The sequence below is a fragment of the Nipponia nippon genome, unplaced genomic scaffold (genome assembly GCF_047370975.1).
Source record: "Nipponia nippon isolate SJK-2023a ecotype South Korea unplaced genomic scaffold, ASM4737097v1 scaffold_21, whole genome shotgun sequence".
NCBI lineage: Eukaryota > Metazoa > Chordata > Aves > Pelecaniformes > Threskiornithidae > Nipponia > Nipponia nippon.
This window is the reverse complement of record NW_028262338.1, coordinates 8,085,694-8,374,051: the sequence shown is the minus strand read 5'-3', so window position 1 is coordinate 8,374,051 and position 288,358 is coordinate 8,085,694. Positions and strand designations below refer to the sequence as shown.

The following is a 288,358-nucleotide window of genomic DNA, read 5'->3' as shown; positions in this document are numbered from 1 at the left end:
TGCTTGTGGAAGTGTTAAATTTTCTCTTCGAGCCAGCTTGGCAACGTCCCTGTTGCACTTTATTTAACTTTATTTTACTTTACTGACGTTGCAGGACTTATATCCATGTAGTAAAATTTTCAAAAGCTCCTTGTTTTCTCAGCAGCCTGAATAACCGCACTTGACAGCACGGTTCAGAACAGCCTCACCGGGTCCGGGCAGGCACCAGGACAAGCTGCCTGCCCATCTGTGCCATCTCCCCCGCAGCCCCACTCTGCCCCTGCTGACATTCGCCTCAGTTACTTTGAGCATTTCAGTGCAATCCAGACATTGCATCCCATTTGCAGTACAACTTAAGGCCAGCAGATTTACAGAGATACCAGATTCCTAAGCGCTTGAGGCGATTCTCCATAATTTCGGTAATTTGGAGGTTTTCTCAATTTAATTTCAATAAAGAACAGACAAGAAGCATTATCAAAGCAGGAGGGTGCATTGAATAGGGTTCAACAAGTGTACGTTCTCAGTCCATAATTTCATATTGTCCTGGCAGACACAATAAAGATTAGGTATATTAAATTTGCAGACTACTGAAGTTTGCCAGTACTTAGGAAGACACACTCAGAACTCATATTCATCTTGACAAATGGGAGATTTGGGCTGGAAAAAAAGATGCTGTTCAAAAGAGCAAGATAGATTTGCTATACCTAGCATGATTTTTAAGGCACATAAAAACCAGTATGGGCAACAGTTCCGCAGAAGAGGTTCTAGGGACTATTATGGAGCCTTAGTTGAGCGTATGTCATGATAATGGGTAAAACCAGTCACAGTACTATGATACAGAAACAATTAGTCCTTTAAGAGACATGAAGTTAGTTTTCTGCTCTTGTACTGATATTGAAAACACCCCAGCTGATGCTTTAGGTCTGATTTTAGGCACTAAGTGTCAACTGGAACACCCAGCAGACAGACACAAGATCTAGAAACAGGTCCTAAATGTGCAACATCTCTTGCACGGGGAGTTGAATAGATACTGAGAAAATATGGTAAGAGTCTTCACTATATAAAAGAGTGCTGCGGAGCGCAAAGAAGCAATCTCTTCTTCTCATTTAGTAGGAACAAAACAAGGAATAATAGCAACAAATTTCAGGTAAGACATGAGGAAAACCTTTTTTAGCAGTAAGGACAGTGTAAAGATCTCTCAGTGGGACTGCCCGTGAGGCTGAACCTCCACCTGTTAACGGAGGCTGCAACAGCAGCTTACGCAAGCAGCTGTAAAGAACAGCACAGCACAGCTGGCGATGCCTGAGGACAGGGAATCAGAGGAGGCGAGATGACCTTTCTGCGCCTGTCTTCTGTACAGAAACCCAATTGTGCCTGAAGATACAGATGTGGTTAAACCTTGTGCTTTTCAATAGTGGGGGCTGGTGTGGGAGAAGGGAAGAAAACCCCTGAAGTATAATTAGTGCATGAGCCTTACTAGCATACCAACGTGCGCCGTGTATACATACCTCTCTAAATGGACATCATCGTTAGTCCTGGGAACTGATCTCAGGGCTTTTGTGCTGAAGTCTCAAGAGGTACACAGACATCAGGGTCACTTCTAAGTTTCGTCTTTTATCCTTAATTTCAGAAACCTGGCTAGAATGATTCATGAACGTCTTGTGATTCTGAATATTTTCGTAGCATTGCCATGGCAACCTGATGTGATATAACAGATGCAGGGGATATAAAAGTTATAGAGATCTGGCTAAAAAGATGTTCAGACTTTTTTACAGAGAAGACAAGACAGTGAAAATAAAATATAAAACGTATACCTGCAACTCCTAGATGTTGCTAGGTAGAAGGAAAACTAGAATTCTCCATGCAGAAATGGCATTCTTATCTCCTTCTAACGCTACTGTTAAAATAAAATATTACATCACAAAAGGATCTAAAAAAGGTATTTTGTGACTTTTTGACCTATCTCCTTACAGAGTTGCAAAGGAAGCGTATGTTTTAGAAGTCATGATGAATACTGCAATTGTTGCTCTATCCCCTCACGTGCACTGAAATGTAAGAATTACATAGATTTGGGAGCACATCGCTTTGCAGGCCAGCAATGACAGGTAGTGATCCAGAACCTTCCGCAGGAGAATAAAAAGGTTGAGAGTGCTGGGTGAGAGATTTATCCCAGCTCCTTGGTGCCACAGTACACGAGGGAAGGAGCCGAACAGGTACAGAGGACAACTACAAGCGTTATTTTGAAAATGGCAACCTGAACTGCTAGAGGTGGACGGCTAACTCGTTTGGCGCAGGCCAGTCCAATAATGGCCCAAACAAACAGAGGCAAGACATGCACCTGTAATGCTGCAGGCATCCCAAAGAGCGGGGTACAATACAAATGCTCTCTCTGTGGCTATGGTTTGCTTCACCATTCCCGACATATCTAATGAAGAGGGGGACAGATACTTATGGAGTATTGAACTAGTCTGCTCATTTTAAATTGGCTCCCATTGGCGGTGTAGACTCAGAGTCAAGGCAAATACAAGATGCTGTGACTTGCTCCCATCCATGCTAAGCGTGGCAATTTGAATGAGTAATTGATTCATAAAACTCAGCCTGTTCTAGGACAATCCATATTGCAGAATATATTATAGTAACGTATTAGAGAAGGTTTAAGCACTAGTTGCAGTTATTGGCAATCCTTGGTCTGGGGACACATCTGATCTTTATGGGATATATTGTGTCTGACTGATAGCAATGGATATGAGTTTACCTAAATGCTGTTAAAACCAACAAAATATAAAACACAAAAACCAAACCAAACCAAACCAAAAAACCACTGTAAGAGTAACAGTGCTTGCTGTTTTGGAAACACGACACTGTTTCTACTTACACCTTTTGTAACTTCAAAATAATAAAAACTTTGCAAAGGAAATGACAATACAACTGTGCCAATTAAGAAAACCACATAAATATTTAAGCAGAGAAATTTTTAAACTCACGTATGTATGCAAAAAACCCCTAAAATTGATGCTGTCTGACACAAATTCTTTACCACTGAAAGAACCAGGAATTTTCGCAGCACCTGACAGCTTCTGTGAAAAAAGGCCAAGCACTCTCTCTCTTGTGACTTCTGAAACTATCAAATTTCATCCACCGAAAGCCTTGCACAGTTCACGGACAAAATGAACCTCACCCTCATGTGTGCTTCCTTCAAGTATAATCCATGAATAAGGTGGTATTACAAACTGTGGCAAGGCGTCAAGGGGGAAAAGAGAAGCCTTTAGTATTTCACAATACGTCCTGAGTTATATGTGATGAAGGACAGATGGTCCAAGTTGAAAAAGAAATATTGTGAAACACTTAGCCTTTGACTTAGACATTAAAATCCTCCCATCCTCTTCGATAGGTTGGTCACCGCCAGGAACCCCATCACTCTCATCAGCTATAAATTCACTAGCTAGCTATGAAGAAATTTGTCCCATATGGCCTTAAGGCAATAACAGATATGGAGGCTGGCATTCTCTAACCTGAAACTTCAATACCAGCACTTCCATTGCTGTAGGGGCAACTGTCTGCCTAACGTCTGTTTAAAAAAATGACTTACGCACAATCAGAAAAAGAAGTATTTTGGTAGTTCTTGTATTTTCTAATAATTCTATTACAAAAGATTTTTAGCTATTTGGGAGACAAATCCTCCCATTATTCTTATACGAATAACAAATCACAGCAGCAATTTAAACAAACAACTCCTCTCTTTTTTTCACAGAGGAATCCCCCTGTCTGCAGGGTTTCCATTCCCCTGGGATTACAAGGACAAAAGCTTAATATATTTCATTCATTGGAACTTCAGCTGTACGATTTTGTCTTTTCCTTAGTTGAACTCCTAATTAGATAACAAATGAAATGAAGGATTGTGATGAATTTACTCTATACTCTTAGCTACTTAAATTTTTGCATTTGCATCTCCTGGAGGCATTCTTTTCCAGAGCGCTGAGGCCCACGGCTGTGAGAAAGGGCTGGAAAAGAAATATTTCAGAGTTGCACGCGGACAATCTCCACCTATTTATGGAAGATGCACCACAGCAGTTGCAAGACTCTTGTACCTCATTGTTTCCTCTTCACCTTGTTTTATGGTCAGTGTATCTTCACTGCCTTTTGAAAGGGTAGTCGATGGATGTTTATTGATTTCAGTACCTCCTATTCATTATACACATCATCTTGAGGGGAAATACCAAACGTAAACAGGACAAACACGTGGTATCTCTTGAACCCTTGCTTTCTCTGCCTGAGCACACAGTCACAGGCTGTGTGTCCGTCCATCCGTCCCCCCCCCGCCCCAACAATACTCCTATTAATAGAAAAGAATCAAGCAAACCACATAATGAAGTTAAGAAGTTAGTATCATATTAGCACATAATTGCATTTGTCCTTTGAAAACGTTCGAGAGTCTTAGGGGATAAACACAAAGGATAGATGACTGAACTGTGCTACCTTTTTCACTTTACTGAAAGCTCATATGAAAGACATAGTTTGAAAAATTTGAATCTAAAGATCTCGCATGGGTATTTACCTGTCTATACCTTTAGCAACATTTAAAAGACAACTTTGGAAATACGTGAAAAACCTACAATTTTATATGGAACGAGAGCAAATGAGAACGCATTCTGGAGATTCAGATAAAATGGAATCTGTACCTAAACCAACACCTGGATGTTGCAAGTCCAAAGTCTGAAGAACGACTTTCAAAAAAGTGAGATAAACTAGTAAGTTACTAAAGAAAACTTGGAAGATTTTCATGGTGGTCAATTGTTTTTTTTAGTTAAGTTCAAAATTGGAAGATAACTGTATGTGAACTGTAGTTGAAGAATTTGAGATCAGAGTTCTGTTGACCAAGTCTAAATAATAAACACATACCCTCAATTGTCTTGAATTCATGCTTTATAATGCTGCTGGAGTGCAGAAAAAGCATCTTTTTATTATGCTTGTATAATACATAGTACGATAAGATCTGCATCAGTGAAATGATACTGCAGATAAAAATGGTTCCATGTTAATTTTCAGTCAGCTTCTGATAGTCTGAATAATCTTTTCAATGGTTAAGAGATTTTAATACACTATATAGACAGTGAGTTCATGCTGGCAGCAGAGTAACTGCTCCAGGAACCTGCACAGCTCTCCTAACCCGGACGAGCGACGTAAGCGCGACTTCTACCCATCAGCTTCACAGCTGTTAATTTAGGACAGTATCTGATGGAGAGCTCCTCTGGGGCAGTTCCACCATCTGGAAATTACCAATAAAATTTGGTATGAAGCAGAGGAAAAGTTTATTCCTTTGGTAAACTTAAGTCGCTACAAGAAGATTTTGAGGTAATTTCTGAAAAACCTTCCATTCTGTTGGAATGCTAGCATCCACACGCAGATACGGAGGTTTACAGGATACACCTGAATTTCAAACAAGAGATCTCACCGCAGTGTAAAGAAACATAGAAATCATTCCTGTTTGCAGGCAGGGAAATAATTATAACATCACAAAGGAACTGAGTTTTAGCAATCTTCTGACTTAGAAGCTGCAGAAAGTATAAGAGGAGGATGTAAACTTCTGACCTGAAAGCTGTGGAACCGAACTTGAATTAGGAATCTTCTCAGAGTGCTTAAAAAAAGTTGTTCTAAAATTGTAGAAGCAGAATTTGAAAAAAATTCATACGATATTTATGGCAAGTTATTAATTTATTCTAGCATCTGTTACTTGTCCATACTATCATAAAAATTCAATTTTTGCTCAACAGTAATTAGTGCAGTTGAACAAATATTTTAGATTCTTTGCCAATTTTGATTTTACACTTTTTTTTTTTATAATTCATGCTAGCAACTAGAAAAAAATGTGAGCTACACATTCAGCTCTGTTCTCTACTTTGGGGAACTAACATATAAATAGAGTTCAAATGGATTTTGTACTTGCAAAACATGCTTTCTTGCACATTTTACAGTTTCAGAAAATGGTTTTGTGAATGAAGACGAAAATGAGGTATATATTTGTTAAAAAGTAATAGTAAAAGAATTACTGAAAGACCATATTTACTTGTTTTAATACTTTGTTTCATTTACTCGAATTTTAAAGCACTTAGGTAAATTAACGAATACTTTCTTCTATATATAATTGCATCAGAGTGGAACTCAACAACGTGGCTTAACCAATGATCACCTTCATGAATTTACAAAAGGGTCCTTGTGCAGCTGTACTATTAAAGTGCCACTGTTCCGTGTGCTTTAAAACTGGAACACTAAAACCCAAACAGAACAGAATATCCAAAACAGCAAAAATTATCCTTTCTTTACCAGAATCCGAATATGCCACAGCACTGATCTATGGTGAAAGATTTAGCTTCGTTTCAGGTTATTTCAGAAATCTGGAGGAAATACTTCTATGATTTTTAGAAAAAGCTATTAATATGGTTGTTCAATTTTGGATTTATTTCTCATTTAGCTAGCATTACAGTATAGATAACAGTAATTTTTGCAGGAAAAGGTAGTGCAAAAAACCCCCCCAAATATTTCCATTTATGTCAGCTGGACAAGTTTCTCAGTCACTGCCCAATAATCCACGTATGCTTTTATTCTCTTTTTTATATATACGGAACTGTAATAATCCGACCCTGCGAAAGCACTAGGGATGTATTCTTCTTCTCCTGAATACATCTGTAGAATTTTCTTCTCAATACTTGTATCGATGCCAGTCCAGTAATAACCAGCTGAAGCCAACAAATAAAAGAATCTTTGAAAAGAAAGATGGTTGCTGGTTGCTGATCACCATTACTGAAGAAGTCTTTACCCATCCTTCACTCTCCTCAGAATTATAAATTACAGGTAACTAATTTTAACCATTAGTCTTTCTACTCAGCCCATCTTAGGACTTCTTGCTCGCTCCTAAGGATTAATATTTGCTTTAGCCTTTAAACTTCCAGAGAGATGTCTCTTTAAACTTCACTATTTATAAAAAGTTGTCTAAGCTTTTTTTTCTTCCCCTTTCTTTTGCATCATTCATCATTTTGGAAGCAGATGCGGCAGTAAGACATGTGAGATTGAGCACACTTCAAATTACTAATGGCAGAACGTTTCCTTTTAACGTCTTAATCCCGGTCTTCTGAGGTTTTGGCTACTTCATTTTGAGTTTAAGCAGCCTCCAGTTAGCCAGCTTGTGTAAGGAAGAGGCACCAGAAGTCCTACTGAATTAGATTTCCATTTCTCTAATCCATCATTTTATTTCCTCTGAATTACATAAAATAGGCAGAGTTTATTTTCAAATACACCTTTTGACTTTGACCTGATCAGACCCATTATTTCATAACTACTATGCCCTTCCGTTTCCACCTAATTCTGAAGCATTTTTGTATCTGGGTACTTAATTTCAGTTGTGACCCAGCTTTAGTTGGGTCAGAAGGCTGAGACAATGCGGGCAGGGAGACAGGACCTTCCACTGCCTAGACAGCATGAAACACACGTCTGTCCTTTTTCCTGTGAGAAGAGCGGTAGTTGAAGTAGGGAAAGGAAAAGGATAGTAGCGATCTAGTTCACAACTCTCCTCCAGTTCTGCGTCATAACGACAACAGAACTAGAGAGCTGGTCCTGCTTCTGTATTAATGACACAGCAGGTAAGTAAGGCTGACTTTCTTTTTCAATGATCAGTCGTTTAGAAATAAGTAGTGCAGTGCCAAAATGTATTGAAGTGGTAGGATTATGTGGTGCTGACAAGCTTCTTATCTGCTAGAGACATATCTGGGCAACTATGGAATTCCCTCAGGAGACAACTCCCCCCTCCCCCCGCCCCCCCCCCCCTTTCCAGACGGCTCCATCCCTTCTCTGATATGCCTTAGGGCTGCACTGAATTAAATGCCAACATGTTACGCATGAGTTTGCTCAAGGAATTCCTCTTCTGTTCATCAGTAATGGTTAATTGACCAAGAAATTTGAGTTGTGTATCAAAAATGCTCAAAACTATTTTGCCAGAAAAGTTTTACATTATGAAACACTAATTCTAGGATGGCTTTCTCTTTTGACTTACAAGGTTAGTTCATTTTTGGTGTGAAACAATCCTAATTGCTTTAAAAATATAATCTGAGTTTACAAAATTCTTCAATAACATCATGAAAACAACTCAGGATGTACAGACTGATTTCTAAGAGATGATTTTGGTAACAATCTATTTTTAACAGGCACAGTATTACCACATTATTACCTAAACTGATGGGAGTCTCTTGCTTTGGTAGAAGAAGGATGTGATGAATCCCCCTGAGTTTACGGGAGCTTTCAGGATCACTCAGAGGAAGCAAGAAGTGCCCTAAAGATCTGCCTACTACTTTTGGAGGCCATTATATCGGTCAACAATTTCCTCTACTGCCTTCAGAGCAGATACACATACATACTACTGCATTTTCCTGTTCCCACCTTTCCTGATACGCAGGACAAAAAACTTTGCTCTTCCTGGCCGCCTGTGTTCCAAACCCAACCTGGTTAACTGGAATTACCGCTTTAGGAGGCCTGCAGGAGAGCTGTATGGACAGGGATGCTCCATACACCGGCTCTACTGCAGGAGAGAACAACTCCCCAGATGCCTACAGAAATCTCTTCTACTTCTGAACTCCAGCTGAGAGAAGAACCAACAAATCCAGAACACTTCTTACATATCATAGTCTTGGAATTATGATAAAGATTTCAGTTCTGCTTTAATTTAACAACAATTTATCTGGTAATCACAACACCATGTCTAGAACATTCGCTTTTCTAACATATCACAGCAGGCATCTAAGTCTCTTCTATGCCTCCAAAAGGGAGGAAAGCATCTCTAGCTGCAAGTGTACAAAGCCAAAAGCAGACAAGTGTACACAGCCAGGAGCAGACATTTTTACGCTGAACTGCCTCTAGTCATGAAACTTTTCCATGTGTTACTACAGTACCGTAAGCGTATTAATAATTTACTGCCGTCATGACCCTATCACTCCATCTCCTTCAGGGTCACCAGTGCTGATGCTGTCCCATTGTAACGTAGCTACACAGCTCTGGCACACGCCTCTCGCTGCATCTCCTGCAGAACTGGCCGCTCAGTGTCAGCCTCGGTCTTGCCAGTATTACACAGGTCAAAGCAAAGTAGCTTTAGCAGGTAGATCAAAGCAATATCGCAGAACAGATTCTGGACAAGTACTCCAGTGCTTTCACTAAAGGCTCAGGAAATTTCCAGGCAGATGGAGCAAATATACTTACATTATGGCAATTCAATTTTCCTAATGAGGCTGTTGCAACAACATCAACGTAGGGCAGCCCAGCTGGCTGCAACATCCCGTCATCTCTGATTAGGAAAGCACAAACACATTCCTCTTGGTCTGTGGACTCTCCTTCATTGCCACACAGACTTCGGAGACTCACACAGCATCAGCTAGAGGATGGCACAGTGTCTCCAACACAACTATGGCTTTCTTTACTCCTCTCTACTCTTAACTAAATAAATCCAGTACTCTAAGCTGATTTTTCCTTTTTAAAAATACAATTATATGAAAATTTTTAGGGAATATTGCCAAAGCTGTTTGCATAGAGCAGAATAAATCAACAACATTGCTCTTTTGTGCACTTCCATGCGGGAATATCACTACCATTAGCTGCACGTGAAGAGCCAGTGACTTAAATAACGGGGTGGCTAGTGCGTTCCTGTACCATACATTCATGTGCGCGGCTGACGAGTTTGTTACTTCCTCCTATTTAAAGTCCTGGCTCGTACAAAATCTCAAGGAACCGCTAATATACCAGTGTAACCTGTCGTTCCCTCCAAGGGCCTCAGAAGAGCTCTGAGCATTTTTATGAGCTCTGGACTTGCCTGTAGCCCAGAATGAGCAGGATGAGTATGAATTAAACATAGCCTTTTCCCAAACTGCACCACATACGCTGTATCTGATGAACGGGTAGCAGACCTATCAGCTGAACGCTTCACCAGAACACTGGTGTTATGTCCGCATAAAATCATTTTTTTTAGTAAATGAATTTATTAGAGATACATTCATCAATGTTTTCTCAGTTTATTCCCACTTCATTTTTTATTTATACTAGATTTATAACATATATAACCCATCTATAACCTGTGTCCTTTATATTTATGTTCTTTACAGCAAACTTTTAAGGAGGTAAAATGCATTCTTTACATTACTCCTATCTATCATCCCTTCATCTCGATTTTTGACACTATTATAATGATAAAACAATATGTAACTCTTCATCCTGAAGCATCTGGCTGGATAGATTTTTGAAGCTAACAGAAAACGAGGTTTACCCTAGGACTTCTAGGGTGCTACCAGAAGATGGAGGGTGCACTGCTGTCCTCATATAGGAATGTACTTGAATTTGCATTGTAGGAGAAATTTCCGATCCCAGAAATCCCAAGAAGCTCAGGCTGATTAGTTTGCTTGTTGTGCTCGACGCCACAGGATAAATGAAAAGCTTTCTTGGAAGGATACCCATTCCCCCTGGCATACCATTCATTTAATGATGTTCACAATTATCTTCACAGCAAAGATATTGCCTTATTATGAGCTATCCCTGAGCTTGTGGTGCCATGTCTCACAAGAAATTGCCAAAATTGGTACAGACTGCAATGAAAGCAAACTGTGTAAATTACCTGTGCAGGGAGTTGCATAGAAGTCACAGTGCGTGTTAGGAATTAAGTTGGGGACACTCAGTCTGTTCTGTACAGTACACACCAGCATGCGGTCACGTGGTAAAAGAGGAATATAGGGTTTTCACATAGATGTGTCCATGGCAACTGACAGATTATTTTCACTTGTCTGCAAAGATGTTTCCAGCATGAAGAACTCCATTAAACCTCACAGATAAAAGTCACACTCAGAAAGAAGACTGACCAAGTCTTTGGTAAACCTGCATTCCATTTTGACAGGGGCATGGAACTTTGCTTCACAAAGCAGTCACTAGTCCCTTTTTATGGCAGAAGACAACGAGGGCGAGTTTTCATATACACAACATATAAAAAGCTAAGAGTTTAAGATTATTGTAAAATGATATCAAATTAGAACTGTAACATTCTGTACCTATTTTCCACAGAGTGAGTTATGAGAGAAGGTTAAATGTAATCCACGAACACCAAGAGTCAAAGTAACTAACAGGTAGACGTGGGCGCACGTGACTGGAGCACACAAGGGAAGAGGCAGCACGGAGCACAAACGTGATGACCGAGAGCCTGGCTGGTCCCTCCCTGCCTGACGCAGCTGTCGCGCTGCGGCGCCCTCCAGACGGGTCCCCCAGCCGCGGTAAGACATGCTGCAGGAATGCTAAGGCAGCAGTGCTCTCTGTACAACCTACGGTCATTAGATTACCAGGGAATTAAACAGTTCAAGGCAGGATGAGGAATAAATCACACTGTTTGATTGATTAAGATGACCACTGCACAAATCTGATCACAATATTAAAGGAAACTAGGTATCTGTTTCTATAGCAGTGTATCTATTAGAAATTTCCACCACAGCACATGCCATATCATCTAGTAAGTCTTTTAGTCTTTAAAAAACAACCTTAATTTTTGCCCTAGTGTAGCAACCTTTTAGGGCTCTTCTGACTATTTGTTATCATGGAATGACCCGTTTCCTCTTCCAGTTCAACACTGCCTACATTGAACAACAAGCAACATATTTTCCATCGAAGCTAGACATCATCTTTATTGTTTACTGCATGAATCTTTCATTATTTATTTTAATTTTACCAGATTTAATTGTTTTAATTTTACCAGAACATTTTTTTTTGCCAGTTCTTACCTTTTTTCTGAACTTTCTGACTTCTGAAGCAGATTTCTTTGCTGATTAATCCATCTTTCCATTCCCTGCAGGCTTTCTGATATTTGTAATATTCTTCTCTTGAGTAGCCATTCACCCAGCAGGTTTGAAACCATTTCCTGCAAGAAATTCAAAAGTTTGTAAAGATGACTCTGGAAAGCTATGCATTTTTAATTAACAACAAAAACTCAAAAACATCAAGCCTCATCCACACTGAAGAGCTCCAGCTCTTCAGCACAGCTGAATTCTCTGACAAGCTCCCTTAATTTCTCAAAGCTCACCCTTTTGAAATGATTAAAAAATGTAATTACTAACCCATTTGTTTATGTTTCTATTAAATTTAAACTGAATTAAATCAGGGTCACTCAATGTAGAATTATTTCCTATGATCAGCTCTTCTCAGTAAGTTCTCTCTTACCTTTCAGGCTGCAAAATTATACAGCCTGCTCTTGGTTCAATGGCCAGTAAAAAATCTGTCGTCTGGCACAGCCAGAAATTCCTGAGCCTACCCAATACTAACAGTATTCTGTCTCCAAGCTATATAGAGGAAAATGAAGTGTCCCTCGGTGAAACAGTTGTGTTCAGAATCATCGTTTGTTTCTACTAATATTAAATCCATAACCGGAATCTGGTCCTGGGGTTTTATAATAGCAGTATCTCAACAGAAAGCCTATGGCATATCTCAGAATCAGATTTTACAGTAAACCTGAGCTTGAGGTTTGTGTCTTTCAGACTCAATCTACGCCTCAGTGTATTTAGCGTCAAAATGAGTGAAATGGTCATGAATATTCTTGGTCACAAAATACAGCAAGCAAAAGGTACCCACGGGATTTTTTTTCTTTGTTGCTGTTGTTGTTATCCATCTAGCTCATCTACAGTTAAATAGATAAAACGCGTTCTGACGTTGCGGTGTGGTGTGTACCAGCTGTGACTTCTGAGTCACATACTAGAGGCAAAATGTTCAGCAGTAACTGGTAACTGACTGTCACCAAAGCAAGAACATGAAATCTCCCATTCACAGCAATGGCTCCTTTCACTGCGTTTAAGCGAACATTCATACTAAAGCAAAATTCTCCTATTTGAAATTCCGTTTAAGTAAATCACAATTGAATAAGCAGAATGAGAAATAGAGAGAACAAAGAGAACAGTCTTTCTGCGTATGTCAAGATACAGACTTTTAAGGACAAAAAAGGTGTAACCAGAGGTATTAGTGTTTCTGTGGCTTTGCTGGGAGCTAAGGAGCTGTTCTTCCTCAATGCGTGAGACTCTCTCTCTCTACTAGTAGTAGTTTCCACAGGCCTGACAGGACATCTCCTTGTTACCAATGTGCTTTTGTACCAACTACTCAAGGCATAGGACATAACCTAGCATTTTAGCGGATGATGAATTTTTGACATGTAAATCAACAGTCAATGATTAATGAATCCAAGTCATCAGTGAGGATTAACGAAGCTAGACAATGGGAAAAATTCTCAATTACAAGAAGATGGCACGCTGTATCCAAACATTTTAGAACAAGAAATACAATTTTTCTTCCCCTGCGGAGAATAAAGGAGAACAACTTTCCAAGGTACTGGAGTGATGTGCATCTCTGACATCTAAAGTCACAGGTCCCTTAACCTTTCCATAAATCTGTGAGCATACAGCAGGACAATCAGCAAGAAAACCGCACGTCTCTGAACTACTTTCACTATATTTAATCTAGGAAATGAACCAAATTACTCTCCATGTGGATCAGACACATTTTCCCTATCACGTTCAGAGGAAACACGCAAACAGACTCACGTGCACCAGCCTACTGTATTTGGCTCCTCTGGACCAAAATGGTCTCTTGGTACTTCAGAAAAGCTTCCAAAGATTCGGTAGCAATACAGTACCATCACTAACACACAGCCACACAGCACTGCTTTACTCTTTCTCCCCAGAACTTCCATACAAGGTGCTAATGCCAGTATTACACTTATTTTTCTTGCTCATCAGCACAGTGATAGTATTTCATATGCTTACATAAGGATTAACACACCCTTTATCATGCTTATAGGCCTCTTCTTTCATGCGCTCCCTGTGCAGTCACTGGCAAACAGATCCACCAGGTAGGTAACTCTGCTTCCGAAAGGAAACTCTGCAGCCTTGCAGTGGCAGGTGCGATGCGCTAGCTCTAACCTGTACGCCAAGATGGTCGGAGGAGCCTCTACAGAGAGGAGCTGAAGCATTCAAGTCTCAAGCTTGGTTTAATTCTTTAATGGGCAGTTATTCTTTATAACTAGCAAGTCTAAACCCTAGGAAGTTTGAAAAATTAGGTACCAGCTCAGAATACAGGTGCTTAGTTAAGCATTCTTTTATTATGCAGAATAAATACCTTGTGTACACCACATCAGTAATAGTTAGCAGTGGTAAAGCTTCCTTTGTATTTGTTTACGTACCATGTTGGTTTTACACAGGTTCAACATGAGAGGTATGAACAATTGTCTAAGCCTATTTAAAGAAATCCAAAAAGGGTTTTCAGATTTACTCAAACATTTACATTGTCTTGTACCTTGTCTATTGACCTTTTAGCTGTTAAGTTTGTCATTTAGCATTTTTAGCCACTTGCAGTTTATCTTTTGTGAAAAAGGGTCTGCAGAGATGGAAAAAAACCATCAGAGGAATACCAGGCTTAAACCAAAAGAAATAATCTTGCTAGGGCTTAATATTTTCATGCTTGGGGGGAAAAAAAAGTGAACCTAGGGGACATAAAAATCCCCGAACATATTACAACACCTACCAGCATTCTTGAAAGCACCTGTCAAATTCATGCAGAGCAAAACCAAGGACTATTAACAACACTCCGCAACAGCCAGTCCCAACTACTGAGGACAAAGCTGTGTCCTATGCTTTTAAAGTGTTTATGTTTGAATGGGTACAGGTGATTCTTCTTGGTTTCTCTGAGACTCTCTCAATGAGGGGTCTGAACACTCCCAGGGAAGAGCACTAAAAATTCCCACGTACCTGTAAAGAAGCAACTGGAATCACTGCCACCAGGATGTCAGAATGACCTTGATTGCCCATTTAAAAAGGTATTTACACTTTGCTAAAGAAGACCTAATATATCCAATATCTAATAACTTTTTTAAAGTCAGAACATTACTAAGGCAGATTACTTCAACATATTTTACAGAATTTTTCTCTCATTTAATTCACATTTTACCAGAATTTTATAATATCCACACGTTCACCATTACAGAATTAATTGTGATTTCATAGAATCATAGAATGTCCTGAGTTGGAAGGGACCCATGAGGATCATCGAGTCCAACTCCTATTCCTAAGTCCAACTTCACTGTTAACGAAGGGAATTTCTTTTCCTTTGTAAAGGGAAGAGTATTTATTAAGTCTGTGTTTACACAGCAATGGGTTGAATTTTCACAGAAGCAGCCGGTTATGTGCGCCGTAGTGTATCATTCGGAATTGTTTAGGATTTTAGCCTTGATCCACTTTGTAATAAAGGTGGACAGTTAAAAGTCATTACCTGATAGCAGTTACCAAATGATAACTAGTTACCATACTTTCTTATGGTGAAATTAGAGGAAATCCTATCCTTACTGAAATAAATTGGATCTTCTCTTAAGGTTCTAGGAGGAAAGTCTTTATCTTTCCTTGGTCACCACTGTAAGTATTGTGCTAGGCCATTAAAGATGTCTTATTCTTTAATGTAGCTTGTTCTCTGTTTGAAGAGTTTTGGTGAACTACCTAATGTTGTCTGTATAGACCCCTTTTACAAAAGCAGTGTAATTCATCTGGATTAATTTCATTAGGTGTAACTGAGTTTCGTGACTATTCAGATAGCGTTTTACTTTCTAATGGATACTGTACATTTTCTTTTAAAACTGCATTTCAATTTTTTAAAAAATTATTTTATTACAGGAACTACTCCTCCTGTAGTATCATATATGCAAATATTCACAGATTAAAGTCTCCCTGGAAAATGTGGACAACAAGCGAATTCAAACAGCACAGGCCAATAGATTGACAGTAAAGTTTGTCCATTGCTGCTTGGAAAACCAGTGAAACCTATACTTGTAGTATGAAAATTAGCAACCCTTTCCTTCTTTCCATTTGCCATTTCAGTGCTTGCTCAGCTAAAGAAGTAGTTCACCTCCTTCTTTTCTTAATCATGAATATTTATTCTTATTCTATAATTTGGTCTTCCTTGAAAGAAGCAAGGACTTCAGAGCTTACTGTATAACTTAAGCTTGTGTGGTATTCACACCAAGGAAAACTATTTAGTTATCTAACTCTCCATTTCGTAGGAAGTAATAACCAATTCTGATGGCCAGCACGCAGTCCTAAACAAAATTAGTCTTTTGAATGATGGTAAGGAGGCAGCTGCTATGGGTAGAGGAAGGGACTGAGGCTTAGCATGAAATACAATATTAAGAAAGGAAGAGTGGATGGGTGTGACAATGTAAACAGAAATCTGTTTTTGAAAGCTGGCATGTACATGGGTGTAGCTATTATAGGTAAGTTCAGAAAACTTGCATGGCCCTTCTACGTGCTCCGAGTTTTTCTAAGCTTGCTAAAAAGTGCATCTTCCATATAGAAGATGACAGAATTGGCCACCCTATATGCGATTACTGGCTTGTCTACTGTTCAGCAAACAAAAGAAAACCAGTCGGTAGACATAATGTGGGAAACCATTAATAGGAAAAAAAGCTCTTTTCTGAATCCCCCAGGCAATCACATTAATTCTGAAATATGAGATCGGATTAGTAGAATAGTGTTTTAGCTTACAAAACCACGAAATACCATAAGTGGTTGAACTTAGTACAGAACGCGATAGGTTCTATTAATCTTAAGTTTTGAAATTGCTGTTAGAAGTAAATTTTGCTTTGTTCTAAATGGATATCCAGGAATGAGATGCAATAGAAAGGCCTTTTGTTGGATTTTTAAAAACTCCTTTGGTACTTTTGAGAATTCCATTGTAAATCCCTGATTTAGTAAATGCCCGACTTCAGTCACATGGACAGTCTGCTTTACCTTGACGAGAATACGCAAATCCTAAATGTACCAAGCTGAAAAGGGATACAAAATTGCACTGGAAACCTTACTGTTTCCTTAAAGAAACTTAAGATAACACTTATCCATGTGATAGAATTGCTAATGCAAGGCTTTCATATGATTATTTTAATGACTATTAAAACTATGCCTTAATTTCATCTAGTTCTCATTACTTTCATCACGAGAAATTTGCATGTGTATGCATTTGTGTGTAGGATAACGTGCTAGATACCATGCTTTAAGGACAGATCAAAAGCCAGAATGTGTATTCATACTGCACTTATCCAGGATCAGGTCAAATATGACGGTCTGGATGTAGCAGCAAGTCCAACGAGGAAGGAAGCAATGGAAAACAAACCAAGAATTGCTTAAAAAAATGAAGTAAAGGAAATGTACAAACATACCAGAGTCAGGGAAAGTGCTAAAAAAGACCTGTGGCAATACGAACCGTTATCTGTTCTTATGGCCAGAAGGATACTTGATTAAGACAGAAGACTTTGTAGTATCTATTATTTTGAATAAGATTTACAGTTAATTATTAACCACTACTTTACCCCCTGCAAGTCAATACAAAACAGCCTGTTGTGTATCTTGTCTCCTCTGCCTTATTTAGGAATTAATCTGCCTTTTTGTACTTATTGGTTTTCATTGGATTGTCAGTATTATTCAGCTCTGCATACCCAAGCAGGTTCTTCTAAACCTATTTGTGTTGAATTGTAAGAACACAAGTAAGTAAAGCTTAACTTTTTTCTTAATTAAACTCCAAACAACACATCATCATTAGTAAGACACCCTGCAGGGACAGAGATTAGAGATACAGAGCCAAACCTTAAAATCTGTTTTTGTGCCTGCAATGCAATATTTACAAAACTATCAGAACAGTTTGTGTATTTGTTAAAGAGGCAAGAGTATGTTAACAAATAATGTAAGCGTAAATACTTTACGCAGTTCAATGGTCTCTTCCCCAACGAAAAAAATTCCCTGTCAGGAAGCAGCAGAAACAACCAAAAGTTAAATTGCCTACACTGCTAATGAGATCCGGCCTTCACCGAATCATAGATCAACAGCACAGCCTGCCGCTCAGCTCAATGCTGGTGATCCACCCACCATCCATCTCAAGTCTGCCCAGTGTCAAGGTACCTCTAGAACTAACTGCTGCCAGCAGTGGGCACGTAGTCCTGTCTTGCCGATAGGCGAGTTTGGCCCCTCTGTGATTAGAAACAAATTCAGAACAGAAACAAGGGGGTTTCAGATTTATTGCCTTTGCTTGGAATGGCACAAAGGGATGTATTCTACTTTTCCATACCAGAGAGCATAAATATGGATCATAGTATGAACATTTCAGTGTGGACTAATATAATGGAGAGGAATGGTAACTTACATGGCTCAGGTTGCTGAAGATGACTCCTAGGCTAGTCCAGAAGGCCACTGACTCCTTTATTAGACTGCATCTGTTTGGCCGTGGACTGTTGTTTTATACTTTAGAGTGCCTAGCATGAGGTTCCTGGTCCATGATTAGTTTCTGGGAACTAAAATAAAATAATTATTAATGAATTGATATATATGTATCACTAAAATACACACCGAACAATCATGAGTCATACCCCTAAGATTTCTGAGTATTTAGTAAAGACTACAGTCGATTTGTTTGCAATTGTCTTTTGAATCCTGAGTCATAGAGCTATAGGTCACATTTTCAAAGGCTCACTAGCAACTGTGGTGTCCAAGACCTTACTTATTTTTCATTTTTATTTATTTTTAGAAAGCTGATACTTTTATATAGCTAACAGTACCCATACTTGAGTTTTAAGGCAAATAAGACGTTATGAGTCGTAACACAGAATTCACAAAATTACTATCAATCACGTTCACTGAAGTGAAGGACTTGGCCTGCAAATAGTATCTGTGTATGTTTGTGTGTGAGAGAGGAATGGTGGGGGAGAGAGACAGGCGGACAGAGACAGATTCGCTGGCTTGAGCCCCTTGCAGGAAGCTCAGAAATACATCCTGGGGTTTTCCTGTGAACGTTACAGTTGTGAAGTGTTAGCTAATCAAGTCTGCCCCCACGTTAGTCTCAACGTTCACTTGAGATTAACAATTCATGAAATAGCAATCTCCACTGGTGACAATAACAGGTAAACTTTAGAGCAGACTTTTTCCTTCCACTTTTCTGATACTCTAGAAATGCTTCTGGTATTTAATTCAATGCTAATTCAAGAACATGAAGACCATGCCTGTCCCAGTGGATACGCTTTTCCTTTGGAAGATCTTTTGCAATTATCCTTTAAGAGCTGAGCTGATTGAGGCGAGTTAGCAAGGTTTTCTGCTGCTTTGTTTTTCCCTGAATCACACCTCCTGCATTCTACAGCTGAGAACTTTCATCTGTTTAGTTGCTGCTGCATTCAGTACTGGTAACTGTAATCTCACTTTTTACTATGACCTCCTTTGCTTTTTTACTTCAGTTGACTTGTATAATTCATCCTATTCTGTGCTTGCAGTTTCCTCCATTCTAGTATTTTGCTAGCTTCAGCTCCTCTTACCAGTTGCCTACTTGAAAAGCAACCTACAGCTAACCACTTTACATTTCTACTCCCAGTGTCTGTTTTTGACTGTGGGCCTGTGACTAGGATCATTTGAATTAAAAGTGTATCATCTTAAGGCATGTTGGGTATGCAGAACAACAAATAGCATTTCAGTCTAGGGAGATCAGACATGGCGACACTCCGTTCAATTGATTTTACTTGTCCTTACGTGATACTAGTTAAACCAGTAAGCCATTTATCATCTATTCATTCCATACAGATTTACAGGACTCGGTAGCAGTAACTGTCTCTCTTTCAGGCTTTCTGGCCGATGCCTTTATATCAAACAAAACTTCTGAAGGCTTGAGCGTTTGCCAGTTTTTCCATGGCAAATTACAGAAATGCTATCACAAAGAGGGATGCGTTAATAAAATTTGGGGTTTATTTCACCGATTAACTAAACAAAAGCACCGAGTAACTCATTTAGAATCAATTCAAAAGCTTTTTTCCAAATTTTGGATCAATTTTAGAAATAAGAAAAAGTTAAACATTTTTGTTACTTCCATGGCGTCCTGAATTTCATCTTTTATTCACACCAGATCCATTTGGTAAGAAGGCGATTTTGTTGCCTAAAAAATCTCCAGAATATTAACTGCATTTTAAAAAAATATTTTTGAATAATGTTTTGATAAGGAAGAGGTGAACATTCACCAAGGAGCTATTTACATATGCATATTCAAGTGTTTTCTCATAAATTATAACCTAAATTATTGTTACTATTTTTGTAAGTCCATCTACTCTTGGCAAGGACCCTGCACTCCTTAACATTATACACACTTGCAAAACTCTCCTCAGAAAATGGATGCAAAACTATGCACAGGAAACAACGTTTTAGCAAAAAAGTTGTCAAATTAGAGAAAGAGAAGGAAACCCATTTTTGAATATCCCCAAGTCTGACAGGGATTAATCCAGTAATAAGTGGATTTAACCTACCTATCTAAAGCAACCTGATCAGAAAATTTATCCAGTGGCTTCATTTTCTAAGAAAATGCTTTCAGCTTTATTATCTGTTCCGGGGTTTTCACTCTTTCATGGATATCTTCTAGGGTAAAAAGAAGTAAATGAGACTGTGAAACAAACCAAACTGTACCCATTCAAAAGTTTCTTAAAATTCTCGTTTTCTAGGTAGTCATAAAATGAAAAAAAAACCTGAAAAATTTATGAAAATTATTTCTTTTAGTATTTGCAAAGCTCTCCTATGACACTACACTATACTGCTGTGAACTTTAAAGGAGGCAATGTGTCTTATACAATATAGTGCTCTTCCTGATGGATTTTGACTGGATGATCAGTTGAGAAACATGAAAAGCTATTGTAACTTTAATTCTGTAAGTATTCTATTTTTAAGTATTGCTTTCTTTTGCTAAAACGGTTAATCAAACTGAGGAGTACTTTACTTTTTACTGATTTGAATATCCCCTAAATTTATAATTTTGGACAGCTAGATGTCAGATGCCGTTCAAAGGCATCACAGCACCTCATGGGATTCTAATTTAGGCTAGCTCTTCCCAGCCTGTGTTCTTCTTTTAGTGCTTTAATTTGCAATCGTGATGTCTGACTGTGCAAACTGTCTGACTGTTTTGATGACAAAAATATTCTTTTAAAAATGTCACTACCATTACGAGTGAGTTGGTACTGCAAGTCATCAACAGAATGAATGTTCAAATGTACCTCCTCCTATCTTCTTCCTCTTCTGCCTATTACTTCAAGTCCCTGCATCCGAAGTTCCAATGAAAAAATACTGATAGCAGAAGTGGGGTGATTGCTAATATGGTAAATGTGAAATATATTTGGGGTCGTAGCAAAGATTCACTTTCTGTGGGAAAAAGACCTTTTTTACCCAAATCCATATTATGTTTTTGGCCGTAACTTTACTTTGCAGATTGCATCATTCATTATCATGCATCGCTTCTTATTTTGTTAGTATAACATGTCTTATTAAAATTCATATACTCTTAAGCATAGCAATAAAGAAATACATAAATAGTTAAAGAAATAAAGAGAAGCAAAATATAAGTAATAACATAGCAAGTTTTTGATAAAATGGTTAAGTCCAAATTTTCAGGCTAACAGGTTAAGAAATATCAAGAGGAAGCGCTCAGACTGTCATACTCTTTCCTAAGAATGGTATTTTTACATAGGTGTTCTGGCGTGATACTTTCATTGCCAGATTAACACCCACATATTTGCACATTCTGATGTGGCTGCTTTCTATAATTTGGAAAAAATTGCCTTACATAATTCTGGATCTCTCCTCGTAACTGAAGGGACTAAGCTGCAAGGATTCTGTGTTCCCACAGAACACTCCAGTAGCCCTACTGCCTGCTTAAACTTTGCTGGTTTATTCCCCTTTGCAAGACTTAGTCTGCAGTCCCTCTCTCTGCTAACCGAGTTTTGAATGTCTTTACCCGTATCTAATCTCTCAATTCTTCTTAATTCATATTCCAAATACTGTTTAAATAACAGAACTAAATCTTTCTATTTAAAACACTGAGTGCTTTAAAGTGTTTTAAAACTCCTTTGAGTTTGATAGCTTTTGGTTGCCGGACTTCTCAAATCATTTATGAACACTGCTTTGATTGGTTCATCGTTTTAGGAACAAACACTTGGTCTTCTATTTATAGTTCAGTTTTGGTGCCTGTAATGTCACATTTCCGTACACAAAAAGAACCCCCAAAATATCCAGAAGTTCATACTGACACTGACTTTTGATTTATAATAACGGCATTCCAAGCAGCAGGATTGTATTAATATAGCTTAGCTTTTACGTAATAGTGCTTTACATGTGCATGCCAGGCCCATGCTTCGTTCAGAGAAAGCGTAACTGTCAAATCTATACAATCATAGCCCTGTTCTTCATTTGGTCATGGGGAAAGTAAGGACAGCCAGTTCACAGCCTCCAGGGCCCAAAATCTGATGGAAAATATTTCCAGAGATTTCAAAGAACTATGAACTATGGTCTCCAGAAGGTAGATACCGAGTACTTACATTCAGCTCCAGTACAATTATAAAAACCAAGCTCTGTTTACCTTCAGCTGTTTTCCAGTCCTTTCATTTATGCCTCTAGGTATAAGCTGTGATCCACCTTTTTCCTCCCAGATATTTGAGACTGGAGACAAAAGAGAGAACACGGAGAAGTTTACAGAGAGCACACGGAGAACTTCCTTGTAGCCTCATGAAAAGCTAGGCAACCTGAAAGCTGTTAACAAAACATAATTTAGCACAACGCATACATTGCTTTCCTGATTGTGTAAACGAAAAACCTGCTCAATTTACGCTGAAACTCCTTATACTTTAGGCCTAAGAGAACTGTCAGCAGGTCCAAGTTCATCCCTCATGGTTTCCAAAGGGACTAGTTTTGTTCCTAGCCATTACACATACAGAAAAGCAAATTCCATGAAAATAATGGACTAACATACTGATATTATGGTTCACTGATGAAAGAGCTACAGTAAACTTAATTAACATGTAGCAGGAAAATGGGCACTATACCTGGGTTTGCTTCCTTCTATCCGTTTACAAGAGTATTAGAAGTTTTACTGAAATGGTAGCTTACTAACTGTCTTGTGTTTCTCTCTCTATTACCAAATAACCATAAATGAGTTAAGATACAATAAATGGGCAACGGACTACAGAGTAGAGCACTACGCTTAAGTAACTGAAAGCATATGGTTATTCAATTTATGTTCCATGAAGCCATTACCAGTAATTTATTGCATCTGTCAGGCATTTCTGAAGTGGATATAGACCAAGTTTATTGCACAAGGTTTTATAATTGCTGCATGACTTGGAGATTACCAAGTTCTTGTGAAATACAAGACATGATCCTTAGAATCCTTTCGCAGATAAAGGTGTTTATGCTATGCATTGGTCCCATTTGAATCGGGTCTGAGACAGTGAAATATCAGCCCTGGTCAACATTCAGAACACTTTTCTCTGTTGACAAGGAATTTTGATGATGAGACTTAGAAAAATTGTAATTTCTTTGCTAACAGTTCAAAATTCAACTGACATCCCTATCTGTATGCTCACGTTTATAGCGAAATCTGTATCTGTCTCTATATGAGATTTTCAGAAAGGGAAAAAATGTTATCTAAATGTGTCTCAATAAATTCGTCGGAAATCGGTTACCTTCAAGTAAGTATTTTGATCAATTACCAACTGTTCTTTTGTTTCCCATCACACTTTTATTCACAGGATGCAGTTTCAGATATTCGTAATCCACTAAGAGAAGTTTGGACAGATTTTTATATGGGTGATCCTAATTTCAGCTTGTGGGGTAAGAGAAAGAGTTTTCAGCATTTAATAAAATTCAGGCATTTTAAAGATTGAGGAGATGAAGAGGAACATGACTGAAGAAATAGGCTCTGTGCCTAGAGTAGTGTAAGAGCATGACCGTTACTTTTTTCCATCAGTACAAACTGCTGTTCTTTGACAAATTCACATATGAGTAGACAAATTCTATATGCTTATGCATAGGCAGGTAGTACTTAACCACTCAAAGCGGAACAAAGCTTTTTATTTGTCCACTGCATACTCAAATGCAGCTTAATTGTTTACCTTTGGTTCTAATTAAGTTGTTACCTGTAAATGACTGGTCAACATGAAATAAGTTTGGTTTTGTAATTTCAGCTGTCTGTAAAATGCCCAGTTACCTCTGCCTCATGGCTTTAATCGATACCTTTATTTGTGGTTCCAGCAATTAACAAATTGAAGAAATAAATAACTGTAGAAAAATAATTTCTGGTTACGGCTGAAGCTCACCTAACACCTAGGATGATGTGGTCATGGCTTCTGTCTGAAGTACAAATAAACGGGTTGATTCTTGCCAGACCGACTCCGACATAGGTTTAGATTGGTGGTAATAATGCAGCTCGGCTTGGATAACAGAGGGTCTACAGCAGCAGCAACACCGCGTCGAACACAAAGCAACTATGCATAAACAGTTCTGACCGATTGCTAAATAACTTCAACAGATTTTGGAATCAAACCAAAAGATGGCTGGGACCGTGTATTTATTGAGTACTGAGATTTTAAGTCTTTCTCTGAAGAAGTCGGATTTGGAACTGCTAGAAGGAGAATGCCAGTCAACAAGAAAATGGCAGCCAAGTAAGGGACTGGTCTGATGCAGAAGACAATTTCTACTGTATTTGCGCAGCACACTGATGTCACTGAGAAATTTCCATGAGGGTGGCAGAGAGCATGCAAGTAGATTACAAGAGACTTAAATGACCACTCAGCCCCTGTCCACCTCCCCACCCCCAAAAAACCAACAACCTGGGATCAGTGCTGGATTAACCTAGTATCCCCTATTCACATACATTTTTCAAACTGAGTTGCTTCTCAGAATGAAAGTATTATAAAAACAATGAAGATGGCCTTTTTCAAAAACAAAACAAACAAAAAAAGAGCCTCCACATGAGAAACTGGACCATACTGTCTGAAGTATTTCGTAGCATCTCATCATATAATACCTTACCTGAAAAATACGCTGTATTTGTTATCTGATGGTTATTTATTTAAGACATATTATGCCATAAAGGCATCATGTACAAAATAATTTATTTGGGCTACCATGGCTCAGTTGAACATACTTTCAGGTTGATTATGTTCTAATTTTATTGAATGGAGTTACTGAAATATAATATTGAATTATTCTTTTATTTTTTTATAACAGCGAACTACCTATTGATCTGTACGATTCAACAGAAGATTCTTTTATCTTATGATATTTTATAAGCCCAACAGATAAGTCTCAGGAAGTCAGTTTTGGAGGTCTCAGTAAATTCTCTCATTAACACTTCCAGCCCTGTAGATGCTAGACATCGTAGTCCATGACCACAACCAATTCCAAGCCTGTCATTTACGGCAGGCTGCTAAGAAGTCCTCTCAGCTTTACATGTTTGACATGCTTCTTTCTAGCACCACTGCACTGGTCTGTTCTTTCTTTTCCCTGGGACTCTGAATAACTACTCCATCGTATCCTTTGCTTGTTTATTTCTTGTCAACGAGATACCCAAGAAGGAGCAGAATCCCTTTGCAGTTGGTGCTGCAGGTGAATCTAATCCAAGGAATTTACCCAATAACTGGAGGTGAATGAGAAAAACCGTAACAAATGGCAATGCAATACGCACGCTGACTGATCGTGTACAACTATTACTACGAGCATCTAGTGAATGATATTAAATCACCTTTGCAAACTGGTTAGTTTACTACAACACATTTTACTGGGCTTACTTCCAAAGGATATATGTTTGTGAATTAAGGAGAAATACTTTTAAGAGACCTTTGATACTTTGCTCTTAAGTATAACGTTGTCATAGATAGATCAGGCAGTTTAATGACCTACTGTAGTACTGACTTGTCTTCCACTGTGAACATAACCGGAATATTGCCTATGTGATAATGCACAAGTCTTAAGTCAATCTTATTGCTGGACAACTACTAATGTACTCTTTATTTGGGTCTGTTTAATATGACTCTTACAAACACGTATGAGTGGTAAACATCTCACATATGTAAAAGACTGTATCATTAATAAATAAAGCTATTATTGTCATTCTATCATCAGTCTTTAGGAACCTTATTCTACAAGTATCTAATCACCCAAGGCCAAGTGCAAGGTCCTGCACCTGGGTCGGGGCAATCCCAAGCACAAATACAGGCTGGGCAGAGAATGCATTGAGAGCAGCCCTGAGGAGAAGGACCTGGGGGTGTTGGTTGAGGAGAAGCTCAACATGACCCAGCAACGTGAGCTTGCAGCCCAGAAAGCCAGCCGTACCCTGGGCCGCATCAAAAGAAGCGCGGTCAGCAGGGCGAGGGAGGGGATGCTCCCCCTCTGCTCCGCTCTCACGAGACCCCACCTGGAGCCCTGCGTTCAGCTCTGGGACCCCCAACACGAGAAGGACACGGACCTGTTGGAGCGAGTCCAGAGGAGGGCCACGAAGGTGATCAGAGGGCTGGAGCACCTCTCCTATGAGGACAGGCTGGGAGAGCTGGGGTTCTTCAGCCTGGAGAAGAGAAGCCTTATAGCAGCCTTCCAGTACCTGAAGGGGGCCCACAGGAAAGCTTTTACAAGGGCATGTAGTGACAGGACAAGGGGTGATGGCTACAAACTGAAAGAGGGTAGATTTAGATTAGATATAAGGAAGAAATTCTTCGATAAGCGGGTGGTGAGGCACCGGCACAGGTTGCCCAGAGGAGCTGTGGATGCCCCCTCCCTGGAAGTGTTCAGGGCCAGGCTGGATGGGGCTCTGAGCAACCTGGTCTGGTGGAAGGTGTCCCTGCCCATGGCAGGGGGGTTGGAACCAGATGATCTTTAAGGTCCCTTCCAACCCAAACCATTCTATGATTCTGTGATTGTTATTAAATCCCATTAATGATTTTAATTACTGTTGCACTTAGGCATTTGCAAAATTGGACTATTTACTTGCAAAGATGGGATGACTTTGAGCCAGAGCTGTTTTCCTCAGCCTATCTTAAGATACAATGTCAACCTGAATGATGAACGCATATACTTATTAAGTTCCCAGATAACACCACTCTTTGAAGGCTAAAAAACCTATCAGAAGACAGGATTAGAATAAATTATTATGAAATTGTTTGAAGCAATCTGGTAAGGATAAATGCAAGTTCTCTATTTGTCAACAGGCAATTTCAAAACAGATATTTGATCACAACTAAAGAAAAGTCAAGAATATTGTGCTTCTGACAGAAAGGCAAACATTGCGGGATATAGGAAAAGCAAAGTAATAAAGTCACTGTATGTGGTACTTGTAAGATCTAAGATCTTGGCTGCAGACTGTCCAACCTAAGCAATAAACGGACCGACTGGAGAAGATCCAAGGAATGCAATAAGAACAGTAAGTAACCTGCTAACATAAAATATAAGAAAGGTTTGAAGGAACTGGATTTGTTTAATCTAGGGAGAAGAGGTGCAGTATAAAACTTCATATACAAAGCAAGTACCTGAAAAGAAGAAGAAAATAAGCTGTTTTTCCTGTCAACACAGGATAAGATAAAACCCAAAGGTCTCTAGTTGGACAGGGAAGACAGCTGGGATTGCAAAGCACTGAAACAGATGGCCCAGACAGGCTATGAAATCATCATCCCCAACTAGCCTGTTCGGGTTTTCAAAGTAAAAGTAATGAACAAAAGCACAGTTCTTCTGGTATTAAGTGAAGCAAAAGTAACACTAGAAATGACACTGTTATAGTACGTTCTGACAGTAGAACGTGATGCCCGTGTGTGTGTAGGTGTTGTTCCACTCAGAAATATAGGACAGCAGCTTCACAAGTTTTCCATTGTGACTCCAGAGCTTTGGAGTCTCCACCTGAGTTCTGAAAAGGAAACATCCATAACAAATTAAAAGATCATATAAATTTGTGGCCACAAAGCAAAATACAGAAAATATTTTGTTGGTGTTCATTATGAACGGATAGATATTAACAGAATGGCCAAGCTGGACTGCAGTGACTAAATTGCTATGTTTATGTGGTTTTCTATTTCTCTGTCTTTTTTATTGCCTTTATCCTGTGTGATATCCTCCAAGACCCTTTGTACATTGACGTAATTAATACTTTTTTTCTATAGATTCAGTTTTATGATATAGCTAGAGAACACAAAAAACCCCCCAAACAGATGACACTTTAAAAACCCCACACTTTTTTCTTACATTTAAGAATATTAAATGGTCAAATATCTGATTAACTTCAGTTTTTCAAGAGAAATTTTTGCAACTATCTTAATGATGTATTCATGAAGTACACGTTTTATTTCTGTCCCGTGAAACGACCCTTTACGTGTTGCTGTTTTTCATTTATATTCCTGTAAGACAAGGCTACGGGGTATTTGTTAGAGTATATATATATATATATATAAAAGTATATTTGCTTGAACATGCATGTATTTTTATACATGTATTTAAGCTAAAGAGATTAACTTAGGATCAATTTCTTTTGAGAAAATTAATCTGAATCTTGCTGTCCCCAGAGGGGGAGAATCAAGTGCCAGAAGAGCTAAGTTTGTCTCACCAAGAAGCTGGATCCACAGTTATTCTGTTGTTATGAATTACAAGGAAATAGATGACTACTGATGAAGGAAATTACAGGGTAACAGAATACTGGCATACTGATGGCATTTTAAATGGATCCCTTTAACCAAAGGAGAGCAGTGTATGTTTCTGACTACTGTGGAGTGCTGCAATGCAAGTCAGATGCTTCAGTACCAGTGATTTCTCCAGTTCTGGAAACTACTTCTTTGCAAAGGGAAAAGGCGGCGTTATAAAAGTACTGAGTGTGTCATATACAGGAGTGTTATGAAGAGTGTAATTTCATTTCCAGGCCTTCATCACATGACATGCATAGTTATGAAAAGGCTGATATTATTCCCTTTCTTACAGAAGAGGTCTTGTATCCACTATCTGCAGTGGTGAGTGCTACAACAGAGAACTGCGATCTAACGGGAAAAGTGAAAACTACAAATCAAATACGTAAGAAAGCGCTGAAGAAGATCAAAGCAAATGATAGAAACTGTGAGCAGCTCCTGGAACAGAACCCTGTTTTGAGGGAGGAAAAAGAAGTAGTAAAAAAGAAAAATAACTTCTGAGTAGGTTTAAAAAAGGAAACACAAACAAGGAATCTAGTAAGAATAGTTTAACAGATACCCGAGAAAGCTATTTGTTTGCAAAAGGTGAACAGAGGCAAGGTCACAAAACATATTAGCCATCTACCTAGTATGGAGCTGGAATGACTAACAAAACTCCCTCAGCAGGCTTCCAGCCCCACCTGAAGCTGTTCTGTTGCTGTTCTCCGTTTCATTCAGTTCATGGTGCGTTTGCATTTTACACAGTTTCCTTTAAAGTAGTCATCAGCCACAATTAGTTCTGACTCATGTGGCATAACCTTACAAGACTAAGATTTGGTTGTATGACTACTTCTTTGCTCCCTGCTGGGAAATTACTGTATGAACTTAACACTGAAGGTAAGTCAGGGATGTTAGCTGCTACTGCTAGTATAGACCTGTTAACAAACAAGGAGGAATAACATGTATGTCTTACTAGTAGACAGAAAAACTCACTGGAGAAAAGGAAAAAAAAAAATATAACCCTTGTTACCTAAGGCTATAAACCCCAAACTTTTTCCTCGTGGATGTCTGAAAGCAAGAGAACGCAAACAGTGGGAAGATTTAGGTTTCTTTTCAGTGCACCCCTCTTCCAACTCTTAACTGGAAGCAGGAAAGGCAAAGTTCAATTCTGAGGACCAAAATGAATGCCCAATTGAAAAACTTACCCCAAATTAAACTGAACCGTCTCAGGGCTCAGTGAGCTATACTGTTGTACTCTAAAATGGCTTAACAACATATTACTTAAAGAAAGAAAAGAAGAAAATGCCCAAGGAAGGAAAAAAGAGGATAACAGTCAATAACCAGCTTCCTCTTTCCCAAAGTGCAAAAATAGTAACACTGGGGTTCTCTCCTTTTGCTACGGTAACACACGAAGCTTGCAAAGTCTGAAGTTTTATCCTGTTTTGTAGTAAGGCCTCGACCAAGCTGCAGCTGACCTTCCCGTGTATACTGTCCACCAGCTACTCTTCCAGCTCTAAAGTGAACTCTTTTCTTCAGCAGGAGTACCAGAGCATACCACATCCCACGTTAGGTCTTGCTGTCCAAGCCAGACTCGTTAAATAGAGTTTAACTGCTCTAGACTTTTCTAAGAGGCATGTCTGTTTCTTTTTAGAACATGCACTTTGAGGCTGCTTACTGTGGGAATGTATGAGAGTGACAGCTCACCCCAGACACATTTAGATATAATTGGTTTGCACTGACTTTCAGACTGTCATTTACTTCACTTTGTCACAGGATTTCTTTTTTAAAAGAAATGCCCACAAATATGATAAAATACCAAATATGACCCATATTTCAGTTCTGCCATTGTATCTGTCTATCCACCCCTTCTTTCTCTCCATCAAATGACACTTCTGCGCTTCCCTCCCTCTGACACTTGTTACTTGAAGTAACAAGGGAGTTACTTCTTCTCTTTTAGGAATCAGTTAGTGTTTGCAGTATTGCTCAGGAATTTTTAGCTGGCTTTTACTTGAGTCCTTGTTGAATTCTGCCTCTAAGATGCAGGAAATGGTAATTTACACCTTAGTGGATGGGAACATTATTAGATGCGATGTCTCAAATATTCTATCCAGTAAAAGCCAACAGTTTCTGCACATAAATTATGCCCTTCTTGTAGTAGTTAATACAAAACACACAAAGATAATGACTAATGAAGAATCAAGAAGCATATGAAACAAGTATTTGAAGTCATATACTTACTGTCTGCCATTAGTGAAACACAAAGACATTTGTTTAGTTTTGGTCTCTTGGTTCTTCTGGGGCAAAAAATTTTGTATTTTCTTGAGATGCAAACACAAATTATCCTTGATTGTTACACAATGAATTGACTAAATAATAAGACGACATTACAGGTCACTTACCTGTGAAAGAGCCACAGGCAGTTGTCTGAAAATATCACAACCATTTTTGGCCTGTAAATAAAAACAGAAAGGTAAGAAAAATTATGAAGGAAGTAGAACTATGAATGACTGGAGATCTCAAACATCTTCCTACAAGCGTAAGTGAATTGACAGAAATTGCCTTATACATGATGATACTCCCATCAGAATAATTCAGGAAGGATATACTCCGTTTCCGTGCCAAAGATGCAACTGTTAGAGGCCTCAGGTAATATGCGCATCGGTGGACATCCTCAGAATAGGCTCATACATTGTCATAGGCTTGCTCTCCCAGATATTTTACAGCCTTTTCATTCAACAATGATACTTTATTTTCCATTTAGAAACCCAACTGCTGCCTTAATATAAGGTAGTAGGAAATAAAGGCATAGGCATAGACATAAAGGCACAGGAAAGGCACAGGAAACAAAATGGGCTATCTCAGGTCCAATATAGAAAGGGCTAGGACAGAAAAAGGGAAGTATATTATGTTCTCTATTTTGTGTGCTTACACCACTGAGACAACTTGTTTGCCAACATCAGACAAAACGTTAAACAGCCTGCAAGATAACAGTCTATTTCTCAAACAGAAAAAGAAGAGACATAAAGAAGTAGATGTTCTTTCTAGAACTGTAATGCAAGTCAGAGTAAGAGCAGTAAATAACCCCCCTTCAGTTCCCAGACATACGCTGAGCTCGTTGGATTAGGCCTCCTGACTGGACACAGGGCAAGTCAACCCTTTCAAGAAGGCACTGCTGTTCCCGCAAAAAATAAATTTAAAAAAAAAAAATTAAGGCTCACAAGCAGTTTCACCCAACTGATGATTGCCAGGCAATAAACATCTCGTGCTAACATACGGCATCCTTAAGCACTTTCCAGCGAGTTGGGTAAAACCTTATTTGTTCAAGGTCACTGATGTGGCGGGATTTGTCATTCTCGACCTGCCATCAGTATATACGTCAAGTCAGTATAGAATAGTTTGGTACTTAGCTTTGGGCTTCTTGCAATCCATTATTACTCTGAACTGAAAAAGAAGCCACCAACCCCTTTTCCTGTGTTATCTGGAAAAAGCGAGCTCAGTAAGAAAAACAAAAATGAAGTTCACCTTAAAAATGCTTTTGGGGAATGGAAACTGTGATTCAAAGTGACAATTCTAATAATATTTTCCCATTTTATTTTGAGTTTTCTTCAGGCTGTGGAAAAACAAATTAAAAAAAGAAAATAAAATTATTTGAGCGGAAGGAAGATAGAGAAACTGGTAAATAAAAGGGCACAAAGCAGAGATTATAACCCACAAACAAAGCAAACATTAAATGAATGCTATTTTAGGTACGTTTAGTATTTAATAATTTAATTTTTGTGTCATAGATTTTAAAGCGGTAACAAAGCAGGGTAAAATTGTCACTAACCACTTTTACAGTTAAAATACCGTCATACAGGAAATGACCAGCATTTTCAGAGACAAGGATCAGAGCAGATGACATGCCAATGATTTCAAAGTTTGCCCCTACTGTGCCAAATAACCGTATCATTTCAATTATGTATTATACAAGATTTATATAATGCACATCAATAGAACCAGAGGATTAAGCATGTTCTGAAAGTGTCTCATCCTGATCTAGGAATTTGTCGTGATGAGGAGGAAAAAAAGAATGTTACCTTTTACGTACCACAGATCAGACAGAGGTACTATCTTTCCTTGGAAAGTAAATCTGCTCAGTAGCCATCAAGTCAAAACAACACTGACTCAGTCTCTTTTAAGGAAATAACTGGGTAGGATAAGATTTTTGTCACAAGAATCTGAGAGCACTCTAATTTGACATCGTTTTACAATTCAAGGTGAATGCCCAAAGGTAAAAAATAAAGCAGATATATTTCTCAACGTATAGACGTGTTTTCATAGAATATGATGTTTGCAATTGCACATGTCCAGCAGAAGGAAGAATTACGCCCTCAAGGAGTAGGAAATTCATGGCTCCATTAGTCAAAGTGCTAGCTTTTTAGCTTCTGTATGTTTATTACTTGCAAACCTGATTGAAATGATTTATTATCCAACATCCATATTTTATTATTTTGCCTTACACATCTTTCACTCAAGTGACTGACCATAATTCCCTGCAGTCGTTCTAATAATAAAAGTCTGTTAATATGATTTCCTCCATAGGTCATTTAATATTCATCACACCTGGATAACATAAATGATTTATGTTCTGAAAGTGGAAGAAAGAAGCCTACAGCTCTCTTCAGAACTGAAATTTTCAAGTATTTTTAACAGTGCCTTATTATATCTTTATTATGACAACTGACCCATTTTGACTTCAGATCATCTGGTAGAAAATGAGATTTTGGCCAAACTAAAGAGCGAGAATGCAATATTGTATACATAAACTATAATATTGGCTGGTCATAACGTGCTTTCGTTACGTAGGTCTGATTTCATGACAGTAACTTGATTAATATACGGATGGGAAAGAAAAGGCATTCCATAGGGTTGAAACAGCAGAAGGAAATCCTACTTCCACTGAATTTAATGAGGCCGGGATTTCATCTCTGTCCTTAGATTTGCAAGATCAACCTCTTAAAATATTTGAAGTATTTAGGCCTGATGGAATGCTGGATCTGTTATGGGTACACAAAAGCCTCCTCAATACCTTGAAAAGAGGTACCTACATTAAATTCAAGCTATGAATCCATCTTATAGGAAAGAAAACATTTATTGATAGGAAAAGTTTTGCACTTAACATTCCTACCTAGATTTAATGATATATAGCAAGATAATAAAATGTATGGAAGTAAGAAAGACAACAGTGGAGACGGTGTGCAGGAAAAGATAATGTAAATCTAACACTGCAAGGCTGAACCCTGAAGTAAGTTCGGGGAAAAAAACCCAGAAACAATAATATATATTGGTGGACATCAATCTAAATACTAGCGTTAAATGTTTTTTAAGTGCTGACTTTCTTCTTGGTGACTTTCTAATATTTGAACTAGTATTAGTGGTGTCATTATCCACATATCCGTAAAAATGATGGTAAAACAAAGCACATGGTCCAAGATTTCTAGGGCCCAACTCTTGCATTAGTGGTCACAGGTGTCTATTTCTGAAAATTAACAGTTTCAGAGGTTCTTGCATTTTCCTCTTCACAGAAGGGATCCCAGGCAAATACAAGAAACGTGCCTCTCGTTTTGTATATAAAACCTTTTTCTGGGCTGTAATTTGGTTTTGATGTGAACTATTTTAATAAACTATGTTTCAGGATACCCTTGTCATTATAGTTTTAAGCGTGCATATAATACTTAAGAAACAGCAAATCTAAGTATTTTGTTCTTACATAATGTCTGTAATAACAATAAAATCTGCCTTTCTAAATTCTTACACTTCAGACACATGCCTACCCTTTGACTGAATGCGTCAATGAGACAATAAAGATTACTGTTCCATAATTAAGACACAAATGCCGAGGTTTACAAAGCGAAAGTTAGAGAAGTTATGTGTATAAATTCACATTATATACTTGCTAAACACATTTCTGATCAATAACGTTTTGAGAACATAGTTTACATCTGGACTACTTCTCTGTTACAATGATACATCGTTATCTTAGCAATTTTGCCTCTTGCCATAAATGTGCTGATAAGGACAACTGGAAAGACAAGGAGTATAGCTTGAAATAGTAAATGTCAACATGATTTAGGCAACGTGAACCATCACTAGCGGTCTTTAAAATGCCAATAGAAAAAAAATTGATTAAAGCACAGCAAGCACGTGGAAGAGTCAAGAAATGAACTTAGGCCTTATGGATCCCTGTGCAATGTCTTCACTACAAAATCGTTCCTGATAACTAACATGGTGCATGATTTGAAAAGGCCCTTAACTTTTTATACGCCTATCCTTTGTTCTCAAAGATGGATATGGACAAAGACTCAAATATTTCGATTGCTTTAAGTTAGCAACACTTGTAAGGGCATCTTGACTACCACTGCATGTGAACTAAATCAGCATGCTGAAAAATCTGTGCTTATATTCCAAAGCCTGTGAATTTTTGGAGAATATTGATGATCCAGTGAAAAAAGGAGGAGGAGAGGCTGACATCAAATGGACAATTTTATCAGATACTAAGGAAGAATAGGGAAAATCCTAGTGGTTCTCACTTATGAGCTATACCTTCAAGTGGAAAATTGTCATTTCCATTAGCCAGAAACACATGCAGCACCATGTGTCCTTAATGTTTCACTGAACGTTTGAAACATTTGAAGATTTGAAGATTTTCAAACCACTAAGGAGGATGAAAAAGAAGGTTAATAACCTCACTTTTTGTTCAGTATCATGCTCAGTATTTTCACTAGACCCAACAACAGACGTCTGCATAAAAAGGAATCTAACTATTTTACAACTACAGAAATTTCCCCTTTGCCCAAGTGGACACGTTCTTTTGACATGTTCACTGAAACAACCTGAGCTTCATGTAATGGTTGTCATTTAGCTGGGAGTAAAGATACCTTTTTACTTTCATACATATACCCCCTCAAAGCCTTTATTATAGCTCACCATGTTTATCTGCTTCAGAGAAACTACCTGGAAACAATGGAAAGCTCTAATAAGGTATAAATCATTCCATCTAACAAGGAGAGTGATTGGAGACGGCAGCTTCTTTTCATCCTCAAGTGCTTGACAAGAATCTAAGTCAATGGAAAAGCCTTACAATGAGCTTTTGCTTACACCATACGTTTCCTAATTTGTAAAATGCCCTAAGCATCAACAGCACAATCTTCTTCTCAATATCTGAGATCTCTAAGAAATTAGGATGTAACACATGGCTTTGTGAGCAGTAATAAATTTAGCCTCAGGACCGAGTTGTGACTTGACATGTGCATATAGAGAGAATAACAGTGTAAAAAAATTCAAACACACAGACTTGGGTATCATTTTCAGATGCCAGCACTTCACTGCTGATACATGAAAGTGCACCTGAGTTGCCAAGATCAAACTGTACACAAGCATACCCTGGGGCTGAGGGAGAAGAAAAATCTTCAGAATCAAGTCAAGGAATTAAATTATTCCTTTCATTAATTTGATCAATTTTTGAGAAAGTCATATGGAGGTGTAATGTAGTCATCACTAACCCTCAGCAATGAAGGCAGCAACCACAGCAGGACCTGCATTCTGTCACTTCCAACTTGTCAGGACACTGTATTCTTAAATTTCCGATTTCATTAGAGAGATCTATGATCAACTGGATTAAGATTCAGTTGGACAGACATATTTTGTCATTTATTATTTGGAAGGATACACCTCAAACAGAAATAACAATTTCTGCGGAGTCTCACAGTTCACTTTCTTAGTAAGAAAAGGCAGTAATCTTTGGCGCTCAGTGTACTATTTTCTGCACCCCACATTGGCTCCTTTATACTGTAGCACTTACCACAGCAGCTGTGCTTTTTAAAAGCCACACTATTACCACAAAAATTGAAGGACTCTGGAAATTAGAAAAGGGGAGTTTTTTGATCAAGAACCCTGGACAATGCTAACATTTCTTAGAAAAAATAAAGCCAATGCCAAGAACTGAACAAATTTACAATCTGTGGGTTCATTTTTGTGAAAGCCTACTGCAATAATCAAAGATGACAAATTAAATAATATATGATGTACTAAATATTTATAACAAAATAGAAATTATGATTTAAGTACCTGGAAAGCCAGGGAAATCCAGATTTCTATACAGATACTTAAGGAGTTTTTATTAGACTATAAAAGAATACATACCTTTGAATTAATTCAAATTGTATTTGATAACTGCATACTATGAAAATATATAATCCAGTCAGTATAACAACCAAGGTTTCACCATACATAAAGGAAAGAAGAGGGGAAAAACCTCTTGCTTAAGAATCCTAAGGGAAGAAGATTGTACTTTTGTAGTGAAGATGGTTCACTGGATCGCTAGACCGAATTTGGACGCATATACAGTTCTTGATCGTGTTTCCCATTAGGTCACATCATAACTTAGGCCCTAGTGCTCCATTACCTCCAGGTATTTTTTTTTCTACGTGAAGATAGCTTAATTCAGCTTTTTCATAGAATGTAGCTGACTTGCAGTAGATTTACTTTAAATTTTTTGAAGCAGATTTTAAAGCAGATTTTTTTTTGCTTTTAAAGCAGATATTTTTGCTATTTTTAGTTGACAAATATTTTGGAGGGAACAAATTATTTTATCCAATTTTGAATCAGTGAAAAATTTTGTTGGGGAAAATAATTACTGACTTTTCAATATCCTTCTTCAAAAAATTTAAGAAATATAAGCCTTCTAATCTGCCTGAGACTGTGCAAGGCTCTGTCCTTTATCAAAGCTTGTGACTTCTAATATCCTTAGCACAACACCGGGCAACTTAATGTACTTTAACAAAATGAATTCGAGGACTTTTGTTAAAAAACAAATAAAGCCTGGCCTGAGATCATGCAGCTCCCAAGATCACTCTTTACTGCGTTGATCACTGCGGAGTTCACTCATTGACCCTGCTGAATCAAAAGACTCTCAGTTTATGCACCTCGGTTTAAAGGGTGATGGTTCACATCAGTAGCTCCCATCCAGCACCTGAGGTTATAGACACGGATGCCTGGATTCACTGATTTCTATATGCAACTCTAAGGATAGAAAAGTTCACCTGTATGAAATCACTCACATCACTAGAGTCTTAAGTACTTTTAATTGTTTACCAAAAATGTATGAGAAAAACCCTAAATAAACTCATGTTAACATAGCTCAGAAAAGGACGGAGACTTTTTTTTTGGGAACAAAAGTTTCAGACTTCGTTGATGTGCCTAGTGACACCTCATTAGTTGCTGAAGACTCATTAAATTTACACTTTAGAATTAGGAGTACATTGGACACCAAAAATAACATATCGTTAATAATTCTGAAGCCAGTGGATGAATTAACAGAAGGTAAAATAATAGTAGGAGTAAAAAGAGATGGATGGTCGTATGAAGAAATGCCATATCAAGTGGTGAATGTAAATCAAATCTTGTCTTTAATATTGGCAAGCCAATAATAATTTCTAAGAGACACTTTGGTAAACACGATACAAAATGTGGTGTTTAAGTAAGAGTAATTTCGGTTATAATCCTTAGTTCCAACTGTAGCACCCACTTTCACAGAGGTTACTACCTGGAAAAACTATCAAATGCTGCTTTTGGTAGATGTGATAGGAATCAGGAGTACTCATATGTAACCTTGTGAGAAGCAAACACACACTGCTTGACAAGCTGCTCTCACTCGTCTGGTTTTTCCCACTTGCATGTTCATGCAGCCTTTACCCCCAATAACTGTTTTACCTTCCCCTAAAGAGACCTCAGCTTAACTCAGTTAACCAAAATCCCCTGCTTTTACCTTTAAAGTTATGGTCTAAGCACCGAAACAGAATACTTTGAAAGCAAATCCACGATTTGTTAAGCACCTAGAAAAACTTAACTCCAAATACCATTGTAACTGATTCACAAGAGAAGGATACGAATATCCTCATAATCAACAAAGATAAGAAGGGGAAAACACATGCTACTATTCAACAGTCAAAACAGGAAAATGAAGCCTCAATGACTGAATTTTCTGGCATTCAAGACAGACCAAGACTGAGCGTAAAGAGAGAAGATGGCCATTTATTTTTACTTTGTTGAAATAATAATATGCCTAACAGTTACAGGACCCCATTAAGTAAAAGGCTGCCTGAGGAACATCCCATTTGCCACGTCAAATTGACAGAGCAAGGTGCCGAACATGGTGTTTTGTGTGAGCTGTATTAGCAGCATCTGATGAATTTTCCCAACCTCCCTGAGCAACTGCACTTATCGTTGATGTAGTAAAACCTGTAAAACAAATTGGAAGTAACTCTTATTTTGTACCTATTGGTAAATTACATGACATTTCTGCCAAAAAAGCCTCACAAGCTGCCATACCAGCTGGAAATACCTCAGTTTAGTATAACAAGTGCAACCCTGAAGAGCTTTTATAGATATGACTAATTCAGTTTAGCTTCATTGTAAATTAATGCATTGGGACAGCCAATAGTAAAGCTATTAAAAGAATGAAACGGCAGCGGAATTTTCAAAATTTCTCCCTTAGCCTGCATTTAGGAAGACAATTTGAGCTACATGGGTCTCTAGTCAGTGGCAGAGACAGCCATACATTACATTCAAATGTGCATGACGTTTTTGGGGAAAGGACTTGAGGAAAACAGTCTGTCTTACCCACTGAACAGTACTATGGGCACGCATACGTAATTTACTTTAGTGAACAGGACAAAAGGGATAACATTGCCATTAGACAAAGAATGCTCCCTATCAGGCAAAAGCCTGTCCAAACAGATGGGCTTTCCAATACACTTGAAGGTCAACAGATTCTGAATTTACCTACGAGCGTGTCAGTAATCACGATAGCTTATTATCTTTCTCTAGTGCAGCTACTGGATCTAACCTGTACGTATCCCAGCAATTAAAAGGCCCATAAAGCAGCTATCCAAGCAAACTGAAAAAGAAACTAGATCCTCTTTTATTAAAGAAAAAAGAAATCTTGTTGGCCTGAATTGGAAGCAGGGTAATATGGAGGTTTAGTTCCACTGTGGGCTATTTGGATTTTGTCTGTAATCACAGAAAAGGCCCATCTAGAAACTACAGGGAGAAAACTTCCTCAAAGATTCTTCTGTGAGACTTGCTTTGAAGTAAGGAAATTTAAGAACAGAAGTAGTCTGGCTTAATCATTAAAGGCTTGTCTCTGTATTTGGAAATTCCTTTTTATTTGGTTAAATGCATCTTAAGTATATTTATGGTGCACTACTTAAGTGCAACTTAAATGCACTTCCACATGGAATACTGGTGTTTTCGTATGGTTCAATGGATGCTCCAGATACATAGTCAAAGCAGGAAATTCATATTTAAGACAATTTGCATATATACAGAGAGAAGACCGGGTTTGAAATTCTGAATCTTAGTCTTCAGTCAAACTGAATGGGATCATTTAATGAGCTAGATGTGGATAATGTCTTTTAAAAGATTCGTATGAAACAATCTTACGAGAATAAATTCTCAAAGGCACACCAGGCAGTGAGTATTCAACCCCAATAAACAAGCAAAATGCTATTTTTTGTTGCACTGACACAAATCTTACATAGCACTATTAAAATCAATGACATTAAATCCACTGTAAAAACTATAAATAAAACCAGAATTTACGGCTTTCACAGTAAAGTTCTCCAGGACTAAGCATACAAAGGGTATCAGAAAATTCTGCTGTTCTCCAAACTGTAGTGGTTGATACATCCTCATTCTTCGTGTACCCTTTTTTTTAATCTATATCTTCAACTCAGTTTCCTTGCTCCATTTGGTTTTTTTAATCGCTCTTTTGAGCCTTAGAAGACTGCATTTGAACAAAAGCACTTACAGAATGTGATACCGAAGTCTGTTGCTCTCAGTGAGGTTTTCTTGTCTCTTATTCTGTTCCTCTTGATTAATCTGTCTTTACTTTCAGCCTATCTTTCTCTTCTCTCCTTCTTCATGTGTTCTTCCTGTTTTGCAAGAAAAAAAAAAGTTCCTTGAACCACTAAAAACCAGCCTGACCTCTCTGGTAAATTACCATCATCTAAGACTCAATGAAAGTTGGAAGAAAATTCTAATCAACTGGGAACACTCTCTCCGGGCAATCTCTTACCCTATTAATCAATCCCATCCTTACAATGTGGTCTGAAGAACATAAAAGGAAACTGTTTCTATTTCTTAGCTGTCTGAAAGGATGCTTCCCTCCGTATCTGTTTCTTTTCTCAACATCTTGCTTCTCTTTTTGTCACAGGGAACCTTTGGATCTACCAAGCTTGACTTCGACATGCTAAAGGATGCGCGCACACACACACATTCCCCCCCCAACATGCCAGACAGAAAACAAGGAGGTAGCATTTAAACACTGGTGACAATATGACTCACTCAATCTTCCCAGATACATACAGTCCATGGTACAAAACATTTTCACTACTACTAGACCTTATTTCCTGATTCCTTGCCTGATTCTCAAAGCTATACTTTGTCCTGAGAAACAAAAGACTGTCACCAGCTTGCTTAATAGTACCTTATTCTGGGATTCAACGTACTGCACTAACCCACAGTAGCATCTCTGCTCGCTCTCTCTCTGTAAAGAAAAACTAGAGGGATGTATGTTTTAGAATAATGAAAGATGCATCTCTGCATGCCCAATATCACTACAAGTCAGAATAAGGACTGATATTCTTTAAAAGAATCATCCCTTCCATCAACTCAGCGCAAGTGTGCAGTGCAGCATAGGTTTTCAGTCAAATAAAAAGCCATTTTTTTCATTTTAACAAAATGGATTGATTGTACAGAAAATGCTTGTGTACAGCAGTAATCAGATGTACTTTATATGACTCAGATCATTCGCAAAAAAAGACAGGAAGATCTGGCTCTGACAGACTAAAGTCATGTCCCACAAACAATATTAGTGTTTTTTAAAGGAATCGGTAAATATCTGAAGATCAATCCTTGTGACATAGCGGACTTCCAAACACTTCAGACAGTCCTCACCAACAGCCAAAAAGGCCTTTGCCTTCTTTCGCAACAAAATATCCTTTGTCTTGAAAGCAAAAGGAAGGTCCCTTTGTTAAAGCGTTAAACAAGAACGCAAAGGCAGAAGTGAATTATGAAGTGCACAACAGAGAAGTTTAGCAGTGAAGTCTCAGAGAAGGTATCCTGGACCTGTGCTGCAGATGTACACACACACACACACACACGACCTGAAAATACGGTCGAATGCTAAAATGTCTGTGCTAAATGTTTCATAATAATCAAAAGTAAAACTTACTACAAAGGGCTGCAGAAAGATCTCACAACACAACATGACCTGGCAATAAAATTGCAGCTGATATCCAGTATGAATAAATACAAACCAATGCACAGAGGTGGAAAAATCCCTAAGAATATATACGTAGGCATGGGTTCTAAAATACTTACAACTAATGAAAAATAAAAACTGGATTCTGTGGGAATATAAGCTCTTTCCTCAACAGCAAGGAGAAGTTTAGAACATTACAAAAATAGGCAAAAGAACTGACCGCAGAAAGAAGACATGCTTATAACTTCCAGTCACCCAAACTAAAAAAAAAATATATAGAAGAAATAAAAACGTAAAGACCAGGCTGACAAGGAGATATAAAAAAAACTTACGCAAGATGCCCTAGGAGACCATGTAGTTGAACAGCAAATGAGTTGGAAACCGCCCTGGTTGGGAAAAAATCTGGTTAAAAACAATAGTAATAAATTGAATCCTTTCCACCATCAGCTGCACCATATGGTCATACAAGCACTTGTGCCAAAACAAGTGATAAGGCAGCATGGGGACAGGGATTAAATGAATGGGGGGATACTGTGATTACACCTTTCAGAGACAGTGCTGGCTTTACATGTTTGCAAAACAACAGACTAACTAGACCATGACATTCCACCTCAGAACAAAAAAATAGCTCGGGAGGGATATGAAGATGGCAAAACAGAAATTTCATAACTGAGCTCCTACATACAGTTTTGCCAAAATCGTAACTGAAGGGAACCAATTTTTGCTTCCTTTCATTCTTCAAAATCTGGTGGGTACCAATTTATAATTATCTGACAATCTCTTCTGCACAACACAGGTAAATCTTCATGCATTGTATTATGTTAATCAAAATGTATTCATTAGGCTACCGAAAATGTTTATAGACAACTTCTTTCAGTCACACAGCTGCTTTTAAGAGGGTGAATTTTTTTTTGTTAATTTGATCACTTCTGTGACAGAGAGGAAAAATGGTTTCAGGTTTTTTCTATGAAATTTACCATTTTTGGTAAATATTTACAGCTTTTGATCTACGTCTTGCACTTCCAATACTCTTCTCCCTTGCAAGATCACAAACAGTAAAAAGAGAAAAGGCAATTGTGAGAAACGAATGAAATAAACTGGAATGGATAACCTGAAATTTCTAACAGATAGTATCTGCAAAATTCTTTCAAGTTCAAATACTGACAATTTTCTTTTATCCTTTCTCTACACAGGGGTAGCTTACATTTAAAGTTCCATCTGTAACAAATTCAGTAGAATACATAAAGGTGTTAAAGCTTGAACATATTTGTGATGTCTCCTGAAAATTTGGAAATTACTGACTTGTACTTTTTTTCACTTATCACAGTGTTTCATTTAGTTACAGATGGTATTAGCAACAGATTTTAATATCATCTTCATCCTAGAACGGGGCAAAGACAAAACTTCCGTTTTCTCAAGATCATTACATCCCCAAAAGCTCGAAGGAGAAACACATCTTCAAAGTGGAAACATAAGTTAGAAAGCAATCCATGATGAGCAATCATTAAAAAACACTGGCCCTCACAGAAGCTGACAATTAATGACAGTTCTAAATTTAGGACTTGAAACCCATTTTCCCTGTAGTGTTCTAGGGACATTTTGCTTCTTGAGGGAAAATAAACTCATGGCCCATTTACAAGGTAGCACAGAAACTTGTGGCTCTCACAGAATAGAAAATAAACAACACCCCTCCTCCCTCAGTTTTTTATCTTTCCCACTTCATAAAAAAAATTTGCTTCAAGTAAAAAACGTTAATAACTGAGGTTCTTCGGCCTATGAGAAATTACGTAAAAACTCAAGAGAAACCCATATGGCAAAAGTTTCCAAGTTGAACCATAGTTAAATTTGAATCACCAGAGATATCTTTAAATAAAATCAGTGAGAGAAAGAGTATTAAGCATTCCAAAGGGCTATTTCTGCTTGGTATGATTCATGCTGGAAAACAACTTATTTTTAAACTAAATGAGGCCTAACACAAAGCCAGATGAATTAGGCCACCATCCTGATGAAGGAAGGCTCCAGGTGGTTGATCTTGGTGCATCTGTGTACTGCTATTATCATCTAAGCAGAAAAGGAAGAAGGTGAGTCTATGAACACGTCACAGTCACAACTGATCCATCGTATCTTGAGGCTCTATTAGCAGGAAAGATTTTTCATGCAATTGCAGAGTGGCTTAGTGTTAATAAATTTTTTGGTTTTAGATTTGCCTGACAAGTCTTTAAAACCTGCTATACTTAGGGATCCAGAGGCAAGGGCTGGTTAATACAGAAGAATTGTAGCATCAGCATTCAGAAGATCCACTAGCAGAATGGTATGTGCAAAGCTGTAACAAAAGAATTGGTTGACAGTAGGAACAGAATTGTTTATCTGCAATTCAGAAGACTTAAAACCCATCATATCTTGGTGGATCACTGCTTCACCTTCTCAGTAAGAGTCTCAGTCAGAACGTCCCAAAGCACACATACACAAATGCTGGACACGGCTTACACTTCCATAGACAGATCTACCTGAACAGTTCTAGAAAAAAGATGCAGCATGATGTCTGAATTTACTCACTTAGTGCAGTGTCACACCTCCACCTATGTCAGGTCAGTCTCATGCATTGCGGATCTTAGTCCTAAACAAGCTGCAGACCTGAGCTGAATAAATAAATTTTAAAAAGCAAAAAGCAAAATGTTATAGGATTGCTTTTTGTTTCTTATGAAAATCTCAACAGCATGTTTCAAGCTTCAGTCTGTGTACAGTGAAAACAACTAACTAAAGTAAATCAAAGTGTATTTTCTTTCTGAAGAGAATTGGACAAATTCCAGGGTCACTTACAAAAACAACAAAAAAAGAAAAATAAAAGATTAGGACTGTTACAGAGAATTGAGTGATAGAATCATATTCTCTCAACATTTTACGTGAACAATGTCCAGCCTCTGCAAGTTATTCTAAATGAACCATTTTTACTCTCCCTTGTCCTGACCAGGGAGTTTACTTCACTCTCTGATGAAAGGATAATTTGTATTAGAACACACAATCATTTTGCACATCACTTTGGCCTCCCCACCTCTTCATGTTTCACACACCTACTCACGCTGCCCCCTTCCTCTCAACTCTGCTCTTTTGAATGAAACACCCAGATCTTGAAATCTCTCTCAGAAATGCACACAAGAACATATTCCTTGGCAACATGACTCACTCCAGTGTCTTAGCCTCATTAGTAAGCAAGGCAGATGCCCAGATACCAATGCTGTCTGTAGCACATACATTTTTATGTAACGTCTCATTATTTATATATAAATGTATAATGCCTTGTCTTGGGAATACAGCATCAATTTTTGGTTGAACATTAGTAAGATTCACTCATACTTACAAGTCTCTTGTTTATTTTAGTTCACTTCATGGTTTTCTTCTTTAAATTTTGTCATGAATTATGCTTACTTAGAAGAAAGTAAACCCCCTTTGGGACATCTTCCCCTGAATGCATTACATATTCCAAAATGTCAACGGCAGAATCTCTTACGGTGTAGCAGTTGACAGTCTGCATACTTTAATCAAGCCAGAAAGTTTTAATTATACTGCTAGAGGCATCCCATTAACATTTATTTTCTTTAATAAGGACTCTATAAGAAATTAAAAAAAAAAAAGGTAGAGCCTGCAGTTCTTTAGAAAGAAAGAGGAGGGCACCCCTCTGTTTCTTGAACACAGCCAAATCTGAACGTTATCACCATGAAACAACGGTATAATTTGTTTTCTTTTATAGCAAGGAAGAGAAAATCGTATGTTTGACACTGTTAATTATAATGCTTTTGGACACTGTAACTGTTCTAACAATAGCAGGACCTTTAAATAAAATTCTCCTCCTCCCTGCTCATTTCCCCTTTTTCTGTCTTCTGGCATTCAGTACCGGGAGCGGGTAGCCCCATGCAGTTGGGAACTGCGCACCTGAACAAATACAGCTGTAAGCACAGCATGTGGCTTGCCCTATTTAAGCTCACCTTGAACAATGTCAAGGCAGGGGATTTTAGTTTGGGAAATGGAGCATCAAATATAAGGCCTCCTCAGACGCCTGCTTTAGGAAAGAAAGGGACCATTGTAAAATATCTGTTGGCCTTTGAAACAGATTAAAGAAAAAAAGCAGAAGGACTCTGCAGTCATCTACTGAGACAGATTTTCTCCTAATCTTAGAAGGGTAGCATAATTTCTTACAGAAATTTACTTTAGATTTAAATGTTATCCTATCATTGTTATTGAAGTCATGATTTCAGATACTGTTGAATATTTTTTTTTTAAATATCTCATGAAATATATGGATGGAATTAGCGATCTACTTTTGATGTTTGATGGCCTGTAGTTTTGGGCCCGAGTTCATAATTTGCCTTGTGGGCTTTTTTGTGAAGATGAGCTCATTAGCCACAGGGTTCCTGACTTCATTCCAAATCAGGTAGCTCTTGCTCTACAAATTCTCTTTAATCTTCATTTGGATACACTGTATTTCTCTCCCTGGTCTGAAAGTACTATTTATGTAGCATTACTGTTACAAGCTTTTCCTCATTCTTTCTACACCATAGGTGGCAGCACTGTAAGAGTGAGGAAAACGATCTATGTGCTATCAGCAATGGCTGGGAAGTTACAGCTGGAAGACATGAGACACATAGGACTATTAATGTATGTCACAGTAGCAGAATAACGGACAATTTGGCTGAAATTGCACTTAAATACCAGATCAGCTCTGTTCACAGGCTTCTTGTTTGACTGAGCCAATAAATACATATCATCACCCCAAAACAGGTAAGATACCACAGCTTGAAAAAGGGATTTAAATGTCTAATACATAAATTACATGGAGTTTAAGCTCCCAGATCCAAAGACACAACCCTGAAACTATGCTCTTGGATTACACGGACTCTAGGTAGCATATAAACCAAAGAGGGAGTTCAAGTTAAAAGTTCTTCAGCTAAAAAAAAACCTCAGCTTCTCTGAATGATGAGAAACAATTAAGTCCTGAAAGAGTGAGGTGTCACGTACCTCACTGCAGATGGCAAACCTAAGCATTCCTCTGCCTACTCTTCTAAAGCTCTTGCGCCAGTAGGTTTTAAAGCATACTGCAAACAAACTCATTTCCTCTTAAAAAAAAAATTCCCAGAAATTGTTTTCTTTTTCAAAATGACCAGAAAAAGTGTGAGATTTTCCTTCCCCTTGCTTTTAGACAAAAATGTATTCACTGGAGCAGTGACCGAGGCTTCGTTCTCTTTCCTTCTTTCAAGTCGTGTTCAAACCTACGTATCTCCTACCTAAGAAAAATGTGCAGGTGCAGACAGAGGCGCTTTCAAGCCTCCTATGGAGGCTGTGCCGTTTTCCATATAAGAATTCAGAGATTACTTGTTGGCGGGTTAGGGAGAGAAGAAAAGTTGAGTGTTAACTCTCTGGCCTATGAATTACAGCAGGCAACTGGGAAGCTGGATTCCTAGGCTGACCTCCAGAATAAAGGCACAAATGTAATACAAAACAATACGGAAGAAAAATGAAGTAAAAGGGATCTTTGCTTGAATGATGTCCATCTCTCTTCTTTTTCCTTCCGTTCAAATTGAACCAATTCTCCAGCTCAGGCTGACTCCAGCAACAAGTACAGTACACGAGAGAGCAGTGTCTGCTTAGGCAACGACACATTTACAGATGCTCCCATCTGGAACACAGGTGTCCCCTTTTGGTATTTTTCTGGCTAGACAGCCAGGATAGTAATTTTTTGGAGATCATCCACAGCCATTTCATAAAGAGAATTGTACATCTTCACCGCCACTAATTATAGTAATCATCTTCCTCCATAACAAGCCAAGGGCTTGCGCCAGAGTAACCAATTTTGCTTTTACTCCCAACTCCAAATTGCTACTACGTTATTCAGCCTTCTCTCAATTAAAAATTGTCTAAATGTTTAGTTGGACTTAAAAGCAGAGCAAGTAATAATGTTTCCTTCAAGATGTAGATTGGTTTCTAGATGTAGATTGTTAAGCAACACTGGATCAACCGTGAAGCAGAAGAACGAACTACATTTTCAGGTGTTTCTCAGGAGAGTGGGCGACAGTTATGTCGTAATATCATGTTTACAAAAAATCATCCTTTTGGTTAAAAGTACCTCAGAAACACTGGTTATGTCAGCGACAACATTTGAAGTGGCCCTCAATACTATCTCAGTTTTGATGAACGAAAAAGAAGGACTAAACAAGTCAGCTATGCAGGTAATGTAATTTTATAAGGTGTCAAAAATTGTATTAATCTATTTGAAATTAATACCCAGTAGGTAAGTATGAGCCAAAGAAATGAAACAATGGGAATAGAGCGATGATGGATATACTTGGTAAAAATAACAGAATAATGACATTTTAACATCTGTAGCATTCAGAAAACTCTCACAGAGATGTCATGATTGATCTAAAATTTAGGTGTGACATTGAAAACTACAGTATGTATAGGAGTGTATCAAAAGTTGGATACTATTCAGAGAAATTAAAATAACAATAATATAAAAGATTACATAATTATCTCCAGTAACTTCCTTGTGCCATTTCCTGTATTTTTAAGAACAAAGATATTTAGTCTGTCCTGTAGGTATCATATTCAAAGCCATGTTAGCTTAATTCTGTTCCCCACTTTACCAATGATACATATTTTGTGATTTTAAAATTATTTCTATCTAGGCAAACAAGACATTTTCAAGTAGTAGTGAATTTATTGCCTCTGCACAGAATATGAAAAATGGCTGAATTCTCTGTAGGCTGCTTGAGCTACACTTCTCCGTTAACTGGGCTAGGAATTTAATTTTTGCGCTCAGAAATTCTTAGTTAGACACGCAGTGTGGGACTGATCTGGCTTAACTCAGACATCTAAATGCTAGATGCGTTAAGTCTGAGCCAGTCACTCCCGTACCCTTTAATAATGGAAGAACAGGCATCTTTAAATGTTTATAATTAGATCAGATCAATTGCGTATCTCTCTCTCTCTCTCTCCCCCGACACTTTACAAATAAAGGATTTATCTTTGAAAACTAGACATATGATTGTCTTACAATTATTAAAATTTTCCCTGTCACCATTACGCACTCTTTTGTTCACAGTGCAAGTTGAGAGAGCGCAATGAGAGCGGTAGTTTGCTGCACGACAGTGCAAGGCCTCCATCTCTTTTCTGCACTCTTCACTGTAAATATCAAATGTCAAAATGTTGAACTTACTAGCTTGCAATGGAACTTCAGTTGTCGTTCTCTGTTTCTTCATAGCCTTAGTGTCCTTAAGTGTTCTTGAGAGATTAGGATAACCTTGAGAACAAAAGAAAAAGCAGAAGTAATTTACTGCAAGCAGTACAACTGCAGAGGGTATTATGTTGATAAGGGAATAGCCCTGGAACACGACAAATGCAAATAAGGCAGGCAGTAATGTACTGCATGTTTAAGAACTACTTACATAATAGGTAAGTACTGGGGAAATTATTCTGTATCTAGCATGGCAGCTTTTGATATATTTTGCGAACACCAGAATGCCATTCTTAGAGATGAACCGCAGCTTATGAATCCTTCCTCCCTCCCTCAATACATACATACACACACACACACACTTGTAAAAATTATTAATTAGAACAAGCAGAATCAACTGAAATAAACTATTATATACATTTTAAAGAGTGTTCGCTTATGGGATGAATTTTAAGTAAGACAGCCAGCTCAAAGTATGTTTCAGTATGAATTACTGCAACCATAGTTTAAACAAGACAAGGTAATTACAAGGTGATTCTTCTAGTTATTAGAAAGGTAATTATGAGAACAACATAAGTAGAGGTAAGTAGCTTCAAAAACATTCAGAAAACTATCCCCCATAAATTTTATGAAGTTATAGAATTAAAAGGGGAAAAGATAACCGTTTAGTAGCTAAGGGTTTTGCTCAGGGAATACTTCTTTTCCTCTCTCATGCTCCATTGAAAGCATTTCAGATCCTTCAAGACTGTAGCGTAACATTCCTAGATGTTCATGTAGCTAATGGACAAATGGGGTTCTAGTTCATTCAAAGTGAAGTTAAGCAAGCAGGAATTAACACAGAATAATGACCTCAATATTAATTTTTCATCTTTTTAGTTACTCAAAGATCAGATCTCCTCTTGCCTCCAACTGTCTGTTTCATTGTGGACAATTCTATTGTTAGTATATTTAGTATGATGGTCTCTGTCCTGTCAAATGTTTTGACATGCAAGGAAGCAATATTCTGTAAAAAGACTTGGAGCTGCCATTGGTTTGCCCATTACAAAAATCTGCAGACTGGCAAATAACTCCCACAGGGTACTTTCTTCTTTAAACTTTTTAAACCTAAAAGGTTATCCATTCTCCCTTGCTCATCTGGAGACGTATGTCACTGCAGAACACTTACATGTTAAGGTACCACATTATTTTGTCACTTCTTCAAGTGAGCTAGCTAACAGAAATAAGAAAAATTTAAAAGGTAGAAAATGCAGAAAAATACATTTCAGGTAGGTTATGAACAAAGACAGAGAGTCATTAAAGCCAAACATACGAAGAAATTCTATCAGAACTCAAATGTTTCACTCAGGTGACAAAAATGTCACAGAAGAAACATGTATTGGCATTTCTATGTCTGATAGTGATACTTTTCACAGTGACATCTGAACACCTCATCCACATTAGTTAGCTGAAACTCATGACACCATCCCCGCAAATACAGGAAAGGACTGAACATGAACATTTTATAAACAGAAGCTGAGGAAACAAAGAAATTATGGATCTGGTGTTCCAATACGCTAATTGCTCTGGAATTTTGCTTGAGCTGATGAGAGAAGTATTTGTCAAAACAAGAAACCAGTTTTCCAGCATCTTGTACAGAGGAAGTTATATTTCTTCTGTAGCTATCCCATATACTCACTCCGATTTGGAAGCCAGTCTGGTTTATCCTATATTATCCATAGAAACTGGTATGCTCAAATCCATGGTTAAGTTACTGGCATTTTTCAGGAAGTATGAAATGAAATCTTTGATCCTTGGAACAGCAAAATCTTTGCTCTATTGGCTAGAGATTTTATTTCTATTATTTATTAGGAGTAACAATTTAAAAACATTTTCATATCCCTGCCCCTATTAGTCAAATAATGTCATCTTTTCTGAATTTTTTTTTAAATTAAAGTTGCCTTTTGAAACCGAGTTCAGGTTTTCAAGCAGAGTAAAATCACTTCTTTTCTTTAACTTTCCACTTTGTATTTAATGCAGGCTTTTCTCTCTTCAGATATTACAATTATTTTTCTCTAGTGAAGCTAATGCAGATTTGTACAGTATATGAAGATACTGCTCTCCATGTTTTACAGACCTTTACCTCAACCACAAGGATGTCTTCTACCACTACAAAAATCAATAGTTTAGAGACTTCATTGCGAAGAGAGTTGCTACAAGGTGCTAATACACAAAACACTCCAATGCATAAGATATTAAAGTAGGGAAAATTTGTCATTTATCCCTCCTTGGTCTCATCTTCCAAGTAACAAGTGACAGGACAAGGGGAAATGGCCTCAAGTTGTGTCAGGGGAGGTTTAGGTTGGATATTAGGAAAAATTTCTCCACCAAAAGGGCAGTCAGGCGCTGGCCCAGGCTGCCCAGGCAGTGGTTGAGTCCCCATCCCTGGAGGAATTTAAAAGACGGGGAGATGTGGGGCTCAGGGACATGGTTTAGTGGTGGCCTTGGCAGTGCTGGGTTAACGGTTGGACTCAATGATCTTAAAGGTCTTTTCCAACCTAAACAATTCTATGCTTCTATGATTCTGTTCCCTAATATAATTCATTATGTAAATCTTTACGGTATGGCTATTGATTTCCACATACAAGAACGCAGAATCTTTTCTTTCTCCTCTTCTTAAAACAAAAAGCGTTTTTACCCACCTTCTCAGAGTTTCTGGCTACAATCCACTCACTAATCTGGAAGCAGTGAGACTCTGGAAGACTTTTATGCTGCTGGTTGAGGAGTAAAATATTCACTGAAACCAAAGAACTTTTAAGTTCACCACATTTCACTTATGCACTTTCTGTCTGCAGTTTTCCCTGTTTTGATATTGCTAGGCTTTTAGCTATACCACTGCTTGTTTTCCTAGGTTGTTGGCAGTGAGGGTGTATGTGTGTGCGTGTTATTTTGTGAGGCTTGAGGTGTTGGGTGGAAGGGAGATGGAGCCCTGGAAACGACTGCTGAAAACGCAAAAAAACTTTTAACTTAGCTATTTAATTCCTCTTTGTGCTGAGGTGAAAGGGCTGACACTCTTTTTAAATCATTTTTTGGACACATGTGCAGCCTCTTAAGAAATTTTCTTCATTCCAGTCAAACATATTTCCATACTCTAATCTTTGTGTAAGAAAGCTTATGTTGAACAAATTGTGGCTATTGGTATTTGTATTCCCCACACAGTCAGAGCACCCACAGTATCTAGCTCATTACTGAAAATTGCTTTAGAATGCCTTCAGTATGAAAGGTGTTATTATAGTATCAAATCCTACTCTAGTCTGCGTTTCAAATTCTTGATTAAAAGAGTATTTTGGGCTAACAGGTTCTCTATTAACATCTCACCTATATACTTTACCCTGAATAATTCTAAATAATTTGTTACAGCTAAGGAAGGTTAAGGCTGCTTAGAATACTAGTCTGCTATTACTGCTTCAAATGAGATGTTTATCGCAACATTGGACTCAGTATTATAAAAGATTATATTCAGTCAACTACTGCCAGTGATAGAAGCTCCTAAACTTCTGTGGTGAATGGGAGCTATATGACTGGGGCTACCATCACAAGTATACGTTCTCAGAACATAGAAACGAACAGTGGATAGAGAATTTTTTCATTCACAGCAGAATGAAATAAAAATTTGGTTACACTAAACTGCCATCAAACGATGCATGCACTGATTGTCTTTGCAGTAAGCAGTATATATACTTACAGTTACAAGAGTATGGATAGGATCAGGGTCTCTTGTTTTTACTTCTGGGAATCTAATCAGATGCACAGCCTGAACATAGATGTCTCCAGAAAAGCAACCACAAAGAAATTAAAACAAGAAGTTGTGGACATAGAAAACCAAGGCCTGTTTGTGCATTAGTTTGCTTGGTTTAGCATCACTTACTGTGGACTAGAAACAGTTAAGTACTCTGAAGGAAACAGTGCCAGAGACTGCATTTGTTGTGTTCATTATCCAAAAAAAGCCTCTAAAAGCACTAATAAAGTATCAAGGGTTTTTTGGTTAAGGGAAAAACCTGAATACCTCTGCAATCCAACCCTACAGCTGAAATTAGGCTTGTAAGCCTTGAAAAGCAGGCTGCGAGGAGAGGCTCCATGGGGAAGAGCTGTGGGAAGCCTCCCTGCACCTTTGTCCCAGGCCGTGGAGCAATGTTTACCTCGGGCCCTCCGCCCCAGCCTAAGCAATGGCGTCCCCACGCCTGCAGCGGCCCTGGGCCCAGCTGACGGGGCGCCCTGGCCCGTGCTGGTCAGGGGCTAGCCTGGTGACTGCCACTGCGGGCTCCCCGCTCCCTGCCTGTGTGGAGGGGGAGTGAGCAGCGCCTGGCTCAGCCGCCCTGCAGCGGCCCCTCCTGCTGCCCCCCGCGGGCCTTTCCTCACTGCCGCCTCTCCCCACGGGGCAGCCTCTCCCCACGGGGCAGCGGGAGGCAGGGGCCGCAGGCCCGCATCCTGGCGCGGGGCCCGAGGCGCGGGCCATGCCCCGCCACAAAGTGCCTCCCGCTCATAAAAAGTGGCCCCACTATCTCAGGCTTCAGAAGATCCTGCTTCATCGACAACACAAAGCCTTTTATTTCCAGGTGAAGCCAAATCGCCAGTACACCCCAGGCACCGGGATGCACCTCCCAGAACTGCTTTCCTCTGCACAGGCGTAGCTGTAAGAAAATACCCCAGTTACATTTAAGATCGGTTCTTCTCCATAAACAGAAAGGCCCACATCCTGGAATACAGAAGTATAAAAGCACTACATGGGCTTCAGGAGGGTTTAATCAATGCTCAAGACAGCAGTGAGTAGGCTGAGACAAAGACAGGTTCAGAAGTGATCCAAGAAATTAGGTCAGACTTAGTTACCATCAGGGTATGCCAGTCCCTTAAGCAACTTAAATATGCGTATGAACTGCTTTATCAAAATACTTCCCTGACATCCTTACACACAGGCAAGTTTCTTTCTACTATTCATACAATTGATTTCCAAACCAAATCAAAGATTGATTTAAAAAATCAAGTATGTGAGTTTTTAAGGAGATTCCTTTCCGTCTTAAATAACAGGTCACAGGTTCCCAAAGGAAAGAATTACCAAACCTGCAGGCAAATATGCAAGGATGGCTGACAGCCAGGAAAACGCAGCTGTAGGGATGGTCAATAGCAGGAAGACAGTGGAATTGCATCTGCACAAGTAAATGTCAGATACCTCAGGAGCAGACCTAGACAAAGAAAAAAATTAGACATGCATTTAGCCTTGTAACATAACTTGGTTCAATAACCTTAGAAAACAGTGCAGTTAGTAGGAATGTGTCAGAGACATTTTCATCTGCATCTGAAAAAAATTACACTGAAGCCTGAAAATCTGTAATAATTTATGGCAGTTTGTAATATTTCAAAATCAATCCTTACATATCTTGGATGATATTCACATTTTCAGAAGACTTTTTGAATTCATTACTCATGTTAAACATTTCACAGCCTCTGGAGAAGCACGCAGATTGTTTTTCCCTGCATATCTGTGACAAGGAGATCATTTTGTTCCAGGGTTAACCGAGTAGTTTGCAGAAAAGTGGGAGAAAAAACCTGAGAGACAAGTTTTTCATTTAATAATTATAAAAATGATCCATAAAAGTCATAGCCTTCAGTCAAGTAAAAACAATAAAATGAATTAGGATACAGTCAGAAATTTAATTCTGATTTTAAAAAACTGCAAACTAACTATTCTGTCACTTATGTTTCCTCCATGATTATTTAGAAGTTGGAAATCATGGTTTCCCCAGCGATAGCCAAGTAGCTCTAGGCCATAATGTTTCTTTCATAAAAGTACAGACCAAAATATTTTCAACACTGAAGAAAGTAAAAAAAGAAAAGCTTACAAACTTTGACAAGCTCAGCCTCAGTTCTGATGACCCTGCTCTAAGCATCTCACAAACTTTGAAATGGAGAAAGGAACAACAAATAAGCTGAGTCCTGCTGAGGTTCAAAGTTTAAAATGCATACCTTTCAATAGAAGACGAAACATGGAATTTACTCTGTTTTGCATTATCTTGCCACTCATTCACTGTAATGTTAGTATTTTCTAGCAGAGAACTTGACTATGATGAATTTATCTATAGATTTGAATCGGAAGCAAGCAAAATATGTTCAAACCATAATTCAAACCGATCAGATCTTCTTCATCTGTCATTTTCAAATGCTGAGAAATTTTTCTCCCCTCCCTAACACCCTAAGTACAGCATAGCAGCTGAAATCCCAATGGTTCTTCTCCCCTGAGCAGGCACCATAAACCTGAGTGCTGACCAGCCCCAGTGCCCTGTCATGCACTGAGTTTGCACTGAGTACTGGTTCCATTTTGATCTGAATTAAAATCCACTGTCGGTGTGTACTGAAGGCAGCAAGGCCAGCTTCTCATTGTGTATCCTATATATAAAATATAGTCAAAGACAGGACCAAAGGAATCAGGGTTACTGCTGTGAGAAAGCAGGGAAGGAACTAACAGTGAAATGCGGAGATGGAGAGGGAAGTGCTGTGACCTGAAGCCAGCAGGAAAGGAGAAAAGATATGTAGTGCATAAACCACCAAGGAGAATATAATCAAATACTAAGAAGAAAAGACAAACTGGTGGGCTGACCAGACCACAGCCTGAATATGAGTCTACACAGGAGTCAAGAAGCCTGGGAAATAGAGCCCATAAGTAGGTAGGTAAAGAAAACGAAGCCAGACAAGGTGAGGTAGAGAAGATACTCATCTAGCATCAAAATAAATAGGACAAAACAAATGGGAAGGGCTTAAGCTTGGCAAAGGAGAGCAGAAAAGTCTTCGGCTGCAAGAGGAAGCTCTTCTTTGGGGTCCACATGGAAGCCAAGATTCCTGACACTTATGGCTCAGACAGCTGGGGTATGAAAAGGCCATCAGGCATGCCGCTGTTTCATTACATTTAGTGCTAATAAGCACCAATCGTAGCCATTACTGCTGTCAGTAACCCAAGTTCCTAAGTCAGACGTCTATTGGGTAAATTTAACGGGTTCCCTACGTGCTAATCTTTAATTCGTAATTTTTTTATAGTTCTAGTGCAAGTTCTGTGTGTACAAGTATATATGTGATTTTAGTAAATGTCTTGTTTCTGTCTTCAACAGTATCAATTACTAGAAATAAAGTGAAAGGCAACATGCTTGAATACAGGCTTTTGAATTGTTGCATAGGATTGACCAAAAAGCCTGCTGTTCCGCGCTGAAACTTAGAGGAAGGCCTATGTAAATTTGCAGAAATGGAAGCACTGTATTTAATTCCTTAATAAAGCATCAATTTGAAACCTCAAATGAAAAAGACACATCCATAGCGGGAGAGATAGAACTCATTAATCTTGCCGATAACCATGCAAATGAGCTACAACAGTCCGCCACAAATTTCCTGTTTGTCCATAGGATTATCCCTGTGCCAGCGGACCCTCAGAGCTACGGCTACAGCTGATGAAATCCCTTGGCTACGGGACTTGCCTCCTAGACCACACACTTGGGTAACGTGGGATACACCCTACAATTCAGAATGCAGTAAAGAGTCAAAGATTCCTGCATCTGGCCTTGCCGCCTTTCTATTCTTACTTGCTTTTGTGATGCCACCTTACATTTGATACCAGAGAGACAAGGCTGCAATCCCCTTGTTCTGACAGGCAGCCCAGTATTGCATACCGCAAGAGTAAATGGGATGGGTGAGGAGCCTGCGCTCAAACTAAGGGTGACTGTGAAACACTATGAATGCAAGAAATTGTATGAGATCTATTTCAGGTTAAACGCTTACTTGTAATCAGCCCTTCAAAACCAGATCATATTCATTTTTCTCACTTACTGAGTGATCTCTAATCTCTTAAAACTTCAAAGCCATTTGAAGTGTTATCACAGAGTGTTTCATCCTAATCTGCATTAATCTTGTGGTCCACATATATGATGAGGGCAATAGGACCAAAACTATTATCAAGTATCAGTATCAATCCGGTTTGAGTGAAGTGTGAAAAGCGAACAGCTGAAGATCAGACCGTCCAAAAGGGAGCTGGCCAGCAACTGCATTGCTACAGACTTCTGAGATTTCAGAATATCCCCACGGTGTATTGCAACGAACTATAGCACTCGCAAAGCTTTTCACGACAAAGGAAAGAGGGGAGAGGAGGGAAAAAGACCAGAACTACTTATGTATCTGCCATCCGGATGTTCACGTAGGCTGTAGGAAACCTGCACTGTGGTTTTCAGTCTGCCAGACTGAAAGCAGAAACTTTGAACGGTTTTCCTTTCATAGGAACTACAATGGCTGTGGGTAAGGAAATCCTTTGTTTTGCTCAGAATCAATCTCTTGGCTGATCAGAAATTACCTTCAGGACAGGAAAGGGGATCTTTGCAAAAAAAGGGTTCATTCCAGTAAGAAAGTTTCAGTTTTTATAACCTTACTTTTCTTAATGAAAAAATACATCATCAGAAAATCCCTACTCACTTCTTGGAAAAAAACCTTTCTTCGTTCTTTTGTTTCAGCTGCAAGCTTTGTCACTATAATTAAATGATTTGTTTCACAAGATAAAGCTCTTCTAGAAACTAGTATTGTATTTGCATTTCTATTAATTATTCCGATTGCATGTTGTCTTGAAAACACAGTGCTTGAATTGCAGCATTTAGTTTTTTCTACTCTTTATTTTGAAGGCATAAGATTTTCTCTGTACAGCTATCTATGGAACTTCTAATAAGTAATTCAAATGTTTGGTTATTAAATGAAACTCATTGATTCTCAATTCAATGACGGAGAATTCAGCATTTGCTCATTTCTCTGATTCAGCATTCAGAATCAATTTGCTCTATCCTGACACATGCTTTATCTGAAGGCTCATCCTGAAAAAAGAGGTTTCTGCAACTATTTCTTTCACTTACATATAAAGCAAAATTTCTACAAACGTAACCTGTATTTTAATGTTTGCCGCCTTCTGACCATGACTTCAAAATTCACAGTTCTAAGGATCAAACACAAGCAATCCAGGCGGCAAGGTATGATGAGACATCCGACTTACCTTAGCACCCACCTCAAGCTGGAATAGCAACAGATGTAAAAACATGGACAAGTGAACACAATTATATACATCTCAACATCTGGAGTCACTAACCTTGCAAGAATCAATTGCACATCAAGGGCACTGACTGGAACTTCAATGAGAGTAACTATCATGGTTTCAGGTGGCACAGACTCAGCAATACTCACTCCACCCCTCTGCTGTAGAGGATGTCCTCTCCCTGCAAAGTGAGAAGGACAGAGCGTGGGCCCACCCATCAGCCTTCGAATTTAAACTCACATTTACGCGCAACTTCAACTAAAGGTCCAGAATTCAGCCAGAAATTGTTGAAATGTTGTTGAGTTTTACTGACTCTGTTAAGACACCAGTCACTTCTGACATAATGGGCAATAACAAAGAATACAGGAACTTTTTTTGTTGTTTTATGCATTTGTCTGTGCTTATGAAAGATGAATACTTGACTCTACTAAAAAGAAGTGAATTTTTTAAGATCCTCATATTATTCTATGAGCAGAGGTCAAAGTATATACAGGGTCTGCCTTGCCTATCGTATTTCACAAAGCAGTTTTTACAGCCAACTGAGCAGGGAACAAAAGCCTAATAGCCACTGCAGCAGATCTCTAGAAGTGTGATACCAGACCAAACAAGAGGCAGTTACCCTGCTCAGACGAATGCAAGACACGTCACTGTCAATAAGAAAACTCAAGAATGTAGTGGAAAATGAAGAAAAGTGAATAGGGTTGTTAGCTCTGTGGATTGGAATAACTGCAAAAATGTAAGGAGAGCACTATCACATAAGCCCTTTGTTCAGGTAAGGATACTGTCTCTCCTGGGCTACTTCTTGATGTTTTCGTCATTTTATTTAGTACTTTAGAGCTTGGATCTCCCCTGTCAGTCACTGAAAAGCAAGTTTCAGAAAATAAATTGAGGGCTTTACTTGAGTTGCCTGCATTTGGTGACTTTCCTTGTTCTAACCTCCTCTAAACTTAGAACTGAATTTTACTCCACATTTTCTTCTTTCTCCCATCGAAATGCAGCAGGTTTTGACGCACTCAAGAAGTTGTCATTTTCTGCCTTCCGAGGACATAAGCTCTCATTGCTAGGACAAGTGAAATCAAGAGTTATCAAGCAGGATAGTATGTGCACAGATTTCTTTCCTTGCCCCCCTGTTGCTCCTAGGATATTTACACAAATGTCTTTGTTTTGCTGAGAAAGGCTTGGAGAAGCTTGCATACAACCAGTACCTACTATCTGCTTCCTGTGTGTTAAACGCTAGGTAACTCTGCTTTTAGTCGTTTTTTCTTGAACTACTACCACTGAGTAAATAATATGGCAGTGCAGGTGCCTCTAATACTGTTAAAGAGCCTTTTTTCCTGGCTTCATACTTTGTTACATTTCAAAGAGCAACTGGGAGAGCCTGTGCAGTAGTACCGTCCAATTGTGTCTCATAATAAAGTGTTTGCTTCGTTGGCTCATAATAATAGGAAAAAGATGTAAAAACCTCTTTCCTAAGTAAAACCAAGTCAGCTGAAGTAATCCATTTTTGTAACTAAAAATCCTGCTCCCCCCAACCTCAATTCCACACAATTTGCTTTTTAAAAACTGGTATTTATACAATTTTCTTTAGAAAATTCAGCATAATGGAAAATTGAGGCACATGGGAGGAGAAGAGGAGACATCCCCACTTTAATTATGGCAAAGTAAACTCAAACTTCTTGGCATCATTACTGTTTCCTGAGGAAGATAAAGCAAGTATGATTTTTTTTTTTTCTTTTCAAGTTTAACAAAATTATGAAAAGCTCTAAATGGTTATGAGAAAAACTACTTACACCGATTGACATATTAGCGAGGTAAGACTGCCTAGATGTAACAGCAGAAATAATGTTTTTGGGGTAACTTTCTACATTTATTCTTTTAGAATGTAAGCACAACTTCGAACTTTCAAGCTACTGTCTGATGTTGATATATATCAAGACTGCTATATTCTCTTTCTAGACTTTTTTCTTTAGCCATTCAGATATTTGCAAGTTGCTCTCCACTTTAAGAAAAACTTAATTTTGTTTGGTTAATTTCCAGGAATTGTTGTCTTTTTTGAAAATATTCAGTTATTTGCTACCTAATATATGTGGCAGAGTTTTCTCTCCACTATTCTAATAAAGATTAGAGGGAAATTTGCTGTGATTAAATTTGCTTGTAAGAGGATAATCTGTTGCAAATCAGCAGCAATACTGGTCCATTACAATTAAAAGACAAGAATTAAATGACCACTTTATGATAAAACATTTCATAAACCATGAAAAGTAATCTCATTAAGAAGTATAAACTTAAAAAAAAGAGTAGAGCTGCATATGCCAAAGGTTTCACATGATTTTGAAGTCAATATATAAAAGCAACTATGAAAATGGACTTACATGCCAAGTCATGCACAAATTTCAAGGGATGTGCTGTCATGTACCAACATAATTTGTATTAATTCCTATTATCAAATACGAATTTAATGTCAATAATCAGTTAAGTCTTATGTTAATATTTGAACTCAATCCCTGTGCCTTAAAACACTCTCCATAAAAAAACAAGCCCAAATCATAATCAAATCAGTTTAGCCTAACTTACAAATAATAAGAGCAGATAAGACATCAATGGCTGTGTATTGGCGTAATCTGTCTGCAGGATGCGAGATCACACTATCACACATTTGAAGATGTGGCCTTTGCTTATTTTTCTTTAGGAACTACGTGTGATACACATATTTATTATAAATAGCACATAGCTCTCGGTTTTCTGCCTAGCAGAAACTATCTAGAACTCCAGAACTAAGCCAGAGAAAGCTATTTCCGAGAAAGCAAAAAGGAGCAAGCCAACAACAAAGATAAAGCCTTCACACCGAAAAAGGACCTTTCTGCACATGCACGTGCAATTAATTACCAGTGCTGTTACGGCCAGCACGGCTGACAAAGTTTTCTCTTAAAGCTAAGACATCCCAAGAGAGTAAAACTTTTGAATCTGGGGTAATAAGAGCGAGCAGGAGGGTAGTGGGGAGTTCACAGGGCTGAGAGAAGGCGTCCTGACTCTCCTGCTGTGTGGGAGAATGCACTCTACTGGTATGCTCAGCGATTTTAGTGCTTTCACACCATATCCCTTTCTGCAGAGCAAAAAAATACTATGTTTGATTTGAAAAGGTTTTGAGTCTTTTTGATCACATATAGTCACAGGTTCCTAAAAGGAAAGATTCATAATTGCTGAATTTACTTGCTCACGCTGTGTTTAATGTGCTCTGGATAGAGAGGACAAGTTCCGTACTGTATTTAAATGCAGGGCTATTCAACTTCAGAAAATAAGTTATGTTTATATATTATCTACCAGGATTTATAAATTATCTACCAGGACAACTGCTCTTCTTTGCAACAATACTAAGTTATTGATGTAGTAAAATAGCTCAGTGTAAAATAAATCTCTCGGTTCAATGTACAATCATAAATAGGATAACTACTGATCAATGTAAATAAACTGAGCCTAAATTTCCCTCTGTCTAAATCCATTTTTTCCCTTTAGGTTTAAATAACGTGTCATTTTTCTCTACAATACATTTCAACTTCTTCGTGTTCACTCGAGTCATTTTGGCCTTTATTGTCAGTTTAAGTGAGATCTTAGTGCTCTACAGATCCTCCCGAGTCTCTGGGTGAGCATTACGATAACTGCCAAAAGCTCTTTCTGAGGTTTTAGTAGCAGCAATATCATCAGCAGCAAATCAAAGATAATCCAGGAAACTCTTCTCAATGATCTGTTCTCCCTTGAAGATTCTGGACAAAAGGTGAAATAGTGGTTGCAACAGTGTCTTCCTGTCTAATATATCCTCTTGTCAAGTTTAGAAGTTGCTAGGCCAGTCAGATAGATTCAGCTGGATTCAGTTTCGTTTAATGTAGCTTTATCTTATGCCTTTCATACAAAGAATCTCAAAGTGCTTTAGAGTTGAACGTAAAAAATGGGAATGGAGTGTTGTAATAAATTGGGTACAGTAATTGGGCACAGCAGGAAACAAAGACAAGACAGAGATTTGAGAATACCTTTCCAAAGCTATATGTGCGAACTTATGTGCCAATACCTGTGCATTCTCCACTTGGAAACACACACCTCCCAGCTAGACTAACAATTCATAATTTACCCTTCATATTGGTACTGAAAATTAAGTAACAAAAATACCGGGTAAGAAAATTGCAGTGATGTGACCATACACACACTGGTTCAATCTAATGCACATTTGGGGATTTTTCTTTCAGTAGAGTTCAGAAGATAATGCAAGAGGAGCAAGGCTGACTATTTCCTTCAAAATACTGCCTTTTGCGGAACTAACTTCCACAATTCACTATCCTATTGGTATCCTACTAATGCAACAAAATTGTGAAATTCTGTTCTTAGAATTTTTGTCAAGAATAAAACTCAGTAAGGAGAAAAGAAAAAACAAGAACAATTCAACAAATGTGGAAGCAAAATTATTCTTTTTTTAGAGTCCAAAGGTAAATACTAAAAATAACTTAAGAAAATAAAAACATCTACTGGAAAAAAATCTGTGGAAGAAACACATTTTGGAAACTGATGAATGGAAAAAAATTAAAAAAGATGGGATTCTGAAACTGTATGTACAGAATCAAAGATTAGTCTCAGTATTCTGCAGAAGATCAGAAAATCAGAAAGGAGGGATTTGGAATTTCTGTAATGGATATTGCAATCAGTAAAGACGGTTTTGCAAAGGATATGAATGTGCACTGCTACATGACAGTCTCTAAAATATAGTTCATTCTCCTTGTGCAATTCATATTTGAGAAACTGCTTCAGAACCTTGTTATATATGCTTAAAACCTTCAAGTATTTTGTACTACTATAGGTTGTTAATACTTCCTTTCTTACAGTTCAATATCCAGGAATAAGCCAAAGGTGAGTAAGAGCCCCAGGATTTGCCCATTTATTTTTCAAAAAGTAACTCTTTGGAAAGATGATTCTGAATCCAAGTCCCAGCTCCATGTTTCTCTAAGACTTCATTGATATAAGAGGTCAGTTATTAACTTGAATTTTACCACTGGACTTACCTGTAATTGTTTCAAATCCTGGATTTAGTTTTGGATATTAGTTGAAATCCTGATCAGATTTCTTCTTTTTTTCACCTTAAAAATAAGAAAAAATACAAGATCCAGCAATAAGAGGTTAACACAGAACAATATCTGGATTGCACATGGAATGAGCATGCTAATACCTTAAGGACACTGTTGTCTTCCTTTTCTACATCATTTACCAGATGTAGCTCAACTGGTGCCTGAATTTACCAGTTACTTACAGTAACTTTGAAATGTGAGTTTCTGTTAAACAGAAATAAACCTCAAATCTCAGCCAATGAAAATTCACGATCTCTCAGTCAGCACTGAATACCTCAAAACCAGCTTATGTGCTTTTTCTGAGAGGGAAGGTTGTTATCCATACAAGATGAAAGAAATGGAAGTCTAAGAAGAAAGTATTTTATTATTTGAAGACTTACTGCAAACAGTTATTCCTGGGAATTGCGTCTATTGCTCTATCTATTCTCATTGTTTTATTTAATGACATGCATCCTAACTAAATGTGTTTCCAATAGCTCTATCACTTTTTCCTCTTTTAAAATATGAGTAATAAATACAGTAATCATAAGTGCTTGTTCTGGAAGATCCTGCATCTTCATTACTGTGAGGGACACTAAGTGACGTAAGTATGAAATATAATGCAGACAGTTCACAGTTAACATAAAGGATGAAATGTAGGCAAACGTTCTAGGAAATATATTAAATGGAAACCAAAGTTAACTAATGTGCCCATCAAGCCTTAGATACATTATGAACTAGATAAAAGATCACTTGGTAGAAAATTGCCAGTAAAAATACTGATATAAAATTTCAATGCCAAATGGCTACGTCTAAAGTTAAGCTTATCATTTAAACCTCAGGAAAAATCTTTCTGAGACATCATGCACTAAAGCAGTTGCTGTTGCCAGAAGGTGTCTGTATTATTTCTTGGATCCTCAAGATAAAAGCTCCATTCATAAATTATTGTTTGAACATTTCTTGAATGAATGTACCTTGAAGTGGATTACTTTGTCACAAAGAAAACATGAGAAATTAACAAGCTAATACCATTTAAAGACCATGACTTAGCACCACTTGACAGCAGAGCCATCCCTCATATACACAGAAGGGCATTTTTACATTATAGATTCCATTTTGCTTGTAACAGAATCAAGAGAAGATCAGGACGTGAAAGAAGGAAACCAGCTGTGATTGTAACTACTCCTTGGATTTAGAAATGACATTATTTTAAAAATAAACTGTAACTTTCTACAAAAGAACAACTGAGTCAAAACACACAGTGGAACAAAGGTTTTGCTAGGACAGTGTGTCAAAACCTGCTTGAATAGCCAAGTGGTTCTAATTGTCAAAAGAAAAGGAACTGGGAAACGATTTTGCTTGAATTGAGATGCAACTGAACAAGGTGACAAGCCTTTAGCTTTAGTGTGTGGCTAAAAAAGATCTTGTGTAATTGTCTTCTAACCTTACAATAAATGTGGCTCAATTAAGCTATGAGAAACATTATATAAAGGATTTTCCTTCATCTTCCCTCCTGTTTTCACAGATCACTAAAAGTTTATTTTTCTTTTTCAATACCTCTTAAGCAACTCCACCACCTTTCTCTTCATTTCAGTAATTCCTGTAACTCCCACTTCTCGTACATTTCACACATGTAGACTCCTTCTCCAGCCCATATACACGTACCTACTTCTCTCGCCTATCCCATCATTATTTAGTACTGATCAATATTCTCGGTGTTTGTCCCAGCAGCAAACCCAATGAACGCCTGACTGTAGTAAACCACAAGTCACAGGGCATGGCAGGAGAGCCTCTCTTTTCCTGGAGAACAGAACACAAAGGAAAAAAAGAGAAAAGCGGTCCCGTACAATTTAGGTCAACCTTTTTAGATGGTCAAGCCATGAATTCTACAGTATCCTTTGTGTTATGTCATTACAAATTCAGTGTAATTTTTGCTATTATTTTGGTAAAACCACCTCAAATGCATTTTCGTTACATAGTTGTGTCTCTTCAATGAGACAGGCTGGGAACTTACCAAAAAAAAACCTTGCTAAAAAAGGATGACTGAAGTTAGTAAACTTAAAACAGTATTTGAAAGGAATTTTGATTGTATTCACATTAATGAGTAATTTGGATCAATAGTAACAGATGAGTAGAACAAAACAACTGGTGCTCAGGCCTCAACGTTTACACCACACATGGTCTGAGAGTTTTATTTTAGACAAGGTTCAGTCTGGCCCTCAAGACCACATGTCTCCACCATTATGTGGTTCAAAATGCTCTAAACTCCACCTTATTGTTCTGAAATAAAAGCTGATTTAGACACATCTTGCAAGTATTACCACCACCACCACTTCCCCCCTTGCTCCCCGCCAAAAAGGTGGGGGGGAAGGGAGTGTTTTCCCTTTCCTCCCATTGAAATATTTACAGAATGATAAAATAATTGTGCTTGGAAACCAAACACCTGTGGAAACATTTGTCTCATGACCTCCGCTATGGTCCTGTTAACCCAGGCAGCAGTATCATGGCAGAAGGCATATAATAATGCCTCAAGAAACATTTGCAGAGAACATTTCATGGCCATAATTTGTTGCAGGGTAACATTTGTTGTAGACCCATAGTATTCACGAAGTAAATGTGAATAGATACATCTGTAAAAAATGACAGGCTGTTCATAGGTAGTCCAAGAGCAGAGAATTGTCACTAGTTGTTTATCATAGTTGGCTTTTAGAAACACTTTGACAATATGTTAGTGTGCCTAGGACAAAAGCAGCTAGAACTGGCAAAACAGGTTTTTTTCAGAACTGTACTATTCATGTACTCTGCAGATCTGAGTAAAGGATTTGTACATACCTATGAAAGAGCGATGCTCTTCAGCCTCCTGGCTTTACATAAAATAAGAGGAAAATAAGTAAACAAAAAGTATTTGCATATTATGAAAACGCCATAATGGTGTGCGTCCCAAAAGGTTCTAGAGGCAAATTTTGGACAAACCTTTATAGAAAACATGAAGAGTTGTTAGCTGCCCAGATATTTGGGTTTGAAAGCTGCTAAGTCTGCTTACCGTTATAAAATAGATAAAAAAATGACGACATTTCAAATTTTCTTGTTATTTGTTCCCACCTCTACAGCCTGAATGGACTGCTCGTGAAGTGAGAATGAAGACATTAATGTGAAAATGGCGATGTTTTCTCCCACTATAGTTTTAAAACTATATTAAAAGAGCTATCCCTCCCGCTACATCCTCACCTTACATAAATCGGGTTAGCCTACTGACTTCAGTACGAACACCCCTGTTCACAGGAGTTGTCTCACTGTTTCTCAAGAGGATTCAAACATTCCAGAAAGATCAGAAATCACAGCTGTAAAAGCTCAGACAATTTTTTTTTTCCTCATCTGAGACGATAAAGTGGAGACTCTGGTAACTGACTGCATTGAAACCTTATTCCACTAGAAACAGCAACTTCCTATTTTCTACAAGAAACATATAACATTTGTCATTGCATTAAAAAAGCCCCAACCTTCTTAGCATTTTTTTCTTTCTGGCTTCAGTGACAAATTTTATTTTTAAGCCCTGAAATCTCTGAATGTGTTCATAAGATTTTTTTTTTTCCCCTCAGATATAATGAAAGACTATAAATGTTATAGATTGTGTATGAATTATTATAACTCTATTATTCCACCACAGCTTCAACAAGCAAGGTTTTTAATGTGTAAAGACATTATCAGCAGTCTCCTTTCAGTATCTCATCATTTAAAAAAAGAAATTGACTTAATGGGCTGGATGAAAGACGGGTGTTTCCAGTTAGGGAGGAGGGAGTCCTTGAAAAGTGGGCTGGCGGAATTTAGGCTTTTCTGAAATAATGGCATTCAGCAGACAATGTTACTGTTTAAATCCAATATGAAATAAAGGAAGCAGATGGATGTAGTAATTCAGGTCAACATGCCTATAGAAGCTGTATGGCATTCTGGCAAATGTGCAGTTTGATACAGTTTCAACTATTCTGGCTGCCTATACAGGCTGAGGAAATCATAAAACCAAGGCCCATCTCTAGTAATGACCCATATCCATGGCCACAAACATCCTCATCAGTAGTCAACTACACCTCTAAACTATCAGGAAAAACATTGAAACACATCTAAGGCATTTGTTGAAAAGCAAAACTAGCCTTATTAAGTTACTACTGAAGAAACACTGTGGAATTTTAAAAGACAAGAAAATGGTTTATGTTAGGAATATGCAGAATTATTATTATTTCCTGCTGTTCTGTCCCCCAAAGACCACCTTCTGGTTAATGCCTGTCACTGCAAAACACTTCTGCAAATGTTCTAACCCAGAATTACAAGATTTCAACTTACTGCCAGTTCATGGAGGAGGCTCCCTGGGAAGGGAATATCTGAATTTCCAATTTCAAGAGGTATCAGTTTCAGCTGGTTAAAACATTTTCAGGGTGTTTACAGAGCACTCAGAACTGTATTACAAACCTTTCACAAGGAGATCTTCTGCCGGGGCGTTGTTTTCACTGACCAAAATCTTGATGAGGACACACAAGTATTGGTAGATAGGTGCTCTCTTCTAGAGGTCTCACTCATATTCCAAGTTGACCCTGCAAGGAGATGCTGAAATTCATCAACCTGAAAATTACTTCAAAGTACAAGTTTTAACACTGCAACAGGATTATTGCCTGCCTCTTCCCAACTTTAAATGCAATACATCCCTTCAGAATGACTAGGCAATCATCTCCTGAGCAGAACAGAATTTTACTGGTGTTTCTACAGTACTGATATGAAACCTCAAGGTGTTTTTCCACAGCACTTAATTCTGACCTAAATCAGTGCTGCCGTAATTCTGTCTTGCTCTGGTTGTGCATTCCTGCTTCCTCTCAGACACCAGCAGTCATGATTCATGAATTGTGAGGTGGAGAAATTCAGAAGCTAAGGGCGGGAGGGGGATATTTCTCAGCAATTTTAACTCTCATCTGATACAATGCACAGACAACACAAAGGAAAGGACTGCTTCCCAGAGGCAAGGATATATGGTGGAACTTCGGTAGCACGAACTTAGCATCTTGCAGAACTGCACACTTACTGTGCAGCTTTGCTCTTTATAAGCTGAAAACCGCATGTACACAATCAGCTAGAAAATCAGGTACAAAACTGTATGTAGCTCCTTACAAGTGCTAGTCATAGAGGGAATCAAGCCATTTGGGATGACAGAGGGCTTAGGGGGAATTTACAGATTTAGATTTCACAAATCTCAGCAATCCTGTGATGTACCAGCAACGCGTGATATTTCTTAAAACACCTAGGAAGGCTACTAGACATGGTGTCAGAAGTGTTCACCTCAGATTAAGTTCAGTAGGTAATATGACAGAATGGTGCAGGAAAAAGTTGAAGATGTGATGGAATGGATTCATGGTCTGGAAAATGGTTTTGACTCTCTGTATTTAATTACAGACCTGTGACTACAGCAAAGAACCACGTGTTCCAGTTTTTGGCTACCGCTGCTTTCTGTTATGATGTTTCAATTGTTACAACAAAACTCAGGGAGCTGCCAAGCTGGGCAGAGCACAACCTATCTCAATATCCTTCTAAACACTGGCAGCAGAGGGAGGGATTAAAAAACACCAACATAAAATATTAAACACCACACGGCAGGAGCTCTAGATAGCCGGAGCCTTAAGGTGTGTCTGTCGCACATTTCCTTGAAATAAATACGCCCCCTACCCCAAATTCCAGTCTCTGAAGGCAGGTTTTATCAAAACACAATAAACCAGAATAAAATAATTCTTGAAATAATGACGCCTTGTGGTCAGCTGGGTGTAACTGACTTTGGGAGAGCCGATCTGCCCTGTTCCCTGTGTCCTCATAGGGCAGCTCCTTTCCTCTGCTGCTGAGCAACTCTCGGGGCTGAAGGAACCCCACAGGGCTGCTGGTCCCTGGCAACGTCCCTCCCTCACCCTGGGGGCTTGGCTGCGTATTCACCCCTTCCTGCCAGCAGAAACCCTGCAGTCACCTCCCTCGCAGCATCCTCTCCCAGTCTGTTTTTTTAAATGTTTAGAAAGCAGGGTATGGTCTGTTTCTCTAAAGTAAAATGCCACCCCCACCTTCCTCCTTACTAGAACAGACGATCCATAGTGCAACAGCCAGGGTACCCTGCACAACATCATCTTCTCTCCTCTCTCCTACCCAGCTAAGCCCTTTTTGCCTGTGCTGCACACTTAGACCCTCTATCACGAACAGCGCACGCAAAAGGCCTATTACCTATGGCAGTAGTGAGCCCTGAAAAAAAATTACCAGAAATTTAGGGGTATTTTTGTCGCTGGGGTTTTTCTTCTTTTCTTTTTTCTTTTTAAATACAAGAATCATCTGGAAGGAAATCAAACAGATTAAGTTATGGGCTAATGATATAAATAAAGTTCCATTAAATAACAAAAGCAAAAAAGAAACCATAAATTACTTTAAAACAAATCTGTCAGTCATTCACTGCACGGTGCCACTTGAATGTGTGGCATTTTACCACCATGTTTGATTCTCCGTTTATGTTTACATTTATTGTTCCCAGGAGAGAGGAGTTTCCCTGTTCTCAGCAAAACAGTAACTAAATCAATATTCTTGTAACATACCAAACGCAAAAGGTTCTATTCTTCAAGGAGAAGGGAAGACTTTGAAAAAGAAAAGGGGTTAAAATGAATTCTGCCCTTCTGCTCGGGTTTTGTCCTCCAGCCAAGCATCCATTTTTTGATACCTAGTTAAAGGCTTCCCACTGCTGCTTATGCCTGGACCACCTGTTCCCATAATGCACTCAGATCAGCAGGTTCTGGCACTGCGTTAGACAGTTCGTAAAAATACTAGTTCAACATCAGGCATTTAAGGTGAGCAGTCTAAGCTATGTGACCCGAGTGCTATTCCATTTCCATGAAAAAATGAACGGTTGTAACTAGGAAGGAAGAAAGAAAAATACTGAATAAATCTAACTGTACGTCGCGTTGGTGGAAGTGAAGAAGGGACTTGGAAGAAATGCCTAAAGTGTATTTGCAGCATGAATGTTGCAGGGAAGGAGAGGGTACAGTGAGGAGGAAGGAACGTAGATCATAATTTGTGGAGTTAAAGGAGTGTGAATGATGTTGAATAAAGAGAAGTAAGAGGCAACTTGTCTATTGATAGATAAGAATAGGAGGAGCAGGTGATAAATCATCTCATACAAAGAGGCAAATGAGTGGTATATGAAAGAAGTGTCAAGGGGGAAGGAGAAGGTAAAGTGATAGATGGCTAGTAGATTGAATAGGCAGGTTAGTTAGATAAATAACTCTCCAGTGCCAGTTTTAAAACCTCTCTGAATTATAAATTTCCAATCAACCTTCACATCTGGCCTCTGACAAAACTTTGTTATCCACAGGCATATATTCACATCTGGAAGAAAACATCCTGACACACAGTTACAAGCCTTTTATATTTAGCTCATAAGAAACTTCTCTAGCTGCAAAGCTGGAGCATTCTGGTCTGTTTTCTTTAACTTTCTCTCACTGCTCCAGACGTGAGATTCTAACAGCTCACATCTCAGGCAGTGAGATAGTACTGCCGTTCCAGGAGGCGAGGAGAAAGAGCCACGCCCCCTCTTGCTGGAAGGAAGAGCTTTTCATTCACTCCAGTTACAGCAGCAGGCTCAGACCTCTGTCACTTGACTTTTGATGGAGAAAATACTTTATTCCAGGTCTTGGCACTGTAGTGTTCTTTGATATTCAGTCCACAGGGTTACTATCCCACACGTAACACCATGCTATGAGTGAAACCCAACGTTTTAAACAAACAATACTAGACCTCAGACATTTCATCCTCTAAATCTGAAAAGATTTCTTACGTACTTTCACAGCTTGAAACTCAATGTACAACCTTATCAGGTCTGTGTCGCCTGCGATTTCTTGGTAAAGTGAGAGGCTTGCTTGGACAGAGGTAGCTTTCTCTGAAAAGAACAGGATACTTGGCTAAGAGTTATGTTAGTTCTGGAACTTGAAGAAGGGTTGAGAGACGGGTTAAAAAGGCAGTTCTTTGTATGAAGTAGTTCAGGAAGGTAGAAACAAATGAATGATGGAAAAGAATAAGGCTTTTCATGAGCCATTTTGTACCTGTCAGGGCTGGTACTGATCCAGAGCCAATAGAGCCCAACTATCCCCTTGCTGATTCACTCCGGTGTCTCTGCTTGGAGACAATTATGGGCAAAAGGTAGGTGCATTACAACTGGGTATGCACAGAGCCGGCTCAGATCCATGGCGCTCAACAGTTTCATAATATACTTAATGGTTTATTCATACACTTTAAAAGCTTTTGTAGCTCAAATGTCTCGTTATCCATGGCGACCTGCAATCCAGAAGATAAGTGAGAGTTTAAAAAAAAAAAAAAAAAAACACAAAACAACTTTTTAGCCTAGTCAAAGCAGAAATCTAACTTTTCAAAAAAGATGTAAGGGAACTAACACAACATGAACCTAAATGAGTACTACAGTAATATACCTCCTACTTCAAACACACACCTCCCTTCGGGATTCTGCTCATGTAAATACCATCGCATTTTCTTGTTTAGATTTCACCACGTATGTGAAGTGGATATAATTACTGAAAGAAATTTATATTTTCTTAGTCCCTAAAACTCAACTGAAGAATCAGTCTTCTGTTTCTTTGTCATGCAGGACTGAGCCCTTCGTAACAGTGCCTTTGCAATGTCTTGCCACTTAACAAAGATCAGTACATACAAGCCGATAGAAATTACTCCTGTTTTCTGTTAAGAAAATACATTAAATTGCACTGCTTATTAAGCTCTTAAACCTGTTCTTTTGTATTTCCTTCTAGGAATAAGGATTAAGTAAGTTAGTCTTCAGAGAGCTGCATTTATTGTGCTATCGTCATTTCTCGATGGAACAGAACTGTAACACTGTCTTATTTAACTGAGGCCCAGCTGACACACGGTCATGTTGTTTGCCCCACCATAGAGGAGTTAGGACTTCTGCCCCTGTACTTCCCTTGGTTCACATCCCTCCGCTAATACTGAACACATAGATATTTCCTACACTTTTTGACATCATCAAGCTGGCAACTGTCTCATCCAATTTGCTGGAGCAAACCAAGGTGCTGGCATGGCTTTCTTGAATGGTAAATATCATCACTGAGTGTGTAACAGCTGAGAATGTTGCCTCTAGCATCTGCCCACATGCTGCAGGACTATCTGGCACATCCACAATCTGTCTGCTAGCAGGAAAATAAAAAAAACACCACACACACACGCACACAAAAACAAGCATTCAGCTCTGACTGAAGTTAACTCTTTCTTTAATAAAGACAGAAATATCACCATATCTGCTTCAAAAAGTAAGGTTAACACTGAGAAAATCACTTATGCTACCCACACTCTGCCTTCTCCAAAGCTGCAAACATGATACAGTTGGAGAGGAAAAAATTCTGTCAAATTTCATGTGGTTACTGTTGCTTGGGAAACCACTTCCTTGGTAACTACAACGCATTCTCAGCACGTCTCAATATCAGTTTCTCTCTGGCTCTGAGAGACGCAAGCCTGCAGTATGGTGTAAAGAGAGAAAAACAAAAACCCAAACAAACAGTAACAACAAAACCAACCTGAAGGAAAAAGGAGAGAATAAGCAAAAGATTTGTTGTTGCTGTAGTTTCAAATATGTCTAAATGAAAAATAACATAATTGAAAATATATCCGGAAGCCATTTTTAGCATTGTTTGGAGGAAAAATTGTTGATATACATCAATAAGTGTGTCTTGAATCATAAGCATGAAGTTGGAGATCGGCGCTTGTGTGGCTCTGGAGTATTGGCACTGAGCCTAGTACAGAAAGCTGGCTGTCACTGGTATTTTCTCTTCTCTCTTCCAGTTTGTCACAGCATTTGTTGCTGAAGCCACACTACGCTTTAGAATTCAGCTTCAGAAAATATCTGTTAAAAATAATCCATTAGTATTTTAAAAATAATTTCTAAAGAAAATTGTTATAAAAAAGATTGTAAGCCATAGAGTCCTTTCACAGACTGCTCCAGAAGCGTGGCTCCGGGAAGCCGTGACACCAGAAGATACTGCTGATAAATCAGTGACAGTTGCATCATCGCTAGAAGCACATTGATCCTTCTTTTCAGAAATATTTATCTGAGCTCTTTGCATAGAATGCAAAACTTGCTTTATTCATCGTTTCATACCAAAAACCTTGCCTTCTGCTTACCTGAATCTCCAATTTCTCTCTGACAACAGGGCCATGCAAGCAGCTCAGCACAGTTGTTGTTCATGGACAAAATAAAGGAAATCCAATTTTTGTATCAAACAAACAAAAGGAGTGCTCTAGTGATAGCATTAGCCATTTATTTTTCAGTTCTGCCTTTTCCGGGCCTTCTGTCAGAATCATTAATGTGTCGTTCCAGCAGCCCAAATTAACTAATAGGGAGAAAGAGAGAAAAGAAAGCACTGAGAATAAGTGCCACACTAAGTGTCCTACGCACTATTCTTACAAGACAAAGCAGACTCAACAGCCTGGACAGTACACAAAGGTGCATGCAAAGGAGGTTTCTTTCTACATGCATAGAAATGGTTAGGATGGCAAAGAGGAGGCAGCAGGACCTCTCTCCTGCTCCCATTTGTATTAACTAGCTTAGGACTCAAAGTGCCGCTAAGCAAGCATGGAAAAATAAACAAGGATACTACAGAAATCATTTAAATCACCCCTGTTCTCACTGCAATGAACTATTCTTTTTATGCGTGTCTGTATAAATATACGGATGTGTATCTGTACATTGACACGCACGCACTCCTGCCTTTTCAAGGACAGTAGTAAGTCCTTTTTTTACTTTTTTGCAAACAAAATAATTGACTGGCTGCAGTTATTTTGTTCTCACAGGAGGAGCATCATCCAGAGCCATTAATAGTGTCATTTTAACACCTTTAGTTCAAGCATGCCTTCCACCCACACTCCAAATGGTGGAGGATATACGTAAACCGCATTTCTTCCAGGAACTCAGTAACTTATTGAGTCAATGGAAACACTGGTGCTAAACTGCAGTAACACACTCATCCCTTTCCTTGTGCTGTTTCCTGGATTAAATACAGGGACAAATTAAGATATCTGAAAACAGAAGACTAGACTTTGAAGCTTGTTCTCTGGGAATACAGCAGTGTGTATGATATCGGCAGTACAGCACATGGCTAGCGGGGAGAGGGCAGGAGGATTACTCCTACTCCGATTACTAGAAAAGAGCTGATGGAGGGATACAACAGATCTGTGTAACAGTAATGGGAAGGATAGTTTCTGTGATGGCTGTCTGGGTCAGCACTAGTTTCTCATAAAGTATAGTGCCTTAATTTAGAAAAATAAATGGGAATGTCCAGAGGAGTTGAGCTGATAGTATATTGTGCTACTGTTCCCAGGTAGTTGAAATACTTCTTCAGCATATGTTTACGGTACTTCAGGAATGAAAAATGACAGTGGGAAATGCCAAGTCTTCCACATTGCTGAGATAGCACTTAAAATGTTTTGGCAGTACTCCTTGCTCTCCCTGTGAAGTTTAATTACTCTATCCAAAAGCACCAAGTAGCCATTAGGATCAACATTACTCAGATACTGATGCCATGAAAGCTCTAGCCTTGAGTGCGAAGTTACAGGTCTTCTGGTGTATAATTATCATTACCAAATTATTTTTTGATGAAAAGCAGGAAGTTATATGTATGTCAAAAAAACCAAACCAAAACCAAAACCAGAGAGAGAATGGGGATAACTGAGGTTTTCTGATTTTTTTTTAATAAGAAGTTTTCAAGGGTTAAATTGAATATTCCAGAAATGCACATGTAATAGAGACTTCATTCCTCTCCTGTCAGCACTACTCTAGTTGGAATTTAAATACTGCAGTCAGACTCCTTCCTTGGGTTGGATGAAAGAAAAATGCTTGAGTAGATCAAGTTTACTTGTAAAAGTTTACCACTATGATTTGATCTATAAATTTGCATCTTGTTAAATAATTATGTATTCTTGAGTAATACAATAATGTATGAATATATCAATTAACATATGGCATAGGCTTTCCTAAGCATTTAGAACTTACCTCTGTGTCTAGAGTTTATTGAATATTTCACCATTGAAGCCATGATCAAAAAAAATTAAGGCCAATATTAAACACGTGAAAATAAGCACCAGTGTCACAGGATGTTAGACTTGCACCTTGCATGTGGCCTTTTTTCAGTGAGCGCCGTGTAAAACAAATAAAATCCAAGGAGACTTTTGTATTTCACATTATCAATTCCTAACTCGCATAATCAAGATTAATGGATTACTACAAAATCAGGGTTCTAGGTTTTGCTGAGCTGTTGTCCCACGGGTTGCTGTGCGAGAGCCACTATTACAGCCTACTTCTGGGTTATGAAATGAGGTGACAACAGATACATATCCGTGTAATAATCACGCCTGGTACTGTGTAATAATCACAGTACAGCGTAATAATCACTGACTGGTACTGAAGTGATTGCACATGCCAACTTGCAGTGATTTGAAAATCTATGTTTAGAGAAGTATTTCATCATACCTTCTGTACATAGCTCCTAATATCTTTCATTCTAGCATTTAAAGGAAAATGAAAAATTTATGTCCTCCAGACTGCAAAAATTCACAGAAGATGAACCAAATCAAGATTGTATCTTTGAAGTCTCTATACATTGACATTTAACTTTCCCTGTCTCCAAACATCAGCTAAATAAGAAACTGCCAATTTCAATTGGACTACATCCTGATTTTCTCACAGGAGACTGAGTAACATCTTTCTTCAAGAGGAGCCCATCTAGTCGGGGCAGGACGACTTACTAAAAATGCTTTTTAGACAAAGAAAAATTTGGAAAAACCAGAAGCTTGATTTAAAAAAAAAAAATCACTCTCATTATCTCACAGGATCAGATTCTCTCTCTGTCACTCTGCCTTTAAATAGATAAAATATTGCTGCTTCTTGCATATTGCTGGCTTGATTTAAGCAAATCTATCTAGCTTTTTAAAAGTCAGTGTTTGTATATTTAATTTCTCAGAGGATTCAGTTATGTCTACAGTCCATGGAATTGGACTGAGATCATTATTCTTGCCTTCCAAACATTCATTTGCAGGCACATCAGGTTTTCTGTGATTTTTTTCAAACTATGTTTGCCATAAATCTGAGGGAGGAGTTCTTTCAACATAGAATGAATAATAAACTACCATTTCTCTTTTAACATGCTGCAAATCAAGGTATTAATTTATGTTACCTCAGTGTGCAAGAGACACTGCATTTCTTTGAGATGAGGTACAGCGTAATCAAACCCATTTCCAACACAGTTTCGTTACAGAATTTTGTCTTTCTGTTGAAATCTTCAGTGCCGGTCTGTAAAGCATTCCAAAGTATTCACAGAAAGCTACATTGCTCTTCAATATTAGAATACACTGATAAATCTTCAAAATAAATGTTTTTAATATACAAAGATCCTCTGAAGCATTTTTGCACAGAGACATATAATTAAGAACGGTTATTCAGAGCAAAACTGCACTGGAGTAGTAGGGACTTCTAGTCAGGGGAAGGATTTACACTGGACAGGGACAAACATCCATCTCTCTCATACCTTTAGTCAAGTCCTAATTGCTGGGATATTGGTATTCTGTGCCACTTCCCATACCTCTTTCAATATTCATCAAACTAACGAAGGGTGATTTGGAACATTGCCCATGACGTTAACGAATCAGGAAGAACAACATCTCGTACCTCAGGCTCCCACCAGCTATTCCATTGTTGCTCTCTCTGATGTTTTCACAAACTTAATTTGCATGGCCTTAATTTGTTTCAGCACAGAATAAAGAACAAATGTCAACCCCCTGCAAGTTTAACAAAGCTTCCATTTCTCAGGCAGCCTTCCCTACCATTTCTAAAGACTTCTCCTATGGCCCAGAGGAGTCACATTCTCATAGACAAAACCCAAAGACAGTCCCATGGAGTACAGGTTTCCTCCAAACTCTAATAAACAAGAAAGCAATATGTCTGAACACTAGGTAAATGTTTCCCTGTAGCCACAGGGAGCTCAAACAGAATCAGCTCCAGGCAAGGAATGATTTGCAGAGGAGCACACTGGACCATTTGGGCCAAAGCAAGACCATGTATTTCCAAACATCCTTCTAAACCGAAGCCAAGGAGCCACAGGTGGCACCTTTAAGACATTAAGAAAGCTAACAGGGCAAGTCCAGCGAACAGCACCGGGCAGCAGGAGCACCTACTACAGTGGTAAAGCAGGGATCTTCCAAGGAAACGTCCACAGAGTTTTGATAAGCCTTTCATTATCTTCAGCCCATGACCTCACTTCTTGACGCTTGCCCCTCACCACCACACCACAGCTGCCTCTCTCCAGTCAAATGAATTTTTATATTGTCCCTACTCTGTCGCCCCTTGATTTTCTTTGGTTTTCTTTCCACTTAGGGTGTATGGTGTATCTCCCTCATTGTAAGTTTAAGGTGGGGAAAGCGTAGTTATCATCATTCCGCCCCTTCCCCTTGTGTTTTTCATCTGCTCCGCTATTCATTATCATGAACCCCATGATTATCAGTAAGTAAAACTAACTAGTTTTTCTGCTGTTGCTAACTGAAGTGCAACTGAACTGGTGGCACCTATAGGAGGCACGTTTTCAAAAAACAGTCATAATAACTTAGCTGAAAGCATTCTGAACAAAATGGTTTCTCCCTTGAGGAGTAAAAATTGTCACCCCAGTTGGCACAGCACACCCTGGACTTAGCCATCTAGCTGTTTCTGTCTTCTCTTTCTTAATTAGCAGTATATTTACATGACCATAGTCTTGAAGATCTCTTTGGTGTGTATTTGTATAAACACAATTTAGTATGAATGGTGGCTCAAACCATCACATATTATCAAATCATTTTCTAAAGCAAATACTTTAAAGCTAACAGGAATAAGGCTGCTGCTAAATATTATGTCTACCATGAGGTTTGCTTTTGTGTTTTCAGCTTCCTAAATAATAACCCTATTAGAGAGTACTCCTGTAACTGAAAGTGTTTCTGATACTTCTGTTAACACTTCTAACACAACCAAATACTGAATGTACAGCAGAGAGTCAGTGGTCCTTCCTCTCCTATTTTAGAACTCCAGTGGCATCATTAGCCAGGTTAGGTAAAGAGAGAGATGAAAGGGAAATACAACAGAGATCTGTAGAATTATGAGCGCTATGGAAAAGCTTAACAGCAACATTCATTGTTTGTTGCAATAAAATGACTAGGAGCCAAACCTAAAGGAGAAACATCTTCACACAAACTGAACTACGGAGATTACTGCTAATGCGTGGCATAGATTCAGAAGCTTATATAGATTCAAAAAGTACATGTTAATTTATGGAAGGAGAATCCACGAGGTGTATCAAGCACAGGATACGATCTCTGATTCGATGAATTTTTGAGCCACAACTCACTAGAAGCTACGTAATACCACTCTACTGCTGCCCTCTCGTATTTTCCCCGACACCTGGTCATGGCACCCACCAGAGGTAGAATACTGCATTAGATGGCCTTACGTAGGCCAGGCCTATAATGCATCCAAAAATGGAAAGCTCCATCTGGTAACTTGGACCAATGATTTAAGACTCTATGTGGATTAAAACACCATCAGGGTCTAACAGTATCCATAGTGGAAGGATTCTTTCCAGTCCTGTGCTGAATGTTTGAGCAGGCTTTTCATAATGTAAGAGATCACAATCAATATCACAGAGAACACAGGAACCCTTATCTACTCCTCGTCCTAGAGGCAGTTAAATACTTGTATGTCCCTCTTTCAAGTTTCTCATAGTCCTGTAGCTACATAGCTAATGCCCTGGCCACCATGATTCCGCCAAACTGAACTCCCTTGCAAGCTGGACTGGCATATCCAACAAGAAAGCACCCCTCCACAGAGATGGCTTTTGTTAACATCCCACTTGCACAGGGCAGGGATCCTGTTGATGGCACAGCGGTGCCCATTCCAGCCAGCCTCCAAACACCTTTGGTGAAGCAGCCGAGAAATTTGATTGATCTACCTGAGCTCAGAGTCAGGTCTCGGCAAGCTGCTGCAGCTCCAGCTTTAGGTCAGTGCACCATGACTCCTGCAGGAGTCATCTCCCCGTGCCATGGGCTGCCCCTACTTCTGACCCAAGAAGGTTATACAATTAAGTTACTCTGCTCCTTGGGATGCTAAAGCCTCACCTGTAGACTCCACCTCAGAAGATCCTGGGACAGGGGAGCCCACAGCAAATGAAGACCTCAGATGGTATCAGTGCTTTTTTCTCCCTGTTCTTTACCACCTACACCCAAGCTTCATTATCTAACTTTACCTTATGAGCAACTATAGTGATCAGACAGCGCAATTCTATGCTGTTTCTTAGGTAACACTGCTTATCAACACATTTACTGACACGTGCATAAATGTCCTAAGGAAGCCAGGTAAAACACAAGTGAGATAACAGGCTGCTACTATACAAACAAACCTTTTCCTGCCATCCTAAAACCACAGGGTTTAGAATGAAAGTTGAGAGGAGTACAGTCTTTCCTTTACTCTCCTTAAAAAGTGACAACTGTGTGATATTATATTGGTGGACGAGGGACCTGAGAGGTAGTTAAGACAGCAACTATTAAGATGCGGAACAGCAGCAGCCTGACACAACAAGGAAAACGATTCTTCCATGCAGCTTCTCCCAAAACAATGGCAAATCACATGGCAATGTTGCTTGTATGAAAAAGGCTACCTTGAATTTCAAAACCTAAAATCCCCAGAAAATATACGGTGTTTAAGGATCTGAATCACTTTTGCAGACAAGTAGGCTCTGGTTTCATGCAATGAACTTGAACAGAATTTGTCCTTAAATTTGACTTATTGTTTCAAGTAATATTAAACACAAATTGTTCTAGGTACTTCATTTTCTTAACATTGAGATTACATTCATTTTAGATTTCCACAAAAATGAGTAAAGAGATAGTCTGGTCAAAAATAAAAGTTTTCCCTTTTAATTATTCCTGTCATTACACCACAGTAATGTGACACTTTAAATATAGAACATACCCATAATTTTGGGAAGTACTTGGATGAACAATGAACTTAATGATGTTGCTCATATTGTACTCCAAGTAATCTCAGTTGCACTGAATTTTCTATGCTATTATCAATGAAATGAAAAACAGAAATGAGGCAAAATTAACAATTTGCCTTTGGAGCAATAGCCTATGCAGAGTTTTTTTAGAAGACAACTTTTTCACCAATGTGTGTTATTTAACATTTATTTAATGTTAGCCATTCTATGTCAAGAGAGCCTTCCCCCTTTAGCTGCTGGCTCTATCTTGCTAATACTGCCCAGTATACCGCTAGCCTCACTGCTGCAAGGGCACGCCACAGACCTGCAGCCAGCTGGTTGTCCCCAAGGTCTCCTACACCCTTTTCTGCAAAGCTGACGCTTTCTAATGGTAGAGAGCTACTACTCACAGCAGAAGAATCCTGCTAAACCCAAATATCATATTCTTATCCCCTTTTAGAGTACCGGTATTTATGAAGGCTGAAAAGAGCCCTTTTTATGATTCTTCTGGATTATTTTAAATACCTCCTATGTAACCATCAGATCTAGCAAAGAAATGCTTGTGTTCAAGTCTGAAAAGGATCTTCATTAAATTGTTGAGCTATTTTCCCACCCAAGAGAAGCCCAAAAAAGGAAGTAAAACTATTCTGTATTTCCAGTTGTATTCACAGATCAGTAATTACAGTCTACATTAACCTTTTTCTGTTCAAAAGCTAACCTATGAAAGCTCTGGTTCTTCATTAAAATCAGCTTATAAAAAACCTTTTTTATTATTTATGAACCTTCAGGTTATGCATGAACTTTCCTGATGTCCAGCTGATCAAGAGGAGCTTATTAGCTCCCTGGCTTCACACAGCCTGCAAGGAATGGTCCAAATTTTAAATCCTCAGAACTTTTTGCCCCAGACCATTGACATTTTCACTAAGTTCACTTGAAATGGTGATATTTCTATTGTATATTTACGTGAGTCTCATTCGGGTATATCTTCTCAGTGCAACACTCTAAAGCCAAAAGAAAGTTGCAAATGCCTGCACGTAAACAGGTTTTTTTATGCAAGCTCAGAAAGATATGTTTAGCAAACTGCTTAAGTAAGGAAAGTATTTGCTATAGAACATGGTTTAGTGTGTGTTTTAGTACCCCTTGAAGTCTTCAGATGAAGAAACCTTATTTAGACCCTACAGTTTGAAATTGTGTTTTAAGTTCAATTGGAATGCACAGCTTTCTCTGCATTGCTGATAACAGATACACCTAACTTAAATCTACTTAAAAAAATAAAGAGGACTAGATACACAATGTTGTAAAAAGATCAGGATAACCATTCAAGTTTGAAATTTTAAATGAAGGCATTGAGACATTCGAGATTCACCTCTGCACTCTTCTGAATGGTGAAAGAGAAGGAGCATTCAGACAGTGAGGAGTACTTCCCCTGGGTTCCGTCAGGACCTCCCCAGTCCCCTTCTGTTCTAGAGAGAGAGGTTTATTTTCCTAAGAAGGACTCCACAGGAAGAAGAAGGGGTAGGAGCTGGGACAGCTTGATGTTTACTATTGCAAAGACCATCACTGTAACATAATTCCAGACCAACATTCAGCTAAATATAACGTGGTGCCAAGACATCGCCCATCTCTACCCGTCCAAGAGTGGAAATTGAGCTTATGGTCCAGAAGAGTCCATTATCAGTGCACATCAGTTCCACACTTTTCAGGACCAATGGATGCTGTGCCATTTTCTCAGGACAAAAATTAGAACAGAATGGAACAGAGTATTGTATTTCAGTTGCAAGGGACCTACAGTGTCCAATTGCCTAGATCATGTAGAATCACTTACGACCAAGGAGGTATTTCTTGCCTGAAAGAAGCATAACTGCTGGTGACCATTTTTTCACCATCTTAAGACGATTTAGAAAAAAAATTAAAACAGCAATCTTTTCAATTTTTACTTGCCTCTCTTATTCCCTATGTTCTCTTATAAATGTCTACTCAGTGGAATATATTATCAGATATTTAACCATGTCAGGAAGCCATGTCAATTAGTAGCATAATAATCTGGCCATGTATTTTTCTGATTATACACTAAAACTTTATGGCAGAATTCCTGCGGATGTACTTCTTGTAGATAATCATTTGTAGTATATAGTATCCTGAAGGCATTTTAAGTCTTAAGTCTGCTCTCTTTCTCCCCTCTAAGGCGGCAAAAATTTAACACGGAATCAGAGAGTTATGCTTTGTTTTTAAAATTTTGTTAAAAACAAGCTGGAACTTGGAAGGATTCCTATTCTCAGTGTACCTCAAAAAACAAAAAAAAGAAGAAAAAAAAGCTTTTAAAACTGTCTCATAGGGCACGTTTTGAAACTATACAAGTAAACTGCCATTATCTATACGTTAGGGCAACTTGCGCTTCACAGTCTTCTCTCTCGACTTGCTGTGCAAAATGCTTAGGAGCAGAAGAAACCATGAGCTCCAGGAGCCAATCTGCCACTGCTGTCTATGTAGTCTGAATAGAATTTACATGGGCTGGCAGATAAAATTGCCCTTTGCATGCTTTGTCTCTAGGGAATTTGGAAGTATGTCCCAGTTTTATAAAATAATGATAATCACACTATACACCAAGCACAAATAACAGATTTTCCAAGGGCCTTTTCTGAGCAAGTTAAAACTGCGGACAAACAGAAAATAACAGATAATACTTAAAAGAACAGAAAAGCAACCCATTTATGCATCAAAGTTAAAGTGGGTCACTCTGCAACATAAAGCACATTTTTAGTGGATATAAATTTAGCAGCTCTCTGCAGCATTATGCATGACAGCAGCCTTGTGATATTTCAAGTACAGAACAGGTCCCTGGAGACACCATGTAGTTTATAATGGACTAACCATAATAAACTGTAGCAGTCAGAAAAGGAGCTGGTTCCAGTGAAATATGGCATGTTGGCCTATTTGTCTTATATCAACATCCTGTTGAAGATCTAACTTACCTGACAAACAACGGGGAGGTTGGTTGTTGGCAAAAAAAAAAAAAAAAAAAAAAAAGCCAAAATGGAAGCTCACTTTCTTTGTCTTTCAGAGAGCAAGAAATTAAAAGAAAGAAAAGAAATACAAAGGATCGCAGTACACTTCTTCAGCTGACTAACAACTAGCATCCCTTTCCTCCAAGTGCACAGCAAATGCCTTACTGGTTTTTTGTGCTGGCAATGCTTTATTGTAATTGGTGCAGTAACAAAATCTAGCGATACCTGCAGGGCCATAGGCACTGCCTTCCTCAGCTTTGCTGCAAATTAATTAGGCACCAGCTGTCTGCAAAGGCACTCTCTATTTTTGACATCATCTGTTACTTCATTATTTCACACAGCCCTTGCAGGTAGACTGTGGGTGTCTGTCTGCTCTGCTCATAACTACCAAGGACTGATACTTAACAACGCGCACAGAAATATGAGAAATGATCATCAGATTAAAGGTGCTCATTTCCAAAACACAGGCATATTTAGCACGTCCACTCAGTGCAGGTATCTACGCGCTCTACGATTAGTGCAAAAATTAGCTTAACCCATTGCTATTTAAGGCCTGGAAACTTCATTTCTAGATCCTAACTTCTTATAGGCCTTTGATGATCTGAGAAACTGTAAAAGACATTCTTAGCTTGGATCTCTGAAGGGAAAGTTTCATTTAACATTCTCCTGTTCTGTCACTTGGTCCTTTGAAATAACAGTAAAAAAGTGTTCCAGTTACATTATGTTTTTCAGTTATCAATTAATGATATAATTAAGGCACGGGTATTACAGTACTATCAATGTGATACTTAGCATCGAATTTAACAACAGCTGAGGGTAAAGGGCCACAGTATATCTTGTAGGACTGCCCTGTTGCAAACTGTTAGCAGGTATCAGCAACCCAGGCAGTGCCATGTCCTCGATGCCTGACTGCAGGGAGTCTGCTGCCTTCACTCTGCCACGTAACGCCCAACCGTTTTGGGACAGCAGAGGGGCATTTCTCTCTCCAAGGAGAGAAGGGGGATGCAAACGTGAGGCAAATCCCTGTCTGACAAATGTATTTAGAAATCCCAAAGCACCCTTCTAAACTCACAATACGCATATGCTATGGTAATCTTAATTCCTCAAAGCAAAGTGACCTGAGGGCAAGAAACAGTGCAAAATAATTGATTGTTTCCTAGACATGCATATTTGTGGCTCCTACCTGTTGCAGCAAGCAGAGTTGAGGAGGCCAAGTCTGCAGAGAGATCACCACGCAGGAACCCAGGACTCATGCTGTACCACATCTCAGAGCTATACCTTCAGCAGGTCTCACGTATGAATTTTAAGCTTTTAAATAAAACATCAGCTAAATCAATTGTAAGTTGTATATAATGAATCAGCAACTTTGTACGATCAAAGCACGTAAACTTTGAAAGTCTAAAAATATGTCAAATCATTGCTAGAGTTTTCTTGTCCTTTCCTACTATCCTGATTCCTCATCCTGCCAAATCTAAGTATTTCAGAGGTAAGCTGACTGCTGAGCTAATGTGTTTAGATTTTATTTTTCTAGACATCTTGATGGAAAAAAAAAAAAAACACAAAACAAATTTTTAACTCAACCCCCAACATTTGACATGAAAAATGAAAAATATTTTAGTTGAAAGGAAGAATGAAATCTCCCAGGGGAAGAAAAAAGAAAAAAAAAAAACTCACATATCATTTCCAGTACGACATTAAAATAGCATTTTAAAAAAACCCAACATGTTAAATAACGTATGAACATGATAACATCCCTTTTCTGTTGTGGAAAATACAATTTTGTTTTTTGAAAATTTTCTTTAAACAAATATTTTATACACATTTAAATCCAAATATATTGCAAGAGTTTATAATAGTATAGAATATCCACATAAAACAAATCCCGTGTTTTCATGAGTAAATACCCACAATGCATATATTTTTTCCATACATATTTTTGATAGTGCTAGACTCATCTAATAGTAAAAAACCCAAAATGTGTTTTGTCCATGCAGTCACAATTGAGCAGCCCAACTATCAACGGGGATATAAAGAACATAGGAGAAAATCATTTAGTGTCTTCAAAAATCAAAGTAGTATCTGGAAAGGTCAAATTTAGATATTTTGTTAATGAAACAAAAAACTCATCTATTACTTTATGCATTATGAATTACTGACAAAGACATGCTTACCGTGTGCTTTTAAGCTAGAAAAGTACCAGCCCATGATTCCTCTCCTCTTTCAGAGATGGATCTCAAACACAGAAACTAGCAAGAGGCATTCTGCATCTCTTTCTGCTAAAGAAGAATGATGCAGGGGCATTACAATATGACTTTTTATATTTTCCAATGTCCGTATCACTCTATTTCATTAGAATTAAATAATTCACTTTAATTCTGGCACAAATGAGCAAAGCCAACTCTCTTCTCAGTACTGCACAGATTTTGCATACGATGTAGTTTCCAGTTCAGCAACATGGATAAGTGCTTGTAAAATCTAAGCAAAACGTTTGCATTTGCAGCCTACCAGGTTTGTCTTGTTATCTCAGTCATTAAGGGAGAAAGATCTTCTCCCCTCCTCCATTGTTTAACTCTCAAACATTTTTCAGGGCGTGCCCAGCAAATGGAAATGCTTCTTTTTCAACAAGGTGCATAACACCTTGTGAAACCCTTTGGGCCTGAGCCTGCTCACCTGAGTAAAGGCAGCAGGATTTGGTATTTGTTTTCAAGCCTTGTCAGATATAAAATACGCGCCTAGGGAAGAAGTACAGACTTATGCTGGACATCCTTTCCTTTCATCAACAGCAGGTGATATTACCTCACATGGCTCCCCTGTAAGCAATCTTAAATAGGAAAACCAGGCGATGGATGGCTAGGCTGCAGCTAAAAGACAGAGAAACATGCTATGCCAGAAAAGCTGCTTGCATTTACTTTAAAATCTTACAGCATGAGTGAGAAAACATCCTTTACTTTTCATCCACCTGTCCTTTCAATTTTTCTGTTTCTTCCTTTTGTAAATTTTTGTTTGGATCTCATATAAAGGCTTTCTTTTCCTCTTTCTCTCATTCTTAATTAGATTGAATGTCAAATCTGTTCAGTAATCATATCACTTTGGGTAGTAATGAAGGCAAATAAATAATGCTTAACCTTTCTTACAGAGATCTGGAGACCCTTCCAAAACCAATTAAGGTTTGTATGATTCACTGGAATTAGCCAAGGTCTTCACGCTAAGTTTCCAAACTTGTGTGAGAAAGAAAACATTAAAATTAAGGTGGGTAGAGGGAAGAAGAAATTTGTCCTTCCTACAGTCTTAACCCCTTCTAATTTTAAAGTAGGCTGTGAGTGGGAGGAAAGAAAAGAAAATAAATTAGGCAATGCAGATGATGCTTTGCTGCTGCTTGGAAGGTATTAGCTGAATTTCCCCATGCTGGGTTTTTTTTTTTTTTTTCTTTTTTTTTGTTTTACTTTCCAGTGATTTTTTTTTCCTGTCTGTTTGGCATATATTTCTACTTCAGATATGTTTTGAATGGTGACTAACAACAACAACAATAAAAAGTCTCAATCTCTCATAGCGTAAAATACAGAACAGCAAGAACAATTCAATTTGTCTGCAATCTGGCAGCTTAATCTTGCTGTCCTGATGCGTAAGCTTCAGTCTGTTTATTATCAACATTCCTTCTCCTGTCAATGTCCTCTCACCTGAAGAAACAATCTCTTTGCATGACATGGAAGGGGAAATACTATCCTCAATAACGGAGCTGCACTGATGCTTGCATGACCAAATGAGCTTTTGTGCTGTGGGGTTATCACTGCACATCTTGCCGTTTTTGCTGCTGTCCAAGAGTGTATGACAGGACTTCATCCCCTGTAACCTGTGTGACACTGTACTCCTGTGCCTGCCTGTGATCTCTCTTTGCAGTACCTTCGAACATCAACGCCATAAAATTTCAACAAAAAGTTGAAGATTAAAGACTGATATATCAATCAGACTCTTCAGAAAAGGTCTTTGGAAACATTTAACATGGAGATCTCAAAGGCCACAGACCAATTTGACGTAGGCTTAAAAAGCATCAGTCTTTAGACATATCAACCAGGCTTACAAATGTACGTGTGACCACGCATATTCTTAGATATTCATGTATCTCTACTCAAGTACCATTTGAAAAATAAACAGCACCAAAACTGAAAATGTGCACAGTTTACATGATTTAGTTTTTACAGCATTTGTAAGGGAACCTAAGTCAACTGAAGACCCAGAACTTCCCGAAGATTTTTGTTTCCTTGGCTATATTCTTGCTAAAACAGAGAAAGTTTAAAAAAAAGTGGTCCCAGCTGGAAGCATGCCCTTAGCCATTAGAGTGCCAAAATGAATGCAGTATGTCAGCTCTGACAATCTGTCAGAAAAGAGGGAAAAAATACTTCTGTTCCAAGAATAAGATGCATTCAAAAGTTTTGCCCTGAAATTAAAACAAGAAACACCACACACACACACACACACAAACCTACCTGGGCCAGAGCCTCAGTCAAGACAAGTATATCTCCAGTTATATAAGCAATTTACATCACCTGAATACCCAACCCCCATTTCTGGACATAACCATAATTTTTTTTTTAATTTATTGCTTGCCTAGACTCATATGAGCATCATAATAAATCAGTCGCTCCAAATACCCTTCAAGAATAACAAGCATTACGAATTAATAATGTCGTGCTGGTCATTAATTTTGATAACCAAAGAATTTGCATTAGTGAACATACTTGCTATGTAATTGTTAATGTTACATTTATTTAATATGCAACAGTTAAAGTGTGTTAGAAGCCAGTTCCCATTATTTGATTCTTTCACAGCTGTTCAGTATGACAGATGCGTAATTTTGTTCTTTAAAATATTGATTTTCCTTTTATAAATTGAGAACTGTGATATTAAATAATTTCTGACATGTTTTGTTAATTTTGGATTCTCAATATATATATTCAACAGTAAAATTTACCAATAGGAAGCCAATATTAATGTTTCTAATTTCCAGTCAAGTAAATTGAATGAAGGAGAGGCCATGTTACACAAGTCATAAAGTAAGTGCTAAAGCTCAGAATAGCATAAAGGGAATAAATGATTCAAATACTCTGCAGCACTGGTCTTACTTTTGTGCCAGTGGATTTGTAACACCTATTAGGATGTGATAACATTAAATGCACTTACAGATACAGACAAGTGAAAAGGTAGGTAGGCAACTTGCTCTAGTTTGATTTGGAAATGATACTCACCAACGAGTGTAAATATTTTTAGACCCTAAAATCACAAGCCAGTCTTAAAGCTGAAATACTTTGCTTTCTAGCTTGTAATAATCTCTGAAAATAAGGGCCAACAGCACATCACTTGTAACAAAGCAACTGTGCTGACATTTTAGTCTTTTTTTGAGAACTTCGATCTACTGTTCAGAAGCTTCAGAGGATGATGTGATATATTTTAAACAGTGAAGAGATTAAGTCATACTTGAGTTTTCCTTAACAGTCTGGAATATTTTACTTCTCATGTTCTATGTCTCCTGATACAGAGCCAGCATCCTGCAACCAGCAGCTCCTCACCTCAGTACCAGACGCAAGACTCGCGGGTCCTCCCATCTCCAATCTGCTCTTTCTCTGCAGAACTGGTGCTCGTTATCCGCAGAAAGGTGAGACAGAACAGGTCACTCATTAAAGCAGCGCTGTTGTGGGGCTGGGAACAGAGAGTAGCCAGGTGGATAACTTCAAAAGGAATTACCAACTGCTGTCTGCATTTCCAGACAAAAATGAGCATTTGGCAGTTTTAGCCTTTGGCAGCCTTTTGTCTGACGGCCATTTGTCCTCTTTTCTGGTGCTCCATCTGCTCCCCCCCAGTTGTATCAACCAAAGAATCAAGTTGCAACAGAACCTGCAGGTGTGTGCAGCTAAGGCTACCAATAAATACCCTGCCATCTCCCCCACGTAGTGATACCTGGGGGTTGGAAACACAACTATGAATTCCTTTTTGTTAGAGCTGGGCTGGCACAGAACAAGAGAAACTAAGAAACATCAACTGTTCCCTCAGCAGAGCAAAGAAGTCTACTTCTGAAGTCTATTTAATGCTCGAGATCTACTAGGACAGCGAGAACAGAACTGTATTAGGTGACACTTTGCATCTTAGGAGCACAAGAAGAGACCCAGCTTCTGGTCCCTGCTACTGCCAATGAAGTTCTGCACAAACCAGTGAGCAGATGGAGTACAGCAATACAGACACCTCTCATGACCATGCCTGACTGCACTCTCCTCCTGGTCTGTTAATCTTGAATTGCTCTTGATGCAACAGAATCAACAGTAAAATCTGCTGGATCTACCATCCTGAAAGGGTCAGTAATTTGGTCATCCAGGGATCTCTCCTGTTAGATGTTAAGTAGGAAGAGGAAAGAATGGAACTTGGGTCTTCCACGTGTTAAGTCAAATATACACAAACTTAAGACTCTTTAGACCTTTTTCTGTAAAAGGCAGCACCATCCTACTGCTGCCACGGAGGTACGCCAAGAACAACCGAAACCAAGGGCAGCCTCGAACGCCTTTCTTGCACAAAACCACCGAGGCCGCACAACAGAACCCGACGACGAACAGGGGCAAACCGAAGGCAGCCAACGCCCGGTAACGCCGGAGGCAGAGCGGGGCCGAGGCGCCAGGCGGGCAGGGCGCTGCCGCCGCACGGCCGCGCACGGGGCAACAAAGACCCGAGGCGCGCGCACGCTCCCTCGCTCCTGAAGGGGAAGCTCTCCCTCCCGCGGGTGCCCGGGGGCGCGGTCGCTCACCGGGGCGGCGCGGGCTGACGCGAGGACACCCCGGAGAAGATCGCCCACGGAAGGGAGGCGAGGCAGCGCGGCGGCGCCTCAGCCCCGCGGAGCCTCCTCAGGCGCCCCGCAGCTGCGGCCCGGTCGCGACTATTTATACCCGGGGGGGGGGGGTCGGACCCGCGCTTCAGCCATATTTGGTCATGATCCAGAAGCTTCCCCGAGCCCAGGCGCCTCATTGGCTGCTGCGCCTGCCGCGGGGTGCGCGTGGCGCGGGCGGGCGGAGCACAACGGGCGCGAGCATGAAGCGGGAGAAGCCGGTGGTCGCCATCTTGAGAGCCCGGGTCTGTGTGAGGGAGGAGCGGGCGCACCGCAGCAGCTCCTCCCGCCTTGCTGTGAGGAGGGCGACAGCAACTTACCGTCAGTAACAGAGCCGCAAGCGTGAACTCCGAGCAGGAGGTACGGAACCTCTGAGACTTTTCAGGTGTACCCTTCATCTCAACGTTTTCTTACTGCCTAGCACTGAGCACCTCGCTGTACGCTGCTCGTATTCCCCCGATGCTCAACTGCCCCGACTGCTGTGCAGGCAAACTAACACTGTGGTGTGGCTACCCCTTCGCAGATTAGGCCTACGGTTCAGATGCCTCGGTGCCCAACTTCTGGTGTCCTACTGCGGCCCAAACCCAGAGATACCCACTTCAGGTGAGAACCGTAATCTTCTGCAGCTCTGAGAAAAGAGCCAGCCCAACATAACACAACTACGTATACATCTTTTAGGTTTTCTTTATTTATATTTTTTTTAGTTCAAGAATTACACACTAGCCAACATTATTATATATTTACATGCTGAAACTGGCTGCAATAATTTTAAATTCAAGAAAATATCTCTTATGTGCTACTCATTTACAATCATCGTTTTACTACCTCATATAACCCAGAGGTTAGCAGTCCTTTTGAGAAAGACATGAAGATCTGATGCAATGATATCCACTAGTATTTTGCATTTTCTAGCCATTGGAAAATGTGCATTATGTGCATATAAGAAAGGCTACAAGGTCATTAGTAAGGCTGATGATTACTACATTATGAAGTAAATAGTACTAAGTAAAAAAAGAAAAATCAGAACTGTGCAAAGACAGTACTAACAGAACCATTTAAACACCCATGCAAATAAAAACGTGATAGAAGTCAAATCATAGTCAGCTTGTTAGAATTAATCATGTTTCAAATGCTCTTTTTGTCTTCAACTGAAAGTAACAGGACAGACCATGAACAACACAGCCTGGTGAGTATCTGTCAAATGACAGTAACATAGAAAATGTTATCAAATTGGAATAGATGACCTCATGTCTGAAAAACATTAAAAAAATACAACCCTTCGTATGAAAGTAGAGGTGAGATTTTTTCATCGTTTAAGTTTCATTTTTTGTCAAAGCACTTACAAAGAAAATAATTTTATACCTATGAAATGTTAGTGTTGCATATTCTTGTAGAGATGATCTATTTCAATTTTATATTAATGGATATTTAAATTATTACTATTTTTACAAAGTGGAATAGGGCAGTATTTTTGATCAACATTCCATTTGCTTCTTAAAAATTTAGACAAAGTTCCTAGTGCATTTTATTAAGCTTTACCTTTGGTGTTAAGCAGTGACTTATTAGATTTCCCTTTTAAACAATTTCTGGAGTGAAGATTCTTTGGCTTTGGGGGACTACGCTATCTAACGACAGCCAAACATCCTTTTTTTTTTTTTTTTTTTTTAAAGAAAAATATATGCCTACTATTAGGTACCATAAGAGATACAGATTTCAGAAACAGACAGACGCAATATGCAGGCTTTCTGTAATGAAATCGCCAACAGCTGAATGCTCACTTACCCTGGATTCCTTCACCTCTCCACTCACCGGAGCAACATAAAGGTGCCTCGTTGTAAGTGAAAACCAGGCCCTATTTGTTTATACTACTCTGAGTACTGAGTGCCGAGCTACCGTCTTCTCCTGCCTGAACGCTTTAACCATACAAAAGAATCGATTGTGCTAGCGGCAACATTGCCGCAACGGCTGTTTTACGCTGCAGTACTTTCTGTACTTTTTTAGTATCTGGAATCCAAATCTGTTTATGCAAAAGGGTGTTTAAATTACTCTGCTAGAGCACTGCAATTATTGTACTTAGTAAAAAAAAGTCACTAAACACTAAACTGTTCATTTACAGCTTATTTAATTATTTACATAATTTTAGGACACATTAACCTAAACCATAAGTAGAATTAACTTTTTGCCTTACCATAAAGTACAAATTAGAAGTTAAAAATGTTTAAGAAATCTGATAATATTTACACACGTTCAGCTTAAGTTATGGTTGCTCACATTGTATGTTCTATGTACACATAGCAAAATGTTATGATCACTACTGATATAGTATTGTACCCTGGCCATCCCACCCTAGATTATTCTCTAGAAATAGTTAATGTTTTTGCCTTTTTTTCTCGGTTCCCTAAGGAATTCGTTGGTTTTGAAAACTTACTAGTGGACAATGCTGTTATAAAAAGAGAGAGAAGAAATAGGCAAGCAATGTGAGGACTAGTCTAATTTCAGATGCTAGGAGGTACAGTACTATCATCATGTCAAAGGGTGCAACGTTCCATACGAATTATAAGCACTGACCTGCTGATATAGAAATGCCCAGTTACCCTGTATAGTAAGTTGGTTTTTTTTAAATACATTAATCTTTTTTTCTGAAAAATATATTCATACACTGGTTGATGGTAGAAACAAAACTATTATTAGCTTATTCCTTTAACACGCCAACATATGAATGTGTGTGCATATATATATATACTCAGTACGTGTATATATACGCATATATGTCCATATAGACATTTAGGTATATGTTCATATGCACATACAGCTGGATAATGTTTAACATCTGTTCAGTACTGTGTTATAGTATAGAATTGGAACACAGTCTAATAATTATAGTGAAAATTAATTGAGCTTTAATTTTAATGCATATTTGTCTGAAATAAATAGGATTTGTTCCCCGGGTGTAAGACCGCCACTCGTTTTCTCTATGCATTGTGCTTTTGTCCCTTACGGATTTTATGTCCTCTGTATTAGAATGTAAAAACACTCTGAAGAACTCTGCGACATGCTGTTATCAAAGACTCTGTTTTCCTCCCCGGGAATGAGAAAAGAAATGGTCACAATGTCATTGCTTGAGTCTTTCTTCCCAGTCATTAAACTGCGATAGGATAGAAACATAACATTCCTTATGCAAACACAGAAACATGTTGCATGAATTTTCAATTCTGAAAATGTGTATCATACTTACTAGCAGTCATGTACAGTATGTATTTACAGATTGATCTCAAAGATTTCATTAAAACTGTGCCATGTTATAGTCATAATTTGCCCATGAATTTCACAAAGATGAAAAACACCTTAATTGCTGGCTATCATGTCTAACAATAAAATGCGCAACTACAAGTATATTACAAGGTTTATCTAAATTATTAACTTTGATATTTTGCTTATTGAAACTAACAACAATTAACACGATTAAAAGGATCTAGAATATTCATTTTCGGTCAGTTCTAAACTAAAAGCAGATTTATTCTAGTTTACCCTGGAGGGCAGCGCACATAGCAAACCCCATCTCTCATCTCTGTTGGCGTAATTTCGCACTTTCACTCAAGTATCTCAGAAGAGGAGTAAGTGCTCACCTTGGGCTCGAGTTATACTTTTCCCTTGACAGTGCCTCGCCAGTCTTTCTCACCCCCGTCTTTTTGTATCACAGTGTTAAGCCTTAGTACAAAATGATAGAATCCTTCTCTTTCACTAATTTTATACATCACATTAATAGCCAGAAGGACATAGTAAAAGCGAGAGTGCTCCTTCCCCCCACATAATACATCTTTCCTAGTGACACCTGAGCAGAAACCAGACATTTTCTTTCACTCTCTGAACAGCAACATCAGAGAGCATTATGGCTTGTACTGTAACTTCAGCGAAATGAACGTGCAGTTCTAGGGTTCAGTTTCTGTGGTTTTCATTATAGCTGACGCAGTCAACCAATGCAGAGAGTCAACATGTTCTCTGTAAGGTTTCATATTTGATGCGTATCAACCACAAACAGGCTGTGAGCTCCCTGTATTCACACTATGCTTCTGTGAAATAAAAAAGGAGTTGGCAGCAATTTGTGAAATGAAAGAAAAGCTTGTACAGAAGAATACTATAGGACTGCTTTTATTTATGATAATTAATACCATTTTTAAAGAACAGACTTTGAAGAGAAATATTGAATTTTGACGTGGCTCCTTTTCTTAGAACTGGGAAGAAATTCCAACATGATTCATACCTATCAGCTGAAATTCCAAATGCATCTACAAAGCTTATTGCGTTATGCACGAAATGCAGTCAGATATTATGTGAACAAAAAGCAACGTTTTGACTTGGAAAGTTAATCACATGATGAAAGCCTGTCTCTACATCTTGCAGAGTCTGAACCTGGAGGCAGTACATGAACGTACCCACAGCTCCCTTGGAAACAAGAGGTGGTGTGTATGCCTGGCAAATCCCATTTCAGGCTGAAAACTACTCTCTCCCATTTGAAGCAGAAATAAGCATATGCTATGCTCAAAACAAAGTCAGAAAATTGGCCTATTAGTTCCCAGAACTGTTTTCCTCCTATCGCTGTCATTCACTGTCAAATGGGGAAAAAAACCCACAGAAACTTGTAAGAAAATTTCTCATTTAAAGCAAGAACAAAAAAATCAAAGAAAATCTTTTATGAAAAATCTTCTTAAGAACTATCTTAAAGTATTGCCAAAGGAATACTTAAATGCGGAAAAAGTATCTGCCTGAAAAAATTCCTTTGCTATTAGGAAGATACTTGAATTCTAGTTTCTTTCAGAAATTTGTACACAGGTGAGAGGTAGCATAGATACAACAGATGTGGCTTCTGCTTCATGAAATACTTTGTGTCAAACAATATTGGGGATCTGATTTAGTGAAAGCCATCAGGAATTTATACTTCTTATACAGTTCTTGCAATTTTTTTTTTTTTTTCACTACAGAAAAAGGTTCCACAATGGACTAAATGGCAAACTGCCTAAAAAATTCTACTTTTTGTCTACTCTATTTTCCCTAGAAGAGTAAAGCTCTATGGAGTGAAAAAAAAAAAAAACAACCCCAAAACCTATTTTTCAAACAGTTTCCTAAAGCAAAACTGAAATTTGCTAGTTTTTCAATGGCAATCACCCTAAAGCAGGAACCATTCAAGAGTGTAATTAAACTCTTAAAGTGATGGCTACCAATTTTTTCCCTTTAAAACAGTGCATTAAGGAAAACAAAATAAAAAATGAAACGGTATTGCATAATCCAGAGTGAGAAGGTACCCTGTCAGTATCTTTTGTACTGAAGTACACATGCTCGGATCTGCACTGCTGAAGGAGGTACGATACCTTTAATCAAACTGGATGTTAAGCATAACAAGAGGGGCAAGCACAACACTGGAAAGATTGCAAACTTGGAAGAAATCACACAGCTCCACGTGAGTATTTCAGACTAAGGTATGTGCTATCACTGACAACATTCATTTCCACAGTGTGTGCGTGTGTGTGTGTGTGTATACACACACACATACATCCTTTTACATATATGTAGCCTTCCCTCTCCTTGGCCCCATATTTTGTAATTGCTCTCTAGCTCTCCCTACCTTAGAAAGGCAGGGCACCATTGCTTTCCTTCAGCCACCTAGAGAATTACTATGTGGCCAGCTGATTTTGGCACTTTGGACAGCTGATTTCCTTTCCCCGACAGAAAACAGGAGCATATCTACCCCTTCGGAACGGATGCATTTTTATCCCATTGCTACATTCTTCTGTTGATCACAACTACAGTCATTGTGATTGTGAGCATATGTTCTCTCTTTAAAATCCAAATAAAACTAGTGCTTTTTGCTTCGGCTTCTGTGCAAACACCCAACCCTAAGATTACCAGTCAAAGGTTTAGTTCTTTCAATAAGTACCAGAAATACCTGAACACGGTTGGGAAACCTCTGACCATCATCATCTTGGAAAGATGATAGGCACTACTTGTTTTCAAGTTTACACATTTAAAAGGTACAGTGTATATGTTTCATAAGCATGATAACAACTTAGCACACTCTCTTAAGTGTAGATTCGTGCCTTGGATATGCAGTTTCCCTGGGAATGGTACATACTGCTGTTGAAACTAGAACTTGTTTCTCAAATGCCGCTCTATAATTTGTATCACTAAACTCAAATAGCCATTAAAAAAAAGGAAGAAGAAAAAAAAAAAGAGAGCAAGGGACAACGAGACAGAAGTGATTGTCAAAATCCAATTTGCCTTCACGCTCAAAATGCACTTATATTTTGATAAGGGGATACGTCCGTACTGCAACTTAACATCTTTACGATTTAGCAGATAAAACGAAAACATTATAAAAACAGACCAGAGAGTGGGCCAGCAACTAAGGTGTTTTAAAGTAACTTTTTGTCCTGAATAGAATTTTTCTAAGTCCCACTTTTGGCTGTACAACCGATTTGAAGAGAAATCCAGTTCTTGCTTCCTGTGTGGCTTTGTTTCTTAGTTCACATAGTAAAGCCAATAGACAATATTGAAAAAGGAAAAAACAACAGGGAAGAATATGCGCGACCATCGATCTATGGCATTTACATCAGTCAAGTCAGGAATGGTGATTTTCAGTTGAGATGCACGTCTCCGTAGCCTACTTTTCTTCTGTGCCACGTGTCGCTCCAGGGCGTTGCGACCAAAGCTGTGCCTGGGTAAGCCAGCTTTCCGGTACTGGATGCTTGAAGTGTCATAGGCCAGCATAGTGCTTCTAGGGTCCCCAAGCCCCATCACAGCCTCGGAGGCAGCCATCTCGTTTTTAATTTCGAGTGTGCTCAACAAAATATTTTCATGTGGATCCATCTGTAAAAAACGAGAAAGCAGATTTAGCAGGAGAGGAAGGAAGCTCAGGCAGTTGCAAACTGAAGCCATGCTGACAAGGGCTAGATCTAACATTACTAATTCACTGGATGTCGGCCTGTCTAAAAGACTTTAAGCATAGCCGTAACTGTATTTGGTGTCGTTTATTTGTGAACTCAAGGAACAACAAGGCCAGTATAGTATCATAGAATAAATGGTATTTCCCTAGGCCCCATGTTCAGTGAGCAGAAGCAATACCTGGAAACAGAGTACATGCTCAGCTCCTGAAAGTGGGATTCTGCTACTGGGTACGGTATCTGGGGCAAATGTTGTACTTCTGGGGGGGTTTGGAGGGAAATCAAAGGGAAAAGGGTCTGCTTTGTTTTGGTTTTGCTTCTTTAAAATGAAAGCTGCTGCTCTGACAGAAACTTCAGGTATTCACAAGGTCGCTCTGCCTCTATAAGACGAGGCCCAGAGCACTGCACAAGAGAATGCAAATTTTCAGTCCCTATATTCCACACAGGACTGCTGGCTACCTGGGGAAAGGCACTGACATAGTCCAGCGATACCTATGTGGAAACTCCATTCCCCAGTGCTAATGAATTTCATCAATATAGCGCATGCTGGGGAGACCTGAACGCTGGCATAGCAGAGATCTGCAATTTAGAGCAAGGAAAAACATATACAGAGTGTAATCACATCAAATGTCCATTGAACAGTTGTTTCAATGGGTAGTTTCAGCTACTATAGATTTTTTAAAGGCAGTTCGGTGAAAAAAATATTAATGCAATGTTGTAAAAAAACCCCTTAGACAATTAAGAGGATTTCAGAGATGAGGACCTAAATTCTTCTCTTAGGCAATCTGGAGTAAATCTGAAGTATGGTAGGAGAACTTCAAAATAATCCATTTATAGAAAACGAGTATAAGGTTATTTAGGAAGTTCTAATTCTCCTCGGCCTTCCCTCTAAGTATATATTTTGAATTGTGTGATTACAGAGTATAATTAAATAAAAATACTTTAAAAGCAATAATAGCTAATGAGCAGCTAATTAAGTACACTGACTTAGTGATGATAGTGCAGATATACTCCAGGGCAAATGAGAGATGAAACTGTCTCAGAGCTCCCTTAAGAATAACTCGTCCACATTATTCATTTATAATGTACATAATATATACTATGATTATTATTGAAGGTGCACTAACTGTGACTTTTGTGGGTTTCTAAACAATGACATGGCATTAGTCTGTTCTGCAATACTGAGAAGCCAGCAGTCAGCAGCAGGTACCTCGCTGCACTACCCTGTATAGCACCATATATTTGCTATTACTAAAAAAAAAAAACCCAGTATGTAATATTTCACATGACACGGTGAGAGAACTGGGTTGAAAACAGTTCCTTTTAGTAGCAGCCACTGCACAGTATGAGCTGGGAAGCTGGATACTCACAGAAGTACATTGGACCTACTGAAACACTGCCATTTGAGTGATTACATCTGTTCAAGTGGTGCACAAAAATTGGCATCACTGAGATGCCAGATTTCCCTCTCTCTTTTTTTTTCCCCCAGTCTATGTGAGTTTGCACCCCTCTAGTTTCATTATATTTTAGTTTTAGATTCAATGTAATGACTTGATATGAAGTAGCCAAAAAATCATCTATTTTTGCTTGCCTTCCATCAAAGCCATACAAAATCTTTGAATTTTCTAGCGTGTTAGGGAAATCAATCTTTTTGGAGAAGCACTAGGAAAGTTGAGCTGGAACTCAGGAAAAATCCCTCTAAGAACTCTGTAGCATGATATTGAGCATGGTGAGGAAACACTGTGTTCTGGCCAGCAAGGCCATCCAATCAGTTCTCACCTGCCTTAGACAAAACTAAGGCATAAAGAGTATTCTGCTATTGTAATACAAACAAAAGCAAACGTACGCAAAAGCTTTCAAACAGATGTATGAAACTTCTCAAGAGAGCTTGCAAACATTTTCTTACAACGAGTGCAGTTATTTAGAAAATTCTTATAGGATTTTGGGGGTAAGACAAATTGGTTGTCGTTTTTGTTATCACATCTCTGACAAATAAGACGACTTTCAGTATCCTGAAAATAAAAGCAATTATAGGCACTTGGCATTCATTGATCCCCAAAATGTCTAAAAACAAATAGGGCAAATATCTTACAAGAGAGGTGCAAAGCCACTTGGGAATTACATTTTCCCGAGTTTCACGTAGCCGTAAGAAAAGAACAGAAAGTTTAGTTCCAATCAGGGGAAGTTTCACCTAACGTCCACTAATGCAATGGTTTACCCCTTAGCTCAGAGCCTGGCTTATTTTCACCTCCACACTGTGCATTCTAAGATACTATCTTTGGAAAGATTCTAGCGCCAACAAATTTGTTCACATCTTAAATCTTCTTAGGATGAATCTACTTTCAGCATTTTATCCTTTTGATCTGCAATGATATTAGAAATTTGAGTGCTCTTTACACACTCATACTTTCTATGCAACACAAATGCAAGAAAAGTTACTTCAGTCTACTAACGTTAGATATAGACATGTTTTATCGACATGGTATCGCTCCTTCAGTTAACTTCTTGCTTTGATTCTTTTGTCGCTTCTGTTCCCATTTCAGTAACTTTCTTAACACAGCAAACTGCTGCAGATACCTGGTGATTTTGGCAGTAGGTAGTAAGATTAGTGACGTTGGGCAGAAAAAACATTTAGCAATATTCTAAACTATATTCTAGGGCAAAGCGTCTTCTTCTGCGCATATCGCACTGGTATCAGAGTTGGAGCACAGCACTTTTCAATATTCCAAGAATTTTTCAGAAGTAATGCAAAATATAGTAAAAATTAGTGATGGGCGAACCTTCAAGTGTTAGAATAGCCAGCTAAGCACCACAAAGCTCAGGTGCTTCTCAAACGCTAATTTGACCCTCCTGCACCTGGCACAGTGGCTTGACCATAACAAGAACCACATGTTTCATGGTGTTTTGAATTCCCAATCTGAACAACTCCCAGAGTTCCAATCCAGAAGTACCAATGAACATGAAAATAAAAGAAAGAAAGAACCAACCACCACCACCAACAAACCCAGAAAGGAATTAACCTAACTTTTCAACCTTTGACAAAAGGTTCCTTGTCAGGTTAGAGAGAGCTGGGAGCGTTATTTCCACCAAGCAGGTTCGCCCAACTCTAAATAAAACATGCTTTTGTAACTAAGTGAAGCCTGGGAGAGCATGATAATGAACTACGGTTATTGTACACAGCACTGCCCATTCAAAAGGATCCCAAAGCGCTTTCCAAGCTTTAGAAAGAAGAACTTCACTTCCCAGTGAAGCGCAGTCACCTCTCTGGCGTAATGTGGTGACTGACAGTGCGGGCCAACGCACCGTGTTTTAGTTGAGGAAATGGAGAATGCTGTAGCCAATTAGAACTATGGGGCGGGGGGGGGTGTTAGGTAAGCACAACAGTTACATCAATCGATATTGGGCCAGATGCTTGGGGTTGAGATGACCACACTACAAAAAAGTGCCATGGGATCTTTAATGACCACAAGTGGTCAGGACCTGAATTTTAAGTCTCTGAGGATAAAAACATTAGAAAACAATGAAAGATACCTTTGTTGAATACATTTCTGGACAATGATATGTGCCAATTATTCTTCTGTCCTGTAAGTTAATAAAATCAAGACCAGTTTCCTTAGAGATAAGGCAGCTATTATCTTTCATTTAAAATTAAAGCACTCTAGGGTAATAACAGGACAACTAATTAAAAGATACAGGGACCTCTAAGCCAACAATTAGCATAAGTATATTCTGGCTTCAGAGGTGCTATTACTGCCTTGCCCTGCTCCTCACGGTAACATAACTTTGTGATGTAAATGTATTTTTTCCAGCTGGTCACTTGACCAAGGAAGATATGATGATATGAAAACAACTGTTAAAATTATTCTGGGGGAAAAGTAAGTGTAAAAGTGGTTTCAAAAGGAGGTGGAAGAAGGTTAAAAAGATCTCTTCGTGCTGAAGGATTGTTCAACCATAGAACCAGACTCTTTATGGTGAACAGGAGAGTTCAAACTTAATGGAGAGATTCCCAGGGACAAGGAAGGAAGGGAGGATGTGAAGATGAAGAAAAAGCAGCAGCAAGTGCCATGGAAACAAAAGGTGAAAGCAGAAGTGGAAGAGAAATGACCAGAGCTCAGCAACCATGCAAGAGGGTAGGGTTTTTATAAATCAATCTTAAAGGTGGATGACAAAATACATGATGCAAATGATATTCACTTATAGGTCCAGGTCAACTGGAAGAAAAGCTGACTCTGGAGCCCTGAAAGAGGCCATGACCTTTTTGATGGCCTCAAACAAAGGGAATAGAGAGGAAAGCGTAGAAATGTTACCATTATATATTCTTCCTGCTACCTAGAAACTCCAAAATGATGGCTTTCTTGAGGAATTCCTCTTACACTAATACATTAGCAACTGTAAAATACAAGGAAATAACAACTCCCCCACACATACATACGTACACATGTATGTACATTAGGAATCCTCCGAGGATGACCAGATCTTGGAAACTACTAACACCTAGTAAACCAGCATCTTGGTGACTAGGCTCTACTCTTATGCCAAACACAGCTTTATAAGTAGGAGCTAAATTTATATTGATGAATTGAATTGATGATATAATATTGACGTGTTTACTTCCTCATATACTGTTCATTTTCACCTATAATCTTCAATTACAGGCAGGTACTGATGGCTCATTTTATGGCGGAATGGCTCAGAAGCCATGGATAAAATAGACAGTAGGGCTGAAATTTCTGATGGAAAAACCTTGTAAAACAAACCCGTTGCAAATTCAAAAGAAATAGCCTTTGGTTAAGGAGGGCCGCCACTAGCCAAAAGCAACATATGGCGAGCTAAACCAAGAAGGGAGAACAGAAGTTACAAAGATTGACACCTGAGATTAGGTCTCAGCATTTGTAGGTCCTATGATCTGACGTTCTTAAGAACTGAAGACAGAAATCAAGATTCCTTTTGCAATAAAGACCAACGTGACATGTCTAGACATACAATTTAATTTGTTAAAGACCTTAGTATTATCTATAGCATAGTTTCCCACCTCTTACAGCTGAGCTTTGCTTGGAAAACCAGTAACATCCTATTCCTGACTAGTCAGAGTGGCTCTGGCAAGATTAGGTGAAAGTATGAAGTGCACTTTACATATAATAGGGATCTTCCCACATCACTAGCAAGGTTTGACTTATTGATTAGGAACCACTGGGGCTTGCACTGCCTACACAGGGTACTGTGTGGAAGGTGGACAGTCCTGTATAAGCTGCTGCAAGAAAAAAAGAATTCATGATTTTCAAATGGCACCTGCTTGAAGCTATACAGGTATTTATGACATGATAAGCAAGTCTGCTGAGATAAAGCTATATGAACACATAAAGCACAAGTGCCTAATACTTCAAAACATCCATACGTGAAACAATGTCCTTAAGAAGGTAACAAACGCTGCATTTCCATTGTCTGCACACAACTGAGTTTATTGCCAGCATTGCGGTAACTGTTCATGAAACCACGTTAGCATGCATTGGCTTGGATTCTGTTATACGCCTAAGATTTGCATCAGGCTGTAAAGCATGCAGTTCGAGGACAGTAAAATTAGGTTGACTTGTAATTTCAGGTTACTTTGTTTGGTTTCAGGTCAGAAAATCCAGAGAAACTCTGCAAGTTCAATCAGGATTCCCTTTAGGTTCTTGAGCTTTTTAAAGCCTAAAAATCTAAGCAAAAAAACCAAGAGACCTGTAAGAATTAAAAAAAAAGAAAGTGAGAGAAAATGCAAGATGTGGACACGCAGCTTGCTCTACCTGCTTGTTGTTCAATTTCTAGGCATCCAGTTTTACCCTCTGATAGATGTGATTCCTTGATCATTATCATTAGTAACGCATCAGTAACTTAGTTACAAGTATTGTAGGATTCTGAAGCAATGGTTGAAAACATGGTTTCTTTTGGCATCCATTATTTACACACAAGATTCCATACTTAAGACACTGCAGAGTAAGTGCCCACGTAAAATGCAAGGGCTAAAGTATCTTTGGCTCGATGACATTTGAATAAACATCATGAAATGTGAACTTGTTCAAACTGCTGCACAGAATCCGATGTTCTACACCAGAAGTGCACAAGTGAAACAGGAAAAACCAGGACTGCTGTCTGAATTATGGCACGGAATAGGAAAAAATGGGAAGCAGCCTACTGGTGTCGTGTCCTCAGCTTGAGCCTTACACCAGCGTCTTCTAAAACATGGCAAAAACTTCCCTGGGGTTTTTGGAGTAAAGGGGGATAAATCACCTTAGCCAACCAAGAAAGAAAAGTAGGGAGTACGCTGTGATTCTGTAGAAAAACATCCTCCACTTCCCTTTTGGCCAAGGCGATTCCGTCCAACGCAATCTCTAGTAAAGGGGAAGGAATGAATTACGTAAGGCAGGCCTTGATGTTGTACATGTAATTTCCATTCCAGCGCAGCAAATATAGTTGATCATAAAAGAGTAAACAGGTATCTGACTCAGGAAATGAGCTTGTAACTTTACTTAAGCAGATAGTTAATTTAATGAGACTTAAATAAATATTAAGGTTAGTCATGTTTTCAAGTGATTTCCTGTAAATGAGACTTTGGCTCTCAATCCAAACCCACGAATAATGCATATAAATATAAAGAGGCAACAATTTTCTTTTTTTTTTTAATCCTGCAAGAACATATCACAGCGGTGGAGCTAAGTATTCGGTAAGGGGAATTCTAATTGGGAAGTCTTCACATTTGAATAAACTTCATATTGATGATATTTAAAGGTAGTTGTTCTCCCTTCTACAAATTTCAGGTACAGATTTCTTTTTTCCTCCAGGAGACTGCAAAACCATCACTCAGATCAAAACAAGTCATTATAAGCTATTGTATCTTAAAAATGAAACCCTTCCGTGAAACAAGAAACCTCTTCCACGTTAAAGATAAGCGTCAAAAACTTCTCCAGGAGAAAAGCTGCAAAATTTAAAAATTAATCTGTCTGAACTTCCTGAAAGCATTTATTTTTACAAGGCTAATTCTGTAAATACTAACAGAGAAAAAAAAAAAAAAAATCAATGTTTGACTGAAAATAAAGGAAACAATGTAAGTGGAACGGGAATTTTTGGAATTTCAGTTACAATTTTCAGCAACAGTTTTTTCCTACTCAGACATTTAGGAGGAAGCAAAGGCAGGTGACGTAGAATCGAAGTCTCTGGGGTACCAATAAGCAACAGCTCTAAATCCTGCTGTTCACCAAGAAACAAGGTGTGAGGCAGTCAGGTGCTTACTGATACTGCTCCGATGAAGTATTTGTTATTTCTTTGTTAAAATACCATCCCATTTACACGAATACATTTAATTCTCTTGGAGACAATATAAATGGATAACACATCAGCAAGAACCTACATCCCAGAAGGTCCTCTCCTCCATCTGTGACAAATAAGACCAAAATTTCATCAAACTTCTGTTATGTCCATAAGCTAAGTCTCCTATTATGTTGTCTTACAAAATACACTTTAACAGATATACCGAGCACCAAAAATCTACTACAGAAACACAGCAAAACTGCTTATATAAGAAAGCGTCATGAAAGATGGAAAAAACGCATGGAACATTGGATTATCATCGCCACTGGCAAAATTTCTAAGGTATAATTTGCATATAGTTATGGGCTTGATATATGAACTAGACAGTAAAAATGAGGCTGATAAAGTTGCTCCTCTAGAACAGACCTCTGTAAAATGCATAGATACGATTTTTCTTGTTTGAAGTGAGATACAGCGAGCAAAGGACTATACAGTGTCTACTGGTCACGAGAGTGGGTGGACTACACAGAAGTCTACCAGTGTTCCATCCATCTGCCCATGATCTACTCACGTCTTAACAGATTCAGGCTCGGGATTTTGGGGGAGACTAACAACATAGTTCTCGGGCCCAGCCCAAAGACTAACGTGGCCAGAGGCAGCACAAGGTCCAAGGAAAAACTTGGGAGCAGTGACAAAGCCCAGATAAAACACTGGAGAGAAACTGCAATTAATTCGACAAAAAATATGAAAAGAAAATTCTTGAGATTTTTCTATGGAAAATCCCTGACAAGTTTTCATTATAAGAAAAATAAAGATGAATTTCCAAATTGGGAAAAAAAAAATCTAGAAATGTACTTCTTATGATCACGTTCGGTGCTGATTTAGAAGCCTGAAATGCTGCCAGTTCCATGGCTACAGATACCGCAAGGCTCAGACGACTGGTCCCGGCAATATTAAAATGAAAAGTGTTCTGCTTTAAAATCATCAACAAATCCGAATTTGTTGACTGAATTAGAAGATTCCTGCATCATTTACTTGTACACCGATAGTCTGCTGTTTTGAGGAGAGTCTAACGTTTTTAAATGAGTGACAAGAATGAAGAAACTTTGTTGCCAAGACATGGGTAGTAATTTCAGATTTGTTTCTAAATGAATTTCTGTGTATGCCAGCCAAATATATACCAATATTATGTATCATTGCAAATTTTGCATTATACTTAAATGGGGTTTTGTGTATACATTAATTCTAGACAAAATAAAAACTGAATTATAGTTTTCTTCCTGACATTTTGGTGGCCTTTTGTACTTGTAAATGTAAACCAAACTTGAGTTTGATTAGTTCAACATATTGCAGTTCTATAGCAATACCTACACACGCAGATAGAAAACACAAATACGTGGATAGTAGGAGAATTTCAGAACGTAGTTAAAAGGAACGAAAAAAGACTGGGGTTCTTTTGGCAATAGTATCCCGTTTGTTCTTGACACGCATAGTTTTATAGAGAAAAAATGGTTTACTAGCATGCAAACGTGGCAGGTGCATGTAAAACATGATGATGTTCAGTGTTACGAAAGTTTGATAAGTGCATTTCAGGAAGGGTGATCTACTTCCAACTGAGAAAGCTATTAATGAGTTAATGAGACCAAATATAGGCTTATTTCTAAATTGCAAATTATTAGACATTGTATATGCCTCATGATACAAAAAGGAAGAAGACATAAAAGCTGAAGAACGACCCCCCACAACAGCTAGCCCTCTTCCCATGACACCTACATGGAACCAGCTTTTGGGTCTTCTCCTCCAGCTGTGTTACTGTATCCTTTAATAAACAGAAGAGCTTCCACCCGACAACTGAAACTTAGGTAAAGGCACTTTTCCTACCCAAAACTGCTATAGCTTGAAAGTGTAAGACCCCAGAATTCCATCTAGCAAAATGTAAGCTAAAATCTGCCATTTCTGAAGACCTTCATGTCCAGGTACTTGCAGGAACCTTTGAATCCTCAAAGAATACACGGGCAGAAAGCGGCCCACACAAACCACTGCATGAAAATAGTCATGCCGATTTAGGCTGTGTGACCTCTACCCGTGCATCCCTGCGGCCAGCCCAGGAGCCCTCCCTTTCCGGTAACTGTACTCCCAGACACTTGAGTTCGTTGTGAGGACACGGGCAAGGACAGGCGTGCAGGGCTTTCTGTACCTAGCTTTACGAGGCACCGAGTTTAGGGAGAAGGCTCAGCGAGTTTTTTGAGTGGGGAAGAAAACTAAATTCCAGTCTCTCACGCTTCCAAAAAGAGCAATGGAGCCATACGAATAAACAAGATTTAGACTTTCATGGTTTAATATAATCTTGTATCATTACAGAGGGATTCTTAAAACTAGTATCTAAAGAGTAAAGAAAGATATGTTCATATCTGTAGACATATATGTCTGTATATACACACGCACATATTTAAATTTAGGCATAATCCTCCTGACCTCCTAACCTGTTTCCTAAGGTATGTGAGAAGCTAACTCCTGGTGCCTGTCCTTCTCCATATGCAGCACTCTGGGAAAGCGGCTAGCATCCGAAGAACGTACTACGTGAATTTACCGACAAACTCAGCTCTTCATAGCACAGCGTGACTGTTTCATCACATTTAACATACATGCATGCAATACACACCCTAACACCCTCTTTAAAAAAGAATATATTAAGAAATTATACAATTTGTACATGTCTACATGGACGCCCAGTTCATATGCTACATTAGTAATATTTTGTTACGAATATTGCTAGATCCGTTATTTCTAGGTTGTCTGGGCTGTTCTGCTCATCCACCTTGCTCTATCTTTCTCGCTATGCAAAACGGGCAGTCTCCGTGGCACGCTGCAGAGCGGCTGCACCGTCTCTCTCCTGGGAATTAGGATGTTTCTGCTGTTGGGGGGAGATTTTGAGGAAAAAATATTTTTGAAATACTGGGAAAAAGTCTTTAGCATGTGTTCCAACACAGCAATTTGGGGGCTTTTTCATCGTGTTGAAAGTATTGACTTGCTTCAGTCTAGGTAATCTTACAGCCTAAAGAGGAAACAACAACAAAGGTAAAGCATCCTAATTAATAGCTACCGAAAGACTGAAGATGGGCAAAAACTATAAAAGAGGGATTTGAAATCTGTATCCTCCTCCCTACCAGTCTGGGATACCACCGTTCTGATTGCGTGCGCACTTCTGGTATGAATTTTGGATCGCCTGAAGTCGATTTCCCCTAAATGAGATATAGCAATGTATTGCTACCTGCAGAAGGAGACCAAACAGGTGGTAATTTTAGACACTGTAAATAAAGCGAAGGGGGTGACAGTCATCATCTACATTATAATAATATTTTACCCACTTAGTGCCACCCTAGTGTACACAATCCAGCGATCTCGAGATTCGCAAGCACAGCTAGGTTACATCCCCTAGCACGCAGCAGTGAGAGTTACAACTTATTTTTTGGGTAGAAATTGGCTGACTCATGGCCTTTCAGTTAAACCTCGCCAAAGTCTTTCGAGCTTTGGGATCTGCTTTGGGAAATCAATTCCCCAAATTCACTAGCCAGACATGCCTTCTGGGCTGCAGCTACATACGTTTCTTCTATTTCACTGTACATCATTTGCCTTTTTTGTGCCTTATTTCCCCGCAATCTGAAATAATGGTATAAACTGCATTAACGGATTCTTTTTTGCAACCAGAAGCGTATTTAATTCAGGGTCACTGGTGGATAGCAGGCTTGTAGATGCACTACAAAAGCAAGAAGGATATTGTGCTTTAAACAAACGGAGGGTACATGCGCTGTTCTTACATTAACGAAACATGGCATTCGAAGGAGCGCGGCTGCAGAAAGGAGAACTCACGCAGCTGACTTGACCTTTATCCAGATGTCATGTGGAATACCACTACAGATCGTGGAAATAAATCACCTCCCGACTGCTTCTGCAAAGTGCTGCGGGCTAAAACTGGGATTTCTTCAAATGTCGCTCCTATCAAACCTGAGGTTTCAACAGAACATGAAAAGGCTGGCCGAGCACTCTGTGCGCTACCGATTGCTTATATGCAAGTTGTTCCTTAATAACGCACGAATGCAAACTTAGGAGAAAGGCTGAGCTTTTATAATCCATGCCTACTTTTATTACATGTCTTTCAATAAACTTCTGCGCAAGGAATACCTTCTGACCCTGGGTCAAGAATCAGTCCTTGTGCAGTTTTACCTGTACTGCGAACAAGAGGAAGAACTCTCCTTGGAGGGGAAAGGAAGGGGAGGAAGGTTTTCACTGGAATCTGGACAGCGGCAGCATCTCCGGCGATACAGAGCAGTGAGGATTTGAGATTTTAGACTGACGTTTTCATGGTACCGTAGTGTTTTAGTATCTTGTTCAGTTTATTAACTGAGCCGATGCACGTAGCCATTTAAAAATGCCTCTTTTTTTCCAAAAGCTTTTAGTCTTCTGCTTACTCATGTTTTACACTAGAAGTACCTCTACACATAGGGTATAAGGTGCAGTTGTGTGCAATAAATACTGACTGGTTTTAGGTACCTTTGCAACAGTTCCTCCTCACGAGAGGTGCATTTATACGATTTCTTCGGACAGAAATGAACAAATATTGCTGTGAACTGAAAAGGCCAGCAGTAAATCAGGGGGGAAATAAAGGCATTAGCCAAGCCTAAGCTAAGAAGCATTGCTTTGGAGCAAGGTATATTAGCTCGGGCCTGCAACCCTGTTAATGCATCCTTACGCCTTAGCCCGAAAACTGAGGAGAGCAACCTTGTCCGTTTGCAGCGCGCTGGAAGCTGTCACAAGGGGCCGCATGCCTATATTAATGGATTCACGCTGGCTCACGTTAACACGCTCCATCATCTAATCCCACCCTGCTTTTTCAAGAGAGACATCTCTTGATATGACAGTGAAAAAAATGCACAGGCTCTCCCATTTGTTCACTGGTAAAGTGGTGACAAGAAGTTTGGAAGCTGTCATGGGAAACGGCAGGCAGCAAAGCCACAGCGGAGCTGACTCTATGCCGTTTCAAAGCGTGCTGCTGTAGCGGATGGCGTTGCTGGCACAATGAACAGAAAGTACTCAGTCTTCGTGTTGGAACAGCACACAGGCGTGAGCCAGCGAATCTGCGCCGGGCACGGAGGAGGAGGATGCTGTGGGAGCCCCGTGTCCCTGCCAGACTATGCAGTGGCCAGAAACCGCCCATCCTCGGTCTGCCCGTTGCGTAGGTGAAATAAATAGGTGCAATCCCTTGTGCAACAGGTAACTGCATGGCCTTGTTTCTCTTAAAACTCTGATCATGCAGTGGAGTCCTCTAAAAACGAAAGATCCGAGGAGAACGATTCAGCTTTTCTGGTTAAACTTGGTCAGACTCTTCCTTGGTCAAAAAGGTGCAGGCGAAAAACGCAGCAGCTGAGCCAACTTGAAGGGGAAGAAAGTGACCCCGTGAAGTGCGGCTGAGGGCAGGTTAAGCTGCTCTTGGTCCTCTCCTTGCCATGTCATCTCCTTTAGCAGCCGTGGGCTGATTTGGATGGAACAACAGCGGGTCAGGAGGGCAACGAATTGCAGACACCTGTATTTGTTTAAACCGTCTTAGCTTGCTAAGCCCCACATTCCTTCTTCAAGAGAACAATTCTATTGTGACTCAGATCTATTAACATGCTGTTTCATCTCATTATCATATTGAAGTTCCATCTTCTCTACTGGGTACCCAAATCCCTGACAGAAAAACGTCATTAGCCTGACAATTTCACTCGTTTGTGACTCGGCACTGCGTAACGGCAACGCACTGTAACTTCCAGGCACGCGGACGGAATGCCGTACGTAATACGCAGCCTACTCACCGAGTAAAGAATTACTCGTTGTTTTAAAAATAAACTCAGTATATTTTAAAAAAGTCTTTGTGTTCAGAAAAAAAACCTTATCTAAACATGCAGAGGTTAGCAATGTCAGTTCACATTTATTAAAAAAAAAAGACTGAATAAATCTGTATAAACAGTTTTATGAAGTGTTGCATAATATCCTGACATTTTTCCCCTCTTTTCCAGAGGGAAATTGCTTTATTAGTGCTCACAATAACAACAGCGTGATTGCAAAATTAGAGCTAGAGTTTTATTTATGAGACTTATGTAACGATGTCCTCCAGGTATACAGCCTGGACGCTCAGAGCACCTCTGCGCTTTAAGCTAGCTTGGAAACACCTAGGCTTCCGTTCCTACCGCAGCTGTACGCATTCTGAAACCACATTCAGTGATGTATTTACACTATGCAAAACTTCTGTAAGTGGCAAATCAAATTACTTTGAAAGAATATAACAAACAAATTTTATATAAGAGATTTTAATTTGCAATAATGAACTGTTCTAAACCTAGATGATCTACCTATAAAGAAAAAAAAAATTAGAAATAATTTAAACACTACCGGAACAACATGCACGTAAGAATTAGAAAGTTAGGACTAGAAATGGAAGGCAAGACGCGCCAAACCATTATATGGTAATGCCTCTGTAAGGTTTGATATCTGGGTTGAAAAAATGTAAGTATCGCATCCTGTTTCTAGCTACTATCCTGGGGTGAGGAAACCATACCGACGTCTGAGAAAAGGCTGACACGGTGCTCCATCGAGAGATGGATCTGTAGCCCGCCTTTTCACAAGAGCCTTGAAGTAGGAACCGATATCAATACTCACAGCGAGTATCGTCTCTGCTGCCTGACACGCTGCCAGTCTGCATGGCTTTGGAAGAGGACGGCACGCAGCTGCTCTTCCATTACGACAGCCCTTGTCAAATGTACGGCTGGCAAGATGCAAGAAGCACATCTTTACAGAGGAAGAAGAATCAGCCGTTCATTCAGGCCAGGGCATTTACCATGGTCTGTACAGTGACAGTTCTGGTTTCCATTCATTTACCACATAGCTGTAAGGGAGGCTTTCTGACCTATCTGGAATAACAAATACACAGATATCATTGATATTGAAAAGCATTTTCATCTTTCTTACATCTCCAGAGAAGTCAATTAATGTATGTAGTAGTCTGGATCAAATGAGTTGGGCGAGCAACTGTGGAAAAAACAGCAATGAATCCGAGAGACGTAACAACGGCATCAGCAGCAGCTTGACCGGGAATTCAGTGACACAGGAAAAGATGCTGAAAATAGAGAGCTTGGGAGGGACCAGACTGCAAATCCTGAACAACACAAAGACTGGAAAATGCATCAGAGACATCACAGTGATCAGCATCAGCAAGCCCATCTAAGCCACAGTTCCAAGATGGAAACATCCAAGGTAGAATTATTGGATCCAACAATGTAGGAGAAAATTTTAAAATTAATCAAAAACACCTTGACTACTGGATTCTGGAATAAACTTACGGGGAACAAATCGGTACTGAGAGAGCTCATTATTTGAACTGCGATAACAGAAATCAAGTACATTAAAATGGCTGGGGTCTACGTCAGAAATTATTCACAGTTGTACCAGGCTCTACACCGAGATCCTGGTTAGGCCGATCATCTCCTTGAAGACAAAGCCAGGCTTCATGAAGGAGAGAACTTGAAGGGTTGTATCAGAGTAGCTTGTTTCCCTCCTCCTGCCCCCTTCTATCCCAAAAGGAAACGGAAACCAAAATTACAATTAGAAGGAAAAAAAAAAAGCCTCATAGAGGCTTCTAGACCAAATCCTTGCGGACCACTTTTATGTAATTACAGAATTAACAGATGAAAGTTATGGATTTCAGTAAAGCCTTTGACATTATTAAATCTGAAGAGATGGTATGTCCCAGATATATGTGCAGTTACCCATAGGAAGACAGTCAGCCGAACGATACTGTGAAGCCAGAGGTTAGAATTTGGCCCTCTTTTTTAACATATCTGTTAATCATCTGGAAGAAGCACAGACAATATACTAGATTAGTGCCCTGAGCTTAAAGAAAAATGCCAGTGACTGTCAACATTCCTATTTAAAATAGAGAACTCCACAGAACAGAACTGCATAACAACGGGTTAGCGTATATATGCCCTAGTTTATGACACGTATTAGGTCTTCAAGCAGAAACACAGCACTCCTAGTTTACCTATCCCTATATATACACTCGCAGAACTATGCCATTCAAAACAGAAGAGATTTAAAAACTTGAGACTATAAAGATAATAAAGGCATTTGAAGAAATATCGCAAGGCAAGATGATAGGCTTGAAAAGAGAGGCGAGGAAGTGATGTGAGTGCTACCTCCAATAAACGAAGGATGTCTAGAGTAAGAAGAAAGCCAGTGATTTACCTGTAAGCAACAATACGACTGTTTACAGAGAGAACAATTAGCCTTGACGAAGGCAAAAGATGACGAGTTAGACTAAAGGAATAAACTGCTGAATGCGGCTTGAGAAGCTTCAAGAGTGGAACGGTCCTACACACGGCCACTTTAACCCGAAGTCACTGCAAAGAAAACTGAGCATGTCCAATACGATTTAACAAGTCTGTGATAACATATCTGCTGGTAATCGAGTCTGAATCTTCCTTGAGTTTTATGTCCTTTAAATTTCTCCATGATTTTATTACTCAAGTTTCAGAATTCAAGAAGGAAATTGAGATATAGGCCCAATCCCTTCTCCTCCTTTCCCTTACCCCAAACAGAGCCAACAATCTTAGAAAATGAGGGAGTATATGAAGTTACAATCTTCTGTGGTGATTCGGACTGGATATACAGAAGAAATTTTTTACACCGAGGGAGGTGAACCACTGGAAGGGGTTGCCCAGAGCGGTGGGAGATGCCCCATCCCTGGAAACGTTCAAGGCCAGGCTGGACGGGGCTCTGAGCAGCCTGATCTGGTTGAAGATGTCCCTGCCCATTGCAGGGGGATGGACTGGGTGGGCTTTAAAGGTCCCTTCCATCCCAACGCATTCTGTGATTCGATGATTCTAAAAAACCAAAGCAAAACCACCACATTCATTGGGCAATTATGACATGAATACAATATGAAATTTAAAGAAAGATCTGGCCACAGTTTCATCTGGAGTAGCCCAGGGGAAGCTCTGCAGCCAGCCTGATGGTGTTCACTCAAACAGAAAAAACAAGACCACCTCCTCCTGAGTCACCAAATCTCCAAGGGATTACATTGGATTCAGCAGATACCACAGTTATGGAAGAACAGCTTCCGTTGTGCTTCCGTGCCATTTCGCAGGCTCTCTAGTATCTTCTGAATAACACTGAGCAAAAATAGACTACCGATGTATGTGTCTGCCCCGGAATCTCTCCACCGCAGAAAATTCAACAGCATAAACAGAGTGTGTGTTAACTTCTACTTTGATTTTGCAAGCAGTTGTGGAGGGAAGGACTAATCAGCACTTTGTCTCTCACCACCTTTCGTTGTTCAGGAAAGTTGTAAGAGGCTGTTACAAAAATTGGTGTTGGAATCTGCAGAAGCCTACTACAGATTTGCTGGTCTATAACGTACAAAGAAAGACGCTGCACTACAAGCCGCAGTTCCAGTAACTATTCGCCCGCCTTTTTACCGTGTCTGTGCTGAATGCAGTAACAGAGCTGTATAGAAGTTTCCATCCTCACGTTTTGAGGTTTATTACTCACGGCATTAATCTCTTCTCACATAGTATCTGAAGTCGCAAGCACAAATTCACAGTATTCCATGTAGCGATACAAGAGAGATCTAGTAATATCACAAAGAATACTCATACTTTGTAAAACCAGTCCTTCAGTTGGATCTCAGTTAGAGACAGAGCGTTCGTTTGGTCCCATTTCTAAAATACTTGCGTTTTCATGGAAACCTGCATCTGAACCAAATTCGGCAGTTCAGACCCATTTTTATTTCTTGTACATGAAAATAATGATATAATATTTGGCCCCCTTTCATAGATAAAATATTCAGGCCCGATCAGTATGAGTCTGCTTTCTCGCTGCTGGTCAAACAGCAAGAACAACCGTCAGCTCCTTCCTCCTCCCCAGAGCGGTCTATGCGCAGCAGGACGACGTTCTCCGATCACTACTCTGATCCTCTCCTATTTGCTTCTCCGTCTGTCGCTATCAGATCAGAGTGGATCTGGATACCGGAGCAGAACTGCCAAGGACTGTGAGCCATGCTGGCCTGATACATTAAGCAAAAAGCTCAGTATAAGAAAATATAAATAAAGTTGTGGGCTGCTGAACTTCCGCAACAGTTACGGGAAGTAATTTACTCTGCTGACTGGCTCGGATCAGTACGCTAGTTAGCGCTTTCAAATTCCCGTTCATGATTAGCAATTTGCCGCTAGGCTTTGGCTATTCTGTTACATGGCTGAAAGACCTATTGTATGAACAAGTATATAGAAAATATCACAAGTACAACAGTATACAAAAATATACCTCAGCTAGTGGTGATACTCTGACACGTGTGGACCTTAAATTTCCACGGACGCTAGAGGAAAGACTTCAGGTAAACACAGATCTAGTCTCATAAAATTACCTACAGGATTTCTTAGTTAATAGCTTTGATTAAAGGGAAGCGGATGTTTAAAAAATATACTTGACAAATGAAATAAAAGCTTGCAACTCTTTTTACATTGCTGAAAAATCACCAGTAGAAAGAAAAAGATTTCAGAGCCTTCCTGAACTTTACAATGGTGAAATGTGATCTATTGTACCATAACATTAATCTCATCATTATGCATTTGCCTTCATTCATGTTTCTCTCAAATTAAAAAGAAAAAAAACAAATTAATGAATGGGTGAGATCTGAGCCATGCCAATATAATCCTCCGTCTTAAAAGACTATAAACTATAACCTATAAAACTAACTGGTTTATGCTATCAACATGTGATGGATTTTTGTTGTTCCAGCAAAAATGGAACAAAATGTTCTTCTCTCCGCAGGCACACTACGGTAGCGGGGAAGTTCTGAACAAACACGAGAAATTCCACCACTAGAGCTGTATGAAACTTTTGTTTCCACAAATAATCACGTGGGTTTTTTCTGATTTAGATTTTTTTTTCTAAATTCTGCTCTTGATTTTTTCCCCTTGGAGTATCATGCTGAATTACAAATTCAATAAAGCTTCCCATGCCAAAAAAAAAAAAAAAAAAAAACTTTATTTAACTTTCCAAATTTGCACGTGTGTGAAAGTTTACACATTTCACACTGAGTACATTTTAGCATTCAGCCCAGATTTGCCACTGTGTGAAACTCATCCAAAATGGTCAAAGTGACAAATGACAAGTGCTTCATGGTAAGTGCTCCATTTTCATTAAGCATAATGGATACTTTTTCCAGAAGTGTGTATCTTGGCAAATGCATTTTCTGCCTCAATTCTCCATCCCCAGGGGACCGTTTCTAGATTCAAAATTAAGTGCACAGCAAGTTGATGCTTTACTTCTGAGCAGTTTCGCATTTAGTCAACAGTATCCTGGGCCATTATATGTTGAAAAGACGCAAACTTTTCAAGCTTTAAACACTTCTGTAGCAAATATTTCTTATCCAGGTCATCTGAAAGACTTATGAAAGTAGGTTAAATTTAGGTTTTATTTCCAACGTTCCATACAGCTCTTACTAGAATATCAGCTACAGCCATCATTTTGGATTTGTTCCTTCGGAAACAGATTAGACATATTTAACTCTGCATCCCGACTGAGAAAACATCTCCCAGTAAAGCTTAACTGAGCGCGTGCGTTAGAAAAAAGTCATTCAGTTTTCCAGGCTAGAGGGCAGCATTCATTGCTGAGGTGGCCAAGTACCCTGCTCAGCAGAGCTAAGACAAGATCATAATAATCCCACTCCACTCATTTTCTACAAGAAATTACATCTTAAAGCTCTGTCTGGCAGAAGTGAAAGTCTGCCTTCCTGGGGCAATGCTAAAAATACATCCCCATTTCAATTTACCTTATTGACATCCATCCGCAACTTCTCGTTGTTGGCACTGGCAGCTTTTTCTGCTGCTTTCTTTTGACGCTGAGGTCCCCTGCCAAAGAAGATGTAGTTGACCAACGCATACTCCAGCAGAGCCATGAAAACGAAGACAAAACATCCCATAAGGTACATGTCAATGGCTTTCACATATGGAATTTTGGGAAGAGTCTCTCGAAGATGGGTGTTAATTGTTGTCATTGTGAGCACAGTTGTGATTCCTGGAAAAAAGAATTGACGAGTCTATTGATTGAATTAATTTTAATTTTCTAGCATAATAGCTCATAATATCCAAATGCTAGAGCCGAAAAATTCTAGGAGACCTTTTCTCCTGGTGGAAAAAAACCACACCCAACCTCTGTCTATATTTCTTATCTTTAATTTTTTGTACCACAAAGATCACACCTGTAATAAATTGCATTCAATCAAACAAACAACAGCTGGATTCTGTGAGTATGTTTTTAACCAGCTAAACTGTAACCTTCTCTAACGAGTCTCAGTTATAAATTACCAGCCTAGAGTCACTGTTATCTCACTCTCCTCCAGCATTTTCAGGATGCCTGCAGTCTGGAATTCTTATGGGAAAACATTACACAGAGAGGCCTGGTAAAACTCAGACAGTATTCTATAAAGTTCAGCTGGCAAATTCTCAATTGTATCTTTTAAGGTGATTTACTCATTTTATCTATATGAGAGCTGTACTGGCAGGAATCAGTCTGCTTTATACAAAATTTGGCAATAGATACTTATATTTATTTTTGTAACATGCTTGGATCCTCTGACAAGGGGCACAGTATAAAGAAACACACACGGGATTAGTGATGAGAGATAAAAGTACTCTGGAGATTCAATAGGGAGATGTTTTTGCTTTTACAACGTAAGGTAACAGTAAGGACAAACGTCCGCAACTTAAGGAGAAGTTAGCTATGCTACCCTAGTAAAACTTCAATTAATTCATACCTGAAAGGAAAAGCAATTTATAATCCACAACACAGTGCTGAATGTGTATTCTGGACTGCCACGGGCAAAAGTAAACTAAATGCATTCTCTTTGGAGAAAAACAAGCAGTCAGACAACAACAGAAAAGGTTGAGACAATTAGGCTAATTCTGGTTACAATGATTATACAGTTAGCTAATTCAGACATGAAATCACTTTAATTTTTATTTAAATTGTGATGATTTAAATGCTGATTCAAATAATACAAAGCTTAACAAGCCAGACATGAAAAGATCTAACAGGTTTATTTTTCAAATCATGCACTATCCACTAAGCCAGAAGCAAGAAAAAGCATTCAGCTAACGCACACTGCATGAGATGTGTAAAAATGCCTACCTAAAGCAACTCTTGCAGCTGAAGCATCATAATTAATCCAGAAGGAAACCCAGGACAGGATAGTGATCAGAATAGAAGGCATGTAGGTCTGCAGAATGAAGTAACCAATGTTTCTCTTAAGTTTAAAGCTGAGAGACAGCCTTGGGTAGGCACCTAAAAGAGAATATTTGGTATGGCCATAATTTACTTGGAGGAAGTCTGAAAACATTTTTCTGTCATTTTGGTTTTATTGTTTCATGCAACATGGAGTACGCACAGCGTTGAAAGATCCAGGATAACCAGCTGCAGAATTTCTAGCAAGAATTGGGATTAAATCGTCTTTTATTCGAAGGGTACAAGGATGCCCTAGGTGCCTATCCACTGGTAATCATGCTGTTCAACAATCAACAGCCAAAACACATTTCAGAGCATCAAAGCACAGAAATGCTTCTTCCCTGGCAAGCTGCGGTATGCCGACTTCAGCATAAGCCTTACTCTAACCTCCTCGCCGAGCGATGCAACACTTGCCCTTTGTCACTGGCCACCAGAAGTATTCTGGTGCATGAAACACTCGTTGAAATAGGTGCCTAGAGATCACTATTCCAGTCCCACTTCTGCTTGGTTTTGAAGAACTTGGGATGCGCAATCCTTCTGTACTCCCTCCAAAGATGATTTCTATCCATATCTAGAAAGTGAGTTTTGAGGATTTTTTTTTTTTTTAACACCCCTAGCAGCTTTCTCAAGTAGGCAGAGAACACCACCTAGTAATAGCCTGACCCAACTCTTGCCTCTCTTGAATGATTTCATATGTCACTGAAATGTTCTAGTCGTTTCTTGTTTTGTTTTTCCCTTTATGAAATCCAATCTTATTTTCTACTCCTCCTCACAAAGCTTCTTTTCAGCCTTCAGAAAGTCACCTGCTTGCTAGCAGAGGCTAAACTACAAATCCTGCGGAACAAGGCTTTTAAAGGTTTTACAGTGAAGACAAAATAATTAGTCTAATGCATCCACAGCTTGGCACAAGGAACATCTAGAAATAGCCATAGAAAGGTTCCTAAATTTCCTGCAGGCTGGGTTACTTCTTGTTGGGTTTCGGGTGCCGAGCTGTGTAAGTGGCTTAATCAGTTTTCATAGGAAAACAGAAAATACTGCTTATTTGACTGAGCCTTAACATGACAGACTACTGTATCCTCTTCATATGTTAATGAGTGATGCCTTATACACCGTGAAAGCTGTAATAAAAACCGCTCCTTTCAAAATTCACAGTTGCTGCTCTAATTTATTCCTGTTCCTAAAATTTTTGCTCAGATCCTGAACTGCATGTTGAGAATTAACCCATTTCTAAAAGCCTTCCCAGTGAATCCCCCTTTTAGCTTCCCCTCCACGAACCTGTAGAGAAAACAACGTTCTTGGTGATAAGCTTGTAGTCTACAATGGAGAACTGCGGCAGTTCGATCTTTGTCACGCCTGTGACGGCATTATCACCCCCGCGCCAGTAAAATTCAATGTCATCTGTTGTATAGCCATCTATAAAAACAGGAGTAAACAGTTAAGACACACATCTCTTCTGGCGTCATGGAGAACAGCCCAGAGAACTAATCCAGACACTAACTTCAAATATATTTCTGAAACTAAACCGTTAATATCGTAATAGATATAAACATAGAGACAGACATAGGTAATTCTAGATATAATTTCAAATGGCAATCCTAGGTATATTGTAAGCTCTGGTTTTTTTAAAGATATATTACATCAATATATTAATAAAGCAAACTTTTAAAAACAAGTTAAGACTACACACATCCCATATATAGATAGTAACTGTACGTTGAGCTTAATTTAGATTTTACATGTAAAACCAGCATCGTTCCTTTTCTGAAAATGGTTTCAATGCCGCGAAAGACAGCCACGTTCAGTGAGGCCCTTGTAAGAAGCAACTGGAGGAGATGCACCGGCCATCACTCTGGATGGCAAAACAACACCCCCAAAAAGCCAACCAAAGAAAAAAATCCCACCACCCACAAAAACCCCCAGACGACAGCACACATTCACGCAGCCATAAAACATATGCATGAAATAGGAATCTGGGTTCACCGGACGGCCGCTGAGCTACCTTGCGCGCTCCGGAGTTGGTATACAGAACTGAGCAGGAGACACCAGAAATAAATCTGCTACAAAACCAGGAAATAAGATATTCATGCAGGTTTGTAGCCTTTTAAAGGGTTTTGTTGTTGAAAATTAAAAATAAAAAGAATAACTCGGAGACAGAATAACGACTATGACCTTTTGGGAAACTGACGTAATAAAATGATATATATTTGACCTTGATTTTAAGTTCTTACCCACAAAGGACAAAATTGCGTAATAAACACCATTTTATAGTACTCAAATAGCACTTAATTTCAAGGAATAATGCGGATTATGCATTTTGTGATAACCTAGAAACTATAAAACTGTTTCCACACATCATTAATTTTTGATAATCCAAGTATAATCCAGGTTCACAGCAGTAGTAGAAGGCAAGCAAGTTTGAAGATACAAACCCAATAATCTGTAAAAACACTGAAACAACCATAAAAATCTATCCAACACAGAGCAAGTTTTAAAGTATTTTGGTAATTACATTCTTATAGCATATCGATAGCGATTCCATTTTTTGTATGTGTGACTTTCATTCTGGTCTTCATGGGGCTAGCAGCAAATCTAAAGCAGTTTGAGGGCAGAAAATGGAAAACTGATTTCAGGAATCAGAGCTATCCCATTCATACAGCTCAGATTTTGAACAGCTCATCAACATCAAGAATTCAAGATGGAACCCGCTCTTCTTTCAAAGTTACTGACATTGACAGCAAAACTGATGAGAGAATAGATTTTTTTTTAATTTTTGTGAAATAAGTTATTCCTTAATCTTGCCATTTACCCCAAAGATCACTAGCTCTAGCTGATGGCATCAAGCAAAGAAAAAAGAGGCTTGTATCTTCTAAATAAGCTTCAATAGTTAAGGGAGAAAAAGTTCCACAACGTGGAACACGATATGCCTTTGACATGTCCAGAACTCCTTAAGAAAGAGAGTTTAAATTCACATCAACACACAGCTTACATCAATGGTCACTGATTTGTTTCCCCTCCCAAGAGGAGGCTCAAAGGAAAAACTGAACATAATTTGGACTAACAACTTCCCACAGTATTTAGCTTCCCTCCTCTGTTTGGACAGTGCCATCAAAAAAAAAGGCTAAATTCCTCTATACTGAATTTTTGTGAAACAAAGAATCTCATAAATATCATCATCTTTGCATTTATTGTATGTTACTTGTTCAAAGTCTAAAATATGAGGGGTCTGAAAAGGAGCCAAGGTTACTGCTGTCTGTCAGTAGAAGGCCTGTCCTCTCTAACCGAACGAGCATTAACCCTGACTCCGCAATCCTACCGATGCTGCTTACGCAGCCTGCGATACGACAAAGTATGTTCAGGTCTGCATTTTTAATCATCAGAACTACCAGCTCTGAAGTTGTCTCACGAAGATCAACGTGTGATGGAAATTTCCTTTTCGCTTACTGCAACTTTGCAGAGGAAAACCTTTAGCACCCCACGCAGAATTGTCTCAGATGAAATTTGCAGCACAAAATTGTTGCACGTTGACCAAGAGATGCTGTATTTAGAGATAAGAATAGTTTGAGCACAAGGATTTCCAAATGCTAAGCAAGGCATCCTTAGTTCAGCCGACTGTTGTTAGAACCGATTTTGAATTGCTCTACAGTATCAGTTAAATTATTTCAAGAGAGTCAAATTACAGACTTACCCAGGAGATTGGAGTTGCTTTGTTCGCACGAGGAAATAATGTATTTTGCTGCTTAATTATGATTTTCTGAGACTGCCTAATGATATGAGAGCCTCCCTCCCTATCTCTCATTTCGTCAATTAACCTTGTTCTATTTCCTCCACAATATAAAGATAGCAAAAGGTACACGATGGAAGAGCGCAATACTTTAAAAGCTTCTTTCCTTCCAAAATGACCTGAAATACTGAGGCCCTTCTAAGTATTGAACATTTTAAGAACTGAGTCGTACTTAGCCACGTAATTGAGATTACCATAGTTTCTGAACTAACAGACTTGAGCTGTGAAATATAACTTGAAAACCTTTGACAATATACTCTAATTTAGCTTTTCTACATTCATTACTTCTTGTGGTAGAAGTTTATACCAAGTTCTAGCTCTGACACTGTTAAGGTAACACCTTGGTAACCCCTCTCCTCTTGCCTGGGTTGTGGGTGTGAGCGCCTCCCCCTGCCTAGCCCCATCCTCTGGTGTGGCAGCGGATCCCCGTAAAAGATGTATTCCAGCAAACCGACTTTGGTTTTGCAAACTGTTACTCACCCCCTGCATCCGCTCGTAACAAAAGCTGTTGTCACGTTCCCAAATGCTGCGTGGGAAGGCGGCGCTCTGCCCCTTCCGTGCTGTACACGGCACCGTGACATCTCTCGGTGTACCTTCTCCCAGTGGAGAAGCAGTGGTTTGACAGGAAGGGAAGTTACTGTTAGCACTGGGGCACTGCCTCTTGACAAGTTGTTTCTACTCTCTGCAGGATACCAGATTTTACGTACCGCGAGATCTGCTTCGTTGGCTTTAAAGGGTACTTCTCCAGGAAGATCAATGGTACATGGATGGAGGCCATGAATGACGGTGATCTTGGCAAGACAGGCCCACTTCAGTAGGACATTTAAAGGGAACACATTTGTTTCAGTATTCGTGTGAAGCACAAATCCTTCATTCACTGCGTAAGTTCTTTGGTCAGTTTTCCAGGGGTTACAAGGTACGAGGAATATGTGCAGGCTCTGCAGACCTGAAATTCATCAGGTTGTCATGATACCTTTGACTTTCCTGGTCACAAGTCTATCTTCAGAAAAAAGACAGACAGCTTACTTATGTTTCCTTGCCTAGCACCACTTTATATTTGTCAAGTCTCACTCTAGGCTTTCAGAGAGAAAAATAAAACAAAGAAAAATGAATAAACTGTCTGATCCTGAGATGCAAAAGCAAGAATACATTATGAAAAATATAAAATAACATCCTTAGAGAGTTTAGAAAGAATAATATTACATACCCGGTTGTGAGGGTTCACTCTTACTTTGCGATGCTGCCGAGTTTTGCTGATGTCCTATCTACCCTGCCCTCCAACAGCAAGTTCCAGATCCTAATACCATTTACTGAACTCGGTGGGATTAGTCAAGGTAATCTATTTAATTTTGAGGTAATTTAACTGTTAAACGTCATAACTAATAAATCAGTATTTTATTTTTCTTAATGACAAAATAAATGCTAATAAAAATTATAGCAAGAAAAAAACCCACTTTTTAATGCAAGAGAATATATGTTTATAAAAAGCCCAGATGGCTCTTTATTTTATATTTTAGAACATCTGTTAGTAGAACTTTTCTGCCCAACTGCCCACACACGGTTTGGCCTTGAGCCGTTTCATCATACCAGGGTCCGCGGAGGAAAACTCCAGGGTTTATGTTCCAGCGGACCGCCAAACGCACCAGCGTTCCCCCTCCGCCAGGAAGATGGGGTTAAGCTTCTCCCTGTATCCTCACAGCCTTAATGCTAAGCAAAGACCTTCCTGAGGAGAGCTGAACTCCTTTGAAAATCTCACCCAAAAGCGCAGCCCAAAGATTCCAAAATAGGCAGCTCCGGGCTGCTCTGGGGAGCCCATGCAGGGCTCCCTGCTGCTTAAGGTACTGACGCTGGGGGAACGGCAAGCTGAGACGTCGCTACTGAATGGCAAGACTTGTTAGCAGGTATCAAAAAGAGGAATTTCAGGAAGTCTCTTCAAGCTTTCATTAAAATACTTCTCTCTCTTTCCAAGAAGGATAAATTATCCCATTCATTTCATAACATGGAGAAGGAGAGAAAAGAATATTATAGTCATCTGCAAATGAATGCTATTGTGTACTGCTAAAGTACCCAAATATAATTGGATATAAGTCTAATATCCGCAAAACATCTGCCAGAAGACAGAACGGGCCCTTTCATGTCTCTAGTGGATGTTTTACAGGTATTAAAGTCCAATTACCTGTGGCTATAATGAACTCCATCTGCAGGTATGCGGGACTCAAAACAACTCTACTTACAAGTTAAAATTATTTAAAGACCAACGATTTAAAATAGTAATAAGCAGTCTAGAAAGAATAATCTGTGGCTCTTGACAAGAAAAAGGCAGAATTAATGAAAGTCAGCCCAACATTTCTCAATTATCAGATCACGTCAGTAACGCAGAAAGTAAAGCATACTAAAACCAAAAATGCTGCAAGTCATTTTTGCAAGAACCCGAGTTTCACACAAAACGCTATTTAATTTAGATTGTAAAAGAACTGTTGTGTTACTATATATTAAATTGCATGTAGCACTGCTACCAGAACAAAGAATCTGATTGATTGCTTTTTCCTGTATCATTTCCTAGCAGCAGCAGCACGATTTACTTCACATTCAGAAAGTTCAGTTTCTCATTTCTGCCATGCATCAGACATCGGCAGTCAACCAAATCAATCCATTGCCCTGGCCGTGGGGCACCAGTCCCGAGAGCAGCAAAGCATTCTCCACTCCCGTCACCAGGGACGGGGAGTTTATCATTGCCTGTACTTCAAGGAATGACAGGTGATGAAGCGCTGTAGAAGAAAAATAAACAACTAGTAGAACATAAATTAAAAACCTCTTCATACGGAAACTACAAAACCACCTATTTTTTTCCCTGTCTGTTTAAGAGAAGTCAAAATTTGGAAACTCTTTAAATGCAAACAACCTAAAATGAGAGCTGTAGCATTACTGGCTGAGCGTGAGAGTACTTCGACACAAGGCAGTTACCAGAAACGCCACACGATGAAAAAAAACCAAGGCAACTTTTCTCAAAATCTCAGGATTTATCAGGAGGGTTCACCGCCTCACAATGCTTTCATTTGTACACGACAGCTGGGCTGTATTTTATATTGATCTATAGATACACGTACACATCTACAGTGCGCACACTAAGTGGGAATTCAAGCGGTGCATATTGCTGATGCTATGGCAGCACCTGGAGACTAAAGACATTTGTTGATTTGTGGCAAAAAAGAATGACATAAACATGCGAAACAGTGAAAAGGTGGCTAAAACAGAGAGAGGATTCTGAGGCCGTGCATTAACCTCGCTCTGCTCTGAACCATCAGCAAACTGCCTGAGCGCGGCTGGGACAGCACTGGGCAACACCTGCAGACACTCGGCATCGCGCCCGAGCTACGGAGAAGCACTTTGCGTGAACAGCGAGACAGAAGGGTCCCCGCGGGCACGGCCTTAATCCTAACGCGCCTGCTCAAGCTGCTCCAAGGCAGCGTCCCCCCCCGTCACCTCTTCGGTCGGCCGTTCTGGACCTCGCCGGCGTGGAAGGATGATGAAGCACAGTTTTGCTGCTTCAGCCAGATTTTCACAGAGCGGGTCTGGAGGCTCGGTGGAAGCTGGCATTACACCATCTTTCTGATCACCCAAGGTATTTGTCTTTTGCTCACCAATACAAAACACACGAGACCTCAGCTTACAGCAGGTCCAGGAATTAAATGCTATTATAAAGCAACCATTTACAAGAAGAATAGCATATACATGGTGGAGAATAACAGAGTTGCATTATACACGTGCTATTTTTGAAAAAAATCACAAAATGACTTTACAGTATACAAAAATCTATGGACTCATAGGTAGGGATTGAGTACAAGCTACTTAATCTCTCATATCTCTGCTGCTATCAGTTGGATTTTCTTTGCCTATCCGCTCACAATATAGTAGCTTCCCAGAATAAAATGGAGAGACCTGATGGATGATATCTATACCAGACACTGTTTTGATTAAGAATATACAAAATATTCTTAGCTGACGGTCTCAAGACATATTAATTTATTTAAATGCAGGCCATAGACTATCAGACTAATTGAGAAACTTGACACCTACAGGCCCTGTACCATGACATGAACGCTATACAGAAATATTAAATAAAACGGTCAATCCTGTTTATATAACAGATCATGGAACACCTTCAGTAGCAATATCCATGCATTGTAAACACAGAACCACCAATTCCTCCTTTTTCAAGAATTTCTTCAGCAGTTTTGCATTTGCACAGAGCAAGCAGCAAAATTACTTACAAAATCATAAGTAACATGCGAAGCGTATTTTGAAATTCTGAAACCCTTCAGAGCACTCAAACTCGGTTCACTGCATCAATTCATTCTTCACCATCCACTTATTCATTCAAAAACACAGCCAGAAAGAATAAGTTACAAGTGTTTCTTCGGATTCGCAGTGATCTTCAAAACCGAGAAGAATACAAGTCACCGTCCACTGAAATCAATGGGGTGATACGAAGGGGAGAAGCAAAGCCAGAGCTTGGGTGCTGCTGAACACATTCGGCATCAGAGACACTGGAAAAAGCACATCGCACTTGTTTCTTTCTCCTCTTTCTCACCCCCCAGAATTCTGTCTTTCTGCATAAAACATTAACGTTCTTTTTACATTTCACTTCAAAGACTTTTTCCCCTAAGGCTCTGAGGATTTGGATACAAAAGAGGATGTACAATTTTCTGACTACAGTGAAACTCAATTGATTTTTAGATTAAATTGGCAATATTCTCAAAAAACAACCATCTTCAAGTTATACAAATGGTTCCTTACTGGAGAGAGCAGGGTGAGGGGAAGAAAGAAGGGAAGAAGGAAATGTGGCTCCCTAATTACTGTAGGACAGGATACAGCTATTAAAAAAAGGTGTCTTCATGGACAAGTGAAATTACAAAATTGATTTCAGGGCTCAGAGTAGGCTCTTCATGGTGCTAGCAGAACCAAGTTTAATTTTCATATAGGCACTTCAGCCTGATTCTTGCTTACGGTGAGCCTGGTAACTTACAGAATAGGTGTCCTGGTACAACCCATTAAATGTCACTGCTGGTTTTTTTCCCTAATGATTTCAAAGAAAATCATTTGTACTTTAGGGCACTTGCTGCAAAGTGCTTTCCTAAGTAAATTTCCACTGTTACAATACTTCTAGAAAAAGACAGACAGATCAGAAACAGATAGGGAGAATTTTATCAGTGCAGTAATATTCAAAAACCTTTTAGCTCCTAGAACTGGCAATTTCTTGCAATCTTTCTGCTTCCATAAGCTCAGTTACTCCCACCAGTATGAGTAATCTGAAAAGTTACTGGATTCAACACCGCGGAGATCCCGCAAGTCTAAGTGTTCCTCCCGTAAGAGAGATGAGCATATGCAGCACAGCGGTGCCGGCGATGGGGAGCTGCCGACGCCTCGTTAGCCCAAAGCAGGCGCCACGCCATCAGAACTATATTCGTCCTGAGACTCCAGCAACAGCCGGCACCGCACCCTCCCGGCCTCCTCTCTGCCGTGCTGCCACTGGCAGCCTCTGTGCCGCCGGCGGTACGGACCTTTCCCAGCTCTGTGGGAATGCACAAATCACATGCAAGAATGCCCTTCTTCTTCTTCTTCTTCTGATCTCCGTCAGTCATTTGTACTTGGTGTTTCCTGCAGACCAAGCGCTATGTTTATGTATTAATCATACCCCAAAACACAATAACGTAGGATACATCTGGTCCAGTTTTATATAGTTCAGGGATTTCCGCCACTATTGAAATTACACATCTGATTTCTGAAGGCAAACAGGTAACGTTAGATAACCATGCACATTTTATACAGTACCTAGAAACATCCTGTCCCATAGCTCTGCCACCGTTTACATTATCTAACCCACTTACTTCATTTCGCAGAGGACCTCTTCTGAGGACAAGGTTGACAGCGATACGTCAGTTTTGTGCATTGATTAAGTCTGGATCATCTTTGAAGGAGATGTTAGTGTAGAATGGGTGACATGAAGAAAACGTTACGTGAAGAAAGCATGGGTGGCGACTGTTGCCGATATAAAGATAGTGCTAAACATACTTATTTCTCACTTCCACTAATAGTAAAATTATAAAGAAAAAAAATCCCTCAATCTGCAAATTTCAGAAAACAGATTAGTATACATTACAATTCTGCAGTAGTTATTCGTTCCCTATTAAAGATACTACATAAAAAAGGAATTCCTGAACACACAAGTAACTATATTAAACATGACAAAACTGTCTTATATGTAAGAGATTTTTTAATGGGGGGAGGGAGCTTAGTTTCATTTGTAATTAAAAGTAGACTATGGCAGAATACTGGGAAGCTGAATATTAAGAAGCCAAGGATAATGGCCTATTTTCTTGAAGCTCTATCTGATTATCAGCTATACAGAAGAACCAAGAAATTTACTTTCACCTCTCATAAATCTTCAAAGATGCAGTAGGAAATTGCGATATATAACCATGAGGATGATACCAATCGTTGCCGAGGAAAGCAACATTCAGGCAGAAATAACAAATTGCTATTTAAATGTGAACGGCAGCTGATGTAAATATGATAAAAATGAATACAGCAATTCTTAAGTGATCTATTTCAATGCCATTAAATCACAAAATGAACAGAATTCAAGTGAAAATAACCATTTTGCAAAGACAAGTGCAATCAGGTATAAGCAGACAATGTTGGGGTTTTTTTTCAGAATAATCTACAAAGTGAAAATATAAAGTATTTACTACGTTTCAAGACTCAAGAAAACGTTACTGCATCATTCATAACTCTTTTCTTCCACACTTAAGTCAATGAAATCAAGTCAAAGTTAAATAAAAAGAATGAATATCCTCAATACCATGCTTTAGCATTGAAAATTGCTTACAAAAAAGGATGTTTGTTTCACCCAGCTCACAAGATTTAACCTTAGTCAGAAACTAAGACCATCCCCCAGGAAGCTGAACTCTGGTGTACATGTTGAAGGACCAACTCGGAATGCCAGGAGACTATTCAAGGACTACTTGAACCTTCTACCATACCCCAAACCCTCCAGTGTAAAAAGGGTGATAATGAAGTGCACATATTTAATATATAGGGCTAAAAACTTTCACCTGAACAAAGTTCAGTAAATGAATCTTGTATCTCTTAAATATTAATTGGATCATTATATAAAAACCATAAACGAACAGCTGGACAAGAGCTCTGCTTGACTGTGATACCTCCAGTGGATTTGCGCAGTGTTCTGATAACTTATTTCCTAAGGAACCGAATAATTAAACAACTACAGTACAAAAAAACCCAACTTTATAGATCTTTTAAAATATCTACGGTACATTTTTTTTGCATAAGCAGCCCATAACAATTGGATAATCTGACTGAGCATAGTGAGAGCAAGATCACCCATGAGAGGTCAGCCAGAGCTGTTTTGAATGAGCGTAAGGAAGCCACCAATACCTGAGGCAGTACCTACCCCCATTCCGGTCCTATGCCATTATCCTGGCCTCCGCCTTCTGTCGACAGTACATTTTCTCAACCAAAGCAATTTTGAAGACCCACCAGTTTCTTGAACCTAATCAGCCTCTGTTTAGTCTCCCCTCGGCAAGTTTCCTGTGCCATGCTTGTGTGAATCTGAGCAAATGAATTTGGCGGTATCTAACATGCAGATTTGAGGAAATACCTGTATTAACAAGGACATACTTGCAAAATAGCTAAAAACGGAATAGATTTTGCATGGGTAGTCTCATCAACCGAAGAATCAAATATGAACTCTCTTATGTGTTTTTAAACAAGGCAAGTAATGATTCCATTTGGAAGTACTGTTATCTTTTTGCATAATACTAAAGATGCAACTCAGATGCAGAGGGAGCAATTTTTTGTACTTTAATGCAAATATATACTGAATTTCTCAACTGCATTCCACAAAGATCGTTTTGAAGATTGATGGAAATGCCCTAAACCCCAACTTTTTGTATAAAACCGAAGAACTCTTTCTGACCTTTGAAAACAATTATTAGCCACTGTCGTCTACTCTTGAGTAGGCCATGTTTCCAGGAACAGAACTGGTACAGTAAAACATGCAGCCACACTGAATGGGGGGAAATGACAAATTATTTTCTCCTCCCACCCTTTATTAAGGCCAAAGATCATGTGGGGAAAACAACTACTTACAGCTGCACCCTCCCATCAACTTCATCATTGCCACCTGTACTCATCCTCATGTTTTGAGCGGACCCCTACACTTCTGTCTCATTTGGCTACATTAACTCGAAATTTATGCAGAGGAAAATTGGTGTCCAAAACAATTATATATGCTCTGGAAATGATGAAGGGGCTCAGATACTGAATGTTGCTTTCTAACAGGTAAATAAATCTCCTAATTTTCTTACTTAGGAGAAAACGTCATTGAAAGCCTCTATCTTTTGGACTGTTGCCCTTTTATCTGCTTTAAGAGTTGGTCTTCTCAAAACTGGAAATAGAAGTGAGGGGTATATAAAAAAAAAAAAAAAAGAATCAGTAAAGCATCATGTCCATAAGCCCCATTTTTAATAGCTTACAACATTTGGTCTCGCATATCTAAGTTGCCCACAACCCACTATCGGCCTGCATTCTGAATGCTGATGTACATTAAAAAAAAAAAGAGGAAAAATGAACAACATCTGGCAACCTTAACATTATTTATAAAACTGCATTAATACTCCACTCTGCTTAATTATTCCATAGCTGTATTAAAAATCCAAGGCCACAAGGAGAATAATGCAATTTGTAGAAGAAAGCCCTGCTGTCTGGCGCCTGTGCCATTTGTTCAGTTTAGAAAAACATTTATTCATTGAGATATGTTAGCTTGCAACGCTGTGTGAGGCAATGTTCTCGAATATTATTCTGTCTTTACCTGCAGTATTCAGGACATCATAGTATCTAAACCACTTCTGCTTTTAAGTAAAGATCTGGTTGTGAAAGAATAGGAACATTGCTCTCATCGACTGTCCAAGAACAATATGCTAAAAACCCGTTATTGATAAGAGCTAGACATGATTAGAATGTTAAAAAAACCCACATGTATTTACACACGTAAAATTAAGGTTGGTTTTGGACTCTTAATTGAGCTTGCGAAAATTCATTTTCTTTTAGTAATGAGTAAGTTGTCATGAATACTCTTTCTAAAGCTGCCCATATACACAGATTTGGGAGCTTTTTCTTAATGTAGTTTCCTATCTGGTTAAGTCCTCTGTCTTCTAAAAGCTTTTTCAAGGATAATTACATGTACCTTTGCTGTGGAGAACTATTCCTACAGTACCATGTGAATGAAGTTCACAGGAACGTTAATTATAGACCCTGATCTTGCTAGAACTACATCAATATCTCCTCACAATTGCAACAGACCTGTAACATTCCTAGGCGCCCTTCACACAGCCTGGCTGGTATCAGAAACCACGCTGCTGCCTTCCTGAAATATTTCAGTGGGAGCTGTGTGCCTCAAGGCTCAGAGGACTCTTCTGTAGGCAACTCTGTTGTGGCACCTGTATCAGAAAAGACAGCACAGCTTTGTTGGCAGTATCCCAACTGCTTTCCTAGGATGCTGGAAGAGGTGAGAATAAATTCTTTTGACACCCAGCCCTCCAGGTTGTAGAAATGGTGTACAAAGAAGAGTTATTTGGTGGGTAACAGGATGCTAATGGTTATGGAAAGGGATGCACAGGGTAGCGGGAAGTGGAAGTGTTTTAACAGGAGATGGGACAAAGCCAAAGGAGGAGAAAGAAATCTACTTCAGCGCTCTGCATTTAGTTGGCACAGAAGACTGTAACCCTGAGGAACCCCAAACATGCCGTTAGGCAGCTACCTTCCGTGAAATCCATGGCAGAAGCAGTCTCCTTTCACATTTTCCTCACTAGAAGAGTTCACTTACTCTAGTCCAGTTTAAAGTTTTGGCTTTTATGTACCACAAAGCCATGTTAAATCCTGCTCTGTAGGTAATATCCTGTTTTACTGGGTATCCTGTGTTCCCCTCTGGTTTGCGCTGACGTTCCCAGGTACCATACCAAGAAGACTTCATCACCACATTTCACATTTGAGAAGTTTTTAAGTTAACAAAATTGTCTGTAACTTAGTTCTGACGGTCACTTTTCTTCTGAGTAGCAACTCCGGGCATTGCTCGAGGCTATGCCTATTTCTTTAAGTCGATGTGACTGAGACAAGATAATGCCAACCCTTGAGGAACTTTTTCCTGCAAGTAGATTTTAACTCACTCTGTTGACTTTCAGTCTGTTTTCGTCTAGCTCTAGTATCATAACTGTGTCAATATGCAAATATGCATTACATAAGGTTGCCTCCTGGGCTGGAAAAGCAGGGTATCTGCATGTGAATGTTCATTAAAAAGAATCCAGTACAATATTTTAACATACATAAAAGGGAATCGGCCTCAAATACAAGAGTTAAGGCACTACATCTTTATGCTGAGAGCCCCATGTGGACTGCACCTCTCTCGTGCCTTTGAAATAAATACCCTTCTTCAAAAAAACTAAGAGAAAAACACATGAATAATACAATAATGTATAATACACAATGCAGTAATGGAAAATGCAATTATTAGTACTTCATAATCACTATATTTTTCTGACACAACTGCACAGCTTTATTCTTGAATTATGACTATGTTCCAAACTACACACACACACACAAAAATGTCAAGCACTTTGACAATATTTTCACATGAGCCTACAGAATTCCATACCTGTGCTTGCGTGTTCCCTCTTTAAACCGCCTCCTTCCCCGTACAGTGACATTCCCAGCATATCCTTACAACCCAAGGCTTATTTCCATCACACGTGTCACTATCTGCATTTATATTCCTATTTTCTAACTTTGTCCTTCCTTTGGAAAGTGTTATCCCGTATGTGCCTGTGGGATTCACGAATCAGAAAATTATTATTTGCAGGGAACACATTGCTTCTGTGTAGAAGGAAGAAGCTGAAAGTACAGTGAGCTCTGCTACCACAGACATGAAACTTGGCTTCCGCCCCTGCCCTGCAGCATCCTCGGTCTCCAGGAGGTTGTCACGGCTCAGGAGCACCTCAGTGCCGCGGGTATCCAACAGCCACCTTGTCAACATGTTTATTAAGCCACTGTCCTATCTGTGGTGCTCCCAACTTTGTGTAATATTTGAATTACTGCTGCAATCTGTTTATGTTACAAGTACAAATATGCTGAAGTATTTTTTTGGAAATATTTTATTACTACTATTGTGTAAGGTAGCTATTTGTGCAAGGCTTAGAATGAAAGGCCTCTTGTGTGGCAAAGAATAAATGGGAATACGCAACACCTATCTTTGGAATGCACTGGGTTGAAGGTCACAACCTGAGCACCTTGGAAGGTCACAACCTTGAGCACGAGGCCTGTAATTACACCCAACTTGTGAGTACGGTGGTGAAATGGCTAAGAAATACTTTATTCCCTTCCCTGTACCAAGCACTCGTATAGAAACACAGACTGAGTCTGATTCTTGCTTTGTAAAGTACCACGAGTTACTGAAACAAAAAATGTTGCCGAGTCAAAGGGGAAGAAATCGGACGCTTTTTCTTCAAGGAAACCAAAAACCACCCAGGTCTGCCAACTCGCAACGCTGCAGCACTGTTTAAAAATTGTCAGTACAGACACATACAAAAACAAAACTGAAAGGGCTGAAGTGAAACAGCCCGTACTGGAGGACCACACAGGCTAGACTCTTCATTTGGATGGAACCGTGCGGCCACTAACAACAGTAAACGCTATACTAATAAGTACCATAAACATAAATGCACGTAAACATAAAGGAGAGGGTCATCTCCAACCCCAGAAAAAACAAAGCACCCCTATTCCTGCGGTCACAAGCACAGCAAGCACCAGAAGCCCAGGAGCAGGACGGCAGGGAGCAGCGCGCTCGGAGGAGGCGGCGCCGAGCTTCAAGCTATGTGCTCAGCCTCGGCACCCCTCGGGCACGCCCCGACCCCCCTGCAGCCTCGCGGTACGTGTACCTGGGGGTCACTGACAGAAAACCTCCCAATACCAGAACCACAATTATAGCACAGATCAACATCTGCAGAACACTTGCTAGGACACAGGGGGGAGAAGGGCCCAGTAATATTAAATGCTAAGTGGATGGTAATTTAACCGTAACTTTCCTTCCAAGTTTTTTTTGTGTGGTTGGTTGTTTTGGTTTGGGATGAAATCGTATACATAGGAGGCTGTCTGGCAGCTTAATTAGAATAAATAAAATAAAAATCTATGCTGCACTGATCAAACTGTTGTCCTCTTCGCTAACCCAAATGTATTCGTGACCCTGTTCATTATAACTATTTGATGCATCATTAAATACAGAAAATAGTGCTATATTGTTAACATTTTCTGTAGGATCATCAGCGCACTTGGAATAAGGTCGATACATATGGAATTAACATAATACCAACATTTAAAGAGCCTACTGGCAAACTAGCAAGCAATCCATTAAAAACCAGCAGAATACAGGAAAAAAAGAAATGGAGATTTTTTTTTCTGAAAACATATATAAAAATATGCTAAATTTCTTTTTAAATATCCAGATTCTGAAATGTTTAACCACTCTAAATAGCATAGTATGAATACATGGTCTAATGCATAAAACCATGCATATAAACATACCCCTAGCTACAGACATTCTCTACATAACTTGAATAGCAAGCGTATCAAGAAGAAGATCCCATATAAATAACAATGAATATCAGGAAAAAAGAAAAATAGGAAATCACCAAACTGTCATATTTGTTGTACACGATAATGCCAAAATTCCCGAGGACTTCTATCTGAACTGCATATTCGGGAACGATACCCTCTTTGAAAAAGAATTTTCACTGACTTTGTTGAGAATAATCTTTAAGCGTGTGCTGTTTTACCTTGAGCAGACGTATCAAACGCCACACGTACATCATCTGTGTTCTGCAGAGTTACCACACGTCAATATTTCAGGGTCACTGGTAACTCGGAAACTGCAGTAAGAATTTTTTTCTTGATAAGAGATAGCAAAGCAGTGGCAAATGCTCACGTGGTGTGGATCGTCAGTGGAGTCATGAGGGTTTACACCTGTTGAGGATCCGCCAACAGACATTTTTCAGCCCAGAAAGGTGATCGGAAAGAATGTCAAGCTAACGCTGGGGACCTGTTTGCAGTTGCTTTTACCATCACGGCAACGCTAGACAGCGTTAGAAACTCAATCATATGAAAAATAGCATTATCAAGGGAAAATTAGTTCCAGTTTAGAAAGACTAGAAGTATTTTAGCACTTAAATTAAAGGAAGTCAAAAATCAAATCAAATTCGGAAAAGACAAAAAAAAAAAAAAAAAAAAAAGTATTGCAACAAAGGCAGGCCCTTCCTAAAAAGGAAATTAATTGGAAGCATGCTAGGAAAAAACCAAGGGAAACAATTTTGCTTTCAGGCTGTCTGCCTTAATTTCAACTTTGTTAGACTATAAAGTGTTTATGGCTCTATTATTACCTAAATCCAGTCCAAGTATATATTTAAGGTATGTGCAAATTAATCCACAGTGTGTTATGAAGTGCTAACTTGTGAGTGGTCTAAAGCACAGGGAAAACCAACTTTTGGTAGCATACTTGCAAAATACGTCTGCCTCATGAGAACAATGTTTCAGCTTCGCCCGTTTTACAATCTGTCTTCATACTGGACTCTCTTTTTAAATCAGTTCTCAGCATGCATTAAGTTGGGTTGTTGTTGGGTTTTTTTTTTTTTTGAAGAAGGAAACACTTTACAGTTCTACCTGTACATTCCCTTGAGACAATTCGCTAACACAGTTTTTAGCCAAATAAAATCACTTGAGAAGACTGGGGGAAACCAAGAACGAGTTTTGTCTGACGAAGATTTCATGGACTGTAGCTACCAGCATTAATAAATTTTAAATTACTTCACAAATGATAGGACACTGTATTAGGGGATAAGGAGTATGTCACCGACCGATTAAATGCAGCCGTTTAATAGCACAAAGCAGCCTCACACAACAATTTATGGCATACGGTGAGGAATACAAAATCCAATTAAAATTTCAGGGGGAATTTAGCAGGGCAGAATTTAATTAGCAGAGATACAATTTTGCCAGGAGACTGTGGCTAACACCTGTTCTGAAGTGTAAAGTGACAAGGAATATGTAGTAACAAACGTTTGGGTCCTAATTTATGTTCCATTTGCTAGACAGCTCCTCCAGTCACATTTAGATCCTTGTTTCCCTTAGACTGAGAACAGCACTGCTTTCTCAGCTACCAGCGCTGCTTACAGAAGCCTCTGACTCATTCCAAAATCCTAATCCAACCCAAGCAATACCGTTGGAACACTGAAATACCGCACACAGTTTAAATCCCGCTTACTAGCATCTGCTATCTACTCCCTGTGAACAGATACGATGCTTCCTAGAAGCTGTTGTGAGCGGCCACAGGGATGCAATGGTTGTGCCTACTCCGCATGGCAAGCGGGCAAGGCAAGGAGGCGGGGTGAGCCATCCCGAGGTCTTGTTCCCTTTGGTCACACCGGCGGGGAGGATGATCAGTGACAGAAAGGGGCTTTCTCATCGGGATGCAACTGGAATGCCCCATCTGAGAGGATGGGCAAGAGCACCTTCTCAGCAACATACGCAGCAGCAAGACGACTCAGTTCCATCGTATGTTTAAAGCTGACTTGATCTGAGATGTTCTTAAATCCTACTGTGTATCTTTTGCATGCCCAAAGTAGCAATGAGAACACTGATTTACTGAAAGGTATTGCTGTCCCGAAGGAACAGCTCCTGAAATACGTATCGCTACCTTTTTGAAGTGTTCCCAACAGTAGAAATCTTAACAGTGAACTGAAACAAATCATGAACTGAATCATCACCATTTTCTGTTATATTCTTTTGGTATTTCTTACTTGCTCAAGAGAAAGTTGGTATTTTCTTTGCTAGGTATGCAAAACATCCTTGGAAACATACCCTTCATTCACGGTTCTAGAAGTAGTATCTTGCAAAGTCTAATAAGAGCATTTTCTACATCTGGTAAGCTGTTACAATCACCAATGTTGTGAATTAAAATTCAAATTCAATTCTACTATCTTAAGTGATTGCAGATAATGTTTTTTCTCTAGATTCACTGGCATCTTCATTAGCATGAACAGCAAGCCACTGGTCTACCTTACTGATGAAAAGATGAAGTCACTGATTAAGCCATTCATTATATCCATCAGCATTATACTTACGAGTGAAAATACCATCCTATTAATGATGAAAGGAAAGGAATAGGTATCAGAAACCCAGCATTAATGAACCCTACTGTTAGTAAATCCACATGTAGCTGCAGTGCAGGACAAATAAAGCATCGAGATTAAAGCTTTGAGCTTTGATAATTACATAAATACTAAGAGAGAAAATAATTTTGAAAACCTTGCTTAGAAATTCTGGTGCTGTCTTTCTAAGTGGAAATGTGTTGTTTCAAATGGGGAAATGAGTGTTTCATAAATGTTCATCTTTGCCTTGAGGCTGTCCTTTGAACAACAGAAATATGGAATACCATTACTTTAATTCTCATTTAGCATTTTTAATTCAATATTGAAAATATAACTTTTCATCACAGACTGAAGGTGTATGCTCTGTATCTCCTACAATTACTGTTATTGAAAGTAAAATAAAATCTTGTGATTTGGGAAATTGTGAATTAAGTCTATACATTACTGATTCCCCAAATCAGCTGCTGCAACTTAAGGCTTTAATATGAAAAAAAAAAAAATATATATATATATATTGAAAGATGAAAAAAAGACTTGAGAAATTATGTGACTGGTTCAGCTGTGTATGGTTGAACATGGCATTACCAGACTACTAAGCTCTCTTTTTTGGAAAAGTGGAAAGGGAGAAGTATCTGGTACTAGATAACTTGCTGTTTTAACCAAAACGTTCTCGCTGCCCAGAATAGCGCTGTTGAACTAGAAGGCGATGATCCTACCGTGTGCCACGAGGAAGGGCAGAAGTAATTAATCCTTCAACTGAAATGCACCAAGTCCCACGTGTTAATTATGGCAGCGAAAATTCAGCGAACACCGGTAGAAAAAAGTTTCGTAAGTATTCAGTGCACGGAGAAAACCTGAGGTGCTTTATATTCTTCTAGCAAACAAAAGGATACAGAAGATGTCAAACTACCTGGCTTTGCTTATATAAATCGAAGCGAAATGGATTATGGTCTGGCACTTTAATGAGAAAAGGTGGACACAGTGTCAAAGTGGAGCAGGAATGACTACAGACAAGCCTGTCTATGGCAAATCTTTGCCCTACTGTCTACAATATGACACTAATAATAATTTTCTTAACTGCTTTTCCTGGTGGCATAAATAGGGAGAAGTAACGCAACAGGTTCTTGCAGAGGAGAGAAAGAGCATCAACAACCAGGCAGTAGTAGAGGAAAATGTTTAGGGTAACATATCTACTTTGGCTAGAATACAAGCGATCGCTGGTATAGATGATCTTGAGTGAAAACAAGGATGTTTTGGAAGTCCATCTCACAAAACCATCAAAACAATAGAAATTACTATTTTTTCTGTAGTGGGTTTCTTAAACATATACAGCTTTAACAAATCCGATTTATTTTGTGAACATGTTTGCTTTTGTAAAGTTGCTTTTACACTGGCAAGAAAGTCTCCAGGGCATGATGTGTGCTGTGTGAATGCTACTTGTTTGTGCACTGTGGGTTTTCTTCCCAACCCACTTCTCGCCTAGAGCATTTGGTTCCCCCAGCTCAGTTCTCACGCAGCAAGTGACATTAATTATCCCCTGTAAAGTGGCTACGAGCTGTTGATTAAAGAAATGACTCAGTTCCTGTGTGTGCATCTAGCATCAATTATGACCTGCATCTATAAAGTCAGGTATTTTAACTCTGCAATTTAAATCTCTGCAATACGTAGGAACCGACATTTTTAAGAGACTAAAGCATAACTTAAGATACCTTAAAGGGAGTTTCAGTTCTAAAAGCTTGATTGCTAAGGAACTTCTGGTGCAAAAACAGGTGCTGTCTGAGATGGTATCTCAAAAGCTCTGCGGGGTATAATCTGTGAAACATGGTCCTTAGGACAATGCTTCTGTCCTGAAACCTCTGCACTTCCCGGCAGTCACAGTGAGAGTGTATCTTCCATCTAAAATATACAAGCAATGAAGGAAGAATGAGTGAAGCACTGTCGGGTTTTGAGCAGAGACAAGTATCTAGCACGGCCCGTCCTTACGCTGAAAAGCTCCTCTCTAGACTTATTTTCCATTTGTCTATTGCAGTTACCCTCTTTTGCAAGTTGCAATTTTGAGTCCGAGTTTGCTCCAAATCCATCTGGCAGAAGACACGAGGAGTAAAGAATTACAGCACAGGCTTGAATCTCCGCTTGCCATTATTGCCTTGTCTCCCACAGCAGAAGATTTAAGGCTATGTTAAGCCGATCGCTATCGCTCTCCTTTCCACTGCGCTCCCACTCTGTAGCCACCTGGGTCACAAGTGCTATGATAGTAAAACAAGACCAAGATTACTATTGGTAAGAGAGATGAGAAATGCTAGTGTGTGCAACACACGGCTCTGTTCTGGGAGTTAACGCCACTAGGAAGGTGCGACGGAAGAAACACGCTTCTGGTGCTTAGGCTGGGACTCACAGTCACATGAAATCATTTATACATTTCACCCTGTAATGACTGAAGCATATCTACAGATTGATACAGGCATGACCAGAAAGAAACTTATTATATATATATATATATATTTTTTTTTTTTTTTAAAGTAACTTCAAGGGGAAAAGTAAGATACTTTAACTTTCCTTTCATCTAAGTTCAATGAATAAAAAATGAAAATTCTTGGAAAATTCTCTCTCATCCAGTTCATCTTTCTATTTTTAATAAATTATGTGTTTCTTACATGCCTTCTGCCTTTGTTGAAGACGGCTGCTGTTAATGCTACCTGACAGCGAACTTTTTATGCTTTTAATTGCATGCAGTGACAATAGCAAAATGATAAAACAATCTATCAGCAGCTCACTTTGGCTGGTCAATAATTTAAACAGCAAATAAATGTTTCTGTGGGAACACGAAAGAACATTTTCAGTCACTTACACACGGAGATCACTTACGACTTGATTTAGATACAAGGCACTACTTTACAACTGAGCCTTTAAAGACAGCTATTCCGCATCTTCCATTGATCTTCTGTACCTTAACTTTCATACCTAAAACTAGATTTCTGTAGTAGTACACATATCATTCGCCTAGTACTTTAAAGAGGCAACTGATGGCTTAGAAGAAACAAAAATGCTACCTCGTGCTAGTTTATATACATGTATGTAGATACGCATACTTTGCCTATCTTTAACACAGACCAACTTAAAGGATTTCAACTTATGTATACAGTTTTTTCCCATTAAGTATTTACAAATTCCTCTAGTTTTCTTAAGACATATGATGAACTACACGAATCCATTAAAGAATTTGCAATCACTGAGAAATCAACAGTCCTCCACACTCCCCCCCGGCCCATCCTAATGATGTGCTTGGAAAAAACCACAACTCAATTAATAGAAGAGAGTACCAATTCCAGCTGTTTCACTTCTGCCTAAGAACAACCAGCACTAAGCTGGAGCAGCTGTTACTGAAGGCTGGAGAAGGCCCACCTCATCGGCATTTAGACTGCTTTGATCAATATGCAATGCTGAGAAGTAGCTAGTCACTTTAGCACATTATTTTTTCACATAATATTGTTCCTTCTTCCTCCTAACAATGAATTCCCTTAAGAGAAGGTTTATAACTGAAATGGGACAAAGCAGCTGTAAGAAAATTGAAAAATGTGCAAGGAATATGCTTGCACACGTTACTTCAGCTTTATCCATCCCATACTTATCAAAACTATCAGATTTAAGCAATAAGAAAACGGATTGATTCATGATGCAACTGTGCCGATCAGTACTCTGCTCCTTTTGGCTTTACTCCTGTGAGCCTTAACATCTGTGGCTTTCACACAGTGAAGAAGCCAGCTCTATCAAATTTAGCCTCTCTCTGAAGTCATATTTAAGGATCAGTGATCTCAAGTAAATATGCTCTGCACATTCCACATCAAGTTTATATTTTACTCAGTAAAAAAGTAATAGCATAAACTCATCATTTACATTTGTAACCCAGTCTTGAACAGAAAACCTCACACAGTATCTTCTCTCTTCTCTATCTTCAGTCCTGAATTGTTCTGACCTCTCACCTTTGCTGTCAGGGTTTACACTACAGGAGAAGGCTAAAAAAAAAAAAAAAAAACCAAAACCAAAAAAACAAAAAAAACCCAAAAAAGCAACACACCCCCCCCCCCCAAAACCCAAAGCCCCAACAAACAGCTCTCAAACCCATCCTACAAACCAGACGAAAGCCCTGGCTGGTTGCAAAGATGACAAAATAATTGCAGCATCAGAACCAGCATGACCTTGCTGCTCAAGTTTTGCTGAAAACTCTGACCGGAGGGTTCCTCGCCGAAACGTTCCAGACCCCGATGTCTCCTTCAGCTCTGCTGCTATTAATAACGTGTGCGGCAGGGCTTATTCTGGTCTCCGTTTGGGGTTTTTTGTGGCTTTTTTAAAGTTCTACAAAGGAACATCTGTTTCCTGTGACAAACATTGATTCTCATACTTGATACTCCACAGTTTTAAAAGAAAAGACATAAAATCCAATGTCCTTGTTGAAGATTGGTTGTGACACAAAAGCAACATTTTCTTCCCCCCGCTGCACTCACATTCTTACGTGCAAATGCCCTCGATATTCGCAGTGCTTAGTTTTAGTCAGTGTCAACTTCCTCGACAGTAAAAAATAAAACGCACCAACTGAACCATTTCAGATAGAAGGAGGGTGACTTGACTGTTTCTGAAAATTACACTCTCTCAACTAGCAAAATTCAAAGTATTTCTCTGCTTTGTAAAGGGGGGGGGGGGGGGGGGGAAGAAAAAAAGAGAAGTATACAGTCAAAGAAATAGAGAAAGAGGACCAAATCAGGAATTCATTCATATGTTACATAAATGCAATCAGGTGCATTTAATTGCTTGGATTTCAAGATACCTGCTCTATTTTTCAAATCTTGTTGATATTGAAAATCTCTTGATTACCTGAAATAATTTTCTTTCCTTGAAAAGACATAGATAAATAATACTGAATTCCTCTTTTTTTGATGTTATATGTGAATACTGATAGGATATAAAAGTATTTTTTAAGTAAATGTATCAAAAATATAATATGATCTGTTAATTGTGTTCCAGCAGATCAGACGGCATACAGCTAGTAATCTTCAAGGAGAGAGAAATCACATTAGTGTACTCTTATATACTGCCTAACGCTTTCAAATTTCTGCTTGGAACCCATAAGAAAGCCAAGAAACAATCACTGGAAAATTAACGTGTAACAGGCTATAGTATTATCTTATTACGTGGTTTGCAGTAATGGGGCCAATCTGTATACGGTGTGCTTTCTCCTGGGGAATCGTTAGATGCCCGGATCATAAAACATTACGTGGAAGAAGAGAAAAACCTTTACGAAAACTGCTTTATATAGAGAGATAATTAGATGTAAAGGGCATAATGCTGATAGCAATTATTGCTGATAACCTGAAAATACAATGGGCTTCAGCAGTTACTCCACAGTAGTACCACTCTCTGTTAGAAGCTACATTACGTTTCACTCATACTTCCCTTACTATGAGCAGCTTCTCCCCAATATTCTATACTACCAACAACCAAATCATTCTAGATTACAACAGCTTCAACTCTTACAGTGGGTTTGTTAGCCAGAGAAACATTAATGTAGTAGAAAAAGAAACCCTAGCACAGATCGATGTCACCACGGGTCACAGAAGTGACCAAATCTGTAGTAAATGTAGAATTAAAAATCTGTTCCCCAGTCTGGTGCTATCCCACGCCAGCTGCTCACCCTTACTGGGGCACAACTCTCATAAATGAGTTTTCTTTGAGAGGTACAAGATTTTGTCAACCTAGTAACAAAAATGAGTGACCTGATCCGTAAAAAGGTATGCATCTTCTCTTACACCTTACAGCAGCGCTCATTAAACAGAAACTTTCATCAGGTACCACCTCCAGGGGCCGGTGCCCGTGTGCGCCGCTTTGAAGTGGGTTACGTACCCCAGATACTTGACGTTTCCTGCTCCTTTTCCTTCTAACAATTGTACTCGTATATCAATTAGCATTTAGGCACCAGTTTCGCCTACAAGATATAAATTTGGCCAAAGCGATACCACTCAGGCTAGTATGGCATGATGCCACCAGGTCGGCTTTGAACCCACGAACCACACAGGAGCGAGCTGCGAAGGCTCTGCTCAACACATAAGAAGCAGTGTTGAGGGGTGGGCTGCGTTCAGGCAACCCGGACATTCAAAAAAATATCAAGAGGGAAGCGCACGCCATGTTAGAGACACTAAGCCTTGCTTCCAGTGTCATGGTGTTAGCTCCTCTAGCCCAGATGACCCATCCTTGTAAAGATAACTTTGGAATTAAGACATTTTCTCTGACAGAATCTAGCGATATAAATACTTGTAACATATAAGAGGGTTTTTTTTCCCACGATACAAGAAGATGACTGAAGAAGTACAGTCGTTCAAGTCACAATTACACCTAACCTGAAACCATTCTCATTTTGAATAAACTACCATGATTAAAGCCTCTTAGGATTCAAATGTATTTATATAAAGACAGGTACTCATGGGCAAGCATTAAGACCCATGGCCAATTGTCCAGACTGTAGAGCTGCTGTTTGGATACGAAACACACATTCCATGGACACAAAAAATGGGGATTTGAGGAAATTTCCAGTTTCACCAGCAGAAGAAACAAGACAGAATATACTTTAAATTATGACACTGCAAAAGCACAAATCAACGTGCTGAGAGTTCTGGGAATATCATCAGTGCAATCTGGGCTAGAGAGATACTTCGCCTCCCTAACTTTAAATGCCTAATCTTCAGACTCAGACTAGCCAACTAGACTGCATCTGCAGACACTGGAAAGAACGAACAACCTCCAGAAGAGTATTCATCTCCTCTTAAGACAGGTGCAATGACCTGATTTCTGGGGGATACACAACCTTCCCTTGGCAATACAGGGAGACCCAACAGTTTATTTAGCTGGATGCATGACTTTTAGATCATTATCCTTAGGTGAGCTAAACCCTAAGTCATCAGAGAAATGCTACTCTGAGGCCGTTTTGTTATCTCTCTCAGCATCGAGAAGAATTCTGCAGACTCACATATCAAAATGACACACTCCTGAACCGAAGGATGCCATTTCTTTTACTATTGGTCTCATACTATAGGGAAAAAAATGACAAAAATATTATGCAGGCACAAACCATGGTCATGAAACAATCTGTTCAATTTGCCTGTGAAACCATGCCAGTTTTATATCTACCATAAACTGTGGACTCAAGACAAGTAAAGCATCACAGATATATGGGGTATGCTGCTGGCACATACCCAAACGACATTAAAAGGGCTAATACCCTCAAACACCTCTCTTCTCCAAAGTATATGAAGAATGTAACATGGAGGATCCTAAATCCAACAGTAGATCCCTCTAGTTGAACTTTGTTACCTTAATTCACTGTACTGTATACTTGCATTATGATACAGTCCATAGTAAGGCAATCATATGGCATTTTGCCCACTGAACTCTCCTTACCACACAAAGCGAGGCAACAGTGACTTATAAACATCGTTCTCTCAGATACAGAAAATATTTCAACAACTAAAATTAATTGTGTCCCTGAATATCTTTTGTTGCAACCTTGTCCTTTCATATTACAGAATCTACAAAACTGGGCATTGGATTTCTCCCCCGCTATCATTAGCACAGAGAGAGAGGGGGAGAGAAGAATACACGAAAGCAGCATAACATCCAGGTGCATACATCTTCTTCCAGGGTACCCAGAAAATCACTCAGAACAAACGTGATCTGAATACATATGCAGTAAGAACTTTCATCCTTATTTAGAAGAACTATTCTTCCATAGCAATGTATCAGATCGGATTTCCTCAGTCCTCCTGTAACATATTTAACATAATTATGAAACGGAAAACCTAACTTTTTAAAAGAGGCTGGAAGACGTCCATTTAGACAGCTGTAAGAGTGGCCAGAATCGAGTGTCTGATCATTTCTGCCCTTCCTACTCCTCGCCCGAACAGCGCAAGGCTGACGACAGCTTTCCCTCTCGGGCACGGGCACAGACACCCCCCAGGTGCGGGCGAGCGTGCTGCAGCCAGTCCCCGGAGCGCCCCAGGGTGTCTGGGGCACGCCGCCCCGCTGCCACGCTTCACACCGGCTCCCCTAGGCGACCTGCCGCGAAACGCCTCTTCACCATCACCTGCCAGCGCTGCGGCAACGACCGCGGCAAGGTCCTCCGTCGCAACGCCTGGCACGAGTTCACCTTCTGAGAAAAGCTCCAGTAGAGAGACTTCTGCTCTCCTGTCCCAGTGTCTGATTAACCAGAGTACGTATAGCCATTGATATAAAGTACACGAGAAAGTATTTTAACGGCATCACCTGTGGAATTTTAACAAAATCAGGTACGTTTTTATGGGGCAGTGATATATTACAGCTTGTCACATTACAAATCACATTCATCAAAAAAATAGCTGAATTTAAAAACCTTCCATAACACAGAAAAATATTTACACTGAGGACCAATATGAATACTAGAAACTGACGGTGACTCAAACATTTTTCCCATGTAATAGCATTTCTACAAAACCAAGCAGCACAGTAATCAAACCCCTAGTTTATAAATTGCAACACGCTGCAATAATTTAGGATTTTCTTCAGTGTTATAGACAGGGCTTTTTAAATTCCAGTTCCACTGGAAAAGACCTTCACTTGTTTACTCCTATATAAAATTCTTTCCCTCAGAGCTTCCTCTGAACGAAGTTTTGTCTTCCACGCCAGCACGTCAGTTCCCCGGTTTATACCGTATTTCTAGGGTGTCTCTTTGCTGGGCTACTCATGCCAAGGCCAGAGCAGCAATCCACGGTAACAGAAGACAGCAGCAACACAGATTAGCACACGGCAGGCTGCCAGTCTTCAGCACACTCCATACTAGATGCATCATTTCTCTTTTCATAGATGTGTAGAGAAGAAAAAGAAAGTTTCGGTTCCAGCAGTGTCCGGGTTTTGGCTGGGATAGAGTTTTTGAGTAAAACTTGGTCTCTGCATTGTTCTAAAAAGACTGCAAGTTTCATCATCCTAACGAATTAACAAGAAAAGACATCTCTGTTGCAATCATGTTACATAAACATCTCACCGATAGAGATATATCATTAGATTATATTTTAAGCTCCCATATGTCACTAGAATTCATGCTGAAACCACCTTACAATGCAATCTTTATGGCAGATTTCTGTGGATTAACCAGTTTCCAGTTTTCTCTGACATTTTGTTAAAACTTTAATACTCTAAGCACCGTCGTTTGACATGCTTTCTGCCAAGTGTGAGCATATGTTACAAAACAGTAAATGCTGCTCTTTGATTTACAACTTTAGCAAGAAAAATATTTTGCACTGATACTGCATATTGTTTTAAAGTACTAAGCTGAATAATACTTCATTTTATACACGTGTGACTTGGCTTCCGCACGTTTTGTTACTTTTATCACAATCTGTTTAGACAGAACATGCTGACAATATGCAATTCACTGAGTGTTTCAATATGCCATTACTACCTTTCCCTACCCTACCCTAACAGAAACCTGCTGAGGTTAACCACAGGGAAGACAGCTCCTTATAACTGAGGAGCAGAACGGAGAGCATCACGTAGCAGAGAGGAACGAGATGACCGTGTCTGAAGACAGAGGATGGGCAGCCCCTTTCCACCTTCTGGGTGTAGACTATAGATCCCCCATTACACAAGTGCACTGGCAGGGGAGATCCCGGGCATATCCACGTTTGAAGAAATAGTATTATTCTGCCTTCTTGCTGAAGGCTGAAGTTTTTTCCTGAAAACTCTTAGGTTAAGAAAGATGACTCCCAGATTTGAAACAACGGACAATGAGAAACTATACAGGATGAAGAATCCAAACTAGACTTCTGTTTCATTCCTACATGTTCATCTGAAAAATCCTGGGAATACTTGCTGCAATATGTAATCTTTAAACAATGCAGCATGACATTCCCTCCCCTGCCGAGTCCGTTCTGTAAAGAGGAGTGGAACCGCGACGTCACCATTTCTTCTTCGCGCTGCTCTCCTTTGGCATATTAGCACCAGCTATAACTAATACCTGATTCCCAAAAGAATGATGCCTATTAAGCAGTAATACCAGAAGAAACTAAAAGAACATAAAAGGAAAAAAAAAATAATTTCCAGAGTAAAATGTTGGAAGCAAAACAAGATTAACAGAAATATATTAATTCCTAAACAGCAACCCAGGACACTGCCGATTTCGTGAACACCCGGAGCCAGGAATACTGACAAACTGCAATTGCTCAAAACCCAGCAACGCCACTGTCAGTTCCAGAGGACACTAAACAGCCGCCTTCCAACAAGTCCACGCTTCCCGGATTATAGCATCACATGTTTTTATATGGGCTCTTTCTTTCACTCTCATAAGCAACAAAAACGATGAATAAAACACACACAGTACTGAAGCCAGGTCATGTTTGCAGGTAGTAATTTCTCCCTCAGAAAAAAAACCAAACTAACCAAAACCATTAGTATCCACCCTCTTTTAAACTATTTTCATAGCACAGAAACTACACACACAAGGTAACTGAGACATGACACCTACCTCCCAGGGCTATTCTAGAGGAAGACCCCACACAAATTTACAAAGTCAGAGCCTATAAAGCTCAACCTGTTCTGCAGCTGCAAATACCGAAAGATGTACTCTTCATGCACACTTAAACACTGCCTAACGTGAACAGCAATATACTTAGTATTTACTGATCCTTGTATGCATCTCAAGAGGAAGCATATGCCATCACATGCAGAAAGTGCAGGCGGCCTTCTAGTAATGCTCAATAGATCAAAACAACCTTTACTCTCTTGAGATCTGAAAAGGGAGAGGAGGGGAGGGGAGAGGAGGAGGAGAGGAGGGCAATGCTATAGGTTACACTCAGAGACACTTACTCTACCTCTGCTTCAGACTGGTAGGAGGGAAATGCAAATATAGTCCTCCAGTAAGACATGTCCACTTCTTGAGCTGTTTGCCAAGCCTTACTTTTGGTTTTTAATCAACTACTGAAACAACGATAATTTCATGCTGCTGTATCCATCTGCCATTCATGCTAAAACTATTTACTGCAAGGCTAGGGGCAACTGTATCTCCACAATTCCTGTCAAACGGGGTTTTTTTGCTTGTCTTGAAAGCCCTCCTGTGGGTGGGCTACAGTAGGTGAAAGAGCCATGGTCTATCCCTGCATCTCACTATGGCTATCATTACACTTTCCCATCCCCACCATCTTCGCTTTGAACTTTCACTGCTGCAATTTAAGCTCATTACTTCTTGTACTAACCAACATCATACAGAACAGATTACCCTCTTCCTTTCTGCAGTACATTTTGTAAAGACTCATCCCACCTCTTCCTTAGATTCCTCTTCTACTAGAACAATCCCCACTCAATCTTTCTTCTAAGTCACGTTTTCCAGGTCTTGGATTAACTTCATTGCTGTCCCTTGGATATTCTCTAACTGACACAAATCTTTCTTGAGGTGCAGCCCTTGGAAGGACATCGCCTGACCACTGAGTACTTGCCACTATGGAACAGAGCAGAAAGATTACTTGAGTTATTTTACAAACAGCAGTTCCACCTATAGACCCTGATGTCAGCCTTACCATTGTCACAACATGCTGGTAAGGAATCAGTGTCACATTCTGATCCGTGATATATCCCCAGGGCTGGTTTTTTATTTTGTTTGGATTCCCACACCCCTATCCTGAACTGCCACCTACCTAGTTATTTCACAGTTCTGAGGTGCCGTTCTTAGGTGTAAAATTGGGAATTTCATTTTTTCAGGCCACTTCTCCAGCTAGATGACATCCTTTAAAACCTAACTCTGTCCTTTTCAAGCTACTCAAATGTTCAGGCAAGTTTCGTAATTTTCAGATCATTAAGTGAAAGCACTGAAGACGGATTTGATTCAAAATTGTTTCCTTCCAGTAAACTCAACAATCATGTTCTTCATGTTATTTGCCAAATGTGGTTTTCCCTAATCTGTGTTTCCCCACCTTGTTTATAAGGAATGTCATTCAAGACAATGCAGGAACCTTATTAATGTCAAAATATAGGACATCTACTGCCTCCAGCAAACTACTCTGCTGTTCAGAAATGGTCCAGGCTCCACCACATGGGATCCACTCATGAAAAGGAATGGTAGGTTCAAAATGAAAAGACAGTCACACAAATGGGAAATATTTGCACTGGCGGGGGGGGATGACGCGATATACAGCTGACGAGCTTTGCAGACTAGAGTTTTAAAAATAATAATTGGGCAGATAATTCTGTTGCTCACTTTAAATCATTAGCATTTCCAACTCTGACTGTGACTGCCTAGAGGTGATTCTTCTCTGGAGACTGGGCCTCTACCGGTGCCACTGTGCCGGCAGCAGCCTCGAGGGCTCCTCAGTTGGCAGCAGAGGCTGCAAGGTCTCGCTGTGCTGCCAGCTTTGCAAATACGCTGGGGCATGTTTTATTAAAGAAGGTCTGAAATAAGGAGAGCAATCCCTTGTTGAGGATTCCGACGCAGGAACTCAGAAAACAAATAACCATAGGTTCAGCATGAAACGGTGAGCAGTGAAATAGATTACACTCCCCACAATGCGGCAGGGTAGGCATGCAGACTGCATTAACTCGCAATGCTTGCGCCAGTGCTGCTGAGCAGCAGGACATACCGTTAAAGGCGTACCGAAAAATCTAGAAATATCTTTTCTGAGTGGGGCATGCCTTAGTAATCAGATGCCTTACTTAACCCTATCCTTACTACTGCCTTACTAATCATGCCTTACTTAACAGATGTATAGAGGGAAGCACACGTATGCATTTCCTAGAAGCACAGAATCATTAAGGTTGGAAAAGACCCCTGAGATCATCGAGTCCAACCGTTAACCTACCACTGCCAAGCCCACTCCTAACAAAGGAAAACAGTGACAGAAAACAAGGTAGAAAAAGACAAGGACAATGAATTGCTTATATGACCAAAAAGGCAACTTGCCAATTTTCTATAGGCAGACACCTTTTAGGAAAACACCCAAGAAAAGTTTTTGGTTTGGTCAAATCTGTGGATGCACTTCACAATACATTTAACATCTCTGGAGTTATGAGACAGATTACAAGGAATGTAAGCAATCGGCATGTCTAGAAATAACATGGGAACACGTGAGTAGTCAACTTGGCTTACAACAGATGGATAACAACCGCTAAGCTGGTGCGGGGCTGCCATCCTGACATTGTGGGGTTTCTTACCAAACTGTTAGGCTGTGAGTTCACAAGAATGCGGACTTTGTAGAGCTTTGAAAAAATCCAGATGCTTTAAGAATGGGTGGAATTTTACAGATACGTGCAAGACTTCTTTCATTGCTCAAGAGGTCTGTGATAACCTCAGCCTTCTTTTATGTCAGAAAAAACGGTAGTCAAGTCAGCTGTTCCCCCTCATTTGCAGACTGAAGTTTAATAAGCAAGAATGGATATTCTTGGAAAATCTGAGGTTCTAGGGCTAGTACTTTGGAAATACTTTACCAGAAGAGTCGGAAGAATTAAGACTGACTATGTAAAAAGAATGAGAATGAGAACTGAATTTAAAAAGTAAACTTGGGACCAGGGAAAAAACCCAACAGCTACACTGGAGGGGAAACTCCATGATCTGCAGTAAGATCCTAAAAAACATCTGTGTATAAAGAGCACAGCAACGAAGCATTAAGCGTATCACAAAAACCCAAATGGGATGGAGTGAAACTCCTCCTTGTTACAAACAAACGATGACAGAGTGCTGCTGACACAGGGCTCTCCTCCTGTTCACACAACCTGCCTCATGACCCTTTTTTCCCCCAGATATTCCAAAGGGGAAACAGGAAACTTGTATTTTTAATTTAGGTTGAAAAAAAAAAAAAATTTCTTTTATATCTATAAATTACCTTCTTCTATTTGATTCTAACAACCTGAAAGTTCACATCATCAACATCAAGCATATGTAACATTTGACCTGGCTGGGCTAGTCTTCAGGAAGATGCTGGCCTTTCTTCATGTTCAGAAAAGGGAATACTGTGTAAGGCATCAACTCCAATAGGCCACCTTTTCTTTCTTAAAATACCCTCAAAGTTACAGAACTTTTTTTTTTTCCATTCTTTACTATCATCAATTTTCAGAGAAGTCATACAGAGCATACAGATAGGTAAAAAATGGAAGAGGAATGAACAATAACCCTGTCCTATAGATGAAATATTCAACAACCATTAGCAAGATTTATGGAACCACAATCATGCTTTCATAAGCCAGCATATCTATCCTTGCAACACAGAAATTTCTGATACATCTACCTGATCGTACACATCCCAAGGTCTTTTTGCACTAGCTTGAATAACTTAAAATGCAACAATACGTAACTGAGCTGCAGACACCCGGTAAATAATACACAATAATTTCCTCATCAAAAACAAAGTCACAAATACAGAGAACTTAAATTATATTTAAATGTGTTTAACTAAATTGTTTTATTTATTCTGAAAAACAGACAAAACAGTTTTACAAATTAATATTTATTTTTGCATTTCTTCCCTTAATTGTAATGCTGTATTGTCAAATGTGGCTATGTCGATCAATTTAGAAATGTCGGTCAAGAAGGATTTCGTGCTGTGTACATTGAGGCACTGACGCCAAAGTCGGCAGACTACTCGGATGGCCACGGGAGACAGGTCCCCCTCGAGGACAGCACAAAGCACCAAACCCCGCCTCGTCCAGACGGCAATTCCGAGCAGGCTAACCTCACAACTCTGACATCTACCATCAGCCGTCAAGAGGAGACTACACAAGTTCCTCTCGGAACAGGAAAAATCTCATTGAGCCACTACATCATACCAATGACAGCAGAATGCTTCCGCAGGTAAAACTCAGTACACTGGTGACATTTTCCCATTCTCATACAATACTGTGGAATACAAATGCATTTATTGAAGGCTCTAGGTATCGCCACACATCAACAACAACAGGTATTACGAGAGACCAGCAACATTCAGCTTAAAATAGGTACCCAAACTTTCAGACCACGCGTTCCAGTTGCAACAGTGATGTCTTGAGATGAGAACATCTCTTCTTATACAAACATCTTTAAACGGCGAGAGCTTTGAGTCAACATTTAGTCGGTCAGATTTTAATGAGAGATAAGGACTCTGCATCCCTCTGTGTCATCAACTCCTCTGTCCATATTGACCAGGAAACTACACTGGCATCAGCCGTTCCCACCGCAAGCAAAATCAGAACTTTAAAGTTCCACATACACTGTAGGATGTGGAACATACGCTGTAGAAAATAACACCAAATCACTGTTAGATGCTCCTTTTTGCAGAGAGCTGCAATGCAGTGGACAGATACTAAGATAACCAAGGGGCTGAAAATAGTCCGGGTTAAAGTACGCAGAGCTGCACATCAGCTCATCTGCCCTTCTTTGAGTCTGCAAGAACAGATGCACACTATCTGCTAATTATCTTCCTCTGTGCAACTGATTCTGATATTTTGCTCAGATATTTTTACTGCATACTTTGATATTTTTATCATGATTGGAAAAACAATTTAGATAAGGAAAGATCTAACTAAAAGGCTTGCCTACTCATCATCCTCATCATTATTTAAGGCTTACATTTATCCTTCCTTTGGAAGCAGTTTGTAATCTATTCTGAATAACTCACTAGGGATGATAGCGCTCAAGCTGATAGCTGAGCTTACTTCTTCGAAGGTCAGACGCTCATGGAATAGCCAATATTCATAAGCAAATTAGGAAATTTGGAGATATACTTGTCATAACAGAATGACAGGCCCTTAATAATAGCACTTAAACCAAGGTATTATCTCCTTTTTAACAGACTGAGTTCATTTTTGGCTGGTCAAGCAGGCTCACGTGTTAACTCAGGAACACGTGGAACCAACAATGCTGTATTTTCAGTCCCAGCTGGAGTCTCCCTAGTGAGCTTTGTTCTGCCTTCTGGCTAAAATATTTTCCACAATCATCCAAATCCCTGAAGGGAAAAAGAATTAAAAAACAAACAAACAAACCTCAAAAACAAAAATACACAAAACAAGCAGCTGCTCTAGGTTGCCTAAATCACCGTATTTAAGGAAAACGTGCTGCATTCAAAACCATGGTATGTTCCCAGTTAAGAGCAAGTGATATCACAGAATTGCATTGCTTCTATATAACCTGAGATCCTTCTCGTCTGCAGAGCAGCCATGTCACTATCACAGTATTAATTCAAGGTAATGCTTTTCTATTCCAAGAACAAACAAATTGCAGAAGCGGTCGCAGGAGCGCGACTCCCTGGGAGGTGCGGGCTTATCCTCGAGCAGGAAAGACAAGCGCACCAGCCCTTTCAGGAAGGTTCTTCCAACAGCAGGTTTCGTACCCAGAAAAAAGTGCAGCACTCTTCATAGAGCAGAGACAGAAAAGCTGCTTCGAATATAGCACTGTTTTAATCGGATAGTATCTCACAGGTACAGCAATACAAGAGAGCACTTTTTTATTAGCTAAGTGAGTTTTTACTGTATCTAACCGCCTACTTCTCAGCATAATCTTCGTACTCATTCTATCTGTAAACCAGTGAGTTTATGCACTGAAGAATGAGCAAAAGTAAGACCATGGTCGATTCTATCTGACCAGTAACACCGCAGAAAGCTAGACAGCAGGCATTTTCCCTTAAAGAAGTCAGACTGCCGCATGTAGGCTACTGAAACTAGTACTCTCTCTCAAAAAGAAGAAACACAATGATAAATTCCAGCATGTCTGTCCTTGTCAACAGTAACATTTACCACTCTAGTCATCAAATCTTACCCAAATGCAAGATTAAAATCACTTCATGCTAAAGGTAGTAAACAAGATACTAACACAGAGAAACTCTGCCCTAGGTTCACAACCAGCTTTGAGAAAAGTACTACACTGGAGTTACTTAAGGGAAATACAGCCCTCTGCCCACATGAGATCCTCGAGTACTGCTGTACAATGGGAACAGCTATATTTTCCTAATCTCATAAGCATACTCTCAAATCAACCGAAAAATATTCAGATCAAATTCTTGTTTTTGCCATGCTGGAGTCCATGAAAAAACATATACCCACATCACGTGCCCAGCTCTTCTCTGATTTGTCTCAAGAGAGAATCTCTCTCTAGATATTTAATACTGGGCTGACTTAGTTTTCATTAAGCATAGTGACCGAGAGAGACATTACAGCTGATTTCCTTTGCTCCCAAGACAAAATGCCAAATGAGCTCTGTTTCAAAAGCTGTCCCCAACACGTACCTTGTCTCGGTACTCCACCTTGGAAACCAGTAACTCCCAGAACCACGCACGCCCCCCCCACGCACAGTTTCCCCTTCAGAACTAGTCTGTGACTCAAACTCGGTTTTGCTGAGTGCCAGCTGCCAAAGAGAGAAAATCAACACGGCTGTTGCCGTATGTGCTTCAGTGGGCAACGGTGCACGTTAAATAACTATTCCTAGTCACCTGTGCTGATGGAACTACACCACGTTCCAGGACTCTGCATGGTTCGTTTTCCCTCCAAAGGACAGTGCTATGACAATGATTCGAGAGATTAAACTTAAATAGCATCTACTTTTTTTTCCCCTACAATAGCACAGGTACAGTCACTAATCTTTTTTTGTAAGTTGTTAAAGTATTATTTAGATGAAGGTAAAAACCTTGATTTCATTGTTATTTATAGACTTTATTGAGCAAGATCTCTCTCTGTACCATAGAGCAGAGTTTAAAACGGAACCAGTATTGGAGTATTTTTTAAAAAAAATGCTTCAGGGAGTACTTTTTATGCATTGCTTGGACCTCTCAGAATCTGCATAGCGCTCTAATCTTGCTCTCCCTGAAATCAATTGGTGATATACCATTTATTTCTTTAGCACGTCAGGATATCCCAAAGTACTTTTGAACATTGCATCTGTAAAAGCCTCCTTCTGTCCTCTTTTGTTGGATTAATTTTTTTCTTTGCCTTACTGTTGAATGCCATAGACATCACGTTTTCCAAGTACTTCTCCGATGCCTCCTAAAAAAGCTAGAATCCTAAATAAAATGCTTAGTTTTTAAAACTTTGAACTCCTCTGTTAGAATTATTTTCCTCCCCTGCAAAAGCTCAGCCAACCAACCCTGACCACATTCTTGGCCTATAGGTACACCGACCTCGAGTGAATATGTCCTGAATAGTCTAAATAAGATTGGGAGTCCTAATATTTGTAAGCGTTGTCTATGTCTACAAGGAGAACATTTTTCAACGGCTGAGCTGGGGCTTTGTCTCAGCAAGGGATCAAGTGTCATAAGATTTGTTTGACTAATATGGTATATAGAGACAATTCAATCAATCCTCAAGTCTTTTGTTGCCTTCTATCTCCAGAGTAAATTGCTGACAGGCTTTACTAGCGGTCTTTTAAAAGCAGAAAAGATCACACGAAAAATATTTTAGAACAAGCAGCTCTTAATTTGAGTTTGCAACACTACTGTGAGAGATTGCTGTACAGGATCCGTCTGAAGCTGCTATTTGCATTTGCAATACTCTACCTCAAGGCTATATTATATGAGAAGTGTGATGGAAACGGTGGATTAAAAATACTAAAGATTGCTTATGGACACTTTAAAACCAGAACAAGTGAAAAATGGAAGGGCAGCAGAGATCGGCTGGCTGTCACTGGTCGTAAGACAGTCAAAAGAGACCCTTGCTCACAAATGGCTGTAACAGAGGTGCAGATGAAGCGCCCTGGCTCCAGTTTTGAACTCCAATTCAGTATTCCCAGAAGGCCAAAGTTCAAGTTTACATCAGGCTAGAGAGCTCCCTGTAAAACCACGTCATTTTAAGATATGCTTTAAAGTATGAGAACATGTTAAGATGCCTGTTCATATATGGCCATTAAAGCTATGAAAATTAAAGCTATTTAAATGATAATTACATCAATGTATTTACAATTTGATGTTTGGTAACATTACAGCCATACCATTTGTAACAGGCATAATGACCTCATTTATCAAATATCGTTCTTTTAATTCCTTAAAATCAAAAGTTGGCATCCAGCCGCAGAACGAAGTGTCCCTGAGTACAGTTTCAAGGCCAAATAAGAGCTAGATCGTATGTAAGTATGTGCAAACAGGAGCCCACTGTTCACTTGTGAAAAGGTGTATCTTCAAAAAAAGGTGACTAGAAGTCTGTACACGCATCACTCAGTAGCACAAACCGACAGGAATGTGCACAGTACAAATGGTACTTATATTTGCATCACTTTTTTCATTTATAAATGTATTTTTATATATAATTTTTTATATTTTTCATATATAAAAGTAGAAAAATCAGCTGCCAGAGATTCCAATCTTGCAGTCATCTCTTCTCAGCAGACTTTAAAAATTTCCCATGTTTTACTGTGTTCAGAATCCGTTATACTCATAATGAAACACACAGATACAACAGTTAAAAACACTGTTTTATTTCTTTAAGAAAGCTAACATATTTAGCAAAGACCTTGTAATTTTATAATGAAAGTAAGTTTCCCACAGCCATACAATCAATTCCACAGTATTATCAGCAGCACAAGAGTCACTGTAAAAGAAAAATAGAAGGCTATGCTGTACGTAGCATATTATAGGGTAAAATGCAAATTTTGGACATAGTGAGGTACAGGTTTTTCTGCCCTCATTGCAAAATGTAAAACCTACTTCTTTAAGCCCATCTTCCCACAAATGAATAAAAACAGAGATAAGCAAAAGCTAGTTCTTCTTGGTCAGCAAGAGAACAAACTTTGATAGGAACCTAGGTAGGTTTTGCAGGAAAAAAGTATCATGCATTTACCTAATAAGACTGTGGGTCTTTCTGGACTTGCAGAAAATTGTTCTTGAAACCTGAAAAGAAAATAATACTCTAGTTAGTACACGTAATACAGCACCACCACCACCAAGTATGCTACAGCAACACAGGCAACTTACAGTATAAACGCGTTCCACTTGCAGCACTTTGATGCTCTTCTGCTCCCCTCCACGTTCATTTTAGCTGTATGTGAAGAAGGAGAAGTTCCTTGCCATGAATACCATCCCTAGGACAATAACTCTGACAGAATAGGAGTCACCAATGTTACTGTTTGTATTACTCATTTTGGCTCTGCAAAGGAAAGAAGATAGAGAGGGACCATAGGTAAAAAGAAGAATATACTGTTGTGTTCTTTGCCCCTTTCCAGAATTTCCCAAAACAGTGATACAAGATGTGTCAGGTAACAGGTTACAAAGGTCCAGACACAAAACACAAAGGAATAAAAGCAAAATTCACATGCAAAAACTTAACTTACCAGCATTTCAGTATCACTCAGGGTGTTCGCGTAACATTTTGGTACGTATCAGTCTTCCAGAAGTAAGCTGTTGAAGAGACTTGACCGTTCCAGGTTGTGGTCAGGAGAAAGAAATTCCTGTTTTCTTGAAGAGCTCCTGATGTGCACAGATGAGCTCCCACACAGTAAGACGCAGGTGCCTGCTCTGCTTTCACGAAACTAGTTCTCGTAGCAGCCCACAGCAGGTCTTTGCCTTGAACAAAGCCGTGTCTGCTATTGAACGCCTACTCACTTCTAATATATGTTGATTGTCAATTAACTGTTTCAGAAAACAGGATAAAAGCAGTGATTTTACCAGGAAATTGTTGTATGAAGTTATGCAAAAACCATCAAATACTTGGATAGTCATCTTTCACACATCAATAAAGTACCTGGATTCAGCACGGTACTTGATTCCATTCACAATAATTGTAGACTACTACTGTTACAAGTTGTTGTTTCCAATATTGCATAATCTTCTCTAGAGCACGGTACCTGTACACATAACGTCGAAGGGGAAAGGTGTAGTCTTAGACATCTGGCTGAATGCTGAATTCCACCAATTCCTTGTTTTTTCCGTTATGTTACCCTGTTATTACGTGAGATAATTGCCTGGGCTGAGGTAACATCTCACGTTCTGGCTACAGTAACGCATCAATCACCGGAGGAGACAAGCTTGTACGACAGCAGATGTAAGGAGTGGATTGTTCTGCAGCTGAAGAGTAGACGTATGACATACCACAAGTTCCAAATCTCTAACCTAAACAGATGCGTTTCCAATATAGTCCTGTAAAGCCGACTGTTCGTATCTGTGCTCCCTACACAATAAAGACAACTTACACATTGTGCAGTTACAGAAGACAAAGAACTGCCTTTTAGGCGTGTATAGCAAGAAAGATGTTATTGAGCCAAACGTCGTAATGAAAATTCTTAGGTCGTTATCCAGGGGAAAAGAGCCCTTGTTTTGAGAGTTTTTAAATCTTAACAAGAGATTGAGAATGACAAGGTATACAGAGACACTTCAATCTGTATAGTGGGAATAGTATCTGCGTAACTGAATCAAGAGATATGGATAAGATTACACCACACCAGAAGATCATAAATGGAAAGAAAACGATACAGTTTAACTCATTAACTCAAAGATGCCTTTGTCGAATTACAGGGCTACTTGTACAATATATTAATTTATTCAGAGCAGTCTCATGATATTGTCCTCAGTTATACGACTTATAACTTACTTTTTTACAAGACAGGTTGCACAGGACTTACATTCTATTTCAGATTAGTAACGGCAAATACCTATTTCTGAGGCAGATGCAGTGTGCCAGGACAGGAAAAACCAGATACACAGCACGGCCCCTTTCCGCAACTGCAATGAAACTTCGTCACTGTTAGGAGGGTCAGGCACTGGAACAGGTTTTGCACTCTCCACCCTTGGAGGTTTTCAAGACCAGACTGGACAAAGCCCTGAGAAACCTGGTCTGACCCCAGAGCTGACCATGCTTTGAGCAGGTTAGACTAGAGACCTCCTGAGGTCCCTTCCATCCTGAATTATTCTTGAAGTATGCCTTGAAATATAAGCACATATTAATAATCTGCTTAATGACTTCTCTTTCCCCACATAAAAAGCAACACTGAAAACAATACATCTAAATTGTTAGATAAGGAAAAAAAAGGCAAAAAAACCCCAACCCTTTTATAAATGCAACATAAATGATTGAGACTATGGTCTTCATGACTTCTCTGAAATACTTAGATATCCTTTCCTTTACAAATGTTCTTTCACAAAACGTGGTTTTGAGGATATGTAGAGTAATAACAGTATTATTTGCCTTTAATTTTGACTCAAAACAAATGCACATCATGAGAAAGTTTATCTGACAGTTAGAATTCTTCATACATAAAAGATATAACTGTTGAATTTCCATCCAAATGATTTTGGACAGTGTGTCAAATACCTGCTGAATACTATGAGTGGCGTATGTATCGGGAATATTTCTAAAACTAGAGTAATTTCTTTGTATAGTATTCCTTTTCTGACTTGTACACCAATGCAGTGCCTTAGCAAATTTGCAATCACATTTTCTCACATCAAGTACGGTAGTGTTAGACTGACAGAAGATGACAAGTGATTCCCCTAGCATTGCCAAAAGTTGGATAATACTATGACTGAATTCTTTTTAAATTAACTACTACCACTGTAAGCAATACTAACTCTGAACTCAACATATAGATTTAAGACATAGGAAAATGGGACTGCATCCACTAGCAGAAAGTAGCTTACATTTTCTAGACACGGGTGGAATTTGAACAGCCTGAACTACCAGTACCAAGTAACATCGGCAACCGAACAACATTAACTTTGTTTCACAAAGCTCTCATCATTCGAAGGGTGCAAGATACTGATCAAAGGAATGAAAAGATTATATTTAACTTTGCCAATCCTTCTGCTAATTCAATTTCTTCTGGTACTCCACCAAAGTAAAACAATGCTTGTCTGCTTGAAAAGTCAACCCTTCTTCCACCCAAACCCAATGTCATAATCAAAACAAAAGATGATCTTATTCGCTCTGGCTTCTATTTGCTGAAACAAAACCAATGAAATTGTTTTCCTGTTCAGTGACCACAAATGAAATATTTTGCATTTGAGCATCAGTAAGAAAAGTAGAAGAAATTCAGAGTTTGGGAAAAACAAAACAAAACCACCCAAACAAAAACCGCCAACCCTGCTGGAGAATACAGGTATTTCTTCTCTTTAGGAGGAGCCACTGAGGAGGGTTAAGCTCACATTTGAGCGATGAAGCTCCGATTCCTACTCTAGAAACTTATGCCAAATGGAACACCGTCAAGAGAAAGTGACCCCATACAGAGCACACTGCACGCCTGGTCATCTGGCTTGTCCCCTCAAGCGGCAAATTCACTTCTCTTCAAACAGAGGAGGAACCGGAATGAGCATTGCTGCCTCTCACCCAAGTCTCTGACTGCTGCCAGCGGGGAGAGAAGGGACACTGTTCCCCAGTGTGGGGTATGAGCTGATCCTGGTTTGTTTGCTGTTGTTTTGTAAACAGGCCAAAATTGCTTGTCAAATTTCATGTGAATCCACAGTTTTATGATGACTCAAACACACATTTCCTAGTCCTTCCCCCACTGAAGTAATTCAGCGTTAGCGTAACTATTGGAGTTGCTGTTATCAGTGGCCAAGTGCAAATACAGATCAGACTGATAACAGCCTCAAACAATTGCCTTCCTGTTCCTAGATGTTCTGCACACTCATCTAAAATAACAAAATTCATTCTTTAAATGTGTGTAATCTAATTTGATGAGTGAAGGACAATTACAGTTACCCAAGAAAAATACTTCGCATTGCTGAAACATCCTGATGAGTAAAAGGATATCTGAAGCCACATACAGTACTGCTCGTTACTTAAATTCCAAAAGCTAAGGTATCCAGGGTGTCTTGGCCCTTAAAAATAGGGATAAATAGTTAATAAACTATTTTTTGAGATAAAAGGCTCAACATTTTGAAGCTGTTTCCTTGGGGGAGAACCATCAGGCAAAGGGGTTTTGGCCATTAGCTACATCTTCATGAGTTTCTCAACTGACTACTCTTTGCTTCTTTGTCTCTGAAAGACATCAGGAACTGAACAGAATTTGGTCAACAGGTAAAAGGTGAATCAATGGAGTATATTTTGATTTCTCACAATGAAAATGAATTGATAATTGTTTTCTGTAAAACAGTCAGAGAGATGCTAGAAAAAAACACTTAAAAAATCTTAGGAATTAAACGACTGTAGAAACATATTTCAATTCTTTTCACAGGTATGTGAGCACTGCGAGATAATCAGTCTCCGTTGCCTTCTAAAGCATAAGGCCTGAGGTCAAGTGATTCCAGCATCTGATAAATATTACTATTTCATAAAAGCTATACCACGCTGAAGAAATTATTTCATTTTGAAAAAGATAATTGACTACTTAAGTAAAATGATACTATGGAGGATAAGCCATTATTAGCTTTCAGCGCCACTTCCAGCACTTATTATGGTGCGAAAAAATTTATTTTTAAAAGAAGAACCTAACCTTCAGAAGTTTTTGTTTTGTTTTAAATCCCTCCTCTCATTTTGACTTACCTTCAAAAGACAACTTGAGACCTAACGTGGGCACAGTAATTTCACTCAGTAATTTTGTTTTCCTTGAGGGAAGAAAGAATGGTCTTCTCTCCTCAAAGGCAAAACAATTTTAACTTTTTTCCTCTGAAATCCATAGAGTATAGGAATTGCAAAGTGAAGGAACATTTCTCTACATCTGTGAATGAAGTAAAATGACAACTTGCCTGGGAATGAGGAAAGAAACCACCAAGGATTATTTATTTATTTATATAAAGCTTTCCACACTCCAAGTCTCCTGGTACGAACGGGAAGTTAGATAAATTGTAGTCACTCCGGATTTGCCACAAAGTGTTTTAGTTTTGTAACGCGACATAGATTTAGTTGAACAAAACTCCTGTCAAAAACTGTAGATTTTCTGTGTGGTTTTTTTTTTTAAAAAGCATAGACTAAAGTATAGTTGAAGTTTGCTCCTCACAGAAAGCCTGACGGATATGCTCAATTCATCATGGACACAACCAAAGAAAAAAAAGCTTGAAAACTGGAAGTGGACTTAGCACTACATGTGAATGCTGAAACCGTTCATTCTTCCACAGAAAGAATAATGTAGCAATTATGCATAACCACTTCTATCTGCACGTGAGACACAACTGCCACGCACAAGTTTTTTTGACAGAGGTTGGAGTAAGTGCAGTATTTGCAAATAGCACTTTGCTATTTAGATCATTTCACTAAGTCCTGCATAAACCTCCATTTAGCGCTGAACTCTGCCATCCAAGCAAGCCACGCGTGCCAGGGAAGCAAAACACTGGGTATCAAGAATGGTTTTGTTGGTCAAAAAAGAGAAGGGGGGAGGAAAGGATTATTCTCGCATCCCACTGCAAAGTCAGGTATGTTAGCTGTTAGAACCCGAGGCAAACCAACCTCACAAGAGTCCATAAAAGCTGTAACATAACCTACAGCTGTCACAATGAGAGAAGAAATTATGACAATTAATGCGCCATTAGGCCAAACTCAAGAAGTACTGCCACCTTAACGTGGCGATCAGAAAACTGCTGCTATTGCCACTTGAAAACAATGGCTCCTTCTCACCCGGACCGGTGGCCTCTGACCGCAGGCGGCCCCTTGCCGGCAGGGAGGGGATGCACGCCAGCACTCAGCGTATTTCTGCCGCCCCTTTGGGGGGTCTGTGTGGTTTCGGCTGTGATTCTACAGTTAATAACGATCAGGTCCAACACTTGGAAGCGCCGGGCAGCAAGTGAAAAATCACAGGTGAGCGAGCTACTGCTCAACTAAAAGCCCTTGCTTTTTTGCTGAAACCACAGCAGGAGAACTTGGCAGAGCAACAAATATTACTGATAGACTCAACATACACCAAAGATTCTACCTGAATTACCTACTGACTGAATCAAGGCTTTAAACCATTTTAAGTACAGCAAACTTCTAATAAAAAATAATAGGTGCTCCAAGGAAAATAATAAAAATAAACTCTCATCTCAGAACACACACTATATAGACCTAAGCTATGTAACAGTACCACAGATGTCCTTTCCAGTAGTACTTACAAATACTTCTTTCTCTTGAAGAAATCACTAGTTACAAGGTATTTAAAAAGAATACGAGACCTACAGGAAAACATTTGCCTGAAGTATGAGAAGTTATAACGAGATCCTACTATTCAGTTTAGTAAAAAAAAAAAAGGTGAATATTTACCTTGTAAAATTCATACCTTCTGGAAACAGGACTGTAAGTGCCAACCCATCAGCTTTCCACACCTCCACATAATGTATCGCATATCAGATTATCAGAGCAACTGTTAGCAATATATATTTTTTTTTTTTCTTGGAGGGCACCTTTCTACAGCATCGGAGATGCCTTCGTGGACATTAGCTTTTCCCCAAATCTTTAGCAAATGAATCTGGTGCTTCCTGACTATGGACTCTGAACTGGGCCCTTTTTGTTTCCAATAATCCCTTGATAAAAGGCAGGGTTATGTGCAATAAGAACAAATGTACACTAGCTCAGACTGGATATAAAAGGCAAAATGCTTTAGAAGTTTTAAAACTATTTTCATTTTGTCTCTATATCTTTATGATTCTATATATTTGCCATATTCAACTGTAGAATGATAAAAAAAAAAGAGCTCGAAGCTATGAATTTCTCTGTGGAAATCTACACTGCCTATATTGTCTGGTGCTGATAAGCAGAGATTGGATATTAGTATCTCGGATTCCCTTTTAAATTTAACTCCAAGTTGCTTCAAAGCATTAGGAAGCTGTCGCAGCGTTTCTGTATAATTCTTTATTCATTTGCAAACAGCACATCATCCTGTTTGTGTTATGAGAGCTCCCAAGATGTAGACTGCTACAAAGATGCACTGAGATATAAAGAAAACAAGGAATACACTTCCTTCTTGCCTACCCATAGGGTAATATATCTTGGATGTTACTTGAGTTCCAGTCTGAAAGCCTGACCAAAGTCCCCGGTTGGGGGGGGTTATCAAAAACTTAGAAACACTGGTTCGCTTGTATACAACCTGCCCCATCATATGTGCTGATGGTTAGTCTAAATTTCCTTCCCCTCTTCAGACTAGCCAGAAGAATCATCTACTCTTGGGGTTTTTTTAGCCCTTACTGAATCATCCTATCTACACACTGAAGAGGAGTGAAGGATTTCTTCTTCATTGCCAGTGTGCATTATGCCACTGAAATTGTACCTCTTCTCTTCTCGACATACCTGAGACAAAATTACTAAGGACGAATAAAGAACGAAGCACCTGTCCCAAGGAAGGCACGCTATAAGCAGATGTTGCCGAAACGGGCAGAGCGTGGGTACAGAGGTGGAATTCATCGCTGTTTGTTAATCTGTGCCTCTTCCCCACAACAAGCACTGTACAGGTTGAATTGTCACAGAATCCAAATTAAGACACCTGAACATGTAGATGATGAACAAGGAGGAAAAGGGGGCACTTTGATAAGGTCAGCTTCTACTGATAGAGGAATATCTTCCCTGTACAAGAGCCACTATGCAAAACAGACTTAGCTGAAGGGACAAAGGGGACAGGACACATGGTAACCCGGGGGGGAAGAACAACTACCAAGATCCTAACCTTCAGTGGCCCAAAAGTCACGTACTTAACTTCCCGCTTACTGTGTAACTGTTGGAAGCGACACGTTCCCATGGTATTTCCTTTGCTGCACAGCCCACTCCCTGGGGATCGGCACAGTCTCTTGCCTGGCATCAAGCACATTTGCCTCTAACCCAGGAAAGCCTTGCCTGGTCGGCTCCTGGAGTTCCACCATTTGTCCCGTGTGACCCGATTATAGCTTTGATCGAACAGCCAAAGCAGCCATCTGCAAAGTACTCAAGGCTTCAGCAAAAGGCATCTTTGATTTCTTTTCAGTGCCTTAAATGTGCTTGTAAAGTCACCTTGAGCACACAAAGATGACTTCTGTTTCTCTTGTTGATGAGCTTTCAGATGATCTGATTAGAAAGTGTTTGATACTGGGCTGCGCTGCCACTGGGAGGAATGATATTCTTTCGCCTCTGTTCTTTCTGGCTTCTTCTAGATTCTGTTATCGAATGGAAGTTTTTAACTTATCTTAGTGTGCTTCTGCGGCCTTTTTGTCATGAAACAGAAAAAAAAAAATCTAATGATTTCTGATCCAAACACCCCAGGCTGTTAGATAAATGAAATATCCTGAAAACAATTATTTCTCATTTGTCAGCAAAGCAGTCCTTCCTCCCCATCTGGGCGTGCTGTTCTGACTGCCCTTTTTCCCTGGCCAGTACATCTGAGTGGCAAGCTCCCCGTTTGCTACGGCCTCAGACAGCAGGGCTTTAGTCAACTTTTTTTAATGCCACATCTTTAATACACTACGGAAAATGTTTCTGAGAATACGCTTCTAAGGAGAAATTCAGTGCGTTCTTGGTTGTTCCACAGCAACAAAGAAATGAGGGGGTGGAAAAAAAAAAAAATCACTATCACAAGGCAGGCAGTTTCTGAATTACACCTCAGTATAACATTAATAGAGCTCTGCCAAACTCATTATGAAATGAGATAAAAAGGAACTGAAGTGATTTTTTGCCTTTATGTGGCACCACATAACTGAAATGGACAAAGGTCCAAATGTACCAGATGAATCTTGAATGATTACATTTAAAAATAATCAGAAGAATTACAACCACTTCTCTCTGCTCTGCTAGAGGATGGGCAATACATTTTATTTGCGTATATGAACTATTCTTCAGACTCCCTTGTGCTTCTTCCTGCCTTTGAGCTGCCACTAGTTCCATGCTTGATTAGCTACGACGTTCCTTTCAGCAGCTCCAGCTCCAGAGAGGCGGGAAACAGCAGAGACACGGAATTATTCTAGAGCATGACCAGAAACTCAGCAATGCATACTGCAGCGGCAGAGAGAGGGAGGAGAAAGGAGAGGTCTTTTACTGAGCCAAGTCAATACTCAACTAAAAAGGAAAAAGCTCTCTGTTGCCTGCAAGTTGGGAAACTAAGAAATGAATACTCAGGAAAATTTATTTCCCTCTGGTATTATATCCCTGCTATTCAGTGTGCTGGGAAATAACAAAAGGAAGGGAGAAGTAGAATAGCTCGGATTAGACCCCCTTGAAAAATATGGCCTACAGATTTAGAAGCATCACAGCAGAACCAAACATTCAACATGCTTCTGCCCTTTAAGGATGGGCAAAGCAAAAAGTGATCACAGAGATGTAACTAACTATACATGAAAAAACAGGATTGCAGTTCTCAAAACTGATATCCTTGGAACTAATAGGGAATAGCCCCCTCTTACACTTATCTAATCTCGCTAACACTACCTTAAACTGAAACAGGAAAAACGCTGTTGCTTGTGTCTTAATGGATGATACCACCTCCCCCATTTCATTTTTTATATTTTACGTACAACCTTTTTCCACCATAATTTCTGATTTGCAAGTTAATCTAGATTTATGCAAATCTAGGTTAACAAAAATTTGGTATCAGCCACAAATTTCAGTAAGCACTATGACACGTGGAAAAAAGTAACCCAGGCAGCTGAGAAGCCAACCAACTCTGGCATCGATAACAGGATCGGGGGAAAAGGAAGGAGGAAGAGGAGAAAGAATGGAGGCACGTTACAGACGTTAACATGTATGGAAATGGCACAAAAATCTATCATGACTTAACTCAAAGGATCTGGCTGGACAATAACTCCTTTTTTAAACAAAGTATATCTCACCTGGACTTTATTAAAACGTTTGATATAGGACTGTCTAAGAACAGACAATTAGTAAAGCTAAATAAGAGATGTGTAGGAAATTGTACTGCACTGAAAGAATAGATCATGTGCAGTACAGAGAACGATTATAAGCAAAGCTCTTCCTTCTCGGCATTAATATTCTTCAGTGTTTGTGTGTTAATGAAATTTCTAATGAAACAAAATCTGCAGGCACTGTTAAGACAAAGGGCGATCAGAACAACTATGGCAAGAACTGGGTAACCTTGAGGACTGTAGCAATACTAAGACCATTGATTCAGGCGAACAGCGTTATGAAATGCCAAGTCATGTGTTCCTAGTACCATGCAAAGAAACTTCTACCGAAAGCTAGAACCCACTGCTGGAAAATGAGTGAGGAAGGGAAAGACCTTGCTGTACTGTTTTTTTTACCTGTGAAAGGTACGCAGCTGTGAAGAAAGGCAAAGGTGGCTCTTGGAAAAAGGGCAGGATTAATGCTAGAGCGTAACACAGATTTCATCTGGGATACTGTTTCTGGTGCTAGTTATTCCTAAGGAATAGCATTAGCTAGTTCTGCATTTCTCTTAACATACTCTCATATCAGAAAGCTAAAAGAGACTGGCATATTTGGTTTCATGAAATGAAGCCTATGATAAACTCTGACCGCTGTTTTTAAATATATTATGAAGGTCCCAGCACGGCTGGGGAAGACATTGAACTAAAAAAAAAAACCAACTGTTGAGACAAGCAGCGAGTATAATTTCATGCCTTCATAGCCATGAAAACACTTGGGGTAGAATTTAGAGAATTTCTAACCATCACAAGAGGGCAGTGGTGAAACGGACGTCCAACGGGATCAGCAGGGCAAGAAACCAGGCTAACTTTTAGCATGCAGCTTAACCAGTTTAAGGAAGTGATTACGCCTTGAGTACTTGCACTGAACGACTCGGAAGGTCACTTTCAATCTTATTCGCTCTCCCTATCTCCCTACCAGCATTTTTGTCTGAAGCGATTCCTAAAGATTAGACAGACTCAGGTTTTTTTACCTGAACGGAGTGACATAGATAAAGAGCAAGAATTTTCTAAAGCAGCATGAAAGTGTTTCAAAACACAGTTCAAATATTACTTCTATCCACATTCTACTGGCCTTTGCTACTGCAATGAGAGACAGGCTAGCTACATACAGTATCCCAATTTAAATCCATTTTACTTCTGTGATGCTGCAACAGAGCGAACAGATCCACAAAGGAGCGCTCCTACAAGCATCCTAACCGCTACGGTAAATTAAACTCCTACCCTTTCTATGATACAATGAGTACTGTGCTCTTCACACCAAGCACACCACCACTTTCAAGAGCTCAATACCCTGCTTTCCAGGATTTTCTTGAAAGACAGCTGATCTGGCTTCAAACTTCTACTCCAAATCAGATGAAAGGGAAATTTCAACCTAGAGGTCCCACATTCTAAGTCTGAATGAGAACAAGTGCTCTCACTAAAAAGCAGGGACATAATTTAATTTTCAGTTTCACACAATTGGAAAAAAGAGAAATTCCAGGTCCTTGCTACAACAGCAATTAAAAGACACGGGCATAGCAAGCCACATTATTCAGGTTTACAGAGATTTTTATTGAGATAGTTATTCCAGTAGTTTTCTTGCCCATTAAAATCAGCCTACTAGACTGGTAAAAGGCTGCAGGTATGAAATTTTGAATCAAATGCTATCAATAGAAATTCTATGATGAACTGCAAAAGAAAAAACAACCAAGATTTTATCCATTCTCAAAAGAGCAAAGTCCATCATCACATTTGCTGGTTGTGTATTTCAGCATGCAGAAGGGGTAAACTTTAATGATAAAGGCTCAGTTTACTTATTTTATACGTGTAAATTATTTCAGACAGCAGTGTCACAAGTTTACTTCAGGAAAGGATTCTGGCATATCTTTAAATTACACTACAATGAATGAAACCGAGACACAAATTTAAAGTATATTCTTAAATGCTTTCTAGAATAGGAAAAAAACTCAGCTGTACCAAGTTCTTACCAGACCGCATCACAAGCTACTATCATTTTGTACTTCGGGGCACACAGAAATCCCGCATACTCTTTTATAATACAGAAGTTACTTTAAAAATGCACATACTTTTGTGGACCGTATCTTAAAACATGCCATTAATTTCCGTTTTGCTTGCCACATTCAACTTAATACACCCCGGATGAATTACCTACGGTTCTCCTGAAAAAGGAAATTTATCTTGAAAGTGCTGATACGATCTTAATTAGAGTGCCAAATAATGCACGCTTACAATATTGTCTTCACAAAAGTGATCATTAATTGTTTTTTCTTTGATGTACTTAGATTCCTTGAAGATTTTTCAGTGAAAAGAGATTTGAAATTTTATTTCACCACGTAAGTTTTAGCTACATAGGAAGCTCGATAGAGACACCAGCTATTAAATCAGTATGTATAACAGACTGCGTTACATGCCTTGAAAGTTTACAGCACAGGGGTTAGAAAAAACCCACAAACCACCTATTTCAAGGACAATTCTAACCTCTTGCCATCATTTATAAATGGAAACAAGCTGGCACGCGGTTCAGCAGTAAAGGAGGATAAAGAACTGATAATAATCCTCGTGCTCCTCACATGAACTCCAACAAGGCATTTGAATGAGACTTTTAAAGCTGTAAATTGTCCATCAAAACACAGAATAACTTTTGCTAATCCTTGTGCCACAAATTACTAATCCATCTGGAAAGCTATTTTTTTGCATAAGAATCTAAATGTCATCAGACAGAAAGACAACTAGGTTAGTAGCATGCTAAAAAAAAGAAAAAAAAAAAAGACAGAAATAAAAACTCTGAAGCAGTTGACCACAGAATAAGTAGGATTTGCAGAAGTACTTACAGCTCTCAATCTCCAGCGTGCAGTTCTGCTCATCCAGCGGATATCTCCGTAGGTCCATCATACACGCAGCTGTTGTTGTAATTCTAGGAAGGGAAGAGAAGAGCTTGTTAATGTGCCTTGTTCCAATCCTTCCTTGATCGCCCAGAGTTGAAAGAAGGAAATGTATTTCTACGTAACTGACGCTCTTGCCTATTTTTACTGAAATACCGTGTCTGCTGCTTACTTGTAACTATATGCTGTTCTAAGAAGGTTATGCCAGTCTGGTGGGCGAGCAGAGAGCTTCCCCTTTACACACCATTATCACAGTACCGTAAGCTTTAATAATCAGCAATCAATTTATCCTAAGAAAATGAAGCATGAATTAGGACAGCAGTATTTCTTTCATTTTATAGCGGAGGACTTCAAGCCAAAAAAGAAACGCTCAAAGAAAGGTGGCACAGGAAATCTAAAGAGGAACAGAGAAAGACACAGACTTCGCTTCCTGGGTTAATACCCTGATCCCTTCATGAAACTTAGTTCTTCTTCCTTCTGTTCAATAGTGCTTTGTAAGTGAAGTATTATTTTATCTTCATGTTAGAAAGCAAACATTTTCAGGACCGTTTTCACAAAACATTTAGACCATATTTGTGCCTCCAGATTTCACCAAACCTACTAACATTAACATGTGTCAAGTGCGCCTTTTAGATGTTGAGAGAAACATCTGTACTCTCAATCAATCTTTTGCTGATAAACTTCATGGAAGAATATGACCCTGAGCTGAATATGAACCAAGGCACAGTTCTCAGCAGCATTTTATTAAATGTGTTCTCATCAAGTCTTCTTAATGTGTAGAAAAAAAATCAACTCTTAATCCCGTCCCCCCCCACCCCGAGCACGTTATGTAACTCTGTAGTAATTAAAAAGTATTGCAATTTGGGAACTGCCAACAGTCAAAATAGTATGTCCTGCACATACTCCACATAGGACCAGGTGCAGATTTAGTGCACAAGCTGAGAGGTTTCTAGCCTTTCTTCTCTCCCCCTCTACCTGGTAAGAGCCCTTCTCCTACAGCTGCCAGAGCCTGGTGATCTACACAGGCTCCTCGGAGTAACAAGGATCTTCTCCTGTGTGTTAGGTACAGCTGGCTGGCCAACTGCATCTGGGGAATCTGCTGCCACACCAGCCGAGAAATGAGAGCATCGCACAGCAGCCAACTGTACGAGCTTCCTTTGAGCTGAAGGCTGACCAAATGATTTAGCTCAGAGCACAAAGTGCAAGATGATGTGGGCGTGCCTGCAGAAGGGGACCCAAGCGGGCAGATGGAGGGCCTACAGCACAGGCAGACACCGTGCCACCCGACAGCACCAGCAGCTACATCCCTCCGGGGCGCTCATGAGAGACTGAGTGACCAACAGTCGTCTTCTCAAAATCCTGTTCCCCTGTATGAGGGTTACTGGCCTTTCATAGTCAATATTTAGACTGTTCAATAAACTCTTTAAAAAACTTCTTTTACATTCTTCAATCTGACAACAAGACAGAGAACTCTTTCATTTGATGGACCTCATTCTTTCTCCTTAAATACCTAGTAAGGGTTCATTAAAAGCAGAAAACTACAATTGCCCGAGAGGCTCAAAATTCACTCAAAATTGACTCCAGCAATCCTTTCCACAAGGCACTTCAGAAACATTGAAGCTATACAATCTTTTCATTAGCATCCTTACTGTCCTCTCTAACAACGCTTTACTGTCATTTCCAGAAAAAAATCCCTGAAAATTTCATCAAAGAAAAGAGAACAGAAGTAGGGGCAAGTTATTCCTTTAAACACTTCGTAAGTCCTACCTCTTTCTTGTCAGTCTAGGCAAGATCCCTTCATGTTACATTTGACCATTCGTATGTATCGGGCTCTCAGAGACAAGGAACACCTTTGGGCACCAAGTTCTTTCTTCAGTCACTACATGGGTACTCACAGAATAGCTTTCGAAAACATATTGTTTTCAATCAGTGTGGGTGACCGCAGATGCTTCAAAAGCAAGCTTCCTGGGGTGGGCAAAGGCGGGCGAAAAGAATCCTTTGGCTCCCCTCAACGGGAGTCTTCCAGCTTTCAACAAAACCAGACTGCTGAGGAATATATGTTTGTTGATAGCAAATGCAAATGGGGAGCAAGCAGCAGCACATGTTGTTAAAAAAAAAAAACCAAAAAGCAACACCTCCTGGCAGTTCATACTTGGTTCCTTATTTTTAAATTTGGAGGAAAATGAAGAAATTTCCCTGATCCAGTATCAATGCAAGATTGATTATTTCGGAGAAAACTTCAGGAACGGTGTAGCGAGACCACAAAAAAATTACAGCTCATGTTTTTTGTTTGGTTGGGATTGTTGGTGGGGAGGTTTGTTGTTTTGTTTTGTTTAATACCCTCAGTATTTCCATATCCACGTGTATGTTATAGTCATAGTTTTAGAAGAATTTCAGTAGTTCACAGAGGAAGAGGCAGGAGCACAGACTTAAGCCAAGGTTTAAGCGCACAAAAGAATCGTGGTAAATACTAACCTATTGGACTACTACGTTTCCTAATACCTTTCTCTGCACTAAACACATTCTTCCTACCAGAGCCTATTAGGCCAGGGGCTTCAACGTGGAGACAAAACCACACCTGTGCCATCCTCAGCAAAGCGCCCGTTCATACTGAGGGTGGAGCTGAGCACTCACAATTCTCGCCTCTCTTCAGTAGGATTTTTGGGTGCAACAGACGCCACAAAAGGGGCCAAAGACTGCAGCCAGCTAGGATAAAAGCTCTGGAGGGAACGTTATCAAATCATTAAAAGACACAGTGCCTTACCTCATCAGAAAGTAAAGGGGAAAAAAAAGTGGCACAGCAATGAAAATGATTGGTAGAGCAGAGTTTTAATCAAGCCAAAACAGCAGTTTTGAATAATGTATTTAATTCAACTCGCTTGTTCATTCTTATCCGTAATGCAAATCCGCTGAAATAAAATAAGAAGTCTGTCCTTTCCTCTCTTCGTACCTCCCTCGTATTTTTACCCTGACTTTTCTCACATTTATGGTAAAGTAGAAAAAGTTCTTTTTCATCTTCAAAATTATTTAAACAAGAAAACTACCTCCTGATAATTCTTCGTGGTTTGCAATTCACGGGCAATAGCTAAACCAAATTACCAATGCAAGAGCATGCAAGAATTACCGCCTTAGAAGACTTTTAAGTCAAGACACACGACCTATACCTTTTCAGACAGAGGAAGGAACAGCAGTTCATTATAGCAGTTAGGGATGCTTGAAGCAGGGATAAAGCCTCTTCCCCAGAGCAGAGCTACTTCAATTTTCATAAAGGGATTAAAAATACAGCCTGGACTAGTGCACAAAATTTAACATTGTATTTTGCATAATGTAACCTTGAGAACAAACAACGAAAAGGTGAAAGCTTTTCAAAAACAGTACTGTGACTCAACGCATTACAGACATTAGGGATGATAACAGAATAACAGTACTCTCGGAGAAACACCGTATGAAATGAAGCGCATTACAGAACTGTCTCATACGCTAACATTTTCATCTGCTGTTAAAGAAAGAGAAATCTTGAGATATTTTATTTTACGATTCCTAACAATGCAAACGAGTCTTCAGCTTCCTCTTTTATGATCTATATTTTGAATGTAGACTGATTATGGAGCACGAAAAAAAAGCAGCAAACCCTGAAGCCCTAAACTGACTAAATAAAGTATTATGAAGTAGACCTAAAGAAAACTTCATGTGTCAAAACAAGCATAGCTAGAGTGCAAAGAAACCTGCACCACAACTAACTTGCAGGGAAAGTAAAGTCTGCTGTCAGTAATTCAAAATAATTCAGATAAACTATTATTTCTGAGAAAGCTGAAAATCTGCCCTTGTCTCCAAACCTTTGGGGAGGTTCTAGGATTCAAATAAGAGCTGGAAATTGGCACTGCTCCTTTCACAGGCCAAAGTTGAAGGCCAGAAAGAACTTCTTTAAAACACTTCCAAACTTAAAGTGATGCAGAAAATAATACCCGTAACAAATACTCTCCCAGCATGGCTAATAGTTCTTATTTTCAGTGCTATGTAGGGGACAGTTTTTCAAAATCCCATAGATTTTGCTCTTCTGACAAGTTCGAGTGGGATTTGAAATTCAAAATAGCAACTTAAATAGTTCGGACATCACCAGTGAAGAAAGAAACGGCACTGAAAGACAGGAGAGCAATGCTCATGATACGTGGAGATGGACAGAATCCAGTTCCCTCTCGGAGATGCAGTGGCTCTGCAAAGCTATGGGGAATAAGCAGCAACAGAAACTTATCTCTGCCCTAGAAGGAAGCAGCCCTGACCTGTAATTACAGGATTACAGACACAACAGAAATGATGAGCAAGAAGGTGACAATTTCAGATAGCTCCTCTGAGTAGAGTGGTAGTAGGAGAACTATGAAACGCTCTCTTAACTCTAGCACTGACAGATCGTGATCCTATTGAGTCAGAGACAGAGCTGGAGCCCAGGAAAATACAAAGTCTGATTCTTTCTTTAAACGTATGCACATACATCCTATCGAAAGCAGTGCGAGATTCGGCTTCAGATTTGCGTATCTGAAGGCAGACTGACTCCTCATTATCAATATCAAGAGCAATCCAAAGAGCTTGCAAGGATACCACGCTCTATAATAGACTGCATCTCTTTATCACGGACTTCATAAAAATCCTCTGCACACGCTGACTGGGAGTCACAAACTCTCTGACTTAGTTACTGAAACCACGTACTGCAGCTAAACCCACTGTTCACTGCTGCTTCTTGGAAGCAGCCCTCTGCGCGACAGTTGGAAACATCGGTGGCGGCAGCAGTCAGCAGAACCAATTTCAAATACGTGGAAATCTGGGAACAAAACTGTAATGGGATAAATCTGTCTCCTGAACAATAATATTGGATTTAGACATATGTGTCAAGGTTGTTAGACATACTAACAGATCTACTTTTAAATTAAAGTAGATTTATTGCTAATTATAGAGTTCACAGAATTCTTCCTCCTTCTGCTTATTCACACAAAAGATAAGCTTCCCTGGTGTGATCACAGGTTAAGAATTGGCTTTAGCAAAGGACAAACAATAGAGACATTTCCACAAGTCCATCATTAAATCTGAACGTTCAGCTACTGACTGCTATCATCTTTCAACTGTAAACTCCATACAGAGTTTCTCAGTGCAGTTTTACAGGAAGAAAAATAGCAATTGTTTTATTGATGCCGATGTCTCCGTTTGAGATTAAATGATATGCTCAGGCCACCCAGAATCTGCAATATGCTCTCTTCTAATACCACTTCTCAACATTTCACGAGTATTCCAACCTAAGTTCCAACTTAGCTCTGCCCTGCTGAAGGATAGCTTGTTGTGCCACCTGCATGCCAGCTGGGAAGAGTCATGGAAAACTGGAGAACTTGGGTGTTATTTCATGGTAAAGGAATTCTGACTCAGAAGAATCAGACTTTTGCTGCAGATTTCCATGGAATGATGCCTAATTTTCTGCTATATCTTTCCACATGCAGCTCTCTAAATTCTTCTTGAAATCAGATAGCATTGCCTACTATCCTGTCACTGAGACCAGAACTCAGCCATGACATCATGCTCACAATTTAAATCCCTGCAAAAAGCACACATCACTGCAGTAAAACCTTCTGGTACAATAACCTCAGCTTTAGACTGAAGTTATTCAAGCCCTTCTCTGAAGTAGTATGTGCTCCTCTAGAAGATAACACCATACAACACAATGCAGCAGCTATGGCAGAGAGCTCACAGGAGCACTTCATAATTTTAATATTTTATCACTGCGAAATGTACCGTTGTCTTTCAGCCTTCAGTTCACTTCTCCCTTTCAAAAGAAATAAAAATAAATAAAAGGGAGAATGCTAAAACACTACAGGACTTACAGAACAAGGGAACAATATGAGCATGACGGCCGAGTGACTCAGTATGTAACAAATAACCTTGGAATACACAGCTAGTGCATCTCCTCCGCTGATACAGAGTTGATAGTCCTTTTGGTTTATGACTATCACCGGAAAACTGAAAGTTTTACTTTCCAGTATTTTGCAAAACATGTTCCTTATTCTGGTTATGAAAACTGCATGTCTGTTTCACGCAGATAATGTCAGCACTGAAATAAAAAGTGCATTATTTCAGCTTTTTTTCCTCTTAAAAATTTATATTGCTACCACCCAAGACATGTTGCATACTACAAATAAATCATATATACAAAACATCTTTAAACCAGTTGTGTCCTCTTCAACAGGAAAAGAAGTTTATCATTCATAAATTTCTGAGAGAAAATTGTATAACTCAATGCCTTTCAGAACATATAAAACACCTTTCTCACAACCTTTCGGGGGGGTGTTCTGGTAATTCAACTTTATATACGTGAGAGTATAAGAAGACTAAAATTTATTGTATTCCCTTTAAAAATAGCTAACTTACAATTCTGATATCACATTACACTTAATACAGACTCTCTTAAACTATGGAAGAGAGCTAGAACTTTCTAAGGAGACACACAGATTTGGTGGCTTTTTTAATCAGTTCTCAGTGCCTAAAATAACTGGTGCTTAGTTCTAGCGAATATGTTGGACTGTAAACATATGCTACGTTAACTTTTTTTTATTCCAGGATGATAAAGATACAATGTTTAATTAAATAATGGAAGAACTAGGGAAAAAAGGGAGTATCTTCTCCACAAATTATGTGCTGCTTCAAGGCACAAATTGTGCAGATAATACTGCGGCTAGAAACACAGAAATAAGGAAGTACGGATTATCATAGGTAAAATAGCATGAAGCTGGCCCACAGGCTACCTTTTTATGCCTTAAGAGAGTAACAACTGCAGTTGTAACAACTACCACCCTGTAGTGCAACGCTTGTCTTTGGAAGAAGACTGTCTTGTTTCCCTCAGGAGCCCGCGTCTGAACGTTAAATCACGCGGGTCTCGGAAAATCGTGTGTAACCCTCTCCTCCCCACCCCTGAAACGTCGGCAGTAGTCGGCCTCGAGGCAGCTCCTCGCGGAAGCCACCCTCGGGGCAGCGGAAGCCACCCTCGGGGCAGATGGCGGTGACACAGCCTGCGGCTCCTGCGCCTTCCCGTTAGCCAAGAGCTTGGGCTCCGGACGATGAGCGCACGCAGAAACTGCATTCGCTTCTTCGCTGCGTTCCTAACCCTTCCCTCCCACGGCAGAGTCAATCCTGGAAAATCCTCCCTTCTCACAAAATGCCACCAAGTACATTACCAATTACTTGCCTATTCAGGGAGACATCGGAGTGGAAGGTATTCTCGCCGTTCTGGAGAAAGGAAGTCCTACCCAAGTTAAAAATTAATGTGAAAGCCAAAACAGTCTTCAGCAGAAAAGGCACATTCAGTTTTATGATTGCGGCTTATTTAGTAATTCTTACAGAAGAAGTAAGATAAGAGCCCAAAGCTCCTATTCCTCTGGCTTTTGTGAGTCAGAATAAGAAGGCTCATTCTCCACAGGGAAATGTCAATAAAAATAATAAATTTAAGTAGATTCTTCATAAGCAGAATTACTCTCAGATCCAAAAAGGTGGGAAAAAAGTCAGTAAAACCCCTCTAGTGCAGACCTGAAATTAGTAAGTTTCTTTCAAGATCCTTTACAACAAAGCAGTAGCCCATAAAACTCCAACCCTCATGAAATTCTGAGACAAAAGTAAAATGAACTCTCCCTGTCCGAAAGCAGGAGTCACACTTTAAAAGCAATCAAACAGGGAGACAGTCAGAATGAAGGGAAACTGCGTAAAGCACAGCAGAACAACAGACACAGGTCATTACTTATGAATTCAATTATGATTAGAAATTTTCATCCACGTGGGCTGGAACGCAAGGGTAGTCGCGCTGCCTATGGGATCGTAGGGTTTCAATCAGACCATTTACTTTCTATGCTTTTCCCCCCCTTTTATCTACTATACACCTTTCTAATTCTAGCAAAAAAAGCTCACCAACATATGACTTCTTTCCTCGTCACTCCTCTCTAACAGAACTTCACCACTTCTAGGAATGAAGTACTTAATCACCTTCTCTCAATTTCTTCTTCTACTCCCTGTCTATAGACAACCTGACGTTGCCCAAACGCATCAGAAACTTTTTCAGGAGCACGTCAAAGCGACTGGTACAACCAACCGTGGGTGATTTGCTTACCGTGAAAGAGAATGGGTACGGGAAAAAATCCTCTGAGCAGATCTGCGGCCGCAGCACTGTGTGCAACACGGTGCCTTTGAGTAACCACTGCTGTCCAGGCTATTTCTAGTGCCCCATTTATGCAAACCTTCCAGACAGCACCGCTCTAGGCCACCTCTATCTATGACCAAGTTTTAAATGAATTTAGAGTCTTTTCTTTTTCCTGTTCTGCCTTTACTGATGACAAAGATGTTCTCCCATTCCTTTCTTCCTGAATAGGTCTAAAAAACAAACTGCCATTCACCAGACGCTCAGATTCAGAAGACGGAGCACGCGGAGCGATCCCCAAAACCGAGAGCCACAGAGCTCCTGTGGGAGCACAGGGGAGCTCGTCCTGACCAGTTCGACCCACCGCAGCAGTAACCTCACCTGCTGCAGCCGCAGCGCGCCCTGCGTACTCTTGCAAACTGCAGCCCCTTACCTCTGGTAACAGAGGCCTCTCTCATTCTCAACCCGAGAGAGGTCAGCCACTTTGTACAGCCAGCTGTACAAAATCAAAAATACTTCTTTTTATTTCTGATGAGAGCTGAAAGCGCAGGCAGTAGCTAAGCACGTCAGAAAGGCCTTCACGTTGATGTAGCCAAAATCTCCGCTGTCCCCACCCTCCCTCTCTCCTCACGCTTCTTCTAAGCTTAACACAATGCAGCAAACAAAAAAGAGAACAAAAAACTGCCCCTTTTTGTATTACTATTGAACAAGCTGATTAAATCTACTGTAATCATTCAGTACAATAAACCAAATATGCTTGTAATTGACTATTGTCATAAGATCAGTATCACTTGCTTTGCAAATAAACATTTCAGCTTCGCTCTGGTATTTAGGGAACAGTAAGAGACACATATCCAAATAGGTAATTCCACCCTTCTGACATCCTTTCAAATATCACTGTAATAGCAACTGTCAATAAAGAGAGCATACAAACTAATAACAGAGATGATCTTAAAGCTCCAAAGCATCTGAAGTACTGCCCTCAGACTTTATGCCTGCTATGCTAACATATTAACGCTACCGTTGGCTAGATAAGCACGTTGATCCTAACGTATAATTTCACTTTGAATTTTCCTGAATGACCGTTATTTGTAGTTAGCAGGTAGTAATGCGTCACCCCCCTGCGGCAGTAAGGCTGGGGTGAAGTCCATGTGACAGATCACAAAGTCCACGACAGATTCTGCAGGGCTCAGAAATGCATCCATCACTGCTACTGGTAAAACAAAAAGTAAAGGGATATTATATTTCAGAGAGGTTGAGACTGTCCATGCTGCCATTAATCTCGTATCTACAATGTCAGCGCGTGCAGTACTAACTGCAGGCGTGTTTGAGTATCCTCACCTCACCAGCATCTCCAGGGGCTGGGTACAACGTTTGAAAAATAAACAAACAAGTAAAATTACACCTGTAATGAGAATCCTGCTTCCACCCTCTCTCCTGCCCCTCGCTTTTGACTGTAAGCTTCGTGATTTGGTTATTTTCAAAAACACATCTTTCAGGGCTCCAATTCAACCCAAAGACAAAGGAAAACGGGAACCCTGTTTTTCAGTACTCCTTGGAAGTACCTGTCTTGCTCTATACAGTGGCTCTCAAATTATATGAAAGCAGGATTTAAAAAGAAGAAAATAAAAATACCTTTGAAACATTTAGAGCAATTCAATCAAGTTCACAACTGAGCAGCCATATCAAAACAACTACTGATTTCATTTTGTGTTCGTATGCATCATGAATGACAAGCAACACAAATACATTCACACACAAATATATACATAACAACATAAATAGTACATGCTCCTTAATCGTCCTTCCTTGATGCATCCTGCTTCCAATCTGTAGGGCTTCTCCCTGCACTTGTATTTTCCTTTTTTTGCAGCCAAATACCATTCTCAATCCCTGCAAAACAGACTAACAAGAACTGGGTTTCAGTGACTGAGAAGTATTACGTATCACCTGGTTTGTTGTCCTTGATTTTACCAATCTTTATCATCGATAAATCATGAACTGTACTTCACTGCTGCATCACCTAACTCAATTTATAGATTTAACACCGAAAACAAAAGCTGACCAAAGTATTAATGCCATGAGACTCCAATTAATACCTAGCACTGATCTATACAGTTTCATTCCTAAGAATCTTATTTTTTACCATGATTTTTATCTGATTTCATTACACTGTTTGATTTACTAATTCCTGTAATTCATATGTTAACAATAAAACTATCGCTTTATCTCAAGTTTGTTTAGGTTTTAGGTTTTATAGCAAAAAGTTACCATCATATGGCTGGAAAAAAGTACTAAATATCATTAGAGTGAATTTTTTTCCTTTTTTTTTTTTTTTTTTTTCTTTTTTTTGGCAGCTCTGATGTCAGCACATCATACACGCTGCATACAAACACATCACTGGCCAGTCTCCACGGCCAGTTTTCCAAACGGTGTTAACTCATGCAGTTAAGAGCGTAGGCACAGCAGTACTGAGGGCCTATTTCAAGATATTAGAGCGGTACAACTGACATAATACATAACGACCCGGAACATCTGGTAGAATTAAAAGGGGCGCTGCGAAATTACGGGTAAGTCCTTGCGGGAAGGATTTAACGGTTCTTTCTGCAGCAATTGTCCTGTCCATAGACTAGTTATTACTGAACAGTATCGAGTTTATCATTCATGAGTGAGAAAGTTTTTCCCTAGAACAGGGAGAAATTTACAGGGTCGAAAGCACGCAGAGAAATTAGATACCAAAAATAGGGACAACCATCCCCAAACAGTATACCTATCACAAAATTTAGTTTATATACCGGTATTAGTCATGCACCCTATAGCAAGTACTTCGCACTAGTCTACCTGTACAAATACAGACCTGCAAGACCTGTAGATCCAAGTCTCTTTAGTGCGTTACCGGCATCAGCTACTGAAACCTGACGAAACCGCAGAGGGATAGGGTACAGACACTTTTCGGGCAGAATGAATTCTTTCACTGGCACAACCCCAATTAGGATTCAACAGTCAAGTTCTTCAGTCCAATGTGGTTAATCATAGACTACTTCCAACTCCTTCTCTTGCTTTTAACTTTTTATAGGAACCACTCCTCCTCGCATGCTTGCCACGATCTACAGAGAGAGGCCGATGCCGCGGCAGTAAGTGGGTGGGAGGAAGCCCTATCAAAGAAGGACAAGCAACTACGCTGCTGGTTGCTTTTGAAGTGCCTGCTTTTGTTTCAGTGATGCTTTTATTTCAAGATTTGGTTTGGTTGTATTAAGCATATCACATCATTTATTCTGTAGAATAGACTTTTATTTAATATTTTCAAAACCATGTATTTTTATCAATTAATGTTTTAGTGCTCATATTTACTGTTCCCAGTTACCTAAGCAGATGTGCGTGTATGCCAAACAGGACATCAAAATCCTGTACTGAGTAAATAAGATGCCACGTCTGACAAAGACGGATAATAAAAATGCAGATAACGCGTATGCAAATATGAAACAATGCATTATACTAGTATGTATTTTTCCACTCCAGAACAATACTTTGAAATTATAGAGGAGAAATTGCCCGCTTCAAACGACTACCAGAATTCTTAAAACTGGCTACAATTCATTCCAGTTTTTGCTGGAACGATTTGTATGAAAGCACTGTCTGCAGAGCACAGATGAGAGAGAGACATGATGGAAAGCATCCCACAGGCAGCCCCCAAGACCTGACCCCTGGGGTACGAAGCTACCGAACGGACGGTTCGCCTGAGCCCTGCGTGCCCGGAGCGCCAGCGGGGCTTCTCCCCCCCAGGGAGCCGCCGGACCTCGGGCGGTTCAGCTGTCTTTAGTAAATCACCTGTTTGCGTCGCAGCTACACACCCCATCTGAACAACTATCCCACGTGAACAGGGTTTAACTGAGGACAATGAATAAAGATTTAGCAGATATTTTTAGGCCTAATTCACAGCATACGGGTTTCAAATGACAGATTCTTATTAATGTCAACTGACCTTAGGTAAGGCTCCTGCGGGGGGGAAGACGCATACAGGTGATTCCATATATAAAATGCTACAATGGGGAGTTGGAAAAGGAAGAGGATCCTTATCCATATAAATGCTTTAAGATAGGTCTGACTTGGACAAAATACGAACAGTTTATTCTGCACGTTTTGTTCTTAAACATTGATGTTTTTCCTCCTTGGGCTAATCTGCAAGTAGACACCTGTGGAGAAATCCTGTTTTGCAGCTATTTCTGATCATACTCCCTCTTCTCTTTCCCTGACAGATAGGTCTACTGACCCAATACCTAAAGCCAGTAGATTTTTTTTTTTTCTTTGACAACGAAAAAATAAATTACTTAAAACCGCCTCCCGTCACATTCCAGATGTCATGCCTGGCCTCAGTGCTCTTTGCATGTATTGTGTTAGGCTTATACCATCAATCCTCTATTTCCTCTATTGAAATTGGTCCATTTTGGTCCATTTTAAACACCAAATACACTTATTACTTTAACATAGTATTAAAGTAGCAGCAATATTATTTTGAAAATGGGAAGCCATGTTCTCCTTTAACATTTCCAAATCCGTATCTACGTTTCAGAGCAATTCAACTTTAGTTAAGGGTTTACTGAATGCATGAGAGAAGCATATAGGTCTTTTTTTCCTTTAACAATGAGTCAAACCTAATGACTACAACTAACAGGCATCTAAGTTAACTCCAGCTACCTGCCGAAATCCACGCTGTTTCCCAAGGGCTACACCTCCTCCCGTGCCAAAGTTAGGATGTTCACTTATGACCTCTCTCTTCTTCATCTTCATTTCAGAATATTCATAACTTTGTTCCCAACGGAAACAGCAAAAATCCCCCAAAACTTCTGACATACCAGCTGCGTTATACTGGCAAGAAGAACTAAAAGCTTGATAAACTACATAAAACACTGACCATTGGAAATCTAAATAGAAAAGCAGCATAGAGGCTGCTTTTTGATATTCAGTTGGTCCTTTCTTGTTTCTGAAATAATGTCTTTGAAACTTCTCAGTATCTAGATCTCAGGGGCTAGAAGCCTAATCCATACACTGCAAGAAGAGTTTCCTCCTAATGACCGTATTTTGCTGCAGAATATGTTTTTTTAATAAATAAAATTTGTATTCACTTAAGACAAGATTCAGTAATTTTACCAAGGTCCCTTCTTTTCCATTGTAAAGCTAGTACGCTCCATCAGTTTCTATAGTCAGTTATTTGCGTTTATGATCAATAAAGCTATTAGATTTGGAATATACTTGACTCTGACCTGCCAAACAGCCTGAGACGATGCTGTACACAATGCTGTTATCAGATAGCGTATGCCCTGAGTCTCAAAGAGAATCAGAGGAGTTCACCTGATTCTAATCAGAGTTGAACCAGGTCTCTGCTTTCCATATACTTGCGCAGACAGTGAATACCGCTTTTAACAGTCTGTATACCCGGAACTTCATGCTGCAGTGAAAGTTGAATCAATACATAAGACTATATATGAAGGATTTCTTCATATTGTCTACTTTTATAATATAATTTAGAAAACATGTCCCCCATTGCTTTTCATGTTACCTTGGCTACACATGAGACCTTCTTTTCTCCAAGAAACAAGTTATGACTAGTTCACATTTGAGGTGGATGAAGAGTCAGCTGAAAAATATCAGTCCCACCCTGAATACGGCAAATATACGTTTCATGAGAAAGTAAGTGCTTATCTGAGATATGTTGCACCTGTCCTTGTATTCAAGGATTTTTTAAAGTGATCATTTTGCTGTAGAAAGTGCATCTTCTTTTTTTTTTTTTTCCTCCTTTTTTTAAACAATCTCTATAATTACTTCCATACTTTACTTGAAAGTCTTTTATACATAAACAATAGGACAACACACGCTGAAACTCAGTAAATTAAATTCAGAGCATCAGGAAGGCATTTACTTGATTAAAGGCACAGGTACTTTGAGGTGAACGAAAACCCTGGCATAAACCCCCAAGGTGAAAGCGCCACTTGCACGGCAGGTTCAGCACAGGCCCTCCAGAGGCACCGCCCGAGGCCGATGGCTGCCGCGTCCTCTTCTACACATCCTTACCCACCCCTGAGCCCAGGCGTGGGAGCGATGGCCAGCCAGCCACAGCCCTTCGGCAAAACGTGGACGACTTCTCACAAAATCAGCCTGTCTGATAGGCTTTAGAGGAGGGACTTTCCAGCAGCAAAACAAATATTTCCTAGCATTCACATTTCTGAAGCAGGAATTTCAAAACTCAAGAGTTTGAGTTTGTTCCCCTGTGTCAAATCTGGTGTTTATCAGAAGAATCTTCACCGTGAAGAACACCGAGCATCTTTTTTAAATGTTATTTTTCACATTATGAAAGTCTGCGTGTCAACACTGTTATCTGATACCAAATGATGGTAAGAGGACATGACTGTTTCCATTAACCACCTGGCAAGAAACCTTTTAATTTTCTTAATGTACAAGGATAATAATAGTTTGCACCACTCCTTCCATGAGGCATAGTACTTACGGGAAAGATGTTTGAAGAGCTTTTTAAAAATAACAGCTCAACAGAAAAGCCTTAGCAGGGACGTGGACTTCAAGTCAGCACTGCCTGCAATACGGGGACAGTAGGAGAGAACGCTGTATCACGAGACAGCCACACTCCTATGGGCAAGCAGGTTTCTCAAGTGAGAACTAAGGAAAGGCACATGAACATGATCTCTGCCATGTCTTGAATGGGTAAGACGGTTCTGTATAAGCCAGTCTCAGCATTCTTCTCATTTCACAATATTCATTTCACGATACATACTCCCAAGTATCTGGTTAAATGCTGCACAGGGAGAAATATCCATCTGTTTGGGTTTTGGTTGGTTTGGTTGGTTTTTTTTCTTTAATTGTCACAACATTTCAGTATTTCACATACGAACTCACTTTCAGCTATTTCAATTCACCGCTATTGTCACGTGTTACCTAGGTTCGTTTAAGTCCCTGGAAGCATTCAAAAAACGTGTGGACGTGGTGCTTAGGGACATGGTTTAAAAGTGGACCTGGCAGTTAGGTTAATGGTTGGACTCGATCTCAGAGGTCTTTTCCAACCTTAATGACTCTATGATAAGGAGACACCAGAGGTAGAACCCTCATGGACAGGAAAAGAGCTGTTCTCTCAGTTTGCAAAAATGACTTTTAAAGAATAATCCTGAACTTCCTTTGATTGTACCTGCAACACAGGACCTTTCCTAAACAAATGAAGAGCAAAATAAAGCATGAAGACCAAACCCAACTGCCCCAATTTAAATGATAAATGGGTATAATATACAAAATCAATTACTTTTGTGAAGAACAAACCCAGAAAATGTTTGAACACAGAAATGGCAATACTATTCTGTGAAAGAAGCAATAGTAGACAACCTGCTGAGTAGGATGGCCACGACAGACAGATGACATCAAAGAATAAATGAAATTTTAAGGAATTTTCTTTATTAGTTGTGCCTAAATTATTATTTTTTCCTATTGTTTCTTGCAAACCATAAGAATGAATAAATGTATGAGTAAGAAAGAAAAACAAAACAATAAAAAACACAGTAAAAGTATTTACTTCCCATCTGTCACATCCAAATCACACTTGAATTCTAGTAATGCCAAAAAATGTTTGCAGTGGAACCTAAATACCTGTAACTCCTGGCTTAAGTTGTGGCTAGGTTACAGACTGAAAAGTCTGTGAATCCTTTGAACGCGTAAGGAATGATTTATAGTTACCCACATAAAACAGGCACTGCAAGTTTCGCATGTTGTCAGTAGGAATGAAGATGAAAATTCAGTGCTTCTGGCTGTGATGTGCCCGAAGGTTTCAGGCAAAGCTTGGCACAGGTGTGCTTAAAAGAAGAAAGCACACATCCAAGTTCTGCCTCTTAGCAACAAGATGTAATCTTAGTATTTGATTTAAAAGGCAGGTGATGAATCACAAATCTTCACAAATAAGGAGATGGCAATACACCCTCTTTGCATGGTGTAAATGTCATGAGAGGAGGAGATGGAAAACGAGCTATCACATAGCTAAGCCACTACCATCTGCACAATTAATGTATGTTCTAAGCAAAGAGGGAGTAGGAGGGAAAAGCATCATCACATATGACTATGCAGTCATTAGCCAGGATCCTAATCTTCATTAGACAAACGAATTAAAACTCACCATTTACTGAAGCTGTCACAGTGGCTCCAAAACAACACCCTAAAAATGGTCCCACTGGAGCTGGATGAAAACGATGCATTTTGTAATGCAACTGTAGTTAGTAAGCAGAAGCACGACATCAAGATAAACTGACAATCTAATGCAACCCTCGTCCCTCCCCCCCAGTTCAAGCAATTTTTACAATAAGGAGGAAAAGAAAATAAAGCACATCGCAAATTTCAGAGGAAAATGATGCCTCAGGGGATAAAGAAGGTCTGTAATTAATGAAAAACTGACCACAAAAAACACAACTGGCTTTCCAATAGATTGAGAGATGGTACAGACTTTACATTAGGAAGTTGCTGAACAGAAAGCCTGGATGAGCACGCAGTGATGAGGCAGAACAGTAGTTAAGCAAAGCCAGAAGGGGAGAGGATAAAGCATTTTCAAAGCAACCACAAGGAAGCAGGAGAACTTTGTTGGTGCTAGGAATACACTTGATCAGCTACAAATGGGGGGAACTCTCACGCTGCCAGCCACAGATCTCAGTTTATTTTCATTACTACTCAATATTGAAAATAACACAGAAGTAACGCTCAAATGGGGAAGGGGAATGTTTTTGCTAGCATTGACCGCTTTTGCCAACGTTGAGAGGCACTTGTTCATCTAAATGGAAACTCTCCCACGTTCCTGGCTATGAAATGGCGCAGAGCTGACACCCTGTTCTCTTAACTGATATCACACTTTCAGGGTGGAGGACAAAAGATTATTTGTCACGCTAGGCCTGAACTACCAATGTCTTTTAAAAAGCACTCTGAACATATTTTCCAGGGCTGGTAAGAACTGCTGAACAATAAATAATTGCAAGGAATAAAACTTTTCACTTGCTCATCCCTGTCAAAACTAATGAACACAAATGAACCCTCATTTTCTGCTCATTTCTCTCAACTGAAATGGAATTTTAAAAGTCTGAAAGTATGAGAATACCTTATTTCTATAAATACTTCTGGTTTTCTGCCATAGGCACAATATTAAGTTTGCCACATTCCCACTCCATTTTGCAGGGGTGGGAAATTCAGGAACTTAGTAGTGATATTCTGGGATATTTGCTCAGGCCCAGCAAACTCTCTAGGTTTATCAGCTTGGCCGTCAGTAACATATCTAGCGTTAAGACAAAATGCAATATACGGATCCATTACTTAACAAAGAAAAACTAAAAGCTGGTTTTGCTACTTACTGCACTGACAAATGCAACTTAATAAAAAAAGAAATCTAAGTGAGAAAAACTGCTTTAGCAATGCTTTTTTTTCTTTCATAAGGTTAAGTCACAATCATCTTTTCCTTCTTGGAGCTATAGAGTTCAGGCACCGCATCTATTAGTCATGTATTTCCTAACTGCCTTACATTAATATCTATACCTTCCTCTGAACAATTTCTAACAAAATTCTGTAGCAGCTATAATGAATAGCAGAGGTAACTCTTAATATTTACCTTCATTCTTGACATTAAACAAATATTACTCTTCACGTCCTTTTCTCGCGTTCAGTTCTGTGGGGTACTACTCCCGCTGCTAACAATCTCTGTGCCTTCCTTCAGTCTTACCATTACTTCTATGACCACGACACAGCATATTTTCCTAGCAATCCCACAGATGACAGGTATAGGTTGTATTAAAATTAAAGCTGTATTGAAGTAAAATGAAAAGATGAACCTTAAAGAAAATTAAATGAGGTGAAGCAGACTAGATGTGACCAGATGAGAGAGATGGAATGGGTGTCTATCTCCTTCAATATACAAAAAATACCTTCAGTACTCGTAGAAACAAAATATTAATACAGAAAAAAACCAAACCATAACACCATAGTACCAGATTCTGAGACATCCCTACACATAATGTTTTTAGATGGTTTTGGAAATAATTAATCTCAAGCGTTCAATGTAACAAAAGAAAGAGTGCCACGACACATAAAGGCATTACAAGCTTTGGGCCTGTACAGTTAAATCCAAGAAGGAGCAGAAGAGAGATGACGGCAGGAAGGCTGACCTAACAGCAAACTGCAGCTGCTGTCGATCCGCAGGCGCGGGACCCCGCGGGCGGCAGCAGTGGTACCCACGGAACCACCGGGGCAGGGGGAATGTTTCTGCCTAATCCTTCTGTACAAAGACCTTTATTCTCTCAAACAATGGTATTTTCATCTCTTCTGGAACTGTAACTTGTACTCATGCCTCCTCGGATTGTTCAGGGGTTTGGTTTGGTTTCTTTTTAAGCTAACTAAATATTTTTAAAACCTCGTGACTCCGAATCCCGCAGGATAGGTAGCTGGAAAAGACTTCAGGACCCTTCAGAACCAGGTTAAGTTTTATGTATTTGTATCATTGAAGACATCTATAACTGTGAGCTAAGATCACCTTCCTGGACAGCAGCATCCAATATTTTATCAGTATCCTTCAGTCTTAATGACACGCAAATAATTTCCCTGAAATTATACTGTGTCTTCTCTATGACATAAAAACACCTTGCATCAGAAGCTGAACACAGTAGGCTATTAAAAGTAATTAATCTTGACTATATCTTCAGTATCTCTTCCTTCAAAAGCAAATAAACCACCGGGGGGGGGGGGGGGGGGAGATTGCCGGTTTTTTTAACACACAGCAATGCCCTTACGCAATTCTTTTTCAGATAAATATTTCAGCTCTCAAATGTATTTTCTTGAAGTCATACCAAAGTTACATAAAAATGACTAATGGCATATCTTTCTTATGGCTGCTCTATTACCTCTTTAAAAATCCAACAGCAACAGAAGTCATCTCCTCTCTGTCATACATGACATTTCTCCAGCGACACTAACACTACAAAACAACATTCACAGACGTTTCAGAATCACGGCAATGTAGTATTTGTACATTAGAATTATACGTGCTTTGGAGACCCTCTTGTTGTAGAAACAGCCCACAGACTAATGTTTAAAGATGCACAGTGTTTTATTCTCAGTTGCTAGCCGAGAATAAAATGTAGACTGGGACGTAATTGTGAAATAAGCTTCTAATATGTGTAATTTAAAATAAAAGGAGACAGGGATGCATATTCAGTATGCGCCTCCTTGCCTTTGTCTCGTTTCCCATCGTGTGCACTGATTGTCACCTCTGCTTTGTACATACAGAACCAAATGGAGCAGATACAAGCCATCTTCTAGGGAGAGAACGACAAGATGAAAACACAGATGATGGTATCTCACTGAAAGGATAGAGCTTATCAGCAAGGTCTAAAAATAATTTACCTCCTCAGCTGACCACATGCAAACATTCTGTAGTCATCTGAGTTCAGGGGATTTCTAAGTTCTTTCCAAGTGGTTTTCATTGCCTGAAATTTGTAATATTTTGATAAAAATATCTATGAAGTAGATTGTGAAAAGCCTTATGATCATGGTAAATTAATGTTTTGTTGCTCTCCCACATGAGCAAAAGCATTCAGAATTTTGTTGAGAGTGTTTCTTCCTGTGCAGTATCAGCTATATTGCCTCGTTAAGGTACATGGCTATCATTCTAAAACACGCATCTTGTTTTTAGGTTAAAAAAAACAAAACAAAGCAAAACCAAAACTACACAAAGACCAATTATTGTTAGCTAATTTTTGCTAGCATTTCCACCAGTAACAACTGCTGTAAAAATTGGCACGACAAAGAAAGTCACAAATAGCAAATGGCAAAAAAGGGGACAGAAATTGTGGATGGCAATGTTGTAATAAAGAACTTTTTTCTTCTAGGTTAACAGTTAGACTTGAGGATCTTAAAGCTCTTCTCCAACCTAAGCGATTTTATGATTCTAACACTTGGTCCTAACCATGCTGCACCAGCTTCAGTTACTGCAAAAGGAACGGAGATCTCGAAGGGTTTCCTCAACAGCCACTCACCCCTCGTTTTCTTCTGTTCTGACACTGAAGGCAATGTGCCATAACATTTTTCAATATATACTGAATAAATTTTCCCTAAGCACTTTACATAGGCAAAGCACTGGCATGCAACACCTTCTACGGTAAAACTAACTTAGTCTTGCAGCGGTTGTTAAGGTCTATCTCTACATTTTCTAAGTGGAAACAAATGTTAGCTTTATAATCCCCAGTGGCTTCACAGCCCTGCACAGGGCTTTGGGAAAAGTTCACATAAAAAGTTCATATGCTTTTATATGCCTTGCAGTTTTCAAGATAAATTGCTGGAGCAAATATTTTTAAATGTCAGAGTTCTAAAATACAGTCCCGAGAGAGACCCTTGTCAGTAAATGAAAACGTACTTATAAGCTGTAACTTCACAGCGCTTGTGAATTGACATTCACTGTCAGTAACAGTCATCGTACAACAGAAATTATAACCTGTCGAAAGATGTCATGTATATTCGATCGTCTGCACTTACTGCAATGTTTTTAAAAAAGAGCGTCCTCAAGAATGACGTTCTCTACCATATGAAGATGGAGAAAACGTAATGATTTCTCAATTCAGAAGCTGAGGAGGATAATGCACTCTGGCAAACCCTCCCCGTGAAATGCTGAATGGGGATTTACAGTTCATATGTGAGAATAATTTAGGGACCTGAACATTTGTTCTTTTCTGGCAGTAGCCCAGAAATGAGAGTGCCCACAGACGACGTGCCATGGGGACCTATACAGTATTGATTACAGCCCCCGAAACATCCTCTGCTAGGGAGACAGCAGTTTCTGAGGGACCGGTCTCCAGGTCGCGTCACCGAGGCCATCGCTAAGGCCCTTTTTGTTCTGACACTAGGAACATGCCTGCAGCAGATCCTTCCTTCCAATTTGATCTCTCCGTCTCCTCCTAGCCCTGAGACATTTTTCCCATCTGCTCATACAGATGGCACATTCAAGTGAATTTAAAAGAATGGTTTTCCAACCTTTTTCTGTTCTCTCTCTCCTCAAATTACATGGTTCTAGACTAGCAGAAGCAGAGAGTATTCTAGGGATGCCTTATTCAAAAAGAAAAAAGCACCAAATAAAAGAAAGCGTTGCTGTCTTACACAAGTGATTTAGAGGAGAAGAAAGCCCTATTCGCTGAATGGCTCACGCAAATGCCTGCGTTATGGCCTAAAGATCAGTGACAAGCATGGCTTAAAAGTGCTTTTCTGCAGATGCTTACACCCATCCCTGGAGTCCGCAGAACTTATCTGGAAACGCAAGAAAGCCAGAATTTCTTGTAACTTATCCTAGTTTCTCTCCTAAGCGGGACTGAATATTGTTCCAAGGAAAGGTCTCCTCAACTGATTTGCACATTGAGGGCCAAAAGAAATTTCAATTTTCAGAGGAATAAAAAAATAGAAAATAGACCCAGGAGACATGGGGAAAATATTTTAAAAATAATACTTGGATTGTAGGAATTTAGGCAATTCTTATTTCTCAGAAACTATTTTACCATTTTGTAAAGCTCAGTAACAAAATATGATAAAAAAAGTGGGTGAACAAATCAGCTATTCTCTTCACAGTAAGCGCATTCAAAAAGAAAAGAAAACTTCTTGAAAAAACCCACTAAAACTAGATATTTAACTGCAATGAAAAATAAGCCCGAGTACTTCAGATAAAACACTTGCTAGGAAAAAAAAAATACTCCTTTCACTTAAGAAGTAGTATTCAACAATGTCTTACAGTAACATCCATAAAAGTATAAAAGAAAACTTCATCTGTACAACCACAAGAACAACTAGAAACTGACTGTTTGTGACCCACAGAAGCAGGGGAAATAAAAGTAGTATTAGTTCTACAGTGTCGTAACATTGATTTTTCTTACACATGCAAGGCCTTAATATTTCACTCAAAGCTCTCTGACCCTGCCCTTATTTATGGCATCCATCTCAGATTTTATCAGTTTTAGACAAAAAATATGTGCAAATAGAACTTTATACATATATACATGCACTGTATTTATATATCAAATATATATCTCATGTATGTAAGCCTATGTGTGTATACACACTTAACATCCATCTCATTAGCTGAGGCTTGATCAGAGCGTTCTGAGATTTTATGTATGTCCTTCCTATATGAAAATTTCTATTGTCAGCATCGCCAACTACCAGCCAAAATAATATGATAAAAAACATCATGGAAGGGAAGTAAGATAGATTACTGTAATTCTAAATTATGCTAATATTGAAATTTCAATTCAAGATCAAACGTTTGATGACCTCTATTTGTTTTTGGAATATGCAATACCCGTGGAGCAATTTAAACTATTACATGGCTATAGCTGATGGAGTTTTTCTTGCTAATATAGACTAAATGTCACAGCTTGTCTGTTAGGCAATGAAACTCGGAATTTTTTTCACTTCATTGCAATGTAATAATCTTGGATAATAGGGCTTTTAATGGAAGAGATTCCTGTAACTTAAAGCTTTTTCCTTATTAAGCTTAATTGAATTAATTATTCACTTCATATAAAATAAAGGCAAAAGACCCTCTTGAATACTTATCCCATACTTAAGATCTAATAAAGGAACTGAAGTAGAAAGATATCTTTGTTTTCTTTCAGATAGGGGAGGTATTTAAAATCCAACTACCCTCCCTCCTGCTGCGGATGGAGGTGTTCTGAAATGATACCGTTCCAAATCCTACCGCAAAATGCATCTTTAATCTATGAGTCCTTAATTGAAAAAGGTATTTATGACAGTCAGTGATCTCCTCTTTATTCCAAAAATTGCATCTTTCCTAAAATTGGCTCATTTTGTGAATGGGCTGCTATGTAGGAAAAATGGAACAATGTGATTCTAAGGAGAATGGCACAGATTTGTATCCATAAAACAGCTATCCCAAGGTGCATATGAAGGCTGGCATTTTATAATTCTTCATAATAATGCTTGGCACTTATGTAGTGTTTTATGGGATCAAAGCACTTTACAAACTAATTAATTAATCTTCACAACACCCCTGTGGGAAGGTAGGTTTTAGCATTCCGATTTAATAAATGGAGTAACTGAGGCAGAGGAGCTGTTTGACTTGTTTCATGTCACAAAGAGAGTCCAGGTCTTCAGTTTATGTATCGTTACAAATAACGGCAGTAGTATTTCTGTGGTGAATTCCTCGGGACCTTCAATGGAACTATCGGCATGAGTAAGGAAAACAGATTCTGGCCCATACCTTGGGCCAGAGCTAATACCTTTTTTAGTTAAAACAACAATTAATTCACTTAAGCAACACGCTGGGATTTGTGTTCCTTTCCTTATGCTGGATTCACTGTGCAAGATGAGAGCTGGTATCTGACTCGTCCTGCCCTAGGGTTTCCAGATCGCCAGACTGGGGTGGTAACGCTTCCTCGTTAATGCAAACGATGCTTCGTCCTCAAAATTCTACATAATTGTGCAGCATTCTTTGTAGATAATTCAAAGTTTTTTCAAGTCTTCAAAACAGCTACGTGACTTCAGTTTGAGACAATGTTTTACTACATTTGCATTTATTTCTGCTTGTTTTCAAAAAGTTCCTGTTTTGAACACCTGCATGGAAGATTTAAGGGTCCTTATAAATGTGTTTGCATACTCTAACAGCCTTGACAACTGGGATACGGAAATCCCATTCACCTCATTTCTCATGCAAAACTGAACAACTGCATGTCAGACTGTGAATTAACTTTGGCAAGTGCTGGCAACTGACAGTTCAGTGATCGCACCTACGAGCGTGAGCACGAGCACAACGAAATGACCCAGCTCACATAATGGAACGCTTGTTCACGGTACCGAGATTCTCATGTTCAAACAAGTCTCGCTCAAACAAATTACTTTTCACTTACTCTTTGCAATGCTTGTATACGCCCTTACTGTCACATCAAGAAATGTAGTGTTATATGTTTACATGACATAAAAAGAATGGCAAGAAGTGACATCCAAAATTAAGAAAACTTTTACGTTTAACTGGGGCAACAGAAGGCTACCGTACCATTTAATATCGATTTTATTTTAAGACAAACTTCTGAAACTTTTCGTTCAAGAAAACATTTTCCATCTGAAGGTCTGTGTCATGGCATCACGCACTGTCTTTCCACTGGGCCAAAATCGCTAGGACAGAGACAGTAAAAGGCCCAACGTCTAAGATGGTTAACATATTTGTCACATTGGCATTTAACATGTAGATTTTTGGCCCCCAAATTCACATTCTACTGGTGATTTGATGTCCCTGGCACAACACTTTCAACACTCTCATAAAGATATGCACGATGTTTATAATTTTTTTTTTTTTTTTTTTTTTTTTTTTTACAAGTGGCAACACTACTTTGACATACTACTGAAAGAGGAAGCTGGTGCTCAAGCTGATACACTGGAGTGACAGAGCAGCATCTCGCTGTAGGGCTTTTTATGTTGCTACAGGGTACCTCATTATCACGCTGCCTGCCTTTTCTCCCCTGAGGCTAGGCACCACCCCCGTGTGAGCAGAGGGTTGCCCAGCCAAGAGAGGCATCCATGCGATGGAACCAGAAACACCTGCCCCTGGGCAGTTACCGAGGTCGGGAGCACAGCATCCACAATAACATCTCCTCCCCAGAAAAGCAGCTCACGGCCTTTTTATCCCTTCTGAAATCCCAAAATTGAGAAAGATGAAAATGTTCTATTTTTTGAAAAAATTTTTGCTAGACATGAAAGGGCATTAAGAAGTCTTTAAACAACTTTTGTCCACCATCTGGAAATATACTTTTGTAGCAAAAAGGTAGGACAGAGCTCTCTGTCTCTTTCTTGCAGAGGAAGTTTGGGGATTACAAGGATATTTGAAATCTTGTGTGCAGTCCAAAGACGTAATTTTAATTCCAGCTAGCACAAATGATTTTATGGTCCTGAAACCGCAAAATGGAAATTTACTTCCAAATTATGCTTAGGATTTTCATCAAAAAAATAAGCCCTATCAGGAGGAAAAAAGAAAAAAGTAGTGAAAAGTAGCAGAATAAAGATCAGATGATTTACTGAAGGATGTCTGGTGTGAACAATTCCCCTCTCAAACAGTATGTTCTGAGAACTAAAGGCATTTAGAAAGGCAATTGCTTTTTAAACTGTCCATCAGATTTTGTAGATAATAAGCTCTATATGAGAAGTTAAATTGCTGAACAAGTCTATTAATACCACAAAAATGCCCAAGGCTATTTTAATACAGCAAAATGTGGGAGAATCTATTTTACTTGCAACTGTGCAAATTTCCAAGCAGCTGAAACTGAGCGAGCAGCAGCAGAAGGCGCAGCCGAGACAACACAAAATCCAAGCACCCAGGACTATTTTGAATTCACGTGACTCTATGCCGGTGACAAGAAATAGAGAACAACGACAGACTGTCATACCCATAATTCTCTCATTTATGGGAGATTACTAGGTTGTATCTGTCAAATAGGTAGGAATTATGGCTAGTTGGGTTGGAAACTTATAGTTGGCAATGTATTAAATAAATCTTGGCAAGTAAAACTGTTGGGCTTTCGAATGGGTCAAGTCTTTCATTTCTGACAAAGCTACCCTGTTCTACTTCCTTGTGTTTTTCTTTCGGCTGAAGAGGATGGAAACGTCCCCACCTCACAGGACGTGGCCCCTATCAGAAGTTCTGTGGATATTCTATTTTTCAGCAAGAAACACTCACAAGCTTCAGTTACAAAAAGCATAAAATTGGCCTACTGAAGAGATACAAAAAGATACAATACTCTTCATCACGTAATTATCAGTTCTCAATGACTAACCCACTGTCTCAGAGTTCACTTGTGAGGACTGTTAGGAGAAGCGTATAAAAGAGAAAATATCTCTAAGAACAGCCCCTTAATGGTGCAAAACTACAAAAAAAACCCCAAACAAACCTTTGTCTTCAGTCACTTCTTCAACTATATTTAATCCTAGTATTCTAAGCTTAATTTCCTCCTTATTCTGACATGCAACACCCAAATGCTCTCTTCCAGCAAAGAGGTGAGTTCCAGAAAGAGACCCTAAGTTAGTTACACAAAAAGTAGCAATTCCAAATTGGCAAACAGAAGGGTTTGCTTGTCGCCCTTCTCAAATCTTGCATTCTTGCAGTGCTTCCCCAGGCTGCAAAAGTCAGAAGTGATTCTTCCCCAGAATTACACAGAATAAACCAGAAGACAGGTGAATTTTCTGTCTGCCTTTTAGAATATGTCAAGAAGATGTCAAGTCAGGGGAAATTTCTTTTATATACATTGATATATATAAAAATAAATTTAAGAAACAACAAACCTTGTCTACCATAGCAACTGTTTCTTCTATGTGTATTATATAAACCAGACATTTTAACATACAAAAATTTAGTTAAAGTTGTATCTTTTCCTGAGTTCTGGCTGCACATCTTATTCAAGCTTTGCTCAACCTACTGTAAACTGATTGTTATCCCAGATTTGAATCTTGGTCCTCGAAGTTTACTTTTCTATATACATTGGCAAATCATTAATATCCCACCGCAAGTCATCCTAACTACCAACAGATAGTAATTTTCCCTGTAATGACTCTTTGTTTAAGACTCTATGCTGCAATTTTCTACCACTTTAGTGATTTAAGTATATCATCTATTGAATGTCCTGGTCTTGGTAGCAAAGAAGAATTTTCTTGCCAGATGGAATACGAAAATAATATGAAATAAAACTTTTTTTTTAAATAGAAAAAGAGAAAGTTCAGTCGTATTTGTAAATACTATACTGCAACTGGAATGTGAAAAAAAGCATTTTCCCAAAACAAATAGCTGGCAGCTATCCCCTAGAAATAAAAATCCTTCTAAACCCAAAAGTAACCAGTACATCATGTTCTCTGTAAAAAAATTGGTCACAATTCAGTTATGCCCTTAACTAATGCCCTGTAGCAGTGAACAGGGCAGGCTATGAGGACATCATAGCTACCATATAGATGTCTACATTCATTATTAGCCATTTCTCTCTCTCTGCCCCCTTTCATAAGCCAGGTGCTTAGAAAACTGCCTCCTAGTCCTTCCTGAAATTTACCTTCACGATGTTAGACGTAATCAGATCTGACATGCATACCATGTAGGGGTTCTGCTAGGAAAACCGAGAACAACAATGTTAAGGGATCACCGCTTGCTATATCCAAAACAGAAATCAAACTATCGGGGCATAAAGGAATGGGACGGTTACTTTATACATTACCATTTTGGTAATAAGATCACTTGCAGTTCGATGAATTTGGTTACAGAAATCAAGGTAAATGAAACAGAATTCACAGAAACATATGTATATATGTGTGTGCGCATGTACACGTTCATACACACGTTTATATATAGATGTATGGGGAGGCAAATTTAAGATTGATATTTAAAGGAATCTCATTTTAGTAGAATGCATCTCAAAGTAAGAATATGCCACTGCAAGTATAAGCTAAAGTAAATTAATGCAGCAATAATAGTGGTGATTTTCAGAACAGTAATAGCGTACGTTTTTTTTTTAAATGATATGTGAAAATTAACATTAAGCAGGCATTTTTAAGATATGTGGGAATTAATACTAAGCAGGCATTACATATATCACTACTGTGGACACTTTAAATCACATTAACTTTGAATTAATTTTAGATTAAATAGATAAAGCTATTTAAAGCTATAAAACTGAAACCTTAACATTAGGATCACATCATTGATTGCCACGGTGGTCCAGTGAAGGCAAAAGCAGAATATGGCCAATCACCTAATTCTGTTGTGTTACCAGCACGGGTATTTGCCCCATCCACCCCAGGGTCTGAAAGACATTTTAGCCAGAAAGCCTTTCTGAGACCTGCTCAGCTGAGTCTAAGGAGGAAGATGAAGGATCTCCTACATTTCACCACAAAGATTTGTCCGTGGATCATTAATAATTAGGACATATAAGAAGGGGTTTCCGAGGGTAATTATCCAACTATGACAGACCTATATTGATATTCAGGTTTGTCTCTTGCCCTTGGCAATCCCCTCTGCAGTCCTCCTTGGAAACAGGCTACATCCTGAGAAGGACAGGCAGATAGAAATCTTACAAATTGGAAAAGAAAAAGATAAAGCTAGAAATAGACATACTTCTTGTCAAAATCATAATAATATGGCCTTTGCAACACCTTCTTACCCAAACAGTGTATCATTTTGAGATATATATATATATATATATATAAAACAAACATACATGTACACAGATGCAGTCAGGACTTCTCTAAAACAAACTTACTTATCCAAATAATTGAGACCAAAGAAAAATTCTTCATCCAAACCCATTACCAATTGTGCCTTTAAACGTTTTCCTTTTCTTTTTAACCTGAATATGTCACAAAAGCTAGAGAAAAACCCTTAACCATAATTTTCTTTTCTTCACTTGCAGAATAAATAGGGTTATGTTTCCTCCAACACTCAGGACAGAGTGTGGGTGTGAATTTATATAAGAGGGGGAGAGCTACATGGTGACCTATCTACTGTATCCACTCTGAAGTGCATCTTTCTAAATGCAGCAAATAACCTCGAGGACCACCCCCCACAGGTTTTAGTATAGCATAAGGTACTATGGCAAAAAGAAATATTATTAAACTGGCATTGCTAGGTCCCCATTTCCATGCAAGTAATAAAATAATAATTGTTTTATTTCTAATAACAGCCGATAACTTTAATCTGACAGTCCTCCCAGGACTAGAGGCTATTTAGTCACTCTTGCACTAGAAAACAAAATGGACTTTATGAACATCCTATGGTCAAAAGCTGGCTCTTTCCTCGCCACGTCCTCATCTATTAGGTTTCTGTTCATGTTGCATAGTCTCTACAGCAGAGCACGCTGCCTCTGCAAGAAACAAGTGGTGTCCTTCCCCTCCCTGCTGTTCAAGTACACAGGCGCGGCGGGACCCATGACAACTGCAGCCCCTCATCTCTTGTGATGGGTGGGAGCACGGGGTGACAGTCACCTCGCTACCGCCCTCAGTGCACAGCTCGTTGCAGCACAACAAGGGAGAGAAGGCAGAATTCACAGCCTTCATTCATCTCGTACCAGCTCACAGGGCCATGGGAACACTTGAAACGTACCAAGCAGAGTCTTAAAAGGGATGTGACAATTGAGAATCGCAAATATGAGACTGCTAGGTATACTGGAATACTAGAAAATTATTTCCTGATCTGAAATTCTTGACCTAGAAAAAAATTCTTCTAACACCTTTACTTTGGGCTGTGCACAAGTTCTACACGAGAAACAACATACAGAATTAGTCTAAAACCATTTTGGATACCCTATTGTGATTGCAAGTATTGAAAAAGATAACTGGGAAATAAAGGATCAAAGCATTAATAACATTTCATCTAATTACATTAAACAGCTTCAAGTAAAAAATATACAAGATTTCTCTTTCTCACATCACAAAGATATTAAAACTGATTTGCTATATACGCTCAATGAAAAGGAGGAACGGTTTCACCCAAGACAACGAAGCAATACCAACACCAGTTCAGCTAAGAAAAGACAGCTAAGTTCATTCTTGTAATGGTCCAGAATATTGTCTGCAAAACATTTTGAGACAAAGCTATCTTATGTAAGTATATAGAAAAGTACACAGTCTTAAAAATTGTGAAAATCAAAATTGTTAAAAACAAAAAAGTAAACCCAAGCTTTTAGTTGCCATTTTTTTTTAAGCCATCAATACCTTGTTTCTTTTGGGAAAGAAACAAAAGACCCAAAACCTTAGAAAAAGTATTTTTCATGAATGGTTTTAAAGTTTCTAAGGAAAATCTTTCTTTTAGTTCTATAGAACAATTCTTTTGCGAGCTCTACTTACTGTTTACCAACATTTTCAAAACCAGAAATTATTACGGATTGTTAAGCATTCAGCATGAAAATGACTTGTCAAAAGTAGCAGTAAGAAGTCAGAATTATTGAAAACATTGAACTTGATATTTATTTCATAATTTATTCTGAAAAACAATAACCATGATGATTTCGGAGTCTTAAATTGAAAACTATACCAAAACCTTTGTTGTGCTCTTATTGCTCTCACTCCATTAATGCGAACATGTGTCAAGTAGTTGGTTTAGGTTTCCCTTTACCGTAAACAAAAAGTTTCACCATTTTAAGGAACCAAGTATCTGTTGTTTCCTTGAACAATAACAAAAACTCCAGACTTGCTCCCAGCCGTAGCGCCAAAGCTTGAATTGCTCTCACACGGAAAACACAACCAGACACAAAACAAAGCGGTAAATATAATAACCAGCACAAAAAGGCAGAATCTGTAACTCATGTAGTTATGTATGGCAAAATGTTTCTCTACAGTTCATAAGAGAATATCTGGTCTGTGTTACAGATCTAACAATGAAATACGTACGTTTAGTTTCTGCCAAAAAAAAAAAAAAACAAAAACAAAAACCAAAAACCAAACCATGCAAAAATAATATCTTTAACAAAATTCTCTACCTGGTCTCACGTTTCATAAAAATTGCCATGCTGGTGCTCTTACTGTGATCTTACTTCAAGAACACATACTTCTGCTACGTACCAGATGTAGCTAGTTAATTCTATTTCTTTTAGCAGCTATCACCGCCTTTTCTTTTTCTTCCTTTGCTTTTTAAGTAGAAAAATAACATGGCAGCCACAAGAGGCAGTATTATTCCTTAAATGGAGAGCAAGCTAAGGAGCCAGGAAAAGACCAGATCTTTTCCACCAAGTGGAAGATGTTCTAACTTCTACAACGAAGGATGAAATCAGCATCTTGTCCATTAGGAGAGCGGCTCAAAACCATGAAGTACCTGGTAAGTGAACACTTTCACCCCCCCTTTTCTGAGGTGAATCACCATCTGGCACAGACTCCAAGAGTCCGGGGATCATCCAGACAGGAGGCATTTGAAGCCTGACTCCAGAATAGTGGTGAGAGCACTGATCTCGTCTGTCTCAGTCGCAAGGAGAATGGTTTCTACCTAAGAACTTGTTGTGGTTAACCCCAGCCAGCAGCTGAGCACCACGCAGCCGCTCGCTCACTCGCTCCCCCCCCGGTGGGAGGGGGGAGAGAATCGAAAGGGCAAAAGTAAGAAAACTTGGGGGTTGAGATAAGAAGTTTAATGATTGACACAAAATAAAATATTATAGTAATAATAATAAATAACTGTAATGAAAAGGAAAACAACAAAAGAGAGAGAGAAACAAAACCCAGGAAAAACAAGTGATGCAACTGCTCACCACCCACTGACCGATGCCCAGCCCGTCCCCGAGCAGCGATCGCTGCCCCGGCCAACTCCCCCAGTTTCTATACTGGGTGTGATGCCATACGGTATGGAATAGCCCTTGGGCCAGCCTGGGCCAGCTGGCCTGGCTGTGCCCCCTCCCAGCTCCCTGTGCACCGGGCAGAGCAGGGGAAGCTGAGGAGTCCTTGACTGGTGTAAGCACTGCTTAGCAGCAACTGAAACATCAGTGTGTTATCACATTATTCTCATCCTAAATCCCAACCACAGCATTGTACCAGCCACTAGGAGGAAAATGAACTCTATCCCAGCCGAAACCAGGACGGAGCTAGAAGCCACCCGTCCTGAGAAAGGCGCTTGCTGGCACAAGTGACTGGCTAAACTTTATCACCCTGGAGATTTTCAGGTTTGGGTGTGAAAATTGAAGTCAAATGCCAGAAGTGTTAAGCCTGAAGCCGTAGGACATATTAGGACTTAGTTTTGGATGTCTGGCTTTCGCTTTAGGTAGCCATGCTCTAAACAGAAGCCTCTAAAGAGAAACATATTAATACATCTCAAGATCAGTTAGATTAATGAGACAGCTGAGCAAATATAACTAGTTCATGGTAGGGATTTCCAGAAACACCTGCATGTTAAAGTGCAACAACAAAACTAAAGACATCCAGATCAGTGACTTGTAACAGATGATCTTAATTAGATATAAACTTCATGGTCCATGTTTGTTCAAGTGACAGAACTAAATATATGACTGTGCTGCTTTCCTTTACAGCTGGGTAGAAAATAACCAAGTTAAAAGTGCATGCTTCTTGAGATGATAGTTATAGGCAGACAACAGAAAAATCTCACTGAAAATGAAAGAAATACACTAATAAAAGTTTTAAGAATCGGCCTTCCCAAAATTATTATTGTATATTATTCTCAATAGGAAAATATGAGACATTCTAGATTCAAGTTCTGCAGCATTTTCTTTTTTTAACCCAATCAACACTTGCTACTCACACCATATTAAGTCAGTCATCTTTTGCAGGAATATATTTAAATCACTTCATCGGTAATTAGTTTTTCTATAAACACTGCTAAACAGACGTTTTCCCCCAGTTTTCAGAACTTCTCAAGAGTGAAGTTCTGTCGATTCCTCCAGTCACCACTCTCCATACAGTCATACATAACAACACCACCAGGCTGAAAAACATTTCAAGTCGTACCTCATCTTAGTGAAAAGCAGAAAACCTATTCATCTGGGTAGCATACAAACCAATCTAATAGTCAATCAAAAATATTGATAAAATACATAATTTAATTAAACTATCAATTTAGCTGCCATATATATTTTCCCTTTTTTCCTCTAATCCTTGTTTTGTATTTCTTATTTCAATTCCTTTGAGGAAGAAGTTCTAAAACTGGCTTTTAATCCAGAATGAGTTTTTAAAATAATATTTACAGCCTTATCTGTTCTTAATACAAGTGCCTGAACTGTACTAAAAATGGCAGTTTATTGCCAAAATTTATATTAAAAAAAATAAAAAAAAAAATTTATCCATTCTTAGAATACTTAAGTTAAAATTGTTTCTGGAATATCATCAGTTATATAGAATACAGGAATAAAAAGAATAGCATTAAAAAAAGGCAAAGAATGGGTTTTAATTTGAAGCCACGATTAAAAGACTAAAAATAAGAGACAGAAGTGTTAGAAATAGTTCATACTGACCTGAGTCCATAAAGGACTGTCCCATCTGGATGCAAACGGATCATTCTGTTCTTCACAGTGACACCATGTACAAATGACTTCTTGTCATTCAGAAAATAGGTATCGGGAACCCACAGCTGATCAGCTACTCTGTTGTCCAGAGTAAGGTTTAGAGGTATTACGTTATACGACAGCCGCTTATCCCTCCACGCTTGCTGAAAGTACATTGTCAAGGTATAGTCCTGTGATTATAAAAACAAAAAAGGTTTGCATTGAAACAGACAGCATACATATGCAAAAAAAAAAAAAAAAGGCAAATACATATTTATTCATCGTGACCGTTGTTAAAGGCAAACATGTCTGTTCAGAATTTCCATAAGTAGATTTATTTATTTTTACAGTACTGAACATCTTGTGTATACTTAATAACAGAAATGAGAACACCAAAAGATGGGGTATTTACATTTTATGAATGACTTGGGAGTTCTCATTTCAATATTTAAAAACAAAATGGAAAAAAAAAATCTGTAGACGCTTAACAATCTGCAATTTCTGTAGCACTTTACGAGCCTGGGAGTTCTGGGAACAGGAACATTCACAGATCTGAATTTCATCTCATGGTCTCCACTGTATGCAGCAGAGCTCTGGATCAGGCCTTGCATCTCTGAAGTGGCAGCTACCACCCAAACACTCCTCTAAATTAAAATCTCTTCAAAGTCTGTTAACTTTCCCCTGGGCATCGAAATCAGTAGGAAGTCTCTGAGGTTTCTATGCTACAGAGTCCTAGTCATCTACTTAATTTTACAGATGAAGTAACTCTGGTTACCTCAATGGAACAATTCAGAGAGCACAATTAAGCATCTAGGTAAATATCTGCAGTATTATGAGACTTGCTTTGTCTTGATGCAGGCCACTAACGTACAGTACTCTGGAGAAGTTTTGATCTTTTGATGTTTTAGAGAACAACGTAATTACAAAAATTATGTTTTTGCAAGACCTGTTATACAGAGGCAGAATATTCATTATACACTAGCCTATACTAAAAAACCTCCATAAATAATACACAAAGGAACTGTATATCTGATCACGGATCACTGGGTCAAGGGCTGTAAAACAATACTGAAGGAATACCAAAAGGAGGGATATTTTAAACCCAATATTGTGTTTCGCTTGTTCTACAGAAGTCGTAATCACTCGGACTATTTTGGTTTAGAATTCGTATTTAACATGGACTTCATTAAATAGTGAGAACTGCTAGCTTACAAAAGATTGCTTTCAACAGAAAGTCAACAAAAGCTGCTGTGACTATCAGCAACCCCAGGGTTCAGCCATGTCGGAGTATGGAAGTCTGTATCGACGCATCAGTCTGAGGCACTTGAAAACAAGAAATCCCACCTAACTTACAACAAATAATCAGCTGTGGTGACTACATCTCACAAACTAATTCCTAGCACTGCGTAACAGAGAAAAGCATGCAAGATATTAACATTTTATTGCATAAATTGAAATATTAGTTCTCATTAGCTACTTCATATTTTAAAGGAGAGACCACTATTGAAACTATGTTTTTGTTACAGCTGGCAAAGAAACATTAATCTTCCTGCTGAAATACTTTAAAAGCACCTGCCACAACAGTATTTTACAAACATCATTTAAAAGAAAAAAAAAATTTTGACAGATGAACACTCTACAGAACTTCTCACAGAATACAGAAGTAAAAATTTCACAGGTCCACAGCCTAAATTTTCAAAAAAATCTACAAAAATGGCCCTGTAAGACATCAATGAAATTTACTTTAAAAAAAAGGCACCAAAAATGGTAAGTTCTACATTTCTAGAAATTATGTTTTTACAGGACAGCCTAGGACTTGATATCAACACCAAATCTCACAAAAGGTACATGGAAAAAATTACCTTCCTTGGTGAATGGGAAAACAGACACACAGACACACTAAATTTCTTCCACTGCTATGCAGAGAGATGGGATTCATCCTACTTAACTCCACGCGCTGAAGACGCATCTCTCTCCACTGATTTTAGAGCATCTAGGGCAATCACTCCTAACCTATGCACATCGGTGAAGCGCCTCCAGCGAAGTCAAGTGAATTCGAGCCAGTGTCAACGGCAAATTGAGAAGAAAATCAAAATCAGATATAATGTTCGTTAGCAATGTCTGAGTATCCAGAAAACTGTTTTCCCTTTCTTTATTAATGAAATTTTTTATGCATAAATTAGGTTGGCGTGATTATTCACTTTAAGGCGCACACGGCCCACCCTTAAAAGCGTGCGTTAGGAAGGGTCTGTGACAGCTGGGGCTATTCCAGCAGAGCTCTCCAGGCAATGACACAGCACGTCGAAACCAACTGACCCTGCCTCTTCCGCAGAACGCTGCGCGCAGATGAACCAGCATAAACTATTTTTCTACAGAGGTGTGTATTTCCATGGTGGAAACACTTATTTTTTATGCACCTTTCCTCAGAAGAGCCCGCATACATGAGCATCAAAATGCCGCTTCGGTTTTCACTAAAGCGGAGAGAAATACATGTTCCTGTTGAGAACAGTTCGGGCATTTCTCCCTTGCCAACACAAAACCAGAATGGTAACGCTGTCCCTTCAGCCTTCGGCCCACGTGCGATGGGTAACATTGCCTTCGCCTGCTCTGCCTCCAGCCCTCGGCCGCAGCTGCTACAGGACGCACGCGCCCCCAGCCCGCGCACGCAAGGCTGCTCAGCTTTGGTAGGGGGTCGCAAGCATTAAACAAGGCTGCACGGTTACAAGTAGGTAACACCGAATAAGTTTTTCCAATTATTTTACTACCAAATACGTTCACCTGGTAACTATTCTAACCTGATCAGTTTTAAGAATCTGAAATCTCTTCCCCTCCCCATCCCCACAGGATCAGGACGAGAGCCTGCTTTCAAGAACGTTCCACCTACATCTGCAGAATTTTGCTGTTATGCTTCATCACTGCTATGCAGTATTTGATTCCTAACCAGATACCAGAAAACGTTCAGTAATATATTGCCAGTAAGAAAATGTATTAGTCTTCATTATACTAACATATCGCAACATAAAGTAGATGAGCTGTAGCACTTGCTCCCCGTTATCCTTGGAATGTTGCATTTTATTCCTTTTCTAAGGAATAATCTCCATGCATTAATATATAGCATATATATAGAGCACACTTGCCTCTTTACACCTCAGTAAAAGCGGAAAAGAAGAGGAGGAAGAAAACTAAACATGCATGATACAGTGCATAAAAGTGAATTACATAAAACTGTAAATGTGGAGCACTGGTATAGCTGAAAGAAAAGCCACGTCCCCAGGCTGGAGTTCAGACTCAAACACACTGTGTTCCAGAAACAGAGCTGGTGTTCCAACTAAAAATTATTTGTCATCTGTTGGCCCTAGTTTTCAGATGAGACTGGAGCTTCTGATGGTCAAAACAGGACACCTTATATAATTTTTTATTAAACTCTCACCACCTTTTGAATTTAGGTGTGGCGTTCTTTTAATTATTATTAAAATAAATGTGTTCCAAGCTACATATTTCAAAGTGATCGGTTAGGAAAAAAGGAAAACCTGTCACGTAAGCTGCAATTCATTCTTTAGAAAGGAGGGAGGCATCTGTTTTCAAAATCCCAAATGAAACTAATTCAAAAAGATGATGTGCAGGTACAAAACGTCCCTGAAGTATCCCAAGACGTTTTATACTTTGAGATTAAGAACATGCTTGTCTAGCAGAAATACTACAAGAAAAAAATTCTGTTCAACTCACGTTAAATATGGGAATTCCCCTCTATCCTAGGGATAAACACCAAAACAAACACACAAATATCTTGTTTCTTTAGGAAGACAGGCACACAAAACAAGCAGAGGAATAGAAGTGGCTAGTAAAGGCTGATTTTAATTTTTTAAGGCCTTAGCATCCTATTAAATTCACAGAATGGGATTGTTAGAAGCTTAGGGTAAGTAATGAAGTACGTAAGACGAAGTAAGTATGAAGTGTAAGGATGAAGATGAAACAGGAGCGAATTCATCTTAAAAGCCTAGGACAAGGCAGCAATTACAGCGAGCTGAACGAAACATGAAACCAAGCCTCACGATGGCCATGGCTGTGCACGCCGTCCCCAGACAAACACGAAGGTACAGACCATTTCCAATACAGGCATACAGAGGCACACTGCACACAGATAAATAAACAGCTTCATCAGTTACCCTGAGCATGGGAAGCTTGAGATGCTGTACAACATTTTATTAGTACAGACAAAGTTACAAGCAAAACTTAGAATGTGAATAGGCAAATACTGTATTTTCTGTAAATACACAATATTACCATTTGTATAGCTCTCATTATTATTCCATTGTTCACATACATTTAAAGGTAATAAATTTTTTTCTTCTTTCCAGATGCAGAAATTTAGGCAACAGAAAATGGATGGTTACTCCTATTCTATCCTGATCAAAGAAAAGATCTCTCCTCTTTTCCACACCAGTTAAAGTTCAGCTTCCCAGTTTTCTTCTTCATTTCAGAGAATGAACAAGAGAGCAGCAAATATGAGACAAAGTTAATCTTACTGCAAATTTTCTCATATGAATAAAAAAGCAATGAACAGTTTTATTAGTATTAGCATATTTATGGGTAACTTTTTTCCTGAATGGGATCTTTGTGCAGTGCTTGCCTGCAAACACTTGTAGCTGCTGGAAATGTATATACGCTGGGAGATGTAAACTGACGTTTCGATAAATGGAATTGTTACAGCCAGCCAAGTTTTCAGTTAATGACCATCAGCTTCAATGATCCAAGGGAAGGTACTGCACAGGAAAGCATCAAATCTGAAAACTGGCACTCTTGTTTATATTCTCTCGTTTCATTAATACACCCAAATAAAAGCTTTCTTAAGCCAAAAAAGAAATGCCAGTTTGGGCCTATTATTATTGGCTTAAAAAGATTAGAATGCAGGCCTTAGCTAAACCCACCCATGGGCTAATAACTGTGAAATGTATATTGCTGGTCCTCTTTTTATACTGGAAAAAGGATCGAGGCAAGAAAGGAAATAAATTTCGCAAACGTTCACAGTGACAGTGGGAGTCTAATGCAAAAGACTGTGCCAGATGTAGATTTTTTCAAAGCATGAGGATAAGGTCCAATGTGGGAAAAACAACATTTAAAATATAGGTCTTTCTTCTACGTTACACAAAACGGGACTGATTTGCAGTGCGGCTTACAAATGTATACCAACGCTGTTAACAGGGATATAACACAGCTACTGAAACTTTATGACTTTGGAAGTCATAAAATTAGGAAACTTTGGAGGAGAAAAAAAAATAAGCAGAAGAAACATTCTGTATATTATAAACACAACACATAGTAGCATGGAGTTGAAGAACCTGTTTCTCTCTACTCATCAGTAATAAATGGAGAACTCATTTGTGGTTTGGCTTAAGTCCACTTCTCATCACTTTCCTGGTTATTCCTAACTTGTAAAAATACTTTACTACATTTCCCAGCACGGCATTTTTAAAGCTAAATAATTTCCTTCTCAAAATGCTTGAAGCTGAAGATGTTGCCTGAATGCTGCATTTATTTACCGCATACATTTATAAAGCTGTCTGTTGATGACATATTTAAAAGTGCCATTAAGTAAATTATTAAAAGTATACATCTACACTCCAAAATGTGTTTTAATATATTAAAAACTATTACATACTTCAGAAGAAAGGAGCAAAGTTTAATTCTGCTCCCTCCTCAGACTCAAATGAAGCTACCACTGACGCGTGCAGTTTCTACAGTGGGAAGCACCCAACACGTTTCACTACTCCAACGGTACATAAAACAATCCAAAACAAAGCACTTCAAGCTAAAGGAGCTTCAGTGGGTTTATTGCAAAAGCAATGTCTTTCCCAGAGTGCTGATGGACAATCCTTTCAATCCTCATTCCGTTTAAAACCAACCACTACAACATGTTTGATTCATAATTACCTATCTCACACTCATGTCAAGAAAATGAACATAAGACGACTGTGGTGTCTCCAGTGCTAACAGAGCAAAGTGACTTACATAAAAGTAGAACGAACTGTTGAAATAATGGGTGATACCAAAGAAGTGTCAAAATAAATTCTGTCATGTGCCCTTTCAAAAAAGTGTTTTTCACAGCCTGTAAATCTTTACTTCAAGAAAATGACAATGACATCAAGAAGCTTACGCAGAGTTCAAGCTGAACTCTCTCGACAGATCACGTCCCACTTCCCAGGCTGGCTTCAAATCCATGAAACGCTTCTAGTTAATTGTGTCTCCTAAAACTCAGCAGGTGGTTTTTCCTGACAGGAGCTGTATGATCTAAAGTCTATCATCTTTCCTAAATGGAAAAGATCCCACCAAGTAAGCTTACCATTTATTCTGCAGCAATTATCCCAGAATTATTCACAGCAATTCTCATTTCTCAGTTGAACAAATAAGCAAAGATGGGCTGTTTATCTCCTACAACAGTTCTCAGAAAAACACAGCATTATTGAATCAAGCAAGAGACTTGTGTATGGAAGCCAAACGGCTGCCAGCAGAGCTTGACTCCTAGACATAAAGCTTCTTACTACTGACTGTATGGAATCTGTAGGAAGAGGCTGCTTACCATTTCAGCAACGAGATCATGAATTTGCGTCTCCTTAGCACTACTGACAGTAGCCAATATTTATATTGTTTCTACACAGCGATTTATATATTGCACTGTGATACAGCGCCATTATATTTCATGCATTGAAATGAAATAAAGCAGTTCCAGCTGATGTCTTTCCTGTAACGTTCATTAGTTCAGCGAGACGCTGTGACACTCGATTTTAATTTCTGACAAGTCACCCAGACTGAACCATGATACTGCGCTTCCACCGAGCCAGCAACCCGCACATCATTCCAATCACAAAGCACCTGCCGTACGTCTTTTAGCTCTCCCTGATTTGCTGTCTCTTGGTAATAAGAGGGAGATTGATTAAAGTGAACTTGGACTGAAAACTGTAATCTAACTGCTACTTGCTCAAGAGAGTCACTTATCTCCGTATCTTCAGATTTTTCTCTTTTGAAAGGATCTAGTCCTCTTTATACAGCATTGCAGGATTCTCAGATGAACAATGCAAATGCAAAGTAAGATGAATAAATGCAAACTATACTCGCTTTAATGAAAAGTTATGGAAACAGTATTTTTCTGCCTCAGACAAAATTATGTGATATTATTATTTAGTCATGTCTTTGAAGTAGAGTAAAATATTTTAAGCCACAAGAAATATCAAAAAAGTTTATTTACATTTGAATTTCAAATTTTTCTTTACTCGTGTATCACAAGCCATTTCCCAGAGAAGGGAGAATAATTCTGAGTTCACAGACCATTTCCTCTGCAATCGTACAATCCCACAGATCTTCAGAAAGGTAAATACCCACAACAGAAATCATATTTATATTGCTTTTATTACCAGGCTTCCCTTATTGTAGCCTATTATTAATAGCATTGCAAAAGAGTAAAAAATATTCTTGAAAATACTAAAGAACAAAATAAAAATTAAAATCATAACTTCTTAAATAGAGTAGAAGTAAACCGGCGATCAAGCAGAACTGGAGATCCAGTTGGAAAGTTTGATGAGAGCAGATGGTGGCCTAAGCAATTGTTTTGGAGAAGAGACTCAAAAGCAAAAAACCAGAAACAGCTACCAGAAACCTGCCTGTCTTACTGATACTTTTAATGGGGGGGGGGGGGGGGGGGGGGGGGAATGGAGGGTAAGAATATAGTAATGGATAGTGAGATTAAATCTGGCTGAAACATGAGAACTCAGGTTGCGCTCAGATGCAGAACTAGACTGGAGTAACATTTGGACAAGTGCTCTTGGTCCTGATGCTCTATAGTTTCCTGAGCTGCTCACATGTAAGCAAAACCCTAAGAATACGTTTAGAAACTGAAAGAATTGCCAAGTTAATGCTGCTCTGTATCATTGTCATTAACTTCTGAATAACTTACAAAACTAATAATAAAACGAACAGGTGTCCATTTAAACCATAAGATACTTATTTTTAAGATAAGTATTTTGCAATATTTCTCAAGGAGAATACTGAAATGAATAAATACTCCCAGGATTTATTTATTTTTAAATATAGGCTTGCTTCCTTCGATCAAGGAGACTCCAATGACAAAACTGCCACCAATAGGCCTGTTACTACCCTAGCTAGCTCCGTCTGCTTTCTGCATCTGAACGGATGTATAACAATCCCTAAATTCCCAACTGCAGGCTTTGGTCCAATAGAAACGGAGACTTAATGAGAATAAAACAGTTTGAGATGCACTCAGCATTTTACTACTAGAACAGGTTGTTTATCCACATCCTTCACAGTTTGCCAAAAGATGAGGCTGCTGCAGAATTTGGCTGCCCATTACAAAACCTGTTAAACCCTCAGGAGCAGGTACAGCTCTTCCCTTTAACATACAGCCTGCTGACATTTTAAGGAGTCCCGTATCACCTCGCTAAACCTTACACACCAGAGCGTTCATTTTCTCCGAACTACTAACAATTATCAGCAATTCAAAATATTTCAGCCTCAAAATTTGAAGTGCTGTAAGCAGAGCATTCTCAGTACTAGGTCTAAACTTCCAAATCTTACTGTATCAGCAATGCCCTAGAGTCCAAACTAAACCACAGGCAGATTGCCAATTTATCTCACTAAGCAGTCACTTGTGCTGCTTCAGTCTTGCAAAGAAATGGTAGCATGTTTACGTTTCAGGACGATACAGTGAACCTCTGAGTTTTGAGCAATGAAGTAATGGGAACACTCTAAATGCTTACGAAACTATCGAAAACAGCAAAAGTAACACTCTTATCACTACATAATCAGTGATGACACAATCCTCCTTTCAGAAATGCTAAAACAAACCACAGTTATCTCAATGAAAAGTAAAATTTAATTTTAATATTAAAAGTTTAAGAGACAGAGCTAACAAAAATTTGATTATCTGAGCTTCAGACAGAATTTGTACACTTAGTGCTGTTGAGAAATGCAGTATTCTAACAAAAATATGTCCGTTCTGCGATCCCATTTAATCGGCCTGCCTGAGGATGCACTTCTTGAAAAAGAAAGATACTGTATGAGTATTTTATTGGATCATTTGTATAGGCAAAGGAATTTACTTTGCTATATTTAGTTTCTTTTACTAAGCAGGTTATTTTGCTAGTGTTTCCTTTCGGGTAAAAAGCTAGCTGTCTCTTCAGTTAGTAATGGAGAGGTTTCTGCAAGATAACTTCCACAAACAGAGACACTAAAGAAAGCACATGCATGCATATTCTTCATTTTCCTAAATAGGCTCAAGTCTTTTTCCTACTCTGCTGTTCTGTTTTGGTCTTACTGCTACGCTCTGTTTGTCAAATCTACGTCATGCTCCGTCTGTATCACAGAATACCAAAACGCTTCGGGTGGCTTTCAGATAAATGTTCTGGCCTTCAAGACTTTTTTTCCCACCTATAAACTCTTTCACAGGTGAGAACACTAGTAAATTTGTTTTGCTTGTGATTTGCGAGATCGACATAAATAAAATCTCATTAACTGATGTGAAAACGCCCTTTTGATTGAGAGTGGGCCAAAGACAACATCTCAGATAGCCTTTCAGCAAGTATAACAGTTCTTAAAAACAGATGGACTAAGTATGACTATTAATCAATACTAAGGCAATATTTTCAGTGGTCTCAGCATTATGCAATCACTAAACATCACCTCCATTTTAACGACAAAAGAGTAAAGAGGGAGCTGAGAAGCTCAGACTAGAGTACTCAATCAGATTTTAGGAGGCATCACAGTGAAATTACTAATCAATCTGGGCAACCCTATAATTTTTTTCAAAATTTAACTTAAATTGTAGGTAGTCAGTCAAGAAAACCCTATTATATTAGCATTGGAAAAGTGGACAAAATCAGAGCGCTTTTCTAAATGTTGCCCTAAACAAAGTGTCTGATAATATAATAGAGTTAACTCACCCGTTCATGAAAAGATTGCTTTCTTCAGTGCTTCTTGACACTGAACACTCTCACATTTTCTGTTCTGACTTGGAATATCCTTTAGCAACGTACAGATTCAGTTACTATTCAGTTTTGTCAAGGCAGTTACGATTATCTCACCTTTGTAAGGCTTCTAAAACTAAATCATCAAGGATATATTTAATACTAAATTAAAATTTTAAGATCAGCTCACAAAGCAATGTTTACACTCATTAAACAATCTCTCTGCAAATATTGACGTGAGAGAGAGGCAGTGAGTGAGAGCAAGAAAGTGAGTTTGAGGAAAAGTCTTATAAAAAAACCCAAAACATTTCCCCTAAGATTTAGTTCATCTCAAAACTATAACAAGATACATAACATTTCCTTTAATAATGTACTGTATAACTGAACTGAAGTTAGATGAATTGGTTTAATTAGCTCATAATGGTGTCCAAGAGCTGCTGATACACGACAGAAGTTTACAGAAAACCAGCCAGGTATGCGCATGACACACCCTCGCTTTATTTTGGCGCTCTTTCCTCTAAATGAACTCAGAGTCCTTCTCGCTCTGTCTCTATGTACGCATTTTCTCACACACTACTCCTAACCACGCTAGCTGTCTGTGCTGTTTTTCTTGGTATTTTTTGTGGGTTTTTTCTTTTAAACAAAACTAGAAACCCAGGCCAGGTGGAAACCCCGAACACCTCACTCGCTTTTATCAGGCACAGCCACTTTGGGAACGCAAGCGGCAGCGGTCCCGGGCACCCCCCTCTGCCCATCCCTTTCCGTGCCAGTCCCCACGCGCAGAGGGAGCGCCGGCAGCAGTTCGCTTCTCTTGAACACTGTCACGGATCCTGCCACGCTTCGTCTCTCCGGCCTGCTGATTCCAAGAAGTTCTCTAAAACGGTTCATTAATCTGTTAGTGACAAACTGATGTCTTGAAAGAAGCAATGTACTCTGGAGAGTACAAATCTCCCACAGATACGTTCCTATAAGCATTTATATATCATGGTCTAATACACCAGAGGCTACACACTGCACTTCAGACTAATGTGTTTCTTCCCTGTTTACATATAAATCTTGTGGGAACAGACCGATCGCCTTGATTTAGCTGCCTTCCTCGGCCAATAATCTCTTGAATCCTGTAACCTTACATACAGATTTCATGGGGTTTGAACAGTGAAGAGTGTGAGGATGAAAAAAAAAAAAATAGCGCCAATGTCACGTAGGCCTTTTCCTGTATTTTCAATGCTCTCCTCCCCATAACCCAAGATCTGACAGGCTGCTTCTCTCAAAAATGTCAGGCACTGCAGAGAACTGCCAGCAGTGAAGTAAAAGGACAATTTAAAATAAGTACATACCATTTCTTTCATAGTGATGACAAGCCTGTGGAAACTGATAGGAAGTCCAATTTGCATGACAGCCCAACACTTCAGGAAGGAGAACATGCTTAGTAGAGACACTTCCAAGAGAGTAAGTGATGTATTCAGATGAAAAAGAAATGAATGTTATTATGTTCTAGGGAGAAAAATCTGAAAAAGTTCAGGTGGAAAATTATTGCATCTTTAACAGTCATTGCACCTGCATTAATTATATTTTAATTTGTTCATGGTTCTGCAAAGCCAAAGCCTATTGGAATGTCTCAAAGGGAAGAATTTCCATTCTGAGTGCCTCTACTACAAAGGTGTCTTTTCCTTCACAGATACAGAAAACTTTATAGCAAAGAACAGCTGCAATGCCCACAACAACAAAATACACCTAGTTTTCCACAGTCAATCTGCAATATTTTATCTACAAGAAATCAACAGGAGATTAATATTGGAAAGATTTGCAGGGACAATGCTGTATCAGTATTTTCATAGGAAAACCCAGGCCGGCAGAGACCTCAGGAGGTCTCTATAGTCCAACCTCCTGCTCAAAGCAAGATCAGCTGTGGGGTCAGACCAGGTTGCTCAAGACTTTATCCAACCTGCTCTGGAAGACCTTGAAAAGTAGAGATTTCCCTTTCTTTCTATATGGATTAGAACAACATTTTAATAACAACGAAATTGATATTTGCATTTAGAAAGAAACTCCCTATGCTTCAAAGAGGAAAAATCAGGATGGTCACCCTAATCTAGCAACGACTGCAGTTTGTTTGATTTAAAATCACTGTTGTCGATTGTCCTGGTTTCAGCTGGGATAGCGTTGATTTTTCTTCCTAGTAGCTGGCACAGTGCTGCGTTTTGGATTTAGGATGAGAATAATGTTGATAACATGCCGATGTTTTAGTTGCTGCTAAGCAGTGCTTACACCAGTCAAGGACTCTTCAGCTTCCCCTGCTCTGCCTGGTGCACAGGGAGCTGGGAGGGGGCACAGCCAGGCCAGCTGGCCCAGACTGGCCCAAGGGCTATTCCATACCGTGTGACACCATGCCCAGTATAGAAACTGGGGGAGTTGGCCGGGGGCAGCGATCGCTGCTTGGGGATGGGATGGGCATTGGTCGGCGGGTAGTGAGCCAATTGTATAGTGTATCACCTGCTTTGTATATTATTATTATATTACTATATTATTAGTATTACTATTACTACTATTCTATTTCATTTTACTTCAATTATTAAACTGTTCTTATCTCAACCCACGAGTTTTCTGACTTTCACCCTTCCAATTCTCTGCCCCATCCCACTAGGGTGGGGTAGTGAGCGAGCGGCTGGGGGGGGCTTCGTTGCTGACTGGGGTTAGACCATGACACTGATTTTTAGAGCCATTGTACACTACTGCTTCTATCTATTCTGTTCAGTGTATTATTATTCCAGTCTTTTTGTGTCATTTGCTCAGTAGTTCCCTCCACTCTTTAGTCTCACAACTATCTGAGCCACTTAGAAATCAACGGGATTCATTTACCATTGAGTTTTTGAACGCATATATTGTTCAGTATTTCCTGTACTCTTCAATTGTCACCAACAACTTTACTTCTCGTGAAACTATTCCCTGTTCCCATACAGTAGATATTTTTTCACAAACTTTTTTTTCCCCCTCCCTCTCTTTTAATCGTAATCTTCGTGGCTTCCCACCTATGCCAGAGAACTTTCCATGCATTTAAAAAATTCATTTCCATTTTCCACAACAGTTAATAGTTATTTTGTAAACAATTCTGACTGTACTTTGTCAGACTGAAGCTATCCTGTCAAGACCTATTAATTTAATGCCATTACACTTGTAACTGTCAATTCTTGGAAACATACTGCAAGAATCCAAAAAAACTGATCCGGCATCCTTCATTACAGAATGGATTTATTTATTTGTCTGTCTCCTACTAGATGAAATGCCTAATCTCATGAGCCTTCAAAAGTTTGTCTCCTTTGTGGTTCCCTGTTTCTCCCAGAGCTGAAGTCAGGCTTGTACTTCAGTGACCAAATGGAAGTAACTGCTTTGACAGCTGGAAACATAAAGAGCAAGACAGAAGCTTGCCTTTTTTCAAGGAATGAAAGGTAAATGGTTAATGGAAATGGCATGAAAAGAATTTCTTACTTGGCATTAATAAAATCCAGTACATTTTAACAAAATAAGGATAACATGCACCTGTTTCAGTCAGCCTGCTTGTTGTGGAAATGGTAATGAAGTATTACTGGTCCCAGACTTTTATCCTTTCTCACAAATTCAGATATAAGCGCAGCAGGAAATTATCCAGGAAAAATAGATCCCATTTTTAATTAAGCAGCTTCATTATAATCGTACTTTGAATTTATTTGATTTGGCAGACACTCTTCTGAAAGCATGGATGGTTTTTAAGCAATTTTCAGATCTCGCACGGAGCAAACCTTCAACTTACACAGCAGTTCCTTCCAGCTACTCCTATTGGAAGGCATTTACACAGCTTGTTGGGACTCTTGGTTTTAGGTTATTCCTTCCACCTAGGCACCCAAACCAGCAGTCCGGGTGCACTCTCTTCCGCCTTCCCTCTACTTTACTCACTTGATATTTATTGACATTTCCGGGAGACAAAATGCCTGGGAAATCATGAACTCTGTGAACACTTCAGAAGTGATCGGGAACAGTTTTGCTCTTTCTCCACCCCTGAAGGAACGCTAATCCAGAGTTTGCAAGAGCATTAGTCATTTTGCACTGGTAACAGCAATGCATTTTCTTCCTTCTTTGACACACGCAATTGCATTATCATTCTCACATCTTTATATAGACAGGTAAGATCAAAGCTGACCAAGTGAATATGCTCTGCTAGAACGAAGTCTCAAGGACACATTCCACTTAATTCCTCTCAATTTTTACATTAAGAACTCTTTCAAAAGTGTAATAAAGATGTGGAAAATGAACTAATCCAGGGATCAGGAACAAACGCTAAATTTGCAGCAGAAGGAATCACGGAACATTCTTCGACACTTCTACAAAACATGCTTTCATTCACCAGATTACTTGGCAAAAGAGTTACAAGCCCTAAGTTTATGAAAAAGCTCTGATGAACTTTCCCTCCCATAGTCAGACGATGTCAAACATATTTTGCAGTCCTACTGCTGGAATACTGAAGATAAATGAAAAGTGGTGATTTTAAACTAATTCTTAAAAAGTTCCTCAAGGTTGGGCTGAGAGTACCAAGAGTCTGCCCCCACACAGCAGTTTTTATAAAAGTTACCACAGACTGATCCAGAGGATATTCTGCAATTAAAAAGACACAAAATACCTTCATCAAGAGGTATTTTCCCCAAAATGCACCAAATCTAAAAAAAAAAAAAAAAAAGGAAAAAAGAAAAAAAAAAAGAGTACTTTTTCAGCAAAATGTATTTCCACAATAAAACAACTTCCTCTTTAACTTGTGTTTGTGTCCACCTATCCCTTTTCAAAATTGAAAACCAGACAAGAAAAACCCATAATTGGCTCTCGCTCCCTAAAGCTCATCTGTATGCTCACTGTTCTCCCCTGCTAAATAAACTGCCATTGCACCGTACCAATTATGGTTCCATAATACCTATTGAATGCCATACAGCTGCACTGTATCCATACAGTTAGACAGCTCCATAATACATACTGAGTGTATATATATTTGAATGCATACACGTTACTAAGCATGTCCATTTTGAACAATTAAAGCACATACACACAGACACAAAAAATAATCGAAGAGCTCTGTGATGACTCCACTGAGATTGTCCTGAAAATAACGGCCCATCTCCTGGCAGCTTGTTTGGTCTTGATGAATTTGTAACACTGGATTTCTGAATTCATTTTGTACCTTCACCATAAAGATTTTGTTTAATATTTTAGTCTTAACAGGTTCAAAAAGACATCAGCTGAAGCATTTTGGTTTTTCCCTCAAATTATTAGACTTTAAGCCATCACAGTAAGTGCATGGCTTTAGCAGGTGTTAGCCAAGCAAAATCTCAAGTACCTCATATATTTCTAGCCACCACCTCAGATGTGCTTTATACAGGATCTCTGCTTGAGCACACCGCATGCTAGTCAGCAAGCGGAACACATCGATTTGAAACCTACTAGTTAGTAGCTGGTTGATTCATGCGTGAAATGCATTTATACATCACTTCACTGGCTTGATTTATGACGCATCTATTCTTTTAAAATAACAGCATCGTCCCTCCCTCAAGAGTCACTAAAATGCTTTACAACATTCTTATACTGCTACACACTAGGTAAAATTTAGGATTTTTTGTTTAAAGAAACTCTTTGAGATGCATTCGCAACCATGTCCAGACGTGAAAAAGGGTGTTTCACGGAAGTGCCAGTGATCGCGTTCTCTTCCCCATTCTCCCCTCTCCCATTACAAAGAAAACAAGCACAAAACCCTCAGCGTTACTTACACCCTACAAATTTGTTCCTACACAGCTTTGCTTATCAACACTCTATTCTTGAATTCTGATCATCACTTTTTCCAGAAAGTCCCAGTGAAAAAGAGAAAGGACTCAGACTCACGTTTGCAAGGAAACACAACAGAACTAGCATTTGATACCAGCACCCCTGAGGAGCCCTGTGTTCCACTGCAGACAGGGTTTTTTTGAAATGTTATCATTATTAATATTTCTTCCAACTGGTCCATAACCAGCCACTAAGAAGCTTGATCCTTTCTTTGCTATGAAGTAATTACAAAAGAAAGGAATTAAAACCGAGAAGATAACAAAAAAAGGCCAATTCATTCGTAGTGCCCCATATGCACTGCCCCATTATTGAGGAGATATTAACAATACAGTTGTTTTGAGACAAAAGTGCCATACCTTAGATTATTTAAATGTAAGGTATAAATTTTGCCAAAAGTTGGATTGGCAAATGAGGCTTGTATATGGGGATTCTACCCACAGTTCTCTCTTGTTTATAGTGCTTTCCCGGGAGAATCACTGTATCTAAAACATTATAATAAACAACATCTACAGTATGTTAGGTAAAGGTTGTAGATCTTAAAAAAAAGGCATTGTGCTAGTGAAGAGTACTGGTGTTACCTCCTTTTAACGATATTCCTGCTTTCCAAATGTCCAAAAAAAAATCAATTAAAGTACAGATAGAGGATAGATGTGTCTCACATCAGCACAATGACTAAAAATCATTAGCATGGACTTAATTTTTTTTGCTTTGACTTAAAATTCAAAATACATTATGCAAATATACCAAATGTTTTCAAACACCAATTTTGAATCATAAACATGCAGAGGATTTTGAAAATCCTATTCAATAGATCTTGCTATTATAAATAGACATTTATATTGCCTCATAGCATTACCGTCCCAGTACCCAAGTCAATCCCAATAAGTTAAACAAAAGTCTTTCAAACAAACAAACAAACAAACAAACAATAACTCTCAATTTCAAAAAGCATTTCGGAACCAGCACTTATATGCTTTTCTTGGAAAAGTCTTTATTGATTTTACTCAAAGTGGCTTGCTTATTGCCACTTACCACTTGCATACAAATCCGTTGGAAGTTTTGATTTGTAATTCTAATACAAATTCTTTACTGTTTGCTTTTTTGCTTTGTTACTTGATGTAATATTTCTTTACTACCTGTCCCAAAGCTCTGCTCCCCTTTACTACAGTATATTATGGATGCTTGGAGTATACTGTAATTGCCCTGGTATCTCTAATGAAAACCCTGTGCCTGCTAGCCCAGGCACAGAGACCCAGGGTCTCATCTAACGGTTGCAAAATTTTGAGGGTTTTTTCCAGGAAGGGTGGAGGGGGAAGAACAAGGAATGGAGGCAAGAACGTCTGATCTTTCAAGGTCCCCGCACCCTGGGCTGTTCTATGAACATTTTCAGACAAGGGTGCCATAAATTGATTGCTTAATTTCTTGTATTAGACAACTTGTTATTAATGTCACCAAATATTACAATTAAGTACTCCTCTTAAATTACCTCCTCATCTCTACAATGTTCAAAAAGTCAAGCTAGACCTCAACTGGTCTACGGCGCAACATGATTATCTATAGCAGTTCATAATTAAGGAATTGCAGTTATGCTGCATGCGCTCTGAAACATACTTATTTAGGGACTCCCTGAAATATGAATCTTAGTATCCGCTTGTTTGAGCTGTTCAGCAAGGAAAATTTACAACTAAAGATGCTCTCAGAACCTGTGAGAATTAAAGACTCTTTAGATGAAACAGGGAAAAAAAAAAATCTAAAATTAATTATAGCAAAGTTTGCATGAACGGAAGACAAATACATACTCCATACTTCATGAAAGCACCTCTCCTGAGGAAAGTGTCAAATGCTTTAAACTAACCATATCCTTCGGTGCTTTCCAAAGATGCTTTGAGCACTTTACCAAATCAATACTTAGAAGAGTCTTAAAAATATATACACACACACACACACACACACACACACACACACAGAGGTAAATTTACAGGCAAAAATAGTTCATTTTTGCATTTTCATGAAGGCCCAGACATTTTAGGCACAAAACTTCACACAGGCCTAGTAATCCTGCACCCAGTGAAATCACAGCCGAACTTCGGTACAGGGCTTTGAAAAAAACTGAATTCTATGCACTGTTAATACAGACCGTCACAATTCTGAGCTTCCCAGAACTGGTGACACATGTGAGGCATTTATAAAGGGATTCTTCTTAAGATTCTATTTGATTCTAAGATTCTATTTAGATCCTTATTTCTCTAGATCTGGGTGCAAGGAAAGCCTCTATGTACCCCATTCCATTTTTACTAACTTTATTTCACTTGCATTTTACTTATATTGCTGTCATACTCAGTAAAAAAAAAAAAAAAAAAATTAAACAGTTAAATAAGCAATAAATATCTTTTTTATTCCCAAGTATAAGTTTATTCTAAATCCCTACATGAGTGTGATTACTTTAATATAAAGGAACACAAGGGTGTTGGGGAAAAAAAAAAACAAACCACCACACTGCCATAAACTTCTCAATATATTTTTTTCTTAACAAAAACAAATTTATCTCTGCTATATCAAGATGCATAATTGTAAATATATATTTGGATGGCTTAATCAGAAATGTACAAGTCCATACCATAGACCTCAACTTCTATGATCACATCACGTTGATTTAGTGAAGTTTTACCCTCCTCTTCTACCCCAATGAAGTTACCACAGAACACACAGAACTACTGAATTACTAAGTGTATTTCTGAAGGACACCATGACACTTCAGTACTACAACACACGGATTTTCATTGCTTTGGAACATGGCAATATATCAACTACCCGCTCCATGAGTTAGATCTAATCTGTTACTTCAAACAAAATTTTAAACTGTTATTCAGTCTTAGAGGGTGCTCTATATATTCTGGTAGATTGTCCAGCAACAGTAATTTTAAAATCAGGACCTGACTCCTCCCTCATCATTCAGAAACTATCCCTCTGCATGCTAACGGAAATCCGAGCAGGCCATCAAAAAAAGATCTCCCCTCCTCTCCACTGTGTCAGTCAGGGGGCTCGAACGAAGTGAAAGAACCTTACCTCAACTACTGTTCAGTAACCTGCTGCCAACTTCCAAATGCCTTCTTAGCCCCTCTCAGGTGTCTGGATTTTGCAAGAAAACTTCTTTCCACTCCCATCAGCGTCAGATTTATTTTTTTTTTGGCGGGGGGGGGCGGGGAGCTGGTATTTATTTTTTATCTTTTAACTCCTGTGTTCAAGAATAGTGCAATCTCACAGGAACTTTCTAGTTGATAAGGAACCTCAGTGTATTCAGTAGTTTGTGCTTATTTGTACCACAATAGCAACTTTTCACATTCATCTTAGTTCAGTATAATTAGCCATTCTGCTTAGAACAGAACAGACAACAGAACGAAGGGGTAAAGTCAGGCAAAAGAGGATTCAGACTCCAACCATTGGATAATTTACACAATACCCATACATATTATCTATTATTAACACTAAAACTCACACTTTTAAAAACTGGATGTTGAAATCTAATACTCCTGGCTGCTAGCCATGCATAGAAAACAGACAGGCTAATGCTAAAGAAAACAAATTTTTATTCGTTTACCTTCTGTGTGAAATGAACTGTGCAGTGAATTATTTAGAAGGGGAAAATTGTAATCGCATGTGTAATAAAGCTGAAAATTAAGGAGAAGCAGATGGAAGACTAAAAGTTCTTTTTTCTAAGTGATAAGAGGATGATTCATAAGTATTTGACATTAGTTAAAATTACTTATGAAACAAATGTTTATGGAAAAATGTTCTTCTTAGGACAATGTGCCATCACACAACCAGCAGAGAACTATCTCAATTGAGACCCCCAATCAAACAGAGAAAAGGAAATAAACTACGAAAGAAGAAAAAGGGCAAAGCTTGTGCAGTTCTGAACTTCACTGCCTTGGGTCTTAGCTTCCTACCTCAAGAATTCAGGGCGCTATCAGAAATGTCATAGGTGACAATAATTCAATTAATTTGTAGTTGTAAGGATACTTTATACCGTCACAAAATAGTAACGCACTTCCTGAAGTCATCTCAACAGAACGTGGGAAAGGGTCAGTGGGATATAAGTGCATGAGATTGGTGAAGTTACCTCACTTTGTTGTAAGCAACCCTGAGAAAGGCTTTTTTTAAGCCTCCATCTACTTCTAGATAAAAACTGAAATGAAAGCCAATGATCTTACCCACACTTACATTGTTGCATATTACTTGAAACACATTAAATGAACATTTTCTTATATAGCTAAATATTTAAAGTATCACAAATAATTACAAATAGACATGTCATGAAAAATGCAGCTGCCTTACAGATGATCCTTCAGTGGTTTTTGTTCGCAGTAAATAGGCCAGCACTTTCATCATGCAGTCAAGGGTTCTCTTCACTCTAACATTAACATACATTCTTTCCACGCAGTGCAGAAGCCAGCCTTGCTGTAGTAGGAGCGGATGGTGCAGAACAAGACTTGGCGGCTTGTTGTGGTCTTTCAGCAGCAGACGATAGGTGCCTTTCCATTCTAGTGTCAACAGCATTCATGCTTTAACCCAGATCCCTTGAGATAGCAGACAACTTGAGTTTAAGGTATCATTTAACTTGCGCTAGAGTTGTGTGCATGCAAATGCACATGTATACACTACGTTAATTTGAAGGTAAAACTCAAATTATACCTGGAGCTAATAACGCAGTAAAGCACATCTTAATTCTTCTATGAAGCTTCTGGTTTAAAATACACAGCTAAGCGTTATTGTCTATTCATAGCACACACTAGGTCACGTTCTGAATCACTCATTGCCGTATCTTAATATTCATAGGTATTTATTAAATATGTTAATCATCAGAGTTCGAATAAATGAGTCCCTAACCTCTACTAACTGTTAATAAGCATTTAAAAAGATCTGTAAAGGCAGTCCGCATACTGGGCTTCCTCTTCCACACCGACCATTTAAACTGATTACTGATAATACAGTAGGACTAATTTGCTCTTCAGTATTGTTTGGAGACGGAATATCCCTGCCAAAACCAGGACAAATATAAATGACAAAATGATAAAGTCTGCCACCATATTGCTTCAAAATAACCAGCCACTCAAGTAGTACTTTGGGTTAAAAACTAGAAGGGAGAATCCCAAGAATAATTTTTTTTTTTTTTTTTAAGTACCTCGATATTTCCCTCAGTTTTATTACTGAAATTTCATGCCATGCCATGAAGCTGTATTAGCCTGCACAAGTGATAATAGTGGTCTTATTTTGCTCAAAGATCTTTCTCGTTTTATTCTTAAATTGAAGGAAATACGCTGGCGTAAGAACATTATTTCCTTCCTGTTAGAATACCCTGTTAGACGAGACAGGTTATCCTAAGGGCTGGACTTCGGTACCTCTTGGCCCTACCACAACGTACGAGAACTATGCTGGATGTCATTCAAGAATTCACATGTAGAAACGCTAATAGAAGAGAATTCTCTTGCTTCTTCAAAGACTAACAATCTTTTGCATCCTTTTACACCAAACAGTGTTAACTGTACAAAAACATATCTGCTTCACTCCCCCAGTACTGGCAATATATTCATTGACACAAAAAAAACCCTGAGCACTGGAAGAACCGATAGCTTCACCCCTATGAAAAATGCTTCACACAGAGAGATGACAAATAATTTCTACTTTTGACTTGTTCTTAGATACTTGTTCTCCATCTTTATGCAATGTTTGGAAACACTGATATGATTTCCTTCATGTCCACCTGGTCAACCTGAGGCACGGCAGACCTATTTTTGGGTGCTAATGCAGCCTTTCAGTTTATATTCTCATATTACCTAAATGTACAGTTCTTTCCTCCCATAAAGGTAGCTAGCGTTTATTATTCCATAGCCCTTGACAATGTTTTGAGAATTAATCTTATCCGGCATTTCAAAGAAAAAGGTATGTTGACTTTGATTCCCTTGGATTTCTCCGATTCACTTATCTGTCTTTCAGACAGGGTTATAGAATACAGGATTATTGTTAGCTTACGTCCTTATAAAGTGTCCCATCTGTTTAGTTGTTAATATGGCCATCAGAGACCCAGCATTGCTAGTTTTACCACAGATATTTTAAGATCTCTTACAGAAATGTACAAACCCAATACAAGTCTGCAAGATTCTGCAGCCAAACAGGCAGAGGGTTTATCGGAGCCGAGCAGCTTTGATTCTGGTCTTGTTCCACGTTACTGCACACCTAGTCCAATGAGCTAATTACAGCAGTTCGGTTCACCTGTCAGCTGCTTAAAAATTTTTCCGGTCTTAGACTCTGCCTCTATGTTGACCCAATCACCTTATGAATACAGAAGGACCGAACCTCTGTGGAACCCTCTCACAGTAACTACCCTAAGGAAAAGCCTGAAAGTCCTCCCCTCTTTTCTCTGATGGTCTGTATTAGTGTACAATAATACTTCAGTCTTTTTTGTTTAATGCAAGCAGTGGGCATTTCATATCAAAGATAACAGCAACAGCATAGCCTATATACTACAATGGCCCACAATTTTACACTAGGTAGACTCAAGGGCTCAGTAAGTTGAAAAGAACGCAATATGAAGTGCACAATTTTTTGTATACTTACAGAGCCAGAAAGCCTTTTCAGATGTCTAAAAGAAACCTCTAGATATACATGTCTAACAGCAAATTACTTGTCTGTAAACGCATCCTAATTTTATGAATTTCTGGTTCTGCAAGACAGCATTTTCTATCTACTGTTCTAGATCAAGAATAACATTATTATGCATTAGAAGTATTTAAGTGGAGCACGTACATCAAAACAAAGTTGCAGAAATGTTCTTGTGACAAAGCAACTATAACAGATGGTTTTTAATATCTAGGGAAATCAAACCATGACTCTGTTTATTTTTTTACCTAGAGGGTTTCAGGATATTAAGCAATTCCTCCACACACACTGATGTTTGGATGTTTCTACATATTTGTTTCAATTAGTTGTTCACATTTTGATTTTTATTTGTTCTTGCAGTGAACCATTTGCCTCCATAATCTCTTGTTCTTTTTTCTTTCTTCCTGTAAGATGGGATTTCAATGACCACATCTTACCTTAACTAACTGAACAGGTTATCCAAACCCAGCTTGCAACATCCCACACCATACACGTAAAATCAGTATGAGAAAATTGAGAAAACGTCCAGACTACAGCATAGAACAAAGTCTGGAGTCTAGCAATGATCTGAAGCAACTTAACTGCAAGTTTCAAAATTTCAGGTAAACTTCTTGTACAAAAAAAATCCTGTTATGTGTCTTATGAAAGAGAACCTTACATCATACCTAAAACCTAGTAAAAGACCACTTTCAAAGCAACAGGTGCCATCCTTATACACAGACAACAAGCTTAAACGCAGACATAACTAAGCTTTCAGAAATCACTTTGGTGTCTCCCTTTGGCAGACTGCTTCCAGCCTTTCCCATATGGATTTCAGTATTGCAGACTTAACAGCTGATGTTCTGCCTGCCTGTTCCTTAAAGATGTCATTTTCTCATGCCGAGCGAAATTATCTGCAACTAGCTAAGGATGCTTTCGTATTTTGCCCAGATATGGGGTAACAGGACATTAACAATTAGTTTCACAAAAGCAAACCACATATTTGCAAATTCAGGCTTGGGGAAGGAAAATGGCAATGAGGCAAGTACATGAAATAAAAGAACACAAATTGTGGCTTCTGAGAATATAGGTCATGCTACAGAGATCTCCCGAAACAAATACAATTTCCACCATGGAACAGGCTGAACAATTTATTCCCTGACTATTTTTTTTATTACTATTTTTAAAGTCTAGTAGATGATTTTGCACTGACCACTTCGCGTTTGGTGAAAGGTAAGAGACAAATAGCCAAGAGAATTACTGCAGAAAGTGGCAGGCTGGTATCACATAACACATGGCAGAACCCAGGACCTGTTGTAGCGAGGAACGACATCTCCACCAAAAGCCTGGCTGTTACCAAGGCTGAAGTCCAACAAACAAAACCACCAACAAGAAAAGGCCAACAAAACCGAAGAACCATATATCATAATCTGCCTTCCAAAAAAGTAGGTGGATTAGCTTGTGTGGTTTTCTAATTAAAGTTTTAAGATTATTTTTCCCCCCTAAAAGCATTATCAAAAAAAGATTGCCCTTCTTCATTTTGTTCAAACCATAAGAAAAATCTTAGATGTTTCCTGTCAATAAAACACCTCAAGAACTGTCCCTGCTCACAATGCTGCCTCAATGAAGGGAAGATGCAGAAGGTCAACAGAAATTAACTGCATGAACTAGCAAACTTTGCATTTACATTTTGTTTTTTTTGTGTAGAAGGGAACACTTACGCCTAGACAATTTCTTTCTGTAATACTGTGTTACTTAAGAGATAATGTCAATGAAATAGCGCATTGTTAGGGGATAATGGTCTCCTGCTGCTATTAAATGCCAAGGCACAGCTAAGCCATTTATTTGCAAAGCAAGATACATTAATCCTATGATAATATTCTACCACAAATGACATTTCTATTATACTGAATAGAGTATGTTGATTCAATCATTTGATCCCATACCTGCTATTGCAACAGAGCAACAGTTGCTCAAACATGCTGCTCTGAACTTGCATCATTTGAACTGACCCCCTACAGAACGCTGCGGCATTTGCAACCTTTAATCCAAGCATATAAACCTCAGCCAAGTCTCTAATTTTTTTATTTTTTTTTTATGGCCATTTTGTAGATAGAGAAACTAAGACTTGCGCCACCTTGCAGTCCAGCTTAGCAGAATGACCAGAAGCAAAAATGGAGAACTATTTACCTTAAAGCAGAGGTACGCTCTTCTACGTGGGTTTGCAGCTGTTTGCTACCACATAAAAACCTGGATGTGTTTTATACCAGCAGCATGAAGGGTTGGTGTCCTTTAAACTTGCAGAATGAGGTATGCTGTATGCTAAGAAAGAGGGCATGGAGGGCATGTGGGCACCATATTTCAAAGATTTCAAGTATCTAAAGAAAGTAGACTGCTCTTTTCCTTTGGCTCATTGTTCATGCACCACTCCTCCACAGCGGAGGCCTCGAAGCGGTAATAACTTAACTCTGAGATTCTCAGAAGCATGACTCAATCACTACTTTTAAAATGACTGGTTTCCGAATTTCTGCACTGAGATGAACAAGCAACTCCTTGAAAAGGCCCTGCAATCCTTCTTCACCTGAGGGAAAAGCAGATGATTTGAGCAAGATTTCACATGTCCACAGACTGGATGTAGCTTCAGACATGCTTTCCATTTTCTTTAGGTGGACGGACGTTTTGGGGTGGCCTGTGGGGCAGTCTAGTGTAAAAGAAGAGAGAACTATGATGGCAGGGCTTGTTGGCAAATGCCTTGGTGCATGTCCATAGATCATACTAAGACCATACAACAGCAGTCAATAGAGCTACTGCAGCCAAAGTGCTGGCTGAGCAACAGCCATCTCAAAATGTATGAAGAAGCAAGGAAGTTGCCCTAACTGTTGGATAATGCTGTTAAAGAAAGAAGCGCTTACACAGCTGAAGACAGCACAAAGACTCTTCATATGAAAATGGAAGCCCAGCAGGGAGTCCAGAGCCATCTGGGCTAAGATCCTCAGCGACAGCAGTGGTAACTCGACTCTTGTTGCACGAACGACTGCTAGTGAGGCAGGCCTGCTCAGCGCTGTTGGCGGGTTCATGGCACACAAGTGCTGGAGCAACTCTCCTGAGGTACACGATGGCTTGAATGCTGGCGATGCAGCTGCGGCCGAGAGGCTTTTCAGAGTTTCCAGTATCAGAAGATGCAAGCTGAAGAATCTGAAACCTTCTGTGCCTCAGTTCATAGCCTGGCGTTTCAGCGCTGAATAAGCATCTCTGGATTTAAGACAGTACTGCCCACTGCCTGGTTTCCTTCCTTCACAGCTGGTGAGCTGGCTTCCTAACACAAACTTGACACAGCGGATAAGCACCGTGGTGCAATGCAGACTCAACCATGATTAGTTTATGGAAAAACATAACTGAGAAGCAATTTACTAATTAAAGCAAGGATTCCCCTGTGGTCCAGCTGAATATAGTAAAAAATTAAGTTGGCCTATAATTCCGATAGCAGGCACTTGAGAACAACAAAGGCACAACAAAAGATCCATTTCATATTTTAACTACTAAAAATATCTTGAAATTTGGGGGCTTGAAACACATGCATATCCACAGCAAAACACATATACAGACAATCACTGGGAAGATAAACAAGACTGTTCTAATAACAACCATGTTCATTTCAGCAACTAATAGAGGAGCTCTACAGTAAAAACTTTAAGTGTTGATTTTTATAAGCTTGCTTCCAATATTTTATTTTGCTTGGTGTAGTTGTCATCCAGCTACCTCTCATTATCTATCATAGATTTCATGTTTAAAAGCAGTGTTACTATATAGCTTACATGGCTCCTTTTAGAAACTTCAAGTTTTATTGTATCTCACAGAACTCTATTGCATTATTTTTTCTTTCAATTTATATCTGAGTTATGAGTAATTTCTCAGGGAGCTTTCACAATAAATAAATGCCCTGGATCTGTCACAAGTAAAACCATCCATATAAATCAGTAATTCGGAGGTAACTTATGTCATCAGCGCCCATTCAGTTCAGACCAGGAAACCATACGCGTGCAAAGCCAACGTGACATAAAAGCTTAAGACGATCCTCTCGCACTCCAAAGCATACAGCCTTGACCTTTTTTACTTTTCTTTCATTTTTAATCTGGGAGGTCAGGCTAAGCCCAGGGCATTTTCACCCTCCTCTCTCTTTATGCAGTCTCCCTTCCTCACTTGATTGTCTGCTGATCGTCCAGCAATTTGGGCACAAAACCTCAGTTAAGTTCCTCTGCCTTCTACAAACTCCTTTTGTAATCAGGAACAAACCAGTTAAGACATTCTGTAAATTAAGCTATATTTTCCTGCTGGGGGAGGTGTCCAAGTATATTATTAGAAGTCTTAGACATGCCAAAATTTACTACAATTTGACCAGAAATCTATAGGTTCTTAAACTCATCTCAGCAGACACTAAGAACCATTAGCGCTCTGGAGGTAGACTCAAATTGCATGTGCTGCACATTTGTGTTTATGTATGTCTGAATAAAGGATTGTTATTTGCTTCCTTATACTCCCTGGGGCATAAGGTAATGTGGTAGCTAAAGTAAACAGCACCAGACAGACTTCAAAATTGATCCTACAGTTCATTCTACATTTTCCTGAAGGGCCTTTCATTAGCAGCACCCAAAGAGCGAAAGCATAATTTACCTTATGTAAGGTAGAGTTAATTATCCCACATTAGAGCTTCAGTGACCAATCTATGAAACAGCTGGTAACATCTTTTTTTAATTGCAAAACCATTGTCTATCTACCTTTTTTGTTTCCAGAATGCCATGTGCAATTTTTCTTGGTATTTTTTGCCTGCCTCATAAAAAGCTGGCCTGATTATCCTCAGATAAATACTGCATTACTAATGTCAGAGCTTAATGGATGCTAAGGAAGTGCAAAATTCCCTTTTCAGTTTTGTGAAATCTAAATGATCTTGCAAAAAAGTAAAAATTTCCACTTTTGCATTAAATTTTGCACATGGTGCAAGCAAGAAGTTTTATGAATAAGTTCCTAAGTCTTGGGTAATATTTATTCATAACGGATTCAGGCTATCCTGGATAGCCCTAACATCCTGCAACAGAAGCTTCAGACTCTGTTACAAGAAAAAAACCCAAGAAAATCCCAAAACAACCCCCAAACCACAGACAACACACACACAAAGGCATACCAGACCTAAATGTAATGATTTTCTGAGGATATCACACTTGCAGTGAGAGAACTGCGTACCTATCACCAACCCACATTCTCATGACTAAATTAAAAAAGCGATAATTTGCGGACACAAGAAAACCTTAGCCAGCTACAAGGGAAATGACATGCCTAAAAAACCCTGTCTGACCAGCAACTTGCATATACTGTTAATCATCATCACCGGGCAAGACAACAATTAATCAAAAAGTTGTTTTAAGGATATCTGCTCTTTTTGGTACCTCAGTATTCAGCAGAGCCACGTTCTATATAATCATGAGTAACATGTTCACGTTAAGCCATAACCATTATTCAAATATTTGATTTGAAAACTTCTGACATATTTTGTACAATGAACACTGACAAATATGGATCTTTGCCCATTCCGCCTTACAAGGTATACGGCAGCAATAAACCCAACACATCACTTTGCCTTTCACAACTAGAAGAATTAAATTAAAAAAAAAGACAACATTTTATCATCATTTGATTTGCTGTCTAAAAACTTATGTTGCTTTAAGCAAGATAATAACATAGTAAGGGGTATCATGATTCTACTGTAAACCAAAAAACTACTTAGTACAGTACAGAGGCATCTGCAGCCTACGTGTAATGGCGTTGGGTTTTTAAACCTGCCTACTCTCCTGATAGCTTCCGTGACCTTAATATTTTTCACATTTAGATATTAATGGAATAAAATAAAAGGAATTAAACAAACTAAACAGCTGTATTATAGTTCAGTACAATAAAAATCTCTGTGAGAACAGGGGACGAAGCGGGGAAAGAGAGGCGTTTTTCACTGTACCCCTTTGCCCTGATGATTCTCACTGTCAGGTCACAGCAGCCGGCCGTCGCCAATTGAGACGGTTATTACAGAACAGCACCCTCCTCGGGGTCTTACAGGACCATTTCAGATGGTGCAGATCGTAATCCGTGCATAAAGTGTACTTCTCCTTGCAGGTCTGTCTCTCTCTTTTTTTAAAAATTCATTGTGCATGTAACACCAAAACAGACAGAAACCTTTGCTGATATTAGATGCATGAATACCACCGAGAGACGAAAATTCTTTTGTTCAGACACCTATCATAATGTTACTACTTGCACGACTGCAAAGCTTACCAGAGTTATTTTCTTACACGTATTTCTTCTGATGAGAAGAGAGCATTGACGAGAAGTTGCTCATTTTTCCAAAAATAGAACACAACACATTTTTTTCATATTTCTGTCTCATGCATTTTAAAAAGTCCAAAGCACTTATGATAAGAACAACTTAAAACCTGTCACTGCTGCAGAGGCAATGACAAGTGTTTAATTTTAAAACATGGTGATATATATTAATGAGGTATTATCTAAACTCCAAATATATAAACTTGTGTATTGCCATATACCAAAGAAAAAAAAAGTCAAAGGACTCAAAATGAAATTGCTGACCATATTTATGTCGTCATAAATAGGCTCATTTAATCTTAAACTCAATGCCAATGAACTTACAAGTGTAAAATAGAGCAGGATAATAAACCAGAATAGACCCTGCGCATAGAGAAGTTGCGGTACCACCAATTCAGACGTCATCCCCTCTGCTAAAATTGCTCTGAAACCACAGATATTTCCCTCTTTCGTTTTGATCATTTCTGATCATTCCCCCAAACTCCCATCACGATACAGATGTGATTTTCAGAGTGTAAAAGACTGTTCAGATTCTTCCTGCTTCAGATAAGGTGTGAAATTAGTATATAGCATATATATGATAATTTGGCCACTGAGAATCTGATGCAGGTGAATAGAGAAGTGCTCTCCTGTGTCTCCAGTAATTCATAAAATGTGAGATTTATTTCTGTAACATCCTTAAAGGCTACCTTCGAAAGTCAATTATCTCTAGAGCAATGCACAAACAAACCAAATTTTGAGACAAGCCTACGCCTCAAGTATTTTATAGAAAACCAGTGGTCAAAAATTCTTTTACCTAGTAAAGTAATAGGCTTTCAGTTAATGTTTCCTTCTAACAGAAGCCTTGCAGGAAGATGCGAATCTCTGAACAACATGCTTTTGTTCTTTCCAAAACCAGATGCTAACCGATACTGCCTTGAAGCTGAAGGACTCATGAGTCACCTTATTTTCACCCTAGTTAACATAAACGCAAATGCGCTCTGAAATGAGTGAAAGTGCTCAGCATATGATTAATTTAAAAAACAAACAAACAAAATCTAACCCAAAACCCAAACCCTTTCAAAATGGTGCTGAAGTAGCTCTTGAGACCTGGACTTCTCTATCTTGACCGTTCCTGTTTGGCTAATGGGCATTGCTTTGGCTTGACAGGACATCAGTCTTCCTGAATCCTTTTCTGCCCTGTGAGCAAGACCTCCCATAAGCCATCTCATGGCATTTATTACATAAACTACTCTGCTTTAAAAACAAACAAAACACTGAATGGAATAAAACAGATTTTCCCAACTGCATTTATTTCTACCGTAGAGCCTTCTTGGGGATGCAGGTAGAAGTCATTATGCGTTTCTCGCCCCGTTGATTGTGTGAGGAAGGGAGGGTGATGAAGAAAGGAGGGAAGTAAAAGCAAAAAAAAAAAAAAGAAAAAAAAAGAAAAAAAAAGAAAAAAAAGAAAAAAAGAAAAAAAGAAAAAAAGAAAAAAGAAAAAAAAGAAAAAAGAAAAAAAGAAAAAAAGAAAAAAAGGAAAAAAAGGAAAAAAAGGAAAAAAAGGAAAAAAAGGAAAAAAGGAAAAAAAGGAAAAAAAGGAAAAAAAGGAAAAAAGGAAAAAAAGGAAAAAAAGGAAAAAAAGGAAAAAAAGGAAAAAAAGGAAAAAAAGGAAAAAAAAGGAAAAAAAGGAAAAAAAGGAAAAAAAGGAAAAAAAGGAAAAAAAAGGAAAAAAAGGAAAAAAAGGAAAAAAAGGAAAAAAAGGAAAAAAAGGAAAAAAAGGAAAAAAAGGAAAAAAAGGAAAAAAAAAGGAAAAAAAAAAAAAAAAAGGAAAAAAAAGGAAAAAAAAAGGAAAAAAAAAGGAAAAAAAGGAAAAAAAGGAAAAAAAAAAGAAAGGCATCTTTATTACTACTCAGGTGAAAAATTGGTTTACTTTTATTTACTTTTATCTGAGGCTTTGGATTTGTAACTATTGCTATTCAATGCATCTTAATACCTCCAAAAGCACTGAAGAAGCATATAGATTGCTCTAAAATTGCTCTAAAATTTGTAACCTAAATGTTCCTCCAGACAAGCAGCAACTTAGTCCACCTGAAGATTTGACATGAGAGAAGAGTATTACAGTGAGAAGAATGCAAACAGTTGCACAAAAATGCATTCCTTTCTCAGCAAATATGGAAAGACCCGAGCTAACACTGCCAAACTACCCAGCTGCGGGCTAGGCAAAAAAAAAATTACTTCCACGCATCCAAAAAAACCTATTATGAAACAAAACTATCATAGACCTTAAGAAAGTGAAAACAAATGGTAGATAAGCTTGTATAAATCGCGCATCATAGATTTCACTTGTGTGACGTCATTAAAGTGCCAAATCTTTTAACACAAATTTCATCGAATCACAGAATGCGTTGGGACGGAAGGGACCTTTAAAGCCCACCCAGTCCATCCCCCTGCAATGGGCAGGGACACGTACAACCAGATCAGGCTGCTCAGAGCCCCGTCCAGCCGGGCCTTGAACGTTTCCAGGGATGGGGCATCTCCCACCGCTCTGGGCAACCCCTGCCAGTGGTTCACCTCCCTCGGTGTAAAAAATTTCTTCCTTATATCCAGTCTGAATCTCCCCTCTCTTAGTTTAAAACCATCACCCCTCGTCCTATCGCTACTGGCCCTGCTAAAAAGTCTGTCCCCATCTTTCTTATAAGCCCCCTTGAAGTACTGAAAGGCTGCTATGAGGTCTCCCTGCAGGCTTCTCTTCTCCAGGCTGAACACCCCCAGCTCTTTCAGCCTTTCTTCACAGCAGAGGCGCTCCATCCCTCTGATCATTTCGGTGGCCTCCCCTGGCCCCGCTCCCACAGCTCCATGTCCTTCCCGTGCTGAGGACCCCCGAGCTGGACACAGGGCTCCAGGGGGGGTCTCCCCAGAGCGGGGCAGAGGGGCAGAATCCCCTCCCTCGCCCCGCTGCGGGGGATGCAGCCCAGGAGACGCTTGGCTTTCTGGGCCGCCAGAGCACATTGCTGGCTCACGGCCAGCTTTTCATCCCCCAGTACCCCCAAGTCCTTCTCCACAGGGCTGCTCTCACTCCCTTAAATTTGACATAGTTCTGTTCTTCCCCTACTTCAGGAACTCTGGAAAAATTACTATTCTCTTCCTCCATAATAATTTTTCGTCCCTTTTCAAAAAGACTCCGTCAAACACCTTTTTTTTTTTTTTCCTTGTTCAATTTCTCCTCTTTTGTTTCATACCTCCTTAAGTGCCTCCCTGTACAGATCCAGTCATTTCCACAGAGTCACTGGGAATCTTATGGCAAGGTGACCTGCATTCCTTACCTCCTGGCTTCTAGTAATCTAATGCCTCTTTGCATCCCTGCTGCTATCACTAATGACTGCATTTAAATGTTTCTGTGTGGATTTAAACACCTTAATATGACAAGTTAAACTGTGATATGTAACAATAGCTCTGAAAATAAATCTGCCTGTAATTAACTGCTTTATCCATACAGTTATACAGTCATGCCTTTTCCTGAAGACCACCTGCCTCAGGCTCTTAGTCTGACAGCAACACCTGCACACACGTTATTGCCTATGGTTAGCACTCAAAAGCTCTGGCAACAAATTAAAGCCCCAACAGGTCTGGCACTGCCCAAACACGCAACAAAAGAATGGTCGCTACCTCAAAAAACTCAGTTGAAGATTACACCGTTCAACTGTTCAGAGTTGCCAAAGCTGCATCTTCACACAGACTTTCACCTCAAACAACAGAAATACTGCTCTTTTCACTTACAGCTGGCTTTCTCCACCGAAATCGTCAGTTCTGGCTGGCTCCCTGTATGCCACCCGTTATTCCTCTCTCTCGTGCTGTGGTCCTCAGTTAAGTACCTATCTGTATCTTCTAAAATGCGTCCCGCTTCCTCATTCAAATTACTTCTTTAAACAGAGTTCCTCGGTGCTGTTTTTCACTTTTTAGCATTGGCCACATCATGACTTTCTACTTACTGCAGTGCACCTGGATTAACATGTAAACTCACAGGCAGGAACGCATGCAGTTATGTGCACAACAGAATGCTCCAGAAATGACTGCTTCCCGCAGCAGAAAGTAAGAGATATTTTACACTTTAAAATCAACATTTTGTCTTTTGTCTCAACATGCAGTTTATGCAACGAGGTTCAGAACATGGCAGGTAGACAAGAGAATAACACACTTCAAAAGAAGAAACCCCGACCCTCAAGCTCTGTGTGGTTCTGACACACAGATACCTACCCATCGAAGACACTTCAAACTCACCTGCTTCTGAGAAGAACCTTGCAAATTTGAAAACACACGTGCTCACGAAATCACAACTCTCATTTCCCATCGGAAAATCCTTAACAATCTATCTAAGCAAAGGTGTGAGGAGCCACGAGTACGGAAGAGAGAAGATGCAGGAAAGCAAAGAGAAGCACCTGCAAACAGGAGGAGGCAGCCAGCGGGTAACAGGGCCACAGCGAAGGCTGGGGTAGCAAGGGCAGGGAGCTGCAGAAGAAGCCTAAGTCAGAAGCTTAAAGCAAAAAGTGAACTCTCTGCTTTTCAGAAAGGTTGGCTAAGGGGTAGCAAGAACAACTGGAGAACCAGAACCTTGCTTTAGAGTACACCCAAATTACACGTTCTTCATACTCTACCAAAAAAAGACTTCATTCCTCCTATGTACCTCCCAATTTATAAACAAAACATATGGCCAGAGAGAAAAAGGTGAAATTTCCCAAACAGGCAGGAGCTCCACATTCAACACTTTGAAAAAAAATCCTCACCCCCAAAACGTCCAAATAAAGGAGCTGTCCGCTATTCAGCGTCTGCTGTTCTTACATGAGTCACTTCAATTACACAGTCTGGGGTTTGTTTTTTTTTTTTTGTTTTTTTTTTTTTTGTTTGGTTGGTTGGGTTTTTTAAGCCTTAAATCCAAAAGGCAATTATTGGAATACTGAAGCTTTCTTGAACCTCCCTTTTTCGTGTAATTAAGGTCCTTTTAAATGACAGTGATTTTTAATTGCATTGCAAACGGTAGTTTGCATTGTGTGCCCCAAAACTGAACTTTTCAGGTGAAGCATTTTAACATACTACACGCTTCTGTCTTTCCCCTTTACTCTCACTCTGCAGTTCAGTCCTGAGAGGTGAGAAGTAATTCCTGGGAAGCCCAATTCCCATCATCTCCAGCACATGCCATAAGGATGCCACACAGGTCTCGGTCCCTGAAAAAACATGGGGCTTAAAGCACAGATTGACAAGTCAGTTCCCAGTGGGAATGACAGTATGGCCAGGAGCACAAATTGGGAATTACCTGACAACTCTAAGGAGCCAGAAGAGGTCTGGAGTGCAAGAACTTTTCTGGAGATTACGTTATATATGTTATACTGAGGTTTCCACAATACAGAAGCCAAATAATATTTCCTTTAGTTTCAACCTTGTGTGGACTATTAATGGAAGTTGTCCGCTGTCTGTCATAACACCGCTTGTCAGCTGCACGTTGCCCTAAACAACGAGCATGCCATTAGCTGGTTACTGATTTTAGCTTGTTCTATTTATTTTAGCTCTTTTTGGTTTTTTCCTTATTTACTGTTACAAAAAATAATAAAAAGTTTTTCAAGAGGCTTCTTTCTAATAATTCATGAATGCTTAAAGGATGAGCTATCTTTTTTGTTAGGTGGAGTACAGCTCCACTGCCAACTTCTCTCCTTCATTGCTTTCTACATATTAAAAATATGTGCTCGTACGGACATACACAGCTATGCAGTCTTTTTCACATCCCAGTTAACGAAGATAATCAGTTGGCTAGAAAATATTCAAAGAAATGCATTCCTTAGCTCAGTGAAAATGCTATGGATTATTAATGTGTAAGACAGGAATAAGGCATACATGCTATACCTTGAAATGAGAATTTGATACAATTTAGTTCTGGAAAAAAGCCTACTCACATAAATAGGCTTTTACATAAAGTAAGGTGCTTCTCAATGTCAGGACAGCTATAGGGCACAGTTCTAAGTAACATTTTTAGTTCTGATTTTCTTATCTATGTTCCTGCACATTTTCTTTCCCCATCAGAATGTAATAACTCTAAAGGCCTACTTATGGTGTGTGTATATATGATTGAAGTACCCTAAAACCCAAACCGGAATAACTTTAAAAGCACAGTTATGTTTTCTATTTGGGCGGTAAGACTAAGGTAATAGCAATGCACTTTTCCATATACTTACAGAAAAGCAGATAATATTCTACTGCAGGCATGTACATTCATTTTACCCATATTCACTTCAATTTTTAAAAGTACAGTAACACTTAGACAGCCTCCTAAAATTCACTTGGCATTTGCCTAAACTGTAAGACTGTAGAATATCGATATCAAAAGACTGTCACGTTGTCAAATTACTTTTACATGTCCATTACTACTCAGCTGCATTCCCTCATTCACTTCACCGTTTCTCTTTTCATACAATCTAATACACTTACTCATGTAATAAAGTACTCCATCAAAGACACATACGTGTCTTCTAGGCCACTCTGACTTGCCCTCTGCTAGCATGAGAATAACCCCAGACTGCACTGAAGAAAAAGTCTACATTACAGGTATAAAGGATTTAAACATCTCATATTCAGTGCTTTATGAAAATCTAAATAAAAACTCCCTTCTCTGGGGAAACAGCATTCAGACATCAAAGGCACATTACCCTTCATTACCTCTCAAGACATGTTTCTCCCATGTGACAAAGTTTGTTGCGATCATACTTTCTGATGCACATTAACAGCAAGATCAATAAAATCACCTTCGCCATAGGATAATGGCATGTGGAAAGCTGCTGAAGCTGAAAATTATATTCTCCCAGCAACTGGAGAGATAAATTAAATCACTGAACAACAACAAAGAAGCACGACTTTAAGATAATCCTACAGAAGTAAGGCTCAACCGCTATCCTTAACTTGTACCATTTTAAAGCAACAACTTAACCGTCATTTGTTGACCTAGATTCTTGGCTTGCACTCCAGATGTTCTCACATTCTTTGCTGCTGGATTTGCTTTCTTACAGGCAGTATGAATGGGTCCTCCATTAAAATTCTCAAAGCACTGGATGGTCACAAGAATACAGAAGTGTTTTTCGCTTGCTTTCTTAATGTTCTTATCCTACATTTTTGTTTCACTGGTTTTGTTCAGTAATAAAGGTTTGGGAAGCGTTAAGGAAAAAACGTTAAAACAAGCTGTTAAGAAAAATGGGTTAACAGTACCTGAAGAAACTGTTAACAAATAATTACGTATTAGTAGCACTTAGTACATCATCCCCTCTTCTGTGAACACTGACTAGAGAACACCCACAGTAGCCTCTAACCTAAGTGCTACTGTCACTACTTTTTGAGTTAACAAGTACTGTGTTACTGATTCCCTCTGTGCTAGAGCCAGGACCGAAGTTCATAATCAGGCATTTAAAGTTGACTAGAGCACTCTCTAAATTTACCATTCAAACTACACAGGACTGACAGCAGGAATATGGCTACAGAAAACTGGGTATCAGCTCCCACATTCAAATAATTTGTTTTACAGAACTGAGAAGAACCCCACGACAGTGCTGAGATGCTCCAATACATGAGGCACTAAAATCGCCCTTCACAGATTCTTTTGTCAGACCAGAAGATTGCATGCTGTATTCTAGCCATATTTCCTTCTTCTCTAGGCCACACGCTGACATCCTTCTAAAGGAAAGTTTATGAAGATGCAAGAGGAAAACTGATCGCATAAACAGTGCGTATTTGATAAAAATTCTGTCAAACTTTATCTACATAGAACAGATGGAAATGCGCGCATTAGAAGTGTCATAAATGGAAAAAGCAGCATTTACCTGGAGTTTGTACTGTATGATATTTTAGAGTGGTTACTTCCAAATATACAAAAGTTCTAGCCCAACTACCACTGTAGGGATGTCACTAGTAAGCGATGACTTGTTAAAGGCAGTTGCTATTTCAAATCTTTTAAAATAATCAACAAGTCAAAGTTTATGGATAAACACACACAGAGCTAAAGGTCTCATATACTGTCTGAAGACTGTTACAGCTGTCAGTTTGACATCTGAATGAAAATCTTAAGTTTTAATCAAAAAAGGGGCATATGCAGCCAGACTGCGCAGCCTCCAAAGCAAGCTGCTAAGTGACAACAGATGCCTAAAGAGGAAGGCATTAACAGTCTTGAGCTTCTGTAAGTCAAACCACCTCTACTGTAGCATTATTTACTATAAAGAACATACAGGTTCATAAGGAAATATTTCCCATCATTATAAATACTAGTTACCTCCAGAAAAATACTTGGGTTTTAAAAAAAAAAACAAAAAACAAACAAGCAAACATCAAAACAACAACAAAAAAACCACAAGAAAACAACAAAAGTAACAACAACAAAGCTTCCTCCCAATGCTTAACCATAAATCATGTGAAGTCACCTGCTGCTATTGCCATGCCTTAATTCAGAAAAGAAAGGGTATAGATAAGATGGACCCAAAAAACAAACAGAAAAACCACCCCAGAAATATAAAGGAATGCAGAGTAATGACAGCAATGCATGGAAGACCAGGCAAAAAGATCGTACCGAGGATTTAGCGTGTCACTGTCAGGCAGATGGATTCCTGGGCAAACTGCAGCCCACAGTTTTGGTTTGCGATGTAATGGCAGCATAACCTTTCTAATAGAAGAGAGGAATACCGCATAGCATACCTATAAAGTCTTAGTGATGGTAACTCAAGGAATGCCGCTTTTAAACGGTTGCCCTTCCATGAATATCTTTCAGGTCTGAACAATGAGAAAGGTCTGATTATGATTTATTACTACAAGCAAACACATGAAGGTACAAACCAAAGAAAGGACAGAAAAAATACGGGCATAAAGAAAAACATTAGCAACATTACAGAGAAAATGAAATGCTGGTTATTTTATTTTGCCAGTGTCACATTAAAAGATTATTTTCATAAAGACAATGAACTATGGAAAACTGATCCTGCTGATATGCTAGAACAATTGCCTTACCTGAGTTCCACCTGTTCACTTTAAGCCTTTCCCTTCTGCTACTCTGGCTCACCTTTAGAGCAATCGTTACCCTTCTCCTATTAGACAATGCTTTAGGCTGAAAACAGAGGAAGTGAAAATCTCAGAGGAAGGTGAATAATTACTGCGCTCTCAAAACCAGGTCTTAAAAAGGCATTCTGAAAGCGCCTCCACAGTTGGGTGCATAAACAAGAGACAAGCACAATCACTAGTCTCATAAAACCTCTATGCTGTAGCACATTAAGAACTCTGTCTTTGCTTAAAAGGGTATTCTCCTTATGAAGAATTATTTTTATTTTTGCCAAGTTATGCTCACTTATAAATGACCAATATGATATTTTATTTTCTCTAGACCTATTAATGCAGATGGCTTCAGGAACCAGACTGCTGTGGAGTAATGTTTAGAAAACATGAGGGAAAACAGCCCAACAGAGCAATTCTTTTCTGCTGGTGAAGACTTTGTTTGAGACAGAAGCAATATGGCAACTGTTCTTACCTTCATGAATAAAAACCTATGTAAATTCCAGCTGTGAATTAGCAATCAACATTTTTAGAAGAAAAATATTTGTTACTATTAATTCTTGTAACTCGGGTGCTGAAGGAAGGGAAAATTCTCTGAAGTCAGTAATAACGGTACGCAACCGCGAAACTGAAGCCTCCTTTATAATATAGCCACTTGTGTAAACTGCTGTGTCGGAGGTGCACAGAGGTGACACAGTGAACAGCACCATTGCTCCACACCACTTAGAAGATACAGACGTGGCATCTTGGGAGCCCAGGCACAAGGCATAGCGGCGTTCCACCACCAGAGAAAAGTCTGCTCTCACATAAGCTTACCGCTAGCAGATGATTAATGCGGTCATGTTGCTAAAAGTCTAACAAAGAAGCTAATTCAGCCTTCCATAAAAGAGGATTGGTAACAGTTTGGCAGGATCAAGAAGCCTGCCTGAAAGCCATGTCTTTCCAATATTTTTAAAGTTTTCATCATCTGTTAAGATAATGATAAGCAACAACTGCCATCATATAAAAACAAAGGCAACAAACATCAACTGTGAAAGGGCATTAACTGTAAAGTAATTACTTAGCTTCATTGTCTCTCCAATTCTTTCTTGTAAGTAGATGTAAGGGTAAAACAAAAGGAAACAAAAAGCCACTGCCCTCTCTCACCTTAGCCAGCTGTAGAAGGTTAACCAGTATTTAGCCTGCCAGATTTGAAATGGATGCTTTTGAAACTGGGAAACAACAAATTGTAGCATCAGTCATACTCAAGAGAGCGTTCCAAGGTTTAACAGCATGCTCAAGTTCATAAAGAATGACCTTTGAGGTCTTCAGATAGAAGGAATTAATCAAAACCTTAATTCCCTATCACACCATCGCTTTTTACATCAGTTCATTTAAGTCTCAGGTTCTCTTAATATCAGGAGTATAACTACACAAGCAGAGAGAATGAAAAAAAAAAAAAATCTAACACACAGCAATAAAACTCTGCCCATAAAATTTAGCAACTCCAGCCATTTTACTTTTGTAAGTCATAGCCTTACCTGTGTCCTAAGGTTACTGGAAAATAAGTGTTTTTTCTGGACTCCTTGTTGGTTTTGTTTGTTTGCTTTTAAATACAGAAACACAATGCAAGTGGGATGAAACGTGGCCCTTCTAGCGACAGATGTTTCTACAGTAGATAGTTTGCAAATCTGCACTACACTACTACTGGTTCTGGAAACCCTCTCCTCACCAGTGAGCTTCAGAAGTGAAGTTCGTCATAAAACGCTGCATTTCGTGACAGCCAAGCAACGTTTCTCTTGCTTTTCGTAGAAGCTTTTATACACATTTTAAAATGAATCTTTTGGAGAGCCAGACAGCAGGGGAGCTAGACTGTTGGTTACCACTTTGAGATAAAAATTGCAGCTTACCTCCTTCAAGCACAAGATCTTTGTCCTTATTACAACGGGGTCATTACAAGGGCTGGTAGCTGCTACTGCAAAATCAACAGCAACTGTAGCGCTACATACCCCACAATTTAGAAGCTCTTATTATGCCACGTGTGAAGAAACTCATGATACTGTCAAGCAAAAATTAAAAGCTGAGGTCAACTTCTACATAAATTGCTTAAATTTGAATTAAGATTTAATTCATTCCTTTTGTCTAGATAGAGATGGAGGATTTAACTTCAAATATCTCAAGACTGCCCTAGTTCAATCAAAATCCCAATCAAGTTTCCCAATAGCCAACAAAAAATGGAGATAAGTATTCTGTTTGTCCAGAATAACAACACGTAGCATATTTAAGACTAGACTGATTTTTGTCTAGAAATATACAGGATAGATGTGATAGAGCACTTATTCTACTGATAATATGCGATACAGTTAATACAAATAATTTTTCTCCCATTGCTATTGATATACTGCCAGTGATTTCCACATACAACCGAACATTATTTTTTTTCTTTTCTAAGACATTTGTTATGTTGTGCCACCAAGATCAAGCTCTCACCCCAAAATCAGCACCTTTCGTCCTTTTCCCTGGAAGAAATTGGTTCAGGCTTCACTGACCTCTCAAGGAGTAATTTTTTCACCTTGTAGTTTCAAGAGACTACACGGTGTAAGTTCAGTAATCTTGAAAATGTTTAGTTTTGGTGCAAACGATAACTTGCGTGAGTGCTTGCCTGCAACAGCAGCAGTAACACATTTCTGGTTTTCCTAGGAACTTCCTATATCAGGCCACCACAAAGGCAGTAAATGACAAGGGCTGACTAAAAATTCCCATGCCAAATGAATTATATCATAGCTTCCCCCCTGCCCCGAGAAAGGCTGCTTTTCCATCTTCCCACTTGGCCTCCACTGTACCTGGCCACTGCTCAATTTAGCAGACTCAGGTATTTAAAGCATCAGTTATACCTAGTTTTACAAATTGCTATACTGTTTTATATTCTAAATGTAATACTTTACAGCAAGGTAAACTTTCTAAAAATAATACCAACCGTATATGAAAAAAGTCTATGAAATCTGGTGACCATAATCAAAGTACTTCTTAAACAAATCCTTAACTCAGGAATTGTGAATTTTAAATACATCAATTACTTTACTTCATATTTGCTACTCATGAGTCAGCTTTGATCTACTAAAATAACATACAAAAGACATTCTTTCCCCTCTCAAGATTTTTATGTCTGCATTATAAACAAAATGCTTCTTTTGTTAGTATTTAAAAATGACATTAAGATGACACAGCAAAGTGGTGTGGGTGAGAACGTGTGGGAAGCTGATCAGAAGCACAACGAACTTCTTGGATGTTCAGAGAACAGCTGATGCCTCAAGGGAAATTTGGAAAAAATATTCTGCATAGAAACAATTCTGCCTATGTGTCACATTTTATCTTTCTCTCCTAAGGTTCTTTATCACTGAGAATATTTGCTGGAAAACAGATTTTCCTCTCCTGATGGTTGTCTAATCTGCCACTTACAACTCAAGACATAATCCTGTTTATGACATTACCATCAGTTACAATGGAGAACTCCCCCACCTCCTAGCTATATTCATTTTTGCAGACTGAAGCCAGGATGATCGAAAGGACGCTGTTCAGCGAAACACTTAAAAGCTTCACTTGTAGCACATGCTTATGTCTTAAAGGATACGTGTCCTCAGCAAATGAAGATGTGAGGACAGAACATACAGAATTTCTTTTCCTGTCTTGGTAAGCGCTCAGGTTGCCATCATTGCTGCAGCCAGTGTCAGCTAGCTTAAGGCCAACGGTCATACATTTACACACTACAAATTCAACTTCACATTTTTCGTTTGTGCTTACACTTGCTGAACCATCGACGCTCAAGCATTTCACCGTATCAGCCAGACTAAGCATAAGAGACCCAGGGAACTGAGTGAATAAGAACTGTTACACACGCATACAAGGGTCTTCGAAGACCTTCGAAGGGTCCTCCTCAAAAGGAAAGCTTGTCTTAACAATATTAGCAGTAAAAGACCCACAGATCTAATAATCATGGGCTTTATTTGGAGAGCAAGTACAGAAAAGGCCCTGATATTAATAAACTTCTGCAAAGCGGGTTCAGCTTTTGGCACAAAAGATAAATGTATGTGAAGACCTGCCCTGATACTAGGCTTACATCCTTCCCCCAGAAGACACTGATCTTAAAAATCAGTAGATGGAAAACTGCATTCAAAACCACTCTCAACAATTCCAACCCACAGGCCCAGTGAGTAATACCGAAAATAAGCACTCCCTGTTAAGGGACTCGCGCTACACTAATGAACAGCGACCCCGAGAGTTACCAGTTCACAGCCTCTTACCGGGGTAGTCAAAGATTTTTACTTTTTTTTTTTTAACTGCCAGACAAAAACAAATTAAAATAAATAAGTAAGTAAATAAAAAATAAATCAGTCCTTGTCCAACTAATTCTCTGACAGAGCTTCCTTGAACATGCCAATTTAGCCCCTAAATCCTGCTTCTCCTGCAGCAGGAAAGCAGAACGCCTTCACACACAACAAGCGGAATTTGCCTCCATGCTTCTTTCTGTATGAGCAGTATCTTGGAAATACCCAACAGGAGGAACAAAGGAGTTCACCAGCATGGGACAGAAGAGGCTGCTTGATCGGAACCACACAGATGTGGTACCTCAGAATTTTTTGTCCACTTCCCTTTTCTATTATGCTTCTGTGATGTATTGAGTGGAAAAAAAAAAAGCCACAAAATACTGATTTGTTATACCTTTAACAAAACATTCATAAATGACTCATTGAAAGATTTCAATGAGCCTTAAAGGAGATCCTTGACCTTCTACCACACTCTTAGTAGTTTAAACCTCCTGCCTTTCGCATGCATTGGGATCTTTTTGCATGCTTCTTCGTCAATGACTTCATGAAAGTCAGTCACCTTTTAGAGAACATTTTTTCCTCCATGTTTTAATGCTTCTTTCTACAGTATTATGCTTCTTCAAAAACTAAATCAAGACAGACCAACCATCTCTCTTGGCAAGCCAATTTGACTAACTTACTTCTCTCCCAAGCAGGACAGAACATTTAAAAACTAAGGTTAGCCTTGCATTTTAAAGATACCTTACACACACCTGAGTCAATTGACACTAACAAAGACTTCCACGGTTTGTGATTACAATTTGTGTTTATTTGTGGGTTAAACCAGTTCATATAATTTACTTTCTTTCACAAGTCGGGTAGGTTGCCTGCTGTTAGTTCACAATGACTATACCTCATTCTCGCTACAATCTCAGACTTTACCAGAGTGCATCTTGTAAATATTTGGTTATGACTTCGCCTAGGATTCTACTCTGTCGGTAGAACTGATGTTGTGTTATGCTTACCAAATACAAGTGATCTTAAATAAACTTAGAACACGGGCTTCCAAAGCCAGAGCATGTAGGCTGAAGTATCTTCCATGGTTACTTTGGACACTCTCGCACTTTATCACTTACTGTATGTTCCTATACGCTAAGGTTTAGTATCTAAATATATCAAAATGGAGGATCTAAAATATAAATAGTCATTGTTTATATAATATTTCAAGCCTTTTAGAACACTGTGCACATACGTATTTGCAAATGAGGTATCAGATCCCAGTATCTGTCAGAAATTTGTCTGGATGCTGAGTAACTCCATTCATTGCCACTCAGATTTCAACATGAGGTCTCACATACATTATGTTCTAACTGCCTGTTCTGAAATAAAAGTTTCCTAAATATATTTTAAGGACTTCATAAAGAATATATTCTCAATTTATTATTGAAGAATACATGAGTAACTAAAAAATCTAGAAATGGCGTGCCCCTAATAACATACACATATATTGTACTAAAACCTGAAAATCAGTAGAAACTTAGAAGACAGTCTAAATTAACATTCTCCTGAAACATAAGGAGATGAGATATAAGAAGATTCCAGAAGCAGGACTGCATTCAACACGCCCCCATGCGAGCCACCACTTACAGACCCCAATTAGCTGCAACAGTAGCAAAGAAGCCCTTCTGTCCTCAACAGCTGACAAGAGCCAGGGTCTTTCATGGAAACCAAATTGCCAATCCCACAAACATAGCCTCGCCTTACAGACTTCTCCTTAATCTGATGTGACAAAAAAAAAAAAAAAAAAAAAAAGAAGAGAGAGAAGAGAAATTTACACCCATCCACAATATTAAGCCTCCACAGAGTGAAGCCTAGCCATGGAACATATCTTACAGAATTACTTACACTGACACTAGCATTAAAAAACAAACAAACAAACAACCCAAAAACACAAAACCAAGAAGCAAACCAAAACCCACCACAAACCACAACCAACAACAAAACAGCACAAACTCCATGTCAGCCTGTCTGCAAAAGGAATAATGATCGATCCCAGAATGTTAAGCCACAAAGCCTGGTCAACATAAAAACCCTACATTTCAAGTCAGGAAGCCTCTTTCCCCCAGAAAAACATATACAATATAAATATTAACTCCAACAAAAACAAAGCCACCCTTACAGATCTGACCTCAGTGAATTCAACCCATGGGACACTCCAACTAGAACCACTCAGGTTTTAAGCCATTTTATTATTTTGTAAAAATAAGGAGCCATGAAGCGATGCTTCCAAATAACCACAGCACGTGTATTTTAGAAAGTTTCTCAGAAAAGAATATTCTTGCAGAAGATGATTGGCAAAATCAGTAGGCAGTTAACAACGCAGTCACGATGTTCATGATACCTGCCCAATAAGCACCAGAATCACTTGACTGTAGCACAGACAGATGCTGGACATAGATGAGCTAGAGGTCTCAAACACATACAGAAAGTAAGGCTGAAATTGTAAGGTATAGTTTACACATTAATAACATATGCAAATCACTAAATTTATGTGGTCATCCTTATCCCTCAATAGTTTTTAAAAAAAAAAAATAAATCAGTTAGACTATAATCTGAAAGAAAAGAGAAGAATCGCTTTTAGGAGCAAAACTACTCTCTCCCATTTCAAGCCACAGTATAGGCTCTCTATTGTCAAAAAGCTGACTCCTAGGCCGTATCTGGCACTCTTAACACAACCCCACAGAGCACAGCTGAACACCATTACCTCGATGATGCAGCACATAACGACTTGAGTCCTTCTGGGTTCCTGGATGCAAAAAAGTGTGAACTGAGCAAAATAACTTCTTATGATACATTACCGTACAACTATATGTACCACCATAACTAAATCAAACAATTTAATACATGTAAATACTGCCACTTAACCACTGGAATTATTTTTGCTCTTATTGCTTTCGTACAGCTTGCATACCTGACTATCACAACTATCAGAAATGTAAAACAAAGTTTGTTTTCATAACCTCGCATAAAACCCCATGCTGCTGCACTACAGGACCAGACCTACTTCCATATGCGCTTATTCCTCTCACGTCCCCTTGTTCAAGATTCTGCCTTTCTACCTTCTCAAACCAACCTTCCCTCATTGTCACCTGCTTTCTAACTAGGCCTAAAGAAATAAAAATCAGCGATTAAAGAACTGTGATCTTCCTGTACGTCTACACAGACGAGAATGTCTGTTGTTTTGGTTTTTTGGGGTTTTTTTTTTTGGGTGGTTGGTTTTTGTTTTTGTTTTAAATGGCTATCGTTACTTAAGCTCAACTGTAGTTTTCCTTACCTTAAAGATAATACAAGAGGTAAGGAAAGGTTAAGGAATACATTTTTAAGGCAGATAGATTTTGAGGCAAAAATCAAAATCTAAGGTAAAATTCTGAGTCATACAAAAATAATTCAATTTGGCTATTCCGTTGATATGTTACAACACTATTTTCCTGATGTGCCTACCAGATACACAGAACTACTTTTCAATTTGTGGAAAACAGTCCAATTTCAAGCTTCAGTAAGCAGTCTGTCCTTTATCATCTGAGCTACGAAACAGCATTAATTTATGTATTAACAGTGCATTAACGGTATTAATCTATAAAAATTTATTTAATATTCAGTTCCCCATTACCTAAAACAGTGAAATGCAGATATTGGCTCACCCCTTTATTTCATAATTAAGGCTACCCAAACATAGTTCCTTCCCATTTAAGATATCATTCAAAATAAACAAACCCCTTTGTTTAGAATGCTAACTGTCATGAAGTCACACATTTATGACGTAGAACTCCTGCTGTGCGTTTCTCACTCCTTCCTTTCCTCTCAAGGCAGGATCAACTAGACCTATAACCTTTCCAATGAAATCACAGTGGTCCTTGAAGAGTAACATGAATCATCAAGTTCGGCCCTCCAGAATTTGTCCTACTAAAAGTTTTGGCTAATATTTGACCCGAGTCTTGCTGCTGTGGTTTCAACACATTGCTGCTTGTATTACATCCTGCAGTTCTGAACAGTAAATTTTAGAGTGGCAGAGGCAGACGCAGGCTCCACACCAGCCAGACAACACAGCGACAGGTTTCTTTTGACAGCAAGTGGTCCTCAAGCACAGAAGTCTGAGAAACGATCTTCAAAAGCCAAACAGCAATTTTACTACCGAGTTATAAACAGCCAGAAGCATACAGGGATTCACTTCTAAGATGGTGATGCAAGAGTGGTGATGATGTCATTCGTCAAGAAAGGCACGGCAGACTATGGACAGAAGAGGAAAAAAAAAAAAACCAAACCAAAAAAAACCAACACAAAACACCACAAAACCCAAGAGCTGTGGTATCTTATTAGACAGAACTTGACAAAAGTGGAAATATTACTCTCCAGCTAAATAAGATATTGGTTCCTAGCACCTACAAAGATAAAAAGGTTATGCATATTGCAGTCAATATGTTATTAAACTATCACGATATGATATCCCGTTTAAAAAAAAAATTATGCCTTTTCCAATATAATTTGCTAATGGATTCTGAAAGGACTAAATGAAAACTATTTAAAATTACAAAAGAAAAATGAACAATGGTTTTACTTGCCACCAGTACTACATGCTCCATTTGAAAATGTTCTTTGGTATGAATTACTTCATAAGAAAACACGTACACATGTTCTTTGTTTTCAAAAAGTTCAACTCAAGAGATAATTTAAGTTACATATAATATGAAATACTTCCTTACAAAAACAATTGTTTCCCCATCAAATTGATTAAAGCAAAACCTTTTCATACACAAGAGCAGCAATTTCGATTGAAATCTCTCATTCTGAAACTTTACTAAATAATTGCTGCCTTCATGCTTTAACGAAACTGTTATCTAGTCAGCATGTTATTGTAGCACAGCCGTCTATCTCTAAAATGACAAATGCCATATCAAAAGTTCATACATCACCGTGTTCTCAGAAAGTCAATTCAATTAAGAAGTTAATCAAAATTTAATTCTACACTTAAGACTGCATTACCATCTACCTTACCCAAGATGATTTTATGATTCAGACCAAAAAGGTTCATTTTTATTCATTTAACTCAAAGTAAAAAAGGATGCCAGAAAGGTATTGATATAAACTGATGTCTTCCATTCATCAACAGGCAAAGTTTGGCCCTGGCAGGAACCAGTGCATTTGGTTATGGTACAGAGTCAAGACTAAAAGTAAAAAAAGTACGCTCTTCCTATGATTGGACTCGTCAGCTTTTAAATATCCTTAAATCAAAGCTGCCAGCAAGGTGTTATGACTTTCTGGCCAAGAAAAACTACGCAGTACATCCATTCACTTCAAAAGAGCACCTATTGCACAGCAACAATTCTGGGGACTACGACCCTGTCCCCACTCACACGTAACGTCCGAGACATTATAGGAGCCATCTTGTATTGCATTTCAAGTCATTTCCGTACCCACAAATCTTCTGTGAAAACAGGGCAGAAAGAGCCTCAGCAGAAATACCGGCATCAGACATACACCTTTTAAGACTTTAAAACAAGTCTCATGTGGGACTTGAGCTCACAAAAGCATCCTGCAAAGCCTGTGCACGGAGGTGGGTACTTTTAACTGCATTTCTGAATGCAGCCGCCTAACTAGAATTATTATGGATTTCTCTGTAAGTGGTCACTAGCGTCACATAATAGTAGATCAATGAAAATTGTACTCATTTCTAGGCATTTACACTAACAAGAATGATTATAATTAAGGGTCTCCTGGCATTTCCCGTACAAATCTATTTTTCGGGGACTTATACATCAGCTATAATACTACATTTTTGACTGAAACTTGATACGAAAGTTCTCAGCTACGCTTAAGTCAGTAAACGTTCCTACACCTTTGAAAAGGCTTCTTTCAAAATTGAAAAAAGAAAAATGGCTTGCAAAATTACTTTCTATCTGCTTAGGTTGTTAAGCATTTTATCCTGAGCAACCTAAGGTGGCATATGCTACAAGACATGAACGTTGCATTTCTCATTCTGTTAGGGATGGAATTCCTAAAAGCAGCTTGCATTGCAAAACATCAGTGAAAAAGAGCAACAGGACAGTATAACGGATTGAGCGTTCACATAAATTTTAGGAAGATTTCAGACTGATTAAAAGGCTTCTTTGGTCATTTCTGGACTTACATGATTAGTGAAACGATGATGCAATTAGTTGCAAAATGCTGCTTTTCATTTGTAAATATGATGTGCATATTTGTTTAATCCTATTTCCTTCTTCCCTGTATGTTATCTAAAAGAATAAATCATTTCATAATAAGGAATAATAAGAGAGTTACACTCCTAAATCATTTAATTTAGAAATTCAGTCTACTGGACCTTCAACCTAATTTTATTTTACTTAAATTTTATGACTCCTTCAGTGCACATCTTGTCAAACGTGGATTAACATTGTTACTCTGACACCCCTGAGGGAGCCAACAGAGCCTATGGGGTCAGCAGCCCTTGGAAGAGAAAAAAAAATTTCCACAACGCTCTGCAAATCCTTTGGAGCTGCAGAGGCTATTAACTCAAAACAACACTTTATAAAAGAAACAAATATGGATTCCACAATGGACCATAACGACTTCTGGACTATTGAGTAATAACTGTTACGCAAATGACAACACACATTTACCTTTACAGACCATAAGGAAGTAACAATATTTTACCACTTTCGCTAAATGGATGCAATAAAGTATGCATATATGTACATATGTATTTTTTTTTACAAAACACCTTTTTAAAGGCCTATACAGAGAACAAACAAGTTTGAGCACTAACTTTACTCACTTGAACAGAAACGACCTCTGTTCCAAGTATTAAGAAACAATTTAAATTTCCATTAAAAAAAAATAAAAATTAATCTACAATAGAAATAAAGACCAGATTTTCAAAAGTGCTCTGCATTCATGGCAGCGAATAGTTTTTCAAAAGGCTTCAGTATCTTATTCAGGTACTTAATTATTACGTTTTAATAGGTAGTTCTCACTGAGAAAAATATGCCTTCAGTTCCGTGAAAGCAATAGGAACTTCTGGCTACTTCACAGCCGTACGCAACTGAATTTGAATGAGAAACACTTCCGAAAGTCTAAACCGTAAGAGTCACAGTTCTCAGACATCCCAAATATATGAAAACCCACAAACTTTTCTGGAAGACCTTCTTATCATCTCAAATGGGTTTAGCATGACCTTTACCTAACTCTACACCTCCTGCTCCATTTTTCCCCAAGTGTCATATCTTAAAAAAAACCAAAACAAAACCAAAACACAACAAACAAACAAACAAACAACACAACACATCAAGACATTTTGGGCAGTTTGCACATTTGGGCCTTTCACCCTATGTCAATCCAAAACAACTTTTCAGGAAAATTGCCTGTGATGACTCATCTCTGGAAAAGGTTACATTCACAAGTTTCTGCCATTTAGACTATTTAGTTTCCCAACTCCTGAAGATCTGTCTTGCACTGCTATTCAGGATGGAGCTGTTCCAGGTGAGCAGGCATGTTGTTCCTATTTAAGGCAATTCAGACAGCTTTACAATATTTAAATCTCATGACAAAGTAGATAAAGCTAGTATGCTTAAGTCACGCCTAACATAATAGCAAGTCATGGCTACTATAATTCAAAACCATTTCCAGCAACAGAGGAGAAGGTAAAGGACGTGTCGGAACCTTCTGTAGGTGAATTCATTACATGAAAGACCTCTGTTCCTGGTCCTCTGCAACCTGAATACTTCCACTCACAACCACCATAGGCTAACAAACCTATCTAGAATAGAGGTGCACTGCACCCAGGCTACTGTGCAGCAGCGAATTCAAAACTCACGACCACAGGAAGAAGGCATGCAAGGGCAGCGATCAGGACACTCAACTGTGAAGGAAAAATCAGTTTTTAATCCATTGCCAGAGAGTTGCTTAGTTAATGGAAATGCCTATTCATTAAAGAAGAAAAGAAAGAAGAAACAATCCAGAGAGCAGGCGCTGGAACAAGGACTTTCCACTTCAAGCAGCTGGATTTTTTTAATATGCATTCATTGGGGCAATTACCATCCCTGCCCAAGGCCAAACTTCCTGTCATTTTTTTCTTCTACTTGCTCAAAATTTAGAGAGCTGAATTTGTCTTTCAGCATAATCACAATGAACCAGTGGTTAGCCTATAGGAAAATCAGTGGAAATATTCTGAGCTGCTGTATCTACTACAACAGCACACACCTGAAATGCAAAAAAGCATCTCTCAGAAGGGTTGCTTTTTTTCCCCACAGTTAAATTCTTACTACTTGAAAACTAACAAATGAATCCCTCTGTCAGTATTTACAGAATAAAAATTAGTAAGATTTAACCTTGATGGAGATACGCAAAAAGCAGTTCAAGATAGACAGAAATAGCACAGTCCCCTTGTTCTTTAAGTCTGGGGACATGGGAAGAGCTCACACTCGAAATGCTTTATCTGGCCTGTGATAACCTACGTTAAATATGATCTACAAATTCTATATTCAGTTGCATACATGTCAACCTCCTGAATGTTATATATCTTTTCGTATTTAGAATGGAAATGTTAGTTTTGATTGGGAAGTACTTACATAGTTATTTGCAAAACTCATACAAAACGGACACATGCAGTACACGTCATTCCAAGTCTGGGAGAATCTTTGCATTGATTAGCTAATTTGAAAATACTTAGCCAGAGAATTTGCACGCAAAGATCGTCATAGGCAAAAACCTATAAAGCAAGAGCGCTGCTACTTCACAACCTGACCTTCAGACAGGTAAGGCTGTAACTGTAAATATGCCCACTGTATCGCTGTTCCTACAAGGCTTGTGTTATACCAGCCATCAGGCATCCATCATACGTAACGTTGCTGTGAAGAAACGTGAGCAGGCTGGGAATCCCTGCAGAAGCATAGTAAGAGTAATTACAATAAAGCACAAAGGCTGCTTCTGTCCTGTTTATCTTTTTGTCAAGCCATAGTATGCCTACAATTTTAATGTAATTATGCACATTCATTCATTTTTAAATTACAGATTGCATCCACCCATAGTAGCCGATTTTTCAGTATTAATAACTCAAGACACTTGACTATTTCTAAAGTTCTTAACTCTAAAGACAAACAAGATGCTATCTTCCGTTACTTATAAGAAGCATTTCAAGAATTACCTCATGGATGAGCACCCTCCTTTAAAATGAAGGGACTAAATCTTGCTTACCTAATTCATACAAGCACTTGCAGAGACCTACAGCATTAACCACTAAAAGGCTACAAGGAATCCGGATTACTTCTAGAAAAATAAAAGAATTACTACGCAAGACTGTACTTCAACACGGCTGAATACTAAAGACTCTACTGTGAGCCTTGCAGAGGGCTGCACGGGATACGAAGATAAAAAAGGGAGGGAGGAATAATAAGCATTTAGTCATGGTGAACTGACAGACTTTAGAGACACAGATATGACCATTGGAACAGCTTAAACTTGTTACAAGTTTGTAGAGCACAACATAAAAATCTTTTATTCTATCACATGGCTCATCTAGAAAGATTTTCAATAGAGAAGTTATGAAATAAAGCAGCCTATAGCAGGAGCTAACAAAGTACACTTCATGTTCATTCCCACGCTTTAGCACCAAGACACTGCCCATAAAACTTATTAAACATATCTTTTCTTCTATGGCAGGAGCCAAATTACTTAAATATTTATAGGTCAAGGCTTTCTAAAAACAAGAAGGCAATAATTATTAATTCAGTTGTACAAATCACCACCCAGGCAATCTCTTGAAATTACCGAGAACCATCCCCTCGTCTGCCGAAGTGAGCGATCACTTTGAAAAATCACCACCACCAATGAAATGAGATTTTCTACTGATCAAAGTTTTGCAACACTGTAGCAGACCGAAAATGCCATCCAATTAACAAACCATTTACATTGACCTTAAAAAGAAACAAGAATTTTGTCATGCTTCTAGATATATATAATATAAATACACATAATACATATATATAATACATTATTGCTTCTGAACTGGGTCATAGAAGTAGTTACAAATTCACTACATTCCTGCATATATGTGCTAAGAACAATCATTTCATACTGTGGCGAGACACAGTCTAGCAAAACCAACATGAAAACTTCAATCCACATGCAGTGTACCAATAGCAACGCTCGCTCTGGTCCCCAAGAATGAACGTTTTACTTGAACGCAGGAGCTCTTACTTACTTTTACATACTGTGAGGCTAAGAAAGGAAAATGCATGAATTAGAGACACATAGTAACAAGAAACAGAAATCCATACTCATGTAACTCACTCCGGTTCAAAAATAAAGGTCTTGTGATGTTACCCCAGACCGTAACTGAAGGAACAGGTGAAAGAGGGCTTTCAGTAAAAGAGGTTCTCACTTCCAAGATACACATCGCCTGCGCTGCGTTCACAAGACTCCCTGTAGATGCTTCAGTCTGAGTCAGCAGCGTACAAGCACAGTAATTTGGCGAGAGCCAAATTCTAACTGTCTGCTGAGAAACGCAATTCTGCGTGAAGAAGCATATGCATCTGTGACACGGGACAAATAATAAAACCAACAGTCTCTAGCAGCAGGAAATATTTAGGATTAGGGAAGCAACGTTTTCCCAATATTTCTAGTATTTCCTTTTCAATGCGTTTGCAGTCCTGTCCTCTCATTATTCTCTCTGGATCACGTACACCAACATGTACAACTAGAATGGATCGACAAAAGAAGATATTGCTGACAGGAACCATTTTCCTCACCTCTTTCTGTACCAGTGTATATAGGACACTTTTTCCTGATTTACAATTTTCTTTCTCTTCTTCCCCCCCCCCCCCCCCCCATTTTACCAGGACTTCTCCCCTGAGTCTTCTAGTTCAGAACAGCTCCACCCTACTTCCTTACCACTTAACCCCCATTTCTTTTTATATCACAAGCCATCTCTTCTCTTTTCTCGCATAAAGATAATTGCTGCTATTTGAGAGGTAGCCACACAGTTCCCGTTGTTTTTATAATCTAAACCAACGTCTCTTGAGCTTTGTTAATGTCCCCTACTGAAAATACCTCAAGAAAACATGAGAGATTTTAAGAAAACAAGTAGTGGGTCTCTATTATCAAAAGCAACTGAAAGTCAGAGGTCTATCAGCAAATTACAGCTGTGCCTGTACTTTTTTAGACTGAGAATATTCTGATCTATGAGCACTAGACTTATTATTTTATGCAACTTTGGCATATCTTGACTACAGAAGTGAAATAGAACATAAAAAAAGGTTCTTTTTTTTTTTTTGAGCTTTGAAGTTATTAGGTTCTGTTGTACAAAACTAGGCACACACTAGTAAGTAAACCTTTCCCTGATAGATGACAACAGCTCCTTTGTTTCTCCAGCTCGCACTCGATGGAAGGATTATGCACTCAATCAACCCTAATGGCTCCCACTAAGACAAACCCATCTATTACATCTATTTAACTCCAGGTACACATACTGAGTCCACACGCCAGAATCTGTACAGTGACAAGCAAGCAAATATTTCAAATGAAATAAACTGTTCAGATTCCTCTCTGCAGAGCCCCAATGACCCACAGTATGAGTAGGTATATTTAATTAAATATACAACCCGTTACCTCAAAAAGTGTATATTTCCTGGGTAAAAAAATATATCCATGGAGCATTTCTCTCTCATTTCAAGACATCCTGTACTAGAATCCCAGAATAGCCACAGACCAAGGAAGGGGAAAAAAAAGAAAGAAAAAAAAAAAAAAAGAGTAAAAAGAAAGACAATGTTGACCTATTTAATAGGGAATAAGCCAAGACACTGAAAACCACCACATGACCAACATTATCCATAGAAATCCTCGTGTCTTATCTAGACAGATCAAATGCACAACATGTTATGCAGAATCTTCAGTGGTGTCTAGGGAAGAAAATTTATTTCTGTACTTCTTAATGCACCCCTACCAATTTTTTAAAACAGTTTATGAGGGAACTGTTGGGAGGAAAGGGGGGAAAATTAGAATGGAGATCAGTCTTAGTTGCTGTGCTGTCAGGGGGTCTACTCCAATAATTAACTAAAGAGATGAAAATGGGGAAGCGTGACATCCCAGCTAGCACTGCTTATTAAAAAAAAAAAAGAAAAGAAAAAAAAGACTGTTAAGCTCTCTGGAGATATTATTTGTACAATGATTGGTTAGTATTAAAGAAAAGGAAGCTAAGAAAAAAATTCAAGTACACTAAGAAACACCTGGAAACTATCTTGAGAACACTGCATTAGACTCACTGCAATACAGCTAATCTTATGTAAGATCAAATTCATTAGCCCAGGAAAACCATTTTAGTAGCTCTCCCACCTCTCCGTGTTTGTTTTCCATTGTTACCTGAATAAGAGAAACCTTAAGAAAATCTGCAGTATAGCTAGCATAAAGCATACACTCAACAACACTGCGGGGCCTGGTCCAGAGAGGTGAGTGGAATTAGCTACAATCATTATTGTACTTCATAAAATCATTACCCGATGTATATAATATTTGCAAAATACAAAAAAATTAGTCCAAATATTCACAACACTTGTCAACAAGCACATAAGCCTGAAGCTCTCACTTTTCTCATGTGCATTCAGTGCACTCCCCAGAGCTGGCAAGAATTATGTTCACAAGTAGCAGTACTTGGAAACCATTTTTTGAAAGCTAAGATGTACGCCAGTTTAAGTTTCTGACTACCAGAGGTTAAAAAGCTTACAGTGTCAACTCTGTTGCATACAAGAAATATTTGGAAGGCAGCTGGAAAGCCTGTTACACTATGAGTTTGTTATGATGTGAAGTATTTATCACCTCTTTAAGAATTCGGAGTCAACAATAATATTTGTGAACACCCTGAACACACATTTATTTTCTAAAACGGCGACTCTGAATTGTCCTGCTCAACCCAGTAAAAACTTTATGATGTACTTCATGACACTGGAGACAAGGCTCCTGCCTGCAGAGCACCACAAATGCATATGGCAGATAGAACATGTTCAAGACTGGATGTAACGATGGTAATTTTGAAGTAAGTTGACATTGGAATTAACAGAAACGATCTCAAGTAAGTAACTATCATTGTTTAGCCTTCCTCCCAAAGCAAACCTTTGACCCCATTAACGTTAACGCATGACCCCAGGCAATGATTTGCCTTTATCTCAGGTCAGCGGTGTTTGCCATGACTACCGGCAAAGGAACAGCAAGCCCATGGCTCAGAAAATAGGTCCATAAATCCAAAAGATTCTGTGTGTCTCATTATCTCAGAAGGCTTCAGCTAGCATCAGATGGTATTCCCTCCTGGTTTCTACCCCAAATTCCGGTGACTTTGCAAGGAGAAGGTTAAGGCCTTGTATACTAAATACGTGGTTGTCTGCTTGCATGTGTTGCTTCTCATTTATTTCAGGCCCACCAGGGTACATTAGTACTTGTTATGCTATACAGATCATTGTAAAATGAACTGTTACGTTTTGCAGTTAAGCAGATTAAGAAAATAATCTTGGTTTGGAATCTCTTCTGAAACTGTAAGTGAAAAAAAACCCATGTAAAATGAATCCCTCGTTTTTAAGAAATAGGCAGCTTCTTAGAGTAAAATAAGCCCAAAACTTAACTGCTTTAGGCAAATGTGTGGGACAAAATTGCCTATACACCACCCCACCCCCACCCCCACCCCCGAGTTCTGCAGATAGTCTGAAAAGACTTTTCTCACAAAGGTCAAACATTTCCTTATAGAAACACAATAAACCGACTACAGAATACTAAAAATACTACTCAGTTTTATAGTTAGTCTGTAAGTGTCAGATCACAGTATTCTGATATGCTATCACCTTTAATTGGAGACCAAATTTCTAGAAATCATTGAAAGGAGCGAAGAAGTTTATAATCTTTTCACAAGAAAAGAAAACATTTGGCACTGCCTTCTGGTTTTGAAGAGATGTGAGGATATACCACTGACCTAGTAGATCCCAGGTCCATCAAGAAAACCCTCATCATTCCCACGCTGCTCATGGCTGTCTAAGAAATAACGCTGTACGTCCATCTCTCTCCTACCCATAGTTCTTGAACTATGAATGAAGAGCAAGTGGTTTGAAACACAATGCCATTTTCTTTCTTTGCACTAAAAGCTCCTGAAGGCAGAATACTAAATTACAAGTTTAGTGAAACAAAGTTTGGAACCCCACTTTAGGCACTTCGAAATATTTCACAAGTAATGTTGCTCAAGGCGAAATTATTCAGTCTTCCTGGTATCTTGGAAGAGAGCAATATCAAGCTCTCTGTCATCAAGACCCCCCGAGCCCAGCCATGTCATCCTCAAACTAGGCCAAGGGCTACATTTTACATGATGAAAAAAAATTCCTGTACATCACCAGTGCATCCAGTTTGAGAACAAGTGTTTGCCACTTCATTCAGTGCAAGATGTCTGAGAACCCAAACACGCTGCTGAGAAGTAAAACAAAATATTGTAGTAGTAGAATGATATTACAACTGATAACTTTCAAAATATTATTTTCAAACGCATCGTTACAGCTACAGCAGTATTCCTAAAATCACATTTGTACTTAGAAAGATGTTTCCTTACAACTTCTTCAAGATAACAGAAAGTTTGTTTCAAACAACAAACTATCACTATGAACAAATATTTCACAGAAACACATTTATTTTGTATCAGTTGCTGCTACCATGCTTCAGTGTCTTTATTTTGTCCTTCTTGTATAAACCCCAAAGAGTGTTAGGCCAAATTCTGTGTCCTTAAGCAAGTAAGACGGTAAGATAAAAAACTTCAAAAGTTGACCCCAAACATTTCCAAATAAGAAAAGTAAATGTGAGAAAAGTTTAGTCTAGGCCAAGAACAGCTTCTTCTACAGTATGAATCTAAGGCTTCTCCAATTTTCTCCACACTTCATTAGTCTCCCAGGTAATGAAAGCAAAACACAGGAAGCGTTATTACGCTATGAATATTCAGCATTTGAGCACAGTCAGTTCAAACTATTCAGATGAGAGAGACAAACGTCCTGGAAAATTAAACTTGTAAAACCATTGACTCAGCCATGACCATCCAAAATAGTGTCGGGCTACAAAAAAAAACCGGTGAGCTCTAGATATACACAGAAGTAAAAACCGCTTTCCCCCCTTCCCCCCCCCCCCCCTCGGAAGCGCAGCGCTCAAACAAACCGGCAAACGGTTTTCTGCCGCCGCAGCTGAGCGGGGAGGGCCGAGCGCAGGCCGCCCGGCGGGACCCGGCCGGCGGGACCCGGCCTGCGGCGGGGCGCGGTGCGGTGCGGGCGCGCGGCCGGCAGGGGGCGCCGTTGCTCGCGGCAGGCCGGGCGGCGCGGCGGCAGCCTCGGGAGCGGCGCGGCGGGAGCCTCGGGAGCGGCGCGGCGGGCGCCGGCCGTGCCCCGGGCGGGCGCTCCCTCCCCCGGCTCCGCCGCGGCGGGGGCAAGCGGGGCCCCCCGCCCGCCCCGCCCCGCCCTCCAGCAGGCGGCGCGCCCCGCCCCGGCGGCGCTGCGGGGCAGGAGGGCCGCGGCGGGACCCGCTCCGCCTCGGCAGGGGCGGCGAGGCGACAGCCGCCCCCCTCAGAGAGCGACCGGCCGCGAGCCCCCGGTACTCACCATGTTGACTTCCGAGACCATATCTATGCTGGCGATGTCTATGTTCATGCCGACGGCCACGGGGGGACCTGCAAACCAAGCAGAGGGGCCGCAGCGTGACCGCCCAGAACCGGACCCGTCCGTGCCCGCGGGCGCGGCAGCGCAGCGAGGTTTGAGCCGAGCCGGGGACGCGGGGAAGGCAAAAAGCGTCCCCGCCGGCCCCGGGCTCGCTCTGCCGCGGTGAGGCCCCGGCCCGGCCCTCCGCGGGGGTCCCCCGCTCCCCGCCGCCCGCCTGGCCGCCCTCGGCCCCGCGGCGTGGCGGAGCGGGCGGCCCGGGGGCCGGCGAGCGCGGGGCGAGGGGCCCCCGCGGCCGAAAGACACAAACTGGTCGGAGGCGGGAGCGCGCAGGGGTTAAACGACATCTCTGTATCAGCTCACGGCACATCTTGTACGCAAAAATAGTAACTGTGATCACAGGCACATTAGGCTGCGAGGAACAAACGCTGGGTAAACTTCAGAGATTTGCATCTCGAGAAAACCAGTTAAACAAGCGTCTAATTACAGGTTAATAAAGGGTCGGCACACATGCAAAACGAGGGACCGATTACAAATACGCAGGAGATCCAAGTGATCGCATTAAGAGCATCCTGTGCTAAGAAAATCGGGTAACAATGGGCTTAACTTTGGATCAGCTTGAGAAAATGGCAGCCCCCCCCCAAAGCAACAGCACCCACACCAGGTTTAAAAACCACGCACACCGAAGGTACGCAGCCCCGGCGTGTGAGCCCTCCTATTCAAAAGCAGTCAAATTACCTCCAAAATCTGGCCTCAAGCGAATGTCATAGCCCTTCAGCAGTCTATCCACCGTCTCTTTTACCAGTGACATGTTACTAGGGTCATTGACACTGAAGAAAAAGAAAGAACAACACCGTGTCATTTCTTATTTCTCAGACCCAAGCCGTACGTTCCTCTCGGCAGCAGCATGCAGTGCGATTCAAAGTAAAGCAAAAGAGATAACTTCATCGCTTACCTCTGCGCGCACACCACGGCTATTATCAAAGGGAATGACCAAATCCCACAGTAACCCTTTTTCCGGACTCTCAGCATCCCTTTAGCTTTTGATATGATTTAGGGTTTCAGTGAAGAGAAGAAGAGATCCAACTTATTCTGGCCAGTGCAGTAATTCTAATGTGAAGCGCATGCGCACGGCGTACCACAACATCAAAAGGAGCAGTGGTTGCTGCTGGAGATGGAGCAAATTTCCTTGCCAAAAAAAAAAAAAAAAATTAAAGGGGAAGAAGGAAATGCATTATTTTAAAAAAAAAAAAAAAAAAGTCATCCACAGGAGGATCGAGTATATTTTTGTTATCCTTTTTGTTACAGAATATAAATCACAGCAAGGAGAGAAGTTTCAGGAGTTGCAGGGTGCAGCGGCTTTGCCACCTGGTTTAAAGGGGGGGCTGGACGGGCTGGGATCAGCCAGAGGGGGAACAGGTTAAAAAGGGGAATGCGCAGCCCACGTAGGGTGCCCGGGGCAGGTGGGGGAGAAAGGGGGCAGCTTAACTTTTTGGTCCCTGGGAAGAGGCGCCTGAAGCGAGAGGAGGTGCGGGCAAAGGGGCCGGAGCTTGCAGCGGGGGCGGGCAGGGGGAGGAGGGGAGCTGGGCGCCTACAGTATTTCTCACGCGAAAAAAAAAAAAAAAAAAAAAAAAAAAAGAAAAAAAAGAAAAAACCGATGACGAACAGTTTCTTGTAAGAGGGGATTAGGCTGTTTCCTTCCTCACTGCGCGGCCAGGCTGCGTTCAGGGCCGAGCCGCCGGGGAGGGAGGGGGTCGCCGCCGGCTCCCACGGGCCGCCTGGGGCGCGGAGCCCCGCTCCCGGCCGGGCCCGGCACCGCACCGCCCGCGCCCCGCAGCCCGGCGGCGAGCGCCCCAGGTAGCGCCAAGCGGGGCCGGGGCAGGGAGGGGACGGGAGGCAGCAGCCCGAGGGGCAGCCAAGCTCTCGGCCACCATCGGACCCCGTGCAGGCTCACAAGCCCACCTACCTTCGTGGGTAAAACACCCGAGCTCTTCAGATGCAGCGTGTGATCCAGTTAATGCCTCGGAAGGAACCGGAGACGAGCGGAAAGCTGATTTAGGGATGCTTCGAGTGGCATTTAAATCCTGAGCAGAAAAGAGATAGAAAGGGGAGCTAGAAGGAAGGAGAAAAAAAGGAAAAAACCAAAACAAAACCGAAAACCAACAAAGACCGGAGTTAAATTATTCCTCGCAAATCTGCCTTGTGCTTGTAGCTCCTTTTACACCTCCACCTCCTCCCCCTCACGCACATACCCGCTCGGCCCCGCGGAGCTGTGCTGCCTCACCGAGCGGATCTGGGCGTGCACACGTCCTCGGCCGGCCCGGGCTGCGCGGGGAAGGGGTTGGGAACACTTGGGGCGTCAATTAACAAAAGAAATATTTAACTCGCTGCAGGCGGGTGGGGGAGTTAAAAAAAAAAAAAAAAAAAGGGGGGGGGGGGGGGGGAGAAGGGCGAGGGTGTCGCGCGGAGAGCGAGGCGGGCTGCAGAGCCCGCTGGCTGCCGGCACGGCACGGCACGGCTCGGCTCGGTCCCGCACGCCCAGGGCTGAGGCGCCCGCAGCTCCCTACCCGCCCCGCCGCCCCCCGCTCCCTGCCCCGCCGCCCCCGGCCGGGCCGCCCGCGCTGCGCGGGAAGCGGAGGCAGCCGCCCCTGAGGCCGGGGGTGCCGGGGCGTGCGCGGCCCCAGCCCCAGCCCCAGCAGACGCACCCTGCCCCGGGCGGGGTGCAGGGCCGGGGGCGGCCGCCCGGAGAGGAGGCGGCGGAGGCGGCTCCCCGGGAAGGGCCGAGGCGGGGGCGGACGGGGAGGCGACGGGATGCGGCCTCACCTGGGGGAGCGGCGGGGCGGAGAGGGGCGCGCTGCCCGCGGGAGGCGGCGGGGCTGCTAACACCCACCGGCAAAGCCGCCAAACAGCCGGCAGCGGGGAGGCAGGCAGCCATTTACCGCGGACCGGCAGCTGCCGCGGCTGGGGCGCCCAGGAGCGGGGAAGCCCCCGCCGGGCGCCGCGGGCCCCCCCGGCGGGGAGCCGCTCCCCCGGCCCGGCCAGCCCCTGCCCCTCGCCCCGGTCAGCGCCTGCAGGCACCACGCTCCGCCTTCGCCATCAAGTAAGTGTCTATCTGCGTGGGGTCTGCTTCCAGAAAAAAAAAAAAGGACATCCTTTTGGGGGCTGGGGGGAATTCACCAAGACGCATTTTCACCACCTTCTCCCATTTGTAACAATCGGAATTACAGAGAGGGAGAAAATACACTCTTCCAGATGAGACGGACAAGATTTTGTGCCTGCGATAAATTTAAAAAAGTCTCATTTGTGTATTCAAAAGAAATAACCCCGAACCCAAACAACTAAGTTAGAGAACGTTTAAGCATTTGTGAAAATCACAGCCCCGCCATTTGTCGGCTTTCTGCTCCGTGGCTGATGTTACAGAGCCACTCTCCCTCCCTCTTCACCGGCGGAGGTTTCTGTGCTCGCACAGCTCGCCTGCTTCCCTGCCAAGGCTCTTGAAATACAGCCCTGAGAGGAAGATGGTGGGTACACTGCGCAGTGAATCATTTTTACTTTAGAAGTATAACAGGCACTTTTTTTCCTCCTCCTGCAATCATATGACAAGGAGGTCTCGAGGTAAAACAGAATCCTGCACTGTGAAACTCACCTGCAAGTGCCCGCTTGGGACTACGCCGACACTCCTGATTTCTGCCCCAGTCCCTGCTGTTAGTTACCGTTACACCATAGCCATGTCTCCTTCACCACGTCTGAATGTGAACCAGATATCAAGAGCCTGAGGCTGAAGGCTGGTGCTGGACTGACAGGAATTTTTGGTTTACACATCAACATAAAATCAGGAGCAGAAAAGTACCGAATTTCCACGGGAATGTTAGAACAGTACATCCAAAGAATTCAAGCGATGCCAATATACCTAGCATTTGTTCTCTGATCCGGTGCATGCACTAATAACCAGGGAACGCTCGTTCTGGGCCCCGAGTACCACCGTGCCACGTGTAGTGAAACCTGCTCTCAGCCTGGCCGTTCCAGCATTCTTGGACTGGAACATATCTCAAACCAATACATATGGACATCATGGTGCATTATGCATGAAAAATTAGCGTATATCTTTGGGTTTTGGAAGTATAAAGGCTCTGTTGAGCCACGCTTGGGATGATCTGCGTAACTCACTGGTTTTGCTAGCTGTAAATGCACCGCTGTCTTAAGTGGGGCTATGCCACTAACGCTCCCTTACCACCGTTCCAGGCGCTGGGTGCCCAAACGAGTCTGTGCGATAGACGTGCCATCGTTACATACTGACACGGAGTACAAAGTCACGCAATGCTTTTCCTTTTGCAAATGGTTTCATGCTTTGCTATGCACTTTTGACAGTACCAGTTTTTCTCTGACCACAGGGCTCTGGTCTATCTCTGTCATTCAAAATTTCTCAGCACCTTCAAAATCTCCCATTTATTTTAAAGGACTTGTCAAAGAAATCGTTCCCCTTTTTCTCACTTGCATCTGTGTGTGTGATTGAAAAGGAGAGGAAATAACTGGCGTGAACACCAGTATCGGCAAGATAGAGAACTGTTCACGTAACATGTTTAAGGATTCCTGCCTAAGATTTTGGGTGTCTTACAATGGGGAAAGAACCTGGTTTGGTTATGATGCTTCTGGCTGGATATGATACTTCTAGCTCTAAAAATACCTCAATTAGATGACAAGTACTATAATCTTGCAGAGAAGCCAGCAAAGACGGTCATATTTTAAATGCCAATTGCAGATTATTTTGATTCTTGGCTTTCAAGTTCGAGGAGTGCAAAAGAACATCCCCCAAAACTGAAACACTCTAATGGCCCACAGTCCTTGCTGACCAGCATGTGACACTAGGCAAGAAACGGGCTATAAGCAACATCGTACTTGGCTTGTCCTGTCAACCCTTGGCTGTAGCAGTATATTTCTGTCACCACAAGCAATATCCCAGGCCATGTACTGAGAACTGCTCTAAAGTGGTTTTCAAATAGTTTGCTGTAAACGTATAGCTTATGCAAAATAAACTTTCAGATGGAGTAAGGATTTCAAGATAGGTTCTCAAGTGATCCAATCACTCCAGTCAATAGAGACAGAAGAGATGCTGATTTATGCTAGCCCAAGAACAGTAGTCCTGTATCACAAGCAATATGAGTAACAAGGGCAAAACCCCACTTAAAAAAAAAAAAATCCTTTTCACTGCACCTCAACAGGCTGGTATGAATACACTTCTATGAAAGTGATGTTTCCTGAGTTTTTGAGCATTTGGGTAAGATGCAGTAGTATCAGAAACACTCAGATGAGAGTTGTTTCCATGTATCAGAGAAGATTTTATTCTCTAATTTACTGAAGAACGTTCGTAATAATTTATATTGATACATTATTTCCATTTCCAACTCCTGTAAAGCTATAAATTCATGTAAAATAAACCAAAACATAGTCAACCCTCGCAGAAATTTCCTGAACAAAATTTCAATATACTTTATCTTGGTTTCACTTGTCATTTTCGGTCTTCAGATCTAGTATGTCACAGTCCATGCACCACACACCATCCCATTAGCAATCAGCCTGTCAGCATAAAGACGGCTGTTACACCACACACACAGAAAAAAATATTCATGCAAGTGTACCTTGATTCTGCTTTTCATGGGCAATGGAATTCACTTTTGCATAGCGACAATCTTCTGGGATTTGCAGGTTCATATTAGCTTCAACTACTGTATACCTGAAAGAATCCAAAGCGGTAAAGCCATCAACAAAAGCAATAGTGTATGACCTGCCAATTATACTGCTCTTGGCCCTTAGAAAATATGAAATGATCAGTATCGTACAGAAACTGAGTCCGATAAGTTGCTTAGGAAACAAGTACCACTTGATACGGCATGAATTTCACTTAATTGCAAGAGAAGAGCAAATGGGAGGGGCAAGTAATAGCCTCTCATTGCTTTACACCCTTATGTAGGGCTTCATTTGCTGGAGCTCCTATTTTTTCATTCTTGACTCACTGCATGGCAGCCCCACAGGGTTAAAGACACTGTCGATAAGAACTTACCCCAGATCGTGACCTAGGCTGTGCTTTATGAGTCGAAGACCTGCTGTATCGTTTAAGAAAAATCTTTTGTGTAGCTTGGGATCAACAGATCTTAGATGTATATTGAGGAAAGTCTTTTAATGTGAAATTGAATTACAGATTGAAAAAAATGGAAGTAAAAGGTTGTACAAGACATCCACAAGCGCTTTGAATGCAGACAATTGTTAGCAACTCAGTGGGGACTGGAGTGAAATACAAAATGTCTGGCATCTAGAATTATGAAAGAATGAAATCTACAGTCCTCTTATCAAATCATGAAAGCACCACAAAAAGCCCTATTTCCTTCAAAGTGGTGGAATAAATTAGTTTAACAGCTATATAGACAGCAGTTTTTGGATTCCTCAATTTTAGCTACATTGGCACTTAGATAGCCAGGAAATATCTCCAGTATACGCATCCTTTGATAGGAAGGCAGGGCAGGGCAGGGCACAAGGAGGGATGCATAGGGTAAGGATAGTAAAGCACTTAAAAGACAGCACAAAACCGTACAGCAAGATTATGTCACTCTGTGTCTAAATCTCCTCCGTTCTGTTTGTGTAAGATTCAGCCCTGAAAGCAGATTGCAGAAACCTGTTATTAAATTAATGGAGTGGCATTTGTCTGCATCAATTGATTGCAGGATTTGGTCTTCCTTTCTAAGCTCTCTTGGACAGAGAGTTGGTTTCCTAAATTTTTTATATTGGGTAATACTTTCCAGAATACTGCTATAAACAATATTTGAGGGTTCTAAAACTGTTAGGTTGGAAGCTTTTGATGAAAAATGAAAATTGTTTTCTTTTTAAAGCCATTTATCTTCAAACAGCAGTCTTGGGTCTGGTATAACTGTATGCAAGTTTTAAGACTAAAATGGCAATCTGCATAGTTTTAGCTGGATCTTTCTTAGCTGGAAGGACTGCACTACTTCAGGAAACTCCTCCTCATTATTACCACCACTGGGTCCAGGTGAGGGGACAACAGTGGGGAAAAAAGAAGTAGGAACCAAGACAGAAAAAAGAATTAAGTAAATTAGCAGGGCATATGAACAAGTAGCGAAGGAGGAGAGAAGGAAGAATAGCGGAGGCAAGCGTTATGCTACGGTACAATGGAATATGAAGAGAGGAGAGCCGTTTATTGAACAGGGACTCAAAAAGAAAAATTACTACTCATTTAAACTAACATGTAAAATGCAAAACAGTCCTATCTCAGAAATCAAATACAGTTCCTACATCAATTCCTTATTCTCTAGACAAAGGGAGATATCTGGAAAGTGATCACTGCGACTCCTGACCTCTGTGATACCAACTATCAAACACGTTTTGATCCAAATGAAATATTTTGACTTAAAATTTATTTTGCCTGTAAATAAGGAAACTTCACAGGATACTTTTAATCTAACTTGCCCTTTGTAGTTGTAAAATATATTTTCACATGAAAAATACCTTAATAAAAGTAAACAAAGCCCAAAGAAACCAACTGTGACCAGCGTACAACAGCCAAAGCATAATCTGTTTTAAGAATGCAAAATATTTTACATGTTTATTTAAAAAGATACCAGTGTTATGCAATGCACTTTCTAACTCAAACACGCTCCTTATATCTTCTGGTAAACAACCATCCAGGTTAAAAACTTAGTAATAGAAAGAGGTCAAGGAGAAGCGCTAGCAATGGATATAAGCAATACTCTCACTGCTCTTCAGGCAGACTTTTTTTCAGGAAGAACTAGGAGAATACAAGGTTGTATCTCACTGTAAAATGGATTACAGCTGTCCTTTTACTGGTGTGCTAGAGAGGGAGATGAAACTGCTTTCTGCAAACATGTAGCGCTATTACTTCGAGCCTTCTTGGAGAACAAATGGAGACCACACAGTGCTCCTCATCGTCTTTCACCTTCTTGCATGCCCACCCCAAATGTGCTCGTGTCAACGTTCCTACTCTTTCCTTGCTATCCTAAAACCTCAACTAGTCCTAGTGAGGAGGAGATGTCCCACAGTGCTGCAGTAAGCATAAATACAGGTTTTGTCGTACATTTTGCCCCTGACTGATGCTTTCTAACTTTGTGCGTGAAGGCCAAATGTTTCATGGAATCAATACTTGCTTTACATGTGATCTGCCTCTATTTACAGATGCTAGAAGGTAGAAGTTTCAGAGACAGATGTTTCTGTTCAGCAGCAATTACTCAGTCTGAATGGAATAGTTTTGCTGACTTGAGTGTTTTTACAGAGCTGCATTACCCTCTACAGAAAGGGTATTATTACTTAAATGGTATACCGTGGAAATGGACTGAAGGCCAGTCAAGATGGCAAGGCATCCGTCCAGCAAATGCAAACCCACTGTTTCTGCTTATCACAGAGAGCACTTGAAGAAGCAACTTACACCTTATGGGTATGTATGCATCGAAGCACATCTAAAGCAGTGCAAAATAGGTAAGACCAGATGAGTGAATGAACCACAAAAGTGGAATTCAAAAACAGAAAATAAAATTAACTTAGTATGAAGTACACAGGTGTTGCAAATCAGTCCTAGAGGAAAGTATAAAATGCGGGGGGGGGGCACACCAAACCAAAACACCCAGACCAACAACAAAACTAACTGCGGAATAATCCCTCTCAAGAAGCTATATGCAGAACAAAACTGAGCACTTTGCATCCAAGGATCTCTCTAAAATACCTCGATGTTTCAGTGAATAGTTATCTTTCAATCCCTCCTCCCACCCCAGTTTGTGCTCATATTTGGTAATTTACAGACAGCTATGATCTGGAAGAGATCTCATTCGTGCAAATAAGTAAGTTTCTACAATATTATTCTGCCAGTTTCACAGATGAGGTAGATGAAGCACACGCTGGCTAAGCACCCAAGCCAATTCCTGCTGAAATTAATGGCAAAATCCACATTCAGCTCAGGAACAGCAACATCAAGGAAGAGTGCCCAAGAGTCATGATTATCCAATAACTTCTTACCAATACGGTCTGGACCACATTTCCAGGGAAATTAAAAAGAAATACTTTGTAATTTCTATCTAATGAAGTACTAGACAGAAATGAAAACATCCGCAGGTTCTTACATTTTTTGAAGCTACAGCTTCCAAAATAGAGGATGCATCTTGTTGTAGAGAGGTCAGAGTCTGGCACAAGTATGCTCAGTCCTCGAGCAGTGGCAGGGGGAGCTCAGAGAGGGTCTGAAGCGATTGTAAAGTACCATTCTGAATTTGATTTGGGTGACCTCCTCCCGAACGTCTAGGGACATATGGCGTCTATCCCCCATATGCCCGCATAAGGTCACTTTAACAACTAGTAGTATTGATCACTCTTCCAGACATGGACAGTTCAGTGAAATCTTACACAGGGCAATAAAACTGTCTTCAGAGCTGCTTTGAAGAATTGTGAATTAACCAGTCAGACCAAGAGTCTGTCACTGGAAACAGAAGAACGGTCCTGGGTAGTAATACTAATCACGGTATTAACTTCGTAAAATTATTCTCACAGGTGAAAGAAGCAGCTGAGTAATGCCCATATTTGATGTGGTTACACAGTAGACTCAAAGTACTGCTCTGCATTTTATGTCTTAAAATGACAGTTTTGGACATCACATGCTCATCAGGAGTAACTCCACAAATTTTACAACATTACAAAAAAATAAAAAACCCAAAGTAGACTTTAGAGTAAGTCCCTCTCTGTATAGTAAAATAATTATGCATCTTTATTTATGTATTTAGCTTACATTTGGCTACACCCAGCTGTTCAGCTGTTTAGCTCACTATGAAAAATGAAGCATGCTTTATGTAACTTCCACAACAAGGACTGATAATCCTAACTCTATACACGAATAACTTAATGTCCATCATGCCTCAGAGTTCAGGTTCAAAAAGAGCTGGACTTGTCTTTCAAATATCTTTTAATTTCTCCAGTTACACTCTATAAATATAGATAACTTGCATCACCATAAGGTGTCAAGGGTCATTTGAACAGGTAAAGAAATTAAGAGTTAAACACTTTCTTCTCTAGTTTCTTCAAGTTTAAGTCCCATTTAATTTTTTTTCTGTTTTGAGTTTGACCAGCTTCTTGCCAGCATTAGTCCCTGCTGTGACCTTTTACGCTAAGAAAAAGACAGAGTTGACGCTGTCACAGCTTATTGTTGAGGCTGTGGATACGAGTTCTTCTCCTTTCAGGGCAAGGCTGATGGACGTTGCTGTCATTCACTAGCAATTATTTTTCTGGACCCATCAGTTTTCTGACGATCCTGTATGAGTCCATAGCCCCACAGGGGAACATGCCATACGCACAGGAGATTGGTCCATTATTGCCACATATAATTCTGCATGAATGACCTCCTTTTTCTTAAGATTATTGCAATACAAAAATTTATTATTATTCTAATTTATACTGCCTCTACAATCAAAGTGATTCTTTCACCACTCCTTCACTTCAGACTTTGTTTTGACAAAAGAAATAAACAACTACCTTCCATTTCCTTCTCCTATTTCATCACCTCCAAACGTTCTCATAATAAATTTATTTGCAACAACAAACGTATCTCTTGCAAGGGATGCAAGCACTCCAGTGTCATTGTTTTGAATATCCTCATTAGTAACCCTGCCTTTCTTTTAAGAAACGGATTTTAAAATTCTCATTTCTACAGCCTATACCGGAACAGAAAATGGTGAATAGTATAATAAATCCTTCTGAAATAAATGCATTAGTACAATAAATAAATAAGTAACAAAATCTGCAAACATGAGATTTAAGGTAAGCTTCACAGGGTTTCGGAGAAAGTTTGCACTTCGGAAACATGACCGGATAAATATTTTCAGCCAATGACAAAAGACACAAATACATAAATGTGTCTATGAAGAAAATCAGGGTCTGTATAAACGTCTGGGAATATGTAGCGTGCTTACATTGTGCATACACAGTTGGACATGCATATACCATGTATCCTGAAAAGAAAAATGCAAATTACAAGTTAAAGGTTGTTTATTAATGTTACCTGAGCTCTTCTTTGCATTGCCCTGATGATAATGACTCTGTTGATGACTATATACATCCAATATTTTGAAGGTCACACTAATTTATATTGCCTTTTAACACTGCACTGAATATGTGGTTCAGTATCAGTGTGACACGACAAGTGCATCATGGCTGTCCTCCCCACCCCAACACTACTGCCTTTTTTCCTCCACTAGATGGGCACTGGACTGGTACATGAAACTTCTGGTTCTGTGCACCCGAGGGATAACTCTTATTCCACGATGGTCTTTCTTGGGCCAGTTTAGAGAGGTTTCTAAGTAAACAATGTTGCATATGTAGGTCATACGTCAGAATCTAGATAGGTCCCCACTACAGCATGATCCAGGTTGTAGAATACTCTACAGCTGAGAGTGCTTGCTGGTCTTCAGAGAGACTAGGACAATCTGTGACAAAGTCTGTTCGGACAGTTATCATACCAAATATAAACGAGTCGGCTGTCACATCACAACATAAATCGGAAAGACAATTTTGAAAGTAATAAACAATTGCATCTTGGAGCAGCTCATTCTGAAGCATACAAGAGAATAGGCTATTCTTGACTTTGCCTTAAGTAACTTACTTTCTGAAATAATTCCTGTAAATAAGTATGATTGAACTGCTAAAGAAAAAAAACATAATTAAATTTGACATGTTTTATGAGATCAAACTGAGCGGTAGTTTGTGACACTGAAATTCAGGAGCCGGATTCCTTTTAAACGAGTAGGCTACAGCAGTTTGAAAGACAATGAAGTAAAAAGAATAGGAAACTAACATTCATAGGAGGCAGCCTGGACAGCATGCTGTTAGACAGTCGGGAGAGATCTGAAAACTCTTGTATACCAAAACAACAAAAATGAAGTGAGCAGGGCAGGGACTGACGTGCTTTAAATGTAAAGTTTGTAGGCCACCAGGCCACTTTTTCTGAATGGAACTCAAATTATGGCAGCAAGTAAGATTCTAAACAATGGCTGGCTAGGAGGTTACAATTCCAATACGATTGCCAAAAATCAGAACAAAATACAGTAAAAAACAAACTTTATAAGCTTAGCAGAATGCATGTGGGATGCCAGTACCCCCAGAGATCTCGCAGCGAGACAATCTTTTTTACTTAGTTCTTTCGACATAGTGAACATGAGATACCTATATACAAAAGTGAAGCAGAAAGCAGCTTTTGAGGCATTCCCAAACATAGAGATATCAAAAAGTATAAGAGCAGTGGATAAAATAAGAGCAGGAATCAAATTGTTGTAAGAATTATCCAAGAGTTTTGAAAGAACTGACAAATGCAGTAACAAGCACTATCAGTCAGTCTATGAAACTCGGAGTTAATACCTTCATGTTGTGTATACGCCAGGCTAGGTTTTGAAACAACTGTATTTCTCTAACTTCTCAGAGTTCTTTGGAAAACTGGTAGATAATATCTGTAGAACTCCTCAAAGAGTAAGACTGTTCTTTCAGATTAAGTCTGAACTGAGACATATATGGTCTACTCTATGGATTCTAACTAAGGACTCATAGGTATGCTAACATTATTGTAAAATCTTATGCCAAGCTTACTAAGATAAATAAAAAAATTATATATACTACCACTTCAAAGTATCTCCATCAGTCAGATGAAGCATCTGTGAAAGGCTGACACTTTTGCAAGAATAAATAGCTAGTCAAAAGTAGAAAAGGGAATACCTATTGCCCTCTTTCCTGCTATGAATTCTGGACTGCAATTCACATACGATCATAGGATAAGAGTGCCAAATGAGTTGCATCATGTGGTTTCACACCCTCCTTGTTGTTAACCATTAAAGTGGAGAGACTACTATTACAAGTTTGGAGTAGAATACATACGATAAAACCATTGGTTTGGGTCATGCAAGTCTGTATGCAGAGCACTCATACTGTTTTTAGTTCCTGCTAGCTTTGGAGTCAGTCCATGATTTACTCTTCCTCGTGATGTATAATTCAGGACAGATTTCTGTTGAATAATAGGGAAAGTAAAATGTTTACAGTGGGCTACAAAAAGGTCTGTTACATCTATCCCATTGAAGCCCTGTTTTGATCCTTGAAGAAAGACTGAAGTAGTGCATTGCCTCTGAATTTGTACCTTTCCAAAAACCCATCCACGCTACGGTAGCTTTGGAGGGGCTTCCCGTGGAACTATATTTAGCCTAGGTATCAGGAGCTCAGCTATAGCAGCATGAAACTCAGCATGCACTAATTAGTCAGGCTTCTCAGAAAGCACTTGCAGGCCACACTGAGCTCTGCCATGCTGCAGCTAACTGCTGGTATTTGAAATACATGCTAGCCTAAAAGTTGGCTTGGTCTTGCTGTAACTGCAGCATAGGAGACCACGCAAAAAGATGCATTTTGCCCTTGATTGCAAGTGTCAACATGCTTGAAAACAGGACATCAGGCAGTTGAGGATGAATATAGCATATACACATATACTATCTTATTTCATATCTTAATTATATCTTCTCTGTATATGTATATAGAGAGAATATATACCTATATCATGTATAATATTATATACACTTCTGGCCTTTGCTTTGCTTCAGCTGAAAGTCGTATGTTATGCACAAAACAACTGAATCATGAATAACAAAGGCATGTTATTTAATTCTTTTAGTGGAGACCAGCAATTATTATATACTGACTGTTCAAGGGTGTTATTTTTGTAAACAAGAAAGAAACTAAATGAGCATAGAATTCATCATTAGGAAATGGTCTCTTATTCAATTAATACACATTCAAGAGAGCCCCATATGCATGTGCTCTAGTTAGTGAAGTGCTGCAGGAAAATAGGAAGAGATCTCCCAGGGTGCAGCACACCCTGCTTTCTCTACCATATGCCTTCTAAATATGTTCCTCTGTGTCACTATACTCGCAAGACAACTAGCTGAATCTTGGCAAATTGATTCCGATACATTAAAAACATAATTCTTAAAGAATAAGCTTTGCTTATTAAAAAGAAAAAAAAAACAAAAAAAACCAACCCAACAAACCACAAGAAAACCAACCCAACCCAACAAACCCAAAGACCACCACCCTTACAGGAGCGACAATGAATTCTGGCAAGATAGATACTTTCAAAATTGTGGTGCTGTGCTTTACCTTCTGGAGTAATTCCATCTAATGTCCCGTTCCTTTCCAAGCTATGGCCTCAACAAGGTGCTGAAAACCAAAGCTTAAAAACCTCAAGAGAGACTCCATGATGCATGAAACATAGTAGTAGTATTTATTTGGATGACATACTACAGACAAGAGTTGTTATAAATTTAAACAAAGCATGACATAGACTCAGGGAAACCATAAACTGTTTTGAGGTTAGCCTAAATGAGGATTAAAAAAAAAAAAAAAAATCTAGTGAATTTTCAAGAAGAAAACTGCAATATATTGCCCTTTTTTGTTTTGTATAAGGCTAGAGGAAGCTTAAAGAGTTCAAATAATTAATAAGCTGCTGGTAAGTCACACATTTTAAATAATATACTAAAATTGACATTTACAGTGTAAATCTTCAATGCTGTTCTATAAAGTTCTGCAACAAATTGGGTAGGAAGCTTTGTTCCTAAAAAGAGACTTTTAAAGGCCCTCCAAATAGCCACAGAATAAGGAACTATTAATTAAGAGGAGATGGGGAGGTAGAGGATAGGGGAAGAAGAAATAAGTGATTTATATAAAATTCAAAGTATATTAACACATTTTAAGGGGGGGGGCGTTATAAAAAAGAATAAAGGTGAACTGAGGTGAAGTACGGTTGGATAAAGGTCAAAGTATCAATAAATTAGCATCTACAGGTGATAACTGAGATTAGAAATTCAAGAGTTGAAACATTAGCAATTACTATTAGAAGCTCTTTGGTAACTGAAGAGGTATCAGTTGATTGGAAACCAGTGATTTGTTTCAGTACTTAGAACAGCTTGCTTAAAATTATTTAAAATAGATACACATCTGCAAGTTCTGCATATCTTTACTGTGGGCTTTAGAAACACAAGTTTCAGTTTGTGTGTTGTCTGTTTGCTTCCTAAACTTAAAATGAGTAGGAACGCTTTTCCCAACAACTCAGGGAACCTGAATTTCTAACTACACGGCCCATGGATCTCCTAAGAACGGCTTCGATCTGGGGAAAACAAAACGTTCTGGTGCTTACTGTTGCTTTGCCCAGCCATGAATCCCAGAATACTCTGTTCTGTTCTATCTTAACTTTTGCAGTCCGTGACATCCTAATTACTAGCTGTCCTGAAAAGTGCTCTTAAAACCAGTTCCATGAATTGGCAAGATTCATTGAGTCCAATGGGCAGAAATAATAAAGAAAAAAGAAAGAGTGTGTATAAATGTTCTGTATTATTCAAGAAACAGACTTGGAAATACACACACTCAGATGATTGCATATTATGTGATATAATAAATTTTTTTACAACATGAAACAATTCATTTTTAATACAGAACCTTTTTACAAATGGCTGTTTCAAAATATAAGCAGAAAAGTCCATCTGCAAATAAGATAGTAAATCAGGGAACTAGTGAATATTCGCTGGGTAGATACAATTCTGTTGTGCTCAGCGGAATCCATCAAAATCCATCACATGCAATGTAGAAAAGATGGGATCTATGTTAAGAAGATTTTAGTGTTTAGAAGACTCAGTACAAATCTTTTTACAAAGTAAATCAAAAACTAAGACATTGCATGTTATGGTAAAGGGACTCTAAGGAAAATTTCAGCTAAAACTTGACCGTGATTCCTGCCATAATATCATAACTCTTAGAAATTCATCATTTCCATTTTAAGAAATCAAACCGTGTTATAAATCACAGATAAATGGAGCTGTCTTATTTTATATTCATAACACCTCACATAATATGCAATGAATTTTATTTATCTTGACTTAAATTCTAAACAAACAAGGCTTTAGTTGTTGCAAAATAATGTATAATAACAAAATATGCGGTGACCACTGATAGCATCAACAATATAGTGTGTTGCTGGAGAGTTATTTTTAATTTTTTTTTTTCCATCTTTGAGGAGTAGCTTTCTGTTCCTCAGAAAAATATGCCATTGGACATTGGAATCTGAGGCTTTTATTGTACATATACAGATAAATCTGCTGAATATTACGCTCCTTTCAGTAAGTCTTCACCTATACTCGGGGTCTGGAGATGCATCACATTGCATTTTTGCCACATATATTCACTGATATGCTGAGATCGCGTTTGTATGTTACCAACATTGTGCTTTAACTTGCTGTCTTTGACATCAGTGGGTCCCCGGCCTTGAGACTCGGCCCTTCTTCAATACTCAAAATTTCGTAAGTAACAAAAAATTCTCATTTAAGCATTTTAAGAAAGTTATCACCTTTAACAATAGACAATAATGTAAAAGACTTCCCATTACACTGTTCAAAGAGATTGGTATTTAAAGACATTTTTTAGATTCAAAAAATGCGGTATTATATGCAAGCTATCTGCACACTCAAAATTGCATTCCAGTTATTCCATGACAACACTAATACTTTGAATCTCATTTTTTCTTCCTCAAAATTTCACTCAGTTTTATCTGTGCAGATCTCTTTCTGGGTATTCACATTTAAAGATCCTTTTGAGACCATTTTGAAAATGCAGCCACTAATGAGAGCGATGATTAAGAGGCCTAGCAGTTTGCTATTAGCATATAGAAAAGTGAAACAGGTTCCATCTGCATACCTATTTTTAATCTCTCTGTTTCTTCTCCTGCCCTTAAAGTAGAACTATAACATTAGGTAATCTGCCTTGTTAGGGCATTGGAAAAGCAATATCTGAAGTGGGAAGCCTCCTATGATTGCTGAGTGAGCCAGTCCAGAGAAGTAGTGGCTCATCTGCCCATCATTATCTTTGTGCTATAGTCTGTCATAGAATGAGCGGTGTTAACTGACACCTTCGAATTTAAATTAGTATTTTTTGGTCAAATTCTTTGAGGATATTTCAACACTTCAGGTAAATAAAGATGCATACAAAGATGTCATATATTAACAGCAAGTGCATTAACTGGTAAGTGTTATACGTTAAACGTCTCTTCCAAGTTCATACATTTAACTTTTGGCTTTGATCCTATCACAAATGAAATGCATTTGACACCTACTTGTGAATATTCATTGCAGTACATCAGGCTTAATCTTCAGCATCCAGGGTTAAATCTGCTAACAGTTTCTTATTAAGCACAAGACAAAAAAAGTAAAGAAATCCATCTTCCATTGGAGCTCTGCACTTTAATATATTTCTCACGACAAAGACTATCCAATGCTTAGGAGAATGAACAGATTCAAGACTAGTGATAATCTGAAATTTCAAAGAGGGCTAATGTTGGGTTCAACTTAGAGAAGACATATTCTTCTACACAGTAGCAAAATTACAATCACTTCCACATTAAAACAATAGTCATACCACAAAACCCAAACTTAGTCAAATTCTGAAGTACTTGCTCTGAATGTCTTGTCTTTAGGTTGACCCCAGCAAAAAGTGAGTGTGGCAAATCTAGATGGCCCAGCTTTTAGCTTTTGCTTTAGAAATACCTATATTAGCGAGACCAGATAGAAGATTTGGTAGGTAAACGAGAGAGCTTTTGGTAGGAAATTTTATTAAACTTATAAAGGGGGCAAGGAATTCAAACTTGAAGAACTGGTCATTGCCTGCCCTCGCTTTTGTGTTGCCTCCTTCCTAAAAGGGCAGAGAGGGACCAAGGTATGATACAGTATCTGCAGATGGGATCTTTCCGTGAACTCCAGGATATGCATCAACGGACTGAAGGAAGTTTCTGAATTCCCTCTCTGTATACTGCTTGCCCATGCCTGTGTCGGGCAGAGACATCCTCAGACCACACCTCAGCACCCAGCAACAGACCAATTTCAGTCAGAATAGCTGTAAGAACTCAGAGAAGTTTGAATTGTGTAGCCTTCCTGCTTCCTACAAAAAAATGCCTGCTCATTACTGTAAGTTATGAGTTTCAATTTAAAATATCTAATGACATTTCTTAGGCATAAGTAGTTCTATGAATTTTAAGCCAATGTAGATTATTACTAGTCTGAGGATAACTTTGGAAAGAAAAGGGAGGGAAGGCAGGTATCCTTTGTCCATTCTATTAGCAAGTTTCTGCGTTTATTATAATAGATTTTAATAATATATCCAAGAAGTATTTACACAGTTTGAATCAAGTATTCTTCTGAACATCAATCTAGCAATTAATCAAGTGTGTGTGTTTTCAAAGAAATAAAAAGCCACAAAACAACAACAACAACAAACAAAAAATAAAGCCCACACACAACAGCCTGACCAATATTGCTTGCCTGGGAGGATGAATAATAGTAATTAGATAAAACAGTACCAAACAGAAAGCTACTTCTAGAAAGTCTAGAGGAATGGATTTTTCCTATACTGCAAATATAATACTCTGTCCAGAACAATATGTATAGTACAGACACAATAAACTGAAAGCAGGCTTCAGAGTGGCTTACTTATCAGAAAGGTAAGAAGTGAGTAGCAAGCAGCTACTGAACTATTTCAGTATCTGAAATACATTTTAGTTAGTATGATGCAGTAAATGAACTTGCCTAATTTCAGGTAAAAGGGAGATAAAACCGTGCTTCATCTCAGAATCCTCATAGACAAGGATTTGATTCACTTAGGTCCTCTTGAAAAAAATATTGCTCTATGAAGCCAGTTGCCATATGTTTGCATTCTAACAACGCCTATCATTAAGTTTGGACTACAAGAAGCAACCCTGCCCTGTTACATAAATCCAGTCTGGCAAAGATTTAGTTCCATTGAATCAGGCCTGTACGCAGTCTAAACACAATCAAAACACTGACAGACATTCATTGGTTTGAGGGTGGGGGGTTTTGGTTTGGTTTGGTTTTTTGGTGGTGGTGGTTTTTGTAACCACCACCAGCTGTTACAGCTGCTCGGTATGTTCCGGTTCATCGCAGTGGTGTTTCCTAGGATGCAAATATGAACTGATGCAAGTATGATCAGGCTGAGAATTTTACAGCTGACTTAATGGGGAGATGATGACTGAAGTCAGGCATAACCTGCCAGTGAGCACTAGTCCTAAGTCAGCTCATTTTTGCAAACTGGTGAGATGTTACAGGAGACAATTTCCCAGTCTAACTGTATGTTCAGAACACCATCTATTAAGTATTGTTGCATCCTCACTGCTTCACACGTAGCCACAGGGACTTGTTGCTACAAGCAGCACCTAATATCCTATGGAATCATTTAGTAAACAAGTGTTCTGTTTGAGAGCTGCATAGCACTGCAGCTTGTTATCTGGGGTATGTGTTTCAGTGCCTCCCAAATCTCTAGTGCTTAACCTTCACAAGCAAATCTTTGAGGTATGAATAAGGTACTGAAACAAAGGAAAAGTGTTTTTAACTGTATTTAGGCATATAACTGCTTTTAAAAAATTCCCTGATGTCCAAATGCCATTGATGTCAAAACGAGTTAAGAGCCTAAAACATCTTTACAAATTGGCCCCAAGTGAGGTGCCACAGAATACAGATCAGGCAGTTCAACTAGGGTTGAATCCTAGTCCTATCTGCAAAGGGATATAGTTAGTGGCACCACAACACCTTAGAGACAGAGAACAACAGGAACAACATTGTATGGAGAAAAGCTGAGGCAAGAGAGCAAGAACCAGTGGAGAAGGCAAGTCTAGAGACTGTCCAGGGGACAGGACACAGAATGAATGGAACAGCTCGACGCAAGCGAACCAGGCAGCCGCAGCTCCTGCCCTACTGCAGTGCGCTAAGATCTCCTGTCAAACTTATGACACCTGAGGGTGCTACTCTGGGTCAGAACCTGGCTTTCAACACTGAAGTGTCCATCAGAGAAAGCACTAAGCAACATTCCAGGTCCTTGAGATACCATTAGGGAATTCTCCACAAGCATCAGGACTTCGTCAAATTACAAATGTAGAAAACAAAGGTTATAAAGGTAATACTGCAAACCAAATAAAGTTAAGTATTTGTTCAGTTTGCTAAATTTAACACATAGGAAGTCTCTTTCCAGGCAGATGGCGGGGGGGGGGGGCGAAGTGCAAGCAATATTTTTATAGCTCTTACAACTGAAGGAAACCATTTGTTGGATGGTTGGTATGAAGCTAATGACATTAATTTGTATAATATTGAATAAAGTTTCCATGAGAAAGACTGAATGGAGCAGCCTGAATCTCTCTCTCTCTCATTTCTGAATAGAGGGCTAGAAAATCATCAATAAAGTATCATGTAACATAACAGTAACTGAGATACTAAGGCATCAAATATAAATAAAGAACAAGAGAAAAAATATTTCATTTGTTTATATGGCAATGATAAAGACTGGGTAACATGAAAGATAAATTGGAAATTCTCACTGATGAGAAAGAAATACATATATAATTGATATTATTGATGCTGGTGGTTGCTGGAATTGAAATCACTGATTATAATCCATTTAAATTAGTAAGCAGATAGAAATTCATCCCTTGTTTCAGAGGTCCAAGAACCTCAAAATCATAGTTACAAATGCGTGTTCCATGCTCTAACAAGCCCAGGAAGGCTCACCTCTGAATCCGCCGACAGAACAGGAAGAACCGTTTCTTCAACACACATCTGGAACGTACGGGCTCAGCAGCACGTTAAGAGAACTTCATTATGGAAGTCTGGCCAACGATCTCATGCACCCAGAGTAATAAAACGTTATTAAGCTTTCAAAACACAGAAAACACTGCAACTGATGCTATTCTGGACTTTGGTGGTCATTTAGAGACTAATCATCCTGACCAATTTCTTTCAACATGAACAAAGAGGCAGCACTCCCCATCTTCAGTGCTTAAGAAGGGTCTCTCTCCCTCAAAATAAGAAATCTATTGGCTGGCAAGAAAAACTTAGAAAAATAAGATTGAAAAAAATAAACAGTTTCTAAAGACCAGAATATTAAAAGTTCCAAATTTATGACAGTACTAGAAAGAGATAACTTCATTTCAGTGATCAGGTGAAGGTGGAAACTGGATTAGTAAAAAAAAAAAAAAGTGAAGGACATAGTAATATAAATCGAGAGTTATGAAGAATGGAATATTGATCAGATAAAATAGAGATAGTGTCTTTAGCCCAGCAAATCTTAAGATGTTTAAGCATAATCTTATTTTTCAACTTTGATTTTTGGATTAGTGGTACAGAAAACCTTTAATAAGTTCTGTTCTTCATGTTTCAATAAGAAATATAGCCATCTCAATCCACTCTGTCTCAATTTGAATCTAGGATCCTCTCCCAGACAGTTGGACTGCTAAGGTCGTGGCAAGCCTGTCATTTTTAATTTGGAATAAATTTTGGAGGGATTTTTTTCCTCCTAGGTACAATCAGCCTTAGCATGCTGTTCTAAATAATTTAGTGCCATTTCATGAAAAGTAGAAACCCCATATAAAGGAGAAAAAAACAGCTGTAGTATATACACAATACCAAATGATACAATTCATACAATAATCATTAGGGATACAATAAGAGTACAAACAGTAATGCTTTATATGAAAAAACCCCAAAACAAAACCCAGGATAAGTTGTTGCAGAAGAAGACGACAAAATAATTTGTTGACATTGAATTATTAGGAAGGATGCTAAGGAAAGCTTACCAAGGATAAACATTATAAAAATCAGAAAACCTAGAAGAAAAAAAAACCAAAACCACAAACAAACAAAAAACCCCAAAGAGTACTAAAGGAGAGGAGGCAGAGGAAATCTCTTGTCTGCTAGCATTAATTTTCTAATAAATCATGGAAAACTGGAGAAACTCCAGAAGATTAGAAGAGAGCCAATGTTGTGCCCATACTAAAAACGCCAAGCGGGATGAATCAGGTAACCACAGGCCAGATGCCCAACTTCACTTCTTGGCAAAATAACAGAAAGCTGCTGCAACAGTCTGACAAATTAAAGTACAGAAAAATACTTAATTCCCAGCTACATGATTTTAGAGGCAATTGGTCTGGACAAAAATCTTGATTTTATTCTTTCAAAAGATTACAAATTTGGTTGATGAAGGTACTTGCCTGCATGTAATAAGCTTAATTTTTGCTGGACATAAAAAATGAGTACAAGTCAGTACTGTACTCCATCCATGAAGAAAAAGGTAGCTGATTGCTCTGGAGGGTCAGCCCTTGAATTCCTGGGGTTTCCTGCTTTGAAAGAATGAGCGATATAGCTACAGCGGAGCTGAGAGATGGGAGCAGCCCTGTAGGTGTCCGTGTCTGGCTGTCTGTGCTTAACATCTGACTGTCCAGCTGGTGAGCAAACTTGTAAGAAATAAGACAGGAGTTTGCTTCAGATCTCCTTTTCACAAAATAAATAATAATAAAAAAATTTGCATAGAAAATGATTTGATCAGAATATTTCTGATTCTGAGCTTTGCTCACAATAGTTTTGACCAACTTGAAACAGGAAGGAAGAGGGGACTTCTGCAGGCACCACTGATAACTCTGAAGAGGGGAGTTTCTGCATCCAGCTTCAATATACACGTTACAAAAAAGTTTAGGTATTTTTGCCCCATCCTGTCCAGGGCGAAATGGAGCAAATGACTTACAGGGCAGACAAATTAAGTGTCTGTCTAGCTGCTTGTCTTGAAATAGACTGAAAGGCAGCTTGCTTGTCGTATTTAAGTATTCACTCACAATGAAAGAGGCACGAAGTATCAGAGAGTTCTTTAACAGGACAAGGAGTGATGGAAACCAATAGCTAAAAGCTACAGCCAGATAAACACTAGCTGGAAATAACACACAGTTATCGTGGAGAGGGTTCATAGCATAGGATAATTCAGGCTGGAAGAGACCTCAATGGTCATTTAGCTTAATCTCCTTCTAAAAGCACAGTCAGCTCTGATGTCAGAGAGGATCACGCAGGGCTTTATTCAGTCAGATCCTGAAAAACTTACAAAGGTGGAGACTGCAAAACCTCCTTGGGCAACCTGTTCCATTGCTATTAATTACTATCAGGGTTGAGCACAGAGGTGAAGATGTGTTTAGCTATACATTATTTTCTGAATTGAAAAATGTCTACAATTTTGAAAAAAGTATTGGAGTCATTCAAGAATAAAAATGAAATGCTACCCCTAAGAAAGCAGCAGCTGAAAAATAAAGATGGCAAATATATCTCTAAATGATATAGTAATTTTACTTTACGCTCATTCTTTCCTCCTAATACAATCATATAAGCATCCTAGAGTAATCTGGGACATTAGCTCTTTGCAATGTGATATAAACTCTTCGCTAAGATCAGATTTGACTTTTTTTGACAGACAATGTTGGTCAAGTAACATTAGATGCTGAAGACAAACACCAGAGTATAGGGGAACTACATTATCATTCACGACTTTGTAAAGAATTTCTTGAGACAATGTTTTTTGCTTTATGCCATACCATTTGCCTTTTCAAAGGTAACTGAAACAATTTGACATAAGGCCTTAGTCACCGGTGAATTTTTGGTTGAAAACAAAAAAAATGTGTTCCTGTACTGTTGAAAAAAATGTAAGCAAAGCACAATCAAGGATATTGAATGCATCACTCCGGAGCCTATCAGTATTCATGAAGTCAGCAATGTGAGGACAGCCTATTAAATAATTTTGACGTAAATTCTTAAGACATAAAAAAGGGGAAGAATATAAGCAGCTCAAAGGATGTGAACTGCTTCTATTCCTCTGGCAATATAAAATATAAGACTATATTTTGTAACAGCAACTAGTTTCTTACAAAGACCTGTCCTGTTTTCAGTATGGGGTTTTGGGATTGTTTGGGGGCTTTTTTTGTTTAGGGTTTCATGGGGTTTTTTTGCTCCTCCCTCTTAGTGCCAGAAGCATGTTCCATAGCAGATATCTCCGGGGGGGGGGGGGGGGGGGGGAAGGCAAGGAATAGCTGTAGACATGAAGTGAAGAGTTAAAAGTGTCTGGGGAGGGGGGAGAGGTGGGGGAGAAAACCCAAAAAACACTATACGTTCAAAAAAGATGAACTTCTCAATGCATTACTCATTCCAATCAAACTTTCAAGACGTTACAGATGTACCGCTTCATGTGGCTTACTTCGAAATAAAAGACTCTTAAATTGTGAACCACTTAGTGCTGCTTACTTTGTGCAACCTATGAGATGTCTGTCACTTGAAACTGCCCACGACTTTAATAATCAATTGGAGATCGCAGCCAATCCCGCTTCACCCCACGACAGTTTCCAAGGTAACCAACACAGATACCGACTCGGGCTGCACGCAGTGGAGAGAAACGCACAAAAACGCTGCCGCATTTCCACTTTTTTTCAATACTTCACACTGCATATTATAAAATGCTACAAAAACTAAATCAGTATTGACAAAACCACTAGCAAAAAACAAAGCCGAATTAAAAGACAGTGATGAAGCACTTGCATCTTCAGCGGCTCAGAAGGGCTACAGAGCCTTCCTGAAGCTCTGCTTCTCATAAGCTACAGTATGGACCCCTCCCTGCACTGCCGAACCATGGAAAATGAGAGCAGCATCTCATTGTCACCGTTAGGACACCTTCTCTGTTTTGTCCCTGTACACACTTTATTAAATTGATATTTGTTTGTCAGTGATCCCTGCAGAAGTGAACCACCTTTGTCATGATGCGGTATAAGACACTGATTTTTACACAGATTTATACTAGAACTTTAAGTTGTCAGCCAAAAAAAAACCCCAAACCCAAACAAAAAAGATCAATAGTACTTCAGTGTAAAGGAGGAGTCGTCAAATTGCTCATTAGAAAAGCTCTCCCTCCCCTCTCTTCTCATCCCATCCTGTCATTCAAAGCAGAATAGGCAGGGGGAAAAAATGTTGGGGTTTTTTGGGGGGGGTTTCTTCCCCTTCATGCTGACACCAGAATTTCAGGTTCTAGGTTCTTTTAATTAAAATATCTCAGAAAAATGTTTTCTTGGCAAAATGAACCTCCGAGGGCAAAACTGAGCTTCTATTACTTAAAGACTTAAAATTGGGGTTTCGTAATACACAGGTTCTGTGACAACAGCACTGAGCATGGTGCATGCATGCATGCATACATTGGGACCTTCTTCAAGGGTTATTGTCAAGAGTAAAGCGCTTATACCCGATAATGGGCTCTGATACAGCAAGGTTTTCCCGAGAAGCATCTTGACACAGCTTCTCCAGTTTTGAAGTTTTCCTGATCAGAGATTGTCAGTCATGTTTCTTAGTACAAAGCCACATAGTGGATAGACATCACATTCCCCAGAATCTAATATGATCCCGAGGCTTGGTTTTTCTTGCAAATTCATCAAAAACTGAATCTTTTGATTTCCAGAAAAGAGGAATGCTTTCTGCATCAGGAAAAAGCTGCTTTGTCTATGAGGCTGCCTTGTACAAAAAAACCAACCAACTAAACAAAAAGATAACCCCACTCCCAAACAGCAACAACAAAAAATGAACCAGAAAAACCCAAACCAATGCACACACGAACACACACGCACACACCAGACTCCAGTCACTGGAACTATTTCTCTCTGCCCTCCGATTACCATATCTTACAGGGCAATTCTTCGGGAGTTAGAAAGCAGTATTTCTTGTTCATGAAGACAAATCCTTCACGCAGGCATTTGATTATCTTTTATTTTATAAAGCGCTGAATGACATGAGCTGTTTGGTGATGCTTGTGAAACTGACTCTTCAAGCTCACAGACTGGTCTGAGCGGTTTGAAAAGTACTACAGACTCAAATGATTTTTAATTATTTTAGTCAAACTGGTTCAGCTATTAAATTTAACAACCGTGCAGTAGTTGCTAAATATTTTTAAATGCAGTAATACTTCTCAATTATTGAAAAATTTAATGCTACCACTAAGATAACCAAATATATAAGCATTAGAGTAGATCAGAAGCTGGCAATCAAGTTCTAATTGTAATTACATGTACTTCATATTAAATCTTGCTGTAAGATAAAATGGTTTCAGAACGTAACCCTAATTCACTTATATTCTACAACCCTTGTGAAAAAGGGGCACAGTGGAATCAACTTCCTACATTATTTAATAAACAGCTCTGTAAATAAAATGAAGGCCAAGTTTTGAAAGCAAGGTGCAGGCAATGAGACTGCAATAACCTTTGTTTGCACATGCAGACAGGATAACTACATGCTTAGCCATCTGTCTGCAGAAACACCAGCTTTTATTCTTTGACTCAGAAAATACAGTTTTGAAATTGTACCCTGAAACTTCATAGAATACAATAAAAAGTAAGATTTATTTTTATAGTCCTCATGCTATATAGTAGTAAACAATAACAACATTTCTTGGAAATATAAAGATGTAATTCTTGTAGCTTGCCCGTTTGTTTTACATTTCCCCATCTATTCAGATTGGATGGAGGGGGGGAAGAATGTGTTTATTAAGAATTTGTATGAGAACAGATTGACCCAAATGTCTGTTACCAAAATAGATTATATTAGCTAGAATGGAGTGTGTTGCTTCCATGCAATCAGCAACAGCCTTATGAAAATGTCAACTCTTATATATACATTCTGATGCAGGATAAGTCAAATTCTTTTTCAAGTCTGTAAAATAAACGCATTAGAAATACAGTGCTTTGTACTATGAGCACAGAATATAACTCTCCTAGAAATACTATTCTTGCAATCAGTTTCTTTCAACGCTGGGTTTTATTTATCACTCTTGGTAGACTACCAAAATAAACCAACCAGTTTCAGACAGTCCTCTCAAGTCATTAACCATTAAGATTTGCAGACAGACAGTTGCTATGATCAGTAGTGTCCTCTGATAGACCCGTCTAGAGCTCCTTGCGTCTGGTCAAATCACCACTGAGCATAAGAGTACAGCAGCTCATTCGTGTGGATTTAGGATAATATATGGTCGTGCTGTAGATTGCAAAGGATAGGACAAGTCTTTTGCTCTGAAAACCACTGCAGTGCTTACATTTCATCTGGCGTATCAGAAGGAATCCCTGGGTACCAAAGACGCCAAAACATTTAAGTCTACGAAGACAATAAATCTGAAAACGTGTTGCCATCTGCTCTAACGAAGATGGTGCAACTTGCTGTATTCCACTTTAATTTTTTTCTTAACCATTTGCCATTTAGGTTTTCATTTAAATGCATCTCTATAAGGGCACATAGCAGAGAGAAAGGCCTGTTTTAATCTCAGTAAGTTACAGCTATTTCACTTTTATCCACAGTCTTCTAATAATTAGCTAACACAAGAGCAGCAAAGCTCTAAGATCTGGGTTAGATAAAAAGTTACTGTACAGTTGAGTGTCATCTTTTATTAATAATGATCTCCAGAATGTTTGATAGTACCACAGAATCATTTGGTAAATGAGTAAATGGTCATTCAATTCATGTTAGAAAAACATAGCAGAGAAAAGAGACAAAAATAAAAAGAGAACCTCTTTTGGGCGTAAGCATCCAACAGCAGCTTGCAGAGTAAATAAGGTCACTCACTATCTCTGTGTATCATCCGTAAGCTATTTCTCTCGTTAGATTCTCCTCCACACTTTTGTTAGCAATTGGTAAACCACAACTCTAGATTTGTGTGTGAGTGATCAGTATACTGTTACTCCCTTCTAATAAAATCTTTTTGTCACAACTATTTAATCACCTTTTAATTTTTTTATATATTTGTATGAAAAAAAATGGCTAGTGGCTCACTTATGAACTAGTAAGTGGTGTTCTCGCTTTATGCGCTTACCTTTTACACCTTTCAGTTAATTTAGCTACATCACTTAAGTTACCTGATATTTCTTTCTCTTCCTGAAGAGATTATCCCAAAACCTACTGGGAATCATGCAAGTATTTACTGGGCATACTCACTTGCTTGCAAATTTATGTGCTATCTTTTCATTAATAATCTTGCAAACAGCATTTCCTTACTAAAATGCAAGTGCCAACAGGCCATGGGTAACGTTGCAGCAATGTTCT

The 288,358-nt window shown here is 39.3% G+C and overlaps 1 protein-coding gene across 7 annotated transcripts; it reads right to left on the bottom strand.

Annotated features, from left to right (window-relative positions):
* Positions 1-90,805: 90,805 nt before the first annotated feature.
* GABRB2 (gamma-aminobutyric acid type A receptor subunit beta2) lies at positions 90,806-266,082 on the bottom strand. 7 transcript variants are annotated; one of them, XM_087760067.1, is made up of 12 exons: positions 265,988-266,082; positions 262,318-262,435; positions 261,307-261,539; positions 261,090-261,181; positions 260,298-260,365; positions 202,467-202,687; positions 169,269-169,351; positions 118,949-119,086; positions 117,581-117,733; positions 116,223-116,467; positions 100,604-100,654; positions 90,806-96,998 (listed from the first exon to the last, which is right to left on the bottom strand). In XM_087760067.1, exons 3-12 carry the CDS (start codon positions 261,381-261,383, stop codon positions 96,651-96,653), a joined length of 1,476 nt encoding a protein of 491 aa, XP_087616193.1. In that variant the 5' UTR covers positions 261,384-261,539; positions 262,318-262,435; positions 265,988-266,082; the 3' UTR covers positions 90,806-96,650. The 7 variants fall into 7 exon arrangements, with proteins under 7 accessions (XP_087616193.1, XP_087616189.1, XP_087616194.1 ...); XM_087760063.1 differs by lacking the exon at positions 265,988-266,082 and adding an exon at positions 263,175-263,327; XM_087760068.1 differs by lacking the exon at positions 265,988-266,082 and adding an exon at positions 263,057-263,075.
* Between the last annotated feature and the right edge of the window lie 22,276 nt (positions 266,083-288,358).

Coding starts and splice junctions, on each gene's coding strand:
- GABRB2 (XM_087760067.1), bottom strand. CDS start 261,383: ATGCTGAGAGTCCGGAAAAAGGGTTACTGTGGGATTTGGTCATTCCCT. Junction 261,182..261,306: donor GCCGTGGTGTGCGCGCAGAG/GTAAGCGATGAA, acceptor CTTTTTCTTCAG/TGTCAATGACCCTAGTAACA. Junction 116,468..117,580: donor AGCTGCAAGAGTTGCTTTAG/GTAGGCATTTTT, acceptor TCTTTTTTCCAG/GAATCACAACTGTGCTCACA.